The sequence below is a fragment of the Xenopus laevis genome, chromosome 6S (genome assembly GCF_017654675.1).
Source record: "Xenopus laevis strain J_2021 chromosome 6S, Xenopus_laevis_v10.1, whole genome shotgun sequence".
Classification (NCBI taxonomy): domain Eukaryota; kingdom Metazoa; phylum Chordata; class Amphibia; order Anura; family Pipidae; genus Xenopus; species Xenopus laevis.
In genome coordinates, this window is record NC_054382.1 from 117,574,305 (window position 1) to 117,862,662 (window position 288,358).

A 288,358-nucleotide genomic window follows, 5' to 3' on the forward strand; every position below is an offset into this window, starting at 1 on the left:
AAACACTGATACATTACTTACAACACCCTCCCCTAAGTCATTAATGAACAAGTTAAATAAAAGTGGACCCAATACTGAGCCCTGGGGGACCCCACTAAGAACCTTACTCCAAGTAGAGAATGTCCCATTAACAACCACCCTCTGTACCCGATCCTGTAACCAGTTTCCTATCCATGTGCAAACGACTTCATTAAGCCCAACAGACCTTAGTTTAGAAAGCAGTCGTTTGTGGGGCACAGTATCAAACGCTTTGGCAAAATCCAAATAGATCACATCTACTGCCCCCCCACTATCCAGAATCTTACTTACCACATTATAAAATGCAATCAAATTCGTCTGACATGACCTATCCTTCATAAAGCCATGCTGATTGCTGCTCATAATGCCATTCATTAGGACAAAATTTTGAATGTGATCCCTTAACAAGCCTTCAAATAATCTGCCCACCACAGATGTCAAGCTTACTGGCCTATAATTGCCAGGCTGAAATCGTAATCCCTTTTTAAATATTGGAATAACATCAGCTTTTCTCCAATCCATAGGCACCATACCAGATGACAGTGAATCTGAGAAAATCAGAAATAAGGGCTGGTCTAAAACTGAACTAAGCTCTCTTAGAACCCGGGGGTGTATGCCATCAGGCCCTGGAGCCTTGTTTACATTAATTTGTATTAAAGCTTTTTGAATCATATCCTGAGTCAGCCACTGACTAGATTGAGCTGAACCATTCGTGCAGTTATTAAGTGAGCCTGTGAACCCAGACTCCTCTATTGTATACACTGAAGAAAAGAACTGATTTAACACATTTGCCTTATCTGTATCTGTTACAACCATACTGGTACCATTATTTAATGGAGCAACACTCTCAACCTGCATCTTTTTACTATTAATATATTTAAAAAACTTTTTAGGGTTAGTTTTCACCTCCACCGCAATTAGCTCTTCATTTCTTTTCTTAGCCTTCCAGATTGCTGATTTACAACATTTATTACAGTGTTTATATTCATTAAATGCAGCTTCTGTCCCTACAGATTTGTAGTTTTTAAATGCCTTTCTCTTCTTTCCCATTAACTTCTTTACCTCTGTATTAAGCCACACAGGATTATTCTTAGAGCTTCTACGTTTAGTCCTTAAGGGAATAAATTGAGAACAATAATGATTTAATATCATTTTAAAGGACAACCATTTCTGTTCTGAGTTTTTAGCTGAAAACCTAATGCCCCAATCAATGCTCTGTAGGGCAGCCCTCAAGGCACTAAAATTAGCTTTTGCAAAATTCATGGTTTTTGTTGCCCCAGTATATTTTTGTTTTTGCACCAGACATTAAAAGATATAACATTATGGTCACTATTACCCAGGGGTTCAATGACTTGCACATTTGCTATAAGTTCTGGGTCATTTGAGATCACTAAATCAAGAATAGCATTTTTTCTGGTTGGCTCCTCAACAACTTGTGTTAAAAAATTGTCTTGCAATAAGTTTATAAACTTGTTCCCATTAACTGATCTGGCAGTACCGTTGCTCCAGTCAATATCTGGGTAATTAAAATCCCCCATTATCATTACTTTACCTAAACTAGCAGCCTTTTCTATTTGCATCAGGAGCTTTGTCTCTTCCTCCTCACTTACATTAGGGGGTCTATAACATACTCCTACAATTAATTTGCTGGATTCTTTACAATTGGTGAAGAACTCCACCCATATGACTTCTGGCCCCTCATTTTCTAACATAACCTCCTCCTTTATATGAGCTTTTAAATCCTGCCTAACATACAGACATACCCCTCCTCCTTTTCTATTGCCTCTGTCCCTCCGAAACAAAGTATAGCCACTGATATTTACTGCCCAGTCATGCGACTCATTCAGCCATGATTCGGCCACACCAATCACATTATATTTTCCTTCCAACTGTTGTCTGTTGCAGGAAAGCTAACAAGGGGATTCTCCTGTGACACAAAGGGACAAAGGCTGCTGCCATAGCGAATAAATACCTTGGGTTAAATTTATTAAGCTGCGAAAATTTACCAGCAACGGCTTGCCAGCCAGCGCAACACCTTGCCAGGCGAAAATCCGCTCAGACAACGCTTATTTACTAAAATGCAAAGTTGCGTCCAGGGTGCCGAGCGATGGCGAATTTTCTCTAGTGTTACTTCGGCAATCAAAGCGAAGATGCGCTAGCGTTCAATTATGCCTAGCACAAATTCGTTAGAGGTCTTCGCTCAGGCTAATTTGCATGCGGCGGGAAATAATAAAGTTGAATGGATGTATATGTTGCAGCAAATTCATTACATTACACAAGTCCAGGGAAGCTTAATCATGACAACAGAGTTGTTATATTGCCCTACACATGAGCCCACTGTATAGTTTATGTGCCATATGTTAGAAAATGTAGGGTGGAACCCGGTTACCCAAAAAAAAATGTAAGGACTTTTGAAGCCTATCACTCTGAAAAAAGGAAAATACGCCAGCGTTTTTTGAACTTAGAAACTTTGTCTGGTCTGAGCTGGCGAAGGCAAGTCTGGCGAAAGAGGTAACGTTCAGTAAAATCCGCATCTTAGCGAATTTGCGGAGTAACGTCCATTAGCCAGCACAAAAATTCACCTGGCTATGGAGTACTATTGAGCGCTAGCGTCTGTCTCTTTCACTAGCGAAGTTGCGGCAGTTAGTAAAGCGGCGAAGTGCCTGAAAATAGTAAAGCTGGCAAATCATCTACAGCATTAGTCGCTTCGCCCTTTAGTAAATTTACCCCCATGAGAGAGTCCACTCGGTGCGTGTCTGCTTGTGAAGCCTGGATAAAATGAATCCACAACAGATATTAAAAGAATAGCTCAGTCGAGAGAATAAAAAAAGAGGGAGACATGAGGGAATGTCCTACATACACAGAATAAAAATTCACAGTAGTAAGAAACATTGGGAACATTAATTGTTTATAGACTTTTATAAAAACCATCTTGAAGGTGAAGTTACAAAACCTGTGCTAAAGAAGTGTCAATTGCAGGAAACATATTCAAGTTAAAACTGTGTCACTTCTGGTGCTCAGTATATAACATATGTTGCATGTGATCCTTTGGCCATGGACGGAAGCTTGTTGCACCTATTAATCCAACCTGCTGTGGGAACCCTGGAATTCAAAGTGTTGGTTGCTCGAGGGTTACTCTGCATCAATAGATGAGCCTGCACATGATTCAGCAGAAGAAGCAGGAACAACACAATGGCCATTGGCTTAACTATAGGGAAGTGCAAGGACTGTGTTTGGACACAAGTAGGAGCTCTCCTCAGGCAACAGCACCCCCTGCAAATTATCAGGGGTGGCAAAAAGCCGAAACATCGTTTTTTAATCCTTGTGTTTGAGATCATCATGTTTTAGTGTATTTTTTCTCAACACTAGTGTTGCACCCCCCTGTAACCCACGATAAAGCTTGATTCAGAGGCAGCGGTGAAAAGTCACCTTGACGCAAGTACCTTTCATAAACGACATCAATATGTGCAACATCTGCATTTATATTTTATTTTTTATTGTATTTTGAACAAAATTAATTTCTTTATCTTATCACAAAATATGACATGAAAATAGAAGGTTTAAAGTTTTAATGAATGGCATTTAGCAAAGAAAGGAAACTCCTTATAGTTCTGGACTAGTAACTTTATATAGCATAAGTTCAGATGTCATTTACTTGCGCTTCCATGGCGTGTTCTTCACATCACCACCATCCATGCTGGCACCCTCAATTTGCTGTTACTTGGGTTAAAAACCAACATATGTCCATACTTGTCAGCCCACCAGACAAAAGCCCCTATGCTATCTATCGTTTATCACCCTAAACCTACCTTTTACCATGGCACACTCCTATGCCCAATTAAGGGGTTAATAACCTTCCGCTGTGCCAATATCAATGTCCTTTGCTCCTAGGTTAATGACTGGCTCACATGGTAGGCCCATGCATATAACTTGGAAAAGAACCTCATTTACAGCCTGAATTAATTACTGCTCTATATGATCATGAGTCCAATATTTTGGCCTCATACATGAACCATTAAACTGCCAATTCAGCCAAGAATGTATTAAAGGAGAACGAATGGCAAATAACACTTGGGGGGTGCCAAAATGTAGGCACCCCCAAGTGATTATATTTACTTACCTCACACCCGGGGCCGGTGCTCCTATTAGCAGAAAACTGCACCGACCAGGGGTTCTTCCATAGAGCACCATGGATTGAAACTCTTCCTGCTTCTTCGGTCTTCTCACGGGTGCACATGTGCAGTAGAGCGAAAAGCCAAAAGAAGTCGGCTATTTAATTCTACTGCTCATGCGTCTGCCCCGGGAAATTTAAAAAATGAAGAAGAAGTAAGACGATTGCTCCGTGGTGCTCACTGGAAGAACCCTGGGTCGGTGCAGTTTTCTGCTGATAGGAGCAGTGGCCTGGGGTGTCAGGTAGGTAAATACAATCACTTGGCCCTGCCTAACATTTGGCACCCCCAATATAAGTAGCCTTTCCTTCTCCTTTAATCAGTGGAAGTTCAACTTCCGTGGAATATTACTTAAAGGACATGTAAAGTCTAAACTAGAATACGGCTAGAAATGCTGTATTTTGTATACTAAATATAAACATGAACTTACTGCACCACAAGCCTAATTAAACAAATAATTTATGCTTTCAAAGTTGGCTACAGGGGGTCACCATCTTGTAACTTTGTTATACATCTTTGCAAGACTAAGACTGTGCACATGCTCAGTGTCTGGGCTGCTTAGGGATCGTCATAAACAAAGCTGCTTGAGTTCTGCATGGCTGGGAAGTAAGGTGGGGGCTCCCCCTGCTGTTCATAAGTATGATTGTTTCCCTGCTCAGCAGTTAGGGACCATCTGACAATTCCTATCCACAGCAGTAAATGAAGGGAGAATTTCACTGCATACAGTCTGGTTTCTTATAAAAACGGTACACATTTTTTAATTAAAGTATATTGGAGATAGGTTTCTTTTTCATTAAAGAAAGTAAAAATGGGATTTTATTTTTTTGCCTTTACATGCCCTTTAAAGTAACTACAATTAGTCAGAATGCAGTTGCCCTTTAAAGGAAAAACAAACCCTTACTACTAAAATCCCGTACCCCCTACCCTACATAGACCCCCCTCCCTCCCTGCTCCCCCCAGCCTAGGTGGTAGCTTTGCTAAATGCCCCTAAGTCTTTACTTACCCCTCGGTGCCATCTTCAGACGCTTCGGTAATCTTCGGGTTTTCTTACGGCGTTTTGGCGATTTCCTCGCAGTTGTCACGAGACAGAAAATTGCTCCAACTGCGTATTCGATGATACGGCACGTCACGAAGATTACCGAAGAGAAGAAGATGACTACCGTGCACCGAGGGGTAAGTAAAGAGTTAGGGGTATTTAGTAAAGGTAGCACTGGGGGGGAGCAGGGAGGGGGGTCTATGTAGTGTAGGGGGGTAGGGGATTTTAGTAGCAAGGGTTTACTTCTCCTTTAAAATAAGCTGTTAACATTAAACACAGTGCTGGCTGCAAATAACAGCAACTCAAACACTGCTTGTGACATCACCACTGATGCAATTGCACATTTTTCATAAAGGAGCCCCCAAGAACCCTGGCATGTTGGGTTTATCCTTGAAAATTGTGATCTGTACATCTCAGAAATGACAGAACTGTTCTTACAGGCTCATGGGGCTCTTGCTGGATCTTTGTTTAATAAACCTAACAAACTCCAGCTTATAATTAAGATATTTCTCTGAGATGCCTGAAAATGCCAAAGTTTGCTGACGGAGAGTAGTTCGAAAATATAATTTCTTTCTTGGTGACATTTATACGTGGGAATGAAAGAATGAGAATACTCAGGGATTGGTGAGTCACCAGCACCATTTGGGAAAAGCTCCCTTTAATTAACATCCAGGCCTCCTGTGCTCTGCACTATAAGTACACACAGGCGGCAACACAATCTATGACAATACAGTGATAGCTCTCAACATAATACAAAGAGACAGGTGAGCAAAAGCTTGTCCACTGAACTGGGCTGGATGATTTGAGTTGATTTGGTTGCTTTACCATCAGCCTTACAATATGATCATCAGGGAGACCCATGCATAACTATAAAGAGAAGACCATCTCTACAGCACAATCTCTACCATACTGTGTTTTATACTTGAACCTTATCTGACTAAGTCTTGCTTAGATATCAATCTCAGAGTCCACTGTTTACTGGTTTCCTGGTTATATATGTGGACCAATTGACTGTCAATTCTATCAATAATAATAATAATTATAATTATAATAATTATAATAATAATAATTCTGTTGCATGATTACCTTATATAAAGATCCCTTCAGGCTTGACCCCAGTGTCCATTGATTTGACCTTAGAAACCCATGCTTTGATGGGCAGTAAACCCAAACATAAAACTGTGCATAATAAAAGCAAATGTAATACTTTGTATATACTTTCCAATATGCATTTATTATAAAATGTCAACAAGCAAGGGAAGACATTAACAAACAGCTTTGACATCACTGACATGATTAATGTAATAGGTAAAGCTAACTGCAGTTACATTTGTTTTCATTTTAAAAAAAAAAACTATATTTGGCTTAATTCCCCTTTAAAGTTATATCACAACAGAATTATAGACTAAAGGCAGGAGGTGATGTGTCAGTCCCACTGGTGCTGGGACCTTGGCACCAAATTGTCCAGCAAGAAACAGATAATAAAGATTTGAAGGACAAATGCAGAATTACTGCTGAAAGTACAATCCACGTCGGGGATCACAGGCCCTTTTTCAAGTGTGTACTGAATGAACAAAGCTTTAAATAGCACTGATCAATTAGTCTGAACATATAGTCCAAAGTGTGTCCATAAAGTTCCCCTTTAATGTTTTATATATATATATATATATATATATATATATATATATATATATATATATATATATATATATATATATATATATATATATATATATATATATATATATATATATATATATATATATATATACCCTAGAATACATGTTCCCCCAACTAGGAGGGCTGTTGCCCACCCACCCTGGTCCCTTAAGAAGAAAAGAATGGGCACAATCTGAAAACCTGAAATTCTATAACCTTGTTCAGGGGTATTGAGGCCTGACCAAATGTTGCCATCGAATAATGAAGTCTCTCTAACCCAGGAGACCTTTAGCTGATGATCAAGAGTAAACTCAATAAAGCTTTATTCATAGTGCTGTACAATTATACAGTGTAGTATAGTGAACTCACCAACCCATTGGATGTTGCTCCCAGTGGCCTCAAAGCAGGGGCTTATTTTTGAATTCCAGGCTTGGAGGCAAGTTTTGGTTGTATAAAAACCAGGTGTACTGCTAAACAGAGTCTCCTGTAGACTGCCAGTCCATATACGGGCTACCAAATAGCCAATCACAGCCCTTATTTGGCACCTTCAGGAACAGTTTCATGCTTGTGTTGCTCCCCAACTTTTTTATATTTGAATGTTGCTCAAGGCTATCCCCCGGTATCGAAAATATATACAGGTAGGACAAAATAAATATGTATAAACATACAGAGTTGCCATGGAAGAGACACAGTAGAAAGAAGGTCCCTGCCCTTTAGAGCTTACAATCAAATTGCAGAATTCAGCCAATGCTTTGGGTGTGCATAATATAATTCTGCTCACTGCACTATTTGTTGCATGCAGTGGTGTAGCTGCTTTGCAGAGGTTTAAAGGGCATGTAAAGTCTAAAATAGAATAAGGCTAGAAATGCTGTATTTTGTATACTAAATATAAACATGAACTTACTGCACCACAAGCCTAATCGAACAAATAATTTATGCTTTCAAAGTTGGCTACAGGGGGTCACCATCTTGTAACTTTGTTAAACATCTTTGCAAGACTAAGACTGTGCACATGCTCAGTGTGGTCTGGGCTGCTTAGGGATCGTCATAAACAAAGCTGCTTGAGTTCTGCATGGCTGGGAAGTAAGGCGGGGGCTCCCCCTGCTCCCTCTCTGTTCAAGCACATCGTCTGCCATCACAGGTGGAAGCTGACAACAAGCTATAAAGGAAGCTGACCCCCAAGGTCCATTCCCCGTGACCGTTTCCTCTACAGTTACGCCACTGCCAGTAGTTAAAGTGCGTTCTCTTTCACATGCCTGTTCACAGTTGTACATGCTCCTTCACATGCCTGTTCGCACATGCACGCTTGCCAAGGGAGTGGGGGGCGACATGGCCGGCTGGGTTACCTAGGGCACCCAGTCAGCCTGGCCCAGCACTAGTGGGAGGGCTGGGACATTTTCAGAGAAATTATCCCCCCCCCCCATTCCATTAAGGAAATAATGATCTTGATTTTGAGACCTTATTTCATATTGCCATTAAGACTGAATGGGATTTATGTTGAAACACCTACGTATTGGCATGCACAACAAAATGATAAGAATGTTGTCTGGATCCCTTGCTGTCATCTGCTAACATATGAAAATAAGATGTTGTTTTTTTTATTTCTATATTCAGATTTTATTTTTGTTGTTGCTTGGATCCAGACCCTCTGCTATTCCTCTTCAAGGCTGACTTGCCTGCTGCTGCTCAGTTGCTAGGGGAATTCATAGAATTCCAAGCCTGAGAGCCGTAGAACAAAAACTGTAAATAATTAAAAAAACACTAAAAGAGACCAATTTTGGATTATCCTAGAGTACCATCTACATCATATTAAAAGTTCATTTCTACAGTGAAATACACTTTTTATACTGTATGATGAACTGAAAATGAGATGAACGTTTACCCTGAATTTTTAAGAGGGCCAGATTCTTTTAACTTTAAATTTAACACTGATTGAAAAAGGGACCCGTTAAACAGGAATAAAATTGCAGGGCACTTAAAATAAATGGAAAGGTTCAGTCATGAATCTTCTTTTAAATCTCCATTTTTTAATTTCCAATTAGATTGCATTTGATGCTCATGGTCGGGGGAACGCACAGTGTTTGTCTGACTATTCTGCGGGGATGTGCATTGTACACGGCTCATTGATTGCAGAAGTAATACACATAACAGTTTAGCTTCGCCAAACAAGCAGGACATTAGGAAGCTAATGAAAGATGCTAATCAACATACTTTATTCTGCTAAATGTTTGATTGCAGGCCAGCATACTATGCTACACTATGGCAGATTGTTCAAAAATTTAAATAAATGTACTTTGTGTTTATTTACAGAAATAGTTTTGCCACTAAATGCCCTTAGGAATTCACATGGCTCCAAATGAGAGTAGTTTAATATGATTTGTAAGAAAAGTTATCAAACATTGCTTGTTCTTGAGTGACAGCCACATTCTGGTTGCATTGTCTCTAGCTGTGATAATGATAATTTAATGTTTTTTTGCTGAAAATGGTATTCAGTCTCTCTCTTATTATTTATGAAATTTGCTGTGACCCATCGTACCTTCCTTTGCAAGCTGACTTAACGCTACAATGACTTGTTCTTGGCAGGTGATTGTAAGCTCTTTTGGGCAGGGCCCTCCACCTTTTATATTGGTTACTGGTTGCTATGTATGTAATTCTGTATGTTCTTTGTATAAACCCATTTATTGTACATCACTGCAGAATATCTTGGCTCTCTAAAAATACATTATAATAATAATGATAATAATTAAACATCATACCACATATACGGGGTTTACATTTTGATTTGACTCCTGCAAAATAACGAATTTGTTGTCATTTTTATATTGATGTTGTATCTTCAACTGACATAGCAGATAGGCAGTCATTTTTAGAGGTTTTATTGAGTTATACAGTTTATGATTCTCTGACCAGAAATGGTGCCTCCCAAGCAAAATGAAAAGTCCTTGTTTGGACTAGGGATGCACCGAATCCAGGATTCGGTTCGGGATTCGGCCAGGATTTGGCTTCGACTGAATCCTTCTGCCCCGCCGAACCAAATCCGGATTCAATTCGGTATTCAGTTGACTTCTGGAAGTCCATTCAATGTTTTTTGCAAACTAGGTATGAGCATCAGCGTTCTTCTTTGTAAGCTACTTTACTAGCATGCATCTAACCTCCCACATTTGCTAGTAACTTCTCTGGTTTGTTTTTAAGCCTCGAGACAACCATACATAAACATTTTAAATCTTTGTTTGATTATTGGTGCATGTATGGCTCCGCCCTATTCCAAATTATATTCCTGTACTATGACCGATATCAGTCGGTTCAGGAACCAGGCAGGTTATAAAATTTAATCTGCTGATGTTGGTCAGTACATGGTGCATCAGCAATGAAGGAAATGAAGAGGGACCACTGGAGCCTCTGGACTTCTCTATGTTCTGAAATATCAGAAAGGTGGCCATAGCTTATGTGGCCCCTCACAAGCAATGCCTTATTCGCGGATAGGTAGGTACAAATTAGGTTGCCTTTAGCCATAGATTGTTAACCCAAGACATGCAGACTAACCTTCCCCATGTCTAGACTATGACTCAAAATAGGCTCTAGCATTTCAATTAAAGCAGTCCTTCAAAGACCCAAAATAAAACGCTGGCCATATTTAGCCCCTCTAGAGCCTGCCAGGGTTTCCATATTGCCAGCCAGGCCTTGCCCTTCCTTGTACTTCTTTAGTAAACTTGTATCTTCCATAGCTTTTGTAAACTTCTTGTGACAGGTTTGGTCCTGTAATATTTTCCTTGCAGTTATAATTTGATACCTTGGAGATGGAGTAACCTTGTTACAGTCATGGCTCCATATATAAGGCTGAAACCACTTTGATTAATAGGGAAGTCGTTTCTCTCACAAACACTTTGATCCAGATTTAAGCCCCTTTTATTTGCCTTACCCCCTCTTTTATACCGTGAGGCGTCTTTGTTATCCACAGGCTTATGCAAATGTGCTGTCTACTTAGCTGTGATTGTGTGGGTATGATTAAAATGAACTTATTAAAAAGGAACAGATCAAATTAAATGAACCATTTGAGGATTATTTGTAACCTGCTCTGTATTTTATTTCTATTCTATCTCGTTCAAAAATGTGTGTGGTCAATAGAAATTCTTAAAGGAACACCATTTATTAATCGTTATTATTTTTTGCTGTTTCTATTATATAAATGAGAGGTGTCCTTCCCGCAGACCCACCACCAGCTGGGACTCCAGGGTTCCTACATTGCCTCCACCCTTGTTCTTTGTTTTACTATAAGAGTAGCTTCAACCATGCATAATGTGGTGGTGTCTCATTGAAGGTATATCAGCAAATTAATATGGTGCCTGCCATATTTCTGTACTCGTTTCTGTAATCGTTGCTTCTGCAAACTGGTAAATCTATAGGGATGCACCGAATCCAGGATTCAGTTTGGGATTCGGCCAGGATTCGGCATTTTTCAGAAGGATTCGGATTCGGCCAAATCCTTCTGCCGGGCAGCTGCGTACATGTTTGACCACGCCCATTTTTGTAGCCACACCCCCTAGTTTGGCAGGTTATGAAAGTTTTAATATATGTCTGTGTTTTTTTCAGTTATTACAGTTTTGCTGATGAAAGTGAATTGCCCTTTAAGCTGTTAGTCTAAAGGTGGCCATAGACGTAGAGATCCGCTCGTTTGGGGGATCTCTCCCTGATATGCCCACATTGAAGTGGGCTGATCCGATCGTGGGCCATAGGGCCCAATGATCTGATCATAATACATCCCGAAACGGACGGTCAGATTGCGGGACTGCATAAACGCACAGATGAGGATTTTTTAACCTGCCTGATCGATATCTGCCCGACTTTTGGCCAGATATCGATCGGGGGAGGCCGTCGAATGTCCCCACAGATGGGGACTATCCTGCTTTCTCTATGAATAACAGCAGCCTTGTCTTCCATGATGCTTATGTGAATATTGGGTTCAGATGTTAACCCTTCAGAAAACCAGTTATGGGGAACCTTAGCCCCAAATGTATCCATATTAAGGAGATACATGAGGGGCAGACAGGGGAAGACATTGCCACTAAGAAAGAGGCAAATCTGATGGAATGGGTTTTGGTCGTGGAGACCTCTCCCTTATTAAAGCTACAGTGGCAGAGGATCAGACTGTAAGACTACTGCTTAGGTCATGAGACAAAATACGACCAGAGGTGAATATTTAGTATCACTAACTAGGGTATTACCTTTAAACTATTTAGGTTGCTTAGATTAACAGATCATGTTCCCTGTGCAAAGCAAAGTGTGCTGGTGAGTAAAGAAACGTGCACCTGAGACGTATAAGGCTTCTGTTACACCTTCTACCCAAATACACTAGTCCACTGCCCATCCCAAAATCTTGTGTCCCCCAAATCCAGTGCAAAGATATATATCAGATAGCATCAGGTACAGTTACTCTTTCATTGTTGCCAAATATCATATCTATGTTAATTTAACCTAATTATATAGCAGCATACTATATATATTTGGTGTTTACCTTCTTTCATTTTACCTGGTTTCTAGATTAGTCCTCAGCTCCACAAGAGCACAGTCCAATTATCACCTGCTATAGAGAAAGCCCAGTGTAATCATAACAGCCCGTAGGCCTCAGTTGTAAAGCACGATATGACAACAGGCAGCTATTGTTAAGGAATAAATGTACTTTGTCATTTCCTGGCTTAGCGGTACCGGGGAGATTTATGTTCTGTTCTACTGATAAACACAGTTGTTCTTTCCTGAGGAAAGTCTGCAATGTACTGCATCATATGAGCCTGTCGCACTGGAGCACAATTGTATTTCAGGGAAGCCTCACACACACAGTCACGAATGTGAAGTTCTCTACTGGGCAAAAACCTCCATCTTTGTCAACTCAACTCAAGCTCAGCAGGCAACAAACCACTCAGACTTCCTTTTTACTTGGTAATCATTCTGATCTTTTCAGGGTCAATGAAGAATTTCCAAGTGGGGTTAGGGGGATTACCATAAATAGGAGTATTTTGCTGCCCACCCATGCAATTTCCAGATAGGCAGCAAAACACCTGTTGTGCTCTCTGCCATAGACCTAAGGCTAGGGCCACACTGGGGCAATTTCAGACCCTCACCACAAGCATTATCCTCCTTCTTCTTTTGCACCCTAAACCCTTTTGTTGTTGGCTCAGACGCAAATACACTAGTCGCATTTCAGAGTGTGTTCACTCCAGAGCCAACACAAGGTTTCTGGATGCAAATAAAGAAGATAGGGGCTGAAATTGGCCTGTGAATTTCAGTAGGCTGATTTCACCCTTTGTGGTCCTAGCCTGAGAGCAGTGCCCCAAAAAGTACACACACAAAAATAGAGATTTTGAGGAAAGTGCACTGAAGATTACTTTTTGCTGGCTGTTGTGTGATAGAGACGGTTATAAAGGCACATACACATCCACAAGTGCAGTTATGGTCCCCACAATTTCCTTGCATTAGGTTGAGCATAAAACATCTTTCATTATTTTGCATCAAAATGTGCTCCTTGCGCTTCTGTACCAGGTTGTAGTTCCAGGGTTATGGCTCAATTGCAATGTCACAGTGCACATGTTGTTCGACACACAAACATCGGAAATAACTATATAATATAAACATTTTCAAGTAATTTTTGACAAATTTCAGCATTCGCTTTACAAAATGGAAAAGCAAAATGGTTTCTAAAAAAAACCAACTGCAAGTTGTGTCAATATCCACAATATACAAAATAATTTCTATCTCTAAAATTACTCTAAACAGCCCCTAGGATAACATACCTTTCAGCATTCAGATTTTGTTTCTCTATCACAAACAGTTCAACTGCAGCTCCTTCCCTCTCCAACTATGAAGACCTAAAATAGGTGCCTATAGTTTGGACCCGAACAACCAGATATACAAATAACTAAAAACAATTGAAAATTGTCTCAGAATAACACTCTATAATTCATACTAAAAAGTGCATTTGAAGGCAAAAGCCCCATTAAATTAAAAAACACCTTTAGCAATGATTTTTAAATATGTCCTGAAATATCTACTAAACCTGAGCAAAAAACACATTTATGCAAATTGGGCGACGCACAGGAGCAAATGAAGAGATAAATACATTTCCCAGGAATGAACCATCCCCTGATCACTGTACAGTAACCGTACAATAAGTGAAAATGGAAATACATCTCAGTATTGTTGATTAAATACTCATTAGTATTGCAAATCAGTTCAATCTGTTCATAGAAGACCATTTGTATTTAACAAAATAAAGTATCAAAAGGTTCTGCCTTCAATTGTAGCAGTAGCAGTTGCACATATATCTGTGTATATTATACATTTTTGTATCAAATTGCAGCACTTCGAAAAAAGGGGAAAATCTGTTGTAATGTTGGATACATTATACTCATAAGGCAAGTCCCATTCAGGAACAAAAGCTTATTGTGGCTTGACTGTCAGGTACAATGGAACCAAAAGGATTCATTAAATATTCTTTGTCGTTAAGCTCATTTAACTATAGGTTATTTTGCAGGGAAAGCATCAGAGATACAAAGACAACATTATATATATGTATGGGGGGAGCAGGGTGTTTGTTATGCTGATATTAATATTATATCACATTTGAAAAGGTAAAATACAGTTGTTTGTGTTTAAGATTCACAGTTAGTAATTAAAATTCTGATGAAATCATTCCTGAGAAACTAAAACATATTTATACCCCCTTTCCATTTATTCTTTCCCATTTTAAATGTCAGATTTACAATATGAATTGAACATGAAGCATTGAACACCCCCTGGTTAAGAATGGGTAAATCGTTGTATCAGTTATTATAATCTATTCCTTTTATTATAAAGCATTAATTGTTCATTAAGCGAGAAGGATAGGCTTTGTGCAAATGCATAATCTCTTTGCATAATTGCTGCCTGTGCCTCTCAGATTTACAGACAAGGAGGATTTCTATGGACAGTGGCAGACAGGGTGATTCTAAACAGTGGTCAGTAGCTCTGTCGATAACAACAATGTTCTGCACTGTTAATTATCAGAAAACAAACATTTTATTTATTGGCATAAAGTATGTCCAACACAAGACCTAATTCCTAAACTCATGTTGAACAGGTATTGCTGAATACTCAAATGCACCTTTTGGATGTCTCCAGTACTGGGCACTAGTTATGGGCGAATAAATTCGGCAGGCGTGAATTCACGACGAATTTCCACTTTTCGCAAATAAATTAGCAAAACTGCCACGAAAATTCTCCTGCGTCAAAAAAAAAATTGGACACGCATCAGAATAGTCGATCGCTTCAAACCCATTGTGCGTCAACATTATTTGGACGCCTATTGACTTTAACATGGGTGTCAAAATTCGCAAAATTCAAATTTCGCAGGAAATTCACAAACTTTTTGGTGAAGCAAAATGGGACAAATTTGCCCATCACTGCTGGGAACAAAACTGTAGGTTTAGTTCAACTAAGGATCTCTATAAAATTGACTCCCAATCATCTGTCTATCACTAATATGACTAATATATATAGTTCTGTTGGTCCTGCACTTTTATTTAGTGAGTTTAGCCTTCCATTACTGATGGTGCATCTCTAGATCATATAGGCACGAGGTGGCATTAAAGAAGTTGTTCACCTTTAAATGTACTTTTTGTATGATGTAGAGAATGATATTCTGAGACAATTTGCAATTGGTCTTCACTTTTTATTATTTGAGATTTTTTTAGTTATTTAGCAGCTCTCGAGTTTACAATGTCAGCAATCTTGTTGTTAGGATCCAAATTACCCAGCCATGCACTGATTTGAATAAGAGACTGGAATATGAATAGGAGAGGGGCTGAATAGAAAGATGCGTAATAAAAAGTAGCAATAACAGTACAGGTTTTAGCCTTACAGAGAATTTGCTTTTTACATGGGGCCAGTGATCACCAGTTGGTAAAAAGAAAAAGACAAATAATTAAAAAAAAACTATACAAAACAAATAATGAGGACCAATTAAAAAGTTGCCTCGAATTGGCCATTCTATTACATACTAAAAGTTAAATTAAAGGGCATGTAAAGGCAAAAATAGAAATCCCATTTTTACTTTCTTTAATGAAAAAGAAACCCATCTCCAATATACTTTAATTAAAAAATGTGTACCCTTTTTATAAGAAACCTGACTGTATGCAGTAAAATTCTCCCTTCATTTACTGCTGTGGATAGGAATTGTCAGATGGTCCCTAACTGCTGAGCAGGGAAACAATCATACTTATGAACAGCAGGGGGAGCCCCCGCCTTACTTCCCAGCCATGCAGAACTCAAGCAGCTTTGTTTATGATGATCCCTAAGCAGCCCAGACCACACTGAGCATGTGCACAGTCTTAGTCTTGCAAAGATGTTTAACAAAGTTACAAGATGGTGACCCCCTGTAGCCAACTTTGAAAACATAAATAATTTGTTTGATTAGGCTTGTGGTGCAGTAAGTTCATGTTTATATTTAGTATACAAAATATAGCATTTCTAGCCTTATTCTATTTAAGAATTTACTTGCCCTTTAAAGGTGAACCACCTTTAAGGAAAGCCATACTGCGGCGCCAATAAGGCTGGACAGAATATTGGAATATTTTCAAGATTAATTTGAATTTAGAAAACTCGTTGAGAATGAAGGATAGAATGTGATTTCGCTGCAATCCAGTTGTTTTTATTCATATTTTAAAACAAGCAATTTTTGAGGTTTGAGTTTCACCTTAAATAAGTGCTGAGATGTTTGATCTCTGGAAAAAAACTTGACATGTCTGCTCATTAGTTCTGCCCATTAGTGTGTTTGAGTTGTGCTCAGATCTGAAAGTGAAAGAACCTATATGTGAGGTTTATACCTCTAATGAACAGTAGTATGGTGGACCTGTCATCCCTGTTTCGTGTCTACTAACATGTGTCCCCTTTAATTTTTATAACTGTATGCATTTTTGTATATTATACTGTATATGTTAGTATTAATGTATTGAAAACTTGTACTGCTTGCATTTAATATAATGATATTTAAATTAAAATCTGCACACATGCATATCTATGGGAAGTGCTTCAGCTGAGAAAAGCAATGTATGCTCTATGCTATATGTTTTGGAAACAATACTGAATATCGGAGCACTTATAGATACCATAGATTTTCTTCTTGAAAAGGAGACAAAGTTTCCATGGCTACATCAGCAGCAGACTATAAATATTCTAGCAAACACAGGAGGTGTCAACAGAAGGGTTTTGTGTGTTCTACTGCTACTGAACTATATACTGTGTATATATATATATATATATATATATATATATATATATATATATATATATATATATATATATATATATATATATATATATAAATAGGAACAGGAAGGTCATTGATTGTGATCTTGTTGGCCAGATTGCTGGTCAACATGGACGGCTGTTGCTTGAATGGACAGATATAATATGATTATACATGCTTAACCACCTTGCTAGTGTCTGATAATGATCAGAATACACAAACACAGGTAGAGGTCGGTTCAATCAGCATCTTATCTGCCCATGTTTGGGGGTTTCCAACTGGTCCCCCCAATTGATATCAGGCCAAAAATTCAGCAGATATCGATCGGGCAGGTTTGATTTTTCCTGGGATTGAGAGACGCATCGCTAGTTGATGCAGTCCAAAGGCCCATTCTCTTTGATGCAATCCGATCATTTGGCCCTGGGCTGAAAGTTCAGATTAACCTGATATCGCCCTGCCGTGGGTGGGCATATCAGGGAAAGATCCGCTGGATTGGTGAGGTCACCAAACAAGTGGATCTTATCGTGTATGGCCACCTTTAGTTTGGGCTTACGAGTAGAGTACAATACAATACACTGCACTCAGTGGCACCAACAGCTTGGAAATCACTGAGGATATGTAATGAGAGTCCCAAAGTGCACCAGATTTATCCCCCAGTGCAGCCAGGTGAGATAAAATATTAGTGGCATAGCAATAACCATCTACACTGCACTCTAACAGGAGAATTTATCTTTATCAAGTGTATCTGAGCTGTAAAATACATTCCTTGTGGCCAAAGGCAATATCAAGTCAAATGTCGGATGTTTATTCTGTCCTTGAAGCTATATTCTACCTGGCCATGGCAATATAAATATAAATTCCGCAAACCCATAAATAAAACATGAAAAACCAAAGTGCTGAAGTTTATGGATCCAGCAAACGTGTCTGAGCTCCTCTGCCTGGGTTGGAGAATCCGCATAGTGCTCTCGAGATTTAAAGTTACCTTGGTGTAAGAATTACCATCATCATCATCATTTTTGTATAGAATCTGCAAGTTATGTTGAAGCCCCTGATGTTGAAGCCCCTGATGAAACACGAACCTGCCAGCCCCACGTAAGGTAAGGTGAGCTGAAAGTCTAAGGGGCATAAGAGCTCTTTAGGTTTCCATTCATTTTCAATTTATGTTTAGATTCCATTGAATATGATCCTGTTTCATCTGCCCTGTAGTGGAGCAACAGTGATGTGTGATTGAGTGGTACAGAAATTTTGAAGGGAACCTTCTTCATGGCCTAATGCAGTGGTCCCCAACCAGTGGCTCATGAACAACAGGTTGCTCTCCAACCCTTCGGATGTTGCTCCCAGTGGCCTCAAAGCAGGAGCTTATTTTTGAATTCCGGGATTGGAGGCAAGTTGTAGTTGCATAAAAACCAGATGTACTGCCAAACAGAGTCTCAATGTAGGTTGACAATCCACATAGGGGCCAATCACCGCACTTCTTTGGAACTTCAAGAACATTTTTGCTTGCCAACTCCTTTTACTTCTGAATGTTGCTCAGGGGTTCAAAAGGTTGGGGATCCCTGGCCTAATGAGAGTGGAACGTTGACTCTACCATGGTAAAAAGAGTCATGGAGGTTGATTCTGAGTGTAGGAGTTTTAGCACATTCCCTGATGACAAGACAAAGGGTTGTGTGATCAAAGCGTCTGTAAGAGATACGTCATCTGACAAGAATTAAGGGGTAGTCTTGTACCATCAACTGAACTATGTTTGGGCAAAAACTAAAGCATGTTGTTTAACACAGATTTTGGTTAGGAGAAGAATACAAAAATGCCTTTGGACAGTCCTGTCTCTCCTGCCTTACTAATGGAAGCATTAGAGATGGCATCAAGAAGAACATTACAAACAACGAAGAGGAACAGAAATACATCAACAGATCACCAGGTGAGATGCTCTAGGATACAGATGATACGCAGGCCCGGACTGCCAAACTGTGGGTTCTGGCAAATGCCAGAGGGGCTGCTGTAAGTTGCCATAGACAGTCACTATTTATTGGGCTGGTGAGGTGCTGTTTGGGCTTCTGTGTAGCTGAAATGCCAGGGCCTATTTTGAATCTCAGTCCAGACCTGATGATACAGATACACTTCAGTGCATTATTATGAACCTCAGCTTGACCATTGGCTCCACAAACTTTCTTTATGAGATTATAATTTTAATCAAAGGCTTCTCTTCACTTCTTCATCTTTCAATATTATTGTGACCCTGGAAAAGCTAATAAAGACTATTTGTGAATATATGCCATGTTTTGGACTGTTGATGTCTGACAGACATATAGGTTAAAGGAGAATAAAAGTATTTTTGAAATCCTAGGACACCTCTAGAATATCCCTTTCCCAGCTGCAGCAATGCGGGCCCCCAAATTCACCGTGTTTGCTGTACCATTTTATGAAAACAGAGACTTGTATGTATTAGGTTTACTATCTGGCTGGGTTTTAAAGCCACGAAGACATTAAACTGACTAGAAACTCACATAAACTGAGACCCCCTTGAAGATGAGACAAAGTGGCCAGCGAGCGGAGATGAAATGAGACACACTGTAGAACCTACATTTTATGACAGTATGATCGCTGCATATATGGCCAATGAAAACTCTATTAATCCTAGACATGCCAGTAAGATCACTGCAGAAATGGCCCAAAAGCACTCTATTAACCCCAGACGTGCCAACAAGGTCACTGCATAAATGGCCCAAGAGCACTCTATTAACCCCAGACGTGCCATTAAGGTCACTGCATAAATGGCCCAAGAGCACTCTATTAACCCCAGACGTGCCATTAAGGTCACTGCATAAATGGCCCAAGAGCACTCTATTAACCCCAGACATGCCAATAAGGTCACTGCATAAATTGATAGATTAGAAGCCTTACCTCACCCAAGAAGAATACCATAATCTTTTCTACTTTCCCAACACTGCTTCTCTCTCTCTCTCTCCCCTGTAAAAAAAATTAAAAATCTTTCTCTCCTTTGGGATGATCAGGGAGCAGGGACCAGGGAGCTGTGAGTATTAGCAGGTGGGGTGGCTCTGTAAAGTCCCTTTTCTGCCCATCATCCCCGCAGGACCTGGGACCCCATGGGTCTTGGGGTCTGTGAGGGCCTTATTTAAGGGACAGGCCAACTACGCTACGACCTTATGTATCTGAAAGATTTAACATACATTTACTTTGGACTAAAGGGACACCATAAAAGCTGTCAGCAACATCCTGGAACATATTACCAGTTTCCTCGTTAATTGAGTTAATTGAGTTAATTGAGTTAATTGATATCCATATTGCAGATTCATTTATATATATAACCATCCTGATGACGGTCCATAGCGGATTGAAACGCGTAAATGTCCAATCATACTATGATACCGAAGAACTCTTTGCCTGAACTGGACTTTTGCTGTGAGTGCTTTAATTTCTTATATGATATTTGGCTCTTTGATTAGCGCCCGACTTCCACCTGATTCATTAAAAATTCTATTGCTTCATTATACATTTTATAAAGGGACTAAATTTTACCTGCTGTTTTCAAAGTAAAACTCCCAAACTTGGTTGCCCTTTTACAGTGTCAGACTGGCCCGGCGGGACACCAGGAAAAAACCCGGTGGGCCCTGACCCTCATGGGCCCCCATCAGGCCAGACCCCCCTCTCCCGATGCTTGTTTTTTATTTAAAAAAAAAAAACAAAAAAGATTTTCGGCACAGTGTGCTGCAAAAAGTTAGAAGAAAAAGGCAAATAACTATAAAACTATAAAAAATAAATAATGAAAACCATTTGAAAAGTTGCTTAGAATTGGCCGTTCTATAACATAATAAACCCCCCTTTAAGCGTGCAGCAAAAGTCCCATCTGCCATTGGGGTGCACGTGTTCAGCTTTATTCACTTTTTTTGATCCTGGATTTGAGTGGTTGGTGAGAAAATGAGATAAATCTCCATAGTAAAGAGCCTTCCAGTCTTTTCAATCATTAATCAGCACAAAAATCAAGTGCTGTGCAGAAGGTAATTAACACTTCGTGTTTTCCCAGTTGCAGCTCAAGAAACAACGTGCCAAGTAGGGAGACATTTTTTTAATTATAAATCTGCATTTTTAATATTCACAGAATTGCTCATTAATTAGTTTCACTGGTAATGAAGACGATGTCTCTTGGTTAAAAAGAGTTCTCTTCAGTTACGGAAACTTTGTGGCAGTAATTGATAAAATTGGATGATTTCCTGTCTGATGGGGTAATGTAAGTAAAAGTGCAAGGTTTGCCTTAAAATTACCTTTTAGTATGATGTTACAAGTGATCTTCTGAGACAATTTGCAAATGGCCTTCACTTTTTATATTCTGCGGTTCTTTAAATGTTTAGCCTTTTTTTTCCCAGCAGTCCTCCAGTTTGGAATATCTGATACCTGGTATCTGTTACTAGGGTCCAAATTGCCCTATCAACCAGGCAGTAGTTTGAAGGAGAGACTGGAATATGAATAGTAGAGGGGCTAAATAGAAAAAAATAAGTAATAAAAAGCAGCGATAACAATATAATTGTAACCTTGCGGAGCAAGATTTGGCACCACGGGTCAGGCAATAGCAAAGGCAAATACACATATGGGATCCATTAACTGGAAAGCTCCGAATTATGGGATGGCCATCTCCCATAGACTCCATTTTATCTAAATAATCAAAAAAATGTATAATGATTTCCTTTTTCTCTGTAATAATAAATCAGTAGCTTGTACTTGATCCCAACTACGATATAATTAATCTTTATTGGAAGCAAAACCAGCCTATTGGGTTTATTAAATGGACGTATATGTTGCAGCAAATACATTACATTACACAAGCCCAGGGAATGTTAATAAAATAAAAGTTGTTATGTTGCCCTACACATGAGCCCAGTGTATAGTTTATGTGCCATGTGTTAGGAAATGTAGGGGGGTGATAATTTTCTAGTAGACTTAAGGTATGAAGATCCAAATTACAGAAAGATCCACTATCCAGAACGCCCCAGATCCCGAGCATTCCAGATAACTATAAGACATAAAAAAAGAACACCAATTGAAAAGTTGATAAGAATCAGTTATTTTATAGCATTTTATAGAAGCATCCCTTTAAAGGGCATATAAAGGCACAAAAATAATATCCCATTTTTACTTATAGTAGTTAATAGTAGTTAAACTTTCTTTAATGAAAAAGCAACCTATCTCCAATATACTCTAATTAAAAAATGTGTACCTTTTTTATAAGAAACCTGACTGTATGCAGTGAAATTCTCCCTTCATTTACTGCTGTGGATAGGAATTGTCAGATGGTCCCTAACTGCTGAGCAGGGAAACAATCATACTTATGAACAGCAGGGGGAGCCCCCGCCTTACTTCCCAGCCATGCAGAACTCAAGCAGCTTTGTTTATGATGATCCCTAAGCAGCCCAGACCACACTGAGCATGTGCACAGTCTTAGTCTTGCAAAGATGTATAACAAAGTTACAAGATGGTGACCCCCTGTAGCCAACTTTGAAAGCATAAATTATTTGTTTGATTAGGCTTGTGGTGCAGTAAGTTCATGTTTATATTTAGTATACAAAATACAGCATTTCTAGCCTTATTCTATTTTAGACTTTACATGTAACCCATTACATTTTTCTCTTTATGGGTCAAAAATGAATGTCTACTGATTCATTATCTATTGCCCATTCTCATTACTGGGACACTAGCTCAGGTTTGGCCAGTCTTTTTCCCTCTAAATGTAATTCTAGTTGGGGGCTTATACATAAGTATGATCAGTGTATTGTGAGTACACAGTACCAAAATGGAGTGCTATTTCCAGTATTACCTGTTTGATATCAGGCGCCTCTAGGTGTATGGCCCCGAAAACTGCCAAGGGCCAAAATCAGTATCCACGAACAAAACACCAATGGCACATCCGATGTTTGTGAAACCAATTGTGGGTTTATTTATTTAGCTTATAATAATGACAACATTTCGGGCCTATACAAGACCCTTTGTCAAGCCTAATGGTGCAATACAAAAATACATTTAAATAGTGAAATGGAGGCTTAGTCCCTCCTACTGCCCAACCCTCAATCAATTCATTAATCAATCAATTCAATTTGTTTAAGAAAATTCACAGTGCTCAATTGTTTAAAAAGGAAACATTGTGTTAATCTCTTCAATCAGAAATCAGAAAACATCCAGGTCCATAAGTATCAATTATGGATGTGTAACAATATATATAAAAAAAACATTTTTGGTTACAACTTCCTGATTAAAAAATTACAATTGTAGCATAAAACTTGTGATTGTGAAAAATTACAAAAATGTAACAAATAGTTCATAATACTTAATTTGTAATAGGATTGAATTGATCTAACAATCCTGAGATATCTCCTGGTACTATAGAAGCATACAGCACTCGGCACTTTAACTGAGGCGCTTCATTGTATGTCCCAATAGGCACCAATACTCAGGATATTCGCTGCAGATCAAATTCCTTTAAAAATAAGAAAACGAGAAAAAAAGAGAAAAATAAAGAAAAAAGGATTAAGAGTTAAAAGCAAAGTATTGGAGGTATAAATTCCTATACATTCCGTTAATATCAGCAATATACACCATCAAAACAGGACTACGTACCTAATCTATGTTAAATGAACATTCCCGGGGTATAGTCCCTGTTAAATCCGCGAGGCCAAATAGTATCCAACCTATTAATCCACTGCATTTCCAACTTTTAAAAGTGCAAGTATGATATCCTATCCGCGTCTAAAGATCCCCACTGAGTCAATGACTTGAAAATGTAACTGGCTTACTGTATGTTTGGCCTCTTGAAAGTGTACTGGGACTGGCAGAGCTGTTAACTGTTTACTTATAGTAGATTTATGCATGGAAATGAGATCTCTAACCTTCTGTTTAGTTTCCCCAATGTAAATAAATCCACATGGACATTTTATTGGGTATATCACATATGAAGAATCACATGTATAATAATCCCGAATGTTATATTTTTTGCCTGAGTGCGGATGATAAAATACATTTCCTTTGGTGACTGAATTACACTGTACACAGTTTAAAGGGCATATAAAGTCTATAATAGAATAAAGCTAGAAATGCTGTATTTTGTATACTAAATATAAACATGAACTTACTGCACCACAAGCCTAATCAAACAAATGATTTATGCTTTCAAAGTTGGCTACAGGGGGTCACCATTGTGTAACTTTGTTATACATCTTTGCAAGACTAAGACTGCGCACATGCTCAGTGTGGTCTGGGCTGCTTAGGGATCGTCATAAACAAAGCTGCTTGAGTTCTGCATGGCTGGGAAGTACGGCGGGGGCTCCCCCTGCTGTTCATAAGTATGATTGTTTCCCTGCTCAGCAGTTAGGGACCATCTGACAATTCCTATCCACAGCAGTAAATGAAGGGAGGATTTCACTGCATACAGTCAGGTTTCTTATAAAAACGGTACACATTTTTTATTAAAGTGTATTTATTAAAGTGTATTGGAGATACACCATCCAATATATCTTTGGATGGTGTATTCACCAGCCCAAGGCAACCACAGCCCTTTAGCAGTAAAGATCTGTGTCTCCAAAGATGCCCCAGTAGCCCACTGGGGGCAACCACTTATCTCCCCTGCCCTTTCCTACTACCTGACCTCAGACTGCATGGGTCTTCTGTATTTCAGTTGTCACTGGTCGCCATGTTAAGCCAGGCACATATTTTTGGGTGTGAAGTTCTTCATCATGTGGTATATACTTTTAACAGCCACTTTCATTATTTACCCTTGCTTTATTTAAATGGACAAAAAAGTCATATTTTCAGCCTGCATTAAACAAGAGTTGTACCAAAAAGGTGGCTTTCATATTCGTATATTTAAAATTGCACTCTTCCTTTATTTAAAGAGGTTTTTCACATCTAAGTTCACTTTTAGTATGATGCAGAGAGTGATATACTGAGACAATTTGCAATTGTTTTTATTTATTATTATTTGAGGTTTTTTTGTTAATTAGCTTTTTTTTGTTCAACAGCTCTCCAGTTTGCAGTTTAGTTTCTAGGGTTCAAATTACCCTTTCAAACATGAATTGATTTAAATAAGAGATCGTGATATAAATCGTAGAAGGCCTCAATAGAAAGATGAGTAATAAAAAGTAGCAATAACAATAAGGGGCAGAATTATCAAAGGTCGAGATGAATTTTAGAATGAAAATAGATTGAATTTCAAGCTATATTTTGTGTACTTCGACTAGGGAATAGTCCAACTTCGATTTGAATTTGAAAAAAATGTAAAAAATGAGAATACCGAAAATGTATCATGTACTGTCTTTTTACAAATTCAACTTCGACCATTCGCCATCTAGAAACTGCCGAATTGCTGTATTAGCCTATGGGGGACCTTCTAGTGAGCACTATTTGTAGTCAATTAGTGGACTATGAAAAATCTAAGTTTTTTTGGGGAAAAACTTTGAATCAAATTCGATCAAATGCGCTATTCCTTTGATTCGTACAATTCTAATTCGGCCGAATACGGACCTATTCGTTCGAAAACTGACCTATTCGACAAAAAAAAACTTGCTAAATATGCCCCTAAATGTGTAGCCTTACAGAGCGTTTGTTTGTTAGATGGGGTCAGTGACCCCCATTTGAAAACTGGAGGGTCAGAAGAAAAAGGCAAAAAATTCAAAACTATCAATAGTAAATCATGAACACCAGTTGAAAAGTTGTTTAGACTTGGCCATTCTATAACATATGAAAAGTTAATTTAAAGGTGAACCACCCATTTAATGAAGACCAACCAAATCATGTTTATTACCCTATATCCATTAAATCAGGAGGGGGGAGAATGAGCTCCTCCCTCTGCCCTAGATTATACAACAAGGAGAATCTACCAAAATATCCGGTCCTCCTTCTGCAAAACCATCAAGCAAGATAGTAGGATCAATTATAAAAATTAATTTGCCTTTTATTGTTATATATATATATATATATATATATATATATATATATATATATATATATATATATATATATATATATATATATATATATATATATAACAATATAAAATGGGTCCGACCTGGTGCACTCACAACTGTTAGCGCATTGCCTGGGTGCTGGTCAAAATAATTATTCAAAGTATCATATATATATATATTAAATTGGCGTATTTTGAAAGTAACTCAAGGAACAATAAAAATACTGCACTGCAGATACAATTAAGTTAGGGAAATAAATTAATACGTTTTGTAAAATGTACAGTAACTGGGCTATAAACAAATTACCTCCTGAAATATCAATCAGTCCTGTTTTCTGCTGTGGGCAGTGATAAAAAGAGTGATAAGAATTAAATTAACTTCAAAGCAGTCAGTGCACATTAGCTTTCAAACAAGTAAAACAGACAGTCGTATTTTAGGCTTAATTTAATAAGGTTTCAGTGCTGATTGACCCAGATGTACCCCCACCCCCCAGATTGGATTTCTGGCTGTTAATGATCCAGTACAAAAGCTACAAAATAAATGGATCAAAACAGTTATTAGTCTGTGTATAATATCAGCAAGTTCTGCACATAAAGGGTTCCATGTCTTGAAATTAAGCCAATCTTAAAGGGGAACTATCGTGAAAATAACATTTTTATATAGGCGTCAACATACTGAAATAAGAAACTACAGTATCTAAATACAATCAATTAAAAATTCTGTACCGTTTCTAAAATAATCAAGTTTATCTTCACTATCCCTTTCTCAGCATCTTCATTCTGTCTTCATGCAGGAGTTGGGTGTCAGATATTCATTGACAGTTAGATCCAATATATCTTATAGGGGGGCTCCTTTCCTAGCAGATGTATTAGAGCTCACTCAAATAACTGATTCCAGTACAAACAAAATCTAACAAAATAACTGCCTTTTGCACAAATTCTGCATGTAGAGAGACATAATGGATAGGGTGAGCTCTAATATATCCTCTAGGAAAAAGGAGCCCCCCTATAAGATATATTGGATCTAACTGTCAATGATTATCTGACACCCAACTGCTGCATGAAGACAGAATGAAGAGAAACAGATGCTGAGAGAGGAATAGTGAAGATAAACAGAATAAGATACAAAATTTTTATTTGATTGTATTTAGAACATTTCTTACCTCAGTATGATGAAGCTTATATTACATTTTCATTTTTGTGATAGTTCCCCTTTAAAACAAAACTACATATCAGTGAGTATTTCAATCACAGTGATAAGAATGAGATATGTACAGTATTAAGGATAAAACACTTGATGGAACAGGAAAACGAGACAATTAAATAAACACCATTATACTAATTGACACTATTACATCTCTCGGTATGGAGATTTACTTGAGGTTTATGACTACTGCTTAGAGTATTTGTCTAAATAGAAGAGCAAAGAAGAATATACAATGATATAGTAGTAGAGGTGTTACTGACTCTGCTGATGGACCATGCAATGTTCTGAAGCAAAACTGAGCTCCTTCTCAGATATGGGCTTCAGTAGGAATCTATTCAGTGTGTGGGGAGCCATAACAGTTAGAGCTTTGGGGAGAATTACATTGCCGGTAAATGGGCGGAGGCAGCAGTAAGGGGGTAGGCGGTGGGACAGTAGTGTGGAAGGTGGTGGACCCATGACTTGAGCTTCTGGTTATGCCAGTTCAGCATTGTCTATAGTAGAGAGGAAGGATGTGGATTTGGCCAAATTGTAAATATTCAGTCCAACCAAATTTGAACTCTTAAAGCAGTTGTTCGCCTTCCAAAGACTTTTGTTTTAGTTCACTTGTTTTCAGCTTGTTCATCAGAAATAAATAAAGACTTTTCCAATTTTAATTTTTCAATTTTTTTTTCCCCAAAATTGAAGTTTAAAGTTGAATCTCCCTGAATCTGGTGTCTCGGTCTGGCAGCTCAGGGATCCAGGAGCACATTCTGAACTGTTGCAATTTGCTCCATTTAATTGATACATTTAGTTGATACATTTCTCAGCAGCATCTGTGGAATATTAGCAACTATTGTATCAATTCTAACAGCTGCCTGTAATGAAACTCATAGATTCTGCTCAGCAGGTCCAAATATAAGAAATGTATCAATTTATTGATCCATTTAGAGCAGTTAAGGGCAGAGACACACGAAGATTCGGGGGTGACTAATCACCTCTTTGTCAGGCGACTAATCCCCCAGAAAAGCCTTCCCGTCGGCTAGAATCTAAATCGCTGGCTGGATGGCTCGCCGAGCACTTTGTTTCTGAAGTCACCCGAAGTTTGCTTGTGTGGCAACTTCGGGCGAATTTGGAAAACAAAGCAATCCGAGTGCAATCCCGCTGGCGATTTAGATTCTAGGCTTTTCGGGGAGATTAGTCCCGGAAGAAGAGACAAATCTCCCCCACTGAATCTTCGTGTGTCTCTGACCTAAAGAGTCGGCGACCCCATCCCCCCAAGAGCTGTTTTAGAAAGACATAAGAAGGTAAAAAATTAAACTTTAAACTTCAATATTAGAAAAAATGGTCACATATTAGAAAGTATAAAGTGAACTGAAAAAGAAAAAGTGTTGGAAGTTGAACAACCCCTTTGAGATCAAATCATTAGCTAAAGAAGCAATAAATACTATTTGTTCTGTTATATTATGTACAGCAGAGATTTATTAAACTGCACAATTGCCCAGTCTCTATCATACTGCCCAGTTGAGGTCCTGATCTTCAACAGCTGAACTGCCAAGGAAATAGATGGGCTGCCATAAAGCTTCAGCAGAAAATCCTCCATGAAATAAACAAGAAATGTTAAACTTACAAGTAGGCAGTTATAAAGGCAAAAAAGTCATTCACTTAAAATCCTGAAAAATGCTTAAACTTTTTTTTGCCGGCATAGGGAAATAGAAGGATTGTGGCTCCTTTTATGCTCTTACAAAGCAACAGTCCTGTCACACTTTATGGCAGAGTCTAGTCTTCTTTATAGAAGATCTATTTGTCACATAGAGTTCCTGGGAGCTGAGAGGCGCATCGCTGCCTCTGAGGAGTTTTCCAAATATCTGCACTTTCCTTTCACTTAATCTGACATTTCTAAAGTTTAATTTCAGTAATTTTTAAACCTCAGTTTGCACATCTGAAAATATTGTATTTCCTGCATTTCATCTTTTCTTTTTTTTATTTCTTTTTAGAGTGTCAGGTTCATTTCCATTTGAATTGGGAAGAGCCTATTAGTAATCGGTCTTTTCGCTGCCCGGCCTCACTTTCCAATTGTGCGAGATGTTCAGTCGCTTCCTTCCATTTCTAACCAGATCATGTAACTGTGAAGAATTTTTACGCTTTACAAAGTGAAACCCCAATGTACAGAGTAATGCGTTGAGAAGATTCGGCTTCTTCGTTTACCCTGAAATAACTTATTTGAAGGTATTTCACATTTTCGCCAGGGACATTTTTGTTTAACGAGGACACTGGCACATCATTAAAAGCATTGCAGGCTGCCATTTATTCAAGACCTTTCTATGGCAGAGGGGCATTTATGATTTGAGCTATATAAAATAAGGGAATAAAGTTATTATCATCCAAGTCTGTCGGGCTCATTTACACATGAAACGGCAGGTGTGGTCACTGTGGAAATTGTTGTTCACCTTTAAAGGAGAAGAAAAGCCTAACTAAAGAAGTAGCTAGAAATGTTGTACATCATGTTTTGTGCTTCTGTACCAGCCCAAGGCAACCACAGCCCTTTAGCAGTAAAGATCCGTGTCTCCAAAGATGCCCCAGTAGCTCCCAATCTTCTTTTCTGCGGATTCACTGCTCTGTGCTGCTGTCACTTACTGAGCTTAGGGACCCACTCACAATATAATGTACACATAGAATAGAAATGTCACAATATAAGACTGATTAGTAATTAATACAGATAATTACTACATGGCAGCACAGAAACCAGTGCAATTAGCATCAGAATTTAATAATCAGCCCTGTAGCATCAGTTTATATTACAGGCCAACCTAATTTTCTGCTGGATAATTAGTGACGACCCCTAAGCTCAGCTTCTCAACAGCTGCTCAGAGCCCACTGAGCATGTGAGTGTCACAGACACTTTCCAAGATGGTGACCCCCTGTGACAAGTTTGAAGTCCTGGATCATTGCTGCTATTGACAAGCTGAAACTTTAGGCTGATGCAATAAGTTCAGTATATAAAATATGGCATTTTTATCCATATTCCTATTTATGGCTTAGTTCTCCTTTAACTTTAAGTATGATGTAGAAAGAGATATTCTAAGACAATTTGCAATTGGATATTTTTTATTATTTGTGGTTTTTGAGTTATTTAGCTTTTTATTCAGTAGTTTGCAATCTGGTTGCTAGGGTCCAAATTACCCTAGCAATCATGCACTGATTTGAATAAAAGACTATAATATGAATAGTAGAGGCCTGAGTAGAAAGATGAGTAATAAAAAGAAGCAATCACAATAGATTTGTAGCCTTATGGAGCATTTGCTTTTTAGATGGGGTCAGTGACCCCCATCTGAAAACTGGAAAGAATCAGAAGAAAAAAAATCATTCAAAAGAAAAATTAAAGGGCATGTAAAGGGAAAAATATAAAATCCCATTTTTACTTTCTTTAATGAAAAAGAAGCCTATCTCCAATATACTTTAATTAAAAAATGTGTACCGTTTTTATAAGAAACCTGACTGTATGCAGTGAATTTCTCCCTTCATTTACTGCTGTGGATAGGAATTGTCAGATGGTCCCTAACTGCTGAGCAGGGAAACAATCATACTTATGAACAGCAGGGGGAGCCCCCGCCTTACTTCCCAGCCATGCAGAACTCAAGCAGCTTTGTTTATGATGATCCCTAAGCAGCCCAGACCACACTGAGCATGTGCACAGTCTTAGTCTTGCAAAGATGTATAACAAAGTTACAAGATGGTGACCCCTGTAGCCAACTTTGAAAGCATAAATTATTTGTTTGATTAGGCTTGTGGTGCAGTAAGTTCATGTTTATATTTAGTATACAAAATACAGCATTTCTAGCCTTATTCTATTTTAGACTTTACATGCCCTTTAAGACCCATTCAAAAGTTGCTCATAATTGGTCATTCTGCAATATATAGAGTTAACTTAAAGATGAACTACCACTGTAAAGGTTCTCACGTCTAAAGCTTCTTGCCGATGTTCTCTGCCCTCTGTTTGTATAAGAGGAGGTAAACCGGGCGGGTAGATATCTTGGAATGCTCCGTTTGAACTATTTATATCAACAAAGCTTTCTAAATAGTTAAGTCAACCTACATTAGCAATATTGCTACGTTGGAACAGTGTGAGATCAGTAGGCAGTTGTTTCAAACATTATAATGATTGTCATTGCCCATTCCTGGTTATTAACTCGGTGCAACAACAAAACCATTTCCTTTTCTGTATGCGGCTTGGTGCCAATAAACAGTCGAGTTAGAGCTCTTCCTGAAAGGGAAAAACGGCTCCGATAATTCTTTATTTTGCCAACAGAAGTGGAATCCCAGCTCACGCAGCTGGCAATAAGTATATAAAGGCTGTAAAATTAGGAAAAGAAAAATATAGATTTAAAGCCGTCTGTTATGGATTTGGAGCTGTGTGTGTTGGTAATCATGGTAAAACACAGGCAAAATAAAGGAGCGGTGTGAGGTCTGTAGGCTGGGATCTTACCTTGAATAAAAGGAAAAACTTGGAGTTGTTGCAGAATCATTGAATGGAGTGTGCCTTTGTTCATATTTTTGTGTGTACAATATGGACTCTCTTAATTGCAGCAGAGCCAACATTGAGCACCTCCCATTGGTAAAAATACCCTCTTTGTTACATATAAAGGCAGAAAGAAGCTTTGGATTGTGTATATAATGTAGGCATATCTGAGTGGGTCATAGTCACAAATCATATGTTGTGGTAGGAGGGCTGAGACTTAAAGGAGAATTCAATCCCTTATTAAAAAAAATCCTACCCTACATAGAACCCCCTTCCTCATGCGCACCCCCCACCAGCCTAACTGCTACCCCAGGTAAATGCCCCTAACTTTTTACTTACCCCTTGGTGCAGATTTAGGGCATCAGAGTTAATAGCAGCCATCTTCTTCTTCGGTAATCTTTGGGTCTTCTTCTGGCGATTCGACAATTTCCGCAACTTTCGGCGCATGTGCAGTTGTCACAACCCGAAGACTACTCCAACTGTGCATGTGCCAATATGGCACTTATTTCCCGAAGAAGACCAAAGAGAAGAAGATGGCTGCCGTGAACTCTGATGCCCTGAATCTGCACCGAGGGGTAAGTAAAAAGTTAGGGGCATTTACCTGGGGTAGCAGTTAGCCTGCAGGGGTGGAGGGAGGGGGTCTAGGTAGTGTAGTGGGGTAGGGTTTTCTTTAATAAGGGGTTGAATTCTCCTTTAAGGCCAGTTCGGGTGACATTTCGGGAGAATGCCTATTTACTCCACTTCATACATAGTGATGGGCGAATTTGGCGTCTAGTTTTTGACGCCTGTTTCCTTTTTTTGTGAAAATGCGCCGGCGTCCATTTTTTTGATGCCGGCGAATTTTCGCGACCGTTTCACAAATTTATTCGCCGGCGGTGAATTGAGGGAATTCGCGCCTGGTGAATAAATTTGCCCGTCACTATTCATACACCTAAAACCCAGCTTGATGGTTAGGTAGGGTGAGATCTGGAGGCTAAACTTATCTTATGTCCTATATATTCTTGGATCTACAGCTCATTGTCTATTGTTTTCCTACATCTATAACTTTGTTATGAACTAAGGTGGACCCTAGCCTCACTAGCATCTCACTAGCATAATGCTACCTAGACCTAAACTAGACTTCTTATTGGTCATTTATGTTAGGTTGACTTTAGCTCTTCTACATACACCTAAAACCCAGCTATCTATATATTCTTGGCTCTACAGCTCATGTCTGAAACACTATTGTTTTCCTGTAGCTTTATTATACACTAAGGTGGACCCTAAACTCACTAGCCTAAGTGCACCTAGGTGTAACTAGACTTCTTGTTTGTTTCTCATTGGTCATCTATATTAATTTATGTCTAAGGCAGGTTTTCATCCTATTGGTTTATAGAGAGCAATGGATGATATTCAAGTGCATTTGAGTATTAAAATAATTATTTCTCCAATGGATTATCTGTTATAGTATCTTCTATGCAAAGAAGGTCCATTACCATCATACAGCCCTAGGGTAGAGCCCTAAGTCACCTCTGATTTCCCCTCATACCTTTTGGAATCATGGAATAGGATCCATGAAGAATGTAGTGACAATTCAACACATGCCCTGCTTGGATTTTTTGAACTACTCCTGCTTATGATGGAACTGCTTTTTCTGAACAGCGAGCAATTGACCTGTACGAGACAGAAATAGCTTGGTGCTTGCAGTGTAAATGTTAACAGTGGCTAATGCTTACAGTTTGTATAACCAGCAATATGTTATTTTGCAGAGGTGTCAGCTGTATAACCTGAGATTTGCCCCTGATTCTTCACAATTATTGTGTTTTGGAAGGAACAAGTCATTTGCAAAGGGGAAAGCAGAACTTAAACGACCTGCGTGTCTCTAAGGCTGTTGACATTTGGGAAAATGCTCAGGTCCTCTGTGATTATTAAATGTAATGTACCAAGAACGAAACATGTAGTCAGTGCAGGCTATGTGAGGGGAATAGTAATTGTTGGGCATTAATCACAGCAACACAACTTTATCAGCTTATCAACCCATTAGGCACATGGCTCAGCTACAAGGTTAGTAATACCTGGAACATAGTATTTGTACCTGGATAGAGAACTGGCTAAAAGATAGACTACAAAGAGTGGTGGTAAATGGAACATTTTCTAATTGGACCAGTGTTGTTAGTGGAGTACCGCAGGGCTCTGTACTAGGTCCCTTGCTTTTCAACTTGTTTTATTAAGGACCTGGAGGTGGGCATTGAAAGTACTGTTTCTATTTTTGCAGATGATACTAAATTGTGCAGAACTATAGGTTCCATGCAGGATGCTGCCACTTTGCAGAGTGATTTGTCTAAGTTGGAAAACTGGGCAGCAAACTGGAAAATGAGGTTCAACGTTGATAAATGCAGGTTATGCACTTTGGCAAAAATAATATAAATGCAAGTTATACACTAAATGGCAGTGTGTTGGGAGTTTCCTTAAATGAGAAGGATCTTGGGGTTTTTTGTAGATAACAAGTTGTCTAATTCTGGGCAGTGTCATTCTGTGGCTACTAAAGCAAATAAAGTTCTGTCTTGAATAAAAAAGGGCATTAACTCAAGGGATGAAAACATAATTATGCCTCTTTATAGGTCCCTGGTGAGGCCTCATCTGGAGTATGCAGTGCAGTTTTGGACTCCAGTCCTTAAGAGGGATATAAATGAGCTGGAGAGAGTGCAGAGACTAAGTGCAACTAAACTGGTTAGCGGGAGGGAAGACTTAAATTATGAGGGGCGACTATCAAGGTTGGGGTTGCGAGGGGACATGATTACATTTTACAAGTACATTAGAGGACATTATAGACAAATGGCAGGGGACCTTTTTACCCATAATGTGGATCACGTACCAGAGGCCTCCCCTTCAGACTAGAAGAAAAGAACTTTCATTTGAAGCAACGTAGGGGGTTCTTCACAGTCAGGACAGTGAGGTTGTGGAATGCACTGCCTGGTGATGTTGTGATGCTGATTCAGTTAATGACTATAAGAATGGCTTGGATGATTTTTTGGACAGACATAATATCAAAGGCTATTGTGATACTAAAATCTATACTTAGCATTGATATGGGTACATATAATTTATGTGAGGGTATGGAGAGGTGTGTGTATGGATGCTGGGTTTTGAGTTGGAGGGGTTGAACTTGATGGACTGTCTTTTTTCAACCTAATTTAACTATGTAACTTTGTAACTATGTTACTATACAGAAATTGCTGTTTGGTTGACAGGAGAATGGCAATGTGGATGTTAGGTTGGCAGGTTAGCAGCACATTTATGTACCAAAAATAAAGTACAGACATTGTAATTACAGCCCTGAGCCTTGAATAACCAACATTATAACTATGACGTAGAACAAGATGTAGACTTGTAACTGTAGCACTATAGAAACTCCTTCTGCTCTCCAGGCAGGGCACTACTACATGTGACTCTCTCTCAATCTATCAATAGATATTATCTGAAACATCCCATTGTGTAAAACAGATATCTGTTATCCATTGTTTATCCTGTGCCTTTTCAGCTATTTCAGCTTTGAATGGCTGCCTCCCTGGCTACAAAGCAGCCTGTTTTCATAAGCTATTGTAGAGTTCTTGAAGAAAACACACCAGTTTTACAGGTGCAGCACAACAGTTAGGGGCCGATTAACTTACTTCGAGTGAAGGATTCGAAGTTAAAAAGCTTTGAATTTCGAAGTTTTTTTTGGGCTACTTCGACCTTTGACTACGACTATCGAAGGATTCGAAGTAAAAATCGTTCGACTATTCGACCATTCGATAGTCGAAGTACTGTCTCTTTAAAAAAAACTTTGACTGCCTATTTCGCCATCTAAAAGCTACCGAAGTCAATGTTAGCCTATGGGGACCTAACTTTTTTTGATCGAAGGATATTCCTTCAATTGTTGGATTTAAATCCTTTGAATCGTTCGATTCGAAGGATTTAATCGTTCAATCGAAGGAATTATCCTTCGATCTAACTATCTGCGCTAAATCCTTCGACTTCGATATTCGAAGTCGAAGGATTTCAATTCCCAGTCGAATATCGAGGGTTAATTAACCCTCGATATTCGACCCTTAGTGAATCAGCCCCTAAATCATATTTGCATTACTGTAAAAGACTTTTATGCTTTGGTCACTGTTACCTTTAAGGGAGGTGGGGAAATGGTTTCTAGATAGATTATCATGGTTTCATCTCAATCTGCGGAATCAGAGTCTGTGTAAAAATGCATTCATATTTATTTTTGGATATTCAGATAGAGTCTATGCACCTTTTTTACATAAGGCTAATTTACTGACCTCATCTAAGGTATTTTAGCACCAGGGAGCAATGGTACATTATAGCAGCTATATGTGCTGCAAGCAGTGCGGAGATTAACCCTGCGTGGGCCTCTGTCCCCATATGACAAGAATAAATATTGCTAATGTGATGTGAATGTTTCCGTATACGCAGCACGAGTAAGAATTGTAATAGACTTTCTGACAGCGACCATTTGTCATGCAGTGCTGCTTTTAGAGGAATCCTTTCCATGATATTCCATCTGTCGGATGACAGGGGAACAGGATTGGGAACAATCTTTATCATGTAACTGCCATTGCGGCTGTTTAAAACTCAGTTTCCATAGCAATGACAGGAGCTCGACGTTTCAGGGACTTTAAGTGAAATCACGTTGTCTCGGGGAAGAAAATAAAAGTCTGTTGTACAGCGCAGAAGTTATTACTAGAGACAAGCTCAATGGTCTCCGAGCTTGACAAGCCATGAGCAGATACATTGCACCCGTCGCTTATTTATTCTGCGTCTGGGAATATCAGTGAAATATTCTATTTTATTCAATCCCATTTCACCTAAACCACCTTTTGTGTCTACATAAAATGGGTTGATTGGTTTACTGCCGGCCTATTAAAACGACACTATCCCGATCACTTATTGAACTGAAAATTTGATGGATAGAACAGCAGTCCTTAGGTCTGGCCATAAGCCCCAGTTAAACTGCATCTGGTCATTGGTCTGTCTAGGATTGCATTTTGGATTATTACAGTTGGGATGGGGCCCTCAAAGGAGCCATGAATCATAAGGTCTGGTTGGAAATGGATCATGTTGGTATGGCCTATTTTAGGGCTTTTTGTACTAATATGAACCCATTACCCATGGCCAGTGACGTAACAATAGAGGAAACAGACCCCATGGCCATGGACTGTCAGATCTACTTTCTCTGTAGTTCAAATAGAGAATTTTACTTACCTACTTGACGTAAATTCCTTTTCTTCTAGTCCCGACATGTCAGTACACATGGGGCATTGCCCCTCCCAGACCTGGAGGTAGGACCTATAACATAGCCAATCAAAATGAATCATGACCTATAAGACCACATGACTTCCTCCTCACCACAGTTATACTTTTGCTATAGCAGTACAGTAACCAAAATAAATAATTGGGATGGGAAACCCTGTACTGACATGTCGGGACTAGAAGAAAAGGAATTTACGTCAAGTAGGTAAGTAAAATTCTCTATTTCTTCTACGTCCCTCCATGTCAGTACACATGGGATCTACCAAGCCATGCACCGAAAACAAGGGGTGGGAATAACCAACATAATGCAAAAACCAAACTGATGCTAAGGAGGCCCTGAGAAAAGGCCAGCATCACATCGATCCAACAGGGGAGCTGATAAAATGTATATCTCCTGAAAAGGGTAGATAAAAGGCACAAGAACAACATGTCCTAGGACATGGTAAACGATTAACAAGAGCTACAAAATCAACCACAAAATTACAGAGACCGGTACTTGAGGATCAAGCATTGCAGATTAAGAATAAACATATTCTGTTTAAAAAGGTTCCCTCAGTGACTAGAGGGATACCTGCAATATGGTTATCTGACAAAACCCCACCTGGGGGAGAACAAAAATCCTGCAACTGTTAAAACAAAAAAGGTGCCTTAGGACAAAACCAGAATGATGGCAATAGCCATCTCAGAAATAAAACACCCTAGAAACCACCAGGAAATCAATCAGATCAGAAACTTGAATGCATCTATCGACAGTGCTGGAGAAATACACGATCCTCAGCAATAGCAAGTGGCCCTAAAAAGACTTGGCCCACATTAGCCTGATCCTGCATCTTAATGGAAGCAGCTCAAACCAGTGCTGACCAGAGTCACCTCTACACCAGAGATCAGTCCAAGATCCACTAACTCCATGCTAATAATACCTAATGAAGACTTAAATAAATGAACACCAACTCTGGGTTATCATAAATCAGCATATCATTGTAACCATTGTAGAGCCATGCTGGTACAGCCCAGTAGCTCCACCAACCACCAAATCTAAACTGGGTATACAACAGCACAAGGATAAGCTGCTGAACCAACCAATGTGACTTAAGGCCATCTACCAGTAAGCTATGCTATTGCCCCAGCCAACTGCTACACAAGCAAGCAATGGGACCCAAGCCAATTACAGTTCTAGAAAACACCCACAAAAGCCGAGGCCACTACAGCTCAAGCTGCACAATGCTACAGTTTATGCAAAAACTGAACCAAACCTGTGACCATACATAGAAGCTACTGAACCAGCCAACAGCTGGGATCACAATCCAAAATCAGGCATGCCAGAAGCTTATAGCCTACAAAAACTGGTACCAACCAGCAATGATGCACAATCCACTGGCAGAGAGCCAGCCACCACACATGCAACCAGTGGTGGACCAGCCAGCTATTATGTATTTCAACATAGATGTGCAAGGCCATTGTCACACTAGCAGGCCAAGATGCCCGTCAGCTGAAGTGTTTGCAAAAAACCAGAGTGGAATTCGAATACACAAGCAATAGTAAATAAGCCAGCTATTGTGAATGCCACCCTTAGGGATAAGGTAACCAACTGCACTGGCACCTGACACAAAAGTCAATTTCCATACATGCCACAACGGAGCACGTCAGTTGTTGAACTTGCAAAACCCTGGTCCACAAGCCAGCCTTATTGATAATAAGCAGTGGCATACAAGACCAAAAACAATGCATGTAAAGCAGAAGAAAGGTTAGCTGTAAGACAACATATGACCAACATCAGCTGCTGAATACCAATCAGCAACAAAATTAGCTATGGGCTGTGAAACTCAGAGCAAACACCAGCTGATGGTACAACCCATGCTAGATCCAACCAAATAGTCAATCATACCTACTGCTGGTGTAACCAGAACCATACCTGCAAGGATTGCAGACAAGACAAAACCAATGGCTGTTGTCCTGCCAAGGATTGCCGCAAGGCAAACAGACATGCCCACCAAGGGCCACAGCAAGAATAGTAACCATGCCTATCAGCCGCCACAGCCTGGCTGGTGACCTATGCACCATAGGTCACAGCCAAGATTGGCAGCCACAAGCCCACAAGGACTATAATAAAAACTAGCAGCCACCTTAGCCAGGGGCCACAGAAAAGGCCAACAGCCCAAGAACCCTGGTAAAAGGCAAGCAAGCACCTAAGTTAAGGGCCATGAAAACAGGCCCGCAGCCATAATAACCCAGGTAAAAGGACAACCAAACAAATGTGCCAAGGGTAAAAGACCACATGAGCCAAAGGCTCATGCAACAGGCCAGCAGAACAAGGGCCCTTGTAAAAGGCCAGCAGACCCAGGAGCCGAGGACCATGGTAAAAAGCCATGGACCAAAACAAGGGCTCTAACCCAAGCCAAGGGCCATAATGAAAGCCAGAGGCCACACAAACCCAGCTCCCTGGCGAGATGCCCGAGGCCACACAAAGGGCCATAGACTATAAGCTGGCTTCAAGCATGTTAAGGTGCCAATAGACATAACAGTAAGTGCCCTTTAATCTACCAACAATTAAAGAAGGGAAACCTACAGTCACGAATGTAGGTCCCACCAAAAGCCACCAGATGGGAATAGAATATCTAAGAGAAGGCCTACTTCACACAAAAAGACACCATATAACTCGGAACACTGCCTGTTAAGTGTGGAAACATCATAGGAAAAAATGCGGTACAATGCTGCTACAGCAGAACAAACCCCTAGCCGGTCCTGGAAATACCAGGTGTAACAAGAGCACACTTGCCTACTGTGTCTGCGCAGAGAACTCGGGCTCACAAACCTAAGACCTCAGATGACAACTATACAAGAAGTCAGAGGAATACAGGCACCTAACCAGATAATATGCGCTAGACAGTAGGAATAATGCAGCCAGATCCTTGGTGGCAGACTGCTTCTTAGGAGCAGACTCAGGGGCGTAACTACAGAGGAAGCAGACCCTGCGGCTGCAGGTGGGCCCAAAGGGTATAGGGACCCATGAGGCCCAAATAAAGAGCAATTTCAATACGTATTGGTAAAAAAGCACAACCTCTGGATATGTTAGGGGCCCTAAAATGAATTTGCTGTGGGGCCCAATGACATCAGGTTACCGCACTGAGCAGACTCAATGTAAGGAAGGAAGGGGCTACCATACTGCTTCAGCAGTGCAAGCCTCCAGCCAACCCTGCAAGCACCCAGTGTAATAAAAGGCAAATATAACCTCTGTGTCTGCACAGAGGACAATAGAAAGACAGTAGCAAACTGAGGAGTATCTGCACATTACCTGATAGCAATGAAAAGTCCGCAGGTTGGAAACTTCAGCTAGAACTCGGATAGGTTTCAGCGGAGGGACATAATTAGCTTATTAACATGCAGACTTAGTACCTTTTGTAACTGCATTATGCACAGAGGACTCCAGCTCACAGCATACGACTTCATATAATATAAGAAGGAACACAGGCAGCTTACCAGATAGCTCAGACTTGTCAGCAGGAATATCCAGTCCAGTGGAACACTGCTTGTTAAGAGCAGACTCATAAGAAAGGAAGGAGGTGCCATACTGCTTGAGCACATGAGCCAATATAACCACTGTGTCAGCCAAGAGGATGCAGGTTCACCCATACAAAACTTAAAATATTAAACAGCAATAGCAAAGGGGCCAAAGGAACACCTGCACCTTACCAGATAGTGACTAGTTAGCTTGATGGAAACTCCAGCCAGAGCCCTGATAGCTTTCAGCTGAGGGACATATTAAGCATATTAACATGCAGACTTCCCAGTGAAATTAATGTTTCAAATACACAATGGATACCGAGAAATCAAAATCTCTGGATTCAGGTACCACACTGCTTAGGCAGAGGGATTCACCAGCCAGTACTTAAAGTGTAGCAAGAGCCAATACTGTATTTTGCACAGAGGACGCCAGCTACCAACATAAGACTTCAGATAATACAAGAAGTCAGGGGAACACAGGCACCTTACCAGATAGCTCAGGCTTGTCAGCAGGAATATCCAGGTGGAACACTGCTTGTTAAAAGCAGACTCATAAGAAGGAAGGAGGTGCCATATTGCTTGATCAGTGCAACCTCTAGCCCTTCCTGGAGGTGCCAATATAACTTCTGTGTCTGCACAGAGGATGCAGGTTCACTCATACAAGGCTTAAAATATTAAACAGCAATAGCAACGGGGCGAAGGCACACCTGCACCTTATCAGAGTGGCTAATTAGCTGGATGGAAACTCCAGCCAAAGCCCCAATAGCTCTCAGCTGAGGGACATAATTAGCTAATTAGCATGCAGACTTCCCAGTGCACTACACACAGTAGAAAATGAAGAATCATACTCACCAGCTTCAGGCAGTTATAACTAGCCCATATGCATACCCACGGCCCTTTTGCAGAAGTTCTGTAGAGTTCTGTAATGTCTCACATAACTCAAAAGAAAGGGGGAGTCCAAAAAGCTCACAGGTAACAATGTGGGAAGCCCACACCTGTGTCTGTTCCCAAAAAAGCACTAGATTGAATCTTGTGCCTCGCTGGGCATATAGCAGGGGGGCTGTTTTAGCACAGGGCTAGGATCATGGGTATGCCCACACCTGCACTTCTTCCCAATAAGCGATAATTTACAGATTATGCGTCTTGAGGCATCAGGTAAATTCTTCTCCGTTACCTGGGAATCATCCCTCTGTGTCCACACAGAGGTAAAAAATAAGCAAAAATAAATAAATAAATAAATAAAAATACAGAAGAAAAAACAAAAGGCTCACAGGTAATAATGTGGGAAGCCCACAACTGTGTCTCTTCCCAAAAAGCACTAGATTGAATCTTGTGCCTCGCTGGGCATATAGCAGGGGGGCTATTTTAGCACAGGGCTAGGACCATGGGTATGCCCACACCTGCACTTCTTCCCAATAAGCGATAATTTACAGATTATGCGTCTTGAGGCATCAGGTAAAATCTTCTCCATTACCTGGGAATCAGGGCTGGACTGAGAGTCAAAATAGGCCCTGGCATTTCAGGTACACAGAGGCCCAATCAGCCCACACAGAGGCCCAAACAGACCCCACCAGCCCACTAAATACTGATTTTCTATGGCACCTTATAGCAGCCCCTCTGGCATTTGCCAGAACCCACAGATTGCCAGTCCGGGCCTGCTGGGAATCATCCCTCTGTGTCTACACAGAGGTAAAAAATAAATAAACAAAAAGAAAATACAAAAGAAAAACAAAAACTTTGTTTGATTTCTCTCAAAATTCAACAAAAAATAAAAAGTGAGGAGGGAGATCCTACCTCCCTGTCCAGTAGGACAAAAAATAACTGTGGTGAGGAGGAAGTCATGTGGTCTTATAGGTCATGATTCATTTTGATTGGCTATGTTATAGGTCCTACCTCCAGGTCTGGGAGGGGCAATGCCCATGTGTACTGACATGGAGGGACGTAGAAGAAAGACATTTTACACTCTCCACCTGTAAGTGGGAAATCCTGGGAGGGAGTTAGCAGGCAGGCAAAAGAGTAAGTCGGCAGGGGGTAGAGAGTGGGCAGGCATGGGGCCATAGGGATTGCTGTGCGTTGGACCCCTCCAAAGAGTTTTTTACTGGGGGGCCCAGTGCACATTAGTTACACACTGCCCATGGCAACCAATCGTGTAGTTTATTTTTCCTAGTCTACAGCATTTAGTATAGAAGAAGCAAGCATCAGATTGGTTGTGTTGAGTTAAGGTGGCCATAGACGTTACAATTACGATCTTTCCTGGAAAAGATCTTTCCAGGAAAGATTGTTAGTATTGATGGATGAATTTATTCTTCAGGCATGGATTCACTGTTAATTTCCGCTGTTCACCATGAAACAATTTGCTGTGACAAAAATAAATTGTCACCACAATTGTCGCATATCAAATTCCGAAGATTACTGAAGCGCCTGAAGATGGCGCCTGTTAACTCCGCTGGACAGAATCTGCACAGAGGGGTAAGTAAAGACTTAGGGGCATTTGCCTGGGGTAACAGCTAGGCTGGGGGGAGGGGGGTCTATGTAGGGTAGGGGGTAATGTTTTTTTTATTAAGGGTTTGTTTAAAGGATTCTTTCATGATTTTTAGGGTTTACTTTTTGTTTCTAAATTACTCTACCATTTAAAATGTTGTTCTTGAACCAAGAAATGTATTTTTTAATAGCTGTAATATTGGTGTGGAGGAGCCATCTTAATGCATTGTGCCTGATTCTGAGCTTTGAGAAGGAGCCAACACTTCAGGATGGAACTGCTTTAAGACAGCTATTGTTTATCCCTTCCCATTGTATTTTACCACAACCTAGGTTGTGCTCCCTAGACCCACCCAATAGTAAACATGAGAAGCACCCAAGCAGGAAAACTAAGGGTTATTCCTTGGTGCACTTCTCATGTCTACCACCTTTAGTAATGCAAACAAATCCTTCAGCAGAAGTGTCAGGTAGATGCTATCTGGTTAACTACCCATTGGCTGCTGATGGGCTGCTGGGGAGGGAAGGGAGGGAGCAATATCACTCTACTTGCAGTGGAGCAGTAAAGAGTGACTGAAGTTTATCAGAGCACAAGTCACATGACTGGGGCCACCTGAAAAACTGACAATGTCTAAACCCATGTCAAATTTCAAAATTAAATATAGAAAAATCTGTTTATTCTTGTCAAAACTAGGGTGCAGAATCCTGCTGGAGCAGCACTATTAACTGATGTCATTTTGTTTAAAAAAAAACAAAAACATTTTTACCTCGACAGTATCCCTTTAAAGGAGACATATTCCCTGTATAAAAAAGGTCTTTAATTTGTATGTCAATAAAAACCTATCTTCACATTCTGAGACTAGGAGAGAAGAAAGACAATCAAACTCCAGACCCTTGCTGTTGTTGATGTTGTTGGCTAAGCAATTGATTATCATTAACTTGCTGAACTTGAAAGGTTCAAAACCCTGTTTATGCCTCCTTCCCCTCTTGAACTAAAGAATCAGAACGTTCAGTGTTTCGGGGACTTGGGTCATCGGGGGTTAGCTGGGTCAGGTTAATCATGCAAAGATTTAAAGGGTTTGTGCATTTTGCAGTGATCCCCTTGAAAGCTCTAGTTTTTTTGCTGTACATTTAATTGAGACCGACAAAGTGTCCCATAACAATTATCATGTGCGCATCAGATTCCATGGTGACTATATAATGGCCGCATGCAAATAGTTGAATGTTTCTTAGTTTTAAAAAGCGTTGTTTTTTCATAACAGCTTTGCCTTTATACTATTCTGTTCTTTCCTCTCTGAAGAAGCATAAAAGAAAGCAGAGCTTGGCAGAACCCCAAGGCTCATTAGCAAACATCATACCTGTAAAAGATAAATGAGAAGCAGCCATCAAATAAGGGAGGCAATATGAAATGCAGCACGAGAGGATGAAATCCAGAAGGCTCAGCATTTGCACAATGACTGCACTTAAGATAGCTGAAGATTACAAAGTGCTTAACCACAAATACTTACTGCAGATATACAGAGACTTGTTCCACTGGATTTTACTTTTGTACTGCTCCACATTATCTTTCCACTAGAAACGTCTTCCCACACTGATTACTTGGGAAAAAAATCAGTAGAAGAGTAGGAATATTTTGGGGCTCATGTTTATAGAAAATGATTGGAAAATGCAATATTATTCCCCTACTTACCATCTAATGGAGATATGGGCAGGGTCCCTTTGCAACTACAACTTTGTTTTGTGTTGTTGACCATCTGCTAAATATATAGATTTCTGCAAAGTCACATGTGACATGGGCTCCATTGTTTGCACCGCATAAAGAGAATGACAGAACCTAGAAAAAACACTGGACTGCTTGAAATATCCAGCCACTGCTGTAATTTTGGATGCCATTTGCCATGTTTTTTACCCAGAATGCAGCATTTTTTTTAAACCAAAATTTAAAAATTGCAGGCATGAAGAAGAGGAGATGCATCTAACACAGGCGCCTCCATCGCAATTCAATGCTAATCAGATGCAAATGTGCTGAAGATTTTTGGAATCAGAATTTCTGGTGTTCAGCTTCAAAACGATGTCCGTGCATAATTCTTTAGGTACATGTATGCTTTACCTATTGACATTGGACTATGTTGGAACCTTGGCGATTCCCTGTGGCAGTAACACCAGTATATTAAAGAGTTAATATATGAACTTGTACACTGCAACTATGCAACTATGCAACTATGCAGAAAACCAAGGAGAGGCTTTGGCTGCTACTACCTTTAATAAACAACATCAATTTGTAGACTGCAATAGTATCATTTCATGTTATTGGCCACCACAGCAAATTAAATGTAGGGCCCCAAAACATTGTTAATCAGTGCCAGGCCAAGTCGGCCGGGCACCCAGGCAATCCAGCTGACTACGTCGCCTCCTCACTGTTCTCGCCAAGGATTCGCGAGTGCGCATGCGTGAAGAACCCGAGGCAACTTAAGTGCGCATGTGGGAAAGAGCCGAGGACCCGTGAGTGCGCATGCATCGAAGAACGGGATCGCGCATGCGCACACTCACTATTCAGTACCGCTGCAGATTAAGGACACAGAAATGCTGCAGGTTAAGGGAACAAGGGTCCGAGCAGGGGATGGCGTCTGAAGAGGTAGGTGCCTGGCGCCCCTATGCCTTTGCGCCCTAGGCATGTGCATGTGTTAATGTAACATACTCGTCAATCAGGAACCTTTAGGAGACTGTGGGTACACTCAGACGCACTAGGATTTCCGGTGTTCACCGATGCCCTTTTGAGGCCTCGGGCTTTCTGCTGCGGAACCACAGAGGAAGAAGTGCATTTTTGGTAACAACAAGTCCAGAATGAGGAACCTGCAAGGATTAGGCAAAAATATAGTTGAAGGTCAGGCAAAGGGATCAAGGCAGGCAGTAGGAATCAGAAGTCAAATAGTCAGGCAGGTGTCAAAAACCAGGAATTCAAACAGAGTAATAACACTTCGGCAAAATCAGTAAACTGAAGTCAGCTTGGTCACTAACAAAATGGAGGACTGGGCTTTTAAAGATGACTTGGATGATTCGAATTCAGAGCCAAATCATGACATCACAACGCCAGCGTCACTTGGCCCCAAACCCGGAAGTTAACGCCTGTGCACCCGACATCGAGGAAAGATGCGCCTGGAGGTAAGAGGCGATGAGAATCTCCCTGCGTGTCTTAAGCTGGCCATAGACGCAACGATCCGATCATATGAATCGTGGATTCGTACGATTTTCGGACCGGCGGAGATCGGACAGGTTAGAAAATTTCTGTCGGCTGCTGATAATATCTCTGCGTGTATTGCCGATCGTACGATTTTCAGTGGGAGACTGTCACCAGCTTTGGTTGGACATAGATATCGTATGATTGCTGTCAGGGGCAGAACATTGCTGATCTGTTCTTATTTGATCGGAATGGTAAGACTTTGATCTGAATGGATAGTGGAGGGTCGGGAGATGGGAAAGTCCAATCGTACTCTGATTCGTTCGATCGCATCTTTGCGTCTATGGCCAGCTTATTATTATTCAACCAAGGTATATTGAAATTACTCATTAAGTGGGGTCTTACTGGGCCCTCTACACTCCTAGGCCCTCCTGTAACTGCAGGGTCTCGTTCCTCTATAGTTACACCCTTGAATGATCGCACCCAAAGGTTCAGGTGAAACTGAGCCATATTGCCCTAGATTCTGGTTAGCTGCCCAAAAGAAAAACATCAAGAAATCCTTATATTTCAGCTGTAACAACTGAGCAGTTTAACACCTAACGCACCTTGAGCATTTCCTTCTATTACCAGCTTTTCACAGATAATAATGGTGTGATAGAGGAGAGATATAATATCACTTAATAGAATAAGTGTCCTGGGGAGGGAGGGAAACGAATGCAATTCTCTGCACCTTGGTCCTAATCATTATAAGATCACCCAGGGTTCAGTAGATGTCCAGCTGCAATGGCAGGAGCACTATGGAAGTGGAAATCTGTATTTACAAGTATATAAGCCATAAAATGTTCTTCTGATGTGCTGATCGTATATTTTTCTTCTTTCTCACTATTCCATGAATTAATTAGCTCATTATATTAGTCCACCTTCCATTCTGTATAGTGGTGATGGGTGGAAAGAGGATAGCAGCTAAATTAATGCAGCAAAAGCTGTCAAGATCGCAGTTATGATGAACTAACCTCGTTTTTTTGCTTTATTTTTGTGCATTTAATTTGAAGAAACATAGAGGAAATAATCCCACAAGATGCAAATAAACATGACTGTATGTAGACAAAGGCACAACAGGAAGAATAGAAAGAGAGGCTTGAGGACAGTTTCCACCAGTTATAGGGGCCGTTCAAAGCTTTAATTTGACTGTGAGTGCCAGAAATAAAATGGTTGTGCCGGGGTATGTGCAGTGCTTCTTATTGCCACCAGCTGCAGCTACATGTTTTAATACTATGCTCATACCTTTTCACCATTCCTATGTTATCAGATTATGACAACAGTTGTCTTTATAAGGGACACGGAATTTTGGGGGACTTGAAATGTCTCTTTATACAGACCTTTATTAGACTCATTAGTGAGTGTCTCCATCACAAACTGTCCTTATTTGCATCTGTAGAGTTAATTGGGGGGAGGTCAAGTGTTGGCACAACAGGGACCTCAGCTTGTAACATGTAAATAATATATACTAAACGTAGCCTGAAATTGTGATGACAAGAGCCAAGTTTTCATTACTTCCAGACCATGTGCACAAAAATGATCTTTTGTTGTCACATTTTTAAAACTCTGTGTTCAGAATGGCAGGAAGGTGTGTAATGAATTGTGTGTCTGTGCATTCTGCAGCTGCTGTGTGTTCTCGTAGCCTTTGCGTGCAAGAGTATATGGCTATGAGGAAACAGTGGTCTAGAGATCACTTCTTCTTGGTCAATCGTCACCACCATCATAACACTGGGGATTGTAGTACACGCTTAGAAGCTAATAAACAGGAGGTTCCCCAAGACTCACAGCTGAACTCAGAAACACTTTATTATTTACTGGTACAGTCGTCCCCAATGATTTATAACCAGAACTCAGAGCCTGAGTGCTGTGCCCCACTGGTTGCCTCCCTTACCTGCTTCCTACTTAAATCAGGGACCCTGTAATCTTTAACAGACTTTTAGCACCGGGGTCCGCCTTGCATGAAGCTACTGGACCCTTTGTACCCTAGTTCCTGTTATTCTTGGATCCCTATCTGGCGAGGTACCGCCAGGACACTGGCCCTTCTCTACCTCCTAAAACCTAACTCTTACTGACTGCAGTGAGTATGGCCAATCAACCCTATCACTACTTAACCTCTCTAATGCTTTTCCTTAATACATCTCTGACTTGGTAAGACTCAGGCTCTCCAGTGTTATACCCTTCTCCTTCTTATTAGGCAAAGAGTAAGTAATGCCCTGCTCTCTCTCTTATATAACTTCCCCCTATGGACTCCCTCTGTTCAGCAGTGCCACCTGGTGACTAATTCAAATTAACTCTGCTTACCTAACATTACTTATCCTACTCCATCCTTACAAGGGAAAGACACAAAATTGTGCCCCTATACATTCCTTGACCAGTGTACAGTTTGCACTCCTTGCGCATTTCTCGATACATTCAGCACAATATTCTGAGTTCAAAGAAGCTTTGAGCAGGCAATATATACAAGATTCTGGATGGACACTAAGTGCCTCTGTAATGATCTACAGATAAAGGACATGGAAAGGTTCAGCCATGGCTTTGATCGTGAAGCCCCTATACGTTAGGTGCATCTCACAGTGCTCCATTTTAGTCATACTTTTAATAAATATGTAAAAGACTTGACATAAATATCCAGTAGTGGTTAATTAACTGGTGCCTATGATTACGTATCTCTAGATACTAAACGCATTAGGACGTTTGATTTTAAAGGGCATGTAAAGGAAAAAAAATAAAATCCCATTTTTACTTTCATTAATGAAAAAGAAACCTATCTCCAATATACTTTAATTAAAAAATGTGTACCGTTTTTATAAGAAACCTGACTGTATGCAGTGAAATTCTCCCTTCATTTACTGCTGTGGATAGGAATTGTCAGATGGTCCCTAACTGCTGAGCAGGGAAACAATCATACTTATGAACAGCAGGGGGAGCCCCCGCCTTACTTCCCAGCCATGCAGAACTCAAGCAGCTTTGTTTATGATGATCCCTAAGCAGCCCAGACCACACTGAGCATGTGCACAGTCTTAGTCTTGCAAAGATGTTTAACAAAGTTACAAGATGGTGACCCCCTGTAGCCAACTTTGAAAGCATAAATTATTGGTTTGATTAGGCTTGTGGTGCAGTAAGTTCATGTTTCTATTTATTATACAAAATACAGCATTTCTAGCCTTATTCTATTTTAGACTTTACATGCCCTTTAATCCAGGAAATAAAGATTGAATTTTATCCAACCTGGTGAGTAGCTGGAGTGTGTGCCTATTCACCTATTTTCTTAATTAAATGACCCCACTTCCAACCAGATATTTTGGGATTGGCACCCATTCATTATACGCACATCTTGTGCTCTTCTGGCTGATCTCTGGAATCTTAATCTTTATTCACTGATCCTACATTAGCCCCATGTTCATCGTTCAGCTTCCAAGGCTTCTATGCTAGACGCTGACTCGATAATGAACAATTTATATAACTGTAGAAAGCACCAGAAAAGATTTACTGGATGAATGCCACTTTTCTTTTGACATTTACAGATCAATTGTGCGATTTTATTTTTTATTTTGTTACCAAGGATAAGAGTTCACATACGGGTTAACATTATTGTATGATCTTCCATTCTCAGAAGCCGAGAATAAAAATACCATCTCTGAGGTTTGAACGGATAATCTTTGTGAAGACTTCATACATCTCTCTGCTTCACCACAACCAGGTTACTTGTGTGTCTCAGCTCTTGGTGTCAGAACTGAGGTTGCTTTGCACAGAAATACACAAACCAGAGCCGATAGAGAGGTCACTGCTCTACATTTCTGTTTAGTTGCCATCAACAGAGACAAATAATTCCATAACCACTAACTGAATCAACATTTTTAAAATATGTTATTAGATGAATAGCTCAAAGATTATTTTTATAAAAATATGTTGTTTATTTGAAATGTGTTCCATAATTATACCGTGTGAACAGGGGTGCTTCGCCAATGAGACGAGTTGAGGCTGTCGCCTCAGGCGGCAGCGCCCCACTAGGTACCAGGGGCAGCAAAAATGCTGCTTCTGGTACTTTAAGAGCGAATTTCCGGGGGAGGGGGGCAGCAGCAACTGCTGCTGCCTCAGGCAGCGGAGGGGCCAGGATCGCCCCTGCGTGTGAAACATTCAAGCAGAATAAAGTGTGAGGGGGCAGATGCTGGGGGCCTCACACCTTTAGGATACTCAGTGAAAAAGGCAACTGAAAAATAATGTCCTCAATTGGAAGACTCCAGTTCCAAACTGCCTCCAGATGCAATGGCAGCACAAGAATCCTTCACTGTTTTGTTTGAAGGGAAGGGCAAATTTTAGCAGCTTAATGCACAAAAATGTCAACCCAAAAAATCTTTTTTTTTTGCCTAATAAAAGAAAACATAATTCTAAATAACTTTGAAATATACATTTATTACAAATGTTCTCTGTTTTTTAAGTTATTTGTATATAGTGTTTATTGCTATTAAAAGCAGTGTCTTTCCCTTTCAATTCACTGCCCTGGTGGCTCAGACTGTTGATGCAATGTAAGACAAGGCTGATTAATTATCTTTGCTGTGATACAGACTTTTAGTTAAGTTACGTAGTTAGATCGGGTTGATAAATGACAAAGTCCATCAAGTTCAACCCCTCCAAATGAAACCCAGCATCCAGTGTTGGACTGGGATGCCAGGGGCTCACCAGAAAACCTTAGACAATAGGCCCACTCTCCAAATTATTTCTCCACTTCCTCTACTCACTCAACTTCTTTATTCGCCACTCTCTTTTCTATATTTTCTATAATCTGTTATTTTATATATTAAAGGGCATGTAAAGTCTAAAATAGAATAAGACTAGAAATGCTGTGTTTTGTATACTAAATATAAACATGAACTTACTGCACCACAAGCCTAATCAAACAAATAATTTATGCTTTCAAAGTTGGCTACAGGGGGTCCCCATCTTGTAACTTTGTTATACATCTTTGCAAGACTAAGACTGTGCACATGCTCAGTGTGGTCTGGGCTGCTTAGGGATCATCATAAACAAAGCTGCTTGAGTTCTGCATGGCTGGGAAGTAAGGCGGGGGCTCCCCCTGCTGTTCATAAGTATGATTGTTTCCCTGCTCAGCAGTTAGGGACCATCTGACAATTGCTATCCACAGCAGTAAATGAAGGGAGAATTTCACTGCATACAGTCAGGTTTCTTATAAAAACAGTACACATTTTTTAATTAAAGGATATAGAAGATAGGTTTCTTTTTCATTAAAGAAAGTAAAAATGGGATTTTATTTTTTCACCTTTACATGCCCTTTAAAGTAGCCCGACATGCAAGTAATTAAACCACTCTCTAAAATACCAGCTCCAAGTGTACATAAAATAAAAGGAGATTAGAGAAATGCTGAGGAGCAGTTGAGTCCAGTCAGCTGAGCTCTCTCCGGATGTTCCTATTCAGCTTAACAATTTCTGTACACAGTGAGATCCTGTTGAAGGATTTTGGAACATGAAATATAAACAAGATTTGATTTCAGCCTTGGCAGAAAGGCATTGTTTCTCTGAGTGTTGCTAACATAATTGCAATTAAATAGGGGATATTGTGTTCCTGACAAATGCAACTCTTTTTGTGCTGCTAGTTAGTTTGGACATTTCAAGGGGATCTCTACCCAAAAACAGTGTTTTGCCTAATGGAAGAAAATGTCATTCTAACTTTCCAATATATATATATACTAGACATTAAGCCCGTTAAATTAACGGGCGCTAGAACATATGTAGAAAATTCGCCAGAGACGGTCTGTGGGGCACATGTGCAGTAGCGCAATCCCACGGACACAGGGACTGGACGCAGAGACACTTCAACTTTATTATATAGGATATAGTCCCAGAGTGTACCGGCACTCACCATATAACAAATCTAATCCCGGGTGCTCCTCATTGTTGTGAGTAATAGGAAATATTTAGGAGCACTCAAAAACATTTGCTTGTTCTGACTCCACACCACACAGCAGAAGTTTGTTTTCATCCAGAAGTCAATTTGTTAAAGAGCTGGTTCTGTTGCAGTTTTTAAAGGTTCCCTATTTTGAAAAATTTTTTGAGATGCATCAGAGAGCTTCACCACTCATGTGTGCGCAATATACAGGGGAAGGAGGGGGAGAGCTGGTCGGCTGGGTTGCCTAGGGCACCAGATCGGTCTGGCCCGCCTCTGCTGGTACAAGGAGCTTTCTTACTAAACATTGCACCACCATCTTACCTGTATTTCCTAAAGCTCCCCATAGACGCGACGATTCTTCTTGCCGAACGGCCGATTTTAGGAAAGCCTGACCAATCCTTCGAAAAATTACTGTGCGGTTATTGGTATTCGAACGATCGTACATCTTACGATTTTTCGGCCGACATCTGTCAGGAAATTGATCGGCCAGGTCAAAAAATCTTTTTCGCTCCCAGTGCAATCTATCTATGTTTGCAGGGCCAAGCAGGCAGCTCCCCTTTGTTTTCCTGGCAAATTGGTCTTTTTAGTTGATGGTCAATTCGTAGGATCGTTCCGAGAAGATCGTGGTCTCACAATGAAGATCTGATCTTTTAAAAATCTCAACATCTATGGCCAGCTTAAGACTCCCTTGTGGCTATTTATACTTGTGTCTGCCCAGTGTAGCAAATCTGAAGAAGAAGCAAGGGATCCCTGGGAAATATACATAAGCTAGTGGAGCGGTGCATAGTAAGAAAGATTTTTGGATTTTTTTGCACCAGTGCAGTAATAAAATATCAGTGCCCCCAGTGTATTTTCTTTGTGCTTTTAAATTGTAGCACTGCTATGTGCTGGGAAGCATGGCAAATACTTCATCACAAGTAAGGAGGATGGAATGTGGTGCAAAAGTAGAGAGGTGGTGCAAACTCTGCACTGGAACCCATAGGGCTGAAGTTATGTTACTGTAGATGGTTTTACAAAATCCTGTCTGGCTTTGGAATTGCTCAGATACCTCCAGATGTTATGGCTGAACCCATAAAGCATATACAGGTATGGGATCCGTTATCTGGAAACTCGTTATCCAGAATGCTCCGAATTATGGAAAGGCTGTCTCCCATAGACTCAGTTTTATCCAAATAATCCAAAAATTTTAAAATGATTTCCTTTTTCTCTGTAATAATAAAACAGTAGCTTGTACTTGATCCCAACTAAGATATAATTAATCCTCATTGGAAGCAAAACCAGCCTATTGGGCTTGGGTAATGTTTACATGATTTTCTAGTAAGCAGATACATCAAGGGTCGAATTTCGAAGTAGAAAAAGCTTCAAAATTCGACCATCGAATTGAAATACTTCGACTTCGAATATCGAAGTCAACGTTGTTTTACATCGAATTTGCCCATTTGCGGTCGAATTAGACGATTCAAAGGATTTCATCCATCGATCGATTTTTCTTCGACTTCAATAAACTTAGAAAAATGCTCTAGAAGGTCCCCATAGGCCAACATAGCACTTCGGCAGCTTTAATTTGGCGAAGTATTGAAATCGAAGTTTTTTTAAAGAGACAGTACTTCGATTATCGAAGGATCGAATATTCAAACTATTTTACTTCAAATTGAATTTGAAGTCGAAGTATCCTATTCGATGGTCGAAGTATCAAAAAAATTACTTGGAATTTCAAATTTCTTTACTTTGAAAATACCCTCGAATTCACTTCGACCCTTGATAAATCTGCCCCTTAAGGTATGAAGTTCCAAATAACGGAAAGATCCATTATCCGGAAAGCCCCAGGTTCTGAGCATTCCGGAAAACAGGTCCAATAACTATATACAATAAATACAGGTGCTAAATTAGATTTATTTTTAATTAAATACCTGTTCATTTATTATATAATGATATTACCTTGGACAGGGGCATTTCCATCCAATCTGCACAGGATACAACCTTCTTTCTTTCTATTTCTTCTTAGATGGCATGTATTTATAGAATCGAATACTTCTCACTCCTTTTAGCTGGTTCCTTGCACATCACTAAATTCAATTTCTGTTAAATGTATATCTCCATGCAGGGGATAAAGGACAGGGTAAGAGACAGAGCAATACAGCGTGTGTGCAAAAAAAGCAATAAGGAACACTCAGCGTGGCTGCGGCCATCAGCACTTCTTTGCTCATTCAGAGCATTTTCACTTCCCGTCCTCTGGTGATTGAGCAAATTAGATCCTGTGCTTTCAGCTTTCAGACTATTGCTGGATTTGGAAGCTAAAAGTCAGGCAATTCAGGTCAGTTCTCAGCTGTGTATTGAATGAATAGAGGCATTTTATGTCTCGATACCCTAGAGATGAACAGAAATGATTACTGGATGAAGGCAATGGAGCTTTCTCTTGTTACTGCGGTGGAATATAAAATATGATTTATGATTACAGAATTATAACCAACATACTTCGAGAGTAGATGAGGTTATAATGATTTGATGATTGGGGAATTGTAAAATCAGCGTTAATCGCTAAAAAGACATATATTAGTTCAGACATTCCATGTTGTCTCAACAAGAGAAAAAGAAAATTCATTGCTGCTTTACCATTTTTTATAAATCTTTCCTATACAGACAGTCAAGAATACAATCAGGAAAACTCTTAAGGGTTAGAGCAAACAAACAAACAACATTTGTCCATACTGTTACCATCAGCGACGTAACTAGAGGGGGGCGGGCCCTGGCGCGGCCCCTCCCCCCTCTGTACGGCCAGAAACGGCAGCATTAGAACAGTGGCGCGAGCTGCCGGGGGGGCCCTGAGGGGGTGCGGGCCCTGGCCCAATCGCACCCCCTGCTCCCCCTGGTAGTTACGCCACTGCTTACCATAGTTAAAGGGCATGTAAAGGTGAAAAAATAAAATCCCATTTTTACTTTCTTTAATGAAAATGAAATAACTCCAATATACTTTAATTAAAAAATCTGTACCGTTTTTATAAGAAACCTGACTGTATGCAGTGAAATTCTGCCTTCATTTACTGCTGTGGATAAGAATTGTCAGACGGTCCCTAACTGCTGAGCAGGGAAACAATCATACTTATGAACAGCAGGGGGAGCCCCCGCCTTACTTTCCAGCCATGCAGAACTCAATCAGCTTTGTTTATGACGATCCCTAAGCAGCCCAGACCACACTGAGCATGTGCAGAGTCTTAGTCTTGCAAAGATGTTTAACAAAGTTACAAGATGGTGACCCCCTGTAGCCAACTTTGAAAGCATAAATTATTGGTTTGATTAGGCTTGTGGTGCAGTAAGTTCATGTTTATATTTAGTATACAAAATACAGCATTTCTAGCCTTATTCTATTTTAGACTTTACATGCCCTTTAACCTTCACGGGATTCCAGGTGTATCTAGAAGAGCTTCAAGGGACTCCAGTTGTATCTATGAGAGCCAATAGGCATTCTTCCCAAATATCACCCTCACTTTCAGGCTGGAACCCACGGCAAAGGCTCTTGGCAAACTGTATGGCAATAATGAAGCTCCCCTATTCATATTTATTTTATCTATTGGTTGGTGATCTATTGGTTAAGCAAGAACTGCATTTCCCCTCTAAAAGCCAAGCTATTATTCTAAAGAGGGACATTTATGTATGGGACCTGTTATCCAGAATTAATATCTTAATTTGGATCTAGTATTAGGTACTATTTTATTATAACAGAGGAAAAGGAAATCATTTTTAAAATTTGGATTATATATAGTATATATAATGGTTATCTGGATAACAGACCCCAAGTATAGTACTCCTGAGTGAGAGAATCAGTGGCAGGCCAGTGTATTTGATCACGTAAATAATATGTCAATTTTCTCCTAAACATCAGACATTCACCCCAATTGCATATTTATCATTCTCGGTAATTCGGCATTTAATCCAGCACTGAGACAAGTCAGCACGTTTATAAGAAGGGAGCATATTACAAAGTGATTGGGTGTGAGAGAGGAAAAGACCAACTGTTGCTTTATCCTCTAAGCCCTGGACTAGACATCCATGTCCAAAACCGGAAACAAGTGGACACTCACCTGATCATAGTAGACGGCAAGGTACGGGTCTCCAAATTTGCTCCCCTCCAGTGTCAGACAATGGATCGATATATGGGAATTACAGAGGTACAAAACGAAAAAGCAGGAGAGATTGTAAAAAATACAATTCAAAATAAAATAACTGTATTAACTCAGGTTTAAACTGAATTAAAGGGCATGTAAGTCTAAAATAGAATAAGGCTAGAAATGCTGTATTTTGTATACTAAATATAAACATGAACTTACTGTACCACAAGCCTAATCAAACAAATAATTTATGCTTTCAAAGTTGGTTACAGGGGGTCACCATCTTGTAACTTTGTTAAACATCTTTGCAAGACTAAGACTGTGCACATGCTCAGTGTGGTCTGGGCTGCTTAGGGATCGTCATAAACAAAGCTGCTTGAGTTCTGCATGGCTGGGAAGTAAGGCGGGGGCTCCCCCTGCTGTTCATAAGTATGATTGTTTCCCTGCTCAGCAGTTAGGGACCATCTGACAATTCCTATCCACAGCAGTAAATGAAGGGAGAATTTCACTGCATACAGTCAGGTTTCTTATAAAAACGGTACACATTTTTTAATTAAAGAATATTGGTTTCTTTTTCATTACAGAAAGTAAAAATGGGATTTTATTTTTTCGCCTTTACTTGCCCTATAAGGCACCTAAATTTCAATTTGGGGAAGAGTAACTTCCATGTTGGGTCCTACAGAGCCATGTTCTCATATCTAGATGTACTTCTACAGTTGTTATATTTATAGGAGACTCTGAGTCTCTTTTTACAGTACCTAGTAAATTCTAATTTACGATTTATTATTAATGCAGCAATCTGCCATTAGCAAGTGTAACCTCATCGATTAAAGGGTTAATCTTTCTATCTCTATATAATAATATAATATATAATATCTATTCAGCCCACCTGTCCGTTCCTCCCTAACGAGACACTCTCATTAAAATAAAAAGGGTTTATTTGTGCCCACAACAGTGCACAGAATAAAAAGTTGCTAGGTTGTCTGTTGCTAAGGGAAATGTCCTGCGTTGCAGTTTTGTGACTTGGCTCTTCTCTATTTCTGTCACATTCCAGCAGTGTTGTCGTGTATTTATGGCAGTTCTGTCACCAATTCTCTCTGAGAGACCCGGGTGTTCTTTCATTTCCAGCAGCTTCCATGCGGCCAGGCCTGCGAGACGCAAGAAAGTTCTCAGAAACAAATAATTGATTGGATCTTGATATAAGAACTGTGGGGTCGATTTTGGGCAGTTGGCCTTACTGTGGATTTAAGTACAGCGCCAAAGCAGAGTTAATCCTGGTATATACCAATGAGATGAAGAGGGGCACCATGAATGGGTTTCAAAACATAAAAATTGGTCACACTTGTATATTGTCAGTTATGACCAGGGCTGGGGGATAGTTGAGAAGAAGAATTTAAAGGGAACCTTTCGTCATTCTCAAATTTTTTTTGCCTTTTTATAAAGAGTACACCTCAAAAAACACGGTCTGGCAAATAAAATGTTAATTTACAATTCAATACATAAGTTATTATTATATATATTATTATTATTACATTAGGAAGCTCTGGCCACCAGTTAAGTTTTTTCATGTTTTAGAGCCCATGTTTGTGTGGCTTTTTATTGGGTTGTGGGGTGTGTGGTCTGGGGAGGCCTGTGGTGGTGGGTAGTGATGGGCGAATTTATTCACCAGGTGCGAATTTGCAGCGAATTTCCTCGTTTTGCCGCCGGCGAATAAATTTGCGAAATTGCCGCATTAATTTGTCAGTGAACTCCACATATTTTTGATGTCGGCGACAATTCTTGTGCCGGTGACAATTCTGACCGCGCCCATTGACTTTAATGCGCGTCAGAATTGTCGCCAGCATCGGAATTGTCGCCAGCGCGAATTTTACGGGTAAACGGGAGAAATTCGCCCATCGCTAGTGGTGGGAGGGGCTTCAGAAGATTTTGATGTATGGGGCCCCATGATTTGTGATGGTGGCCCTGGTTATGACTAATGATTTTACATGGCAGCTCAGAAACTCAGAAATTGTAGGCAAACCTCATTTTCTACTTGATTATTTGCCATAACCCCCAAGCTTGGCTTCTCAACAGCTGCCCAGAGAATACTGAGCATGTGCAGTGTCACCAACACTCACAAAACAGCCTAACAAAATCAAAGATTGTAAGCTCCTGTGCAAAACTGGAAAGGCCTGGATATTTATTGCTATAGGAATGCTGAACATCTGGGATGGTGATGTAAGTTCAGTATATGGCATTTGTAGCCATAGTCTTTATTTTTAGGTTTTATATGTAATGAGCTTTCTGACATATAATTAGGTTAAAGGGCATGTAAAGTCTAAAATAGAATAAGGCTAGAAATGTTGTATTTTGTATACCAAATATAAACATGAACTTACTGCACCACAAGCCTAATCAAACAAATAATTTCTGCTTTCAAAGTTGGCTACAGGGGGTCACCATCTTGTAACTTTGTTATACATCTTTGCAAGACTAAGACTGTGCACATGCTCAGTGTGGTCTGGGCTGCTTAGGGATCGTCATAAACAAAGCTGCTTGAGTTCTGCATGGCTGGGAAGTAAGGCGGGGGCTCCCCCTGCTGTTCATAAGTATGATTGTTTCCCTGCTCAGCAGTTAGGGACCATCTGACAATTCCTATCCACAGCAGTAAATGAAGGGAGAATTTCATACAGTCAGGTTTCTTATAAAAACGGTACACATTTTGTTATTAAAGTATATTGGAGATCTTTTTCATTAAAGAAAGTAAAAATGGGATTTTATTTTTTTGCCTTTACATGACCTTTAATGTTAAGTGAGTTAAGGGGAAGATCCCAGTTGTTTTGGATAGTTCCTGTTTTTCAGCCATAAAAAATGTTGGTTTGGGATAGGCCTGCTTTAGATGATATTGTGGCTATTGAGCAGTTTCCCAAATATTTTTTAACCTAAAAATTGAATATTTATTGTAGGTTCGAAGTAATTGGATTTTTTGATTTCATCAATGGACACTGAGAGGTGGGGCTTCAGGTGATTGTTACTGTGATTCAAGATGGATTTTGTTAAACGCTTGTACACTTGACAAAGGGCATGTGTGCCCGAAACATGTAGTGGTTTTGATACACTCGAATAAAGGAAGGTTTTCAGCAGAGTTCTGTTACCCCAGCGTCCTCCGTAACTACAGATATACCCTACCCAAGCAAAGGATAAGGAGAGCTGTAAATAGAGAATTAGTAACAACAGATGTAACCTGTCCAGACAGAGGGCAAAGTGATTGGTACATAATAATTAACTACGAATATACCCTGCCCAGACAAACGGCAAGTTAAGAAACCAATGAGGGGAAAATATTTGCTTACATATTTGGCACCATGAATAACAGCAATTACCTGGCAGCCTCACAATGCCTGAAAGAACGTCACTTCCACCACACACACAGAGTTCAAACCCTAACCAGATATAACGAAGAACATTCTTTTGATTTAATTTCCTTAGCAACAGCCAAAACTGATCCATACAAGTATATTTATTTTCTAACAGAGTGGTGATATAATCATTGACTGCCATGTTAAATCATGTGACCACAACTTATTCCTGTAAGGCTATATTTCATCCAAACAGGTTAGTTTGCCCTCAAAAAAAGTAGCAGCTATTTGTATGATTATACACAGTAGGTATTCATCCATTCACAGTGGATTTGCCATCAGATGCTTCTATGGAAAATGCTGCTGCCCACTTTTTTATATGGGTACAGCGGAAGAGCAGAGCCACGTCTCCAAGAAGGTTGATGGCAAATGTCCATAGACACAGAAGGTTTAATAAAAACTTTCATCTACAAATTGCAGGTTGCTCAAGTCTTCATTCCTGTAAAATACAGCCTCTGCCATGGTTGCCTTTTTAGCTCCGTTAATGAAGTGCAGGTTATAATTATTTTTCAGGATATGACAAGGATCCTGGTGCATTTTCCTTGCACAAAGAAGTGCTGTTGACTTTCCATCACCATCAATACAAAGCAATGTCCAATTGATTTTATAGAAGGCATAGTTTGTAGAGCTATAGCTGCAGCTCAGGCATCAGGAAGAGCCTATAATATATGCTCAAAGGATGGAAAGGTGGAACTCCGGTTAAAAGGAAGGTGGTTTATTGCAACAGGTAACAAACCAACATCACCTGACGCGTTTCGGGAGCAACTTCCAATAAACCACTTTCGCCTGGCGACTAATCTCTCTGAAAATGCCTGTGTGGCCAGACCCTAAATGCATTATATGGCCAAAAGTATGTGGGCACTTACATGTCCAACATCTCGTTCCAAAATCAAGGGTACAATCACGTTTCTGCTAAAACAGCCTTTTATTCTCTGCCCTTCCACTAGATATTGGAACATTGTCTGTGGGATTAGCTTCCTATATATATATATATATATGTCCCAGTTTTGCAGAGTACTAAGGAATAATTCGAATCCAGCCATATGTGAATTACAATTGACACAAATGAGGGAGCGCTTCAGAGAACGTGGTTATGACAACAAGGTTCTTGACAATGCACTTCAAAGAGCTAGGTCCAAGATGTCGGAATCATATCAAGACACTAATGATAAAAAAAGTCCCTTAATTCTATCTAGATGTTTTAATAATTTGTCATTTCCGATCAAGCATGCATTGAAAAGCAATTGGAAGATCATTGCAGCTGATGATTCAATGGGACGAATTTGCCCTAAACCGCCGATGTTGGGTTTCAGACGGGGTCAAAACCTTCGTGATCTCTTAGTTTTAAGCGACCCGGTACATTGTTATAGTGTAAAACAGACTACTGCTATGTGGTTATCTACACAGAAACCAGGATGTTTTCGGTGCCCCACATGCCTATCATGCAGATCCATGTTACCTGCGACTAGTTTTGTACATCCTCATACTGGACATAGATATCAGATACGCCACCACATTACATGTACTACCACACATGTGATATATCTTATCACATGCCCATGTGGACTGTCATACATTGGCAAAACAGACCTAATGCTGCGGCTCCGAATGGATGCCCATAGGTCGGCGATTAAAGTGGCCTTTCGTGACCAAACATCCACCAAACCGATGGCAAAACATTTTTTGGAGGCAGGCCACCGACTGCCAACTTTCAAATTTACAGCCATTGATCATGTTCCTATGCCTAAACGTGGAGGGGATCGATCTCGACTTTTACTTCAACGTGAAACATATTGGATTAAAAACATTGGACACAATATCTCCAAAAGGTCTCAATGAATATTGCTCTTATAGTTGCTTTCTCCCAAAACGATAAAATAATGCTTTTTATGTAAAAATAAATGTGCTTCAATACTTCCCAAAACATTTGTTTACCTTATACATCTAAATGGTTACATATGATTAACAGGAAGTGTGATGTCACCATGAGGGCGGGAATTTTAAACTTTTATAAATGTTGTATTTGCTTCGTGATTGTTGTACGAGTATATGCATCTTGACAATGGTCCTAGACCGTGGACCGAAACGTTGATGCCTTTCTTATGATGATATTTAATAAAACCTATTGAAAATATCCGGAGTGCGTGTCGCAACATTTGGATTTATATATATGTATATATATATATATATATATATGTATATATATATATATATATATATATATATATATATATATATATATATATATAGGCTCAAAAAGGCTAGGTCCCGGGACCTAGCTGAAACGTTAGTTTTTTTTGTTTGAATATAGCTCTGCACCCAGTGCTGTGACGGCATGCTTCGCTCTATATATACAGTATATATATATATATATATATATATATATATATATATATATATATATATATATATATATATATATATATGTTATCCAGCCAGATCACACACACAGTTAAAATGTAGCATTTATTTGCTGAGTTAAAACATTTCAAAATGCGTTTCCAATTGCAACATTGTATGAACTTATCTGAGCACAGTCCAGCAAAGTATAGTCCAGCAATAACGCCACAATCTTTTGTGGCGACGTTTCGGGAAGTCACTTTTCCCTTTCTCAGGCGTTTACAGTGTACAGTAGCGTCTAGGACTCCATTGTTGCATACATTTCACCTCCATGCAATGCGGAAGGGACTTGGCCGATGTCTGTGATGACGCGTCCTCATAGTGAAGACGGATCCGCACGTCAGCGGACACACCCCTATCAGTTTTCCTTAGCTACAACATATTTGCAATGAATATTAGTTGATAGTTATAAAGGAAGTTTCTCTCTAAACATGAACAATGACATCTTGATTTTAAAAAAATGATCACTACTATGCAATATTCACAGAAACAAATGTAAGTCAAAATCACGATTTAGCGCCTGCGGAATTAAAGTCCCCAGTCTGTCGATCCATTTAACTTCTGCTTTTTTGAATATTAACATACGATCTCCCCCTGGTGGTGGAATATATTGAATAACCCGAAACTTAAGGTCCTCGGATGTGTGACCAAAATCCAAACAATGTCTAGAAACTGGAAGTGATCTATTTCCTGTATTAATGGTTGATCTATTTTGGGAAAATCTGTCTCTCACCTTTTGTGTTGTTTCTCCAACATAGATCAACTTGCATGGGCACATTTACATGTACCCACCATTGGTGTCACATGTGTTGTACCCTCTGATTTTGAACCTTCTGTTCATATGTGGATGGTCGAACTCTGGACCCGTTAGGACATATCGGTGTTGGGCACAACCTTCACATCTGCACGCACCTTCCTTTTTAGGACCCCAAAACATTGTCTCATTTGGGGGTTTTCGTATATCTGCATTAACCAGTCTATTACCTATAGTAGTGCCCCTGCGGTATGACATCATAGGATTTTGTTGGAACTCTACAATAGAGGGTGTGCTTCCCTCATTAAATGCCAATGTTTGTCCAATATAGTTTTAAATGTTGGACTTGCTGTACTGTATTGTGACACATACACTAGTCTGTTATTTTTATGTTTGTCTCTGATGTTATGATCACTAGAATATCCACGGACAGTATTATCTCTCACTTGTTTTTTAGTTTTGTTTATTTTTTATTATGGATCAACATATCTAGATATCCCCTATCTCTCAGTTTGTTACTCATCATTTCCAAATCTTGCTCTAAGTCAATTGGTCAGCACCCTAACAATTGTTCTATTATAATTGATTGGTGCATCATAATTGTTGGAATAGGTATATATATATATATATATATATATCAGTTGGGCACTGATGTTAGATAATTAGTCGTGGCTCTCATTCAGGATTCAACCCACAGGGCTTCATTTGGACTGAGGCTGTACAAGTTCTTCCACTCCCTTCTCTGCAAAGCCATTCTCTATGGACCTTACAATGCACATGGGGCTATTAACCTGGAGAAATGGCCTTCCCAAAACTGTTGCCACAGATTAAGGAGCTCAGAATGGTCAAGAATGCCATTTTATGATGTGGCCCTAGTGTCAGCAATGATAGGTATTGATTAAATTGTCAATTCCAATAAGTCGAGGGAGCGTCTGGATACTTTGGCTTTATAGTGTAGCTCTCTCCAAATCTAAAGACAACAATATACAACATACTTCCTCCTTGACACAACATGCCTACAATAGATGCAACAACACAACATGCTTTACATCCACCCACACTCTTTACCTGCCTTTATAACCTGCTCCGGGTGACTATAGCAAAGGCCGAAAATTCCAACACGGTTGCCTATAATACATTTATTCCCAGTGCCTTCAGCCTTCTGCCGTGCATGATAAAGAAATGCAGGCATAATGAGAATCAGCATTATATTTCTGTGAATCTACCTATCTTACTTCTGTGCAGCAGCTACAAAAGAGGAGTAAACCCCTTTTATCAGATGCAGATGATGGGAGTGAGCAGGAAGGTGACAAAAGTAGCAAACAGCCCAATGGGATGAATATACATCAAGATAAAACCTATACACTGACTCTGACCTTTACATTTAACACCTAAAATTAATAATTTATAAATATCTAGAGCGTCACTTGCAAAACACAATGAGACAAAGCAGTTCTTCTAACTAACACAACGCACAGGGAATACACAGAGCCAATAAAGAAACCGTGGCAGTAACAAGTTGTCTGTAAATGATAAGAGCACAAACACGGCAATTGGTGGGAGGGTAGAAGCACTTGGCCCATCTGAGCTGATTATTAGAAGCATATTTATATGGATTATAAAAGGACAGACGTCATAGAAATAACCTTATATTGTTCACAAGGACAAACAGTGCTGTTATTTTGAGAAATCCACATATGAAAGAGCTGTGAACATACAACCTTCGGTGCTTCTGGATCAATTAGTGACCATGGTGTTTTTATGGTGTGTGTTTATTCCAGGTTTCTGATATTTAGGATGAAGGATGCAAATCAATTCATTAAAAGTCATTACAGTCCATTAGGTGGGTTGGTGCCCTGGAAGTGAGTATTCTTCTAAGCAAGTCACCTTGCTTCTTATCCCGAACAGCTCAAGTGGCTGAATGGACCAGAATAGGGGTGAATGTATAGACACAAGTACCATTGTCAAGAGAGTTGAAAAACATGCAATTTTTAAGGGGATTTTTGCCCTTGTTCTTGCGTTAGTATCTAAGCCCTTTCATCCCTTCAGTCCGTAAACATACCCATAGCAGAGAGGGTCAGGTAAGAACACATGAATCTCCACCTCCCCACGTATGCCCTACTGCAGTGAACCCCAACCAGTAGCTGGTGAGCAACATGTTGCTCTCCAACCCCTTGGATGTTGCTCCCAGTGGCCTCAAAGCAGGTGCTTATTTTTGAATTCCAGGCTTGGAGGTAAGTTTTGGTTTCATAAAAACCAGGTGTACTGCCAAACAGAAGCTCACTGTAGGTTGACAATCCACATAGAGGCTACTAAATGGCCACTCATAGCCCTTATTTGTCACCCCAAGAAATTTTTTCATGCTAGTGTTGCTCCCCAACTCCTTTTACTTCTTAATATGGCTCATGGGTTCAAAAGGTTGGTCCCATTTTACGCCACTGACCCACACATTTTTGTATTCCTCTATCCAGTGTCGGTCTGGGACACCTTTGACCAGGGCCCACCAAGTAATCTTAGACCAGGGGCCCACCCTCACTGCTATTATTCTTCCTCTCCTCACTCAACTTCTATTCTCCTAGTCTCTTTTCTTTACATATTATAATCTATTATTCCATCTATTTAGCCTCTTTATTCTCATAGAAATAGGGAATGCCCTTGAAATAGGCCAAATGTTTAGCAGCATGAGGGCCCACTGACACCTGGGCCCACCGGGACTTTTCCTGGTATCCCTGTGGGCCAGTCCGACACTGCGTCTATCATACTTGTCCCCACCACAAAATGCCTCTCCCACTTTACAAGGCTTTCTCTGGCATTAACCATCCTTGCCTATGTATGTCAATGTGTCATATCACATCACTTGTATCCAAGCTAAAGCCTAAATCTCTTTGCAGCCATTTTTTAGTAATTTTCTATAAATTATGTTTTTTTCTTAATTGCGTGATGACAGCTGCCACATTAGGGTTGTTAAAAACCAGGAAGCCCTTTTACTACCTGACTTTCCTTTGTGCATTTGTCTATATCAAGCAGGAGGAGAAGGGACACAGGCTTGTGATAGCCATGCTAGGAGTATTTCTGTCTTCTCCTTTTTGTGTTCATCAACACACCCAGGTCAGGGTTTTGAAAAAAAGTCTGACCAAACTAGAATCCACAATTTGACCTTATTTATTATAAAAAAAATCACAAATTAATCGTTTCACAGAAAAAGTCGAAAAGACTTACGAAAAATCAAATTGTACAGCTTTTTTTTTGGAATTATTCCCGAACTTTATTTTTCGGATTTTTGCCCAAAAGTCCAAAATACTCGGATTTTTGGACTAATTCCAGCGCAGACCACAGAAACTTCCAAATAGGATAGGGACCTCTCCCATTGACTTATATGCAACCTCTGTAGGTCTGAGATGCCGGATTTTCGGATTCTAACTTTTTGCAGCATTGGGATTTAATAAATCCCGAAAAATTCGATTTTTTTTTTTTTCACTAAAAATTTTGATTTTATAGTAAGAAAAAAAATTCAACTTTTTCAAGTTTTTGTCATTCAGACCTATAAATAACCACTTAATAATGCTCTTACACACCCATTGGTTACCAACTCATCCTTCTTTTTACCGAAAAACCTCCCAGACTGATATCTGGGTCTTGGGCTGCTAGAGATCAAGCTGATGCTAAATCTGCCAAGTCTCCTGGGAATTTAATCATTGACCCAAGGACCAAATTTTGAATTAGCAGCTTGGCAAATGTAAAAATCCTTGTGTGTATGGCCAGGTGTTTGATCTTCCTCTTACTGATGAATTACTAATAGTGATGGGCAAATCTGAGAAAATTCGGTAGACAGAATTGAAGTCTATGGGCGTCACTCAATTCTTTTTTTCACCCATTGGAGTCTATGGGCCTCACTAATTACTAATGAATTCAATGATTCACCCTGTTGTAAAAAAATAGTCTACTAGACTACAGGCTGGTCAAGCAGAACCCAGGCTCGTAGGCTTCTAATATCCTTACAGTTCCCAGTAGGGGAAGCTATTGTTCTGTTCTATACCCTAACACTGGATCTTCTAAGTTTTATGTCATTAGTGCACTATATGTTCAAGTGTTTGAAAAATTGCTGACAGCAATTCAGGAAATTAATTTGTCTACCATGTAAATCATGCATTAAAATACTTTGTTACAGTTGATAAACAATAGCACAAATGTATTTCCTAATGGGAACTATTCCACCTTTCTAATATGTTTCTGCTGTCTGCTGGGACGTAAGAGGGTGCAGACCTGGGTTACACCACTGATTCTCACAGCGTTCTATAAAATATACTAGTGAGTCTGATTTACGAATATATAAAATCGACCAAGAGGTCTAGATTTGTCAAAGTGACGTAAACCTGCCAGGAATGCTGGGTTTCATTTGGAGGATTTGAACATTATGCACTTTTTTCAACCCAGCTGAACTATGATAACTAATTATAATAACACGTTCACACCTTTAATTTTACTTTTTTCCCATGCAAGTCAAAGGGGCCATAGGAATGGGCGTGACTTTTCGCAAGAGTTACCATCTGCATCGGCATCGCCAATTCACTTGTGAAAGAGGCAGTCTCTAGCGTTCGTTCGCACTCAATCACCAGGTGACTTCTCGCTCTGGCAAAAGCCGTTTTTATAAGAAACCTGACTGTATGCAGTGAAATTCTCCCTTCATTTACTGCTGTGGATAGGAATTGTCAGATGGTCCCTAACTGCTGAGCAGGGAAACAATCATACTTATGAACAGCAGGGGGAGCCCCCGCCTTACTTCCCAGCCATGCAGAACTCAAGCAGCTTTGTTTATGACGATCCCTAAGCAGCCCAGACCACACTGAGCATGTGCACAGTCTTAGTCTTGCAAGGATGTATAATAAAGTTACAAGATGGTGACCCCCTGTAGCCAACTTTGAAAGCATAAATTATTTGTTTGATTAGGCTTGTGGTGCAGTAAATTCATGTTTATATTTAGTATAGAAAATACAGCATTTCTAGCCTTATTCTATTTTAGACTTTACATGCCCTTTAAACTTTTTTTGGGTAACCGGTTTTCTCCAGACATTTCATAACATATGGAACATTAATTTTACAGTGAGCTCATGTGTAGGGCATTATATTAACTCTCTTGTCTTTATTAAGGTTAAGGACATTTGTAATAAAAAGTGGTAACTTCAAGCATTTGCACCAACATATAACTTTAAATTACCCGCCATATGCAAATTAACCTAAGTGCAAGATCACTAGCGAATTTTCGCTAGGCACAAACGAACGCTAGCACATCTTCACTATGAAATGCTCGCACTGCCAAAGTAACGCTAGCGAAAAGTCGCCAGCTTTTGGGACCCAGGGCGCAACTTTTCATATTAGTGAATTAGCGTAGTGGTAGCGAATTTGCGCCTGGTAAAGTTGTGCGATATGTGTGAAGCGGTCGCTGCTGACAATTCACCCTTTAGTGAATCTGCCCAGAGTAGGGTTAAGTCCCTACTGACCTACTGTTACCTTTGCCCTGTGAGAGGTTCCCCTAACTGGTTCAGGGATTGTAGTTCATCACTATAGGTAATATAAGGGCAGGGGCCCCTTTAGGTGACTCTTCCTCTCTGGATGCCTCTATGATAGGGGATAGGGTGGATTCTAAGGACCATGAAAGTGCCAAGCATTTTCTCCGCAGGTGCATCAAGAGTGTTGCCTAAGGCTGGTATAGTTGGTAAGGGCCTAGCAAATATGGCAGTGTTGAGAAGAATGGAACAAATATTTTTCCAGATAAATATGTTACCCAGAGAAAATAGTTGTACTGTTAAAAAAAAAACATTTAGTATCCTGGCAGCACAATGAGAGCGAGTTGATTGCCAGGAATCGGTGTTGGCAGCAATTCACAGAACAAACTAAATGCCAAGGGGAGTTTCAGCCAAGATGTAATCATTACAATAAAGTTGGCATATATCACACGCATACACCAAGAACAAGTTAAACACAGAAGGGATCGTTTACCATGTATCTACTTGTGCCCTTGGCATTGGTGGTGCAAGGTGCACAGCACAGAACTGAAGGCACCTAGAGAACAGATTAAAAGCCAGGCAGGTTGTATAAATCAGCTCGGACTTCCAGCAAGAGTTGCTTCAATTTCCTGCCTCCCCAACAACCTTTTTTTGAGACCCTTCAAGTTACCATGACCCCCTCTCTTCTGCCTCCTTGAGCAAATGGATCTGAGAGCAGTAAGGAGGCTGCTGGGGGGATGATGGTAAAGATGGTTCTTTACTGGGGAAAAACAGACCCCCATTGTCTAAGAGTCATCAGACACTGATTTGTGGAAAGATCACATAGGCCTGGGCCTAGGACATTAGAATTTTAGAGGGCATGCCGCCCAGTTGCATCACAATGGGTTCAGAAGCGCTGAGGACATGCTCTTTAAATCTCTGGTGTGCCGATTACTGTGCTCCGGACCCTGAGGAGTAGTGATGAGCAAATGTATTTCCCAGGCATGGGTTTGCCGTGAAATTCCGCACTTCGCCACCTGAGTATTTTTCGGCAAAACTGCGGCAAAAATTTGCAGCAGAAAACTTCACAGCGACAAAAAAGTTGCCCATTGACTTTAAAGCATTTGAAGCGAGAAATCAATTGTTGCGTTCATAAAAATATTGATGCCCATTGTCTTCAATGCATTTTGACATTTTGAAATTTTTCGTCGTTTCACAGTTTTTTTTTCATATTTTCATATATTAAGTGATTCGCTTATCACTACCAACAAGATAAGACTTGCGCATGTTTGGCTGCACATGGGAAGGGGGAAAGGAAGGCTACAAGTGTTCCCTGGCTAGGGGCACCCTATTTCTAAATCTGGCCCTGAGAGGTAAATACCACTGATTGGAAATCTGCTTTCACGAACACTGCAAGGGCAGAGACACGGTCAGATTTGGGCAGATTAGTCACCCAGCGACAAATCTACTCTTCTTCGGGATGACTAATCTTCCTCTGCCTTCCCACCGGCTAGAATGTAAATAGCTGGCGGGATGGCACTCGGAGCGCCAAGGCAACTTCGGGTGATTTCGGAAAACGAAACGCTCCGAGTGCCATCCTGCCGGCGATTTACATTCTAGCCAGTGGGAAGGCAGAGGAAGGCAGTTCAGGGAGATTAGTGGCCCAGAAGAAGAGGAGATTAGTCGTCCTGAAGAAGAGGAGATTTGTCACCGTGCGACTAATCTCCCTGAATCTGACTGTGTCTCTGCACTAAAGCTGCAGGGGAGAAAGATTAGGAAACTAATGCTGACACTCAGAATTTACAGGGTAACAGCTAGGGAAATTAAAGTAATGTCAATTGGTGCTTAGAACAATTCTCTGAGTAGCTTTACATAAAGAATTTCCATTTCCTTCAAGAAAAGGCTGCCAGGGTGATTACTGGTCACGCACAATCGGGGCTGATTGGGGGTCGTGATCTCACATGGAGGGATTTTGTTAATATTTATTTGCTGGAGCACTTGGGAATTTAAAATGACCCCCTGCCCAAAGTTGAAATAAATGGCAAGAAATAATTTTAAGAAAAGAGCCTGCAGATTCCTTTCATTGTGATCTATATCCACAGCATTGAGAACAATACATGAGATCAGTAATAATACAAATATGGATTTAATCCCGCGGGTTTAAAGTGAAGCGGCAGCCGTCCCATTGCCGACTTGCAAAAACAGATTAAAATATGGAAATTACTGCGTCAAATTCTCCTTCAAAGAAACAGAATAATAGCCGGGGTAGAAAGAACTGTCCTTTTCTTTTAGAAGGATGTTTATTATAATAGTGATTTATCCAAGCACATTCGAATCATAAGGGCTTTTACTCATGAGCGTTTTTACCTGCGCTCCCCTGTGTTCCGTTTTTCGGCGTTCAGCCGCAGGGGAGCGCAGGAATAGACGCATTTCATTATTTCAAATGGGGCTGTACTCACACAGGCGCATGTAGGCGCCGAACGCAGGTTGAGACGCAACATGCTGCATTTTTCCTGCGTTCGGCGCCTACACGCGCCTGTGTGAGTACAGCCCCATTTGAAATAATGAAATGCGTCTATTCCTGCGCTCCCCTGCGGCTGAACGCCGAAAAACGGAACGCAGGGGAGCGCAGGTAAAAACGCTCGTGTGTAAGAGCCCTTAGAATGATAAAGGGCAATTGCTTTCAGATGCAGGCAGTAAGGCTGCTTGATAAACAAGAAGTAAATGTGGTACAGGTATTGGACCTGTTTTGCAGAATGCTTTGGATCTGGGGTTTTCTCCAGGTTCTGGCTGGTGAATTGATTAGATGAAGCAACATCCTCAATATTATTATGTCAGTGATATCAAGTCATAAAAAAAGACAAAATGCTGGGATTTTTTCATATATAAATGTGGGATAATGTTGACAGGTTGTAACTGTTAAATATATGTTATTTACACTTTTTTTTAAACATTTGAAGCTCATGCCACATTTGTTTTAGTTTGGGCTCATCTCTAGGACAATAGAGGATCTCTTTTGTCTTTATTTTGCTTCCTTGGATATTTTTAATAAAAATTTCCCATTTCTAACAATTTCATCAACATCACTAACGAATAAGAACATATGACCTTTATGTAGCCATCATATTAAATTGATGCAAGTGTAAGTATGTTATCGCAGTTTCTCTAGAAAAAAAGTAACGCTACGGAAAATTTACTAAGAAACTTTCGCTCTGAAGAATTTTCGCAGGCAAGAGTACGCCAGCGTTGATTTGTGGAGATGAAGTTTCGCACTTTGATGAATACGCGTAGCCTCGAAATAACCACTGAGGTCGCTGCATGGACTATGGCGAAGATTTCCGAAGCGAAAACACCGGACATAAGTTAATCTGCCCCAATGTCTGCAGAAAGCCTATTTCTTGAAGAGACAACAAATCCAGTGTTTCCTCTGTTAAAATGTTGGTGGGGTTGTTCATATACAAAGGTCTATTGTTTCCTTTTAGATTGTAAGCTCTGTTGAGCAGGGCTGAAACTTCTGTATCAGTCAGTATTTTTATGTTCGATTTATACACCCACCTATTGCACAGAGCTGCAGGATCCGTGGGCACTTTGTAAATACTTGTGCGAAATAATACAAGAATTGTGCAATTTTTAATGAATATTTATTTTCAAAAATATAGAACGTGGATAAAAGAAAAATCCTATTGCCTGTAGCTGTGTTCTGCAGCAGCTGATAAAAGGCTGTGTATGCCGTAGTCTGTAGATAATATATATTCAGATACAGTCTCCAAGAGCCCTGCTAGAAAAACTACAGGTATTTTCAAATAAAATCACATGCTTTCCAGAAACTGCGCTGAACAATGTGAATGCCCTACCATTACCGAGCACTTTTTCAATTTGCAATGCATACTTCTTTATTCTAGCTTAAAAGGTTAATGTGATGAATTTAAGAAACAACCACACCAACCACTGTTCATTTCCAATGGATACAGTCGGCAGAAAATTAAGTTAATGGAAAAAATATGTTGATCTACTTGGAAAATGAAGTTAGTGGGCAGAGAAGAATCATTGGATGTTCATTTGGTCAGTTCTTAGCAGAGCAACAATAACAAGACTTTCCTTTTCTCATGAACTTAATTTTCTAATGACCATATTGCAAAAGTACTCAGAAGAGCAATTTTACATGAATTTGTTTTGGTAGATTTCTTTATAACCAAACAATTTCCTAGTGTGTGACAATGCTGTGATGCAACAGTCGTTCAGCTCTGCAGTGCTCGGCATTCTGCATCTGTCATTGATGAATAGACCAGGCAAAAGGAAGTAGAAATACCCCCGGTATATGCTGGGTCTCATGCCCCAAACTGATGGCACAAACTGGACTTCTTAAAGAAAATGTAAAACAAAAATGTAATTAAAGGGCATGTAAACTCTAAAATAGAATAAGCCTAGAAATGCTGTATTTTGTATACTAAATATAAACATGAACTTACTGCACCACAAGCCTAATCAAACAAATAATTTATGCTTTCAAAGTTGGCTACAGGGGGTCACCATCTTGTAACTTTGTTAAACATCTTTGCAAGACTAAGACTGTGCACATGCTCAGTGTGGTCTGGGCTGCTTAGGGATTGTTATAAACAAAGCTGCTTGAGTTCTGCATGGCTGGGAAGTAAGGCAGGGGCTCCCCCTGCTGTTCATAAGTATGATTGTTTCCCTGCTTAGCAGTTAGGGACCATCTGACAATTCCTATCCACAGCAGTAAATGAAGGGAGCATTTCACTGCATACAGTCAGGTTTCTTATAAAAACAGTACACATTTTTTAATTAAAATATATTGGAGATAGGTTTCTTTTTCATTAAAGAAAGTAAAAATTATTTTTTTGCCTTTACATGCCCTTTAACTGAAGTCGTGAGCAACATGTAGATGTAGTTTTCCATAATTCTATCAACAACTCAGTCTTGAGCCTTCTCCAAGGAATCCATCAAGATTCTTGATGGATTCCTTGGAGAACGCTCCAGATGCTATTTAAAGCACCTGAAACATAATTCAAGAAGTTCCAGATGCTTAACATAACTGGGTCATTATAGTCTGTTCTGGTAAGAAAAAGGTATCTACTTGCACCGCAGATAGTGAGTCCTGTATAGCGTTAGAATTGCAGATGGACCTAATGATAGAGGGACAGGGCCTTGTATACTTTTCTTTAAGATGGTGTGAGAGAAGGAGTAGAACCAGACACTCAGACTATGGGTGTCTGTTAATGGAGTTCCATACATATTTATGGCCTTTCAACAAAAGAGTGGTGAATAGACACCAGATCAGTGGTTCCAAAATGACGTACCTTATGGGAGGCCTGAAAAAGTGGTGGGGGGACCAGGTCTGGCAATTCATCTGCAGCCTCAGTCCCATAAATAATAACTGTCTATGGCAATGATCCCCAACCAGTGGCCAGAGAGCAATATGTTACTCACCAACCCCTTGGATGTTCCTCCCTGCGACCTCAAAACAGGTGATTGTTTTTGAATTCCTGGCTTGGAGGCAAGTTTTGGTTGTATAAAAACCAGATGTACCACCAAACAGAGCCTTCTGTAGGCTGCCAGTTCACATATGGGCTCAGTGTCAGAATGGCCCACTGGGATACCAGGAAAACTCCCGGTGGGCTCCAGTGTCAGTGGGCCCTTCTGCTTCTAACCATTTGGCCTGTTTCATGGTCAATACCTACTTCTGTATGGAAACAGAGAGGCTAAATAGATAGAATAATAAATAATAGAATAGAAAGAAAAGAGACTTGAAGAACAGAGGTTGAGTGAGGCGAAGAAGAGGAGAAATAGTTTTGAAGAATAGGCCCAAGGACTAAGGTTTTCTAGTGGGCCCCTGAAATCCCAGTCTGACACTGTATGGACTATCAAAGCCAATCACAGCCCTTCATTGGTACCCCAGGAACTTTTTTCACTCTTGTGTTGCTCTCCAAATCTTTTTATATTTGAATGTGGCTCCTGGACAAAAAAGATTGGGGATGCCTGGTTTAGGGTATTTTAGAGAAGAATCTACAGATTGCCAATCATGGCCTGTGAACTTAAAGCTAGTTTGGGTGAGATTTGGGAAAAAGCCCTCATTGCTCTACTGATAAATCAAAATCCATTGTGAAGGTCACTTACAGTGAAATTTACCATGAACACTTCATTGATGTTTGATATCAATGACTCGTAAAACAAGTTTCTTGTATCTATAAAATTGTCATGAACTATTGGGGCTCCTTACCAAAGGATAAACCTCCAAGGGTGACTCATAGGAACTGGAAGCTTCCAAATATAATGAGTTCGAAATTCACTCTTCATTATCCCGCTCTCAGCAATCTGCCTCTCTGCACGCAGGCTTTATTTCGGAGTCGTTATTTTTTTGAAAGACAATTACTACATAATTTGTACAAATGGGACACAGATCAAGAATGTATTAGAGTTTCTGTTCAGCAAAGTTAAAATAACTCTAACACAAAGCCCTCATGTTGAGTGAAAATTAGCGTTAGTGCTCAGTGCAACTCAATGGCAGCGCTGAACACTATCACCCATCTGAATGTTTAATCCCTGATGAAAAAATTCATTGAGAAGAAAAGGTCTGAAAGGTTATAGTCTATGCTTTGCCATGGCCTTATACTGTATTAGTGGCTTTATACATAAAAAAATAAATTGGTTCCTAAGTGTCGTAAAGATTTATATTGGTGACTTCATTGACACGAGTAATCATTTCTCTAACAGAATGCAAGTTGTCATTTACTGACTCTCGCTTGTGAAAATGAAATGACTTTTAGTATGTGCCTTTGTTGTGCATCTTGTTCAGATTTCTTCTGTCTCCCGTAGAGTGGAGAGGTGATAATTACTGTAACATGTAACGAAATCTTACATAATTGCAACTGGAAGAGCTTCATTATTAATACACACGCAATAGCCCTCTGTTCTTTTTATACCTATTGTTGGTCCAATCGATGCTGTAGGGCAAACTGCCATTTTTGTCTTCAATTATCTCATTATGGGGAAACACAATTTGTATTTAAAGTAACTCTACACAATTAATAAAATACTCATTGAATGCACTTTACCCTCAATACTGTTTACCTATGGACGGGATACAAGCTATGAATATACACGTACATAGGTCTATAGTTGTTCTGCCCTAAATTGGTTATTTCTGCCGTTTGGCCCCTCTGTATCATACATGTGTATATCTTGGGCCAACAGTAGGGATGGACGTATTTAATCCGTTTCACGACGACAAAAATTCTCCCGCACCGAAAATTTGCCAAAATGCATTAAAGTCTTTGGGTGTCATTTTTTTCCTCCTATTGAAGTCTATGGGGTCATTCCCGTGGCAAAATTGCTCATCCCTGAACAGGTCTCCAGGAAAAAAAGGTGGGCCCTACCTATCAGACTAGACCTGGGTGCTGACACCAGGCCCAGATTTGTGGCTATGCCTAATTTAGTAAAGCGATAGGGAGCACCTGCTAAAAAGCACTGTCTATACAACCTGGGCTATGGCAGAACCAGTAAACAAACTGGTGCAGGTGTGGCTAAAAGCTATGAATGCACAGAACCCACAACTCTGGATATGACCGAAATATGGCATGAAAAGTAAATTGGGGGTCTTTTGGGGATCAACTATACAACAGCACTCCCAACTGCCTTGAGATAAGCAGAAAAATATGGTCCCATTGCACCTTTTTCTTTAAGGGCAAAAAAATATTCATTCATTTACACGTGACACAAATGACATATTGCTTTGCTGGGCACAGATATTAAAAGACCAAACAATTCCGCACTTGACATTCTGCAGAAGTTGAGCAAAAAAAAAAAAAGAGAACCAAGGATCAGTAGAGAGCTGGAAAATTCGAGAACTGCTTCCGATTCCAATTCATCATACTTTCTGAGAGACCTCAGGCTTAATAACCACCGCTCTGAGATACAGCAGGAATTGATGAGTATTTTGATGATTTATGTCACAGCTTAATAAATCAAGGAATCAGTATGGGGCAAGACTAATAAGTTCCCTTTAATGAGCTAGTGAAAGTGAGTATAATTGGATTACATTTTATTGTATTGTTAGAAATTGCAGGTAACATAATCTTTGTAGGGAAGTCCTCCATGATATTAGCTCAATGGGGCCAATTGCTGGTTCTCCACCATGTTTGGAATTTCTGAAGCAGCTTCTATGGTGTTTGCTGAATGAACCAGATCTCACTGAATCACTAAGCTCCAGGGCTTTATAACCTCTTCTTCTGTTTTTTTCCGGGGACTATCTTTCCCTAACGAGCCATCTCGTTATAATTTCAGCTCTCACGAGAAGTGGGAAAATGTAATTTCTCACCTCATATGGGAAATGGCTCGTTAACAAAAGGAGCACCAAGCCTGAAATAACTTTAAATGATGGATCCAGTGGTTGCCCTTCCAATGCCCCTGTAGAAATTCAATCAGCATCTTCTCCATGCCCATCCTGAGGGACATTCATTATTAAGAGAGGCCCAGTCCCTTCAAAACAACTCTTCCATGTCACACAGTATTCTGAAAGCAGCTGCTGGATATACAAGAGGAGCCAGGGCTTTGGTTGAAAGGTGTTTTTTTCCCCTCTACTAAATAAGTAATAAATAATAAATAAATGATAGCAATGTCACTGGAGTATAAATTGGAAATGCTGGTACGGGTCAGGAGTCATGCTAATTGACAAACTCTACCACTCAGCACATCAGAAATAGTTTATAGGTGACTCAGAGTCAACTAAGTAATCAAAGTGCAGTGCGATCCAACAGGAGCATCATGGGCTGCACAAAGCCTTCCAATATATACACCTATGGCTACCAGGTGTTGTATAGAACCCACAGACTTCTTAGTGTATTGGAGGGTTGGTGTACTATCTGGAAAGGCTGGAGAGTGCTGAATAAAGACCATCAATAAGGTTCAGGGTTATATTCATTACAGAACTGGTTACAGATATGAAACATAATGGACATGATACATATCAGGCAGATCAAAAGATTTCCACCCTTAAAAAAGGTATGGAGACAAGAGAAGATCTTCTGAGAATGGAAGGGAATGATGGAGTTTGTTTCCTAGTAAGATGGTGATGACTGGAAAGATTTCAAGAGGAGTTGGGTGCCACAGGAATTCTGCCAATTGTGGATTCAAGCAAAGACATTTGAATCACTAGGGTTGGAGATGCTACAGTCCCTAAACTTCCATATTCATGGTGTAATCATGAGGCTCTAAGTATAAATATTTAATACAGGAAGAATCAAAGTCAACTACCTTCTATGTTCTTGTTCTTTTTTTATCTAAGGGGGTCCATTCTCATGGACAGTAACCTTATGATCTCTGAGAGACATAGCTCTTCTAGTCTAGTGATCCTTCACTAAATGTTATAGACACTGCAGTAAGTTCATGTTTATATTTAGTATACAAATGACAGCATTTCTAGCCTTATTCTATTTTAGACTTTGCATGCCCTTTAAAGTATAGAGATCTAAATTACAGATAGATCCCTTATCCAGAAAACCCCAGGCCCCATACCTGTACAAAATTCTTTTCACATCTGTGCCTTTGTGGCAGGGCCGGGCCGGGCCGGCCGGGGCCCCAATGGCGTAACTAGATATTACTGGGCAGATTATTTTTCAGGCCCCCAGGTTGACCAGTTTTACCAATATTTATTTAAATTGTATATGAATTAGGATCTCATGGGGCGCCTATACCTCCTGCAGCTGCAGGGTCTGCTTCCTCTATAGTTACGCCCCCTGAGGGCACCCCAGACATATGCCCACAGATAAACATGCACATTCATGCAAAACGAGCAAGAACAGGTGCACATACACTCGTTTTGGGTTGGCGAGTGGAACTCGCTCAGCCGGACTAGGGGTAAGCAACAGGGAAGGTATGTGAATGGTACTCCCAAGCTGTTGCCCCTAGGCACGTGCCTCTCCTGCCTACCCCTAGTTCGGGCCCTACTTTGTAGTTAAAAATCAATACAACACTTGCTGGGTTAGGCAGCAGTCATGATGCTTATATGCCTCTCATTCTGCCACCCCCTGCCACCATATAAGCGGACAGGGGAAGACACATAGTTGTCTGGGGGAGAGACCCCCTCAATTTTCATGGCGATTAGCTAATCACTGATCGCCACAACATTGCCCTTCCCCATGCAGGGCCGTTCCTGCCATGAGGGAAGATGAGCGCCTTGCCTCAGGCGGCAGTGAATGGCCAGTTAAAAGGGGCAGAAAAAGCCGCCTCCTGTAACTTTAAACCGGAAAATTCGACCCGCTCCGTTGATAAACTTTTAAGCGGTGATCGGGAGAGGGGGGCGACATCGGGGTTGCTGCTTCAGGCGCCAGCAGCCCACGGATCGCACCTGTCCCCATGATGACACTCTCCATGCCCATAACGTCACCACCCTGCCCCATTGCATCACTGACCCGCCCCTGTGATGTCACCACCCCTCCCCCTGCCTGGATCGCAGGCCAGAGAAAGGTGGCAACCCCAGATGGGTCACAACAGAGCCTTGTACTACCCCCTGCTGTATTTTGTTCATGCACCATACTGCCAATCAAAAGTGAATAAAGGGGCTGATTTTGCACCCCAACTGCTATATATGTGCAAAACTCTAATAATATAAGGCCAATAAGAAGAGAATCTTGCCTCCTGTTTGCACAAGCACAAAATCTGTAGTTTCTTTTTCTCCCTGTCAAAACACCGACCTCCTTTTCTTTTGTTTTTTCCGCTGGATGAATTGATCTGAGATGAGTCAGTATCCCAGGGAACGGCCTCCCCATGATAACATCTTGCCGGGTACCAGCCAACCTGCTATACTGCCAGTAATGTGAGCAATGCTACAGGGAACTGAGACAAACACATGTACATATATATATATATATATATATATATATATATATATATATATATATATATATATATATATATATATATATATATACATACAGAGGATTGATGGAGAAATATTAATGAATTATCATTACAACCGCACCCTATTTTCACCTATTAGTGTAATGGCAATGGTCAGACATGGCACCCAGTGGAACATTAATGGGCAGATTCCGTGAGAGCCGCGTCTATGAGACAGATTAATGATCAGTGGAAGTGGCAGGAGTGAGCCAGGGAACATATTGTTGAGCGCATATTAAGCTGCTAAATATCATTACTATGGAAACAAGTTCATCGCAATCTCTGCTTCGCTGTTTACCCACCGCACAGGGAATATTATTCTGTTTACACTCCTGTTTATTGCCTCTGAATAAACAGTAAAGTATTTGAGATTTTTCCTTCTCTGAATATTATATATAGGAGCGTGAGCTGCCATATTGCTTGCCTGAACTCAGGGTACATCACAATCTTAATGAAACCACTTGGGTGCTCGAGGCAAACGTGTGTAGGGAGCACTGGCCTGGACACTAAAGAAACTTCTTGTCACATAAGATTCTCATTATACATCCCCAACATGTCACAGTCCAGTTCTTATGAAACTTGGCAGCCACACCTTCCTAAATTAAAGGGGTCGAGCACCTTTAAATTAACTTTAAGTTGTGATGTAGAGGGTGATAGTCTGAGACAATTTGCAAATGGTTTTCATTTTTTATTATATGCGGTTTTAGAGCTATTTAGCTTTTCATCCAGTAGCGCTGCAATTTCAGCAGTCTAGTTGCCAGGGTCCAATTACCTGCACTGATTTGAATAACGTCCCTCCCAACATTTGGAACATAGAAAAAGGGGGAAAAAAATTGCCGCACTCTGTGCGGTGAAATTTTTTGCCCATGCCCATTGTATGTCCACACCCCCAATATACCTTATCCGATTTGAAAAAAAAATAAGGCGGGGGCTCCCCCTGCTGTTCATAAGTATGATTGTTTCCCTGCTCAGCAGTTAGGGACCATCTGACAATTCCTATCCACAGCAGTAAATGAAGGGAGAATTTCACTGCATACAGTCAGGTTTCTTATAAAAACGGTACACATTTTTTAATTAAAGTATATTGGAGATAGGTTTTTTTTTCATCAAAGAAAGTAAAAATGGGATTTTATTTTTTTGCCTTTACATGGCCTGTAACACTCATAGAGGTTGGCAGAGTATCCTAACTGTAAAGGGAAAACACATATTAAATGCTGAAGGAGCTCGGGTCACTCTCACAGCTCATGCCATTCTTGCAACCGTCCCCAATTTGCCAGGACAGACATTGTCTGATAAATGGCTCCGCTTGGGGGTAAATTTGTGACGTAATGGTCTAAAATGTGGTGGGAGTTTTGCTTTCAAATGTTGGTAAATAGTGATGGGGGAAAACTCGTAAATTGATGCTCGTGTCAATTTTGACGCACGTGTCAATTTTGAGGCCTGTGTTAAAGTCAAATCCAAAATTCCCTTGAGTTTCACTAATTTATTCCCTGGTTGCAAAATGTGGAAATTCGCTGCAAATTTGCAGCAGGCGAATTTATTCGCCCATCAATTGGTAGATAATGCCCATGGCATCCAGCAGAGCTGCTTGTCTGAACTATGATGTGGGCAGTGCAATAAGATGAGATTACTGGTACAGGTATGGGACCTGTTATCCAGAATGATCGGGACCTAGGGTTTTCTGGATAATGTACCTTCCGTAATTTGGATCTTTTACTAGAAATTCATGTGAACATTAAATAAACCCGATACGCTGGTTTTGCTTACAAAAAGGATTAATTATATCTTAGTTTGGATCAAGAAGAAGGTGAGTGGCGTAACTAGATATTACTGGGCCCCACAGCAAATTATTTTTCAGGCCCCCAAAATGTTTAGAGGTTGATTGTTTCTCCAATATTTATTGAAATTGTATATGAATTAGGGCCTCATGGGGCCCCTATACCTCCTGGGCCCCCCTGCAGCCGCAGGGTCTGCTTCCTCTATAGTTACGCCCCTGAAGAAGGTACTGTTTTATTATCACAGAGAAAAAGGAAATCATTTTTTTTAGAATTTGGATTATTTGGATAAAATGGAGTCTATGGGAGACAGCCTTTCTGTACTTCGGAGCTTTCTGGGTTTCCGGATAATGGATCCCATACCTGTATCTGGTAAGGGGCATATTTATAAGGAGCATGATAAAGGCCTCAGTGTGCTAACTCTATGCATGTGCCCATGGTGTATTCAGTAAGAACCAACAAAGGCTCATAGGGAACTTTTTCCCAGAGCCGCAAATGAAAACTTTTTGTCATCTCAGTAATAGTCATGGCTTAGAGCTGCTTATGTTGCCTTGCTTGTTTCTCTTTCATCCTAGATGCCACGATGCCTGGGGTGGAACAGGCAGTGCAGGGGTGTTTCTTGCTCCTCGCAAGATTCAGGATTAAAAAAACATTTGAAAATGGGTCAGTCTGTGTTACCTTAAAGGGATTCTGTCATGATTTATATGTATTTTTATTCTAAATTACACTGTTTACACTGAAAATAATTCACTCTACAATATAAAATTTCATTCCTGAACCAGCAAGTGTATTTTGTTAGTTGTAATATTGGTGTGTAGGTGCATCTCAGGTCATTTTGCCTGGTCATGTGCTTTCAGAAAGAGCCAGCACTTTAGGATGGAATTGCTTTCTGGCAGGCTGTTGTTTCTCCTACTCAATGTGTCGCAGTGGGACTTGGATTTTACTATTGAGTGTTGTTCTTAGATCTACCAGGCAGATGTTATCTTGTTAGAGAGCTGCTATCTGGTTACCTTCCCATTGTTCTGTTGTTAGGCTGCTGGGGGAGGGGGAAGGGAGGGGGTGATATCACTCCAATTTGCAGTACAGCAGTAAAGAGTGACTGAAGTTTATCAGAGCAGAAGTCACACGACAGGGGGCAGCTGGAAAATTGAAAATTTGTCTAGCCCCATGTCAGATTTCAAAATATAAAAGAATCTGTTTGCTATTTTGAGAAATGGATTTCAGTGCAGAATTCTGCTGGATCAGAAATATTAACCTGTGCATTTAAATAAAAAAAAAATTCTTCCTATGACAGTGTCCCTTTAAGTGCCCACGAATACTTTGTGACCACTGGCCCCGACATCCAGAAAAGTTAATAAAACACAGATGGTCATTGGGACATAGGGCAAATAAGGTGGGCTAAGTGTCCAAATTGGGCATAGAAATAGAAACATGTTCATACTGGAAGGGTCCATTTTTCCCAAGCAGCAGGATCAGATGCAAAAGGCTGAGATACTCTGGGATGGAAGAAAATGCTGGCGGAACCTAAACCTATTCTGGCTTTTGGAATTGTCTCCCTGTACAACCCTCGCCTCCCCCCTCCTATTCTACCCATCTATTTAATCATCTCTCCTCTTTTGCTAAAGGAGTCGGGCTACAATATTCCTCTAATTGCACCTGGAAGGCATCGCTTGCAGAACCCACTGAGAGAGACAGCGCTCCACCTACTGGCCATTTGTAAAAACTACAGAACTCTACATGAATGATTTTTATTTAAGATGTTTTTGTTCTTCCAAAGCATATTTAAAGGGCATGTAAAGTCTAAAATAGAATAAGGCTAGAAATGCTGTATTTTGTATACTAAATATAAACATGAACTTACTGCACCACAAGCCTAATCAAACAAATAATTTATGCTTTCAAAGTTGGCTACAGGGGGTCACCATCTTGTAACTTTGTTAAACATCTTTGCAAGACTAAGACTGTGCACATGCTCAGTGTGGTCTGGGCTGCTTAGGGATCGTCATAAACAAAGCTGCTTGAGTTCTGCATGGCTGGGAAGTAAGGAGGGGGCTCCCCCTGCTGTTCATAAGTATGATTGTTTCCCTGCTCAGCAGTTAGGAACCATCTGACAATTTCTATCCGCAGCAGTAAATGAAGGGAGAATTTCACTGCATACAGTCAGGATTCTTATAAAAACGGTACACATTTTTTAATTAAAGTATATTGGAGATAGGTTTCTTTTTAATTAAAGAAAGTAAAAATGGGATTTTATTTTTTTGCCTTTACATGCCCTTTAAGTAAATGTGTTAGTAGATGAACATTGTGTCTGAATGCAGTAGATTGCACTGGGCCTCCCCCATCCAGGACCCCCTTCCAAAATGCATCAACCACTCATCCATGCCCCCTTATAAAGTAAGAGTGGGGTTGGCAGGCATCGTGTATGGCTACATCACATCCAGAGTCCAGGATTCCTGACGGAGTTTGCTAGCCTGCATGCACACCAGAAGTGGTCAGCTTCTAGAGTGCATGCTCTTAGGCCCAGATTCAAGGGACAGCCACAAAGGCCTGGGTTACAAGTTAAGGTAGATGTCACCCCTACACCCAAGATGCATCTTTGAAGTGGGTCTGGTTAGCACTGGAAACTAGGGAGCATCAATGGGAGAGATTCAAATAGCTGTGAGATCTCCTGTCTACCCAGTGCTCAGCTTGGCTCCCTTGCTTTCTAATAAGAGCTCTATCATTCTGGGGGCAGCTGCAAGCAGGCAGTCCTATTTAGGGGTGTAGGAGAGCAAGAGGAGCACTTACTATATCTCATTTATTGTGTTTATCTATTTCTGTTTAATGATCATCTCAGCCTAATATTCCCCAGACATGACAATCCTTCAAATCTCATAAGCTTGATGGACAATATAAAAGCATTGAGCTCGTAGGATGAGACATAGATTTGGGAAAGCTAATTAGCAGGAGAGAGAAGCCAGGTCCTTGTGTCAGTACATTCTGTACAGAGTTATGGATCTCTGCAGTGTATCATGAACTAGTTATGTCAATCAAGTGAGGACTGGTGTTCAGAGGACGGAAGGTTGAGTTGTGTAACAATGTGCGGCCCCCCATCTTCTATAAGTGGCAGTTTAGAATTAATAACCTACACTGAATGTTCCTCACTAACAGCCTGAAGACGGGCAGTCGACATGCAGTGAATTCTTGTATCACAAAGACTAAAAAAAGACATAAAAATCTGTGATTTGTGTTAGTAATTATGTATTTTAAGGCACAAATTGGCAACTTATATCAGCCTTTAGCCTAGGGCCGTTCCTGCTGGAAGCAGCTTTCAGTTTAAAGGAGTACTAAACCCTAAAATTGAATAAGGCTAAAAAATGCCATATTTTATATACTGAAATTATTGCACCAGCCTAAAATTCCATCTTATCAATATCAGCAATGATCCAGGACTTCAAACTTGTCACAGGGGGTCACCAGCTTGGAAAGTGTCTGTGACACTCACATGCTCAGTGGGCTCTGAGCAGATGTTGAGAAGCTAAGCTTAGGGCTCGTCACTAATTATCCAGCTGATTATTAAATTCTGATGCTAATTGCACTGGTTTCTGTGCTGCCATGTAGTAATTATGTGTATTAATTACTAATCAGCCTTATATAGTGACATTTCTATTCTATGTGTACTGTATATTGTGAGTGGGTCCCTAAGCTCAGTAAGTGACAGCAGCACAGAGCATGTGCAGTGAATCAGCAGGAAAGAAGATGGGGAGCTACTGGGGCATCTTTGGAGACACAGATCTTTACTGCTAAAGGGCTGTGGTTGCCTTGGGCTGGTACAGAAGCACAAAACATAATGTACAACATTTCTAGCTACTTCATTAGTTAAGCTTAAGTTCTCCTTTAAAAGACACTTACTGAACTCACGTGTGTCATGTTGCAGATATGACCAGTGATAAAACGAGGGGCAAACAGAAGACAAGAGTAGCACCGACATATTGTAACATTCTTACTGTTCTGGCCAACAGATGGACAAGGTCTAAAGATAAAACTTTATTTACACAATGTGACAGAATGTACCATCTGATATAATTTAACAGAAACCTCAGAAACACTACACACATCTAACAGCAATCCATTGTTTTATAAACCCCTAAGTCTCCAGTAAGAAGCAGCTTTATGGGTCTGGTTAAAATAAATACTTGACAAGGTTTCAAGTTCTGACATGACACAAAACCAGCAATATCCCATGGACAGACCAAGCTCAGACGACCAATAACACCAGCAGCCAAAATAACTGATTAAATAACTATTTCTGTGCTGTAAAAACCTTTTCTATGAAGAAGTCCTGTCTGCTCTTTCAGCAAGTTTATTCGGCTGTGTTCTGCCATCTTTTATCGCTTTCTAAACTAAAACACTGCCCTATTTACTTAAAGGTGAAAATACAGCTCAGTTCAACAGTGATATTTCTCAGCTCTTTAGTCACTAATTTGTTATTTTTCAAATATATATCAGAGAGATTTATATTTCGAGGGGTGAAACTTATAGTAAATATGACTTCTAGTGATCGGCGAATTTATTCGGCAGTCACGAATTTGCAGCGAATTTTCGCACTTCGCCGACTGCAAATGTTGTTACGGAACATCTGCAAAGATTCGCAGTGGAAAAATTTGCTGCGACAAAAATTGTTGCGCGTCAAAATTGTCGCACGTCAAAATTATTTGGCCACCCATTTGGACAAGACAGTTGCATGCATAAAAATTGTCACTCGCGGTAAAACTGTCGCGCGTCAACATTATTATGACGCCCATTGACTTCAATGTGTTTCACAAATTTTTCGCCGTTTTTTCGGGGCAGATTCGCTCATCACTAATGACTTCTAAAGATATTCTATTGAATATAGAGCTGTGAAATAACCGTTGGGCTGAACTGCGGTGAAAAGAAGGCAATGATAGCAAGTTCCAGCATCTGAGAACTGCAATACTGAACAATGCAAGTAGGAAATGCTGCACATTGATTTAATTCTTTCAGGGACATGCCCTTTGTCAAACATTTTTACTCTTTATATATACAGTATATATATATATATATATATATATATATATATATATATATATATATATATATATATATATATATATATATATATATAAGCCCACATCATTACATACCGTATATACTTGAGTATAAGCCGAGTTTTTCAGCACCCAAAATATGCTGAAAAACTCTACCTCGACTTATACTCGGGTCAAGCGCAAAAGCGGTCGCCGGCGTCTAAGAATAGTCGCTGGCGTCTAAGAATAGTCACCGGCGTCCAAGAATAGTCGCCGGTGTCCAAGAATAGTCTCCAAGAATAGTCGCCGGCATCCAAGAATGGTCGTCGGCGTCCAAAAACGAGATGCCAGCCCCTCCAATGGGAGCAGAAACCCTCAATTTTTTGATTGAAACTTACCAGAAGCTGCTGCATTTCTCACCCATGGCTTATACTCGGCTTATACTCGAGTCAATAAGCTTTCCCAGTTTTTGGAGGTAAAATTAGGTACCTCAGCTTATACTCGGGACGGCTTATACTCGAGTATATACGGTAATTGTAAGGACAAGTAAAGGCTAAATCACTTGGCCAGGATGGCAGTTTGTTAAGCACTCCCCAGTGCCAGAAAATGCCAGTCTTTCTCCCCAAGGCTTGTGCCTGGGGATCTTGGATGGGAAGTGCCAATTTTGGAATTTCTCAGCTTGGATGGTACTGGCGAGGGGCCACATAGTGCAGTACTTGGGCTAACTGTCGTTGCTACAGTGTTGCAACATACACCCAGCCCAAGCCCTATAATTCTGTATTTAATGAAGTTATAAATAGAAGGGCATGCACTAGACATGCCTATAGAAACTTAAAAACAAATATATTTAAATATGGACATTGTTCTGCCTAACTCCCCGTTTAACTCAAGTGCAAATATATAAACACTGGGCAGTCAATGAACAGAATATGTAATATATCTAACCGATCGAATGATTTCCATTCATATTTCAGTCCAAAGAGAACAACCAAGGCAAGTGTTGCAAATCACATTACACTTTGTCCGGTAGTTAGTAAGTGGCAGACGCAAAGCAGCTTCCATTGGGAGACTGAGAAGAGACAAGGACAAATAGCGCAGCTGCTACGTCAAGCGGTTTCACTGTGCTCAGGTGGCTGCCAGCACTTTCTTATAAAGGTATGTGAACCTTAATTAGAATTGTTCTGCAGCCAACCCCTACTGCCCACTCTGAGTTTGCCGCCAGTTCAATGTCTAGCCAGTGCTGAAACCCATAGTTGCAGCTATACATAGCTAAAATAACCAAAATAATCCACCCACAGCTCCCAGCAGGCAAATCTCAGCTCTGCATTGTAATCATGGCAAGAAAATTTTGATTTTCTTTTTTAACCATCATTTTGTGTTGGAAAGTGCACTTTATTAACACAGGAGCTAAACTGCACGACTGCGGCTGCCAAAAGATATTGAAAATGAAGGCAAATATCTGATATGGGTAATTGCACTCGGGCAGTTTAGCACCTTTAGCCGTATAATGAGTCTTTGGATAATAAACTGGGGCTGATCGCTACACATGTGATACTTACAGAGACACCCATCATGCAGGTATCAGGGCTCATAGTTGTACTGGGCACCACCATTCCCAAGGGCTGTAAAGGAGTATTTTAGAACGTTCAGTATTACAGATTTAGGGGCCCCATTTAGCAAACTTGTAGGAGGACCTTTAAAGTGCCATGTGGATTTCTGATGTTACCGCTGCCAACAAAGGCAGAGCTGGCCCCCAAGACTTGCTCAATGTTGAGATATTGGAGAGAAATGCCCATCTCCATAGCAAGCTTGCTCTTGCCTCTGCCAAAGCCTCTAGTCTACTGACAATTTCACTAGCGAATCAGAAATCTGCATCCAGTGTAAAGACGTTGTCTTCTGTGTGCGCCATGACAGCAAAACGCTGGTACTCTGACACCCGCTTCTCAAAGAAATTGGTTTTCCCTTCCAGAGAAATGTTCTCCATAAAATCAAAGGGGTTTTCTGCTTTAAACACCTAAAATAGAGAAAGGCAAAAGGTAATTTGTAATATAATTTAAAGCTTCAGTCAAGGATTTATGATCACTTTTAAGTAGTCACCAATAATTATAATTAAGGAATCTCCCAATGCACCACACTTTGCACCCATAGCTGCACCTCTCATAGCATTATACATTACAGAACGGGGTACATTACTCTCTGTATAATGGCCGTGCACTGTACTGTTAATGATTTCCCTATAATACACGGGAGCCATGAAATATCCTATAAATATCCTCCAGAGTGAAATTCATGATGACTTCTGCAATTAGATGGTCTTTGACGGTACTATTAATCTGTGGAGAACCCTTAAAGGGATACTGTCATTGGAAAACATGTTTTTTTCAGAACGCATCAGTTAATAGTGCTACTCCAGCAGAATTCTGCACTGAAATCCATTTCTCAAAAGAGCAAACAGAATTTTTTATATTCAATTTTGAAATCTGACATGGGGCTAGACATTTTGTCAATTTCCCAGCTGCCCCTGGTCATGTGACTTGTGCCTGCACTTTAGGAGAGAAATGCTTTCTGGCAGGCTGCTGTTTTTCCTTCTCAATGTAACTGAATGTGTCTCAGTGAGACATGGGTTTTTACTATTGAGTGTTGTTCTTAGATCTACCAGGCAGCTGTTATCTTGTGTTAGGGAGCTGCTATCTGGTTACCTTCCCATTGTTCTTTTGTTTGACTGCTGGGGGGGGGGGTGATATCACTCCAACTTGCAGTACAGCAGTAAAGAGTGATTGAAGTTTATCAGAGCACAAGTCACATGACCTGGGGCAGCTGGGAAACTGACAATATGTCTAGCCCCAAGTCAGATTTAAATATAAAAAAAATCAGTTTGCTCTTTTGAGAAATGGATTTCAGTGCAGAATTCTGCTGGAGCAGCACTATTAACTGATTCATTTTGAAAAAAAAAATATTTTCCCATGACAGTATCCCTTTAAACACAGTAAACTGTGGGATATGACTAAAAGATTGAGAATGACTCACTAAACCTTGTGTATTATATAGTGAATAAAGTACCCCCTTTTGTAAATTATAAGGATATTATAAGTTACCAAGGAGTTTCATGACCATATAAAAACACGAGGCCGAAGGCCGAGTGTTTTTATACAGGGCATGAAACTCAGAGGTTTCTTCTAATATCCTCATATTTTGCAACAGAGGGTACTTTATTTATTATAATACACAAGTTTTAGTGAGTCATGTGACAGAAATGACATCACTACTCACCGTTTATAACTGATGACATCAGAACTCACCGTTAATAAGGATATAATTTACAAGATATTCATGGCTTTTGTGTATTATAAAAAAATAATGAACCCCGTGCTGAAAATATGAGAATATTACAAGTAACCTCGTAGTCATATAACCTTTTCTTGGTGATTTTTAATATCCTTTTATTTTACAGTAGGGGGTACATTATTACCTCTATAAACACCAAATTCATACATACCATTAATACATGAAAGGAGCACAAATAATGGTCACTGGTTAAGGGACTGGTGCCATGCCAGTCAAGTTTTGCTTTACGGTGGGTGCAGTTTTTAATGTGACACCATAACATCATTTTTAATCTTTGAAACCAATTATTAATCCCTCCCTCTCTATAAGCATCTACAAGCAATGACGCTTTTACCTTTGAAAACCCAAGTTCTACAAGGAGACGATCAGCTACGAACTCTATGTAAGTCTTCATTAATGTACAGTTCATTCCAATGAGACTCACTGGCAAGGCTTCCGTCAAGAACTCCTGTGGGGTCAAATAGAGAATATCTGTAACTCCCTGCGAGGATCACTTGGTATATATCCACTAGTCCTTCTTATGAATCAAAAGAACAGAGAAAACTCTTTATATAAGAATAAGCATCATACATAGGCACTGTTCTTCTTTATCATGTAGGGCTTACCTGCTCAATTCTGACGGCATTAACGATAATTTCAGCGACCCTCTCTTCTGTAGGCTTGTTAACCAAGTAATGGAACATCAGGCAGGCAAAGTCACAGTGGAGACCCTGGAAATGGCCACAAAATGAATAAACGTGTCGTTGAATAATTACATATGGATAACTAAACGTGTATAAATGGGGCAAAGATGAGGAAGTCCTCAAAGAAGTCAAACCCCTTTAGCAGGCTCAGACCTGAGATGTTGTTGAACCACTCGAGCCAACAGAGCAATCCAGGACTACAGTGAAATTTTGTAACTCCCATGTCTGTCCCTTCTCAGGTCCACCCCAAAGTCACCTGAGCACTGTGCTATCTATTCCCTATACCCGAGGAAGGACCTGTATGGTTCGAAACATGTAGTGCTTTAATAAATCTACACCAAAAAGGTTCTCCAGTTGTTTTTGCTACATAGGCGACAGATTTGGAGGTGGCCACTCCATCAACTGTTAAAGAACTTCATAAAATCAACTTCATAAATTGGTCAACTTGGAGAGTTTGAATCAACATTGTTCCGTATACTACCCCGAGACTCTCAGGAAAGATCTTACCTCATCTCTACTGATCAGCTCGTTGGAAAAGGTGAGTCCAGGCATGAGACCCCTTTTCTTTAGCCAGAAAATTGCAGCAAAGGACCCAGAGAAGAATATTCCTTCTACTGCAGCAAATGCCACGACTCTTTCTCCTGGGGAATAAGGACAGGCTTATAAGAAACATAAATAGCTCGGTTTTTCCTTTAAAAAAAATTTTTTGGTTCTGCAGAACGTTTTGTTGCAATGTGATCTCCACTAGTAGACAACCCCCTCTAACTACAGAATACTGTTTCCAAGCAACTAAGGATCAAGATGTTGCTATATATGTTATATGTCATATCACAAATCTGGTTTCCTCACAATTACAAATATAAAGTGAACCATGTTTTATCTGTCCAATCCTTCTACTTAGGTCTGAGCATTCCTGTGGGTCACTGATATTGTGATTGGGTCTTGGGAGACTGTAGGACTGAACCTCGGCAGTTGTTTTACTATAGGTCCCATATCCAAACAGGTAACTTACCAAAGGAAGCTTTTCGATCAGATATCCACCTTAGTGCCCACTCTGCTTTCTTCCTTATACACGGCATCGTTTCTATGGCATTGAATAAAAACTCTCTACAAAAGGAAGAATTAAATGAAAGTCATTTTTTTCCAAGGGCAGGACTAGGGGTAGACACATTCCTAGGGTGCAAAATAGGGGCTAAACTTTTAGTAGCAATTGTCCATCTGACCAACCTGTGAAGGAAAACAGATCCCAACCATGGGGGGGGGGGTAGGTGAGGTGTGTGGGGCTGGAGAGGCAGGGCCAAGTATTATTTTCTTGGGAACTGATACTTCTTTTATCAGCTCTGATTCTTTCATATCCTCTTCCATAAAATTGTAAACATTGCAACATGGCACCCAGGTGACTGACAGTTTCATATGACCAGGGGTTTAAAGGAGAAGGAAAGGTTAAAACTAAGTAAGCCTTATCAGAAAGGTCCATCTAAATACACCAGTAAACACCCAAAGTAGTGCTGCTCTGAGTCCTCTGTCAAAAGAAACACAGCATTTCTTTCCTTCTATTGTGTATACATGGACTTCTGTATCAGACTTCCTGCCTTCAGCTTAAACCTCATTGCCCTGGGCGTGAGCATGCTCAGTTTGTTCCTCTCCCCCCACTCCTCCCTTCTCTACTGTAATCTGAGCCCAGAGCAGGGAGAGACTCAGGCAGGAAGTGATGTCACACCAAGCTAATACTGCAGCTGCTATCCTTAACAAACAGAGAGTTTCTAGAGCTTTTTACTCAGATATGGTAAAACATTCTACAGAATAAATATAGCATTCTAGCTTGCACTATTGCAGCTAATCTATTGGAAATAAAATGCCTCCGTAGCTTTCCTTCTCCTTTAACTAAAGAGGAAGCAAACCTTGTGGTTGCAGAGGGGGCCCAGGAATGTAGGGGCCCCAGTGAGGCCCTAATTAATGAGCAATTTTATATATTTTGATAGACTAGGCCAACTTATCAATATTTTGGGGCTCTAAATTGAATCTGATGAGGGCCCCGTAGCATCTAGTTACGCCACTGCATATGACACAGAGAAAGCTGCGCAACAATGGAAAATTGAATTTTTCTTTGCAAACCATATACTTCTTGCTCTACTGAGCAACCCTTTTGCTCCTTCCCATCTACTCTCAGATTGCAAGCAAGACATAACAGGACAAATCACATGACATCTGATGGAGCATCCTTTATTTAAAGGACTACCAAACCTTCATCTTTTGTTTTAACTCCAATAAGGAGAGCAGAAAGTATCATTATTTTTTGCGTGCTTCCACTTTTCTGTGCTTCTGCAAAGATATTACTGGCTCATTTCAACTTGCTGAAGCCGTCATGTGTTGTGTTTGGAAAGGCTTGTCCATAATGTCTATAATCACCTCCCCAATCTTATCATTCAATAGCACTAAGCCAGAGCCGAGCAGTAGTGATGAGCAAAATTTTTTCACCAAGAAAATGACACCCATAGAATCTAATGGGTGAAAAAATATGGTGCCCATAGACTTCAATGCATTTCAGCGATTCTTCGCCTTTTAGTGAATTTTCCCCAAAGCAAAATGGGTCAAATTCGCCCCCATCATTACCAAGTCCGTCTGGTGTGTTCTGTCATGAATGGGATGCGGCCAAACAAACGCTTAAATGAAACCTTCCATAACAGGGAAAACTCCCTAAGTTTCAGTGACACTTGTGCTGAGAGATATAACGTTTAGCTATGCCATCATATCCAATTTCTTTTAGAAAACGATAGATTAAAAGAACAGTAACATCAAAAAATGAAAGTGTTTTAAAGTAATAAAAATAAAATGCAGTGTTGCCCTGCACTGGTAAAACAGGTGTGTTTGCTTCAGAAACACTACTATAGTTTATATAAATAAGCTGCTGTGTAGCAATGGGGTCAGCCACTCAAAGGAGAGATTTCCACCATTCCACAGTTTTACCAGTGCAGCAACAGTACATGATATTTTCATTACTTTAAATTACTTTAATTTTTTGGTGTTACTGTTCCTTTAAGATGGTTCCAAGCTACAACAAATTTACTCTTTAAAGGGCATGTAAAGGCAAAAATTACTTCCTTTAATGAAAAAGAAACCTATTTCCAATATACTTTAATTAAAAATGTGTACTGTTTTTATAAGAAACCTGACTGTATGCAGTGAAATTCTCCCTTCATTTACAGCTGTGGATAGGAATTGTCAGATGGTCCCTAACTGCTGAGCAGGGAAACAATCATACTTATGAACAGCAGGGGGAGCCCCCGCCTTACTTCCCAGCCATGCAGAACTCAAGCAGCTTTGTTTATGACGATCCCTAAGCAGCCCAGACCACACTGAGCATGTGCACAGTCTTAGTCTTGCAAAGATGTTTAACAAAGTTACAAGATGGTGTCCCCCTGTAGCCAACTTTGAAAGCATAAATTATTTGTTTTATTAGGCTTGTGGTGCAGTAAGTTCATGTTTATATTTAGTATACAAAATACAGCATTTCTAGCCTTATTCTATTTTAGACTTTACATGCCCTTTAAGGTTCCCACAATGCAATAATGAGTAAAAGGAGTTGGGATGTGAACTTTATCATTGCAGTTTGTTAAAAGCAAGTGTAAAACAAATTCATGGTAAAATGCTCTTCTGAGCATTTCTACAATTGACATAATTTTTTTCTAGTTTTCACAATATTAGCATCTTTTTTTACATTGGTAATATAACGAATTTGAATCAATAGCGCCACCTGCTGTTCATTTTGACCTACCAGAAACAGGAGGAAATTAATTCAGTTACAGCAGAATCACGATTTCACCCCCCTCTGAATTATACATTTTCCCAAATTTACACTTTTTCGACATAGCCCCCAGGAAAAGTAAAACTGGGGTTTTAGTGTATGTTAATTGTGAAAGTGATCAAAAGAATGACCCATTAAATATGAATTTGTTTTGAGGGTTAATTTCCTCTAATTTGGCAGTTTTCAGAAACAGAAAGGCCTGAGAATTGGGAACTCATCATGTTCCACCCTGGTGAATGTCTTGAGATTTATTATATATAGCCTATACAGATAAATTACATTTAAGGCTGAGAAGGCTCACTTTTAATGTTTTCACGGTTATTCTAGTGCAACTAAACATGGCTGGACCATCTGAGTGATTGGGTAATGTCAGATTCCAAAACAAAAAATGTTAAAGAAACGGGAAATTACTTAAAGGGCCAGTATCGTCAATTTTTCTAAAAAAAACAATTTGCCTGTATAGAATGAAAAAAAAACACCAAGCCATATGTAACTTTAAGATTGAAAAGTCTTTATTAAAAATTAACTTAGCGATTTTAAAGTTACATATGTCTTGTTGTTTTTTTTTGTTATATACAAACAAATTTTTTTTTTTAAAAACTGGTCCTTTAAAAACGGGTCTCACTATTGGGCATAATATTTAAACACATATTATAAACACACTATTTATTCAACAATAAAAAACACACATATTAAAAAACCTTTGTGTGTAATATAAAAAGGTGAGATATCATTCAATATCATTCCATGTGTATTATAATTGGATATGCTGTATATAATGTTTTAGTACCCGGGTACTGAAAAAGGAATCAAAATGATCCCCTCTTATATCTTTGGACATTCATCAACCCTTATTTAGTCTTAATACAATAATTACATGAATTAAATGGGCTTACACATAAATCACTAGCGATGCACAGAATCCACTATTTTTGATTCGGCTGAACCCCCAAATCCTTCGCAAAAGATTCGGCCGAATACCGGGCAGAAGGATTCAGCCAAATCTCGAATCCTGCTGAAAAAGCCTGAATCCTGGCCGAATCCTCAACCTAATCCTGGATTCGGTGTATCCCTATAAATCACTGAACACATAGTTCGTCTCCTACTAGAGTAACCTTAGGCACAACACGATCCACGGATCCTCACCAAAAAATGAAAGTGTATCAAAGTAATTAAAATATATTGTACTCTTGCCCTGTTTTAAGTTTGTTTCAGAAACACCCCTACTGTTTATACAAACAAGCTGCTGTGTAGCCATGGGGGCAGCCATTCAAAGCTGAAAAAGGAGAAAAGGCACAGGATACACAGGAGATAACAGATAATTATTATTATACAGGGCTTATCTGTTATCTGCTATGTGACCTATGAATTTTCTCCAGCTTGAATGGCTGCCCCCGTGGTTACACAGCAGCTTGTTTTATAAACTATAGTAGAGTTTCTAAAGCAGAACAACAGTGCAGGGCAACAGTACATTATATTGTAATTACTTTGATACACTTTGATTTTTTTTGGTGTTACTGTTCTTTTAACCGCTATTAGTTTCTCTTGATTTTGCTGAGGGTTCAGCACTACAGAGCTGTAAGCTCATGAACACGTTATCATAGGATGTCAGTCAACTCCCCAAAAATAATGTAAAAGGTACCGTCTGTGGGGATCTTTTATGTAGGTCTCTATGAGCAGGCTGTACATCTCAGAATGAACGTTCTCTATGAGAATCTGGAAGCCATAAAAGCAGCGAGCTTCTGGGACTTGCACCTCCTGACTGAATCGCTCCACCTGACGGGAAAACACCACAATGGCAGCAATATAAACGTTATTCTTTGATGAGTAAGTGCCCACTTCAGGCACAAAACGCGTTAGGCTTACATATGTCCTAATAAAGACTTTTTTACTTTTATAAAATACTTTTGGCTACTGTTTTTCTACTGGGTGACCTCTTACTACATTTGAATGCTTTATATGTTCCCAAAAAAGTTTAGCAAACCCTTGGTAAGAGACCATCTTTTAATTTCTTTTTAAATTTTCACCATTTCTTTTCTTATTTTTCTACTCTTGACCTTTGTCAAAGAATGGAGCCACACACCATTATCTATATAGCTATTCTTTGATTGGACCTGTGTCTCACAGAGGCCACAAACCTGGTATCCTCCATGGATTTAAAAGGTAAGTACACTTTGGTTTGAATGCAGACCTCTTCCTTGCAATGGGTAAATGAATACATCCTGCCTCCCTCTCTTTCATGCTTATGAGCTGCTCCATTGGTTCAGTGAGGGGGCGGGACTTAAAAGGGGCTGTTCACCTTTAAATTACCCTTTAGTAAGTTGTAGACATTGATATTCAGAGATAATTTGCAATTCGTTTTCATTTTTAATGGTTTTGCAGTTATTTAGCTTTTTGATCTGGTTGCTGGGGTCTTTTTTACCTTAGCAACCAAGTAGTGGTTTAAATGATAGACTGGAATATGTATAGTAAAGCGACTGAATAGAAAAAAAGGTAAGAATAATTATAAAATGGTAAGCTCACTGGGCAATAGTGAAAAGTGAAAGGTCAATAATTTGAAATCTATAAAAAATAAATAATGAAGACCAATTGCAAAGTTGCTAGGAACAGTACAATCTATAACTTAGTTCAGTGGTCCCCAACCAGTAGCTCGTGAGCAACATGTTGCTCTCCAACCCCTTGAATGTTGCTCCCAGTGGCCCAAAGCAGGTGCTTATTTTTGAATTCCAGGCTTGGAGGCAAGTTTTGGTTGTATAAAAACCAGGTGCACTGCCAAACAGAGCCTCAATGTAGGTTGACAATCCACATAGGGGCTACCAAATGGCCAATCACAGTACTTATTTGGCACCCCAAGAACATTTTTCATGCTTGCGTTGCTCCCCAACTCCTTTTTCTTCTGAATGTTGCTCACAGGTTCTAAAGGTTGGGGATCCCTGACTTAGTTACATAGTTAATTTGGGTTGAAAAAAGACCAAAGTACATCAATTTATATATAATACATTCAACCCATCCAAATGAAACCCAAGGAACACACACCCACTGAAACTATATAAACTGTACCAATATCTAAATTAATTATAGATTTTAGTATCACAATAGCCTTAGATATTATGCTTGTCCAAGAAATCATCCAAGCCACTCTTGGAATGTGAAGGAAGGCTTCAGTGATTGGTTCCTCATTTTTGTAGACCGATGAAAAATATCAGTTCAGAATCTCTGCTTTTTCTCTGTTCTCATGGACCAACTGATCCCCCATGATACTAAAAGTTAACGTAAAGGTGAACAACCACTTAAAAAAATGCTGTACATGTTTACTGGTCAGATGACCAACAAGTACATAGGCAGCATGGATATTAGTTGGGTCAGTGATCAAGCAGGTTTCAGGCCATTTAGCCTGAAATTATTCTCTGCAGTATGGTGTCCATTGAACAATATTTTTATTTATTATTATGATGAGGTAATGGGGCCCTAACCAAATGACTGGCCACATCGGGGGGCAAAAAAGTCTGAAAATCATCAAAAGTTTTTACAAATTAAACCTACCAGATTCTCATTCACTATTCCATCACTAGCAGCGAAGAAGGCCAGAATGTGCGAAATAAAGTTTTTCTCCTCCGACTTTAGCTTTTCCCAGTGCGCAAGATCTTTGGATAAGTCGACCTAGAAAGCGAAGCCATGAAATAAAATCTAATAATAAAATAATCACCGTAATTCAGTAAAATCAGCATATCAATTACAGAGTACAAATATCCTTTAGCTTTTTTACATATCAAATGGTCTGGAAGAAAAGAGAGAGCTGCTGAACAAAAAGTTAAATCATTCAAAAAATAAAAAAATGAAGACCAACTGCAAACAGTCTCAGAACCCATCATACTAAATGATCGATTAAAGGTGAACTACACTATTAAATATTGTACTCTAAGCATTAATTATTTCTGCACATGGAACTGATCAGTTGATATATGAAGTCCTCTCACATTTTATGAAGACAGTATCGCAGAACCTTGAAAGCAGAAAGTAAGTTGCAGGAGCCATCTTGGTGTTGGGCATCCAGCACTACATTGGGTAGTGCGCTGGTGTGCCGTCAATACATAATCCAATTGCGACTAGAGGAGTTGTTTGAGAACAGCGAATCATTGTGGTTTTTTTTAAAAAGATTTCTTACATTACTGTAATCACGATTGGGGGCCCCTGAGGAAGTCACAAAGGAGTGATGAAACACATCACTGTTACACTGCTAACTGATGAGCCATTGATATTCGTCAAAATTGTAAGTGCAATTTATTCTAATAAAGACACTTTTAAGAAAGCGTTACCCGAGGGGATGGGGCCCTTCTTTCATTTTGTTTTTTTAATGTCACAGATCTATTTGTATTCAAGTTGTTTCAAGCCATACGTTATTGCTGCAGCTGCACCTGCAGATCCTGTTGAGGTCAGATCTTTACCACAAAAGGGCACAAACCATAAAGAGTTGGCGACAAACAGAGGCGGCACATGAAACAGCAGGTGCAATGGTTATGGTGGGAAGATGTCAGTTCTGCAAACAACCAGGCAGATGTACAGTTCTTGTCTCCTTTTCATTACGTTACACTTTACTAGTACAAATGGTTTTGAATTATTTTTAAAAAAGCATAAGGATACGGTTGATACAGTTTCAATGCATGCCTAAAGTGCTTAGCCCTTAAAGGTGAATTCAACCCTTAACTAAAAAACCCCTACCTTACGTAGACCCCCCTCCCTCCTCGCCTGCCCCCCCCCCGGAGAAATGCCCCTAACCCCTCGGTGCAGATTCAGGGATCGCAGTTCCGGGTCTTCGGTAATCTGATACTGAGACTGGCGAAACAGCGCATGCGCAGTTGGAGCAATTTCTGGTTTGCGACAACTGCGCATGCGTCAAAATGGACGGAAATTTCCGAATCGACGGAAATTTCCGAATCGGCGGAAGAAGACACAAAGACTCGGAAGATGGCTGCCGTGAGCTCCGATCCCTGAATCTGCAAAGAGGGATAAGTAAAAAGTTAGGGGCATTTTCCGGGGGGGGGGGCAGCTAGGCTGGGCGGAGGAGGGAGGGGGGTTAACGTAGGGTAGGGGGGTAGGGTTTTTTTTAGTTAAGGGTTGAATACTCCTTTAACCAGCTGAATACATGCATTTTTACCACCACCTACTGGCCTCCTATTGTGTTATAATCCTCTTACAAGAAACGTAGAAGGAGCAGACCACACCCATGGGACCCAGGGTAAATCGTTAGGCTGCGCAAAATAAAAAATGTTTCTAATATAGTTAGTTAGGCAAATATGTAATATATAAAGGCTGGAGTGACTGGATGTGTAACATAACAGAACACTACTTCCTGCTTTTCAGCTCTCTAACTCTGAGTTAGTCAGTGACTTGAAGGGGGCCACATGGGACATAACAGTTCAGTGAGTTTGTAATTGATCCTCAGCATTCAGCTCAGATTCAAAGCAACAGTTATGGCACAGGTGCCCCCCCCCCTCAAGTCTCTGATTGGTTACTACCAGTGGAAACCAAGAGAGCTGAAAAGCAGGAAGTAGTGTTCTGGTTATTATGTTACACATCCAGTCACTCCAATGCCCAGGACAGGTATGTAAATATTAGTTTGCACTAAGCAGAAATCTGCTGAAAAGATAAAGATTTAAGGAATAGTTACCCACTGATGAAACAACAAAGAGAAATAGTGCCATTAAAGGAGTTGTTCACCTTCCAACACTTTTTTCATATAGTTAACCAGAAATAAAGACTTTTCCCAATTACATTGTATTTGCGACCATTTTTCTATTGAAGGGGTTGTTCACCTTTAAATTAACTTTTAGTATGATGTAGAGAGGAATATTCTGAGCCAATTTGCAATTGGTTTTCATTTTTTATTATTTGTGATTTTTTAAATCATTTAGCTTTTTATTTAGCAGCTTCTACAATTTCAGCAATCTGGTTGCTAGGGTCCACATTACCCTAGCAACCATGCATTAATTTGAATAAGAGACTGGAATATGAATAGGAGAGGGACTGAATAGAAAGACGAGTGGATAACAATAACAATAATTGTGTAGCCTTACAGAGGATTGTTTTTTTAGATGGGGTCAGTGACCCCCATCTGAGAGCTGAAAAGAGTCATAAAACGAAGACAAATAATTCAAAAACGATAAAAAAGAAAAAATTAAGTCCATTTGAAAAGATGTTTGGCATTAGCAACTCTGTAACATACTAAAACGTAATGTGAAGGCAAGCCACCCCCTTAAAGGTTCATTTTTCACCTTCTTATGTCTTTCAGAAGCAGCTCTGGGCAAGGGGGTCACTGACTCTGTAACTGTTCTAAATTGATACATTTAGTTGATCGATTTCTTATGTTTGTCCCTGCTGAACAGAATCCCTGAGTTTGTTTAAAGCGCAGTTGTTAGAATTGATACAAGAGTTGCTAATACTCCAGAGATGCTGCTGTGAAATGGATCAATTGCTACAATTAAATATAAACACATACTGTACATATATATATATATATATATATATATATATATATATATATATATATATATATATATATATATATATATATATATATATATATATATATATATAATATACACAAAAGCCATGAATATCCTGTAAATTATATCCTTATAAACGGTGAGTTCTGATGTCATCAGTTATAAACGGTGAGTTCTGATGTCATTTCTGTCACATGACTCATTGAAATTTGTGTATTATAATAAATAAAGTACCCCCAGTTGTAAAATATGAGGATATTAGAAGTTACCTTGGAGTTCCATGACCTGTATAAAAACACTTGGCCTTCGGCCTTGTGTTTTTATATGGTCATGAAACTCCTCGGTAACTTATAATATCCCTATATTTTACAAAAGGGGGTACTTTATTCACTATATATATATATATATATATATATATATATATATATATATATATATATATATATATATATATATATATATATATATATATATCCCATGATCTAAAAGAGAGTAAGTGAACTCAAGTATCTGAAAGGGGTGTGTCACCTTTAACTTTTAGTATGTTATAGAATGGGCAATTCTAAACAACTTTTTAATTGGCCTTTATTTCTTTTTTACATGTTTTTTGAAATATTTGCTTTTATCTTCTGAGGCAAGCTTTCAAATTGGGTGGGTGGGGGGGGGACAAATACTCTGTAAGGCTAAAAATGTAATGTTGTTGCTACTTTTTATTCCTCATCTTTCTATGTAGGTCTCCCCTATTCATATTCAAGTCTCTTATATCTAGCAACCAGATGGTTGAAATTGCAAAACTGAAGAGCTGCTGAAAAAGCAAAAAACCCACAAATAATAAAACATAAAAACCAAGTCTTCACACATCACTCTATGCATCATACCAAAAGTCAAGTTAAAGGTGGAACAACCCTATGCTGCTAACCTTAATTACAGAGCTGTCAACTCCCCTGATTTTTTCGGAGTTACTAGTTTTTCCACTCTGTCCCCCGATCTCTGATTACTCTGATGCATTTCCCAGATTTCTAATGATTTCTAATGATTTGCAGGCAGAAATCCGGTGTGCGCATACACAGAACATTTCAGTGACGTCAGTGAAGAGAGGTGCGCATGTGCAGAGAGGATTTGGAAGTTTGACACGAGTTTCTGCGCATCCGTGTGATGTAACTCCTGGTGACATCACGTCTGGTGACTCCACAAACCCGGGAATTCTTTTTATTCCCCAACAGACACATTGACAGCAGTGTAATTATCCTCTTCATGTGCCTTTGAATGGACTAGGGCAGCCCCAATGGTGTAGACTTGCCACTCTGGATCATCAACCACCAGAAATGTTTTTCCAAACCCCATACCTCTCCCCCTGAACCTCCTCCCTTCCCATTAACATTGCAGCTCACCCATCCAAAATTGGTTGCAGGCATAACACATAATATCACCCAAAGAGATCACTGGAGTCTGGGGCCATACAAATCCCTCAGACGACTGATGTTGGGCCCATGAGCTTACAGCTGGACAGCCCCACGTTATTTAATATGGAACAACCCCAAATCACATCTTATTTACACTCACTTCCTCCGCGGTCCAGAATGAGGCTTGGGCCTTCTTATACATTTTCCAGATATCCGGGTAATGGATTGGGAAGATGACAAATCTTTGGGGGTTTTTCCTGAGAAAAGGCTCCTGCTCATCGCTGCAGCCATTGGTTAGATTCTGCCATGGCAAAATGGAAACATTTTAGTGAGGTTTAACCCTTTATGTACTTTAGATTACACAGTGACAGTGCTATAGATTCTAGGTTTGTGGCTTCATTTATTTTCAGTGCAGGCCTGTGCTCCCTTTAGCAGGAAAGATCTGTGCCTCCAAATATAACCAAGTATCTCCCCATCTTATTTTCTGCTCGTTTACTGCACATGCTTTGGGCTTCTCCCACTTCCCTGAGCCTAGGGGCTGACACATATACTATACATAAACACAAATCTAATTGGTTATTAAAGGGGAAGTAGAGTCTAAAATAGAATAAGGCTAGAAATGCTGTATTTTGTATACTAAATATAAACATGAACTTACTGCACCACAAGCCTAATCAAACAAATGATTTATGCTTTCAAAGTTGGCTACAGGGGGTCACCATCTTGTAACTTTGTCATACATCTTGGAAGACTAAGACTGTGCACATGCTCAGTGTGGTCTGGGCTGCTTAGGGATCGACATAAACAAAGCTGCTTGAGTTCTGCATGGCTGGGAAGTAAGGCGGGGGCTCCCCTGCTGTTCATAAGTATGATTGTTTCCCTGCTCAGCAGTTAGGGACCATCTGACAATTCCTATCCACAGCAGTAAATGAAGGGAGAATTTCACTGCATACAGTCAGGTTTCTTATAAAAACGGTACACATTTTTTTATTAAAGTATATTGGAGATAGGTTTCTTTTTCATTAAAGAAAGTAAAAATGGGATTTTATTTGTTTGCCTTTACATGCCCTTTAAGATTCAGCAGCATAAAAATGTGATTATAGCATCAGCTTCTGTAACAAGAGGGAACCTCACCTTGTACTAAATGTTCTGAGCTTTTTTGACCCATAAGGGTAAATTCTCCACAGCCTCCCTGAGCACACTGAGCATGTGCAGAGTCGCAGACATTCAAAATATCTTTATTATTTATATATTTTCAAAAATCCCTCTCCAACCCTCACCCAGTAATTCAGCACCCTCGCTATGCTGGCCCTGTTATCCCTGTCACCCTGAACAGGATGAGGCACAATCCGATCTGTTTTTTGCACAAAAGTCAACAGGACTTGCACAAAGCCCAAGCTATTATTTAGAGAAGAACTGGCAATATGAGGAAAAAAAGACCCAGTAGACTTTTATAAATGATTAATACATTTGATTCATAAACAGCCCTTATTCTGTATTTCTATCCAATTAAAAAAAAACATTGGGTAAATTTTTTGGTCAGATATTGCCTGGGAAGTTCATTGGTGCTGCTATAAAACAAGGGAATAAAAGATGCCCTATTGTAAATTATATAGTGAATAAAATACCCCCTCTTGTAAAATATTAGGACATTATAAGTTACCGAGGAGTTTCATGACCATATAAAAAAAAACGAGGCCGAAGGAACTCATAGTCATGGAACTTCGAGGTAACTTATAATATCCTTATATTTTACAACTGGGGGTACTTTATTTATTATAATACACACATTTCAGTGAGTCATGTGACAGAAATGACATCAGAACTCACCGTTTATGACTGATGACATCAGAACACACCGTTTATAAGGATATTATTAATATATTAATTTACAAGCTACAAAAGCCATGAATATCCTGTAAATTATAACCTTATAAACGGTGAGTTCTGATGTCATCAGTTATAAACGGACGACTCACTACAACTTGTGTTTTATTAATAAATAAAGTACCCATGTTGCAAAATATGAGGATATTAGAAGTTACCTCAGAGTTCCATGACCTGTATAAAAACACTCGACCCTCGGCCTCGTGTTTTATATGGTGATGAAACTCCTCGGTAACTTATAATATCCTTATATTTTACAAGAGGTCTGGACTGAGAATTAAATTAGGCTCTTGCATTTTATGTACACAGAGGCCCAACCAGCCCAATAAATAGTGACTGTCTACGGCCATTTAGAGCAGCCCCTCTGGCATTTGCCAGAACCCACAGATTGCCAGTCCTCTTTACAAGAGGGGGTACTTTATTCACTATATAATTTACAGCCTGATGCTGGGCAGCCACAGAGGAGGGTAGGCAATACAATTTTATGTTCCCCATCATTGCTGGAACCTTTAAAGGAGAACTAAAGCTTAACTAAAGAAGTAGCTAGAAATGTTGTACATTATGTTTTGTGCTTCTGTACCAGCCCAAGGCAACCACAGCCCTTTAGCAGTAAAGATATGTGTCTCCAAAGATGCCCCAGTAGCTCCCCATCTTCTTTTCTGCTGATTCACTGCACATGCTCTGTGCTGCTGTCACTTACTGAGCTTAGGGACCCACTCACAATATACAGTACACATAGAATAGAAATGTCACTATATAAGGCTGATTAGTAATTAATACAGATAATTAGAACATGGCAGCACAGAAACCAGTGCAATTAGCATCAGAATTTAATAATTAGCCCTGTAGCATCAGCTTATATTACAGGGGAAGCTCCTTTTCTGCTGGATAATTAGTGACGAGCCCTAAGCTTAGCTTCTCAACAGCTGCTCAGAGCCCACTGAGCATGTGAGTGTCACAGACACTTTCCAAGATGGTGACCCCCTGTGACAAGTTTGAAGTCCTGGATCATTGCTGCTATTGACAAGCTGAAACTTTAGGCTGGTGCGATAATTTCAGTATACAAAATATGGCATTTTTAGGGTGTAGTTCTCGTTTAAAGCCCAGTACTATTAGTATGTTGTCCCTGTTAGTGCCAGGCTGATGTGACGTGGGTGGGATGTGAGTGACGCCGCTCAGGACACAGTCAGTACCAGTAACAACACACACAGTGTAAGAGAGACACATATAGATGACAAGCAGAGAACATTGTGTTACTGGTGTGAGGGGAGTCGAGACATATGACATAAGACATAAGGACGCAGTGGGTGTGGCCAAGTCAATGTCATTACAAAAGCAATAGAGACACGTCAGAGCGGCACATGTGACAGAGCGGCGGTGCGTGTGATTCTGTGCCTGGTATATATTATACATACACTGCCCGGCGCCATTGTCCCCTTCTATTACCTTGTCCTGAGTCCGGCCTGTGTCACTAGGAAGCCCCGGATCCCCCATTGCAGCGCACACTCAGCAGCAGCAGCAGCAGAATGGGCCGGTCCTGGAATCTCCGCCTACTCGCAGTGCCACTGCCAATCCTATGGGGGAAAGGTGCAGCTCCTCCCAACAGCCCGGGAGGGTAGGGGGAAGGCATATAATGCAGGTAGGGGCAGGGGCAGCTGGCACAGGACTGTAAAGACTGGACGCAATGATCCATATTTAATAACGTGTACGGAACGCATTTTAGGACATCCTGCGACGAAATACCCTTCCGCAGCGTCACATAACAAGAAGGGTAGTCACGTGCCTCCTCTGCTGTGAAACCAGCACCCCCTCCCCCCAGCTTAGTTGCTCCCAACTATAGCACACCCCCGCTGTAGACAAGTTGAAACAAGTAGCGGGGTCCATAGGGAGCTGTAATAGTTAGGAGGAGGTGCTGCGACTGTTACGCAAGCACATGTGTTTATTAATTGTTTTCACCTTCCACACTTTTTTTTATTTTTATTTATTTTTCACCATAAACAATGGCCTTTTTCCCGTTTAACTTTCCTTTTTTTATCCCAAAATTTAAAGGGCATGTAACAGCAAAAATCCAATTTTTACTTTCTTTAATGAAAAAGAAACCTATCTCCAATATACTTTAATTAAAAAATGTGTACCGTTTTTATAAGAAACCTGACTGTATGCAGTGAAATTCTCCCTTCATTTACTGCTGTGGATAGGAATTGTCAGATGGTCCCTAACTGCTGAGCAGGGAAACAATCATACTTATGAACAGCAGGGGGAGCCCCCGCCTTACTTCCCAGCCATGCAGAACTCAAGCAGCTTTGTTTATGATGATCCCTAAGCAGCCCAGACCACACTGAGCATGTGCACAGTCTTAGTCTTGCAAAGATGTATAACAAAGTTACAAGATGGTGACCCCCTGTAGCCAACTTTGAAAGCATAAATCATTTGTTTGATTGGGCTTGTGGTGCAGTAAGTTCATGTTTATATTTAGTATACAAAATACAGCATTTCTAGCCTTATTCTATTTTAGTCTTTACTTCCCCTTTAAGTTGAATGTTCCTGTCTCTGGTGTCTCCGTCTGGCAGTGATCAGTGATCCAGGAGCAGATTCTGAATTATTACAATTTTGCTCCATTAGTTGATCCATTTCTCAGCAACATCTCTGGAGTATTAGCAACTATTGTATCAATTCTAACCGCTGCCTGTAATAAAACTCAGAGATTCTGCTCAGCAGGGACAAAGATAAGAAATGTATCAACTAAATGTATCAATTCGGAACAGTTACAGTCAGCGACCCCCCCCCCCCTTCCCAGAGCTGCTTTAGGGCAGAGACACACGCTGCTATTTCTGTAGATTAGTCACCCAGCAACAAATCATTTTTTCTTGTTTCGAGCGACTAATCTCCCCAAACTGCCTTCCCGCTGGCTACAATGTAAATCTCCAACGGGATGCCTTTCCAAAGTTGCGTCGTGAGGCAACTCCAGGTGACTTCGGAAAATGAAGCGATCTGAGTGCCATCCCACTAGCAATCAGGCCCTGTGGGTTCTGGCAAATGCCAGAGGGGCTGCTATAAGGTGCCATAGAAAGTCAGTATTTAGTGGGCTGGTGGGGGCTGTTTGGGCCTCTGTGTACCTGAAATGCCAGGGCCTATTTTAATTCTCAGTCCAGACCTGCTGGCAATTTAAATTCTAGCCAGTGGGAAGGCAGTTTGGGGAGATTAGTCGAAGAAGCAGCGGATCAGTGGGGAAAAATTGAGGGTTGCGGGTCACATGTATGGGTCGAGTACGGGTATAAGAAAATAGCACTGGATTCTACTTTAAAGAGATACTGTCATAGGAACGCATCAGTTAATAGTGCTGCTCCAGCAGACTTCCCTACTGAAATCAGTTTTTCAAAAGAGCAAACAGATTTTTTTTTTTATATTTAATTTTGAAATCTGACATGGGGCTAGACAGTCAGTTTCCCAGTTGCCCCAAGTCATGTGACTTGTGCTCTGATAAACTTCAGTCACTCTTTACTGCAAGTTGGAGTGATATCAGCCCCCCAGCAGCCTAACAAAAGAACAATGGGAAGGTAACCAGATAGCAAATCCCTGACACAAGATAACAGCTGCCTGGTAGATCTAAGAACAACATAGTCAATAATAAAATCCAGGTCCCAGTTACACTGAGTAGGAGAAAACAGGCTGCCAGAAAGCAGTTCTATCTTAAAGTGCTGGCTCTTTCTGAAAGTACATGCCCAGGCAAAATGACCTGAGATGCACCTACACACCAATATTACAACTAAATACACTTGCTGGTTCAGGAATGGAATTTTATATTGTAGAGTGAATTATTTGCAGTGTAAACAGTGTCATTTAGAAATAAAAACCATGACAGAATCCGTTTAACGGCCCGCTTTAATGTTTACCTTAGACCCTGGCAACCTACCTCCCTTTATTAAGACTTGTTATTAAACCAGTTATATATAATGCATATGTGATGACACACCTGTTGCATAATATTGTTTTAGTTCCAATATGAGAACCAATACCTTAAAGGGATACTGTCATGGGAAAAAAATTTTTTTTCTAAATTAATCAGTTAACAGTGCTGCTCCAGCAGAATTCTGCACTGAAATCCATTTCTCAAAAGAGCAAACAGATTTTTTTATATTAAATTTTGAAATCTGACATGGGGCTAGACATTTTGTCAATTTCCCAGCTGCCCCATGTCATGTGACTTGGGCCTGCACTTCAGGAGAGAAATGCTTTCTGGCAGGCTGCTGTTTTTCCTTCTCAATGTAACTGAATGTGTCCCAGTGGGACATGGGTTTTTACTATTGAGTGTTGTTCTTAGATCTACCAGGCAGCTGTTATCTTGTGTTAGGGAGCTGTTATCTGGTTACCTTCCCATTGTTCTTTTGTTTGGCTGCTGGGGGGAAAGTGATATCACTCCAACTTGCAGTACAGCAGTAAAGAGTGATTGAAGTTTAGCAGAGCACAGGTCACATGACTTGGGGCAGCTGAGGAATTGACAAAATGTCTAGCCCCATGTCAGATTTCAAAATTGAATATAAAAAAATCTGTTTGCTCTTTTGAGAAATGGATTTCAGTGCAGAATTCTGCTGGAGCAGCACTATTAACTGATTCATTTTGAAAATTTTTTTTTTTCCCATGACAGTATCCCTTTAAAGGGTTTCATGTGCCGATTATTTATAAATATTGTTGCAGCACATTGAATATATTGAAAGGGATCTGGAACGTTGATGCACCTTCATATGTCATGGAGGCACTAAGTGCAAAGATGCCATTTACTTACTGTGACTGTCATCGGAATTAAGGATTATTTCCTGTTCCCACCATTCAATATAGCGGACACTTTTACCATTTCAATTGCACTTTAGAGTGTACACAGCTTGAGTTAAGCACTAACAAAAAAAACTCCATTCACTTCTTTTGCTTTAGTTTTTTTTTTTTTTTTACTACTAAAAGCATTCATTCAAAGTAAAAAGAGCTGATCTGCCTTAAATTGTAATCGCCAAGATGTGCGGTAAATGACAAAATATAATATTAAATAGGACTGAGGTAGGGGCGAGTGACCCCCCCTCCCTGAGTGATTATATGAATACTTGTGGTTATACAAGAGGTGCATAACCTGCTTTTAATGTCCTTATTACAAGATAAAGTCCAATGAAGAGATACAGGGGGTCATTTATAAACACTGGGCACATTAGCACCTGGGCAGTAACCAATAGCAACCAATCAGAGGACTGCTTGCAGCTAGAAGAAAAAGCTAATCAGTTATGGGTAGGGATGCAGCGAATCCACTTTTTTGTATTCGGCCCAATACTGAACCATAATTTGCATATGCAAATCAGTGAGGGGGAGGGGGAAAGAGCTGCGCACAGCAAAAACATTTTTACTTTCTTGTTTTGTGACGAAAAGTCACATGATTTTAAGGATTCGGATTCAGTTCGGCCAGGCATAAGGATTCGGCCGAATCCTGGCCGAATACTAGGGATGCACTGAATCCACTATTTGTGATTCGGCTGAATCCCCGAATCCTTGGTGAAAGATTTGGCCGAATACCAAACCCGAATTTGCATATGTAAATTAGGGGCAGGAAAAGAAAATGTGGGAAAAAATTATTTTGTGATGAGTCACATGATCTCCCTACCCACCCCTAATTTACATATGCAAATTAGGGTTTGGATTCGGCCAGGTACAAGGATTTGGCCAAATCCTGCTGAAAAAGGCCGAATCCCAAACCGAATCTTGGATTAGTCGCATCCCTACCAAATACCGTACCGAATCCTGGATTTGGTGCATCCCTACTTATGGGTTGCTATGGGTTATTGATTTACTGATTAGCATTGACTTTCCCACAGATGTAACGCTCCGAGACAAAATAGTGCAACATGAGCTCGATAATTCCCATGGATATCACTTTTACAAGTTTAATATACATCATGTACATTACAGGAGGTAAACTACAAATTAAATAGTATGAAAAAAAAGTTGCTTTTTACCCTTCGTACAGAAACAAAAATTCAAAAGGAGAGAACATCATTTTTTTGGCCTTTATTTTTTGTTAAATTCCTTCCTTCTTCATACAAAGGAGCCATGATGAAGAAATCTCCCCCAAAGGCAGCACTGAATTCCCACTCACTTCATGTTTGCTCCATCTCAGAATAAAATCTATGAATCACAGTGTATTGATATCGTCCTTCTCTCTCTGGCCTCTGCCGGGTAAGTGTAACCAAAACGTTCCAGTCACTGGAGTTTCTGCCTTGTGCGGGTTGCTCGTCTGCAAGTTTAGCAGAGGAAAGTCTTTTTAACCCACTGGAGGTCAGAAGCTCCTACAACTTTGTCCATGATGTTCCACCGCAGGGGGCGACAGCATCAACTTTAATAAACTTCTTTTTTTTTAATTTTTTTTAGGCAAATGGAAAAAAGGATCTACAAAAAAGGGGTTTTGCTAGGAATATTACGCGGCAGAATACTTTAATTTACTTTACACAAATCCAAAGTTCTTGGTCTTAATAGCAAGTAACAACTTCTGTTTCAGGATCTGTTTGGAAGAATAAAGGGGGACGTAGAGGCGAGAGATGCAGGTGTTCGCCGTGGGAAGGTGCTGATCATCGGGGGGCCGGATGGTAATGGATGGCATGGGCTGGAATCCCTCTTCACTCGCAGGCAATGATGGGCTTGAGGTCCAAAAATAAACCTAGAGGGAGAATTAGAGATTTCAATTTTACATGCACAGATGTGATGCAAAGAGCTTTCCCCCTGCCATCTGCAGGTGCCTCATGAAATACATTGGGCCCAAAAGTATGCCCTAAAATGAAGACATGTCTCGAGTATCAGGCAGCAGCTGCTTCTAGGGCAGGGATCCCTAACCTTTTTTTTTTACCCGAGAGCCACATTTAAATGAGAGGGAAAGGCTAAAATGAAAAAAAAAAAAAATTATATATATATTGAGAAATATATTATATATATATTTGAGAAAGGCCTCGGAGGAGGCCGAAACGTCAGACTCGCATGTTTTAATAAAACTTTTTTGACAGTATTTAAGACCTGAGAGTGCGGATCCTTCTCTTGCTTGGTATATATATATATATATATATATATATATATATATATATATATAGTGAATAAAGTACCCCCTCTTGTAAAATATAAGGATATTATAAGTTACCGAGGAGTTTCATGACCATATAAAAACACGAGGCCGAAGGCCGAGTGTTTTTATACAGGTCATGGAACTCCGAGGTAACTTCTAATATCCTCATATTTTGCAACAGGGGGTACTTTATTTATTATAATACACAAGTTTTAGGGAGTCATGTGACAGAAATGACATCAGAATTCACCGTTTATAAGGATATAATTTACAAGATATTCATGGCTTTTGTGTAATATATATATATATATATATATATATATATATATATATATATAAAAAAACCCTCAACGTGCTGCTCTGAGTCCTCTGTCAAAAGAAACAGCATTTCTTTCCTTCTATTGTGTACACATGGGCTTCTGTATCAGACTTCGCTTTTCCTCTTACTCAAATGTAAAAAAAAGTTGGAGTGCAACATAATCATGCTAAAAGTTCCCAGGGGTGAAAAATATGGGCTGTTATTGTCTGTTGGTCGCCCCTATGTGGACTGGCAGACTACAGGAGACTTGGTTTGGCAGTACAGCTGGTATTTATGCAACCAAAACTTGCCTCCAAGCCTGGAATACAAAAATAAGCATCTGCTGGGAGCAAAATCCAACGGGTTAGGGAAAAACATGTAGCTCAAGAGCCACTGGTTGGGGAGCACTGATCTAGGGCTACATCTAGAGAAATGTTGGAAGCACAAGATATTCAATTTATACCCCCAGCCCTTTAGGTTGGAGACTCCCCTCTGCTTTCCATGGGGTGTGAAAAAAGTCTCATTATCCATCATATCATCATGGAATACAATGAGAGGCGGTTCACCTTCAGTTAGCTTTTAGTGTGTTCTAGGCCTTTATTTTTTACTTTTTAATAGCTTTTTGCCTTCTTCTCAATCTTTCCAGCTTTTCAGCGGGGGTCACCGACCTATATAAAATGTTAACTCTACTTTGTATAAACACAAATTTAAATAATAATAATTTTAAAAAAACACATTTTCCAATACCAATATTCGTCCCCTAAAACCTGCCGAGTTTATGTACAAGTCAATGGCAGAGGTCCTTGAACCATTTGAATATGTCAATTGCCTTCATGACATTCAAGTTTTTTTTTTTTTGGAAAACTATTTAAATTCGAGTCGAATTTTTGGGTCGTTCGTTTTGATGGAATATTAAACGTACAAGTTTTTTCATAAATAACCTTCAGTTCGACTTGCGAGTAGATTCGAATTTAATAGATTTAAAAAGATTCACATAGCTAAACTAAAAAACATTCTTATTTAAGATCAAAACTACCGTTGCTTATGTAGATTTCACAGTACTCATAAGGCAAGACAACTTTTGAAAACATGAAGCAACACGTGTTTTGCCAGTGGCATTTTATATTATTGCAGGAAATAAGTTGCCCACAAAAAAATCTCACAAAACTATGACAGAAACTACACTAGATGATGTCCAAGTAAAGAAAAGACTAGAAGGGTCATTTACATGTACTGTTAGTAATCGGCATTAAAGGGGTTGTTCGCCTTTAAATTAATTGTTATTATGATGTAGAGAGTGATATTCTGAGGCAATTTATTTCATTTTTTATTATTTGTGGTGTTTGAGTTATTTAGCTTTTTATTCAGCAGCTCTCCAGTTTGCAATTTCAGTAATCTGGTTGCTAGGGTTCAAATTAGCCTAGCAACCATGCACCAATTTGAATGAGAGACTGGTATGTGAATAGGAGATGGGCTGAATAGAAAGATGGGTAATAAAAAGTAGCAGTAACAATAAATGTGTAGCCTTACAGAGCATTTGTTTTTAGATGGGGTCAGCGACCCCTATTTTAAAGCTGGAAAGTCAGAAGAAGAAGAAGGGAAATAATAAACTATAGAAAATAAATAATGAAGACCAATTGAAAAGCTGCTTTTAATAAGCCATTCTGTAACATATTAAAATTAAACTTAAGGTGAACCATCCATTTAATGCAATGAGAACATCTCTGGCTCACTAATACATCAGGCTAAATGTCAGTTTAATCATTTCCCACCGGGATGTAGCCAGATATAATCTCTACACATATATCATACAATACAATCACATCGACATGTACTTACTAAATCTTGCCGCTCTGTCATACTCATCTTCTCTACGATTGACCAGAACCAGCGTTTGAACTGCAACAGCTTTTCTGCGTTTTCTCCTGTGTACAACAAAAGGAAGATCTGGTGTTGTTCAAAGTAAAGCAATTAAACACTTGCTCACCCCCATTATCTAAACCAGGGATCCCCAACCTTTTGAACCCGTGAGCAACATTCAGAAGTAAAAGGAGTTGGGGAGCAACACTAGCAAGAAAAATGTTCTTGGGGTGCCAAAGAAGTGCTGTGATTGGCCATTTAGTAGCCCCTATGAGGATTGTCAACCTACATTGAGGCTCTGTTTGGCAGTACGCCTGGTTTTTATACAACCAAAACTTGTCCCCAAGCCTGGAATTAAAAAATAAGCACCTACTTTGAGGCCACTGGGAGCAACATGTTGCTCACGAGCTACTGGTTGGGGATCCCTGATCTAAACCTATATGTCTCCAAAGATGCCCCAGTAGCTCCCCATCTTCTTTTCTGCTGATTCACTGCACATGCTCTGTGCTGCTGTCACTTACTGAGCTTAGGGACCCACTCACAATATACAGTACACATAGAATAGAAATGTCACAATATAAGGCTGATTAGTAATTAATACAGATAATTACTACATGGCAGCACAGAAACCAGTGCAATTAGCATCAGAATTTAATAATCAGCAAACCTGTAGCATCAGCTTATATTACAGGGGAAGCTCATTTTCTGCTGGATAATTAGTGACGAGCCCTAAGCTTAGCTTCTCAACAGCCAATCAGAGCCCACTGAGCATGTGAGTGTCACAGACACTTTCCAAGATGGTCACCCCCTGTGACAAGTTTGAAGTCCTGGACCATTGCTGCTATTGACAAGCTGAAACTTTAGGCTGGTGCAGTAAATTCAGAATATAAAATATGGTATTTGTAACCATATTAATTTTTAAGCTTTAGTTATGCTTTAATTGAGAACTATAGTTTAACAATGAAGTACGCTAGAAATGCTGAATGGTATGATTGTTTACCAGCACAAGGCAGCCCCAGCCTTTTAGCAGAGAAGATCTGTGGCTGTGAAAATTCCCCTAAATTGTATATATTGAATATAAATGTCATCTTGCAATACTAATTAGTAATTAATTCAGATTCTCATTACATGGCAGCTAACAAGCCAGAGCATTTTACAATCAGCCTACGTGTCAGGCACATTTTACTGCTGATTGGCAATAATAATTTATGGAGACAAGAGAGAAGCCCTTACCTGACTCATCGTTGAAGGAGGTAAAGCTAATGAGCATCTGAACATTAACTTCCCCACAGCCATTCACTAAGAGCCTAAAGTCTTCTGCAGTTAAGTCTTCTAATGCATTCTTTGGGAGAACATCCAATAGTCCTTTCCTCATGGCCTGGGGCAATTCAAACAGGAAACACAATTAGAAGAAGGAAAAGAGAAGCCAGTGAGCTTGTACAGGTATGGGATCCATTATGTGGAAAAGAGTTATCTAGATAGTTCCAAATTATGGAAAGGCCACCTCCTATAGATTCAATTTTATCCATATAATCAGATATTTTATTTTTCTGTGTAATAATAAAACAGTAGCTTGTACTTGATCCCAACTAAGATATAATTAATCCTTATTGGAAGCAAAACCAGCCTATTGGTTATTAAATGTTTATATGATTTTCTAGTAGACTTAAGGTATGAAGATCCAAATTATGCAAAGACCCATTATCTGGGAAAACTCCAATTCCCAAGCATTCTGGATAACAGGTCCCATATCTGTAGCTGCAAACCTGGGGGCGATCCAGGCCCCTGGCCACCTCATTGGTGCAGCTCCCCTGCCAGCAATTAACCACTTACTGCCCCCTGCTCTGGAGAAACCTGTCCTATAGTTCTCTATCCTTATATACTGAAAAAGACTGAAAATACTTCTTGTGTATAATAAGCATTCCCTCACTTATACAGGTGGTTCACCTTTAGGATAACCATTAGTATGTTATCCATTGCCCAACTCTAAGCAACTTTTCAATTGGTCTTCATTATTCAGACCCTCTCCTATTCATATTCCAGTCTCTTATTGAAATCAGTGCATGGTTGCTAGGGTAAGTTGAACCCTAGCAGCCAGATGTCTGAACCTGCAAACTGGAGAGCTGCTGAATAGAAGCTAAATAACTCAAAAACTACAAATTAAAAATGCATCATAAATGCATCTGCATCATACTAGCAGTTAACTCAAAGGTGAACAACCCTTTTAATATTTTAACATGAGTGCAAGCTGCTTGTATCTGGTAACAAAACGAATTTATCACAGAATAAGAATACAGAGATTAAAAGCGACAGAATCATTAATTTAAAGTTAGGGATGCACTGAATCCACTATTTAGGATTCAGCCGAACCCTTCGCAAAAGATTTGGCGGAATACCGAACCGAATCTGAATCCTAATTTACATATGCAAATGAGGGATGGGAAAGGGAAAAAAAAATTTAACTTCCTTGTTTTGTGACAAAAAAAGTCACCGCCCATAATTTGCATATGCAAATTAGGGTTTGGATTTGGTTCGGCCGGCCAGAAGGATTCGGCCGAATCCTGCTGAAAAAGGCAGAATCCTGGATTCAGTGCATCCCTAATTTAAATGGATCTGACCCACCTAAAGACCAAAATTAAATAAACAGACAGACATAGCTTTCAGTGACAATTAGATTTCTCAAATAAAGAAAACAGAAAAAGAAAAAACAACAGCCTATGGACAAATACATCAATAAAAGCAAGCGGTATGGCAGCTCATAAAACAGAAGAAGCACGTTGCCATGTGACAGTTCTATAACAACCTCAAAACAGATTAACTTACATGCCTAAAAATTCCTTACTATAGATCTGCCTCAAACCCTACCCACACATTTGGGATCCACCAATAAACACAGCCAGATGGGATGTATGCACTTACATTAAGCGGTTGCTCTGCTACAGTGAGCATTCTGTGTTCAGCATATTTTCTTACATATTCATACACATTTTGAGGGGTTACAGGGATATTTACGCCATTAGGAATAAGTTCCACCTGCAGGAAACAAAAGTGTCAGATTTATGATTGGGGGAAAAAAAAAAAAAAATCGGATGTATTTTATGCAACATAAGGAGTTCTTATACAAATACTCATAATTATGAAATAAAATGGTATCATATATATATATTAAGCAAATCAAATGCATCTCCCCATTAACGAACATTACACTGTAAACATAATGTGTATAGTTTAACGCTCTAAAGCCAAAAAATGAAGCAAGGCTGCAGTGTCTCCGTTTACATAAGAAACATGCTACCTAATAGGTAGAGTAACTCCTGTGATCATCTTTGCCCCTTTCCACTGACATAAATGGCATCTATATGTCCCTAAGGAGCACAGGCGGTTGCCATATCTAGAAATATTAAAGACCAATGGCAACACTGCTATAGCACTGCTAAGATGCCAAAGGGTCCCCCTTAATATACTGTATGCAATTATCAATGCAGTTTTTACTTCGACGAAGGGCTCCTTGTCAGGCAGGAGGTACAGGTATGTTATCCGGAAAACCCATTATCCAGAAAGCTTCGAATTACGGAAAGGCCGTCACCCACAGACTACATTAGAACCAAATAATACTTTTTTTTTTTTTTTTTTAAATGATTTCCTTTTTCTGTGTAATAATTAAACAGTACCTTGTACTTGATCCCAACTAAGATATAATTAATCCTTATTGGAAGCAAAATCAGCCTATTGGGTTTATTTGAGGTTTACATGATTTACTAGTAGACTTAAGGTATGAAGATCCAAATTACAGAAAGATCCTATTTGAAAAACCCCAGGTCCCGAGCATTTTGGATAACAGGTCCCATACCTGTACTTTTAAATTTCTAAATTATTTTCTAGTAGACTTAAGGTATGAAGATCCAAATTGTAGAAAGATCCATTTTCGGAAAACCCCAGGTACCAAGCAATCTGGATAACAGGTCCAATACCTTTAAAAGGAAGAACTCGTCTCCAAAATAACCAATGCATATTAAATTAAATGCTGTTTGTTTACAATGTAATAGGTGACTAGAGAGACTATTGGAGCGGTGTATTTTACTGGTTCTGTATCATGATTGACCTTAGAGCAACAATACTTACTTGTCCACCACCTTCTTCTTTGCAGAGGTCTATTGCAAACGCTAGGTCCATTGAGGCAAACACTGCGTCAGCATCCGGGCTTTGGGAGGCGAGTATAAGTTGCCGTAAGCTCTCGTACATCACGTGATCAAAGAACGCAAAATCATGCCAGTTCACCTTGGGGACAGTCAAAATGGGAATATTCTTCAGGGTTTATGAAATAACAAAAATTTACTTTTTTTTTTGCTAGAAGCCATATCAGATGGATCTTCTCCAGGAATATCTATCAGGGCCGGGCCAAGCCGACTCAGCGCCCTAGGCAACCTGGTCGGCTAAAACAGGGAGAGTGGGGGACCGAGGGGAGAGCGGGAGACCGAGGGGAAAGCGGGAGACTGGGGGGAGAGCGGGAGACCGAGGGGAGAGCGGGAGACCGAGGCGAGACAGAGCTGCAGATGGGAGTGAATCCAGACAAGGGGTAGGCAGAAGAGAAGAATCTTGAACAGGCACCCCCCACAGCGTTGCAGGTGCCTCTTCTGCCTACCCCTAGATCCAGCCCGGTCTGCTATTAATTACTGCACAGCTCCACAACAAATATCTTTAATACTACATTGACACATCATAGCTTGTCAATATGCTGGGTATTTTGGCAATATTCTTCAGGAAAAAAAATAAAAATGATTACGGAAAACTTACCTTTCTGCCCAGAAGCACTTTAATCACCTGCCTACTTAAAGTGATAGGACATAATTCATTCTGTAGTAGGCACAGACCAAGAATTCTGAAAAAAGCAGAAGAGAAAAAAAAGTAACCTTGAATTATAATACTTTCAATAATTTACTTTAATTAATTGTGTCCAGCGGCAAGATCTTACCTGCCGATGTTGCGGAAACAGTTTAAACGTGCCTCTGTGTTTTTTCCAGGCCTTGGACTATAGAAACCTCGTTTACCAGGTTGGTAAAATAAAGGAGCATTATCGTCCCCATCGTCTGTGTCAGTAAGCTCCATATCAACCACGCTTCGACTAGAGCCATGGCGCTTACGGTTTTCCTACAGGTAGAAGCACAACAAAACTACGTTTGCGCTAGACTTACCACATGACAAATATGTTTTGAAAATGTAATCTAAGCTTCCTCATACAGAAAGAAACTTTCTAAATACAATCAATTAAATATTCAGCATGGTTTCTGAAATAATCAAGTTTATCTTCACTATTCCTCTCTCAGCATCTGTTTCTCTTCATTCTGTCTTCATGCAGGAGTTGGGTGTCAGATAATCAGTGACAGTTAGATCCAATATATCTTATAGGGAGGCTTCCTTTCCAAGCAGATGTATAAGAGCTCATTCAAATAACTAATTCCAGTACAAACTAAACTGCCTTTTGCACAAATCCTGCATGTAGAGAGACCTGATGATTTTAATAGAGTGAGCTCTTATACATCTTCTAGGCAAAAGGAAGCCCTCCCCTATAAGATATATTGGATCTGTCAATGAATATTTCTGCATGAAGAGAGAATGAAGAGAAACAATCTAAAACATGTAATTAGATTACCAGTACACAGAAAGCCCCCTTTAACAATGGACTCCAACAAACTGTCACATAGGAAGGGATGGTACACTGGCAACCTAATTATCTACTTCCCAAGGACAACACATGGTGTAGCTTCAGTTTCAGTGTTTGTCCTGTTTAGCTCAACAAATAAAAATCAGATATTTGTGATTTAAACAAGACATACGTTTAATAAAAGTCCTATTCATTGCACTAATTTTGAGTAAGGGAGTTTACGGTCCCTTTAAATTCCTGATGATACCCTGCTAGTGGATGCTGGACACAACCCTGTTCCATTGGTAAGACTATTGTTACTGCATCGGGTTTATCAGTTTTAAAGCTGAAACCAAAGCTCATAATGCGACAGAATATACATTAGGAATGGATCCATTGGCTTACCTGTACCTTATCAGCTGCTTCTAATAAACCTAAATCGAGGATACTGTCAGCACCATTCTCCCTGGAAAATAGTAAATCAGATGGTTTAAAAAAAAATGTACTAATTTGCGACAGCCTGAGTTCTCCTTTCCAGGTTGAAGACAATTTACCTTCCATGTGCAATAATAAGTTCCATAGCTTCATCCACTCTGGCTCTTAGAGAGTCTTCACTTGCCAACAGCAGCAGCAGTTGTGCAGGAGATAGCTCAAGCAGCATGCCTGTAATTTTACTTGCAAATGCCTAAAAATAAATTAAAAAAAAAAAATAAGTATTTAATCAGCTAGTCTTGATTCCAAATTACAGCAGCAAAAAAGCCTCTAAGGGTAGAAGTACACAGGCGTTTTGAATCAGATACCTTCCGCTCCGATGCAACGCGAGAAATCGCAGGCTTCACGTCGGATGTGCCAAATCTAAGGTAATAGGAATGTCGTACGTTGTCGCATCCGACAGTCGTGTTGGATACACACTGCGACAACGTCAGACATTCCTATTACCTTAGATTCGGTGCATCCGACGTGACGTGTGCGCTTCCTCGGGTCGAGTTTGAACGGAAGGTATCTGATTCAAACCGACAGTGTAGTTCTACCCTAAAACTTGGGACCTTACAGGGCTTCCGGATGTCTGCAGAATGATTGATAGCAAAAGAACTGTGCTAAGTATTTAAGAGAAATCAACTGCTTTACAGCAAAACTGCAGGGTACTGAAAGTGACAAAACATCATAATGGCAACCACAATTGCGGGCAAACTCACCGGCTGCATGGCTTGTACACGTGGGTATAGTCTTTCTCCGAGAGCCTGTCGGTGAGCAGGAAGAGGATCAGGATCATCACTAGGATTGCCCTCAGAAGCTGGCCTGAAAGGCCTAGTATCAATGGAAAGTTGCCGTCTGAAATCTCTAAAATTAAAAAATATAACAGTTGTACAACAATGCATAGGTATAATACACAACAGATTAAGATATATTCAGATGCCTGCAATACACATTCACCTTGAATGTAGAGTGATTGAGTATTGGACGCCTTTCCCAACACATTTAACAAGGGGAAATCTGGCTTCCAAACCAAAATTTGATAGAGGCCCACATAACACAGAAACCCCTAATATACCCATCAGTTACCTGTTCCATCCATCACAGTTACCTGTATGAATACATTTTCTATGCTGAAATTCAGTTACTCTCTTTCTGCATCATTTGAAATCCTGGCAGGGAAGGAGGGACTAAACACTGATGTTACAAACTGTAACAACTACTCCACAGCTTACAGACAGCATGCATGAACTACATAACCCACAATGCATTGCACTGTGATGTTCCTTATTGAAATCACATGTCCAGGGAATTGTGGGTTTGTGCAGGTTAAGGACAGATGGCTGCTGATACAAAGTAACAGTAGTCAGCCAGCTCAGCAAAGTAGTCAGACAGATCAGCAAGAGAGTAGGGGCTAGGCTTAGAGAACGGTTCCAAACCATTAAAAATCATGAAGTCTGAATATTTTTTAATTGATGCATATTGCAAAGTTACTTGAAATTATTTGCTTTTAAAAAAAGTTATGTTTGTGTGGAAAACCCCTTTCACTGGGAAGCTCTTTAGGGCAAAGATTGGTGCTTTAATGAGACATAGCAATATTTATGAAAGGTTACATAAAACCAACAATTCAGCATTACAACTAGGGATTTTGGATTCGATCGAACCCCCGAATCCTTTGCGAAAGATTTGGTCGAATACCGAACCAAATACCAATTTGCATAAGCAAATTAGGGGTGGGAAGGGGAGAACATTTTTTACTTCCTTGTTTTGTGACAAAAAGTCATGAGATTTCCCTCCCCGACCCTAATTTACATATGCAAATTAGGATTTGGTTCGGCCAGGCAGAAGGATTCGCCCGTATCCTGCTGAAAAAGGGCGAATCCTGAACTGAATGCTGGATTCGGTGCATCCATAATCACAACTCTATACAATTCCCACATACAAACCTGTCTCTATCCCGCCGAGAACCTGTTCGCAAACCACTGCTTCTTCTCATGTCCCGCTCCCTTTCCCGGTCTCGTTCCCCACGATTTCTGAGTCTTTGCATCAAACCTTAGAGATGAAGAATGTGGATGGTTGCTGGCTTTCAGCGAATAAGAAGCATTTCAGAATGCACTATGAGCCTCTGATAAACCTAACATTCATGGATTTACAGAAGTTTACCTTGTGTTTACAAACGCTCGTTGAAGCGGGCTCAAAAAACAAAAAACCTTCCTAAATGCAAAAGAGCAAATGGACCAGTCCCTGTATCATCCTTGTATTAAAGGGAAACTAAAGTCTAAAATAGAATAATGATAGAAATGCTGTATTTTGTATTCAAAACATAAATTCACTGCACCACAAGCCTAATAAAAAAAATATTTATGCTTTCAAAGTTGGCCACAGGGGGTCACCATCTTGTAACTTTGTTAAACATCTTTGCAAGACCAAGACTACGCACATGCCTAGTGTGGTCTGGGCTGCTTAGGGATCGTCAAATTATCAAAGCAGCACAAGTCAAATAATAGAAGCAGATACAGCCATAGAAGCAGATACAGCAAGGAGGATTAATTATCAGAATATGCAGACTGGGTCCTGTGTTGTCATGTAATCTAATGTGGATTTTATAGATTTAGTATTGTTTAATACAACTCTCCAGAACCAATAGCTGCAGCAAAATAATCCTCTAAATAGAATCCCAGTGTATCTGTTTAAATCTGGCTCCATGATCTTTGTCCCTGCAGCTGGAGTTGGAAACATTAAAGAAGATATAAAGACAAAAATAAGCTACAATTTTTACTTTATTAACTGAAAAAGAAACCTATCCCCTATATACTTCAATAAAAAAATCTGTCCAGTTTTTATAAGAAACCTGACAGTATGAGATGAAATTCCCATCTTCATTTACTTTCTCTGACTGCTGCAGATATGAATCTCTACATGGTCACCAGCTGCTCTATAGGGAAACAAACAAAGCTGCTAGAGTTCTGGGAAGTCCCTCCCCCCCTGTAGTTTGAAAGTATGATCCTTTCCCTGCAGAGCAGTTAGGGACCATCTGAAGTTTCCTATATGTAGCAGTTAGCGCAAGTGAATAAAGGGAGAATTTCACTGCATATAGTCAGATTTATTATAAAAACGGTACATTTTTTTTAAATTAAAGTATATTGCAGATTGGTTTCTTTTTCGTTAAAGTAAAAATGGGATTTTATTTTTTTTTGCTTTTACATCCACTTTTAAAAGTAGTTTTATTATTAGTACTTTTATTAGTAGTCTTGTATTTTCACATTTCCTAAAAAGGCATATAACCTTTTCTGTAAATAAATATACAATCCTGGGGGAGGGGGGAAACATAGTACCTGTTGGTATTTCATCAAGACCCTGAGTCTTATTTACATTGAAATTGCTAAATGCACATAAGTTGGATTTCGAACCTTACAAATGCAGTATAATATACTTACTTGTATGAGTACCTTTGTTGGCATTTTGGATACAGTCCAAGCTTGGCAACTTTTCATTGGACAAAAATGCTTGTGCTACTGCAGTATAAAAACTTCGGGCTACTCCACTGCCTTCTCCTGGCTCATCTTTAAAGGTGACCTTTACTCTATGCACTGCCATAGGAGTTGTGGCGCATCTGCGCCCAAAATGATTATTCAGCTGCCTCATCGTTTGCTGTATTAGAAGATCTCTATCTCGATCCACCTAAAAAGAGGCAAGAAAATGTGCACATACTTTTAATACATGCCATTCCAGTTTTTATAGGGCTACCTCTGCTGACCGTGGATGCACATTTAAAATATAGGAACGTGCAGAATAAATACAGGCCAGGAGAAAACACCCACAAGCTGTTGAGAGGCATAGAGGAGGGACAAAAGTTTATAGTTCCGTGGTGACCGGCTGTAAAAGAAAGTTATGTAAATCCTTACCTACCAGCAAATAAACAAAACAAACTACCTCTAGTGTAAGATCTCTGGACTGCTGATTTCGAAGTTTTTCCATCTCCCTGCGGAACTTGGATTCCTTTACTTCAAACCCTCCTAGTTCAGTTAAGATCTATATTATGGAATATAAAGAAGTTAGGAAATATTGTACTGATAAATTAATTTAAATTATTTTAATTAATTAAATTAATAATTTATTATTATTTAGTATTTGTAAGAAATAACTCACCGATCCAGGCTCTGCTCCGACATCTTCCATAAACACCCTTCCAAACAATTCAAGAGATAGTCGCCAACGTCCTAACAGCATATCATGGGAAATGACCATTCCCATAAAGCTACACTGTGGCCTAAGTATATAAAAAAACAGAAAAACAGTGAACACTTTTATAAATGAAAACCTTGCAATTACAGATGAATTAAAGTATCCCTAGGTTGGATTGCTGTCCTAGAAAAAACATGAAAGGAGACATAAGAGAATTAAAAAATATCCCAGTATTTTAGGCAATTATGAATAATATTTGGTGCTGGTCTCACACTGGACTAAAAATTAATATTTTCTTTAAAGGGATACTGTCATGGGAAAACATGTTTTTTTCAAAATGCATCATTTAATAGTGCTGCTCCAGCAGAATTCTGCACTGAAATCCATTTTTCAAAAGAGCAAACATTTTTTTTTATATTCAATTTTGAAATCTGACATTGGGCTAGATATTGTCAGTTTCCCAGCTGCCCCCAGTCATGTGACTTGTGCTCTGATAAACTTCAGTCACTCTTTACTGCTGTACTGCAAGTTGGAGTGATATCACCCCCTCCGTTTCCCCACCAGCAGCCTAACAACAGAACAATGGGAAGGTAACCAGATAGCAGTTCCCTAACACAAGATAACAGCTGCCTGGTAGATCTAAGAACAGCACTCAATAGTAGGGATGCACCGAATCCAGGATTTGGTTCGGGATTCGGCCTTTTTTAGCAGGATTCGGATTCGGTCCTACTGCCCAGCCGAACCGAATCCTAATTTGCATATACAAATTAGGGGTGGGGAGGAAAATTGTGTGACTTTTAACAAGGAAGTAAAAAATATTTTCCCCTTCCCACCCTACTATGTAGAAGAGAGAGAACACGCATAGATACATTTTCTATAGTTCCATTAAGCCGATTGCACAGAAAAGGAACATAAAACCTGACATTATACCTTGAATTCTATCCATGAATAGGGGATACTTTCTAAAGCAGTATAACATTGCTTGCCCAGTGTTGTAATTTAATGGCAAAAGCCCAAACTGTGCACCGTGCCCTCCTTTTTGTGCCTGTTGGTTATCTGTTCACTTCTGTTTTAAAAAGATATGGTCATGGGAAAAATGTTTTTTTCAAAACACATTTAATTTTGAAATCTGACAGGGGCTAGACATATTGCCAGTTTCCCACCTGCCCCATGTCATGTGACTTGTGCTCTGATAAACTTCAGTCACTCTTTACTGCTGTACTTCAACTTGGAGTTAGATCCCCCCCCCCAGCAGCCAAACAACAGAACAATGGGAAGGTAACCAGATAGCAGCTCCCTCAACACAAGATAACAGCTGCCTGGTAGATCTAAGAACAACACTCAATAGTAAAAATCCAGGTCAAACAGACACATTCAGTTACATTGAATAGGAAAAACAACAGCCTGCCAGAAAGCAGTTCTGTCCTAAAGTGCTGGCTCTTTCTGAAAGCACATGACCAGGCAAAATGACCGGAGATGCACCTACACACCAATATTACAACTAAAAAAAATACACTCGCTGGTTGAGATGCTACAGAAGGCCAGACAGCAAAAAGAACAATGGAGGGCTTACACAAGTCAAACTGGTTAACCATATAACACTTCATAGGATAGAATGAAGAAAAAATATACAGCCATATAGCATTGAGGCCAATTAATGACTACCTGAATGATGTAAGCGGGGGACCTTCACTCTCTGTTAACCCTATTTCTGCCAACAAGCTACTTTTCAGCTGAGCTGCAAGATCATGAGCTGAGGGTCCAGCCTTTGATGTGTCATTTTCCTCAGCCGGCACATTCTGTTCCTCTGCTTCTTTCTGACGGCTCTGCATGTTCATTACATTTTTTAGATTAGCAGCATATGACATTTTGGTTGGTAAAACCTGCACAGCAAAAAAAGAAAGAAGAGTTAAATAAGAAAGGAAAATGCTTCCCAGAATAGAACGACATGTCATTTTCATGACTGCTTACCTCCAGGCAGTTTCTGTCAACTGTCACTTCTAATAGGCATTTTCCAGTGTTAGCAGTAGATGAGTAGAGACCTTGACTCGGTCGACCAAATAAGTCTTCTTTCCTTGCATTTGGCTGGAAAAAAAATTTGTTAAAAAAAACCAATATTCTATAGTGAAAAAGGTTTTTAGCTGTAAAAAAATAGCGTGTAAAGTGAATAAAGCTCGACTTTTGTTTTACAAAGGTAGGAGCAGGTGTCTGCCTTGTGTATTTGGCAATATTGTGTTACCATTACAAAATAAAGCATTATTTTGCACTCCATTCATTCAAATTTTAAAATAAAGTGGATTTTGCATCCCCTGATTTTAAGTTTTCACTCATTTTACATTGTTGTTTGGTGGTCCCATCTATATATTATGCATAATACATTTCCATGATTTTACACCATTTTTTTCTGGTCTCCTGAAAAACGTAAAATGGGGGTTCTACTGTACCTGCAAAAGATGGGGCTGGTCTGCAAGTGGGATAGCTTCTGCCAGAGGAACTTCAAAGGGGTTTGGTGGAATACAACCAAGGAACGTCATTGAATCGGAACGACGGAAAAACGGATGGTTTGGACCGGTCTCAGAGGGTAGTGTATCGTCGTCTTTGTCATTCAATATTAGGCCTGTAAAAAACAGTCACTTTTAGGCATACGACAAGTCACTTCAACGCTCACTGCTAAGTGAAACAGGTACAAGTATTTTAAAGTAGCTACAGGAATACTATAACATTTAGAACTATATATTTGTTTTCTAGAATTCTAGATATTTAATGGAGACCTGTCACCAAGAAAAGGAGATTTTGTTTACTTACCGTTAAATCTCTTTCTCTTCAGTCACTTGGGGGACACAGGGACCATGGGTATAGCTAGTACCACTAGGAGGCAGGACACAACCATAAAATAAGAAACCGACTCCTCCTCCACTGGCTATACCCCAAGCAGGCGGAGCTTAACTCAGTTTGTAACAAAGTCAACAGGAATAATAACTAACGTAGAAAAATAACCCAAAAACATGTTAACCAGAACATATCTGAAGGAATGAAGGCCTCTATCCAGGGAGGGAAGCCCTGTGTCCCCCAAGTGACTGAAGAGAAAGAGATTTAACGGTAAGTAAACAAAATCTCCTTTTCTCCAAGTCAGCTTGGGGGACACAGGGACCATGGGACATACCAAAGCTGTCCCCAAAAACCGGGTGGGAAAAGAGGCCTAAGAAGAAACCACTGCGGCCTGCAGCACCCTTTTGCCAAAGCGAGTGTCAGATGCCGCAAAGGTATCAAAGTGGTAAAATTTGGAAAAGGAATTGACGGAAGTCCACGTTGCCGCTTTGCACAGCTGCTCAGCTGAGACCTGGTTACGGAACGCCCAGGAAGTACTCACACCCCTGGTGGAATGAGCGGTGACCCTGTGTGGGGGATCCTTTCCCTTTGCAGTGTAAGCTCTGTGGATAGCTTGCTTGATCCATCGAGAAATGGTCTGCTTGGTAGCTGGTTGACCTTGATGAGGACCAGAAGGAAGCACCAACAACGCATCACACTTACGAAAGTCTTGAACTCGATGCAGGTAGAACTTCAGGGCCCTGACTGGATCAAGAGTGTGTAAGGCCCTTTCCTTAGGGTTAGCCGGAGCAGGACAGAAGGATGGCACAACAATTTCCTGGTTGAGATGAAATTCTGAAACGACCTTCGGTAGGAACGATGGAACAGTACGAAGAACAGCTCTGTCGTGATGGAAGATGAGATAGGGAGCCTTACATGAGAGTGCGCTGAGCTCGGAGACCCGTCTCGCCGAAGCAATAGCAAGTAGAAAAACGGCCTTCCAAGTAAGCCACTGGAGAGGCACCGAGGCCAAAGGTTCAAATGGAGGCAACTGAAGAGCATGTAAGACAAGCGTAAGGTCCCAGACAGGAAAAGGTGCTCGAATCGGTGGAGCCACATGAGCCACTCCTTGCATGAATGTCTTGACGTCAGGAAGCAGGGCCAGACGTCTTTGGAAAAGAACCGAGAGGGCTGAGATTTGAGACTTCAGGGACCCCAGAGACAGACCCAATGTGAGACCTTCTTGTAGGAACTCCAGGATGTGCGGTATGGAGAACTCCCGGAACTTGACCTTGTGCTTAGAACACCACTGACGGAAGGTGGACCAAACTCTATAATACGCTCTGGCTGAGACAGGCTTGCGCGCTGCACACATTGTGTGCGCAACGGCCGTGGAAAAACCCTTCTGGGTTAGGATTTGGGTTTCAAGAGCCAGGCCGTTAAGTTGAGAAGTCCGGGGTTTGGATGCCGGATCGGTCCTTGGGTGAGAAGGTCCGGAAGCGATGGTAGGGTCCATGGTTCTGCCGCTGACAGATCTAGTAGGTCCGAAAACCAAGCCCGTCGGGGCCAGTGTGGAGCAATCAGAATTAGAGTGGTCTGTTCTCTTTGAACTCTTCTGATGGTTCTGGGGATGAGAGGCAGAGGCGGGAAAGCATACGCCAGCTGAAAAGACCACGGAGCCGTTATGGAGTCGACATCGAAGGCTAGAGGATCCCTGTAACGAGCCAGGAATGTCGGGACTTTCCTGTTGTGTCTGGTCGCCATGAGATCCACGTCTGGAAGGCCCGCCGTAGCGATATCTCTTGGAAGACTTCGTCGTTTAGTGACCACTCGCCCGGGTCTAGGGACTGCCGGCTGAGAAAGTCCGCTTCCCAGTTCAGTAACCCCGGAATGTAGATGGCCGATAGGTGAACCTGCTGAGCCTCGGCCCATCGAAAGATAAGTTTTATCTCGTTTAGCGCTCCTCTGCTTCTTGTACCGCCCTGGTGGTTGATGTAGGCGACAGCCGTGGAGTTGTCCGACTGAACCTTTACTGCTTGACCCTGGAGGTCGTGCTGCCAGTGAAGGAGGCCCAATCGGATGGCTCGGATCTAGAGCAGGTTGATCTGCAGACGCTGTTCGCTCTGCGTCCATTGCCCCTGAGCAGACCTGCCCTCCAGAACTGCTCCCCAGCCGAAGAGGCTCGCATCCGTCGTCAGAATGCGCCAGCAGGGCTCTCCGAGACGTTTCCCCTTGGCGAGATGAGAGGTCTGTAACCACCAGAGGAGGGATGATCTTGTCTGTTGAGAAAGTAGTATTTCCTGCATCAGGGATTTTCGTTTCCAGGAGGAGAGAATGTTCCACTGAAGTTCGAGATGGAATTGTGCAAAGGGTACTGCTTCTATCGTGGACACCATGACTCCCAGAACTCTCATGCAAAATCTCGCAGTATGTCGCGGTCTCTGAAGTAGATCCATCACTAATCTTTGAAGGCAGACGACTTTCTCCATTGGGAGAGATATCGTTTGAGATTGAGTGTTGAACATCATGCCTAGGAAGAGCATGGAGTGGCTGGGTACCAGTGATGACTTGGTGAGGTTCAGAACCCAGCCTAGATCCTGCAGTTTGGTCATGGAAGTTTGGAGAGCTTGTTGAGCCTCCTGAATGGAAGGTGCCTTGATTAGAAGGTCGTCGAGGTAGGGAGTGATGTTGATCCCCACACCGCGAATCACTGCCGTGGCTGCGGCCATGATCTTGGTGAAGACCCGAGGGGACGAGGTGAGGCCGAAGGGCAGACTCGTGAATTGGAAATGACGATTTTGGAAGGCAAACCTCAAGTATTTCTGATGCGGAGGGAAAATAGGCACGTGTAGATAGGCATCCTTTATGTCGAGGGACATGAGGAATTGGCCGGGAGACATCGCTGCGATGACGGACCTTAAGGATTCCATCTTGAACTTCCGAGGACGGAGAAATTTGTTTAGTTCCTTCAAGTCCAGGATAGGACGAACTGAGCCGTCCTTCTTGGGAACAACAAAGAGGTTCGAGTAGAAACCCTTGAAGCGCTCTGCAGGAGGTACAGGAATAATAACTTCCGCGAGAAGAAGAGTGGCAATCACATCTTGGAATGCTGAACGTTTGTGCGGCTGCAGTGGGAGCCATGACATGAAGAACCGTGGAGGGGGAGGAGATGAAAACTCTAGGTGATAACTCCGGGTAACGACCTCGTGTATCCAGGAATCCTGAATGAGTGTGACCCATGTTTCTGCAAAAAGTCTTAACCTCCCCCCAACCGGCGTTGCTCTTGTGAGCACGGCGTCATGCCGAGGTAGTCTTATCTGTGGTCTTAGAAGCGTGTTTTCTGTTTTGCCAGGAAGGCCTTTGCTTGTTGGTAAAGCGACCTCTGTTTGTGAATGACGTTCTTGGAGGAGAAGATCTCGAACCTTTGGATTGGGAGGTACGAAAAAACTTTCCCCTACGAAAGGTGGGACGAGCCTTCGGTTGTGGTAGCAGAGTGCTCTTTCCTCCTGTAGCTTGGCTAATGATCTTGTCAAGATCGGGTCCGAAAAGAAGTTTACCCTTGAAGGGAATGGAGGTAAGAGACTTTTTGGAGGAAAGGTCAGCGGACCATAGCTTCATCCAAAGGGACCTTCGAGCCGCAACTGCGAGGGCAGATGACCGGCTGATGACCTGTGTGGCGTCTAGTGAAGCTTCGCACAAGTAGTCGTTTGCGTCTTTGATTTGTGAGGCTAGTTGAGAAAGTTCGTGACGCGGAGCTCCTTCCGCTATAGCGTTAATGAGAGTATCGGACCAGGATTGGATGGCCCGGCTGACCCACGCCATGGCAATAACTGGGCGAAGGGATGAACCAGAGGCCGAGAAAACGGAGCGTAGCAAACTCTATCTTCTTGTCCATAGAGTCCTTGAAGGAAGAAGCATCAGGGACTGGCAGTGCTGTGTTCTTAGAGAGACGAGACACAGGAGCATCAACTGATGGAGGAGATGACCACTTGTCCGTGATATCAGTCGGAAAGGGATATTGCTTAAGGAAGCGTCGATTTGCTTGGAAACGTCTTTCAGGCTTGTCCCATTCCTGTTGAATAATGTGGTCAAGCTGGGAATGAGAAGGGAAAACAGGAGATGTCTTACTGCGTCGTTTAAAGAGAGACTTAGAGGTTTCAGCAATGGCCTCCGGCTCCTGGAGGTTGAGAGTTTCCAGCACAGAGGAAATCAATGAATCCACAGATTCAGACGAAAATTTATGCGATTCCTCCTCGTCATGTTCGGAACCACAAGACAGTTTGCCATCTGAATGATCCTCATCCCCAGAATCAGGTGGAATGGGAGACTGGTGCCTGGGAGGAGAAATACTGTCTTCATCTGACAGAGAAGGGGCTCTGCGCTTAGAAGGCCTCTGTCTAGGATTATCTAGACGGGAAAGCAGCTTGTCCAGGGACTGAGCTAATTTAGGAATTCCGGCGGCCAATTGGGAGGCCCATTCTGGAGTGTGGTGGCCTCTGGGTGGGGAAGGTGGTCTGCTGGAAGCTGGAGATCCCCCTTCAATATTCTGTTCCACCTGAGGTGGAGTAGGTACTGGGGGTTCAATAACCTGAGGCTTACATTTAGTACATAAGGGGTCTTTGTGACCACGTGGCAGGCGTTTGCAGCATTTGGCACAGGCTAAATAAGTAATGGGAGCAGTGGGTGCAGCCCTGGAAAAGAGACCCTCACTTGGCCCATCAGACATGATGATGGCCAACAAGTGGTTGAGCACAGGACAGTGTTAGATTCTCTCACCCCCAATGCTAAGAACTACACACTAACCTGCAGTGGGATAGGCAGGGAAGGAGGAGTAGTTTGGTAGAAGAGGAACCTAAAACAGCGATCGGTTCCCTGTGCCCCTGTGTGCTGCTGCGAAAGTGCGCGTGAAAAGATGCGTTCCACAAGCCAAGATGGCGGCACGCACAGAGGGGAGGAGACACGCATGGCGTCTGAGGCCGTACTGCGCATGCGCGATGCGCACCGAAAGAATTTTCCCCGCCAGAGAGGAGAAGGGCCGTTCCGTGCGGCACCCTGCTATGATGGCTGCGTTCCCAGACCCCCAATGCAGGGGTAGGGAATAGCGAAGAGCGTAGCGCTTGAATGCGCTCATCTCGCACTGCCCAGATTCTTGGCCCTTAGGAAGGAAGGGGAAGTCCCGCCCCCCATAAGACTCCCTGTATGTAAGAGATGAGGGAGGATAAGGGGAAGCCAGGGTGATCTGTAGCGCTTGAAGGCACTCGGCAGCACGAAGCCTGAGAGAGGAAGGATAGGGGCAGAGGAATCAACTTACCTCAGGCCCAGAATCCAATGCTCTCCTTGTCTGCCGGCCAGCACTTGCTCCTCCTGTAAAGGAAGGAGACATCCATTAAGCTGGGTGGTCTGTGCCAGAGCACAAGATGACCCCGGAGACAGGCTCCCACGTTGGAGGATAGCATTAAGAGCCTTTACGCAGTGTAAAGGGTCTGCCTTGCCCCTGGTGTCAGCTTAGCTGACTGAGAATTGTGAAAAAAAAAATAAAAAACATCCTAACCTCCTGAGGACACAACTCAAACTGAGTAAAGCTCCGCCTGCTGGGGGTATAGCCAGTGGAGGAGGAGTCAGTTTCTTATTTTATGGTTGTGTCCTGCCTCCTAGTGGTACTAGCTATACCCATGGTCCCTGTGTCCCCCAAGCTGACTTGGAGAAAATTACAAAAAGCTTTATAATAAAAATCCTTTCCAAATAACATGACAACTAAATGTTTATTTCTTAATAAAAAATCCATACCTGTTCAAAATTGAAGCCATCAATCACATACGGACTATCCCACCTCTATGCCTCAAGCATAGTAATTGCTTTAACTTTCCATTCTGTACCTTCTCCCCAAAGTTCCCCTCCCTCCTACTGTCTATAATGGTATAGCCTGTGCATCAGGCCCTCCTTTCTGCATGCTTGCTTGGATTGTGGATTCCAAAAGATTGGAGAAAACAAGATTGAAATGATTTATATAGTGTAAATGTATTTTGCTTAGGGTGACAGGCCCCTTTAAGTTTATGTATCATGTAATGAATGCTGTTAAACATAACATTAAGCCATCCTAACAGTCTTTACTACCAAGTCTGCAACTTATACTGACTTTGATTTGTGTCATCATCATTTTCATGCTCTGAATCTTCATTATCAAGGCCAAGCTCCAAAAGCTCTCTTGTCCTATTTAAAAAATAAATAAATAAATAAAAAACAACACTATGGCAAAGGGAGGAGACATTATTTGCAAGACAAGCACTGTAAAGGTGTATACTTGGCCTTTAAAGGAGAACTAAACCCCCCAGTGACAACAGCCCCCCTTAACTGCCTTCCATTGTCCCATCCACCTCTCCCTCCCAGCACTGTGTGTATTAGACAGAAAGGTGCCCCTATTTAAAAACCTGAGCCCAAAACGCAAAAGCAGCACAGCAGAGTTACCTGTCGCCATCTTCTGCCCGTTCGCATTTTCATTCAGCCTCTTTGCTGACACGAAGCCTGTAGGGGCCTGTGCAGTTGGACCTAGTAAGCAATCAGATTCGACGGCGCATGCTCCTGCAGGCTTCGTGTTAGTGAAGATACCGGAAGAGAATGCGAATGGGCAGAAGATGGTGCTGGGGGAACTCTGTTGAGCTGCATTTTAGGCTTGGGTTTTCAAATAGGGGCTCCGTTCTGTCTAATACACAGTGCGGGGAGGAATGGGTGACGAAAGGCAGTTAAATGAGAAGGAAACCCTAAAATTGAATGTGGCTAAAAATGCCATATTTTATATATTGACCTTATTGCACCAGCCTAAAGTTTCAGCTTGTCAATAGCAGCAATGATCCAGGACTTCAGACTTGTCACAGGGGGTCACCATCTTGGAAAGTGTCTGTGACACTCACATGCTCAGTGGGCTCTGAGCAGCTGTTGAAAAGCTAAGCTTAGGGCTAGTCACTAATTATCCAGCAGAAAATTAGGATGTTCTGTAATATAAGCTAATGCTACAGGGCTGATTATTTTATGTGCACTTTATATTGTGAGTGGGTCCCTAAGCTCAGTAAGTGACAGCAGCACAGAGCATGTGCAGTGAATCAGCAGAAAAGAAGATGGGGAGCTACTGGGACATCTTTAGAGACCCTTTGCTAAAGGGCTGTGGTTGCCTGGGGTTGGTAGAGAAACCTAAAAAATAATGTACAACATTTCTCTTTAGTTTAACTTTCCTTGTCCTTTAAGGGCGGCTGTTGTTACATGGAGGGTTTAATTCTCCATTCTCCACCTAAAACTGAAAGTGCATGAAACAATATGCCGTTGCCCTGCACTGGCAAAACAGGAGAAAGGGCATAGGTTACATATCAGATACAGAAAAAACACCATTGTATTGGACAGGGCTTATCTGTTATGTGCAACGTAACCTCTGCCTTTTCTCCTTTTTTCCCAGCAGCTTGAATGGCAGCCCCCATGGCTACTCAACAGCTTGTTTATATAATCTATAGTAGTGTTTCTGAAGCAAACATACAGCTTTTACCAGTACATGATAATATATTATATGTTAACTACTTTAAAATGCTTTAATTTTTTGGTGTTACTCTTCCTTTAAGGGGAGAGACACACTGTCAGATTCGGGGCGGAGATTAATCGCCCGGTGACAAATCTCCTCTTTGTCGGGCGACTAATCTCACCGAACTGCCTCTCGCCGGCTAGAATGTAAATCACCGGCGGAATGGCACTCTGAGCGCTTCGTTTTCTGAAGTTGCCCATAGTTGCCTCACAAGGACTTTGGAAAATGAATCGCTCAGTGTGCCATCGCGTCAGCGATTTACATTCTAGGAAGGCAGTTCGGGGAGATTAGTCGCCCCAAAGAAGAGGAGATTTGTCGCCGGGAGACTAATCTCCCCGAATGACATGAGGGTTATTTATAAAAGGATTATAAATGTGTTTTTAGGACCATAATAAAGTTGTAAAAAAGACAAATGAACAGCTGTATTAGCAAATCAATTATATACACAGTTGCATGTGTATATACCACAACCATGAGAATTATGTACCTCTTTCTTTCCAGCTGTGGAGTATCCAATGTTGTTTGTTGGTTCATTGCCTTAATCCAGTATATCAGAGCCTGGAAGACATAGGCCACGTGTTTCAGGGAGCAAACATCCAAAACAGGGAGTACATCAGAGTGCTCATCATTGTGCGAACGCATTAGTGAAAGTGCATAATTCAGGAAGTCTCCACGGGCCGACATCCCCTGTCGAGCAGTAAGCAGAGTGGCTCTTCTATATAAAAAAAAAAACATTAAAAAAAAGTTAGCTAAATCTCAATAGAGGTGCAGCAATGGGATCCCACAAACACACAACCAATACATTTTGGAATCCACCGCATTACTAAAACAATGGAAATGTAGAATTTAAAAATTAAATTACCTTCTTCCCTCAAGAGTCCTCAAACTAGCTTCCTCACGGGCAGTCATCCTTTCCCTGCGGTTGGAATTCTGAGATGCATGAAGAGGATGGTTGGGATGACCTGGATCTCCAGCGGATGATAAGGCGGAGCCATAACGGAGCTGGGCTTCAGTGGAGTCCATTATGCTCACCATCCAGTTCCATGTGGGAATAAGTTTTTCTTCAACATAGTTCTAAAACAAAACAGTTTTCACTAAGGCAACTTTGGGCGACTATTGAAAACGCATCGCCGCGTGTGCATTAGCGCAGGCGACTTTTCATTCTAGCCTACGAGGAAAAATGCTGAGGCAGTTCGGGGAGTCGCTCAAAAGACGAGGCGATTAGTCGCCAGGCGACAATCTCCCCGAATCTCCTCGTGTGGACTAGCCCTAACAGAGCACAAGTCACATGACTGGGGGCAGCTGGCAAACTGACAATATGTCTAGCCCCATGTCAGATTTCAAAATTGAACATAAAAAAATCTGCTCTTTTGAAAAATGGATTTTAATGCAGAATTCTGCTGGAGCAGCAATATTAACTGATGTGTTTAGAATTTTTAAAACAAAAAAAAAACAAAAAAAAAACATGTTTTCCCATGGCAGTATCTCTTTAACTTGGGGAGGCCCATTTATCAAAGGTTGAATTTCAAATTTATGTGAATTTTTTAATAAATTTGATGCTACTCACAATTCAACTGGGAAGCTATTTAAGAAAAAATTCGAGGGTCTAATATTCGATCCAATAGTCCCAACCCGAAAATTAGAATAGTACGAATCGAGTTTTGCTCTGAAAAAAACCTTGAATGTCAGGAAGGCTATTAACATCTCCAAATGGCTCAACAGACCTCTGCCACTGACTTCTACATGAACTCGGCAGATTTAATTTACATTCAAATTAAAATTCAAATGTGTGAATTCTGACAAAAAAACCATGTAGAAAATTCTAATTTACTATTCGACGCTTAATAAATATGCCCCTTAGTATGTTATAGAATTGCTAATTCTAAGCAACTTTTAATTATTTCTGTTTTTGAATTGCCTTTTTCTTCTGACACTCCAGCTTTCAAATGGGGGTCACTGACCCCATCTAAAAACAAGTGCTCTGTAAGGCAACACATTTATTTTTATTTCTACTTTTTATTACTCATCTTTCTATTTAGGCCCTCTCTTATTCATATTCCAGACTCTTATTAATATCAATGCATGGTTGCTAGGGGTAATTTGGACCCTATAAACCAGACTGCTGAAATTGCAAGCTGGAAAAAAGCGAAATAAGTCAAAAAACACAAATAAAACGCAAGCCAACTGCAAATTTTCTCAGAATATCTCTCTATACATGATATTAAAAGTTAATTTAAAGGGGTTGTTTGCTTTCCAAACACATTGTTTCCCAGAAATAAAAACAGTATTTATTTTTTACTGTTTTTCCAAAATCTAAGTTTAAAGTTGAAAGTTCCAGTCTCTGGCGTTTCAGTCTGGCAGCTCAGTAATTCTGGTGTAGACTCTAAACTGTTAGAATTTTGCAACATTTAGTTGATCCATTTCTCAGCAGTATCTTTGGAGTATTAGCAACTATTGTATCAATTCTATCAACTGCCTGTAATGAAACCCAGGGATTCTGCTGAGCAGGGACGACGATAAGAAATGTATCAACTAAATGTATCCATTTAGAACAGTGTACAGGGTCGGTGACCCCCCCCCATCCAAGAGCTGCTTCAGAAGGTGAAAAATGACACTTTCCACTTCAATATTAGAAAAACGGTCACAATTAGAAAATAGAAAGTCATTGGAAAAAGTTGTTATATCTGGCGATCTATCTGAAAACAACTCGTCGTTTGAAGGTGAACAACCCCTTTAAAGGTGACTAACCTTTTAATGCAGAAACATATATAATTAGTAGGACAGCCAAACCTGTAAGTTAACGGCATCTTGATAGTTCAGTTTGACGGCTGCTGGGATCTGTGAATAGACCAAGTGGTTGTACTTGGGGATTAGACCCATCAAGTCAGATATCTGCCGTATCACTATGCTGTAGGCTCTAGCCAGACTGCTTGCTGAAGTTAGATAACTGCTAGAATTGCTTGCTTCAAGGGCTGCGGCTGCTGCTGCTGCACTGGAGCTTATGTTGCCAGTGCGCCTCAGACTGGATGGTTCAATGTAAATCAAGGCACCAGAACTGGCTGCAAAGAAGGGAAGAAAAATCAAAAGGTTTTTACTTATACATGAACAAGTTGCAAAACCTTGGGTTGGCGACTGATAAAAAGGAACACACCGCTAATTTAACTCGAGGAACCCAGTGTATTTGCTGCCTGGAAAAGGGGATTTTGTAATAGTCATATATTGCACAACTTTCCCTTGTTTGTTATAGTTATACAGGAGCAGTGACCAGCTCCATGTTGTAGCTCCCACCCCCTCCAACTATAGTCAGGTGATCCCACTGGTGTCTAATAAAAGGGCAGCCAAGTTTGGGAGTTTTACTTTGAAAGCAGCAAGTAAGTTGCAGGTAAAACTTAGTCCCTTTGTAAAATGTATAATTAAGCAATTGAATTCTTAATGAATCAGATGAAAATTAAGCATAGGACTGGCCAGATATGGGATGACTTTGACGTAGTTGGCCAGCTTAAATATATTGCAATATATGGACAAACAATCCCTGTTTTGTTTAAAGGGTAAGGCATTTTTCAGTAGCAGTATGCACAAAATGTCTCTGTCTTAAATATATTGATCATGGGTTGAGTGCAGAGGAATCTTGTATTTGTCTATATATATATATCTATATATCTATATATCTATCTATCTATCTATCTATATATATATCTATCTATCTTCTGGGAGGGAAGCTCAAAAGAAAAGGATTTAATGGGGATTATCCCAAAATTCCTTTTTTCTCGGAAAGAGTATGTGGGACACAGGGACATAGGAATGGGTACAGCTTTGCTAACGGGTGGGTAGAAGCAAGACCTAGGCATCAAGCCACCGCTTCCTGCTACAGCTTTCTACCAAAGTGTGCGTCAGATGCAGCAAAGACCTCAAAATCGATGGAATTTAAAATCGAAGGAATGGATGGAGGACCAGGTTAGCAGATATACAAACTTGATCTGAGGAGGCCAGGTTCCGGAAGGGCCAGAAAGTGCTAACTGCCCTAGTAGAATGAGCAGTGATGCGCAGAAGAGACGACTTTCCCATTGCCTTGTAGGCTCTACGAATGGCTTCCCTGACCCAGGGAGAGATAGTGACCTTTAAGATGGTTGCTGCCTTGTTGGGGCCAGATAGAAGAACAAAGAGTTGGGGAGGACCTGATGTCCTTTGTACAGTCAAGGTAAAATTTAAGAGCCTGGACCGGGTCCAGGGAATGAAATGCTACATCCTTGGAATTGCGTGGCTTATGACAGAAGGTGGGAATTGTAATGTCCTTATTTATGTGGCAGGAGCTGACCGCTTTGGGGAAAAAGGACGGTGTAGTACAAAGCACTGACGGGTTAGGATAAAACACCAGGTAAGGCTGCTGACAAGAGAGAGCCCTGAGTTCTGAGACTCTGCACGCCAAAGCGATGGTGAGTAGGAATACTGTCTTCTATGTAAGCCACATCAAGGGTATGAAGATCAGGGGCTCGAAGGGTGGAGCCTGAATTTTATAGAGCACTAGGTTAAGGTCCCAAGGTGGCAGAGGATCCCTACAAGGGGGACAAAGGGGTGTAGCAGGAACGTAAGGATGTCCGAGATGGTAGCTATGCGTTGTTGAAAGAGAACTGAAAGAGCGATGGCTGCTTTTTAAGGTAAACAAGTAACAGACCCTTGTCCATACCAGTTCATAGGAAGGCCAGGATATCGGGGACAGAGAGCTTTTCGAACTCTATACTCCACTGGAGACACCAATCCCCATACGTCTTCCAGACGCAGTGGTATGTGTGTGACACCAGCTTGCGGGCTGCCAGGATAGTGGAAACAACAAAGAAAATCCTTTCTGTTGAAGGACTAAGAGTAGGACTCCACGAACAATTTTGTCGCGATCCGATGCAGACGCAGTCGTGTCGGATCAACGCTGCGACACTTCTATCTCTTACCTTATTTTTGTCGCATGCGTTTTGTCGCAGCGCGTCGGATCACGACAAAATCATTTGTGGAGTCCTACCCTTACTTCTCAAGAGCCACGCTAATTTGAATGCATGTAACTGCTCAATACTGATTACTGGCAACACCAAATTGGTTGGATTAGCTCTTTAAGCCTTTAACTTCATAGGCAGGTGTGTCCAATCATGAGAAAAGGTATTTAAGGTGGCCAATTGCAAGTTGTGCTTCTGTTTGAAGAGTGGCAGCATGGGATACTCAAAGCAACTCTCAAAAAGTCTGAAAACAAAGATTGTTCAGTATTGTGGTTTAGGGAAGGCTACAAAAAGAGCTCTCAGAGGTTTAAACTGTCAGTTTCAACTGTAAGGAATGTAATCAGGAAATGGAAGGCCACAGGCTCAGTTGCTGCAAAACCCAGGTCTGGCAGGCCAAGAAAAATACAGGAGCAGCATATGCAGAGGATTGTGAGAATGGTTACAGACAACCCACAGATCACCTCCAAAGACCTGCAAGAACATCTTGCTGCAGATGGTGTATCTGTACATCGTTCCACAATTCAGCGCAATTTGCACAAAGAACATCTGTATGGCAGGGGGATGAGAAAGAAGCCCTTTCTGCACAACACAAACAGTGTCGCTTGTTGTATGCAAAAGCTCATTTAGACAAGCCACTGTCATTTTAGAACAAAGTGCTTTGGACTGATTGAGACAAAAATGTAGTTATTTGGTCATAACAAAAAGCGCTTTGCATGGAGGAAGTAAAACATCAAGAAAAACACCTGCTACCTACTGTCAAATTTGGTGGAGATTCCATCATGCTGTGGGGCTGTGTGGCTAGTTCAGGGACTGGGGCCCTTGTTACAGTCGAGGGTGGGATGAATTCAAAGCAATATCAACAAATTCTTCTTTACATCACTTATGTGCTGTTTGCAGATATAAATGTACTGATGATGTGTCAGAGGGAAAATGGCCCATGGGTGAAAGCTGCTATTTGTTTTAGGGAAATGTAATGGTGCTGGCAAACAAATGGGATGTATGTAGTACAAATAATGCTATTTGGGTGGGGGAGATGTGCCCAACTTAAACACATGGTAAGAAAATGTAGGCTTTACATGTCCCTTAAGCAAAACTAGGTGCTAAAGTAAACCCAATGCAGCAATGTACTAATGTAATGCTCACAATTGGACTTACAATATAGAAGTATGCAGGTAAATAATGAGAAAAATTTGCCTGTTCCCCTCCTCAGAGCCTGTCCCCTGCGTGATTTAAGTGCCAACCCCCGCTGGATTCTGGATGGGAACGGATGCCTGGGTCCCGAGTAGTGCAGCTCAGATCAGGAGATTCAGGAAGGAGAGCACTAAATGTGCACATCCAGATGGCAAGCATAATGTAGATGTGCATGAAGAAGTGATGTAGTGTGACTCTTCTGCTTCCATTGTCGTGTGATTTGGTGCACATTGCGGTTAAGCATGGAGCACAAAGCCGCGGCTGGAACTGGCACTAGCGTTTCTGTATGGAGGAGATCACTCCTAATCTGGCAATTGAACAGGGTTGAAGCAGGCCAGGTTGAGCACGTACACTCAGTGGGGGAAAGGAGAATAGCAGGCTGGAGAAGGCTCATTCCAGAGGAGACTTACTGGCCCCGGCCATGAAGGAAAAAACCATGCCAGAGGAACCCCTGTGCGGAAATCTCTTGGACAACCCCGGTGTCAGTGGATACTGGTGGCAGAAATCATGAGCAGTTCTACCTCCTTGAGAACACTAAAAAAAAACTGAGTAGTTCAGAAAGTGGTGAGGGGCATAGCAGCAGGGAGGAGGAGTCTTCTTCCTCTTCTCTAGTGTCCAGCCTCCTGCTGGTGGATGCTATACTCCATGTGTCTAACAGACTCCTTCAGAGAAATACTATTTCTTACTATAAACATGCTGAAATGTATCCCTATCCTGCTGCAACCTAAACAAAGTGAGAAGACAGGGTCTAGAGGAGGGCTGCAGTGTGTCCTATCTAGTCTCCATAAAGGAGGGCAGGATTTTCACAGCAGGGAAGCTGAAAAGGGAACTACAGAAATAGGTTCTCTTTTGGCGAGTTCTAATTGTACCTCCAGGAAAACACTAGAAAAAAACAAAGGCAAACAAAATGAAATAATAAATAGGTCCTGCCTCTTGCTAGGTGGATAATATGTAAAAAATGAAGTGATGGGCAGGGATAAAAGCACAAGCAGCAGCTGAAACATAATATATGCTTTGTTGTGTTTGATCTGCACACACTAGAAAAGTTTCCCAGAAATAGCAGTATTATAAAATCATAGACAAAAATGTTTACCTGCTGGAGTAGAAGTATTAGATGGTGTGGTGTTTGGGGCTCTTTGGCTCTGAGTGTTCCGTACTGCCCACTGCATTGACCTTGGAGCCTGGGCAGCCCCATTTGCATGATTGCTGTTGGACGACCTCTCTAGAGGCTCATCAATCATAAAGGTCTCCTGGTCCAGGTCATCACTTTGACTGCTGCTGCTATCAGAATCACTGGAGTCATTGGATTGGGAGTCATCTTCAGAGAAAAAGGCCGGAACGCTGCTGGCACCTATAAATTCATATAAACCGCTCAGAACATTTTTATCCTTTACTGAACGAAAGTTTGCAACACATTTAACACTCTTCTGAGCATACCTGCTTCTGATCCAGCGGTAGCTGCTGTTACTACACTCCTCCGACCGCTGGCATTATCCTGATTGCTGTGGTTACTTTCACTGTCACTTTCTGTTTCAGCTGCAGCAAGAAGGTCTAACTCCATGTCACTACCTAAAAATGCAAATATACAGAATCATACACAATCATCTTAAACAGCTATTAAATCGTTGGCTCGAGGAATGGGCTTTATTGAAGTCCAGAGATTTTATTGAATGTACTGACCCCTTGTGGTAAGTAGAAAACACAACTACACACTCCCAAGTTTAAAGGACACGTCGAACAAAATATTTTCTTGTATAAGAAAATCTAATTGTAAACAGCTTTCCCCTATAAATTAATAAAAAATGTTCAATGATTTTAAAGTTATTGGTAAATTTAATTCCTACTGAAAGTAGCATCTGTCAGTTTATTTTTGCTGGTGATTAATGTATATTGGAAAGCTGCTAATATAGAGTTTCAATAAGTAAAATGTTTATTTTTTTTCTACATTATTTAGGTGTAGGTGCCTTTTACAAAAATTACCATCTTCATCGTGCTCATCATGTTGTCCTTCTGCTTCTGTATTCTCCTCCCCATGCTCTTCTTGCTCATCATGATGGTCCTCTTCTCCTGCTACCCCCTCTACCACTTCAACCTAATTAAATTAGACAGTCTTACAAAAAAATAAAATAGAAACATTTCCCACAGACAGTCAAAGGCTTAGTTAAAGGCAAAATTAAAGGGGCAGTATACCGATGGTTCAGCGCGAGTGTTGTTTTAAGCAGGGATGGATAGAATCCAGGATACGGCTCGGGATTCGGCCTTTTTCAGCAGGATTCGGATTCCAAATCTTTCTGCCCGGCCGAACCAAATCTTAATTTGCATATGCAAATTAGGGGCGGGGAGGGAAATTGCGTGAGTTTTTGCCACAAAACAAGGAAGTAAAAAATGTTTTCCCCTTCTCAGATTAGTTTCGATATTCGGCTGAATCTTTCGAAGGATTCTGGGGTTCGGCCGAATTCGAAATAGTGGATTCGGTGCATCCCTATTTTTTAGTGATGCACCGAATCCACTATTTTGGATTTGGCCGAACCCCCGAATCCTTCGTGAAAGATTTGGCTGAATACCGAACCGAATCGGAACCCTAATTTGCATATGCAAATTAGGGGTTGAAAGGGAAAAATGTTTTTGCTTCCTTGTTTTGTGACAAAAAGTCATGCGATTTCCCTACCAGCCCCTAATTTGCATATGCAAATTAGGGTTCAGTCCGGCAGGGCAGAAGGATTCGGCCGAATCCCGCTGAAAAAGGCCGAATCCTGGCCAAATCCCAAACCGAACCCTGGATTCGGTGCATCCCTACTATTTTTAAGTAAAACAGAAGGCTAAAAACGTTTGTAAAGTTCTTCAGCTAAAAAGGGGCGACTAGGGAAAATGGTACTCGATGTTTGATCCTTGCAAGTTTTTTTGGTCTAAAATGGAAAACAGGGATAGATTAGCGGAAAAAACAGTATTCTTTGTCATTAAAGCAATAGCTATAAGTGCTTCTTACGTTCTCATGTTAAAAAGGAGGTATATGCTGCCCCTTTGAACTTATTTAACTAAAGATCTACTTAATAAGTAAAATGAGTAGTTAAGCTAGTACAGGTATTGGGCCGGTTATCAAGCATGCTCAGGACCTGGGGTTTTCTGGTTACGGGAGTGGAAAAATAAACCTAACAATTGTTTTGCATGCAATATGGATTCATGCAGCTTTTTTTACCATGAAGTACACGGTACTGTATTGTTACAGAGATAAAGGAAATGTTAAATTGATTAAAACAGACTCTACAGGAGAGAGCCTTCCTGTAATGTTGAGCTTTTCTGACAAGATGTTTCCAAACAGTTCCTATACCTGTAAATAGAAGGCAACGTATGTAGTATCTGAACATAAAAAGAATCTACCTCTTCCACATCTGCTGATACAATGTCATCCTGCTCTTCATCTCGGCCTCGCACAGGCTGGGACTGGCTTATTCTTCTTTGCGGAGGATTCCTAATGATATAGGATGACTGGGACTGATTCGAACTATATAGAAAAACAATCAAGGTGGGGAATACATAAATAATTCTCCCCCTAAACTATCCCTCCAGGGATGGTTTCCTCCTTGCGTTAAGGAGGGTTGCTTGGAAATTACATTTTTCTCTTATTTACTGCAAAACTTAAGGTTGGCCATTTACATATGAAAACACATGGAACATGTAATAAAGAAAGAAAAGGTGCAAATACTAATATAGTTATAATGTATTGTTTTTGTCCATCATTTTAAGTGGTTGCGGCAAAGTATTATTCTCCAATTAAAGGGGTATTTCCCATTTGAAGTAACTTTTAGTACTGTATTATGTATATTCTGAAAATTTGCAACTGGTCTTCATTTTTATTTTTCTGGATTTTTGTTCAGCAGCTAAACTTCTAAAATTCCACTGGTTATCTTGTTGCTAGGGTCCAGTTCACCCAAGTAACCAGTTGGTTGTTTTCAAAAAGAGACAGGAATATGACTAGGAGAGGGCCTGAATAAATAGAAAGTTGAGTAATAAAAAGTCACAATAACAAAATTGTAGACTCACAATAATTGTATGCCGGACTGGGTCAGTGACCCTCACTGGAAACAAAGAGGTAGAAGTAAACGCTGCTAAGTATAGAACATTAACATATTAAAGATAACTTATAAGGGGAATTTCCCTATTACCTGATGGAATGGAATGTCACAGAAGGAACTATAGGCAAAACTTTGCAATTTCCCCATTGCTAAAAGCCATTATCATTAGGTTTCTGAATTATATTCTGATATGGTAATCAATTTTCAAAATTGTCAGGTGGCTAGAATAGTCAAGGGCCAACCAGCAGAATATAAACTTTATTCTATGGCTGTTAAAAGATGAGAACCGGAGCATAAAGAGCTTTTCAACTGGTCATTATTTTTTTTTTTTGTACAGTTTTTTCATTATTTGTCTTTTTCTTCTGATTCATTTCAGCTTTCAAATGAGGGTCACTGACCCCATCTAAAAAACAAATGCTCTGTAAGGCTACAGATGAATTGTTACTTTGTATGACTCTTCTTTCTATTCAGGCCCTCTTCTATTCATATTGCAGACTCTTGCTCAAATCAATGGATGGTTACTAGAAAAATTGGAACCCTAGCAGCCAGATTGCTGACATGGCAAACTGGAAAGCTGCTGAATAAAAAGCTCAATAACTCAAAAACCACAAGTAATAAAAAATGGAAACTAGTTGCAGAATATCACTTTCTACAGCAGTGATCCCAAAACCAGCAGCTCATGAGCAACGTTACTCACTAACCCCTTGGATGTTGCTCTCAGTGGCCTCAAAGCAGGAGCTTATTTTTGAATTCCAGTCTTGGAGGCAAGTTTTGGTTGTATAAAACCAGATGTACGGCCAAACCAGAGCCTCCTGTAGGCTGCCAGTCCACATAGGGGCTACCAAATAGCCAATCACAGCACTTATTTGGCAACACCCAGGAACATTTTTCATGCTTGTGTTGCTCCATAACTATTTTTACAACTGAATGTTGCTCGCGGGTGAAAAAGGTTGGGGACCCCTGCACTACATTATACTTAAAGTTAATTTAAAGGTAAACTATCACTTTAAGGGTCAGGGGCACACAGGTAGATTCTGGGAGATTAGTCGCCCGGCATATCTCCTCTTCTTCAACTAATCTCCCCTGCCTTCCCGCCGGCTAAAATGAAAATTGCCAGCGGGATGGCACTCTGAATGATTCGCTTTCAGAAGTCGCCCAAAGTTTCCTCGTGAAACGACTAATCTTGACTAACCCCCCCCCCCCCCGAATCTGCCTGTGTGATGAGGACAGGAGCAATTCAGTTTGTTTGCAAAGTGTCACGGCTTAGTATAAGGAATGTAACCTTATCTTCTCTGTCTCCCTTAAACAGATAAGACACTATCATTTGGTCTGCACACTACCAATACCAACAGTAAAGGGAGTTAAAAGAAAAAGAGACATAGTTGGCCATTGTCATTCTGATTACTTGTTTATGGTCAAACCCAATGAAACTTTACTCACTTGTGCCTGTACAGCCCAGTGCTAAGAGAACAAATACTACTGCCTAATGCCAACTCATTCCCATCCCATCAATCCTAAAGCTTTCTTGTCTAAAGTAATAGATTTTTACCTGTTAGACTGATCAGATGAAGGTCTCGGAGGAAGAGGCTCCACAGAGAACAGCTCCTCGCTGCCCTGCATGGCATCTATGCTTGTACTTGCTAATGTGAAGGGGGCAGTGGGGCGTGCAATGCCCATTCTCACTGGGACAATGAGGGATTCTGCAACATTACACAACTCCTCCACTGCATATGGAAGTAAAGCTTGGAACACTCGCTTGCATTTCCCTATTGGCTGTGGAATGAAATTGCTGGAAAACAAAATGAACAGAGCAGACTTTTTAAAAAATCTCTTACAGGTTTCCAAACACTTTTTCCCCAATTCAGTTGTTTTTAGATTGTTCACCAGAAATACTTTTTTTCCCCAACTGCTTTGCATTTTTAAAAAGGGATTCTGATTGTGTAGCTTTTATTTGTAAATTATACTGTTTACATTACAAATAAATTACTCTACCATATAAAATTGTATAACCTGAACCTGTAGGAAGATACCTCAGGTCATTCTGCCTAATCTGGTGCATTCAGAATGAGCCATGGCTGCTCAGTGGAACTGCTTTGAGATAAGCTATTGTTTCTCCTACTCAATGTAACTGGAGGAGTTGCAGTGGGGTTATTGGGGATCATTGTCAAGGTTAGGCTGCTTGGAAGGAGTGATAACATGCCAACTGCTGGGAAACTGATGTCTAGCCATGTCAGATTTCAAAATTAAATATAGAAGAGCTGATTTCAGTGCAGGAGCAACAGTGTTTTGGGGGGGGGGGGGGAACAGAATTCCTTTAACGGGTTAGTTCACCTTCCAACTGTTCAGTTGTTTTCGAATTGTTCACCATAAACAAAAACTTTTTTTCAATTGCTTTCCATCTTTTATTTTTTTACCGTTTTCCCAAAATTGAAGTTTAAAGTTTAACGTTCCTGTCTCTGGTGTCTCAATCTGGCAGCTCAGTGATCCAGGAGCATTTGAACTGTTACAGTTTGCTACATTTAGTTGATCCATTTCTCAGCAGTATCTTTGGAGTATTAGCAACTATTGTATCAATTCTAACAGCTGCCTGTAATGCAATTCAGGGATTCTGCTCAGCAGGGACAAAGATAAGAAATATATCAACTAAATGTATCAATTTAAAACAGTTACAGAGTCGGCGACCCCCCCTCCAAGAGCTGATTTAGAAGGTGAAAAAATAACCTTTACACTTAAATATTAGAAAAATGGGAGCGCCGCCATCCCATTCAGCGCACCGCATTAATTGTCCCCTTGGCTCGGCAGCCCAGTTCAAGACTGTTCGCTGCCCGGCGATTGGGGACCCTGGTCTAGAGAGCAAGTGACACCTAACCCCCCCCCACCAACATGCTTTACAAAGGAAAATTTTTAAATTCTATAAAACAATAAAACAAATAGAAAAATCAAAATTGACTGCAGTATGTATTTCTGGTGAATTGGAAACAACTGAACTGAAAAGGTGTTGGAAAGTTAAACAACCTCTTCAAACACAGTCTCATGACAATTCTAGAGCATATCAAGTAGAGAATAAATGAAACCGTAAAAAAAAACAAAAAAAAAAAAACAAACAGATGTAGCAGTATTTGTACTTACTTTTTCTTCTTGGATGAAGCCATTTCTACACTGAGAATGACAAAAACACGAGCCACTGAACGCAGAAAACGCATTGTGACAGCTACAGCTTCTTCTCTACGCCCAGGGGTATATTTATTTTGGAGTTCTTTTACAAGGGTTCCCAGCAAGGTATCCAACAGCTAGGAAACAACAATACCATCACACATTAAAGGGCATGTAAAGGCAAAAAAATAAAATCCAATTTTTACTTTCTTTAATGAAAAAGAAACCTATCCCCAATATACTTTAAAAAATGTGTACCATTTTTATAAGAAACCTGACTGTATGCAGTGAAATTCTCACTTCATTTACTGCTGTGGATAGGAATTGTCAGATGGTCCCTAACTGCTGAGCAGGGAAACAATCATACTTATGAACAGCAGGGGGAGCCCCCGCCTTACTTCCCAGCCATGCAGAACTCAAGCAGCTTTGTTTATGACGATCCCTAAGCAGCCCAGACCACACTGAGCATGTGCACAGTCTTAGTCTTGCAAAGATGTTTAACAAAGTTACAAGATGGTGACTCCCTGTAGCCAACTTTGAAAGCATAAATTATTTGTTTGATTAGGCGTGTGGTGCAGTAAGTTCATGTTTATATTTAGTATACAAAATACAGCATTTCTAGTCTTATTCTATTTTAGACTTTACATGCCCTTTAAATGAAGCATTTACAAGTGTATGCATAAAGATTTTTTTTCTTCCAGGAGGACTTTTAGAAACTCACCAAAATATCTGCTGTGCACTTGACAATTAGGCAATGAGTAAAACAGTCCAAGCGAATGGCACCACTCTGCTGATTCAAGTAAACTTGTTCCTCTGGAAGAAGATGCCCGATTCTACTGCTAGCACTAAGGCTTGAGATAAGAAACTGCACGTTAGAACTTTGGAATGAAAAAAAAACTGTGTTAAAGGAAATACTAAGTGATAACTCACGGGTCTTTATTTTCTTGGGATCCAAACATAATCATGGATTTGAGTGCGTTCCAATCTTGTAAAACACGTTCCAGTGCAAGCTGGGCAAACCTAGGGGGCTCTAGGTCATGATCTGGCATGTCGGAATCTTGAATGAAAGAAAGACGAGTACAGTCAGGCATTACTATATTCCGACATCCTATCCATAATAGCCAATATTGAACGAAGCAGCATTTATATGCAACAATTTAGGCACGTTTCTGTACACCTCAGGGAAGCCAGTGCAATCAGTTTGCCATGAAATCTCTGTGTATAACGTGATATGGTTGTGACATGTAGACTTGAGATGGGCCCTAATATAGAATCAGTTATCTCGTTCAGACTATGGAGGACATAGGAGCAACCGATGAGGAAAAGTTCCTCTAGAGTCAGAACAGGCAACAGATCAGAACTAAAGAAGTTTAGATCAGCTTCACCTCCTGGCTTTTCCCCTGAGCAATAGCTACATTCTTCAAGGCTTGCTCTACTGCCCATAAAAGCAATCCTAGCTCCTTTGCACATACTGGGGCTCATTTACAAACACTGGGCAAATTTGTATTGCATAGCAACCAGTGATTTGCTTTTTTCAGCCAGCTGCAGGTTGAACACTGAAAGCAATCATCATGGTTTTCATGGGTTACTGTCAGGGCCGCCATCAGGGGCATTGGGGGTACTAGTGTCCCGGGCCTGAAGGGGAGCCCAGCAGTGCTGCACTTTCGAAAGAGCCAGGCCCCCGCCTTGACAGCGCTGAAGACGTGCCGCCATTTATGAGGTCCCGAACAGCCAAAATGCGAAGTGCTGAAAAGCCGAAGTACCAAAGCAGCAAAAAGGCCCGAAGCCACGAAAATAGCCGAAGCCGAACTCCCGAACCCTCGAAAAGACCCAAATTCACGAAAATGGTCAAAATAGAAATCCCGAAGCAGCGAAAAGACAAAGTCATGAAAACAGCCGAAATTGAAGTACTGAAGCAGCGAAAAGACCGAAGTCACAAAAAGGAGGCGAAATTGAAGTCCTGAAGCAGCAAAAAAGACCAAAGTCACGAAAGGAGGCAAAGTTAAAGTCCTGAAGTGGCGAAAAGACCCAAAGTCCCGAAAGGAGGCGAAGTTGAAGTCCTGAAGTCACGAGTTCAATTCTACTGAACACCAATTTGTGGTTTTTTTTTTCTTTATTTTTTTTAATCCCCTGGCCACCAATGTATTATTTTAATACCCTATAGGCCCCGCCATCAGTTTTATTTATTTTTTTTTTTTTAAAAAAAAAAAAAATATTCTTAGGGGCCCCAATTTTTTAAACTTGTAAGGGGTCCCCTGGCGACAATGTTTTTTAAAAATATTAATTTTGTTGTACGAGGCCACGTGATTTCTAATGGCAGCCCTGGTTACTGCCAGTGTTTATGAATAACCCGCACATTGTTTGGTAAGAGAAGCCGCTCTTTTTTCTGCACTCACCCTTAGTCATCTCCCTCGCAAGTGGAGAACAATAATCAGCAGGGCTGTTGCCACTCTTCCTTTTTCATTTAACCCAAATTAGTATTTTACAGCCTTTACAATTAATCTAAAAGCCATAAAGACATCCATATCATTCACCTTCAGGGTTAGCTGCCTTTCGATTGCGATCTTCTCGAATCCTTGGAGGTCGGTACTGGCAGTGCTCCACTGTCTGTCTGGCTACAGTCTGCACTAAGAAAAGAAGTAGGTGCTCTCCCCTGAAAGACAGGAGTCAGATACATTATGTACTCACTTAGTGCAACATATTTAAAATCAAATGTAAGCAGGTTGTGGCATAACCCTATTAAAAATTATGATAGCTTGAATAACAACATGTTGCTCTCCAACCCCTTGGATGTTGCTCTCAGTGGCCTCAGAGCAGGTGCTTATTTTTGAATTCCTGGCTTGGAGGCAAGTTTTGGCTGCATAAAAAACAGGTGCACTTCCAAAGAGAGCCCAATGACAGCTGTTATTTGGCACCCCAAGAACATTTTCTGTGCTTGTGTTGCTCCCCAACTACTTTTACTTCTGAATGTTGCTCACAGGTTCAAAAGATTGGGGATACCTGCTTTAGGGAGTAGTAAAGGATCCAACTTCTACCCTATCCAAAAGTTACCCAAGTTTAAAAACGCAGAAAAGTATTTCAATTTTGGTTGGTTAATTCTGTAGAACAAGAGCACTTTTAAGGCTTATGGGATGTTACTCCTATAAGTCAAGAAAAAAAAAAAAAAAAGGGCTCACATGGAGACAATTTTAGTATGCATTCGCTTTTCAAATTCCAAATGCTATTTCAGCTTTGTGAGCCTCACGACTACCCCCAAGAGATTGAGTAGTAGACGCAGTCAATTATTTTGAAGGGGGCTGTACTCACACAGACGCATGTAAGTGCCAAACGCAGGTTGGGACGCAGCATGTTGCATTTCAGCTGCGTTCGGCGCATACAAGCATCTGTGAGAGTACAGCCCCCTTCAAAATAATGGACTGTGTCTACTCCTGCACTCCCCTGCGGCTGATCGGAAAAATGAAGGGGAGTGCAGATAAAACTGCCTTGTATAAGTGCCTTAAGCCACAAGCATGTGGATAAACCATTATGAAACAGGCCACTATGAGCTAAGAGAGCCCTGTACAGATTAATGGATGGAGTTTACCTCACCCACTCCCATTTTTTAAAGGGCATATAAAGGCAAACAAATATCGCATTTTTACTTTCTTTAATGAAAAAGAAACCTATCTCCAATATACTTTAATTAAAAAAATGTGTACCGTTTTTATAAGAAACCTCACTCTAAGCAGTGAAATTCTCCCTTCATTTACTGCTGTGGATAGGAATTGTCAGATGGTCCCTAACTGCTGAGCAGGGAAACAATCATACTTATGAACAGCAGGGGGAGCCCCCGCCTTACTTCCCAGCCATGCAGAACTCAAGCAGCTTTGTTTATGATGATCCCTAAGCAGCCCAGACCACACTGAGCATGTGCACAGTCTTAGTCTTTCAAAGATGTTTAACAAAGTTACAAGATGGTGACCCCGCTGTAGCCAACTTTGAAAGCATAAATTATTTGTTTGATTAGGCTTGTGGTGCAGTAAGTTCATGTTTATATTTAGTATACAAAATACAGCATTTTTAGCCTTATTCTATTTTAGACTTTACATGCCCTTTAAGTATTTTAAATGTTATTCAAATTATGCTTTCAAATCTTGAGTAGCTACATATAACAAAGTAACACTTAATATATGAATTACCTGCTATTTGGCATTGTAACAAGATTAGTGATGGTCAGCAGTCGATAGAGCAGATCAAGTCGTGCAGACTTTTGCCCGGCAATTAATGTTTTGCATTTGCATTTCTCCCAACAGTCGCAGTAAGCAGTAGGTGATGTTCTTTTCAATCTGAAACAAGAGTTCCAACAATAAAATACAAAAGTCCAAACTTTGACACAGTTTAGAGGTTCTGGCCTAGCAGCCACTTACTTGCAGTCATGGCCTTTGTGGCAGACTCTTGCACACTCGGTACAGCAGCACAGGGATTCCAACAAGCCACATGTTCGACATTCAAATATGTCCTAAGACCAGAAAAATAAATATTGTATATAAACAGAAATACAAACATAGCAGATTTTGACGAAAACAACATCACATGAGACCGCAACTGGTGTAGGAACGCTAATGACTATCCCCCACTGTAAGTCCTAGGTGAGGGTTTCTGCACTGATAGCACTGCCAACATTACCATGAATAAAAAAACCTTCCCTTCAAATCTGTACACTAAGGGGCAGATTTACCAAGGGTCGAATTGAAAAATCAAAAACTTTTTCAAAAAATTCAAATTCGATTTTCGAAATTTATCATATAGTGGCCCTTTAAGAACTGGAATTTGACTATTCGCCAACTAAAACCTGCCAAATTGCTGTTTAAGTTAATGGGAGACGTCCAGGGATCAATTTGGAGTTGTTTGTAGCCTTTCTGACATGAGGGTTTTTTTCAGAGAAAAACTCGAATAGAGTTTTTAAAATTCGAATAGAATTCGATTTGAGTTTTCGGGTTGATCCTATTCACCTAAGTTTAAAAAATTTGAGTTTTATAATAACTTTGAATTTCGAGTTCATGGAAGTTTTAAAAAACTCGCATGAATTCGATCCTTGATAAATATGCCTCCAACTGTAGTCTCATACGGCACATTCAGGTTTATTTAAAATCTCACACTACAATTCACATACTCTGTTCCCCCACTCCCTCCATCATTAATAGTCAGATTTAAATGGTGGGCAACATTTAAAGGAGAACTAAACCCTAAAATGAATGTGGCTAAAAATGGCATATTTTATATACTGAACTTATTGCACCAGCCTAAAGTTTCAGCTTGTCAATAGCAACAATGATCCAGGACTTCAAACTTGTCACAGGGGGTCACCATCTTGGAAAGTGTCTGTGACACTCACATGCTCAGTGGGCTCTGAGCAGCTGTTGAGAAGCTAAGCTTAGGGCTCGTCACTAATTATCCAGCAGAAAATGAGGTTGGCCTATAATATAAGCTGATGCTACAGGGCTGATTATTAAATTCTGATGCTAATTGCACTGGTTTCTGTGCTGCCATGTAGTAATTATCTGTATTAATTACTAATCAGCCTTATATTGTGACATTTCCATTCTATGTGTACTGTATATTGTGAGTGGGTCCATAAGCTCAGTAAGTGACAGCAGCACAGATCATGTGCAGTGAATCAGTAGAAAAGAAGATGGGGAGCTACTGGGGCATCTTTGGAGACACAGATCTTTACAGCTAAAGGGGTGTGGTTGCCTTGGGCTGGTAAAGAAGCAAAAAATATAATGTACAACATTTCTAGCATACTTTAGTTTAGTTCTCCTTTAAAAGGGTCATGAACCATAATTTTAGATGCATAGATTATTTGAAAATGTGCAGAAATGAATATAATTCACTGACTTCATACCTGATTGATATGCTCAGCTCCTGTCCATGTAAAACTGCAGGTATCATTGCAGCAAAGTACATATAGAGGAGAGTCGTCTGCATTGGTACCAGGTGGACATACCATTCCCTTGAAAATATCCTCCTCTTTCTCACTTGAATTTGCTTCAGCTGGAACAATTAAGAATCGAGTCAGATCAAAAAAGCTGAAGCCAAGATGCAGAACTCAAACATATGTGTTGCTTGCTTAAGAAACGGTGAGGTGTGAGGTGTGGGGAGAAACCACTATTACTTACCTTTTGCGATTTTCTGTGCAGTTTCCAGTATGGTAATTGCAGCTGGATAGGCTCTTCCACTAACAGCAGACATGAAGGGAGTCATACCTCTTGCATCCCTTAAGTAAACACAGAAACTGTAGTTAGTGGCCTTCATTCCTCAAGGGGTTCTGTAGCTCATCAATATTTTCTTGTCACACCCAATGTCATTTAACAGAGACACTTCAAGCTCATACATCTGGTAGAAGTTTACATGGTGTAGTGCCATTATAAAAATCTGAGAAACCTGTGCTTCACCCAACAGGACATTATTTGCTAATTTGTTTGCTGTATAATAAAATCCCATTTTCAGCTACTGATAGAAATCAAGTTTAACTGAAAACTATACCCCTCAAACAATGTAGGTCTCTAAAAAGATATATTGCTACAAACAGCTCATGTGTAAAACCCTGCTTCATGTAAATAAACCATTTTCATAATAATATACTTTTTAGTAGTATGTGCCATTGAGTAATCAAATAGAAAATTGCCATTTTAAAAAATAAGGACATCCCCCAGGCATTGTATGATTCATGGTGCACACAAACATACCAAACAAACCATACATGTTAGGTCACAAGAGCCAATAAAGCTGCTCTGATGTTCTTCTGCTTAGGAAAGAAAGGTTTCTAATTTTATTCCTAAGCAGAACATCAGAGCAGCCTCTTTCTTTCTCCCGACAACTTCCTTGACTACTTGGTGGTCAGACTGGTGGGAAACTGACCAGCAGAGGGCACTGTTGTAACAAAACTCATTCATATTAACAACACATGTATCATTTAATATCTTGGAATAATAACAAAAATAATGAATGTATAATGCAAAAATTCTTAGAATAGCACCCTCATCCATTTTACATTCAATTATTTAAAAGGTTTACTTATCCTTTAAGAGAAGCCAGACAAGAAGGCGTTACACTCCAGAAGAGGGATCAAGGGAGTGAATGAGTAGATGGTGAAGTGGCCTTAAGTAAGCAATCTAACAAATGGCAACTTTACACTTAAAAAACAAAAAATTTGGTATTGGCCACAAAGTTAACATAAATCACAAGCACATTAGTCTTTAATTTTCTATGGATGGTTTCGCTTGAAACTGAAAGTGCAAAGCTGCAGCTATGAAGGTAAAAACATAGCACAGATGTTTGGAATCATAGATTATTACTGGTTACTGTGTTTCACAATGGTTTACAATTGCTGTAACTGCAGTAAATACCAACATACTTGGCAGACAGGAGATCACGTAGGTAAGGCTGCAGAACGATGCTATCGCATAATAACTTCAGTATGAAGTGAGCATTTGCCTTCCGATCCTTGGACTCAACAACTGATGGCTCTGAGGAAGGACCTACAAAGCATTACAAAATAAAAATAAGCAATTTAAAGTATGACTGGAAAAAGGGGTTAAGTAAAGGAGAAATAAACCCTCTTTCAATTTACATTTTTCCTTCTTTTAAAGCTATTAAAGGAAATGTCAAGCCGTTTTTGACTTTTACCATGCCTGTGTAGCCTACCTTAGCCCCAATCGAACCGCATTATTTTCACTTGGAAAAACACTCTACCTTCCCTGCACCGACGCATTGTTTGCCTCCCTGTGCCTTCATTAACCCAGCGGCCATTTTTTCATGCATGCGCTCTTCCTATTAGCAATGCAGATGCGCCAATACTCCCATCCGTCTGACTTGCTAACTTGCTAGTAACTTACATACAGTAGTTATCCTGGTTGGCAGTGTAATAGTTAATGTCTCAGCTCTCTTGCTCTGCTCCCTGCAGTCAGCACGAAGAACTGTGCTAGAAGCGGGGAGGGGGGGCTGGGTGAGCAGAGATCAAAAGCTTGGTAGAATACAGTCACTATAGCAACCGCCAATGCTATTTTTTGATTGGCGGAATGAAGACACAGAGGTCACTCATGATGCGGCTGGAAGGCTTTGCCGAGGCCGATTCAACTAAACTGCGCATGTGCTAGATAAGTTTAGACAAGTGCGCATGTGCGTCTCGCCAAACTACAGCTCGCATTCCGAAGGGAGGGGGAGAGAGGCAGATAGTGCAGGACAGCAGCAGGCAGCCAAAATCAACAGAGCTGCTTATCGGATCACTTTTCAAGGGCTGCAATACTAGGTATGTAAAACATGTAACGAGGCATATCGCTTATAAAACTTTTGTTGTAGGAGTTGGCATGTCCTTTAAACGGTTTTTTAAATGATTGCATTTTTGTAACAGCACCATCTGCTCGCTAGATTTCTCAATGTACATTGGGCTCGAAAATGCTCGGGAAGGAAAACCAAGAACTCTTCTAATGTTGCTCTGCTCAAGAAAAATCTCTTTCCTGTATAAAAGATCCCAGAAGGGTTCTGTTTTCATTCAGAACATATTCTCCATCTGTACAATCAGAAAACTGACAAGCAGGTGCCACTGTTGATGCAAAATGTATTACTAGTTTAAACACAGCTCAACAGCTTTAAAAAATAATTAAATTGTTTAGGGCAGATAATTCAGAGCCATTTTATTTTCCTTCGCAAACATACTACAAAAATCTTATTGTTTCCCTACTATGTAGCAGTTTAGGACATATTGCTGGTAACAAAGCAACACCTCGAAAACCTCATTTAGATGGTGCAAGTCAGGTGTCTGTAAAACAATGCAGTTAAATCCTGGAGCTAAGAATTTTTTCCCCTCTGGTTGCAGTTGCTTGTATTAGGAAGGAAAGGAGAACTTTGCCTTTATGATCTGTTTTAAAGAAGGAAAGCTACCAAGGCAGTTTATTGCCAATAGATTAGCCACAACAGTGCAAGCTAGAACACTTTTTTTTTTTATTCTTTAGAATGCTTTTCCATACCTAAGTAAACAGCTCTAGACACTGTCTGTTTAGGCCTTATTAGCTTGCTGTGACATCACTTCCTGCCTGAGTCACTCATAGCTCTGGGCTCCGATTACAGCAGGGGGGAGGGAGGAGCAAACTGAGCATGCTCAAGCCCTAGCCCTGGAGATTTAAGATGAAAACAGGAAGTCTGATACAGAAGCCCATGCATACACAATAGAAGGAAAGAAATGTGGTGTTTCTTTTGAGGACAGAGCAGCATTACTTTGAGGGTTTACTAGTTTATTCATATAGACCTTTCTGATAAAGCTTAGTTTTAATCGTTCCTTCTCCTTTAAGTCTAAAATGATTTATGGAAACTACTGGTCCCCCAGCATTATCAGACACCTAGCCACGAAGTCTAAAATATGCTCTGCTGTTTCACTACATACCTGGGCCTCTAGTTCTTAAATACTTTGACAAAATCTGTCAAAACATCTACTCAGATTACACACAACACCTTTGAGTGCAGCTCTCAATTTAGACTGAGACCAACATATTTACAGACCACACAGCATGGAGAGTGTTCAACGATCCTCCTATAAAGATGAAAGAAAACCCTGTCCTTTCTTTAGCATACCCCACCATCTGCTAGGTGGAATATGTTCCCATTTCTGTCTGTCCAGTGACTGATACAGCTTTGGGTTGCATGTAGAATTCCCCTTAGCTATTTAGTTTCCATCTTCCAACATGTAATAACCATATAAACTCTTCTGCGAGTTATGCCAACCTGGTATTGTAGAAGTATTTGGTCCTTGGCCAGGTACAGTGGATGCAGTGGTAAGAGATCCTACAGCAGGGGCCAGGATAAAATCTATGTCACCATCTTTTGGAAAAGAGAAGAACAATGCAATGTATCATAGCCTGCATAACAAAAATACAAAAAAAAATCTGCAATTTGAACTTAAAAAATTGAAAGGTTATAAATAATAAAGTATTGCTACAGAGTCAGACTAGAAATGCCCAGTAAACAAAATCACAAAATTAACAGCTAATGTAAAGGTCTGCTAAAAACGTAAGCTACCACTATTTTGGATTCGGCCGAACCCCCGAATCCTTTGGGAAAGATTCGGCCGAATATCGAATTTCTGGTTCGGCCTGGCAGAAGGATTCGGCAGAATCCTGTTGAAAAAGTCAGAATCCCAAACCGAATCCTGGATTCGGTGCATACCTAAATAGCAGTTTTTTTTTTGTTTCACTCACCTGGATCCATAGCAGGTGGATCAGGAACCCAGCTAGGAGGTGCAATGGGAGGAGATACTGGGTCTTGGTGATCACTAGAAGCACCAGCCTCATGTCTTCCTAAACCTGCTGCCCGAAGGGACCTCCTCATCATTTCCCTCAATCTCAAGCTGTTAAAAGAAATTACAGTCGCAAGCAATTAGAACAAAATACACTCAATGTGAGAAGGATTGCAAGGCACTCTAAAGGTGGCCACGGATGTAACAATTACTATCTATTCTGAAAAAGATCTTTCCAAGAAAGACCGTTCGTTTCAATACACACGTGTAGAGCTGAATCATCAGGTATACAGGTAGAAACATTAAAATTCTACCTGTATCTGACGATTTAGCACAAACAATGGCCGATGTTTGGGTCCCTTCAAAAAAAAAAAACCAATCAAAATTTTCTGCCTGTGCCGATCAATGAGCTGACCGATATCAAAGTCTTCAGCCTATATCAGCCGGCTCCTCTCCCACAATACATGCAGCCAATATATATATGAAAATTTGTTTTGTACAATATTATCGGTCTATGGCCACCTTAAGCCGGAAGGGGCAATAAAACTTTTTAATCAGCATACTAATTGAACTGAATGGAAAGAATAAGTAATTGGGTCTCTAGACAAGTTTTTAAATCGCCAACTTGCCAGAGTCAATTATGCCCGTGCAGCACTTTACAGAGTTAAAGGTCAGTTCTCGGGGGCGTGGCCGACTGCCGATGTGAGCTGACGCACTTTTAGATCGCTCCGTTCTCCAGATTTATAATCCTGTATAGATCGCTGCCATCCGACCTCACCACGGAACCACAACACTACAAGTGTGACCCCTTGCCACAGAGAACAATCATGGGGCAGAACAAGGCACAAAAACGTGCCTCTGAAGCAGCATCCAAGTTGGGAAAGTATGCGAGGGAGAGTAAGGATCAACAAAATGGCGGAGGTTCACCATCGCAGACTCCGCGGGAGTCTCCCTCCCCACCTTCCTCTCCAACTCCACCGGAGCTGACCCTACAAGATATTCTCCAAGAAATCCGGGACTCTAAGGAGGCCTGTACCAGCATTATAACTGCCAGAACGGAGGAAATAAAAGTGGATCTGTCCATCATCCGACATGAGCATGCGGAAGGTGATGCTCCGGAACAATTCCTAGAACACTGGCTAAAGGCGTCACTGGGTGAGTCTAACCTCTCTTCCACCTTCGTTATAGAAAGGGCTCATAGAATCCCCTCTAGCCCAGCACCTCCCGGGGGCCCCGCCAGGCCGCTAATTGCCAAGCTTCTGAATGCCCGTGATAGGGACAGCATTTTGAGAATAACTCGCACTAAAGGCCAACTACAATTTCAAGCGCACAACATTTCTATATACGCTGATTTCTCAACCGAGGTGCAGAAACAGCGTGCTAAGTTCTATGAGGCGAAACGGAGGCTCAGAGAAGCTAAACTGGAATACGCCATGCTTTATCCCGCCAGGCTGAGAGTCATAGTGGATGGCAAATCACTCTTTTTCACCTCTCCGTTGGAATTGAATAACTGGCTGGACTCTAGGCGTTAGGCCGCTTTGCGGTTGTATCCCAGTGACCGGACACCTTGTGTTCCCTCTTCTACGGTCCTTGGAATCGGTGCTGCGGACATTCTCCTTCTGTATGTCTTAGTTGACACCCCTTGGTTTTTCTTTTGGTCCTTTTTGTATCTTCGCTGGAGCCATTGGGATTTTTTTCCCCCTTTCCCCCCCACCCTTTTTCTTTTTTTTTCTTTTTCTCTTTTCCTCCCCTTTTATTCCCCCTGGATTTTGGCTGCTTGATTTTTCCTTCTGTTTTTTTTTTTTTTTTTTTTTTGGGTTTTTTTTTTGGTTGTTTTTTCCTTGCATCTGAACAACAGTTGGGAATACCCGTTGTCTTGGTTTTTTGAAAGTTTTCACTGTGGAACTGCCTGCCGGATACTTGATCCACTGTTCCGTTTCTGAAGGATACCTCCTGGATGTTGGATTTACATGGACTCTCAATTGACTCAACGTTTATTATCTGTTTTGGGTGCTGTTATGTGGTAAGAGTTATAGCACTGTGAGCGGGTGCTTGTGAAAGGTCTGGAGAAGGGGGTAAATGGGAAGTGTTGTTAGTTAAGCCACAACCCCTATACAAGGGACTAGCAGGTCTGCCACCCTCGGTACTGCTAATGTTTTCTTTTTTGTTGGAGGGACAAATTCAAGTTGGGGGTGGGTGGAAGGGGAGGGGGAAGTTTCATGGGGAAGTTCTAAACTATGAGGTTAATTCAGGTGATATGACACAAGATGGAAGTCGACTCAATTTCACATTTGGAGTGATAGGCTATGAAGGTTTTGCTATTATACAATTGTTAGATGGGGCTTGTCCACGTACCCAGCAGCAAGCTTTTGCCCCATATGCTGTTTACTGCTTTTACAAAGGTGTACAATGAGTCTTTCATTACTAAGTTGGAATGTGAGGGGTCTTAATGACCCAATCAAGCGTAGGCTGACCATGGATTATATCAGAAAACGTAATCCAGATTTGGTATTCTTACAGGAGACTCACCTTATGGGTAATAAGGTAAAATCTATAAAGAAACCTTGGATTGGGTGGAGTTATCACTCTGCTTATTCCTCTTACACAGCTGGCACGTCTATTTTAATAAAAAAATCAGTGTGCTTTAGGCCATACACTGTTAAAATTGATCCTAGAGGCAGATTGGTTTATCTCCATTGCCAAATAGCAGCCAGAGAGCTAATCTTAGCTAACCTTTATATTCCCCCTCCGTACTCGGATGAATGCCTCCACCACCTTATTCCATTTATTACTGCTCGCCCACACGCTCAAGTTATTTGCGCTGGGGATTTCAATTCGGTCCTCTCTCCTCAGCTTGACAGGTTACATAGGCAGCCTCCGCAGACAACTCCACCTCCTACTAATTTAGCCAGTCTAATTGAGGCACTAGGTCTAGTAGAGGGCTGGAGACTTCTCCATCCTACAGAGCTTCAATATTCGTGCTTTTCTACCTCACACCTAACCTTATCACGCATTGACCTTATTTTCCTGACGGGAGGGATCCTAGCTGGACTTAAGGATATAGTATACCTGCCCCGGGGCATTTCAGACCATGCCCCCCTTATGGCTACATGGCACACCCCTCAGGCAAGTGAAAGGAAGAGGTGGGCCTTGAACCCAATTTGGTTGGAGATTATTGACGATGATGAGAGGCTTGCTGGTACTATGAGAGAATTTTTTGCGGTAAATGTGGACACAGCTGATCCATCTGTAGTCTGGGACACTTTTAAAGCCTATATGAGAGGGGTCTTTCATAGTGAAATCACGGCAGTTAAACGCACTTCTATATTAGAGGAGATCGCATTAGCTAGTAAAGTTGCTGATTGTGAAAATGCAGTAGTCAACAATCCTATCCCACAGCACTACAAAGACCTCCAATCTGCCCAATCAGTTTACTCTACTTATCTTTCGGCTAAGGCTAAACGTAAATTACTGTTTACTAAGGCTTCTTTTTTTGAGCACGGGGAGCGGGTGGGTAAGCTTCTCGCGTATGTCTCTAGAGCTGATAATCCCACGCCTGTAATAACAGAACTAGAAAACCAGCAAGGGCTACTGTGTACTCAACCCAGTGAAATTCAGGACCTACTGACCTCTTACTTTACTGAAGTCTACAAATCTACCAATGTTACGTCAGTGGAGGAGAGAGAAAACTTTTTAACTAGCCTTGGGTTGCCACGGCTGTCCCAGGCGGATAAGACCCTGTTAGAGAAGGCAATAACCTTGAGAGAATTGTATGATGCTATAGACTCCTTTCCATGCCGGAAGGCACCTGGCCCTGATGGCCTCCCCATCGAATTTTACAAAAGGTTTAAGGAGAGTATTGGGCCCTATTTACTATCAATGCTACAGTATGCTTTTCAAGGGGGACACCTTCCTCCTTCCATGTATGAGGCCTCTGTTGTTTTGTTACAGAAGCCTGGTAAAAACCCTACCCATTTGGATGCCTACAGACCAATCTCTCTTCTCCCAACTGATATAAAAGTTTTGGCAAAAGTACTAGCGAATATGATCAATAAGGTCATCCACACTGTTATTGCAGAAGATCAGACTGGGTTTATGCAGGGGAAGTCAACTGCTCTCAATATTAGACGGCTGTATTTGAACCTTGCCACTACACATGACAACTCCGGCCAGAGGGCAGTGGCTGTCTTAGACGTCACAAAGGCATTTGACACGGTCGAATGGCCCTATATGTGGTCCGTTTTGAAGCAGTTTAATTTTGGGCCCTCATTTACTAATTGGGTGAGACTCATGTATTACTCGCCTAGAGCGGCCCTAATAGTAAATGGCATACCCTCAACACAGTTCCCTCTGGAAAGGGGTATGAGACAGGGCTGCCCGATGTCTCCCCTCCTTTTCGCCCTAGCCATGGAGCCCTTTGCGCAAGCAATCAGAATACATGATAAATTTCAAGGGTGGCGCCTTGGAGATAGGGAGGAGAGGATTCAGCTCTATGCTGACGATACCTTGATATATCTCGGGGATATGGGGCCATCCCTACAATGTCTAACAGAGGTAACAACGACATTTGCACGCCTCTCCGGGTTGGTCACTAGTGCAGCAAAGTCCAGCATACTGCTAGTAGATGGCACAATTATGCAAGGAGAAGAGCCGCAGTCTCCCTTTCCAATAGTTGATCAATTTACTTATCTGGGAGTAGTGGTCAAGCTGCCTATTTCTGCTTACTATAGTTCTAATGTTCTACCCCTGCTGTCAACTGTAGAAAAGAAAATTAAAGCGTGGGAATCCTTGATGTTAAGCCCTATGGGTAGGATACAGCTCATAAAGATGATTCTTCTCCCTAAACTGACATATATCCTTCTCCAAGCTCCGATTTGGATTAAAAAGTCCTTTTTTGCCAAAGTTGACTCTAGCTTTCGTCGACTGATTTGGGGGGGCACCCGCCCTCGATTGAGTTTAAGTACACTTACCAGGAACAAATTCCAAGGTGGGGTATCCTTTCCGAATATTTTCCTATACTACTTGGCTGCTCAGCCAAGTCACCTAGCGGTGTGGGTGGGAGAATCCTTTCACCAGACTCTTTATCAACTGCATAGGCTAATACTGGGTGGCTCATTCCCCCCATTCCAGTGGCTTCTCATTAAAAAACCACGGCCGATGAAATACCCAAATCAAGTGCTGACCTTCATGCGTACAATCTGGGGGAAAGCCTCTCAAATTGCCATGATTGACAAATTTCTTCCCCAGACACCACTCTGGGAAAACTTTTGGTTTCCGGGCATTGCTAGGCTGGGCAAAAATCCTATTTGGGCGCGGTGCGGGATTCGTACCATAGGGGAAGTTTGGCATGAAGGGAAATTGGTCCCGTTTGATAAGCTGCAGGAAGATTTTCACCTACCTCCGCACCAGTGGTTACGGTACACTCAAATACAGCAGAGCCTGTCCTATCAGCACAGACAGCAACCAATTCAGTTAGCTCATTATAGCTTGGTTGACTGCCTTTCGCAGGGCTCCACGAAGGGTATTATATCAAAGCTATATGCGGGATTGCACACTGCACATTTCAATAAACCTCTATTGTCCCTGAAAGTTAAGTGGGAGAGTGAAGTTGGGGTGCTTGAGGATGAGGAGTGGGAGGAGCTGGTGGCCTCTCCTACCACAGTCTCCGTCAACTATAGAGATAGAATGATACAGTTGTACCTAATTCACAGGGCTTACTACTATCCGGCTAAGTTGCACCGTATCTTTCCTGAATCCTCCTCAGAATGCCCCAGGTGCCGTGCTCCTGATGCCTCCCTCACCCATATGATATGGGACTGTCCGGTCCTTGCTTTATACTGGTCTGAGATCCTTGACACGCTTGATGCGATTATGGAAACCACACTCCCAAGAACAGTGAAAACCTGCTTTTTTGGCATAGGCCTCAATGATGTCTTTACGTTCTTACAAGCTCTCTTTGTAAAGGAAGGTTTATTTTTAGCAAGGAAGCTCATCACAAGGAAGTGGAAGGATGCCCTACCTACTTCCTCAGCACATTGGAGGCAGGAGGTTAAATCTCTATGTAACCTAGAGGCCTTGATTTATAAAAAGAGAGGTAGCACTAAGAAGTTTAACAAAATTTGGGATAAATGGCTGGATTGGGTACAAGACTAGTGGAACTCTGTTATTCTGTAGAATGTGGTACACTGTTATGCAATTCCTGTGGTCACTGTCGTGCTATGTTTTAAGTGAAGAATTGCTTATGCTACAGATTGTGCCTTTGGCAACGACTTTTATTTTTATGTATAACCAAATGTGATGATGTGATGTATTGCATTGTATGTCTTGTAAATTGAGTTCAATAAACCACACCTGAATACAAAAAAAAAAAAGGTCAGTTCTCACCTTCTACTGCTGGACGATCCAGCACGATTTCCGGGACCATTGCTAGAAACCACAGATATAGCATTGGCAATTGCTTCTACTGCAGACAGTCTTTCTGCAAATGTATTCCTTTCAGAGCGCTCTGCTTCTGAAACAAAGATAATTAGCATTAGATCTGTCTATGCTTTTTTTTCACAGATTTCAATACAGGTCCATGGATCAATTAAGTAAGAGAATTTAATTAGATGAACAAAATATATAACATTTAAAAAAGTTTAAAAAAAACAAAAAAAACTTAAAAAATTTGAAGCAAAGGCACCATAATTTAGCTACTAATTAAAGGTTTGTTCTTACCCTCCTCTTCTTTTGTTTCCTTGTTGCTTGTTGGGAAGCAAACGGACACGCAGGCATGCAATATGTTCCTATTGCCATCACATCTGTGGCTCAGAAAAGTCTGCAGCATTTGAGTGTTTGGATCCAAAACTACACCTTGCTCTAGGTTCATCAAATACTGCCTGCAGGCCTCATAATCACCGCGCAAAATGTGTTGCATCAGTGTTTGCTTCTGCATGTAGTGAGAAAAAATAGATTATACAGTGCACATGTAAAGCCAAGCAAAACATTACAACACTATTAAATTGTGGAAATAGGGTACTTTTATTTACTTACCGTTAAATCCTTTTCAATCAAGTTGTAAGGGTGGACACCGGGACTGTGGGTAAAGGGTCCCGCCAATCAGGAGCACTGATGACATCAGAGATGGCACACCTCCCACTCTCCCTTTATCCCCGGTCATGCCCAGGGGCCGTCCGTTTGTACCCAAGAAAAACAGTGAACGTAACTGAAGAACAAACTCTCATATGGTAGAACAAAACAGTAGAACAAGAGTTTAGGGGGGAAGCCCTGTGCCCCCCTTATGACTGGAGAGAAAAGGATTTAACGGTAAATACATCTTTTCTCCCACACCTAGGGGGACACACCAAAGCACCCCCCACAGCAGGGAGGGAGAACTCTGATGGTTTAAGAAACTAGTGCCTGGAGAACCTTCTGTCCGAAGGCTGCCACTACAGACAGTTCTTTATAGAAGCGGTAGAGTTTTGTGAAAATACGTAGGGAGAACCAGGTAGCTGCCCTACACACTTGCTCAGCGAAGAAGAATTTCTGTAAGCCCAGGAAGTCCCAAGGGCTCTGGTGGAATGTGCCCTAAGTTTAATGGGAGGTGCCCTCTTCTGTGCCCGGTAGGACCGCCTGTCTCCTTAATCTGAGCTCAATGGTGGTTTTTGAGGCCGGAAGGCTCTCAGGACCGAGAAAGGTGTCTGTCTTCCAAATGGATTTTGGGCAGAAAACATACAACTTAGGGGACTCTTACCACATTCAGGGTTGTTTCCTTGTCATTTGTTGGATTGGTGCAGAATGATGGTAGATTGATTTCTGAATTGATGTGGAAGGCAGAGACCACCTTGGGTAGGAACCCTGGGGCCGTATGGAGCACTGTCCTATCTTTGTGGAAAACCAAGAATGGTTCTGAGCAGGCTAGTGCTCCCCGCTCAGAGACCTGTCTCGCTGACGAGATTGCAACCAGGAACATGGTCTTCCATTTGAGGACTTCCAGTCACACTTCATTTAGTGGTTCAAATGGGGGATCTAAAAGGGCAGTCAACATTAATTCAAATCCCACAGTGGGACTGGGTGCCTGAACGGAGGTGAAACGCGTGCAACACCCTGAAGGGAAGTCCGAACATCGTCCTCTAGAGCAATCCTCTGCTGGAACAGGACGGATACCTGAGCTTTCAGGGAACCCAGGCTGAGACCTTTCACTAGCCCTGCTTGGAGAAACTTTAGGATCCACGGAAGTCTGAATTCCCCAAAAGGAACCTCCTCTGAGTTACACCAGGAGCAGTATGTCTCCCACACCCTGCGGTAAACCTTGGAGCTTTGATCATGGTTAAGATGACGTCCAGTAAAATAACTTTTTGTCTCAGCACTGCCGCCTCAAGAGCCATCCCGGTAAGACAATAGTAGCCAAGGAAAAAAGGGAAGTGTTACTGGTGGCTCCAATGACAGATCAAGGAGATTGGAATACCATGATCTCCTGGGCCAGCGCTGAGACACAAGATTGATGCGACAGGTTTTCTGGAGATCTTTCTTAAAGGAAAACTATACCCCCCAAACAATGTAGGTCTCTATAAAAAGATATTGCATAAAACAACTCATATGTAAAACCCTGCTTCATGTAAATAAACCATTTTCATAATATACTTTTCTAGTAGTATGTGCCATTGGGTAATCATAAATAGAAAATTGCCATTTTAAAAAATAAGGGCCGCCCCCTGGGATCGTAGGATTCACAAACATACCAACAAACCATATATGTTAGGTCACATGAGCCAATTAACAGACAGAGTTGTGTCTTTTGCTTCCACACTTCTTCCTGTTACAGTTAGAGTTGAAGTATTTCTGGTCAGGTGATCTCTGAGGCAGCACAGAGACCATCATGAAATGGTGGCTCAAGGCAAGAGATGTAAAAGGGCAAGATTTACTTAAATATATATTCCAGTTTGGTAAGATTCTTTAATATGTCACTTAATATGATATAAACTATCTGTTGCTTAAGTGTTCATTTTGGGGGTATAGTTTTCCTTTAACACCCAAGGTAATATGGGAAGAGGTGGGAACACGTACGCCAGTCGAAATAGCCATGGCATTGTCATGGCATCTAAGCCTGCTGCCAGAGGATCCCGACACCGTACAATGTGGCAGCCTTCCGATTGTGTCTAGTTGCCATTAGGTCGATCTCCGGCTGTCCCCACCTTTGGACTAGCACCTGCAAGTTGTCCTGGTGCAGTTCCCATTCTCATGGGTCCAACTGGTGCCGGCTGAGAAAATCAGCCTCCATGTTGGCCACTACTGGGATGTGAATTGCGGATATCGGAGTGGCCTTCCTTTCCGCACACTCCAGGATGAGAGCCAACTCCCGATTGGCAAAAATCCAAGAGGGGTGAGGCCCATTTCCAAGTAAAGCAGTAGCTCAAGTCTTGTTAGATTAGGACATGTATAGGCCTAATGCGTTTTGTGCCTATGTGGGCACCTCCCAATTTGCTAATATGCTTCTTGTGCCGCCCTGCCGGTTGATGTATGCCACCGCCGTGACGTTGTCAGATTGAATCTGCACAGCTTGATTTCTCAACATGCAATCCCACGCAAGAAGGGTCTTGAGAATGGCTCGCAGTTCAAGGATGTTTATTGGTAGGCATCTATGAGTCAAGCCCAGGTATCTGCAAAAAACTTAAGCTGTTTTTTTTCTGTCGTCTGGAGGTTATGGGGCGTAGTCAAGATGAAGAATTCTTGTCTTGGGCTTGCCGTGTTGCCATGACTCCTTCCCCTGCTGGGAAACCAGCCCTTGAAGGAAGAGTGAGTTTTCGCCGGAGGGCTGGACTTGTGTTGGCGAAAGCCTTGGTTCCGAAAGGAATGGCCCTTGCTGAAGGAGAAGACAGACTTGGACTTTTGTTGGGACAGAAGTGTGCTCATCCCCTCTGTGTCCTGGGAATAATTTTGCCAGTGTATCTAAACAGCTTGAAGCCCTGAAAAGGGATGGAAATTAGTGACTTCTTGGAACGGAGGTCCGCAGACCACAGCTTCAGCCATAGGGCTCTGTAGGCTGCGACAGAGAGCCGATGCTCTTCGATGACCCGTGAGGTGTCGACAGAGGTGTCTGCTAAGAACTGGTTGGCCTCCTGGATGTAGGAAGCCAGCTGAACGATCGGTCCCCAGATCCCCCTTTCTGTGCCATCTGTAGCAGGGAACTGGACTGGACAGTGGGGTCCTTGAAGGTCGAGGCACCAGGGACAGTGAGGACGGTGGCATTGGAAAGGCGAGCGACAGGGGCATCTACTACCAGTGGTGTGCTTCACTTATCAATACAATCCATGGGAAAGGGATATTGTCTGGCAAAATGTTTGGTAACCTGGTACTTCATGTCCAGGTTTTGTCAACTCTTCCTGGACTAGCGCCTGTAATTGTTCATGTGCTGGAAAGGGCACAGAGATCTTGTTTTGTCTCTAAAACAGGGAGGAGGATTTCTTCTGAGCTGTGTCCTCCTCCTGGATATGCAGGGTCTCCAGTACTGCCCTAATGAGGCCCTCAAATCCAGGGACTGCTTCATATGCTTCAGCCTCTCTGGAGTCAAGAGGCCGCAGAGGAGGACACTATTTCCCCTTTGCTCGCCTCCTCGTCAGAGTAGGAGACAACCCTTAAGGGGTACATCCCTCAGGTTGTGTGGGCACTTGCGTTCTGAGAGCAGATGAAGGTTTGGCAGTCATTTGTGCAAGCATTTTGTCAATGGAAGAAGCTATTGGGGGTATACATTGCAGATTAGAAAGTGACAGACAATGAAACAGCCCACCCTGGGGCATCGGAGGTGTCCCCCTTAGGGGAGGGTCCAGGGGCAGTAGCCGCTGGGACTGTCAGGTCAGAAGCTGTGGAGTGAAAATCCTGAGTCTGGCCTAGCGGATCTACTTGGCCCTCCAGAAAATTTGTGAGGAATTTTGAGCAGACAAAAAAGGCAACCGAGTGGTTAGTGTCTGCCCACCCCCAGAGAACACCTGGACTTAAGGTGGCTGTAAAGGAGAGAGAGGCAGGGCTGTAGCCAGATGTCGAGTGGGCAGGAGACCGCTCTCTGACTGGCAGAACCCGCTAAAGGTGAGGGCAGGGCAGCCTCAATCGTGTGAAGGGAGCTACACGGAGGAGTGATGTCGCGTATGGAGCGAAAAAAATCATGCACAAGGGGACTCGCGTGCCGCCTACTCTGAAGAGGGGAAGGCATTGTGGGATGCCCAGCGGGTCAAATGGCAGGTGGGGAGCACTGGGGGAGATGCGCTCACCTAGCTGACCGGAGGGAGTGCTAATCTAGTGCATTTGGCTCATCTCCATGGTGGCAGGTCCCCTTCTACCGAGTTGACTTGCGGCACCGCGTCAGGGGGTTAGCACGGAGTGAACGGGCACTGGCATGGCCTCACCTCGGGTGCTGATGCTAAACATCAGCCGATAGGTCCTTTTGTTGAGCATGTCTAGCAGCCAGTCCAACCTCCTGAGTGAAGGACACTGAAAAAAACGGATGCCCCCAGGGCAGGAAAGTGAGAGAGGGAGGGGTGTCAGCTCTGATTTCATCAGTGTCCTTCCTCCTGATGGGCGGGACCCTTTACCCATGGTCCTTGTATCCCCCTAGACGTGGGTGAAACACATCCTAAGAAAGGCATGGGATAAGCCTGTGATGTGATCCATGATTACTACATTTACTGTAACAGTAGTACTAAAATTAGACGAATAAGTAAAAACAAATTATATATATATATATATATATATATATATATATATATATATATATATATATATATATATATTTTTTTTTTTTTTTTTTTTTTTTTTACACACCCACCTACACACATCTGATCTTTAGTAATAACATGAAAAAATGGTGAAGATTTACAATACATACCTCAACAGCCATTATGATAATGGCTGCTTTCTTCTTAATTGTTGAATTTGCAGGGAGATTGGTTAAAGAATGAACTCCCATTCCAAGACTGCTTATTGGAGGAAGGTCAAGCCAGTCTGGATCTCTTATCCCACCCATGCAATCTTTTGCCATGGGATAAATGGTACCATTGCCATCTCTAAGAATGATGGGAGATTCCTGTAAAAGAAATATAATTCCTTATTTGTTGGGGAACAACCATTACAGGTACAAACTAGACTATGGTAACAATATCAATCAGCTAATTCGCCTTTAGATGGTGCAAAAAATATTTTTACATTATATTAACGTAAAGAGCAAGTCACACACTTGCTACAGGTATAGGATTTGTTATCTGGAAACCATTTAGCCAGAAAGCTCCAAATTACGGGAAGGTCATCTCCCATAGACTCAATTTTAATCAAATAATTCACATTTATAATAAATGTATTAAACATGTACAAAACCAGTCAAGCTATGGAAAGCACAAACCTGCCCAGCTGTAAAAATAGCAACATTTCTCTCATTCTGGCCAAGAAATGCAATGCTACTTGTTGGGAAGTTGTTTTCCTGTTCTGCTTTTCCAGTTGCAAGATCAAAGATACAGTACCGTACCCATGTCCCTGTTTTCAGTACCGCGTGAACCCCTGCACAAAATAGAAAAAAAGTGTTACCATAATAGGAAGGACAATGTAAAGTACAATTGACTATTTTTCTCTGCAAAAAATAAAAGAAGGAACAATAGACTGCATACTGAAAGGTACCACAGGTGCAATATGTTATAAATAAAAGTCCAGTTGCATTCTTGCAATACTTTGGCTATTAGCACAAAAGGTGTTTTGTATGCACCCACTAGTGTTTAACATAAGACACCAATATTCCCACGTCAATCACTGCTTTAAATACTCAACACAGTAATCAATGGCATGATATATATAAATTATATACAGTAAATATAATTAGAAAGGAAGGTATACAATGTCGTATTTTGGCGGACAAAAAAAGAATCTTAAAGCATTAAAATAAAATATTTTAACAATTTACCTTTGGAATCTACATTGACTGCCAGGATCTCAGTTTTTTCAGGAATGCACAGCTTTTTAGGTGTCCTTTGGAAACAGTCTGGGACTTTGGGTGTCCCCCCAGTTTTCACTACCTAGAAGAAGATGAAATAAAAGTAATTATAGAATACATAAGTGATTATATGATACAGAGAGGAAAGTCCAAGGGCAGGTAGCCTATGAGGGGCAGGTAGCCTATGAGGGGCAGGTAGCCTATGAGGGGCAGGTACACCCCAGATTTCACCAAACAGTGGCTTGAATAAAAACAACAATGTTTCTTTTAATTTGTACAAAATCGGTCTTTGAATAGACGAAATAACCAGGTACGAAAATAAGACCAAACAATTAATTAATAAAAAAGTGGGATCAACTACATTTTGTTCAACAATGGTTTTACATAAGGTGGTGGTGGGGAGGCCAGTTCAATACCTGTAGTTCATCAATCCGTAGTAATCTACAATCCTGGAGGAGAGAGGATGGGTCTGGATCAGAGCCAGGGGTGCACGGATTGTTAGAATTATTAGAATTATTAGAATTATTAGAAGTGCCAGGAAATTTGACTGCAACATAGGCCCCATCAACTTTTAGTACCTTAAAGGGAGAAAGATAGAGAAAACAAAATGGAATGTCACTTTGGGGTTTCCTTCATTGTTTTTATCTGAATTAAAGTCCAAACTGTATTCCTGTCCTACATAATAATCTCAAGAAGTTAGGTAGGGATCGAGGCTTGGACCAATTTCTAAGAGAGAACCTGTGGCTGGGTCCAACAACAAGTAAACTCAACCAAAAAAGACATTACTTGGCAAAAATCACAAATCACAAATCACATTTTGCAGTATAAAGAATGCAGTGTTATCAGGATGATCTAACAATGTTTATCTTCTCAAAATGTACTGGGCTGATAAATATCAGAAGATAACAATGAACACCCTGGTTAGCACCTTCACTCCTTAAAAGTAATGCTCTGCTGGTACATCTCAGGGACCTGATATTTAGCCTATTAAATAGAAGATGAACAGTTTTCATGTATGACAGAGTCTGATTAGCTACATTCAGAGTAAGCCAAAACTAAGCAATATGGCCACTACAGGTCTCACAGATAAGTGAAAAAAAATGATTTTAAAGGACCAGTAACATCAAAACATTTAATTGTTTCAAAGTAATATAAATATAATGCAGTGTTATCCTGCACTGGTAAACTGCTGTGTTTGCTTCAGAAACACTACTATTGTTTATATAAATAAACTGCTGTGTAGCCATGGGGGCAGCTTTTCAAAGGAGAAAAGGCTCAAGTTACACAGCAGATAAGCTCTGTAGAACATAATGCTATCTGTTATCCATTATTTATCCTGTGCCATATAGCCGTTTTTCAATTTCCGCCATTGCTACACAGCAGCTTGTTTATATGAACTATAGTAGAGTTTCTGAAGCAAACACATCAGTTTTACCAGTGCAGGGCAACAGTACATGATATTTTTTATATTACATATAACATACAGCGTTACATACATAACAACCAGTACAGGTGCAAAAGGCGAGGAAGGCCCTGTGCAAAAGAGCTTACAATCTAAACGGAAAGGGAATGAGACACAAGGTGTGGGAGTGGGCAAGATCAGAAATAAGCCAGGTGAGAGATGGAGCAATTATGGTATCAACAGAGTAAAGGTAGTTAAGCAGAGTGAGGGTAGGCTTCTCTAAATAAGTGCGTTTTAAGAGATCTTTTGAAGGCAGAAAGGTTGGGAGAAAGACGGACAGACCGTGGGAGAGAATTCCAGAGGAGGGGTGCAGCCCTTGCAAAGTCTTGAATGCGAGTGTGTGAGGAGGTAATGAGAGATAAGTTGAGAAGCAGGTCAGTAGAGGAGCATAGTAAGCGGTTGTGCGAGTATCTAGAGATACATTCAGAGATGTAGCGTGGGGCAGAGTTATGAAGTGCTTTTAATGTCAGGGTCATTAATTTGAATTTTATTCTGAAATGTTGTGGAAGCCAATGCAGGGATTGGCAGAGTAGCATGGCAGAGGAGGAGCGGTTGCTGAGGTGTATAAGCCTGGCGGCAGTGTTCATTATGGACTGGAGAGGTGACCACTTTTCTCTAGAAAGACAGATATATTGCAGGTACAAGTAAACGGGTGAGTGATCAGAAGTCACCTTGAGTTGTATTTCCACAAATCTAGCAGTCTTTTGGGGGTATTGGCATTACAAATGACCTTTTGACTGCAACTCCCATCACACCTTGTGTTTACGTCTATTAAATTGTAATATGTCAAAAAAATACATAAATACAAAATCTGCAATACAAAACAATTCTGATGTACACAAAAATATTTTTGAAAATTTTTTTTTCAGCAGCTTGTTCATCCTATAAAGCTAATGCTCAGCACTATTTTAGTTATACATAAAAAGGTTACTCTCATATGTGTTACCAACCTTCCCAACAGGAACATTTTTAACATCTTCTACAAAAACAACTTCTCTGAGAGACCACTGTTCTTCATTCACTCTCTCTTCTTCCTTAGGAGCAGGAGTTGATCGTCTTCGTTCTTAAAAGGAACAACACAGCAGTTGAGTTATAATATTTAACCTATATGCTCTATTGCTAAAGTTCTATTACAGCTCATCTGCCCTTCATATTAAAAGAGAACTAAAGCCTAACTAAAAAAAGTAGGCTAGAAATGTTGTACATTATGTTTTGTGCTTCTGTACCATCCAAAAGCAACCACAGTCCTTTAGCAGTAAAAATCTGGCTCCAAGGATGCCCCAGTGGCTCCCCATCTTCTTTTCTGCTGATTCACTGCACATGCTCTGTGCTGCTGTCATTTACTGATCTTAGGGAGCCACTCACAATATACAGTACACATAGAATAGAAATGTCACAATATAAGGCTGTTTAGTAATTAATACAGATAATTACTACATGGCAGCAGAATTTAATAATCAGCCCTGTAGCATCAGCTTATATTACAGACCAACCTCATTTTCTGCTGGATAATTAGTGACGAGCCCTAAGCTTAGCTTCTCAACAGCTGCTCAGAGCCCACTGAGCATGTGAGTGTCACAGACACTTTCCAAGATGGTGACCCCCTGTGACAAGTTTGAAGTCCTGGATCATTGCTGCTGTTGAGAAGCTGAAACTGCACTTATTGGTGCAATAAGTGCAGTATATAAAATATGGCATTTTTAGCCACAATCAGTTTTAGGGCTTAGTTCTCCTTTAAAGGGAAAGTCAAGTAATAATGGCATATTTTAATGATTGTGTAGAGGAACCAACCCCTATCAGAAACAGTTATGCATATTAGTACCAACATGCTTTCTGAAGTGTTTACTCTTTCCTAACCTTTAATCTCTCTTGGGAGGGGGGGGGCAAGAGAAGCAGGTCTTGCATCAGCCCTTTCAGCAAATTAATTCAAAGGTCTTCCACAACATTACTTAAGAGGAGAACAAGAGGCATAAGGGTCAGGGAATACACTCAGATTCGAGGAGATTAGTCGCCCGGCGACAAATCGCCTCTTCTTTGTGGCCGACTAATCTCCCCGAACTGCCTCCCACCGGCTAGAATGTAAATCGCGGGTGGTATGGAACTCTGAGTGCTTAGTTTTCCGAACTTGCCCGAAGTTTAATCGTGAGGTAACTTTGGAAAACAAAGCACTTCTGGTGCCATCCCCAGGAGATTTACATTCTAGCCGGCAGGAGGCAGTTCGGGGAGATTAGTCGATCTGAAGAAGAGGAGATTTATCCCCGGGCGACTAATCTCCCCGAATCTGAGCATGTGCCTTGACCCTAAAATGGCTCTATTAAATGTTTCCTTGTGCTTGCATATTTCTTTTGGATAGTAAAGCATTCTTTTTGCGCCTTTTTTCAAATGCCATGTTTTCCATTCAGTTCACATTTTACTGTATTAAGGCTCATGGCACACTGGGAACTTTTCTCATTGAAAAGACTTCAAGAAAATTCACTAGAGCATTGAACCTAAAAGCATCAGTAGTTGCACTGCCAGTCATATCCTATTTAAGTCTAGAAAATGAAGCAGCAGCAATTTGGTAAATTTTTTTGCATCCCTGAATAGTGCCCAAAGGCTGCCACACAGTATGGCACAAATCACAAACTTTATAAAATCTAGCAGAAAAGGTTGCACATAAAAGCTACTCACTGTATGGCATGGAGGCACTGCTAGCAATTGAAGAGGCATCACTACAGGTAGATGCGGGAGATGGGGGCGGGCCCATCTCTGTTTTTACAGGTTCCTGTTTGCTCTCAGGTCTTTAAAAAAAAAAAAAAGGCAAACAAAAATTGTAATTAATTGATCTCAACCATAGCTTTACATGTCACAACCAGTAGTGTAGAAAAAAAACAAAGGGTCAGCTTCAGCCTTAAAGGAATTGTTTAGTATAAAAATAAAAACTGGGTTAAAGGGGACCAGTCACCCAAAAAAATTATTAAAAATCCTATTTTATCACATTAGTCAAGGAAAATGAACTATAGAAATTATTTGAATCGTGTTTCCTTCAGTCTGGGAATTCATAATTATAGCAAGCAGCCAGGCGCCATTGTGGACACTGTTATTAAGACAAGCCTTGTATCATCTCAGAATCTTGTTTGTGCACCAGAATGGGGGACCTGATGTCCATCCCCATGCCCTGGCTACACAATTAAATGGTAAAGAGAATGGGGAGAATGTGAGGAGCGAAGTGACATCTAGGAAGTGCTGAATGGAAAGTGAAAGTAATTGTCTGCCCGCCTCTATGCCTAAGACATAGAGGAGGGGGCAGACAGTATATGATTGACAGCTGAGATTTTTAAATGAGATTACAACAGCTATGAATGCTTTAATAAAAAATAGAAATTGGATTTCATGTTTAATTTAAAAGAACTTTTGTTATACAGATTTGTGTGTCTGGGTGACAGGTCCGTTTTAATAGATAGGCTGTGCAAATTAAAAAAATCTATCTAATATAGTTAGCCAAAAATGTAATGTATAAAGGCTGGACAGGCACGTTTCAGGGGCTGCTGCCGCCTGAGGCAGCAGCCCCAATGCCGCCCCTCCTCCTGCTCCGCTCTTCTAACTACCAGCGTCGGAGCGGGTGGAGGAGGGGCCGCATCGCTAGTGCAGTGAGCGCTATTGCGCTCGCTGCGCTAGAAGAGCCGAATTTCCGTTTTAAAAAAACGGAAATTCGGCTCTTAAAGTTACCAGAGGCGGCTTTTTGCCGCCTCTGGTAACTGGCCGCTCCGTGCCGCCTGAGGCAAGATTCTCACCTTGCCTCATGGCCGGAGCGGCCCTGAGGCTGGAGTGACTGGATGTGTAACATAATAGCCAGAACACTACTTCCTGCTTTTCAGCTCTCTTGGTTTCCACGGACTAATTACCAGGCAGTAACCAATCAGAGACTTGAGGGGAGGCCACATGGGTCATATCTGTTGCTTTCGAATCTGAGCTGAATGCTGAGGATCATTTGCAAACTCACTGAACAGTTATGTCCCATGTGGCCCCCCTTATAGTCACCAACTCTGAAACTGAAAAGCAGGAAGTAGTGTTCTGGCTATTATGTTACACATCCAGTCACTCCAGCCTTTATACATTACATTTTTAGCTAACTAACTATATTAGAAACATTGTTTACCCAGTTTTTAATTTTTACACTGAACTGTTCTTTTAATAGCAATTACACTTATAAATAACTTTAAAGGAGAATTTATAATCATTTGGATGTGCCAAATGTTAGGCAATTCACAGTTGTAATAAAATACAAAGGGCCAGTGCTCCTGTTTGCAGAAATCTGCACTGGTCATGGGTACTCCTGTGCAAGCACCACAGAGCCAGCTTCTTCCAATCTATCATACTTTGTGCAGTAAAAAAAAAAAAAGTAAAGCAAAAAAAAAAAGCACTAAAAAGCTGCACATGTGTAGACGCTGGGCCACACAGAATGATGAAGTGGAAGAATTTTTCTTTGGTGGGGTGGTACAGAAGTACTTGCCGACTGTGCAGTTTTCTTACAGGAGCACCTGCCGGCAGTATCAAGTCAGCTATTTAACATTGTTCATTTTAACCTTCCAAGTCCTTTGAAAACAATAAGAATGCAATTAATGTATACAGGTATGGGATCAGTTATCCGGAAACGCATTATCCAGAAAGCTCCAATTTACAGAAAGCTTGTCTCCCATAGACTCTATTATAATCAAATCAATTTATAAAAATGATTTCCCTTTTCTCTGTGATAATAAAAAAGTAGCTTGTACTTGATCCAAGCTAAGATATAAGTAATCCTTATTGGAAGCAAACTGGTTTGGGTTTATTTAATGTTTACATGATTTTCTAGTAGACTTAAGGTATGAAGATCCAAATTACAGAACAATCCGTTATCCGGAACCAGGTCCCGAGCATTTGGAATAACAGGTCCCATACCTGTATTGTAAAAGTAGTGAGGCAACACACCCACAAATATATAAACATTTGAGAGACACTCCCAATCAAAACGCATCAGCTAATAGTGCTGCTCCAGCAGAATTCTGCACTGAAATCCATTTCTCAAAAGAGCAAACAGATTTTTTTTTATATTCAATTTTGAAATCTGACATGGGGCTAGACATATTGTCAATTTCCCAGCTGCCCCAAGTCATGTGACTTGTGCTCTGATCAACTTGCAGTACAGCAGTAAAGAGTGATTGAAGTTTGAGTGATATCACCCCCTTCCTCCCCCCCCCAGCAGCCAAACAAAAGAACAATGGGAAGGTAACAAGAAAGCAGCTCCCTAACACAAGATAACAGCTGCCTGGTAGATCTAAGAACAACACTCAATAGTAAAAAGCCATGTCTCACAGACACATTCAGTTATGGTGGCCATACACTGGCAGATAAAGCTGCCGATATCGGTCATTTGGACCGATTCGACAGCTTATCTGCCCGTGTATGGGGGCTTCCTACGGGTTCGAACGATCGAATTACGATGCGCCAAGCGGCTCCGACGGTCGGGTAAAAATCCAACCTTCCCGATCGATATTGCGGCCAGATATCGATCGGGAAGGTTGAATTTTTACCCGACCGACCCGTCGGAGTCGCTTGGCGCATCGTAATTCGATCGTTCGAATTACCCCCGATATAGCCATGCAGTTTAGTGGCATATCGGGGAAAGATCCGCTCGTTTGGCGAGTGAATCTTTGAGTCTATGGCCAGCTTTATATTGAGAAGGAAAAACAGCAGCCTGCCAGAAAGCATTTCTCTCCTAAAGTGCATGCACAAGTCACATGACATGGGGCAGCTGGGAAATTGACAAAATGTCTAGCCCCATGTCAAAATTGAATATAAAAAAATCTGTTTGTTCTTTTGAGAAATGGATTTCAGTCCAGAATTCTGCTGGAGTAGCACTATTAACTGATGAATTTTGAAAAAAAACACGTTTTCCGATGACAGGATCCCTTTAATAAGATCCCACTAAATAATAAACCACTAATATAGGTTAACTTTTCTTGTTTGCATGGGCTTAAAAAAAAAAAAAAAAAAACCCCGAAAAACAGTAATAGTATTGAAAATAAAAAATACTGGGAGGGTAAGCAAATAACAGTGCACTTACTTGGCTTCAATTGTTTTATTTGTTTTTTCCAAGTTTTTTAAACTCTCTGGAGAACGGAGCTGAAATCTGCAGCTATCATTCATATTCCACACAGATTCCATTAATACTCCTACTTTGGGAATGCCAGCACTGATCGAGAAAGCAACAGCTCCCGCATGGTAGAGAGGGTTATTTCTTAAGCATACCTGCAAGAATAAAAAGCTTTCAGTAGTTAATTATAACTGAATTTAACAACCTCTTGTTCAATTAAAGATGCAGGAGATAATGATTCCTATGCTGCCAGAAAATGTGACAATTACTTTGGGCTTCATTACAGTACAATGCTGTATGCAATGGTCTGGTACAAATCCCCACAACACAGGGTCTATTAAAACTGGACTTATTCTTGGTGAGCTTTATTTCTCCTTTATTTGGAAACTTATAGCTATGCCAGGTGCTGGAGTGTACATCTAGTTACATCCAGTTGCATAATGCAACAGAAAAATCAGAGAGGAATATCAAACGCTTTAGCGACCTCTACTCCCACCTCTTCCATGTGCTGATTCAGATAAATAAAAAATAATATTTCGAGCACATGCATTCTCATTTAGATTTCATTTTTGGCATAATAGCATCTCACAGACTGCTCTAAAAGATATGAAAGCCCCCCATCAGAGTTTTCTCTAACCTGGGTGCCAACTGTGATATTTGGCATGGATGAAATTCCGGCACTAGATTTGGGTTTTTTATTCTTTGCACGAGCTTTTTCAAGCATTTTCTTCCTCTGACTGAAAGGAACCACACCCCTAAAAACAAAATATATTTCACTTGTTAATTCTTATTCAGGCGGAAGCTGCATTCATGGGCTGTGCATAGTGCAACAAATAAGTTGCAATGCACGTTACTCTATACACGAGCTGTAGTGCCACTTTCAAAACGTGTGCCACTTCATGAGTACACTGAGGAATAGGACAGGCAATATTCTGCACACAGTTCTTTGCATTGATACATTACATACATTATATACATTGTTGAATCTGTTTCAGTGCAAATTGGATAGCTCCAGTTCAACAGTCAAAAATCTGTTTGTAGATCACTAAACAAATAAACATTATGATTTAGAGCAAGGTCACACATGGAGTTTTTACGTTGCGTTTTTAAAAACGTACAGCCGAGAGTAAATGAGCACAAAGTGAAGCCCTATTGAAAATAATGGAATACGCACTATAGCAATTCCCACGGCCGCTTGCGAGCCAACATCCGCCACAAGACGCCAGTATTTGCTTTCTTTAGCAGAAACGTTAATACGCCAAGAAAAAGGCATATTGTTGAACTCTATGGGATCTGCAGGTTTGGAAATACACTTTGCTGAAATAAGCTGCATATTTTCAACATGGCGGCCAAACTCTCGTGAGACGGATTTCACATATAAGTATTTACACATTGATGCGTATTGACGAACAGTACGGCTACATTCTGCATGTAAATTATTTTCCACTTGGCTTTTTTCACAACATTTTACTAAAATTCTGGAATTGTGGAGAACAAGAAAAAAGAGAAATGCTTGTTGGGAAAAGTAAAGCTGAAAAACTCGTTATCATGCGTGTGTGGTTTCATTTGCGTATTTACGCTTAGCCAGGTGTTTTTAAAAATGCAACATAAAAATGCCACGTGTGACCTTGCCCTTCTGGTTAACAGGTTATCGGAGCAGATTAGAGTGAATACATACACAGGGGAGGTATACATTAATAGATCTAACATAGTTCTGCAGTACAGAGAGCCTTGGCAGTGCAGCCATATACAACAGATATTATGGATACATTACATTCTGTAGCTCTGCACACAGGGCCGGATTTACATATCGGGCACCCCTAGGCCCAATGTCGTTCGTCGCCCCGGTCTCAATTTTCACCGGGATCTGAGCCATGGGAAATTTAAAAAAAAATGATTGTATCTCCTAGGCATCCCCAGTATTTTTCAACCAATGTGGGTGTGGTTGGGCTTCATGCAGCCCCCTAAAATCCTGCCGACCTAGGCCTGGGTGGCCTTTCCACAAATCAGGGCCTGTCTGCACAGATTTAGTAAAAAGGCAATTTAATAAATTATACTTACCACCAATAAAGGTTATTTTCTAATTGCGCACAAGTATAAAGTGCACAACAGTGCAACGAGACAATCTTGTCTCCTTGTAGCTCAGGGAAAATCTGAGCTGTGTGTTCTAACTTTGAGGCTACCGAGCTTAATGTTTCATCGACCCAAGTGGCAACCTTAAGAAAAACAGAAATAGGAATCAGCATGAATTACAAGTAAACAGCATCGTTTTTTTTTTATATATATATATTGCAGAAGTGTAAGTGATTAAGAGCTTAAGTTGGAAACTTTCAAAAATAAATAACAGAAACCATATCAAGGGCACGAGGGTAAGCAGCAGAAGCAACGGTCAGCTGAAACAAAGATGGCTCCTAGTGGGGCACAAACAGGAAAGAACGACAGTTAACTGAAAAAAATGAAGGGCGTCAAAGAAAAATGAAGGAAGCTATGCAAACCTTGTTGCTTTCTGTAGCGACTGTGGCTCGGATACTGTTTGCTGACAACAGGACTATTTTCTCATTTGTTAGGCCTAAAAAGGATGTTCTTGGATGACGTAATGATGGATTCTGGATGTAAAGGAAACAAATTCATACCATTAGTTAATACATAGTAAATGACTGCAGCTCCACCCATACCCAGTTACACGTTACAACATACCCTTGCGGTCTGGGATCAAAATGCGACCCTATACAACCTGATTTCCCCCCATACACCGGCAGCTCCTATTGTTCGCAACCCCATTTTTCCCCCAGGGCTACAGGCCTCCTCTTTCAATTGGTGGACCTCACACCGGTTTCTTAGGAGCCATAATCTCCTCACAGTTAGAGGTCCCCTTACAATGGCATATTTGAAAGAAAACTATGACATCCCAAACTCTGAAACTTTTAGGGCAGCCCAAATTCTACACTGGGTTAATCAACATTGGCTTCGGAAGGTCCCTGAAGCACCTACACAAACTTACTTTGAGAGATGGTGCACCAATAATTCTGTCACTCTCAAAGCGGTTTCTCTTCTCTACCGTAATATGATTTCTCCAGCCAGCCTCACGGACTTAAACTACATTAAGATGTGGCATAAGGAACTAAACTTAGTCCTCCCAGAAGAAGACTGGGTGAAAGCCTGGGACAATCTAAAACACAGTTCCAGGAACACCATAATATCAGAAGCAGGCTACAAAGTCCTCTTTAGATGGTATTTGACTCCAGTGAGGCTGGCTAGAATTTACAGAAATACATCTGATAATTGCTTCAGAGGCTGCTCGTCCTCGGGTACCATGTTCCACATTTGGTGGTCTTGCCCTAGGGTGACCAGATTCTGGACTCGGGTCTATAATATGATTTTTTCTGTTTTGCAACTCAACTTAATCAAGTCCCCTTCTGAAGCCCTCCTATGTGTTCCCCCTAATGGAGTTCCATCTTTGCAGCTCAAATTGCTAAACCACATTTTCCTTGCTGCTAGACAAACCATCGCTAGGTCATGGAAGTCACCCAGCATTGACTTTGCTATATTTAAAGGGAAAATGGACTGGATTTTCATTAATGAGAGACTTACAAGTTTAGCCACTGAACATTACTCTAAGGTTATGAAAATTTGGCAGCCCTGGATATCCTACAGGTTTGGTGACGCCACTCCCTGGAGTGTAACGACCCTTTAATATGTACGACATGGTCCTGAGAATGTGATATGTGTATTCCACTATTTCAACCCCCTTATACTCATTAACCAGGGGGCATTGGTACCACCCTGAGATTCATCCCCCCCCCTTTTTTTTTTTTTTTTTTTTTCCTTTTCCCCGTTACCCGATACAGTAGCCTGTTTGGCTATAACTTAAATACTTCCCAAGTTAGTTGAATGACTCCCCAGTGTGTTTATGTATTGCTCACAGGAGATCCTGCCTCTGGTTTCTATATTAACTGTACGATGTAAACTACTAAGAAGTGAATTGATACCCCAAATACTGCTGAGTCGTACAGTCAAGATACTTGTATTAGATCTCTGCTCATTGCTCATTGCTTATTGCTCGCTCTGTACTGGAAATATTATGTTGTGATCAATAACATGTTCTCCTGCGAAATGTTACTTTAAACTGAAGTTTATTCTTTGACAACTTTATAAATAAAAATATTTAAAAAAAAAAAATGACTGCAGCTCTTAATCAGGAGGTAGCTAGAGGACTCCCTGTTATGTTATATTATGGCATGTTATGTTCTGCATTGACACACTGTAGCCTCTTCACAAGTAATCCCAAGTACTGATCTGGTAGGAAATATTAAATTCAATTGTGCAAGTTTACATCAAACATTTTGCTTCAATAAGAATTCAAGTGAATAAGAGATAGCTCAACTATAGGTCTGCAAACTCCACACTCTGATCTCTAAGTGTTACCATCTGAAGGCTGCATGATGGTGCAGTGGGTAGCACTGCTGCACCACAATGTGGGGGTCTGGAGTTCAATTCCAGCCAGGACAATATCTGCAAGTAGTTTGTAGGTTTTCCTAGTGCATGCATGGCTTTGCTCTGGGTACTCTTTTTCCTGCTAGATCTCCATACCCCAAAAACATACAGACAGGTTAATGTATCCTAGATAAGAAACTGACTATAATATTCATGAATGCAATAAAAACCTTAGATTATAAACCCCTATGGAGCAGGGATTGATGTGAAGGCTGGATAATCTCTGGAAAAATGAAGGGAAATGTGCTGGAGCTATAGAAATCACTACATGTGAAGCTTAAAGGGGAACTACTGCAAAAATGAAAATTTAATATAAGCTTTCGCACACTGAAATAAGGAGTTTTCTAAATATAATCAAAAAAATCTGTACGGTTTTTGAAATAATCAAGTTTATGTTCAGAATCCCTTTCAGCGTTTGTTTCTGTTCATTCTCTCTTCATGCAGGATAGTTAGATCCAATATATCTTATAGGCTGGGTTCAATGGAGTAACTAGATGTTACTGGGCCCCACAGCAAATAAATTGTAGGGCCCAACATATGCAGAGATTGCCTTGTTTTACCAATATATGTTGAAATTGCTCATTATTTGGGTCTCATGGGACCCCCTATACATCCTAGGCCCCCCTGCAGCCGCAGGGTTTGCTTCCTCTGTAGTTACGCCCCTGGCTGGGTTCTTTTTGCCTAGAAGATGTATTAGATCTCACTCTATTAAAATCACCAATCATGTCTCTCTACATGCAGAATTTGTGCAAAAGGCAGTTATTTTGTTAGATTTCCACAAAGGCATGTATGTAGAAAATACAGTCATGAAGGCCATAAAATAAGTGTTTCATTTACACGTGAGAACGATCAACAATGATAAAATGCTGCAATAGAAGAATAAGGAATGCTGTGAATAGCATATAGATAAATCTAAATACCTGTGTATTCCTATAAGGCTCCACCTCGATCCACTTCCACTGATAAAGTTCTCCCTTACTGCTTACAGCAACCAGCTCGGAATAAAGTGCTCCAATAGAAATAAACTTTGTCCCATCCTACAGACGAAAGCATATCCAAGAAAGCAATTTTAGCTCCAAGGTTACTATTATCGCCATCATATGCATAAAACAGTTTACATTATGAGAGTGACTTGCTGGAAAGAAGTTAACCAATTATTGGATTAATAAATTCACTATCTAGACTTCCATTGAAAATACAAGGAAATTAAGCAATTTAAAGAGCTTTTTCAAAAATAGAAGTAAGTATATTTAAAAAAAAAAAACAACAACCTATACGGATGTATTTGTAAAGATTTAAACTAACTAGAACAATGGAAACACTTAAAGGAGAAGGAAAGCTACCAAGGCAGTTTATTGCCAATAGATTAGCCACGATAGTGCAAGCTATAACAGTATATTTATTCTGCAGAATGCTTTACCATAGCTGAGTAAACAGCTCTAGAAGATCTCTCTGTTTGTTTAGGATAGCAGCTGCCATATTAGCTTACTGTGACATCACTTACTGCCAGGGTCTCTCCCTGCTCAGTCATAGCTCTGGGCTCAGATTAAAGCAGGAAGTCTGATACAGAAGCCCATGTGTACACAATAGAAGGAAAGAATTGCTGTTTCTTTTGACAGAGGACTCTAAGCAACAATACTTTGAGAGTTTACTGGTGTATTTATATAGACCTTTCTGATAAAGCTTACTTAATTTTAGCCTTTCCATCTTCTTTAAGCACGCCGTGATATAAAACTACATTGAGACTGGTTTTAAAGAGATACCTTTTCAGGCCACCATTGCAGGTCTTCTCCCAGTGACACTGGGCTCATAATGGGAGTGTTCTTCTTATCGAGTGTAGGTTCCCCTTCTTTACTTGTGGAGCCTCTTTCATTATCAAACGAGGCCCCATCAAGCCACCTCCGCTCACGCAAACGCAACACTGACTCACGTTCACGCAACAGCTCAGAGTCTCTCTCTAAGGGAAGAAGGAGAACTGGTATGCAATTGGGTCACACCAGTGGGATAAAAGTAAGCCAATCTCTATTTGAGACCCTTCTTATCTAGCAGCAAATAAAGCCTATATATTAAAGTGCCAGTAACATCAAAATCTGAAAAGGTTTGATATATATATTAAAATATAAATCTACGCCTTGTCTGTATTTTTAAAAAGGATTTGCATCTGGCTTAGAAAGCCATTATTGACCTGAAACTAACTTTATTCACAGGAACAGCTGTCTGAGCTTGTTTATCTAGAATGTAATTTAGCATTGTTCACTCAGACAGACCAATGAAAAACAATAGCATAAAGCAATAAAGATTACTATAAATTATTCCTGCATACACAATCCGACTCCATACACCTCCTAAAAGAAGTTAAACTTGCAGGACTTACGTCAAAAAAAGTGTTAACTTATTTGTCTTAAGTCCGGAGAGTGCAACTTCTTTTAGGGGAGAGAGAGACACAGAGAGACAGACACAGAGAGACAGAGACAGAGACAGAGAGAGAGAGAGAGAGAGAGAGAGAGAGAGACAGAGACAGAGACAGAGACAGAGACAGAGACAGAGACAGAGACAGAGACAGAGACAGAGACAGAGACAGAGACAGAGACAGAGACAGAGACAGAGACAGACAGAGAGAGAGAGAGAGAGAGAGAGAGAGAGAAAGACAGAGACAGAGACAGAGAGAGAGAGAAAGACAGAGACAGAGACAGAGAGAGAGAGAGAGAGAGAGAGAGAGAGAAAGACAGAGAGAGAAAGACAGAGAGAGAGAGAGAGACACAGAGAGAGAGAGAGACAGAGACAGAGACAGACAGAGAGAGAGAGAGAGAGAGAGAGAGAGAGAGAGAGAGAGAGAGAGAGACACAGAGAGAGACACAGAGAGAGAGACAGATACAGAGAGACAGAGAGAGAGACAGAGACAGATTGAGAGAGACAGACAGAGAGACAGAGAGAGAGACAGATAGAGAGAGACAGAGAGAGAGAGACAGAGAGACAGACAGAGAGAGAGAGAGAGAGAGAGAGAGAGAGAGAGAGAGAGAGAGAGAGAGAGAGAGAGAGAGAGAGAGAGAGAGAGAGACAGACACACACAGAGAGAGAGACAGAGAGACAGACAGACAGACACACACAGAGAGAGAGACAGACAAAGAGAGAGAGAGAGACAGAGAGAGACAGAGAGAGACAGAGAGAGACAGAGAGAGAAATATAAATATATTTTATATGAATCCTCTTCATTGTTTGGTGTTACTGGCCCTTTAAAATGTATTTTCCTTTATTCTATAAAACTTAGAATAGGGTCTAAATTAAAATTTAGAATTGGCAAAGAGCTGCTAATAGCTATGTTGTGGCTCCCTCGCTTATAAGGCCACAGGAGGTGTAATCAAGCAGATTCCCGTTTCTCACTCTTTAAAACAGTGGAAAATTTGCTTCCCCAACAGAAAGCTTGATGCCACCAACCATTTTATATTTGCAAAGCTAGCTAGGTTGTATTTACAAAAAAAAAAAAAAAGGGGGGGGGGAAAGTTCTTGAAAATAATTACCTTGATGGGTTTCCACTGCTTCTTAAAGGTTTTACCTACACACACTGTACTAATAAAGGCATCACATGGACAATTACAGGGTTACAGGATGGGGAAGCAAAGGTTCAGAATTACCTCTGGATGAGCCTATCCTGGAAAGTGAAGAGCGCCGAAAAGATGGATAACCAAAGTAGCTAATATCTTCTGAAAACATAGCATCAGCATCAATTATGACACTTGGGTGAGCAGAATGAATGTCAGCATCCAGCAGTGACATAAGATCTTCTACAAACACAAGGATCATAAGCAGTAATTAAGCAAAAAACATCATACCATTATGTCGCTAAAGAGTGCAAATTCTAAAATCGGTCATTGAAGTACATAAGGGCAATGCAAGATGGACGACTCAGGGCATTTTTACGCTTATGTGGTTTTCAAAATGGCAGGCTGCACAGAGCACTTACAGGTCAGACTGAAGTGAATGGAGGGGCAATTGGGAGTATTTGGTGGACAACTTGCCAAACTGGAAATCACACTTGCTGCAAAAATCTCCGATTCTCGCCATGTGCCAATGCTCTTGGAGGATTGAAGGACTTTAGTTTAATTTTCAATCTTGAAAAACAAACCGCTTCCAGTAACATGATGACCAAAACTTGCCATGGACTGTCAAAAATGAGATGAGGTGTAATAGCTAAATTGCACTTACCTCCAGGCAAGTAAGATTCACTAGCAGTGTCATCACCATCATCCCCATCTTCATCATCTCGACTCAAGAGATTGTTTACTGCAAGGTTCACATCAAGATTTGTTCTCTGCAGCTCTCGAATGATAACACTTCGTGATTTTCCTTGAAGAACAACTTGTGCCTGCATAAAACAGACAATGGATTGCTTATGTATGATAAGGTACATATATATGCATTAATTGCCAATTGGATGCATAAGCAATCAAGTCACTGCTATAGCTCATAACCGACAAATTCAATTCAAAGCTTCTACCATGAAGATCAAATTCATTCGGGCGGCTGATTCTGAATAGAACAACGCAGGTGGCCATAGACGTAGAGATCCGCTCGTTTGGCGACCTCTCCCCGATATACCCACATTGAAGTGGGTGATATCATGTTGATCCGATAATGAGCCCTAGGGTCCAACGATTGGATCATAATAGATCGCGGGACCACATACACGCACAGATAAGGCTGCGATCCATGGGATTTTTTAACCTGCCAGATCGAGATCTGCCCGACTTTCGGCCAGATATCAATCGGGGAAGCCCGTTGGATGGCCCCACACATGGGCCAATAAGCTGCCGACTCGACAGCTTTTATCGGCCTGTGTATGGAGGCCTTAAGTCTGAACTACACAAGTTACTTTGGTTATATGCCTTGTTTAGTTATATAAATTATGTTGTGCAAATAAAATAAACATGAAATTTGGTGGGATGACAAACTTATCCTACAATGTATAAACTCTGATCAGGTAAAGTTGGATGGTTTGATATGTTTCCAGATCCTGCAATAAGAAACAGAAGTCTTTCTAACTTTAGCTTTATGCTGCGCTTTTAGGCCACAAAGTAAAGGCTAAAATTAAGTAAGCTTTATCCGAAAGGTCTATATAAATAAACCAGTAAAACCTCAAAGTAATGCTGTCAAAAGAAACCCAGCATTTCTTTCCTGCTTTCCTTTTCAGCATAAACCTTCAGGGCTAGGACTTGAGCATGCTCAGTTTGCTCCTCTCTCCCCTTTACCCCCTCCCTCCTCCCCGCTGTAATCTGAGTCCAGAGCTATGAGTGAGCAGTGAGAGACTCAGGCAGGAAGTGATGTCACACCAAGCTAATATGGCAGCTGCTATCCTAAACAGTGTCTACAGCAGTTTACTCAGGTATGGGTAAGTATTCTGCAGAAAAAATAGAGTGTTATAGCTTGCACTATTGTGGCCAATCTATTAGCAATAAACTGCTTCGGTAGCTTTCATTCTCCTTTGTAGAATGAGATCAGTTGATAAAAGTCATTGCTAATTGTAATTTATAGCTTACATGTTGCTAGTTCAGCCAACTGTCCTGCAAATAAATATATATATATATATATATATATATATATATATATATATATATATATATATATATATATATATATATATATATATATATATATATATATATATATATATATATATATATATATATATATATTCCTTAAACAAGTCTTGTGTGTCTCTAGCCAAATATAAGGGTGACAAAGTACTAAGAGCAGGCGATTATGTGGTGCTGACGACACCATTTACATGTGAAAAGGAGCGTGGGCTCACTGTTTCAATTAGAAATGCTATTTCTGTAGATCCATCAAGCTGAGCATTAAAGGGATTCTGTCATGATTTTTATAATGTAGTTTTTATTTCTAAATTACACTGCAAATAATTCACTCTACAATATAAAACTTCATTCCTGAACGAGTGTCATTTTTTTATTAGTTGTAATATTAGTGTGTAGGCAGCCATTTCAGGTCATTTTGCCGGTCATATGCTTTCAGAAAGAGCCAGCACTTTAGGACAGAACTGCTTTCTGCCCGCTGCAGTTTCTCCTACTCAATGTAACGGATGTGTCGCAGTGGGACCTGGATTTTACTATTGAATGCTGTTCTTAGATGTATCAAGGAGCTATTATATTGTGTTAGTGAGCTCCTATCTGGTTACCTTCCAAATGTTCTGTTAGGCTGCTGGGGGAAAGGGAGGGGTGATATCACTCAAAGTTGCAGTACAGCAGTAAAGAGTGACTGAAGATTATCACATGACTCGGGGAAGCTGGGAAACTGCCAATATGTCTAAACCCATGTCAGATTTCAAAATGAAATATAAAAAAAATCTGTTTGCTTTTTTGAGAGAGAGATTTCAGTGCAGAAGTCTGCTGGTGAAGCACTATTTAACTGATGCATTTTGAAAGAAAAAAAAAAATGTTTTCCCATGACAGTATCCCTTTAATCTTACCATATTATTCTGAAGGCATCATGGACTAGTATTTTAAACATTTTGCATGGATTTAAAAGAGAACAATGTGGCTTTTTAGGTATATAAAGCTACTGAATAAAAAGCTTTATATACAATCAATAAACAGCATATATCTAAGGACATACATACAAAGGTGTAGTTGTAATTAAAAATGATATTCATAGAATAGAAATAGAAGAGTGCAGTACCTGTGAGATGAGCTCCTCAGGAATAACAGAAGCTGGAATCACAGGCTGTGGTTGACTGCCCAGGAGACCAGAGCCCCTGTCCCTTCCTGTGCGTATAACTCTTGTTTGCCTCCGAGAGTCTCTAGCACCAGCTGATGACCGCCCAGAGGATCCCCCACCACTTCCACCAACACCAGAACTCCACCTGCTTCTGAAGAAATGAAAAAAAAACAAAAAAAAAACAGGCGAAATAGTTAATGAAAAAGTATTGGGATAAAGTTACTAAATGAACTAACTATATAAAATATGAAACATCCAATATCAATTTTTATCACAGAGATATATAGTATCCTACAATCCTTCAATCAAACTATAAATATTCAATGAACCGTTCTTATCTCCTGATTTGTCTATTTTATTTTTTTCCCTGCCAAACAGGGTTTAAAGGGGTGGTTCACCTTCAAACAACTAGTTGGTTTCAGCTAGATCACCAGAAATAATGACTTTTTCCCAATGACTTTCTAATTTCTACGTGTTTTTCTAATATTGAACTGTCAAGTGTCTTTTTTCACCTTCTGAAGCAGCCCTGGGAGGAGGGGTCGCCGACCCTGTAAACTGTTCTAAATTGATACATTTAGTGGATACATTTCTTATTTGTCCCTACTGAGCAGAATCCCTGGGTTTCATTACAGGCAGCTGTTAGAATTGATACAATAGTTGCTGATACTCCAGAGATGCTGCTGAGAAATGTATCAACTAAATGTTGCAAAATTGTAACAGTTCAGAGTTTGCACCTGAATTACTGAGCTGCCAGACTCAGAGACACGAACATTCAACTTTACACTTAGATTTTGGAAAAAACTGTAAAAAAAAAATAAAAATAATGGAAAGTAATTGAAAAAAGTCTTTATTTCTGGGGAACAATCTAAAAACAACTGAATAAAAAGTGCTTGAAAGGTGAACAACACCTTTAAGGAAAACTTATAGAAAAGTCTTCCCAAGGTTGCTAGAAATGTTAAAAGACCAGTAACATAAAAAAATATTTCTACTTACGGAAAAAAACCACCATGGCAGTTTTAACTTTAAATTCACAAAGTCTTTATTAAAGAATAAGTAAACCTTAAAAATAAGTGAATGTAAATCTGGTGAGGGTCCAAAGTTCTGCTTAGGAATAAAATTAGAAAACATTCTGAAATCTTCCCTAAGCAGAAGAACATCAGAGCAGCATCTTTCTTTCTCCTGACAACGTCCTTGACTACTTGCTGGTCAGACTGGTGGGGAAATGACCAGCAGGTGGCGCTGTTGTAACAAAATTTTCACATTAACAGTACATGTATCCCTTAATATGTTGTAATTAAAAGAAAATAATGAATGTACTTTGCAGAAGTGCTTTGAATAGCCCCCTCACCAAATTTACATTCACTTATTTTTAAGGTTTACTTATTCTTTCATAAAGACTGCGAATTTAAAGTTAAAACTGCCTTGGTGGGGGGGTTTTTCCGTTAAGTAGAATTTTTTTTTTTTTCACACTTTTTTTTAATGTTACTGTTCTTTTAAAGAAAATAAATAATGAATGTACATTGCACAAGTGCTTACAATAAATAAATAAATGAATGTACATTGCACAAGTGCTTACAATATCCCCCTTATCAATTTTACATTCACTTATTTTCAATTCCAAGATATTAAGGGATTAATATTTTTAATCGATCAGGGAAGCCCGTCGGAGGGCTCCATACACAGGCCAATGAGCTGCTGACTCGGTCTGTCTGCAGCTTTTATCGGCCCATGTATGCCCACCTTTAGACTATGCTGTGTGGAATGGAGGCAGATTTTCAAAGGATTTTTATGGCCTCCAAACTGCCCATTAATGACATGATAAAAAAAGACTACTGCTCTATATATAGAAATCCGTTCACAGAACATGTCAAGGCTACAAGTCGCAGGACATGGTTGTCATGAAATGTATTTTTAAAACAAACAGGAAATGAGGCAATTTTGTCTCTGAACTTCTCTTTCATGTCAATGAATTACATTTAAAGGGATTCTGTCATGATTTTTATGGTGTCGTTTTTATTTTTTTAAATTACACTCTTTACACTGCAAAGAATTCACTCTACAATATAAAATTACATTCCTGAACCAACAAGTGTATTTTTTATAGTTAATATTGATGTGTAGGCTCCATATCAGGTCATTTTGCCTGGTCATGTGCTTTCAGAAAGAGCCAGAACTTTAGGATGGAACTGCTTTCTGGCAGGCTGTTGTTCCTCCTACTCAATGTAATTGAATCACCACAGTGGGACCTGGATTTTACTACTGAGTGCTGTTCTTAAGCTGGTCATAGATGTAAAGATTTCCAATCTTTATCGTGAGACCACGATTATCTTGAAATGGTCGTTTAAATGTACGATTTGTCCATCAACTAAAAAGACCATTTCTGGTGATATTGCCAGCAAAACTGAGGGTAGCTGCCTGCTTGGCCCTGCAAATATAGATTGCACTGGAACCGATAAAGATTACATCTGACAGATCAATTTTCTGACAGATGTCGGCTGAAAAATCGTAAGATGTACGATCGTTTGAATCCCACTAACTGCACGATAATTTGATTGGATTGGTCGGACTGCACTGAAATCGGTCGTTCACCAAAGAAGAATTGTTGCATCTATGGCAGGCATGTCCAAAGTGCGGCCCGGGGGCCAATTGCGGCCCTTTTTCAAATTTACACCGGCCCTCAGCCTCCATCATGAAATGAATAATAATAAGCCCCCCCCCCCCCAGCACAGTGTGATCAGGAATCCCATAGCAGTAATATTAAGGCACATTGATGTGCAAGTACAGTAAACTAAAGAAGTATGTGAGAGCGGTGCGTCACTATGTGCCAGAACGTGTCTATTGCTAACACCTTCAGCACACAGGCAGCAGTATAGACCAAGTGGCAGATCATTTCACTAATGTGCCCAAATATTACTGCTATGGTTACTCGATTCCTGTAATTTAATGTCAATGGTTCAAAGAATGTCAGGCTGAATGGTCGGCCCCCACACATTTTCATCTCACCAAATCTGGCCCTCGTTGCAAAAAGTTTGGGCACCCCTGATCTATGGGGACCTTTATATCTACCAGGCAGCTGTTATCTTGTGCTAGGGAGCTGTTATCTTTCCATTGTTCTGCCGATGGGCTGCTGGGGTAAAGGGGGAGGGGGGTGATATCGCTCCAACAGCAGTAAAAAGTGACTGGTTTATCAGAGCACAAGTCACATGAGTGGGGGCAGGTGGGAAATTGACAATATGTCTAGCCTCATGTCAGATTTCAAAATTAAATATAAAAATATCTGTTTGCTCTTTTGAGAAACGGATTTCAGTGCAGAATTCTGCTGGAGCAGCACTAATAACTGATGCGTTTTACGTTTTCCCATTTACAGTATCCCTTTAAAGGGGATGTAAAGGCAAAAAATTTTTTTTACTTTTTTACTTTCTATCACCAATATATTTCAATTAAAGATGTGTACCGTTTTTATAAGAAACCCGACTGTACGCAGTGAAATTCCCCCTTCGTTTTACTTGCTCCGACTGCTGCAGATAAGAAACTTCAGATGTTCCCTAACTGCTCAGGGAAACGACCATACTTTCAAACGGCAGGGGGGAGGCTCACCTTACTTCCCAGAACTCAAAGCAGCTTTTTTTCCTCTAGAGCAGACGGCGACTGTGTATACATTTGTATCTGTAGACCCAGTGCAGTCTGCATATTCTGATTATTAGTCTTAATTACTCGTCTTGCTGTATAGGCTTCTATGGCAGAATTTATTTGACTTGTGCGGTTTTGATAATTTATGAAAATTCTTAAAGGAATTGTTCAGTGCAAAATAAAAAATGTTTCTAATATAGTTAGTTAGCCAAAAATGTAATGTATAAATCAAATCACTCCAGCCTTTATACGTCAGTCAGAACGCTACTTTTCAGCTACACTGACTGGTTTCCCTGGTTACCAGGCAGTAACCAATCAGAGACTTGAGGGGGGGCCACATGGGTCATTTCTGTTGCTTTTGAATCTGAGCTGAATGCTGAGGGTCAATTACAAACTCACTGAACAGAAATGTACCATGTGGCCCCCCTTCAAGTCGCTGACTAACTCAGAGTTAGAGAGCTGAAAAGCAGGAAGTTGGATTCTGGCCGTTTTATTAGACATCTGTTCACTCCAGCCTTTATACATTACATTTTTGGCTAACTAACTATATTAGAAACATTTTTTATTTTGCACAGCCTATTTATTTACACAGTTTTAAGTTCCACACTGAACTATTCCTTTAACTTTAATCCCAACTGAAGCCCAGACCACACTGAGCATGTGCACAGTCTTGGTAATTCAAAGATGTTTAACAAAGTTACAAGTTGATGACCCCTGTAGCCAACTTTGAAAGCATAAATAATTTGTTTGATTAGGGCTTGTGGTGCAGTAAGTTCATGTTTAGTATACAAAATACAGCATTTCTATAGCATTACTCTTTAATAGAGGAATACTTTGTTTCAGTCTATATGGGAATATTAGTTGCAATTTATTTAATCTTATTACTTTGTATCAGTAACAAAACCTTCAGGAAAAGGAGACCAACAGCCATGTTGTGTAACCCTGGATCCCACAAAGCTGTAAGAGTAAAAAAAATGGAGCCCGGAGTACACAGGCAATTTTTCAATCACGGAAATGGATATTCTTTGGAAAGAGAACTGCAGAGTATGTAGATCAGATGCCCATTGTTTCTTACAAAGTATGTTAAGCTATGAACATCTTAAGCCTTAACCCTATTAAACTTACCCAAGGGTGTTGCCTGCCAGTCTGCCCAGAGTTTCAGAACCAGACAGAAACCACGGGGAGTCACTAGTCCTGCCTGGCCTTGATGTTCTTCCTGCCCCTGAGCCACTGCTCAACTTTGAACTGGAAACAAAAAATGGCACATCAGTCAAAAAGGAGAAAACAGAAATGGGAAAAGCAATAACATCTGGGCTGTAATATAAAGGCCTAGAATTAAAGAGGTTGTTCACCTTTGAGTTAACTTTGTAGAGAGTGATATTCTGAGACAATTTACAACTGCTTTTAATTTTTTTTTATTTGTGGTTTTTGAGTTATTTAGCTTTTTATTCAGCAGATCTCCAGTTTGCAATTCAAACAGTGATTGCTAGGGTCCAAATTACCCTAGCAACCACAAGAGTGAAACATGAATAGTAGAGGGCCTGAATAGAAAGAGGAGTAATAATAAGTAGCAATAACAATAAAAATGTAGCCTTACAGAGCATTTGTTTTTTTTTAGATGGGGTCAGTGACGCTCATTTAAAAGCTGGAAAGAGTCAGAAGAAGGCAGCAAATAATTCAAAAACTATAAAAAAAAAAGACCAATTGAAAAGTTGCTTGGACATTGTCATTCTATAGCATGCTAAAAGTTAACTTAAAGGTGAACCACCCCTTTAAGGCATTAGACTGGCAACATACAAGCCTAAGCAACACCCTTGGGAGAGTGCAAGAAATAATGCTTTATCGAACACTTCTATTTTAAACTGTAATTTCAATCCAACCCCAGTGTACTACCCAGAGCTAGGCCTAATGTGCTGCAAGCCTTGCGATTATGCAATAGATCAGTGACACCTGTGAAAATGTCACCGTATAAAAGTAACTATTATCTTAGCTATAAAGCAATAAAGCAAGACTGGTCTGTTGACAGAAAGAATGAAAGCCACATGAGGAAGGAAATGCACCTTCACTAACAAATATCTGAAATTTTTAGGGCAATGTCATAGATAGATCATCTCTTAATAGGGATCATTGCAAAAATGATTTACATGAGGAGATCTGGCTTAAAGGAACAGTAACATCAACAATGAAGGAATGACACTTTAACGTACTGTTGCCCTGCAATGGTAAAACTGGTGTGTTTGCTATAGTTTATATAAACAAGCTGCTGTGTAGCCATAGGGGCAGCCATTCAAGCACAGGATACACAGTAGATAACAGATAAATACTACTATAGTTTATATAAACAAGCTGCTGTGTAGCCATGGGGGCAGCCATTCAAGCACAGGATACGCAGTAGATAACAGATAAGTACTACTATAGTTTATATAAAAAAGCTGATGTGTAGCCATGGGGGCAGCCATTCAAGCACAGGATATACAGTAGATAACAGATAAGCTTTGCAGTTTATGATGGGATCTTTTAAAAAAACGTATCTACTGTGTATCCTGTGCCTTTTCTCCTTTTTCAGCGCTGAATGGCTGCTCCCGTGGCGACAGAGGAGCTTGTTTATATAGAATGTTCAAAGCAAAAGCACCAGTTTCACTAGTGCAGCACAAAATTATATTATATTTTCATTACTTTAAACTAGTTTCATTTTTTGGTGATACTGTCCCTTTAAATATGAGCAAGTGCCTTTTTCTGTATTTTCCCATGATTAGGCTGGATCACCACTGTTAGAGTATTTTCGAAAGTGTGGCTGGCCACGGGACTGGTAGTTACTATATGTAACAGTGACTTTAGATTTGTCTAAATATTCACCATAATTAAGAACGGTTAGGCTATGGGCACACAAGCTGTTGTCAGTGGCTGTTGTCAGCCTGCGAGAAGCAGATCTGCTCCCTGACCCATGGATTTGACCTCAGTTTCAGCACTGCTGTGTGTGACCGCACACAGGCTGATCTGCTTCTCTCAGCCTGCAAAAATACGCAGGCTGACAACAACCGTTGACAAAAGCCGGTGTGCCCATAGCCTTAAAGGGGAAGGAAACCTCCTCGGCGCTAACCCCCCTCCCCCCTCCCGTGTATTGCCCCCCCTCCCTTCTCCCCCCTGGCCTACCCCTCCCGCTGGGCAAATGCCCCTAACTTGTTACTTACCCTTCTGCGCAGGTCCAGTCCAGGGAGTTCACAGGCGACATCTTCTTCCACGCGATCTTCTTCCTCCTTTGACCGGCGCATGCGCAGTAGGATCGTTTCGCCGGTACGATCTACTGCGCATGCGCGTGACTTTTGGCGCATGCGCAGTAGATCCGTACCGGCGAAATGCTCCTACTGCGCATGCGCCAAAACGCCGGTCAAAGGAGGAAGAAGATCGCGTGGAAGAAGATGTCGCCTGTGAACTCCCTGGACTGGACCTGCGCAGAAGGGTAAGTAACAAGTTAGGGGCATTTGCCCAGCGGGAGGGGTAGGCCAGGTGGGAGGAGGGTTAGCGCCGACGAGGTTTCCTTCCCCTTTAAAGGAGAAGGAAAGGCTAAAATGAAGTAAGCTTTATTAAAAAGGTCTATATAAATACACCAGTAAACCCTCAAAGTAAAGCTGCTCAGAGTCCTCTGTCAAAAGACAGAGGACTCTTTCCTTCTATTGTGTACACATTGGCTTCTGTATCAGACTTCCTGTTTTCAGCTTAAACCTTCAGGGCTAGGGCTTGAGCATGCTCAGTTTGATTCCTTCTCCCTCCTCCCCTCCCTGCTGTAATCTGAGCCCAGAGCTATGAGTGATCAGGGAGAGACTCAGGCAGGAATTTATGTCACACCTAAACAGAGATTCTATAGTTGTTTACTCAGGTATGGTAAAGCATTCTGCAGAATAAATATAGTGTTCTAGCTTGCACTATTGTGCCTAATCTATTGGCAATAAACTGCTTTGGTAGCTTTCCTTCTCCTTTAACATTATCACATCCCAGTGTTACACAATTTTATTAATCCACTTCCCATTTGTTAGTATCTTGTAAAGAGTATGTCATCATCGGAAGATAACAGGAGATAAGAAGGGTTGTAGCAAGAGTAAAGTTTAATGCATGGCAGAGTCTGCTAGTTAGCAACACCCTTACTGACGCCAGGAAAAAACCAACGCCAGAAAGGAGAATTACTTTTGCCTATTATATTGCAAGCACACAAGGGGGGACAAACAAGAAGGCAGAGGCTCACTTTAGAACCATTGAAACATTTCAAATAAAAACATTAAAACTAGAAAAAAAAACATGTTTATGATGAGAAGCTAAAAATGATTGCACAGAGAAGCCTTCTGGTAATGAGCTGCTCACAAACTGGAGCTTAGGGAAGGGAGAGGTTTGTTTGTTCAAAGGCAGATAGAGAGCTCTGAACACACTGCTCTGTTATGCTCTATTATTTTTCTCTGTAATAATAAAACAGTTACTTAATTACCAAGATATAATTAATACTTATTGGAAGTAAAAGCAGCCTATTGGGTTTATTTAATGTTTACATGATTTTCTAGTAGACTAAAGGTATGAAGAATTACAGAAAGATCCCTTATAGGGAATACCCCAGGTCCTGAGCATTCTGGATAACAGGTCCCATACCTTTACAAGGTACAGGGTTTTTTGTTTTTTTTTTATTACAGAGAAAACATTTTAAAAAAAAAAATTGATTATTTGGATAAAATGGAGTCTATGGTAGATGGCTTTTATGTAATTCAGAGATTTCTGGATAATGGGTTTCTGGATGACGGATCCCATACCTATACCAGATGCTCAATCTGCTATACCATACATGCCTATCGTGAAAGAATAATCCCATAAGTGAATGAAGCGCTTTGAAAGGAGATAGGTAAACTATTCCGGGTGCAGCATTTACTTGATACTGATTTGATACTTGATTTACACGACAGGGACCTTAGATTGTAAGCCCCACTGGTGCAGGGACACAGTTATTCTTCTTGAGGCACAATCAGATCTACATTGTACCTGGACAATTACAGGCTTCTGTTCAACCCTGTACAAAGACATCCAAACGCCATGTATGGGGATGCTTTTTAAAAATGTTGATGTTAGTCCTTATACAGCTGGGTTTATATATCACCTTTAAAAGGAATTGTTCAGTATAAAAATAAAAACTGGGTAAATAGATAGGCTGTGCAAAATAAAAAATGTATCTAATATAGTTACGTTAGCCAAAAATGTAATGTATAAAGGCTGGAGTGACAAGATGTGTAACATAATAGCCAGAACACTACTTCCTGCTTTGCAGCTCTCTTGGTTTCCTCTCAATGGTTACCAGGCAGTAACCAATCAGAGACTTGAGGGGGGGGGGGCGCACATGGGTCATAACTGTTGCTTTTGAATCTGAGCTGAATGCTAAGGATCAATCGCAAACTCACCGAACAGTTATGTCCCATGTGGCCCCCCCTTCAAGTCGCTGACTAACTCAGCGTTAGAGAGCTGAAAAGCAGGAAGTTGTTCTGGCTATTATGGTAAGACATCCAGTCACTCCAGCCTTTACAGATTAAATTTTGGGCTAACTATATTAGAAACATTTTTTATTGTGCACATACCATCTATTTACGCAGTTTTTATTTTTACACTGAACCGTTCCTTTAAATTGGACTTCAAAACACAGTGGGGCTCATTTACAAACCTTGGGTACATTTGAATCTGGGCAGTAACCCATAGGAGCCAATTAGTAACTAGCTTTCTCAGACAGCTGCAGGTTGAACAATATAAGTAAACATTTGGCTAGTTGCCATGGGATACTGCCAAGCCCAAATTTGCCCATTCTGTATAAATGAGCCCCAGTATGTCAAAAATGTCCATGAGACGGTGTAATGTGACATTTTATAACCCAGCTAACTGTGCTTTGTTGAATATCCAATGACTACAGAAAAATAACATCTTTCCCAGAAAACGAGGAAGAGCCATTAAAAAGGCACAGACATAAATGACTATAGCACTGCTCACAGTTCATGTCTTACCCATCATTATTTTCAGGTTTGCTTAATTCCAGTCTGTCTGGCTGCACGGAGAAACCAATTCTGCAAACTCTTCCATCCTAAAACAAGAACAGTTGATTAAAAACGGTTACATCTGGAAAAATGATATCGAATATTGCTTGAAGTTGTTACAATACCTCTAAAAGGAAAGCAGCATGATTGGGTCCAACCACACACTGTTTTATAGTGGTCTGTTCAAGTACGTTCAGAGGGGGGTGGCTGCAGTAGGGAAGAAAGGAAAAACTTGTGTATTGTATCCACATTCCTGCTTTAGTAAAATCTCGTATGAATAAATGCTTAAACGCACAGTAACACCTTAATGGGGTTGTTCACCTTTAAATTAACATTTAGTATGATGTAGAGTGATATTCAGAGACAATTTGTAATTGGTTTTCATTTTTTATTATTTGTGGTTTTTGAGTTATTTAGCTTTTTATACAGCAGCTCTTCAATTTGCATCTTAACCAATCTGGTAATTAGGGTCCATATTCCCCTAGCAACCGTGCATTGATTCAAATAGGAGACTGGAATATGAATAGGAGAGGCCTGAATAGAAGGATCAGTATTAAAAAGTAACATTAACAATACAATTAAACAATTACAGAGCATTTGTTTATTAGAAGGGAGACCGCAACGTCTGCAAAGAGTCAGAAGAAAAAAGGCAATTAAATATAAAAATAAATAATGAAAAACAATTGAACAGTTGCTTAGAATTTGCCATTCTATAACATACTAAAAAGTTACCTAAAAGGTGAACCACCCCTTTAAATATAACTTAGAATATCACCCTCTACATCATTCCAAGACAATTTGCAATCGTTCTACACTTATTTGTGAATTTTTTTTTTATTATTATTATTATTTTTTGTTTGGCAGCTCTCAAGTTTGGAATTTCAGCATCTGTCTGGTCACATAGGTCCAAATTACCTTAGCAACCAGGCTTTGGTTTGAATGAGAGACTGGACTATTGTAAGAGGCCTAAATAGAAAGAAAAATAACAATAATAATAAATGTGTAGGCTGAAAAAGCAACAGATTTTGGCTGCTGAGGTCAGTGACCCCCCATTTGAAAGCTGGAAGGAGTCAAAAGTAGAAAGCAAATGATTAAACTAAACAAATAAATGAAGAATCAATTGAAAGTTATTAAAGGACAAGTAAACCTTTAAAATAAGGCACTGTAAAATTGATGAGGGGACTATTCTAAGCACTTTTGTAATATACATTCATTATTTATTTTTAATTCCAAGATATTAAGGGATACATGCTGGTCAGCAGCCTCTTTCTCCTGACAACTTCCTTGACTACTTGGTGGTCAGAATGGTGAGAAAATGACCAGCAGGTGGCGATGGTGTAACAAAATTCATTCATATTAACAGTACATGTATGCCTTAATATCTTGGAATTAAAAATAAATAATGAAAGTACATTACAAAAGTGCTTAGAATAGCACCCTCATCCCGTTTACATTTACTTATTTAAAGGATTACTTATTCTTTAAGAATGGGACCAGTAACGGAACTAGAAAAATCACACGGCTGATGGTGGGGGCGGGCTCGGCTGCACGGCCCGCCCCCACCATCGTCCGTGTGATTTTTCAATGCGGCTGCAGCCGAATCCGGCCGGCTGCAGCCCGCACGATCTGCCGGGGGGCCCTGCGGGGGTGCGGACCCTGGCCCAGTTGCACCCCCTGCTCCCCCGGTAGTTACGCCCCTGAATGGGACATACTATAACATATTAAAGGAAAACTATACCCTCAAACAATGTAGGTCGCTATAAAAAGATATTGCATAAAACAGCTCATATGTAAAACCCTGCTTCATGTAAATAAACCATTTTCATAATAATATACTTTCTAGTAGTATGTGCCATTGGGTAATCATAAATAGAAAATTGCCATTTTAAAAAATAAGGGCCGCCCCCTGGGATAGTACGATTCACTGTGCACACAACAAACGGTTGCTTAAGTATTCATTTTGGGGGTATAGTTTTCCTTTAAAAGTTTTTTAAAAGTGAAATACCCTTTTATTACAACGGTTGTCAAATGTTTTCACTACAAGCCCCCCCTAGAATATCTAGAACAGCAATTACATATTCACCTCAAATATTACTTTAATTGTTCTAAGGCCGTCAACACCCTTGCTTCAAACTCTACCTCTGGGAGCTATAGCAACGCCTCACACTCCAAAAACAGTAACAGAATAACTGGCTCCTAATTAGACTGACCCCTGTGTGCATGGATTTGATAGGGTGCTATATAAACATCTGTATTCAGACATTCAAGACCCTCTTTATACATCTTACAGCCTGTGTTGTTTGAACCAGGGGTCCCCAACTGCCGGGCCATCGCCCAGTAACGGGCTGCGGACAGTCTTCAACTTCAACCTCTGCTATATATTAATCGCCATTCCCCTTTAGCGTATACACGTATTCGCAGAAATCAGAGTGCTCACATTACATGGATACCCACAAATCTGAACATTAAAGGAAAAGAAATGACAATATAATGTAGTGTTGCCCTACACTGATAATACTGGTGTGTTTGCTTCTGAAATACTACTATAGTTCATATAAACAAGCTGCTGTGTAGTCATGGGGGCAGCCATTGGAAGCAGAGGCTAAACAGTAGATAACACAAGTTCTGAAGAATCTCATTATAATACACAAAAGCCATGAATATCTTGTAAATTATATCCTTATAAACGGTGAGTAGTGATGTCATCAGTTATAAACGGTGAGTAGTGATGTCATTTCTGTCACATGACTCACTAAAATTTGTGTATTATAATTAATAAAGTACCCCCAGTTGTAAAATATGAGGATATTAGAAGTTACCTCGGAGTTCCATGACCTGTATAAAAACACTCGGCCTTCGGCCTCGTGTTTTTATATGGTCATAAAACTCCTCGGTAACTTATAATATCCTTATATTTTACAAGAGGGGGTACTTTATTCACTATGTATACTACAGAGTTTCTGTTATCTGCTGTGTATCCTGTGCCTTTTCTTTTTCAGTTTTAAATGGCTGCCCCCATGACTACACAGCAGCTTGATTGTTTAAACTATAGTAGTACTTAACTGTTATCTACTGTGTATCCTGTGCTTGAATGGCTGCCCTCATGACTATACAGCAGCTTGTTTATATAAACTATAGTAGTACTTATCTGTTATCTACTGTGTATCCTGTGCTTGAATGGCTGCCCCCATGGCTACACAGCAGCTTGTTTATATAAACTATAGTAGTACTTATCTGTTATCTATTGTGTATCCTGTGCTTGAATGGCTGCCCCCATAGCTACACAGCAGCTTGTTTATAAATAAACATTGCAGAGTTTCTGGAGCAAACACACCAGATATACCAGCACAGAACCGTACATTATATTTTCATTATTGTAAGACTAATTCTTTGTGTTACTGGCTGTTCCTTTAAGGAAATAAATGGATTTCTCCCTACCTGCTTAAGTTGTATTTGTTCAGCTTCTCGGAAACTTCTCTTAGCCTGCGAATACAAAAAAGGAAGAGTAATGAGAAAAGCTTACACAATAACATGACACTGTTTCCAATATTTCAGAGGGGGGAAAAATACTGTTAAAAGGGAGTCTCTGTTGTAAGATGCCAAACGCTCAAGATCATGACTCTGGAATTTTCACCACCATTGCCATCTGCCAAGTATATTCCTTTGTAGTCTCGTCATTTATTTAAAAAAAGCCAAAAGGTTATGCAACACTGAAGGAATTGCACTGCCTCTCTCAAATAATGGATTTATTTTTACTTGGCCTTTGAGATTGGGTCCAGCCTTGAGACATACAGTAGATAAAAGACAAGTGTATTCCTGGAATAGTTTTATGGAATGTTTATGTACAGAAGAGAAACTAGGCTCCCTGTTGTGCAATGTTCTGTTCTGTCCAGCTGGCCATGAACCACATGCATCAGTCTGTTTTTTGTAAGGGGAATACGACAAAGGAATATGGCAATGGAAAGGGATTGTGGCGGCCAGACAGTCTACTCTAAGCAATGGAAGCTGAAAAAAAATCATACAGTCACATTAAAGGGATCCCGTCATTGGAAAACATTTTTTTTTTCCAAAACACATCAGTTAATAGTGCTACTCCAGCAGAATTATGCACTTAAATCCATTTCTCAAAAGAGCAAACAGATTTTTTTATATTCAATTTTGAAATCTGACATGGGGCTAGACATACTGTCAGTTTCCCAGCTGCTCCTGGTCATGTGACTGGAGCAGCACTATTAACCGATTCATTTTGAAAAAAAATGTCCCCATGACAGTATCCCTTTAAGGATTATTCCACCTATCTCGATTATCCCACCTATCAGATACTGTCCAATTAGGCCATGCACATTAAAGTGGTTGTTCACCTTTAAGTTCACTTTAAGTATGACGTAGAGAGTGATATTTTGAGACAATTTGCAATAGGTTTTCATTTTTTTATTATTTGTGTTTTTTGCGTTATTTAGCAGCTCTCTAGTTTGCCATTTTTTGCAATCTTATTGCTAGGGTGCAAGTTACCCTAGCAACCATGCATTGATTTGAATGAAAGATTGGAATATGAACAGGAGAAGCCTGAATAGAAAGAGGAGTAAAAAAAAAAAAGTAGCAATAACAATAAATTTGTAGCCTTAAAGAGCAGAAAAAGTAAGAAAAAGGCAAATAATTCAAAAATTATAAAAAAAATTATAAAGACCAATTGGAAAGTTGGTTAGAATTGGCCATTCTATAACAAACAAAGTTATCGTAAAGGTGAACCACCGCTTTTTAAAGGGATGCTTTTCAAAACGCATCAGTTAATAGTGCTGCTCCGGCAGAATTCTGCAACAAATTCCTTTTTTCAAAAGGAGCAAACTGATTTTGTTATATTTCATTTTGAAATCTGACTGGGGACATAATGGCAGTTTCCCAGGAGCCCCCAGTCATGTGACTTGCGCTCTGATAAACGTTAATCACTCTTTACTACTGTACTGCAAATTTGACGCCCCTCCCTTTCCACCCAGCAACCTAACAACAGAATAATGGGAAGGTAACCAGATAACAGCTCCCTAACACAAGATAACAGCTGCCTGGTAGATCTAAGAACAACAAAATAGTAAAATCCAGGTCCCACTGGGAGACATTCAGTTACATTGAGTAGGCGAAACAACAGCCTGCCAGAAAGCAGTTCCACCCTAAAGTGCTGGCTCTTTCTGAAAGCACATGACCAGGCAAAATGACCGGAGATGGGTGTCTAAACATTCAAAAAATACGTGTGCTGGTTCAGGAATGAAATTTTATATTAGAGAGTGAATTATTAGCAGTGTAAATAGTGTAATTTAGAAATAAAAACTAGACCATAAAAATCCCTTTAAGCTTGATGGTTTTTGCCCTCTCCATATGTATTGCACACAACTAAATCTGCCATGATCTTCAATGCTCCCCCCCGAGCCCAGACATCACTGCCATGAACCCTGCCTGCTCTTTATATAATGAACTCTTGTAAAGTGGAGGCCTAGTGCGGTCACTCCCAACTTTGAGAGAAGATATTGCATAAATACAGGCAGAGGCTAGAGGACCAATACGTAAACGTCAATAAGACAACAGGCAAGAAGTCATTGTCGCCTGGTACAGCAGTAACTGGCTGCAGAATACACATCTAGCCTCTAATCAAGTAAAGTAGTCATCTCTCGGTATACAATGTTTTTGGATGATGAAAAAAGTCGTTTGTAAATACGTAGTAGCTGGCACACAGTAATCACACTACAAACAAGATTAGACTAGGGATGCACCAAACCCAGCATTTAGTCACATGCCAGCACTTTAAATCCACAAGTTGCAATGTCCCTTTGAGGCGGCACAGCAATGCTTTGGGTTCACATCAGCCCTTAAAGGAACAGTAACACTAAAAAATGAAAATGTTTTAAAGTAATACAAATATAATACAGTGTTGACCTTCACTGGTAAGATTGGTGTGTTTGCTTCAGAAACACTACTATTGTTTATATAAATGAGCTGCTGTGTAGCCATGGGGGCAGCCATTCTAAGGAGAAAAGGCTCAGGTTACACAGCAGATAAGCTCTGTAGCACACAATGGTGTTACCTGTTATCCACTATTTAACCTGTGCCATATAACCTTTTTTCAATTTCCGCCATTGCTACACAGCAGTTTGTTTATATCAACTATAGTAGTGCTTCTGAAGCAAACACACCAGTTTTACCAGTGCAGGGCAACACTACATTATATTTTCATTACTTTAAAACACTTTTATTTTCTGACGTTACTGTTCCTTTAAGTCTGAGAAGTATACTCAAGACTCCACTAGTGACCAACAATTTTGAATCGCTTTGTTAAAAACTCTGAAATACGGTACTTACTTTACCAGTATTAAAAAAAAAAATGTTCCACAGCATATTACCTTAAAGGACCAGTAACGTCAAAATTTTTTTTTACAAAATTCGTTAGTATACATCGAAATATAAACACCAACACACTTTAAAATTTTAAATTGCAAAGCCTTTATTAAAAAATAACTTACTGAAACTCCACTGCCTGTCCTCTTCAGAAACGGCGACACGGCGACCATCCTTCCTGCAGCAGTTGATTTCTTCTCCCTGGCTATCTCTCCTGGCCACTCTATGTCTGCCGCGCTCTGCCAGCAAGATTGACAGCCAGCTTCTTCTTCTCCAGTCACTTCTTGATGCAGCCGTACTGGTCCTGGTGGTGATCATCTACGGGGCTTGCACAAAACCGGCGTGCGCTGGACTTCTCCCTGCACACTCGGTGTGCTGCTGCTGCGGACTCTGAGCCCTGCTGCCCCTTTGTTTCCCGTGCACCCTGTGTAATGGAGGTCCCTACTGACTGGGGGTCTGCGGCGCTTGTTGTTGCTCCCACTGCCGGGCCTGTCACTCCTGATCGCTGCTCTCATGGAAAGTAGCGCATGGAGAGCCTGTCAGGATCTGACAGGAGAGCCTCTCAGCGTGGCGCTGTCCCAGGCGCTGCCGTTTGAACTGAAGCTCTTATCGGTTCTCAGTTGTGGTTGGACACTGGGACGGTCGATTGTTTGTCTTCTCCAACAAATTATAATCTGTTATGCTGACTGCGGGGTCTGCGGCGTGTGGGGGGCGGCGGAGAGCGCCATGGATCTGACAAGAGAGCCTGTCAGCGTGGCGCTGTCCCAGGCGCTGCCGCTTGAACTGAAGCTGTTATCGGTGAAGTACACAGTACAAGGAAAACCGTCAGAGTTTCCGTACAGAAATGCACTCTTGTGGAGTTCACTTCAGTTCAGACGGCAGCGCCTGGGACAGCGCCACGCTGAGAGGCTCTCCTGTCAGATCCTGACAGGCTCTCCATGCGCTACTTTCCATGAGAGCAGCGATCAGGAGTGACAGGCCCGGCGGTGGGAGCAACAACAAGCGCTCTCCGCCGCAGACCCCCAGTCAGTAGGGACCTCCATTACACAGGGTGCACGGGAAACAAAGGGGCAGCAGGGCTCAGAGTCCGCAGCAGCAGCACACCGAGTGTGCAGGGAGAAGTCCAGCGCACGCCGGTTTTGTGCAAGCCCCGTAGATGTTCACCACCAGGACCAGTACGGCTGCATCAAGAAGTGACTGGAGAAGAAGAAGCTGGCTGTCAATCTTGCTGGCAGAGCGCGGCAGACATAGAGTGGCCAGGAGAGATAGCCAGGGAGAAGAAATCAACTGCTGCAGGAAGGATGGTCGCCCTGTCGCCGTTTCTGAAGAGGACAGGAAGTGGAGTTTCAGCAAGTTATTTTTTAATAAAGGCTTTGCAATTTAAAATTTTAAAGTGTGTTGGTGTTTATATTTCAATGTATACTAACGAATTTTGTAAAAAAAAAAAAATTGACGTTACTGGTCCTTTAAATGTGATGGTAAGCTATTGGGGACATGGGGAAACTCTTACCCCAATAAAGAAAAAACAAGTAACTAGACAGTGGCCTTATCCTTCTCCTGGGTCAGCAGCTGCCTTTTTCCAAAAAAAGCAGCAGGTCCTGACCTTCTCAAACTATAAACAGAGGGGAGAGTGCTAATGTAACCAGAAGACTAATTCCAGCCAGGAAAATATCTGAAAGAAAGATGTACCTTTTCTCTGTGTCTATGTGGGTTTCGTCTACAAACTCCAGTTTCCTTCCACGCTGCAAAGCACAGACAGGTTCATTTCTCTCCTAATGACCAAAACTGACCATAGTGTGAAGGAATGAGTTAGGGACCTTAGATTGTAAGCTCCACTGTGCCAGGGACTGGAGTGAATGATGTATAATCGCTGTAAATTGCTGCAGAATGTGTCAGCACATGACACATGAACAACAACTTTTGGCTACTCCCTCCTATCTCCTATTGTGCTTTTTGCAGAGATCATTAGCACACCCCCACCCCTCATCTGAAACACACAGGGGCTGTAGTAAATCTATGGGAAAATCCAATAAAGGGGCCATGTTTTAAAGATAAGGAGAATTTTTAGCACAAAGTAAAACCCGCACTATATATCAATCATTATGTGGGGGGGGTGCTATATGTCGCCTTTAAGACAGATAAAATCTAAACTAGTTATACACAGAAAGATCCCATTGTTTCAACAAATCAAAAAAAAAAAAAAAAAAATTATCAGGCCAATGACTGGATCACTTAGGGCAGGGGAAACATGGGCAGATTTAGTCACCTGGCGACTAATCGCCTCTTCTGTGGGGCCACAATCTCCCTTTCCCCTGCTATGAGAAGCTGGCGTTTTTGGATTATAGCAGGCAGAAGGGAGGCAGTTTGGGGAGATTGCCCCCTGCAGAAGAGAATTATCTCCCTAAATCTACACTCTGAACAATGACTATTACAATTGTTTAGCCCTCAGGCCAACAACTAGATCATTAATGGGACCCACAAAGACCAAACATCTTTTGGATCATATCCATGGTCTGACGCAGTCCTTAAAAAACAGAACCCAGTCAATATCTGAACGACGACCAATTAGAGGAGGGTCCTGCCCCTACACTGCTGACACGGTCATGAGTAACAGTCACTGCCTTCAAAATAGCATTAAAACAGTGTTTTGAGAGGCCATCTTACATTCCTCTATGCTAGTTGTCTTTTTAACTTGTCACAAAAAAAAAAAAAAAAAAAAACACAGAGCTTGTTGCATTTGTAAAATTTGAAATGGAATGTAACTGTGCTAAAATAAAATGCATTAAACACAAAGGCTCAAGGCTAAGAGCATCACAGTGTTTGCTCCCTGTTCTATATCGGAAATTATTCTTATGCCCCTAACTAATCCAAATCTGTTATACACAGTTAAACATACCATTTATTTACCAGCAAGGACCAGTCTGCTCCAGTTTAAAAAAAAAAAAAAAAAATTATAGTATAAATATACCTGTAGTTATTTTCAAAACTTCGGACTGACGTTTTAGCCCAACCTTTCTCAAGGCCAAGGACTAGGGTTGTATGGAAACGTCAGTCTGAAGTTCTGAAAATAAAAACTATATTTTTTATAAGTCCTGTGAGTGTGGATTCTTTTGAATATTTATCGAGAATTTTTGATGTTTCTGCACTCAGGCACATATTAACTTTATCGTGAGTGCCGAGAGATATAGAGATAGATAGAGATCTCTCTCTCGATATATATATATATAACTTCTCACACGGTATCTGCACTCCTACTGGTCTTAATTTGACAGTGGGTGAAGGGTCAAATATAGCATACAGTTAATCAGAAGGACCCGCACTCCATATAACGTGAAACAAACTTATTTTTTATAAATGCATATCCATTTGCAAATTGTCCTTGATAAAGGTCCTAATGTGGGACAAAACGTTGGACATGCACTTATAATAAATATGTTTGTTTCACGTTATATGTGTTGCGGGTCCTTCTGATTACATAAATATATATTATAATATATACACACACATATATATATATATATATACATATTTAGGGTATAACTGCACAGGGATCATGGTTACCCACATACATTTTAGACAAACATGTTATTTAACTAGGCACTGTTTATATTTTCAAGAGAAACATTATCACATGAATCCTAAGACAAATCGTTTAGCAATCAGAACACAAAGACCTTTTCCAGCCAACTTTCCGTAAGAAAATATCAAAGACCTAATACAGTAACTATAACACACAGAAAGCAATATGGGAATAGAAATCAAATGCCGTCATCTGCAACTGATCAAAAACAGTTTACTAGGGATGGACGAATTTGACCCATTTAGTTTTGCCAAAAATTCGCCGCCGGCGACCATTAAGGTCTATGGGTGTCAAAAAAATTGTCGTGAGGCGAAAAAATTCGCCCATCCCTACAGTTTACAGATGTCACTGATTTTGCTGTAAAAGCACAAGCATATGGCAAGAAAGGGATCAGCCATGTAACGTACCCATCCCTATTTATATAGGCAATGCCATAGATACAGCTAAAGAAATATAAATAAATATGACACTAGGAGGTGCTGCAGAGGCTGCAGTCAGCGCTGACATGCGAGGGGCGGAGCTTCTGCAACCAGATGTGTGACTGAGAAACAGGAGCAAAACGTGTCAACTGGCCACTGCACAAACTTAACCCCGACATGCCTGAACTTCCCCAAGAAATGTTCTTGTATACAAAATATACACACAAATACAATAAGAATGCAACATACCAGCAGCAGCAAATGTAAACACAGAGCGGAGGTGGCATGTTTAATGGAGAACTAAAGCTTAACTAAAGAACTAGGCTAGAAAAGTTGTACATTATGTTTTGTGCTTCTGTACCAGCCCAAGGCAACCACAGCCCTTTAGCAGTAAAGATCTGTGTCTCCAAAGATGCCCCAGTAGCTCCCCGTCTTCTTTTCTGCTGATTCACTGCACATGCTCTGTGCTGATGTCACTTACTGAGCTTAGGGACCCACTCACAATATACAGTACACATAGAATAGAAATGTCACAATATAAGGCTGATTAGTAATTAATACAGATAATTACTACATGACAGCACGAAAACCAGTGCAGTTAGCATCACAATTTAATAATCAGCCCTGTAGCATCAGCTTATATTACAGACAAACCTAATTTTCTGCTTGATAATTAGTGACGAGCCCTAAGCTTAGCTTCTCAACATCTGCTCAGAGCCCACTGAGCATGTGAGTGTCACAGACACTTTCCAAGATGGTGACCCCCTGTGACAAGTCTGAAGTCCTGGATCATTGCTGCTATTGACAAGCTGAAACTTTAGCCTCATGCAATAAGTTCAGTATTTAAAATATGGCCTTTTTATCCATATTCATTTTTAGGATTTAGTTCTCCTTTAATAGCTACAATCAATAAGCGGATCTGATATTACATGTGGCCTTTATAAAAAGGCTATTATCACACACTCCATTCACTGCTCAGGAATGCAGGGCTGGCTCTATGTGCAGCCAAATCACTTTGCCAGAGCGGCTCAATGTCATCACATGACACAGCACCCTTTCCTAGCCACGTGCAGAAGCCACTAGGTACAATGTATCCGATTCAGGAAGCACCAACGACTTTACTTCATCTGCCACTTAAAGGGGTTGCTCTCCTTCCAAACACTTTTTTCAGTTGTTTTTAGATTGTTCCCCAGAAATAAAGACTTTTTTCGATTACTTTCCTTTGTTTGTTTTTTACTGTTTTTCCAAAATCTAAGTTTAAAGTTGAATGTTTGTGTCTCTGGTGTTTGAGTCTGGCAGCTCAGTAATTCAGGTGCAGATTCTGAACTGTTACAATTTTGCAACATTTAGTTAATACATTTCTCAGCAGCATCTCTGGAGTATTAACAACTATTGTATCAATTCCAACAGTTGCCTGTAATGAAACTCAGGGATTCTGATCAGCAGGGACAAAGATAAGAAATGTATCAACTAAATGTATCAATTTAGAACAGTTTACAGAGTCGGCGACCCGCCCTTCAAGATCTGCTTTAGAAGGTGAAAAATGACACTTTACACTTCAATATTAGAAAACCAGCCACGTATACAAAAGAGAGAGTAATTGGGAAAAAGTTGTTATTTCTGGTGATCTATCTAAAAACAACTAGGGGGCACATTTACTTGGCTCGAATGAAGGATTAGAAGGAAAAAAACTTCGAATTTCTAAGGTTTTTTTTGGCTACTACGACCATCAAATTGGCGACTTCGAATCGAACTATTCGAACTAAAAATCGTTCTACTATTCGACCATTCGATAGTCGAAGTACTGTCTCTTTAAAAAAAAAAAAAAAAAAAACTTCGATCACCTACTTCGCCACCTAAAACCTACTGAGCACCAATGTTAGCCTATGGGGAAGGTTCCCATGGGCTTTCTAATTATTTTTTTAGCGAAGGAAAATCGTTTGATCAATGAATTAAAATCCTTCGAATCTAAGGATTTAATCGTTGGATCGAGTGATTTTTCCTACGATCCTTCGAACGAACTGCGGTAAATCCTTCGACTTCGATATTCGAAGTCGAAGGATTTTCTTTGACGGTCGAATATCAAGGGTTAATTAACCCTCGATATTCGACCAATAGTAAATGTGCCCCTAGTTGTTTGAAGGTGAACAACCTTCAAACTTTAAAGGAGCAGTCCACCAGTAAAATAACTAAGTATGATGTATAGAGAGATCTTCTCAAGACACTTTGCAATTGGTCTTCACTTTATACAGTTTTAGCTTTTGGTTCAGCTGCTTTCCAGTTTGATCCAGCAACCAAAGCAGTAGTTTGATGAAGAGATGATGAATAGAAGAGTTGAGCAGGGAAATAAATAATAAAAGTAACAAAAATGAAGCCACACAGCAATAGTTTTTGGACTGTCAGGGGTCAGGTATTGAAAAAAAAAGAAAAGAGGAAGGGAAGAAAAACAAAAAGTGTTAAAAAAAAAAAATAAAGACCAAAATGAAAAGATGCAAAAAGATTAACTACCCCTCCAATAACCACTACCCCTTGACAATAGCTGACCTGGGGTAATCAGGGGGCAGTAAATAAACACAGGGATGGTTCCAGACTGAATACCCAAATTCAATCCAAAAAGAATATTTCTGAAAAGACTAGATTAAATCTATTGGGAGGAGACTTAACACTGCTATTTACATTGAGGAGTTATGGAAATGATATGCCTGTCTGTGAAGGATCCTTATGTTTTGGGTTTTTTTTTTTTAAAGCCAAAAAGATGCCTTTTTTTCCCTTTCTGGAAAGATGCCAATCACAAACCAGTGTTGTGGCTGATTGGGGCACATTTCATATGACACTGAACAGATTACATGCCTGTGACATGCTGTCGACCCGCAAACATGAACACAACAGACAGCATGTAAAATTAGTTTTATTTATCTGTTTAATATAATCATTCTGTGCAGCCAAAAGTCAATAATGACTGAAGTAATGGCTTTGAAAAGCCATTAATTTTATTGACCTGGCAGTGTAACATTCTGGCTACACTATTTCTATAGTAGATTACATCTAAAATAGGTACAAGATCAGTTGTCCAAAAAGCACCGAATTACAGGAAGTCAAGTCTCCCATAGACTCCATTTTAATAAAATAAAATTTAAATTTTTTACAATTGAATTTCTTTTTCTCTGTAATAATAAAACAGTAGGTTGTACTTGATCCAACCTAAGATATAATTAATCCTGATTGGAAGCAGAACAATCCTATTGGGTTTAATGTTTAAAATAATTTTGAGAAGCCATTGTATGGAGATCAAAATTATAGAAAGATAGCTTATCTGGAAAAATCCCAGGTCCTGAACATTCTGGATAATAGTTCCATACTTGTAACGGACGACCAAATTGACATAATGACCATAAATATTCTATTAATCCTCAGTATCTGACTGTAATTAACGAGAGCCATGAATATCCTGTAAAATATATGTTTATAAATGCTGAATGGTGATGTGATTTGTGTCCCATGACTCAATGGGACTTGTGTAGTACAGGTATGGGACCTGTTATCCAGAATGCTCAGGAACTGGGGCTTTCTGGATCACGAATCTTTCTGTAATTTGGATATTCATATTTTAATCTACTAGAAAATGATGTAAAACATTTAATTAACCCAACAGATTGGTTGTGCTTCCAATAAGGATTCATTAAACCTTGGATCAAGTACAAAGTACTGTTTTATTATTACAGAGAAAATAATTTTTAAAAATTTGGATCATTTGCTTAAAATGGAGCCTATGGGAGACGGCCAATCCGTAATTCAGAGCTTAATGGGTTTCCGGATAATGGACCCCATACCTGTTCAACAAACCTATACAATAGCCATGGATTTTAAAAATTTGGATCATTTGCTTAAAACGGAGCCTAAGAGAGATGGCCATTCCATAATTCGGAGCTTTCTGGATAATGGATTTCCGGATAATGGATCCAGTACCTGTTCAACATACCTATACAATAGCCACAGATTTTAAATATTTTAATTATTTGCTTAAAATGGAGCCTATGGGAGATGGCCATTCCATAATAATGGATAATGGGTTTCCAGGGTTAATGGGTTTCAGGATAATGGATCCAGTACCTGTTTAACAAACCTATACACTAGCCACGGATTTTAAAAATTTGGTTCATTTGCTTAAAATTAAGCATATGAGAGATGGCCATTCCATAATTCGGAGCATTCTAGATAATGGATCCAGTACCTTTTTGAACAAATCTATACAATAGCCACGGACTGTAAAATATAAGCATATTAGAAACCACTCAGCCTTCAACTGCTTGATAACTTCTAAAAAACTTATATTGAAGATCAATAACAACTTAACAGAAGGGCAAGGGGTGGGGGCTTTAAATTTATGCAAAAAATAAATAAATTCTATGAGACACTGGGGGCCCCACAGCTGTTTAGTGGTGTGTCCTTTGTTATCATTTACGGAAGTAGAAAGTTCTGAAATAAACAAAGGGTATTTTCAAACACAATCAATTAACTGTCAATTAATGAGAGAGAACACTATTTACAGGGGAGAAGCGTCCAATACAAAAATGTAATCCAGCACGGATTCTTTATAGTAGGCCAGTTATTTACTAATCGATGAGGCCAGGGGCCTGTGGGAGATGGCCATTCCATAATTCGGAGCTTTCTGGATAATGGGTTTCCGGATAATGGATTTCCGGATAATGGATGCAGCACTTGTTCAACAATCCTATACAATAGCCAGAGATTGTAAAATATAAGGATATTAGAAACAACTCAGCTTTCAGCCATGTATCTTTATACTATCAAGGAACTGCTTGATGACTTCTAACAAACTTATATTGATGATCAATAATAACTGAAGGGCAAGGGGAGGGCTTTACCGATAGGCAAAAAATAAATAATATCTGAGACACTGGGGGGCCCCACAGCTGTTTAGCGGTGTGTCTTTTCCTGTTGTTTACAGAAGTAGAAAGTTCTGAAATAAACAAAGAGTATTTTCAAATACAATCAATTAACTGTCAATTAACGAGAACACTAATTTATTTACAGGGGAGAAGCGTCCAATACAAAAATGTAATCCAGCACGGATTCTTTATAGTAGGCCAGTTATTTACTAAACGATGAGGCCCATGGGAGATGGCCATTCCATAATTCGGAGCTTTCTGGATAATGGGTTTCTGGATAATGGATGCAGTACTTGTTCAACAATCCTATACAATAGCCAGAGATTGTAAAATATAAGGATATTAGAAACCACTCAGCTTTCAGCCATGTATCTTTATACTATTAAGGAACTGCTTGGTGACTTCTAAAAAAAGCATATTGATGATCAATAATAATTTAACTAAAGGGCAAGGGGTGGGGGGCTTTACAGATATCCAAAAATTAAATATCTGAGACACTGGGGGGCCCCACAGCCGTTTAGTCGTGTGTCTTTTCCTGAAGTAGAAAGTTCTGACATAAACAAAGCGTATTTTCAAATACAATCAATTAACGAGAACACTGTTTATTTATAGGGGAGAAGCGTCCAATACAAAAAATGTAATCCAGCACTGATTCTTTATAGTAGGCCAGTTATTAACTAAACTATGAGGCCAGGGGCCTGTGGGAGATGGTCATTCCATAATTCGGAGCTTTCTGGATAATGGGTTTCCGGATAATGGATACAGTACCTGTTCTACAACCCTATACAATAGCCAGAGATTGTAAAATATAAGGATTATTAGAAACCACTCAGCTTTCAGCCATGTACCTTTATCCTATTAATGAGAACACTATTTATTTATAGGGGAGAAGTGTCCAATACAAAAATGCACTGATTCTTTATAGTAGGCCAGTTATTTACTAAAGGATAATGATTGTAATAAAACATTATGATCCATAGAAGCGACGGAGAGGCCTAGTTTGGGGGGGGCTATAAAAAAAATCAAAGGGCCACATTTGGCCCGGGGGGCCGCAGCTGGACAGCCCATGTTTAATATACTGGAATGAGTCCAGACATGTGTTTGGATTCAATGTCCACCCACACACTATCCATAGAGACTAATAAAGAATAAGCCTCAGCACAAAGTACTATGAGTGGCATGGGCAGAGAAATGGAAGCACATGTGGCTTCCCCAGGCCTCATGGTCATGTCACTGCTCACCCTGACTCCTGAGCAACTTGCACCGGCAACAACAGGAAAGCTGTAAGATGTAGTTCAACAACAGCCAGGGTAGACATCCTTGAAAATATCGAGCAATCACACACACACACAACAATAGATTAGTATTATACTAGTGTCTCTACAAACTCCCCAGGGGGTCCCTATGAACCTGAAGCCCCATTTGATTTTTTTACCCTCCTCGCCCCAAAAATCAGCCCCGGCAATTGTGCTAAAGACAAGGGGGGTGTTGGGAGTAACAGCTGGAGCGCCAAGGCTTTGCCTATGTCTCCTCCCCTCGCTCGCCGCCCTCTCATTACCGATCATTGAGCTGATCCTCCGTGCCGGGCAGCGGGTGCACCACAAAGTGTATGGAAGTCATTGCCGCGACCCCGGGCGACCCACAGGGGACGAAGGCGGCGACGCTTTCTATCCCGTGTGTCGTTATGAGGCGTAAGAAAGAAAATGTCTGCTGGATTCAGGATACAACACCGAGGCGGATTCCTTTCAAACAATTGCTAAAACAAAACAAAAAAATGAACACTAGTACACGGCGACGGGAAGTCTCTAGGCTCAATTCCGATCTGCTTTCCTCGAAACGAGGGCTAGGGCGGAAAAGAAAAACCAACGGAGAGTTGGCGGAATTATCTCAGCAAGCGGCCGCCATCTTGCAGCTTCTCCACTAGTTTGCCTTGCTGCTCCTCTCTCCGGGGGCCTTGGGTTAGACTGTAAGATCGACGCTGATTGGCTGTAGCTCGGACAGGCTTCGCCGGCCGTGACAGTTTCAAACGTTAGCTGCGATTGGCCAGGGAGCCTTTGCAATAATGCGCAGGCGCTTCTGTGCTGAAATCAATGGAATTCTGGGTAGCGCCGGGTGTGACGTAGTATTTAGATGTCAAGCAAGTGCTCGGTGCAATTGCGTTGCATCAGTACTTTGTTAGGTAGCGCAGGGTTATCTGATAGTTAGTATTTTGACCAAAAACATGGAATGATCCTTTCAATAAAGTTTTATCAATGGTGAACTCTAGTGAAATCCGCTTTTATATAAACACACGATGTTGAGACAATGGGGCTGTGAAGGCAGTAATGGCCAGTTAAAATGGCGATTGGTTACTACTTGACAGATATTAGTGGAGGGATGATATTCGGCCGCATTATAAAATTATGAATTCAGTGCTTATGTATTTATACACTCATTAAGCAGGATAAGTCTGTAACATGTTTACTAACATAGGAGATAAATATCTGGAGAGATTTCTGGCGATGTTGCCCATAGCAACCAATCAGATCTTTGATTTTGTTTTCTAACTAATAGGTGGCTGTTTAAATCTAATTGCTGATTGGTTGCCATGGGCAACATCTCCAGAAATCATTCCAGATATTAAAGTAGAAGGAAACCCCCTAGGCGCAAAAATCCCTCCCCCTTCCCTGTGTTGCCCCCCCTCCCTCCTCCCCCAGGGCAAATGCCCCTAACTTGTTACCCCACTGCGCAGGTCCTGTCCACGGAGTTCACAGGCGCCATCTTCTCCCGAGCGGTCTTCTTCCTGCTTTGACCGGCGTTTATGGCGTATGGCAGTAGGAGCATTTACCGGTACGGATCTACTGCGCATGCACCGAAAGTCGAGAAGTTTTCCGACTTTCGTGACTTTCGGTGCATGAGCAGTAGATCCGTACCGGTAAATGCTCCTACTGCCCATGCGCCGATTAATCCAGGAAGAAGACCTTTTTAAAGCTTGGATTTTAACTCTACTCCACATGTGCTCCCTTGCAGAGAAATAGGATTGCCACCTTTTCTGGAAAAAAAATACCGGCCTTCCTATATATTTATCTTTTTTCCCCTATTAATAACATTGGGATCAACCATCATTTTTACCGGCCAGGCCGGTAATATACCAGCCAGGTGTCAACCCTACTCACAAGTGCCCAAGTCCGGTGCAGTTTTCTACTAACAGGAACCAGGTAAGTTGGCATCCACCATGAGTGGAGCTTTTGTTCTATTTTAAGTGGTGAGTCTTTTGGGCAAACTTACTAAAAAGTGAAGTGGCTAACACTAGCGACAATTCACTAGCGTTGCCAACCGCAGGGACATCACCAATTCACAAGTGCCAATTCGATAACAAACCAGACCGTCGCTACCGCAGTTTCGGACCCTGGCGTATTTTTGCTCCAGCGATCGGGCACTACTCCACAAATTCACTAAAGTGCGGATTTTATTGAACATTACCTCTTTCGCCAGAGTTGACTTTGCCACCTCAGACCAGACGAAGTGCTAAAAAGCAGCTAGATCTTCCTCAGTCTTCTGTCACTTACATCATATCCTGTGTTCCGAAAATGTATTAAAGTTCCAAAACGCTGGCGACTTTTCCTTTTTTGAAGCGGAATTAAAAGTCTTGAACTTTTTTTGGGTAACCAGTTTTCTCCAGACATTTCATAACATATGGAACATTAGGCCCTGCAATTTCAAGTACAAAGAGGCCCAAACAGCCCTCTTCAGGCCCAGTAAATAGTGACTGTCTATGACACATTACAGCTGCCTCTCTGGCATTGGTCAGAATTCACAGATTGCTAGTCCAACAATGTTATGTTCAAATACAGTATACTGTAATGCTATGATATGTCCTTTATGAAAGAGTGCTGTAGGTAATATTAAATTCAATATTACACTGACACTACATGCTGAGATGTCCTCCTGGGAATCAAATGTGCATGATATTTGGCAATGCGCAATTTTGACGTACTTGGTTTTAACGAAACTGTGATGAAAATATTTGGAATATGTTGTAGATTAAGCAATTTTTATACATTTTCCTTAAATATATATTTTTATAGACCCATCAACATATTTCCAAGGGCCAACAACGTTGATTGATTTTACAGGGAACGTGGGTGCTGATTGCTTAAGGGGAATACATATAGGGTCTTAGCTCAAACTGTGCTTCCTGTGCACTAACAAGGATGGCAGAGTTAGTTCTAAACAAAAATCACTCGCGCACCCTGTCTCTCCCTTCCAAAAGTAAGCCTGGTGCTCAGTAATAGAGGAATTGGCCTCACAACCGAAATTCTGAAAAACTCTCCGGCACACAGAGCTGCATTAAGCAGGGATAATCCTTGCATGTTTAGCGTGAATAGCAAATAGCTATTCACGTTTAGCACGCAAGAGTTATTAAAGGAATTGAACAATCCTCTTGATAAAAATAATAATGTTTTAGGTGGTAGAGTCTGCCTTGTATTTGAATGGCCACTTAATCCTGCATCTGGAACCCCACACATCACTTCTTCATATCATACAGGTAAAACAAGATGGTTGCTCTTTATAATAAACATCTCTAAAGCTGGCCATACTTGGCCAGATTTGGTCCGACAGTTTGGTCAGCAATTTCAAATTGCATTTGATCTGTCCAAACGGAACATTTTATGTACCAATACTATCCTTCAGACTCTTTTGTCTGAACAGAATCTGTCTGTTTTTTTATGTGTATAATCACTTACCATTCATTACTTCCGTGGCACAATAATATCCTATGCTTTGCTTTACAACAGCTCTTGATTAAATCTTACTCAGCCAAACACAAATATGGCTTCTTGGTTTCACTTGTCATTCTCTAACTGTCTGCAACATGTGGAAGATGATCTAAATGAGCTGGTGAATCAGATTCACTATGGATCGCTTAGACAAACTTCACTGCAGTTCATGGTCATAACACAGAGCCAGTGATGATATGTAAGTATCCTTTTATTCATTCAGCTATGGGATATTCATGGTAGAGGCAAGCTAGCACCCTGTGTCATTTCCCAGCATACTCTGCCATATAAATCTCCTTTGTGTTTTAATTCACTGATAGAGAAATGTATCACATATGTATAAATGGAAATCATTGTAAAATAACTTGTGTTGTTTGCATTTACATTTTTATTCCTAAAGTGCCAGCAGCCAACACAGTTTATAACATACTGAAGAAATTAAGGTCTATCCTTGTTGCTTGAGTTGCCAGAGCCAGCATATGAAATCTTGGAGCCCCATACAACTACATTCTCTGGGCCCTCCTTCCCTTTAACCAGGGCAGCATGCCTGCTAGTAACGGGCAAGACAGTTTAAACATTAAAATCATTGCTGTCAGGGACACCCTCAGTCCCGTAGTACAGTCCAGGCAGTCATCTGATGGTGGTACTTTCACTAACCCCTGCAATGTTGGTAGCTATATACAGAAAGGGAAGGCTGGCCTTCTGATTGTTGTGTTGGCCATACATCATCATCATTTATTTATATAGCGCTGTCAAGATACGCAGTGCTTTATATGTAAAGTTTCGTCTAGCTGATGAAATTGCCAAACAAGCAGGGATGTAACTACAGAGGAAGCAGTCCCTGCAGCTGCTGGGGGGCCCGGTGGTATAAGTGGTATAGGGGCCCCAGGTGGTATGGAGGCCCTAATTCATATACAATTTCAATAATTATCGGTAAAAACAACCTCTAGATATTTTGTGGGCCTGAAAAATAATTTTGCTGTGTGGCCCAGTGATATCTAGTTATGCCACTACAAACAAGCCAAAACTTGCCCAGTGTGAACATTGAGCTGGCAGTCTAAATCTGAGAAGTGAGGTGTAGTACTCCTGTCAGGGAAATTTTTAAACTGGTCCAGTCGATATCTGGCCAATGCTTGGACACATCAGTACCCATTTATTTTGGCGCCATACACAAGCCAAAAAAGCTGTAGACTGGCGTGCCAAAAGTAGCAGCTGATCTATGCCAGCTGCAGACTGAAAATCTTCTTTTCCCCAAGACTATGTGTGTCAGTATGTACAGAAGTTAAGGCAAAAGGGATCAATATTTCTGTGTTACAGGATTATTTTGTCAATTGCCGAACACTATGGTGAACACAAATTTGCTCTCCAGTCATGAGGCAAAATCCTATGGTGTGTATTTTTTTAATCACACACATTGCAGGCAAAAGAGTTGGATTAAGTTTAAATAATCGTATATATTTTCCATTTTCCTCCTACTCTATCCAGCTTTCAAATGGGGGTCACTGACCCATCTAAAAAACAAATGCTTTCTACTGCTACAAATGTATTGTTATTGCTACTTTTTATTACTCATCTTTCTGTTCAGTCCCTCTCCTATTCATGTTCCAGTCTCTTATTCATATCAATATATGGTTGTTAGTGTAATTTGGATCCTAGCAACCAGATTGCTGAAACTGCAAACTGGAGAGCTGCCAAATAAAAAGCTAAATAACTACAAACAACACAAATAAAAAAAAATGCCCCAACTGCCTCCTATTTTCAGAATAGGAGGCAGAATTGCCAGACATCATCAGCACTGACACTTTTAAAGGGGTTATTCAACTTCAAACACTTTTTTCAGTTCATTTGTTTCCAGGCCTAATAAAATAGATCTGAAAACAACTAAACTGGAAAAAAGTGTTTGGAAGGTGAACAGCCCCTTAAAGCCCACAAAAGCATCTTCTGCAATCACTTCCTGCTAACTTGAATGGAAAATTTCATACAGCACCTGTATCAGCAATCTTTAACCCAAAAGTATTCACTAAAGCTTTGTCAAGAGTGATAAGTACCAGCTGAAAATCACTCTGTTTGCTTAGACCGGCAAGTCCTACCTACAGTTTAACTAACATAGTGTAAGACGCTCACGGAGTCCATTCTGCTTTGGTGTCTGGACGCGCGCCAGATTGTGCATGTGCAATGCGCTGTGAAGACGGCTGCGGTGGTGACATCACCCTTGGCTCCAAATTTGAATTTAAAAGGCCCATCTCTGTCAGAAATCCTTGCTCAAGCTTGTCTTCAGCTCCCCTGAATCTGCTAAGCAATATTTTGAATTTCCATTTTGGTTTTGCCCCCTGTCTGTTGTTTGACTACGATTCTTGCTGCCTGCCATTTGAACCTTGCCTGTTTGACGACTATCCTGAAGTTTATGATTCTTGCTGCCTGCCTTTTGAACCTTGCCTGTTTATCGACTATCCTGAAATCTACGATTCTTGCCGTCTGCCTTTTGAACCTTGCCTGTTTCTCAAGTATTTTTTTGCAGCCAGCTTTTGTACTCTGCCAGGTCCACCATTGACACGGTTCTTCCATCCATTGGTACACTTCGCTCGTGTTCAAGATCCCTGCCTTTATCCGCAGCAGAAAGTCCGGGGCCCCAAAAGGGAGTTGATGAATATCGGGGAAAGGCAGGGCTCGCCTCTCTTGTTCACTCCCAGCATACAGTACGTAACAGAAAAGCTTGTGCCTAAACATAGAGCCCTCTCAAGCTGCCGCTCCTGTTGTGTTTTGGAGGCGCTTCTCAAATGACTGGAGATTCAGGAGACACAACAGCACCATCTACCCCAGCCCTTCAGCATTTTTCAGGCAGGTTGGATGCTCTGCAAGGTGTCCAAGCAGCCATTCCAATCCCAGCTGTGGTTCCCCTAGCAGCTACTTCCGCTCAAATAGAACCCAAGATTGCTGCACCAGTCCATTTTTGAGGTGATTCAGAACGTTGTCGAGGGTTTCTTAATCAATGTATAATTAATTACTATCTCACTCCACATCGTTATTCCTCTGAGAAATCCAAGGTAGCATATATCATGGCAAGGCATTGATTGGCATGGGCTTCATCTTTATGGGAGAAAGATGATCCCCTGGTTTATACCTCTACTTTCTTTATTTTTACCTTCCATGAAATCTTCTATGCTCCTGGCCATAAGTTAATGCTTCTACCCGTCTTATGAAGATCACCCATGGGTCACTCTCCGCAGCAGAATATGCTATTGATTTCTGTACTCTGGCAGCTGAGGTCTCTTGGAACAATAGTGCTCTAATTGCAACATTTTGGCATGATCTAAATGAGGATTTGAAGGATGAATTTGCACCCAGAGACTTGCCAACCAGTTCGAGGAATTCATTTCTCTGGTTATCCGGGTGCATACCCGGATGAAGGAAAGATCATCCCAGAAGGTCCATACCAGAAGGCCAAATTTACCCCCGGTATTTGCTTCAAATACTGCTATTCCTGGACTTCTGGCCAAGGAACCCATGCAATTAGGCACTACACATCTGTCTATCAAAGAAAGGAATCGCAGGAGATCCCTGGCTCTCTGTTTAAATTGTGGTAAGAGTGGTCATGTTCTCAAGTCCTGTCCTGTGAGACCAAAGCGCAAGGAAAATGCTCCTGCCTAGGTGTAAGTAGGGAGTCTTCCCTAGGCAGTGCCGATTCACTCCCAGAGAAAAAAATGTATAGAATTTTTTTGCCAGCATCTTTATCTTTTTTCAATAAGTCCTTTCCCTGTCAAGTGCTTTTGGACTCTGGGCCTGCTGGGAACTTCATTGATACCTCCTTTCTCAAAAAATATGCCATTCCTTCAGTTCCACTTAATAATCCTGTCTCTGCTCAAGCTGTCGATGGCCAACAAGTCTCACCTGGACTATTATTGTTAGCTACGATACCATTATTGTTACAAGTAGGATGGTTACATATTGAAGAAATCTCCTTCTTAATTATTGACTGTCCTGCCACTCCACTTATCTTCTGCCTCCCCTGGCTTAGACAACACCATAGATTGGAGGACCAGTCAATTGACTGCTTGGGGTCCCTGTGTCATTCAGTATGTCTGCCAACTCCTCAAAAACCATCTCATCGGTTTCACAACCCCCATCTCTTTTCCCGGTTTGTTATGCTGAATTCTCAGATGTCTTTGAGAAATAAGAAGCCAAATCTCTACCTACACACTGGCCATACGACTGTCCTATTGATCTTATTTTAGGAACCATTCCTCCAAGAGGTAAAACTTTCCCTCTTTCTATTCCAAAAACCATGGCCATGAAGGAGTATATCCAGGAAACCCTTGCTAAATGTTTCATCAGAAAATCTTCTTCTCCTGCAGGAGCCATTTTTTTCTTCTTACAAAATAAAGATGGTGATCTCCGACCATGCATCAATTACCGTGGTCTAAACAAAATTACGATTAAAAAGCATTACCCCCTCCTGTTAATTCCTGAACTTTTTGATAGACTGAAAGGGGCAAAGATTTTTTCCATACTTGACCTGCGGGGAGCCTATAATTTAATCCATATTCGTCAGGGGGATGAATGTTAGACCGCCTTTAATACCCGTGAGGGCCAAGAATATCTTATGATGCTGTTTGGGCTAAGTAATGCCCATCTGTTTTTCAAGATTTCATAAATGTTATTTTTCAGGACTTGCTACAATCTTATGCATTGGTCTATCTGGACAATATTTTAATATTTTCTTATTTCCCTTCTGAGCATACGTCACAAGTCCTCCTCAAAGTGGATGCATCTGATTCTGGGGTTGGTGCCATTCTTTCTCAAAGTTCCAGTTTCCAAAGCCCGCTCCATCCATCAGTGCCTTTTTCTCTCGAAAACTGTCCTCTGCTGAGAGTAAATATGACATTGGCAATAGAGAATTGTTAGCTATCAAATTGGCTTTTGGAGGAATGGCGCCATCTGTTAGAGGCGACTATGGATCCAGTTATTATTCTTACCGACAATAAGAATTTGGAATACCTCTCCAGGCTCTCCTCTGCCAAAAGACTAAATCCAAGACAAGCCAGGTGGCATTGTTCTTTTCCACATTCAATTGTATCATCTCCTACAGACCCGGGTCCAAGAATATCAAAGTCAATGCCTTATCCAGGTCCGTCTTCTGACGAGATTTCATTGAACCCTTCCTCTCCCGTTATTCCCACCGAAAAGGTAGTAGCTCCAATATCTTTGGGGCAGGCTGTCAATGAAACTCCTCCTACTTGTCCAGTTGGTAAGACTTTTGTACCTCAGAACGTTATTTACAGGTTCTTTTCTGGGGACAATCCTCTAAAATTTCAGGTCATCCAGGAATTAAGAAATCATTGGATATCATTTCCAGATATTTTTGGTGGCCCTCTCTCAATAAAAATGTCACTCTATTTGTTGCAGCATGTTCCATCTATGCTCAACAGAAGATTCCTCGCACCCTTCCCGGTGGTCTTCTGCATCCTCTGCCTGTTCCAAACCAGCCATGGTCAGACATATCTATGGACTTTATTGTCGATTTACCTAAATCCGCAGGGTTTTCTACTATTTTTTATGGTTGTGGACCGTTTTTCCAAAATAGCTCATTTTATTACTTTCAAGGGACTTCCATCTGCTGCTATCCTTGCAAAGATTTTCATCCGAGAAATATTTTGTTTTCATGGTTTTCCTTCATCTATTGTATTTAATAGAGGAGTTCAGTTTGTTTCACGGTTTTGGAGGGCTTTTTGCAAATCATTGGGGATCGGTTTCTTTGTTGTTTTATCTCACAAAATCACGACAACAGGACCCTTTTCACTTCTGGGCCCCCTTATGCCTTGTGGAAACAGTAGTATTTCAGCAGTGACATAAAGTTTATTGGATTGACAGAAATATGCAATATACATCATAACAAAATTAGACAGGTGCATAAATTTGGGCACCCCAACAGAGATTTACATCAATACTTACAGTAGTTGAGCCTCCTTTTGCAAATGTAACAGCCTCTAGACGCCTCCTATAGCCTTTGATGAGTGGTATTTTTGACCATACGTCCATACAAAATCTCTCCAGTTCAGGTAAATTTGATGGCTGCCGAGCATGGACAGTCTGCTTCAAATCATCCCATAGATTTTCCATGATATTCAAGTCGAGGGACTGTGACGCCACATTCAGAATATTGTACTTCTCCCTCTGCATAAATGCCTTTATAGATTTCCAAGTGTGTTTAGGATCATTGTCTTGTTGGAATATCCAACCCCTGCATAACTTCAACTTGGTGACTGATGCTTGAACATTATCCTGAAGAATTTGTTGATTTTGGGTTGAATTCATCCGACCCTCGACTTTAACAAGGGCCCCAGTCCCTGAACTAGCCACACAGCCCCACAGCATGATGGGTTTTTTCTTCCACCATGCAAATCGCTTTTTGTTATGACCAAATAACAAAATTTTTGTCTCATCAGTCCAAAGCACTTTGCTCCAAAATGACTGTGGCTTGTCTAAATGAGCTTTTGCATAAAACAAGTGACTCTGTTTGTGGCGTGAGTGCAGGAAGGGCTTCTTTCTCATCACCCTGCCATAGAGATGTTCTTTGTGCAAATTGTGCTGAATTGTAGAACGATGTACAGATACACCATCTACAGCAAGATGTTCTTGCAGGTCTTTGGAGGTGATCTTTGGGTTGTCTGTAACCATTCTCAGAATCCTCTGCATATGCCACTCCTGTATTTCTCTTGCCCTGCTAGACCTGGGTTTTACAGCAACTGTGCCTGTTGCCTTCCATTTCCTGATTACATTCACCCCCTCAAAGCCGCACCCAGTCCCGCAAACCTGCTTTGATCTGACCCTCCACTGCTAAAAGACTTTCTGTGCAGTTTCAGTGACGCTGGGCTTGGGGTGCTGCGATCCTTCCTTAGGCTAATTATGAATGAAAACAGGACTTCAGCCTATGGAAGGATTGCTCCACCCCCAGCCCAGCATCACGGAAGCAAGGTAAAAGATCCATGGGTAGTGTGAGCGGGTCAGCTACGCAAAGCTTTGCAAGGCTAAGGGGCGGCTTTCAGGGGGGCTTTCAGGGAAAATATTCCGGGGGCAGCAACTACTTGATACTGACACGTTCCTATGATTTTTATCGGAATGTGTCAGTATAGCTTTAAAGGTAGCTGTTAAAATTGATACAATAAACTTTAGAGTCTGCACGACACAAACATTCAACTTTAAACTTAGATTTTGGAAAAACAGTAAAAAAATAAATAAGGGAAAATAATTGAAAAAAATCTTTTTTTCTGGGGAACAATCTGAAAACAACTGAACTGAAAAAAGTGTTTGGAAGGTCAACAACCCCATTAAAACTGCAAACCGGTGAGGTTTTCACTTATTGTTGACTATTATAGCATGAAACTTGTGCCTGTTTAAGTTTGTCTAGTTTGAAGAATAAACCCCAGGCAGGAGCATCTTCATTTTGTTGCAAACCTAAACCTCCTATCTCGTCTGTAAGAACTGTTTTACCTGAGCCCTGCCCGCTGTTATGAGTAATCCCCCACTAAGATGTGGGAAAAGGTGTTTTCCATTTAAGTTCTCCATAGTGGGAGAGGTAGGCACCAGGAAAGGTGTTTATAAACAGAGAATAAGTTCTTTGATTAAAGGGCATGTAAAGTCTAAAATAGAATAAGGCTAGAAATGCTGTATTTTGTATACTAAATATAAACATGAACTTACTGCACCACAAGCCTAATCAATCAAATCATTTATGCTTTCAAAGTTGGCTACAGGGGGTCACCATCTTGTAACTTTGTTAAACATCTTTTCAGGACTAAGACTGTGCACATGCTCAGTGTGGTCTGGGCTGCTTAGGGATCATCATAAACAAAGCTGCTTGAGTTCTGCAAGGCTGGGAAGTAAGGCGGGGGCTCCCCCTGCTGTTCATAAGTATGATTGTTTCCCTGCTCAGCAGTTAGGGACCATCTGACAATTCCTATCCACAGCAGTAAATGAAGGGAGAATTTCACTGCATACTGTCAGGTTTCTTATAAAAACGGTACACATTTTTTAATTAAAGCATATTGGAGATAGGTTTATTTTTCATTAAAGAAAGCAAAAATGGGATTTTATTTTTTTTTGCCTGTACATGCCCTTTAATGGAGCGACCTCCCTTTTGTCAGGCTATCGCGACAAAAACAATGGGCGAGTGCACACACACGCGCAACACAGCACACATGCGCACAGTACAGGCCCACTGGGTCCCCCTGTGACTGCGGCTTCTGCTTTCTCTATAGTTACGCCACTGGGTTTTGGTAACAGTTGTGGCTTTCAGCATTGTAATTCGGGTAACTGCATTTCCTTTTAGATCAGGAACACTGTAGAACTGTCTCTTTTACCTCCACTAGATGGCAGCATAAACTTGCTTGTTGTGAGCACTGGCAAATTCTACTTTGAAATAAACTCTGCACCTAATGTATTTGAAATGCCTTTGTTATAATTATTGTTTATAGTGACCCGATTCTACAGAGCTGCACACTACAGTGGATTAGAATACAATGTGACTAAAGGTGGCCATACACGGAGAGATCCACTCATTTGGCGATGAGGTGGGCAATATCGGGCTGATCCGAACGTGGGCCCTAGGGCCCAACGATCGGATCCTAACGAATGGGAACGGGCGGTCGGATCGCGGGACCGCATCAACGAACAGATGCGGCCGCAATCCGACGGGATTTTTTGTCCCATCCGATCGAGATCTGGCCGACTTTCGACCAGATCTTGATCGGGGAAGCCCGTCGGGGGGCCCCATACACGGGCCAATAAGCTGCCGACTTGGTCTGTCAGCAGCTTTTATCGACCCGTGTATGGCCACCTTAACAAGCACAGAAATACCTGTACCAAGCTGAGTAGTGTAAATTGTCTATTCTTTCAGATCAGGGTTGTTTCCTACACAAAAGTACCAGAGTATGTTGTAGATAGGCCTATTCAAAGTCAATCTCAATTTCAGTTGGTTTTCTTTAATTATTTTGCATGTGTTTTTTTTAAATTACATTTTTGTTTTAAAAGTGGAGGCACAGTAAACAAGCAGTGGGATAATACCTTGTTTATTAGCAAGTCCATATGCAAATCAGCCCAATGATGTATACTCCCTCTAGCGGTGGTACCAGGGTTCTACCAACATATCCAAAGAGGGTTTGTAACCAACTAAAAAAGATACCCCTGCACCCTTTAGTTCTTTTGCCTCTAGCACCATGAAACATTATGCCATTTTATGGAAGCACAGATGGAATCCATGCGCCCAATGACCCAATGTAAGGCTGGTAAAATCTGCAACATTAATTTTTTTGGCAGCTTGTATACATCTGTAACTGCCACTGACTGCAGCAAAGGGTGAGCACTGGAACGGAGCAGAAATCCTTTATACCGATTTCAGCAATGAGGAAATATATCATTAATATTCCCTGTTTGCTTTCTGTGGTATATATGTATAAATGGTAAATACATGAAGAATCTAATGCGAGTAACATTAGATTAAAGGGTAAGTAATGCCAGCCATGGAGATAAAATAAGCATGCCTTTACCCTCAGACCTCTTGGTTGAGATTTGGAGGTGTACTTTACATTTTAGTGGGTAACCAAGGCAATTTAGTTCTCAATTCCTTTGTTCCCATCCCTGATTTATCCCTTTCCTTAAACTTTGTTGTGACTGTGGTCCTTCTGTCCTGTGCATGGGGAAGAAGCCTGCTAGGTGAGTTAATCCTATAAAAGTGGTTTCTGGGTTCTTATATGGCTGTATTTACGTCTTCTTCTCTCCAAACACAGCAGTCCTGTAATGGCTTATGGCTGAATTTATAACTTATATTAACAAGAAGTCGGGTCACTGTTTCAACAGGCCACCTTCCTCACCTTTATCAAAGTAAAATGTCGACCAGGGTGGAAGCAGGGCCACCATCAGAGGGGTAGGCCGGACAGGCAGTCTCTCAGGGGTCCAGCCTTAAAAGGAGGTCTGGACCACTGCATAAGGAACAGGGCTTTATATCAAAGAGTTGGGTGGGATTATACAGATTGGGACAGGACTGGGTGGATCAGGTGGGTCCATGATACCAAAGGGTTGCTCTCTTGACTAAACATCATGAGAATCCTATGATAAAACAGAAAAAAGAATCATAATATACTGTACATGATAGGGCTGTATAAACAATAGAATTATAACTGTATCTGACGATGCAGCACTAACAGAGGCCGATGTTCGGGTGCCTTTAAAGGAGCCCAATCAAAATTTTCTGGCTGGCCAGATCAATGAGCCGACTGATATCCAAGTCTTCTGTCGGTATCCACCATAGACTTACCGAATATCGTAAGAAACAAAGTCTACGGCCCTGACCAAAGTTTGGACCTCAAGGTGGTCTGACAACCAATGGATTACAGAGAGGGCGGTTGGCAATCGAGAGCTACTGATGTGCCCGTCATATAATGCGGCCGGCTTATGAGAGGGAACAGAAGCTGTTCTTATCTGTCCAGACATAATATAAATATTTGCAGATTTATGGCCTTGTACAATAATAATATTGTTTGATTGATCCCAGTGTTATTGTTATATGTGTTGCAGGAACTGTTTCTTATTTAGTAAAATAACCATTTACACAGTGATAGGATAAAGTGCTTTTTTTTTTACAGTTCTGAGTGGCACACGGTGTGGGAAATCAGCGGTGAAACATAAAAGCATTGGCTGGACAGCAAATCTGGAAAGATTATACATTTATCCCAGTTGCTGCATCCGATTCCTTATAAAGAAATATAGTCCATTCCAAAGAATAATATTTGTTCATTATAAGGACAGCTATTCAGATACACAACATTTCCTGCCAGTGTCGGACAGGCCACAGGGATACCAGGAGAACTCATGGTGGGCCCAGGTGTCAGTGGGCCCTCCTGCTTCAAAACATTTGGAGAACAAAGAGACTAAGGGGTAAATTTATCAAAGAGTGAAGTTCCGCCACTAGTGTGAAATTCCGCAGCTCTCAATTCATTTCTATGGGATTTTGAAAGGCGTATTTATCAATGGGTGAAAGTGAAAGTTCACCCTTTGATAAATACGCCTATAAAAATCCCATAGAAATGAATGGAGAGTGGCGGAATTTCACTCTAGAGGCGGAACTTCACTATTAACTTCACTCTTTGATAAATATACCCCTAAATAGATTGAATAATAGATTATAGCATGTAAATGAAAGACTAGCAGAATAGAGGTTGCGTGAGGAGAGGAATTATAAGAGTAGTGAGAGTGGGCCCCTGATCTAAGGTCTTTTTGTGGGCCCCTGGTCTAAGGTTTTTGGGTGGGCCCCTGGTGTCCCAGTCCAACACTGTTTCCTGCTGTATTTTTATAAACAATGACATGCAGGGTTCTTACAGATATTCAGTAAATAATGTATGACACATATGTGCCACTCACCTTGACACCTTTCTGGGACAGGTACATCTGTGCTGATACATATTCCAGGCACTCGACTGTGCCATATAAACCATTGACGTGAGCTGAGCTACCCTCTGATGGTCGACAGCAGCTGTGAAATCCACTGACAGTGTGCCACTAGAGTTGTATGGGGAAATATACTGGCCGATTTCTGCAGAGAATTTACTGAGAAAATTCACCACATTTCTCTTGAAAAAGTGAACTTACGATTTTTAGTAAATATGGAGATGTGTTGTGAACATAGAGAAAACAAGCGAAAATTCAGTCTTTAGTAAATGTGCTCCTTTATGTGGTCAGATAGACAAACTGTGTCATGTAATGTCATGAGAGACATGAACGGAACCTTCATTTAAGCAACCTAGACAGCACCCACCCCTTGGGACATGTGTGGTAACTACTCTCTATGTACCTTCAGTGGTGATACAAGAATCCGCTGGACCCCTCTTGGCCTCTATCTTGGAAGGGTACATCTGTGGTTGTTCATTCTGTATCTACCAATCATCTTGCCCTCTATGTGGAAAGGGTACATCTATGGTTCCTCATTCTCTATGTACACTCAACTTATCCTCAAGGTAGGGGACATATGTGGCTGGTCTTTCTTTATGCAGTACTTACTTTTCTCTCTGACTGGGTGAGGGCATGTACCTAGCCCCCTCAACTCCCCCCCCCCCCCCATGCTTACAGGCATTTGGTAATATTGTCTCATATGCCATATATATATGAATTGTTGTTATATGCAGATATATGTCACTAATAATATCCTCTATGATATCATATTCCTGTTTGGTAACCCAGTGCCCAGAAATAGGACATGGTGTCCCAGCAGCTGCTTGCAGTAAGGTACTTTCAGTCTCTGGTTCCCCTGACCTGGCTGGGCTTCCCTTCCCTTCATGCTTTCCGTTATACTCTACACATTATTATTATTATAAGCAGCAGACACAAGAAAACCCCATGCCTGACAGGGTATGGGTGTTTTAATCCTTGCTGCATTCTAGAATGGAGATATCCAGCATTCTGGAGTATGAAGCCCAGCTACTCTTGCAGATAGAAGCAGCTTCACAGCTGGGTCAAGTTGTTGCTATGGTTGACTTCAATTATCCAGACATTGACTGTGGTAATGGGGTTGCCAAGACAGAAAAAGCTAGTAGGTTTGTAAATATGCTGAATGACAACTTTTTATTCCAGCTCGTTCAAGAACCTACTAGGAATAACTCACTTTTGGACCTTGTAATAACTAATAATACTGAACTCATCTCTAGCATTTGTGCAGATGAGCATTTAGGGAATAGTGATCATAACATGGTCTCTTTTGAGATTCTTTTGCAGAAGCAATTCTATAAGGGAGTAACTAAAACACAAAATTTCGGACGTGCAAACTTCAGTATAAGGGCATCTATAAGGGCATCTCTGCAACATATTAAGTGGGAAATGCTTTTCCCAGGGTTAAACACAGAACAAAAATGGGAAGTCTTTAAAGGAGAAGGAAAGCTACGGAGGTATTTTATTGCCAATAGATTAGCTGCAATAGTGCAAGCTAGAATGCTATATTTATTCTGTAGAATGCTTTACCATACCTGAGTAAATAGCTCTAGAAACTCTCTGTTTGTTTAGGATAGGAGCTGCAGTATTAATGTGGTGTGACATCACTTCCTGCCTGAGTCTCTCCCTGCTCTGGGCTCAGATTACAGTAGAGAAGGGAGGGGGGGGGGAGAGGAGCAAACTGAGCATGCTCTTGCCCAGGGCAATGAGGTTTAAGCTGAAGGTAGGAAGTCTAATACAGAAGCCCATGAGTACACAATAGAAGGAAAGAAATGCAGTGTTTCTTTTGACAGGGGACTCAGAGCAGCGCTACTTTTGGGGTTTACTGGTATATTTAGATGGACCTTTCTGATAAGGCTTACTTAGTTTTAACCTTTCCTTCTCCTTTAAAGGGATACTATCATGGGAAAACCATTTTTTTTCAAAATGAATCAGTTAATAGTGCTGCTCCAGCAGAATTCTGCACTGAAATCCATTTCTCAAAAGAGCAAACAGATTTTTTTATATTCAATTTTGAAATCTGAGATGGGGCTAGACATTTTGTCAATTTCCCAGCAGCACTATTAACTGATTCATTTTGAAAAAAATGTTTTTCCCATGACAGTGTCCCTTTAAAATGCTGCTTAATAAATATACTTGTCAGTATATTCCCCTTGTAAGCAAGGAACGTCGTTGCAAAGCAAAACCTTTTTGGTTCAATAGAAGCGTTGGTGTTGAGGTGGGTAAGAAAAGACGTGCTTTTAAGGCTTTCAAGTTAGCTGGGACAGTCGAATCATTTATAAGGTACAGGGAGGCCAATAAATCATGCAAAGAAGCTATAAGGCAAGCTAAAATTGATATAGAAAAGGATATTGCAGCAAGCAGTAAAAAGAATCCAAAATTATTTTTTAAATATGTTAATAGTAAAAAAATGAAGCAGGAAGGGGTGGGAAATTTAATTTTAGAGGGGGGTCAGCTGGTTGATGAAAACAAAAAAAAAAGCGCAGATTCTGAACAAATATTTTTTTGTCTGTCTACACAAATGAGGAACCAGTTAATGAAGGTTTCCTTCTTGATCAAAAAATTCTAGTAATACAACTAATGATGTATGGTTCACACATGAGGAAATTCAAAAGAGACTAGAACATGTTTCAGGATTCATTGAGCTCTGGCATAGTGCAGAGAGACTGGCGAATTGCTAATGTGGTGCCGCTATTCAAAAAAGGGATACTGTTCTCAGCCTCAAAACTATAGGCCTGTTAATCTGACATCAGTGGTAGGAAAGCTCTTCGAAGGGTTAATAAAGGATAAGATACTGGACTTCATAGCAAATCATAATACTATGAGTGTGTGCCAGCATGGTTTTATGTGTAATAGATCTTGCCAGACTAACTTAATTTCTTTTTATGAGAAGGATTTAGGGACCTTATGTGAGGGCAGCGGATGTGATTTACTTAGACTTTGCTAAAGCATTTGATACAGTGCCACACAAAAGGTTACTGGTTAAATTAAGGAATGTTGGCCTGGAACATAGTATTTGTACCTGGATAGAGAACTGGCTAAAAGATAGACTACAACGAGTGGTGGTAAATGGAACATTTTCTAATTGGACCAGTGTTGTTAGTGGAGTACCGCAGGGCTCTGTACTAGGTCCCTTGCTTTTCAACTTGTTTATTAATGACCTGGAGGTGGGCAATGAAAGTACTGTTTCTATTTTTGCAGATGATACTAAATTGTGCAGAACTATAGGTTCCATGCAGGATGCTGCCACTTTGCAGAGTGAATTGTCTAAGTTGGAAAACTGGGCAGCAAACTGGAAAATGAGGTTCAATGTTGATAAATGCAGGTTATGCACTTTGGCAAAAATAATATAAATGCAAGTTATACACTAAATGGCAGTGTGTTGGGAGTTTCCTCAAATGAGAAGGATCTAGGGGTTTTTGTAGATAACAAATTGTCTAATTCTGGGCAGTGTCATTCTGTGGCTACTAAAGCAAATAAAGTTCTGTCTTGTATAAAAAAGGGCATTAACTCAAGGGATGAAAACATAATTATGCCTCTTTATAGGTCCCTGGTGAGGCCTCATCTGGAGTATGCAGTGCAGTTTTGGACTCCAGTCCTTAAGAGGGATATAAATGAGCTGGAGAGAGTGCAGAGACTAAGTGCAACTAAACTGGTTAGAGAGAGGGAAGACTTAAATTATGAGGGGAGACTGTCAAGGTTGGGGTTGTTTTCTCTGGAAAAAAGGCGCTTGCAAGGGGACATGATTACACTTTACAAGTACATTAGAGGACATTAAAGACAAATAGCAGGGGACCTTTTTACCCATAAAGTGGATCACCGAACCAGAGGCCTCCCATTTAGACTAGAAGAAAAGAACTTTCATTTGAAGCAACGTAGGGGGTTCTTCACAGTCAGGACAGTGAGGTTGTGGAATGCACTGCCGGGTGATGTTGTGATGCTGATTCAGTTAATGACTATAAGAATGACTTGGATGATTTCTTGGACAGACATAATATCAAAGTCTATTGTGATACTAAGCTCTATAGTTAGTATAGATATGGGTATATATAATTTATGTGAAAGTAGGGAGGGGTGTGTGTATGGATGCTGGGTTTTCATTTTGAGGGGCTGAACTTGATGGACTTTGTCTTTTTTCATCCCGATTTAACTATGTAACTATGTAACTATTCTGCCTACTGTATTTTTTGCCTTAGGAGAACTAAAGCTTAACTAAAGAAGTAGACACCCAAAACATAATGTCAAATATAAGGCTGATTAGTTATTAATACAGATAATTACTACATGCAATTAGCATGTAATAATCAGCCTTGTAGCATCAGCTTATATTACAGACAAACCTCATTTTCTGCTTGTAAATTTGCAACAATTAGCTTCTCAACAGCTGCTCAGAGCCCACTGAGCATGTGAGTGTCACAGACACTTTCCAAGATGGTGACCCCCTGTGACAAGTTTGAAGTCCTGGATCATTGCTGCTATTGACAAGCTCAAACTTTAGGCTTGTGCAATAAGTTCAGTATATAAAATATGGCATTTTTAACCATATTCATGTTTAGTGTTTAGTTCTACTTTAAAGGAGAAAAATTAATTTAAAGGGCATGTAAAGTCTAAAATAGAATAAGGCTAGAAATGCTGTATTTTGTATACTAAATATAAACATGAACTTATTGCACCACAAGCCTAATCAAACTAATAATTTATGCTTTCAAAGTTGGCTACAGGGGGTCACCATCTTGTAAATTTGTTAAACATCTTTGCAAGACTAAGACTGTGCACATGCTCAGTGTGGTCTGGGCTGCTTAGGGATCGTCATAAACAAAGCTGCTTGAGTTCTGCATGGCTGGGAAGTAAGGCGGGGGCTCCCCCTGCTGTTCATAAGTATGATTGTTTCCCTGCTCAGCAGTTAGGGACCATCTGACAATTCCTTTCCACAGCAGTAAATAAAAGGAAGAATTTCACTGCATACAGTCAAGTTTCTTATAATAACGGTACACATTTTTTAATTAAAGTATATTGGAGATAGGTTACTTTTTCATAAAAGAAAGTAAAAATGGGATTTTATTTTTTTACCTTTACATGCATGCCCTTTAAGGTAACCGTTTGCTTCCCAGGGGGCCATTTCATCTTTCCCACCTCGTGTTGCCAGATAACACACAGTGCAGCATATATCAAAGTAGGGATGCACTGAATCCCCTATTTTGGATTTGGCCGAACCCCCGAATCCTTTGCGAAAGATTCGGCCGAATACTGAAACCAAATTTGAATCCTGGGAAGGGGAAAACATTTTTTACTTCCTTGTTTTGTGACAAAAAGTCACCCGATTTCCCTCCCGCCCCTAATTTGCATATGCAAATTAGGATTTGGTTTGGCCTGACAGAAGGATTTGGCCGAATCTCGAACCGAATCCTGGATTCAGTGCATCCCTATATCAAAGTGAAGCCGAAAAACTGGTTAACTCTGTATATTCTTTGCTGTCTTACATGTAAAGGGTACTACTTACAGCCACTACTAATGCTTCTATTTTTGTCTAATAGCCTGCTTGGCTAATCCTTCATCCAAGGGGGATTTCTGGCCATTTAAGGGGGTACACGTAGAACATACCCTTTACTTAGAGTCAGTTTTATATTTTAATAAATTGACTATAGTGTCAGTTAAAATCAGGTCAGTAATAGTGAATCATCAGTAGTAATGAGGAAGATGTGTATATCAGAGTCTGTATATGTACATGCTTTCCCTGTGATGAGCTGGGATACCCGATACACTATATAAATAGCTGGGATAGATTCCCTGCTTAATCTCTCTCCGTTTTTTTTTCCTTGCTTCAGTTTCATGTTATGAATATGAAGAGATGCCCTGAAGGAAACTTTGCCTGAGACTCTTCCTAGAAAACAGAATGCAGGTCTGTTGTACCCACATTGGCATGGTACTGAGGTTCTTGTATCTGCCAATAGGGGCTGCAAGCTTATTCCCTAATTAGTACTAATCATACAGAGAAGCAGACGCACCTTGTGACCAAAATACTCAGGCACAGAATTCTACCTGTTACCACTATGTGCATCAAAAAGGGTGTTTCTCCAAAACACCCTGTCTAGTACAGCCTTCAGGAAACCAAATAAAGTCTATCAATGCCAACTAACAAGGGGGAAAATCCCTATTGATTATATACAAAATAGTTATTGGATGCATTAGGCAGGCAAGGGGGCAATTAAGATCTGCTGAAGGGCTACATCTCCAGTTAGACAGCCCTGTTGTAGATACACTCAGGCAGCTGATGCCGAATTATACAATAACAATGACCTGAACAGAGAATTTCATAGGCACAGACAAATTCTTGTTATTCGTAGCAAAAAAGGTGGGTGACAAGTAGGGATGCACTAAATCCAGGATTTGGTTCGGGATTCGGGCCAGGATTTGGCCTTTTTCAGCAGGATTCGGATTCGGAACCGAATCCAAATCCGAATTTGCATATGCAAATTAGGGGCAGGAGGGAAATCATGTGACTTTTTGTCACAAAACAAGGAAGTAAAAAATGGTTTCCCCTTCCCACCCCTAATTTGCAAAAGCAAATTAGGATTCGGTTCAGTATTCGGCCGAATCTTTCGCTAAGGATTCTGGGGTTCAGCCGAATCCAAAATAGTGTATTCGGGCATCCCTAGTGACAACATACATCTCAGACAACATAGAATTATTTAGTACAATGGGTATTGTTATTGTAGGTATTGTTTTGACTGGCTTAGTAAAGGGATGCCAGTGAGCTGCTGGTAGCTGTAATTAAGCAACATCTAAAAGGATACAAAAAAGGAGGGTTGTGGGTGCAATCCTAAGGCCATATAAAAACATATTTAAATACAATAATCCCCTGTCTAATAAAAGAAAAACGGGGTTTTTTGTTACAAAGTTATGATCATAAAATTGATAAGCCGCCATACCATGTCAAGGTAATTATTGTATTTAAATATGTTTTTATTTGGCCTTAGGAGTGCAACCACAACCCTCCTTTTTTGTACCTGAAATGTAGCCGGAAGCTGTGGCTGAGCTTCATGTGGTTAGTGCACCCTCATACCCACCCCTTTAAATTAATGGTGGCCGTATGTCCTTGCTGTTTTTTATTAATCCTTGGTTTGGGCAATTTCTCTCCCTTAAAAGTCACAGATGTTAGCGGCTGGGGAGGCTTTAGCCTTTTTATTACGAACTCCTGTGATACATTCATTATATCTGCTGCACTTATCACTAGGTAACACAGATTCACACAGGGTCGGACTGGGGGGCCCGGGGCCCACCGAGACTACTGTCCGGGGCCCCCTCTGACCCCCCACCCCCCAACGTGATGTGCCGAGCGCGCTCCTGCTTGAGGGCGCCAATCGGTGCTCCTGCTAGAAAAGCTCGGCATGCGCACATGGTGCTGCGCGGCGCTCCTAAGGGTCAGGGCCCACCGGGTTTTTTCCAAGCATCCCGCCGGGCCAGTCCAACACTGGATTCACACACATTACACCTATTACACACCTCATTTACCTTTCCTTTTTCATCTCCCTCTATATCTATAACCACACCTGTACTTATACTTATACTCACACACATACACACACAAGTGTGCACTTATATATACAACTTTACTTTGCCTTCATTATAGTCTCCTCACAATCACCCTTTTTTTAAAAAATGGGCGTTGGTCTGGGCAGTCTCCCCTTCAAAAGCCGCATATGCAGGTGGCGGGGGAGGATCTAGTCCACAGACTGAAACCAAGGTTTTATATTTTGATCACAGGTAAACAGGTTAGGGACCGCATATGGGGTTTACCTTGACGTGGTATGGCGGCTTATCAATTTTATGATCATAAATTTGTAACAAAAAACCCTGTTTTTCTTTTTTTAGACAGGGGATTATTGTATTTAAATATGTTTTTATATGGCCTTATGAGTGCACCCACAACCCTCCTTTTTTAAACATCTAAAAGGTCACAATTTGTACTTCGCTGCAATATACATCATTATACAGAGTAGATGAAAATGACCCTGTCTTCTGTGCTTCTAAACAGTGAAAAAAACTGTTGTCCCATTTAGGCCACTGCGTTCTACAAGAGCCTTATCAGATGTCAGACATTCCCCTGCTTTGTATGTGACATTGAACTTGTCTTCCGTCTCTTCTTATAGCTGATTCTAATCAGGGGCCTGACAGCTTATCCATAAATCCCAGCTGCCTGTTGCTTTAGGCCTTGGCCTTAGCTGAAAACTGCTGGCCTTGTTTCCATGCTGTGCTCAGTGTGAGTTAGTTGCTGAATTTCCCTGCTGAATCCACTCGGCTGTTTCCAGCCTTCTTACTTTTAAGAGGAACTGCTATGACCTAAGTAACCAGTGTCGGACTGGCTCACCGGGATACCAGGAAAACTCCCAGTGGTCCTTTCTGCTTCTAAACATGTGAACTATTTTGTGGTGGTTCTAGGGTTGCCACCGCTGGGGGGCGGGGTCACAAAGGGGCAGGTCGTGACGTCAAAAGGGGCGGGTTGTGACATCAAAAGGGGCGGGGCCGCGTCACCGTCGCTAGAAGCAGTAAAAGATAAGGTAAGTTCCAGGGGATTGGGGGCAGGCCGAGGGCTCCTTTTAATGGTATTACAAATTTACCGGCAGCTACATTGCCAGTAAATTTGTAATACCGGCCCCGGCCTTGGCAGGTATTTTACCGGCTAGGCCGGTAAAATACCGGCCGGGTGGCAACCCTAGGTTGTTCTCTTTTTGTATGGGAACAAAAAGTATAAATGCTGTAGATGGAAAGCATGGTATAGCACGTAAAGAGAAAAGACCAGTACAATAAAGAGGTTGAGAAAAGACAGGAGATAAAATAGTGGGCCAATGATCTAAGGTTTACTGGTGAGCCCTTGGCCTCCCAGTTTAACACTGTAAGTAACCCCAATAACTACAATGGGACCCCTCTGGGATTGTATATAGTGCACTGGCATCAGGCTCTTGGATCCACCATAATAAAAAGTGGAATGTTGAGGCAGAACCTTGAGGAATAGCTCCAGTGACGTTAGTGACTTGGCAGAAGTCCCTAATAAAGTTTGTGACTAGGCAAGTGAACCAGTGAACAGGATCAGCCTGTAGGCTACTGTATTCTGTGATTAATAGAACAGGAGGCAGATTTAGTTACATGCAAAGTTTCACTTCGGAAACTTCTCGCAACTATATCAGATGTTATTTTGTGACAACTACGAGCATTCATCAAAATTTTTTCTTAGCCAAAGAATGCTGGCATTTTTTTTTTAGCGAATATTCGTCAGCAGAAAGATTTATCAGGGATTTTTCCTCTTAACTTACTTACGTTTACATCAATTTCAATTCAGTGGGTGGGTATATAAAGGTTATATGTACAGTATGTATTTATTAGTGATGTTGGTGAAATTGCTGGAAGTGGCCACTTTTTATTAAAACAATGTCCAAGGAAGCAAAATCAAACAAATCTGGCATGAGCTTCAAATGTTAAAAAAAGGAGTAAATAAGATATTTTAAACAGTTACAACTTGTAAACATAATCATACTTCATATATATATATGAAAAATGCCAGTGTTTTGTCTTTTTTTTGGAATTCTGGATATGATATCACTGACACTGTTGTTGAGGATGAAGCTTCAGCTTCAGGCACCGAGATCCACCTGTTACAGCTGTGTGCATCTTGAAGTGTACTTCTCTAAAACACCCTTTATAGTGCAGCCCTCAGGAAACCAAATAAAGTCTATCAATGCCAACTAACAAGGGGGAAATCCCTCCTGATCATATACACAGAAGTCATTGGAGCCATTAGGCAGGCAAGGAGGCAATCAAGATCTCCTGAAGGGCTACATCTCCAGTTAGACAGCCCTGTTGTCAATACACTTAGGCAGCTGATGCCGAATTATACAATAACAGACAATTTCATAGCCACGGACAAATTCTTATTCCCAGCAGGAAAGGTCAGTGACAGCATCAGGGCAGCCATCAGGGGGGGACAGGGGGGAGAGTTGTAGGGGGCCCGAGGGTAAGGGGGGCCCAGCCATGCCACACTTACTTGATTAGTCGGGCCCCTTTGCTTTCTGAGAGCTGAGGGCAGGAGCACAGGTGGAGCCATCTTCTGTCCATTACTTTTCCTTATTGGTCACAGAGTATAAGTCCCGGCTGAGCTGCTCAGGAATTGGATAGCTGAGGTTTGAACTTCCCCTCCAGCTCATCCAATCACCATGCAGCTTTACCGGGACTTAAAATGCTGTGACCAATAAGGGAACAAAATGCTGTCACTGGAAGAAGATGCAGCCACCAGTGCTCCCCTCCTCCCTTCTGTAGTTGGCAGCTCACTGACAGCAGGTGGGCCATGCTAATGAAGTAAGTGCAACATGGCAGGGCCCCCCTAAAGTTTACCCTTTGTGATCCCTGTTGGGTGGTGGGGCCCTGGGCACCAAATTTTTTTTTCAAACTTCTTAAATTTTTTTACATGGATATTTAAGGGGGGCTTTTGCCACCAATTTTCTTTTAAAGTGGGGGGGGGGGCCTGGCCACCAATTTTTTTTTTTTTTTTACCATGTGGGGTCCTAGCCACCAATATTTTTAATGGGGGGCCCTGACCACAAATGTTTTTTTATGGGGGGCCCTGACCACCAATATTTTTTTTATCAACATGTGGGAACCCTAACCACCAATGTTTTTTTTTTTTAATTACTGTGTGGTAGGGGGTGGACCTGTGGGGTGGGGGGGCAGACCTGTAGGTGGGGCTTGTGATGGCCGCAGCCCAGGGGCCCAGGAAATTTTGTCGTATGGGACCCTGCGAATTTCTGATGGCGGCCCTGGACAGCATACATCTCATACAATATATATATATAATCTAGAATTATTCAGAACAATGGATATTGTTATTGTAGGTATTGTTTTGACTGGCTAAGTTAAAGGGTGCCCATAGCTGTAGTTAAACAACATCTGAACAGTCAGGCAGCCCGCACAGGCCCAACATCAAATATAGCAGCTTCCAACAGTAAAATTTGGGTTCAACAATATATACCCACTGCACACAATATAATATAACATATCAGAGCAAAATTAATTAGATCTTATTTATGAAAGCACGCCATGTGCAATGGGCTTGTTCAGATGCATAGTTGAGAGCAAATTGACAAATGTTCCTAGCAAACGGTGGGGTGCACCAAAGCTCCCACCCATCTTACTCTGATGTATAGCGCACATATGGGTGCTATAGAATGGAGAAATTACTGACAACCAAGTATCCTCCATAAGAATCTTTCAGGCTGGGTTTCACTGGGGTAGGCTGTTCCTTGTTGCCAACAGCTAATATGTTTATTTTGATTGGTGCCCTGTAAGTTAATGTTTAAGCTCTTGCATAAGACTTCTGTTATTGTTTTTAATGGGACTGGTGGCTTGTCATTGTTATGGATCTGAATGGGTAAGTGTTGTGCCTAGTTGTATCACTGCTCACCCGTCAGGGCTGAGTGCATTCGGAGGCAGGATCACAACAAGAAAGCACCATGCAAGTACTATGTGACTTTTCACCCAGCTGGAACTCACACTTTCACTTTGGCAGGCTCCCATGCAAGAAAAATTACTTTTTTTTTCCCCCCTGAGAAGCTGGCGGCTGATCAGTTCTGCTTGTTTACTACATTTGAACATGGTGTTTGGGCTTCTTCGTTTTCATTTCAATGTTGCATGATCATTTAATCTTGGAATATAGCCTGCTAAAGCGAGTGGAGTCAGCTTGTGCTTGTGCTGCTCACAGCCATTAATATTCAGTTACCATCTGCACTGCTTTAGGGACTGATCATCCTCTCTAGAGCCAACCTGTAGTTTTCCATCTGCTGCTGAGATAAAAGTCTAAGGTTGATCCCATGGAGGAGGCCACAGATTAAAAATATCTGGGGCCCCACTGAAAACAAATACAGGTAACTGTACACGTTGGTAAGTCCTAGCCATGCACCATGATTTTGCACAAAGCTTGCCCACAGTCAACCAAAACTCCAGCCTATCTGGTTTGCATCTCACAGGGGCCCCCATTTGCCACATTGTCTCTGACTGGACTTCCATCTGCCGCCATGTTCTTGATAAATGCATGATGGTGGAAAACATTCTGGGTTCTTCAGCTCTCACTCTGTTCAGTTTCGCTTCCCCCTCCCCGTGATCTCAGGTATAGAGTCCCCCCCCCTTCTCTCTGCCTGATGCCTCCATCTCTATTATGTCCCTACTAAGGTCTAGGGTTGGCTTTAGTGGACTTTAAAAGCTGAACTTTGTCCTCACCTTGCTTCATAGTACTTATCCATTATCACATGATCTGAAAACCAGCAAGGAAATTTGTGTGTTTGCTAAAATACAGCAGCATTCCCTCACACACAAGAAGTCTATGTAGGGTTGCCACTAGTCCAGATTTGACCTGGAGAGCTCAGTTTTCAGAGGGGCTGCCCGGTATTCCAAATAAGGAAAACCGCAGGATGTCCCCTGATTGACATGGCGATCAGCCAATCGCTGATCACCAAATCATAGCCCCACCCACGTGACATAGCATGGCTCCCGCAATGTCACTGACCCGCCCCTGTGATGTCATGGTCCCGCCATCCTGCCCGTATCGTGAGCCGTGCAAACACGGCAACCCTACGTCTATAAGATGTACATGTGCCATGGCTACAATATCTTTCAACCAATAAAAATGTAGTTCCATCCTATTCTTAAAGGCATTATGATTGCAGTTCGATCACCAACAGTTTTACTGAAATATGTCAAGGTCCAATCAGAGAAAACAGTTGATTTATTCAAAATCCAAAATTTCACAGGCACCCATCCCAGACTTGCACAAGGGAGAGCTGGGCATGGAGAAAGATGGTGCAACATTTCCCAGCCAACTTAGCCAAATACATTGGTCAAAAAGAGTGCTTAACAAACGTATCCTGACTTAGATAAGTGTCAGTCATTCATTCCTTGCATTGCCACATAGCCAGTAGTGTTTAAGCCCAATGGCCAGTAACTGATCAGTTTCTTATAGTTCCTTTGAGGTATGCATGTATGGCATGTAGAAGGTGGCTGGTAATGTTAGATTAACAACCCTGCCCTTTTAGATCCACTCAGTAGTCGGTGTTTGAATGCATGCCGGAGAAGGATGACTTACTTTAATTCCTCCCAGAAGTACCCCCGACAAATTTCCCAGAACATTTTTTTCTGTATAAATGGTAATTCATCTCTTGTCCTCTTTAAATCATTCTATCCTGTGCTAGAGGACAGGAAGGAAAATATTGGCCTACATTCCGGATATTGAGCAGTAGTGATATGAGAGTAGTGATTTCTCATAGATAAAGATATAAATGGATAAAACGAACGAAGGGGTGGTATATTAAAAGGATACTGTCATGGGGAAAAAAAAATTCAAAATGAATCAGTTAATAGTGCAGCAAAATTCTGCACTGAAATCCATTTCTCAAAAGACCAAACAGATTTTTTTATATTCAATTTTGAAATCTGACATGGGGCTAGACATATTGTCAATTTCCCAGCTGCCCCCAGTCACGTGACTTGTGCTCTGATAAACTTCAATCACTCTTTACTACTGCAAGTTGGAGTGATATCACCCCTCCCTCCCCCCCCCCCAGCAGCCAAACAACAGAACAATGGGAAGGTAACCAGATAACAGCTCCCTAACACAAGATAACAGCTGCCTGGTAGATCTAAGAACAACACTCAATAGTAAAAACCCATGTCCCACTGAGACACATTAAGTTACATTGAGAAGGAAAAACAGCAGCCTGCCAGAAAGCATTTCTCTCCTAAAGTGCAGGCACAGGTCACATGACCAGGGGCAGCTGGGAAATTGACATAATGTTTAGCCCCATTTCAGATTTCAAAATTGAATATAAAAAAATCTGTTTGCTCTTTTGAGAAATGAATTTCAGTGCAGAATTCTGCTGGAGTAGCACTATTAACTGATGCGTTTTGAAAAAAACATGTTTTCCCATGACAGTATCCCTTTAAGTCTGACTCTGGGTTGAAACAGGTTGTGAAAAAGTCCCACTCATTTTACTATGACCCGGGTTGATAGCTTTTGTGATGATGTATGTATACCGGTGTATAGTGCAGGGTACTACTCCAGCGTGGGCCTTAGCAGAACTTTCACTAATATATACTATATATACATAATACAATTAATGGTGATCTGCATGTGTTGGGTTGTCCCTGCCACCACTAAAATGTCTCTGATACTGAATTTGGTTTGTGTAAATGGCTCCTAGCCGCCTATAGATTTGGTCTGTACCCTAGGTGGAATATAAGCAGATGTAGATATCTTCCAAATATACGACTTTCTTCTGGGTTCAGGCTGGAAATGTGGGCAATCCTTTGTGCTGAGCCATACAGTATGTTGTCTATGTACAAGATCTGGAGTCAAAAGATTTAGCAGGTATTAAGCAGACTCAACTGGCAATGAATCTGAAAGGAAATGTGGATATGTGATGCCAAGGCCCTGCCTGGGATTCACCCTTACTGAGAAATGGTGATATTTGATAGGCTGATCGCACAAATCTACCTCACTTCTACAACTCGTGATTCTGAGTCTGGTGCCAGATAAATGCTGCCCTTTCATACGGAGGTGGGTGTGTGTATAGGACTGGAAAGGCTGCCGCCTTTTCCGAGAAAAACTACCATAATATCTCTGTTATCTCTCCTCCTTATTAGTATCATTAGAATCCAGTATCAATATCAATATCTGTCAGGTGACAACCATTGCCACAGTAATATGTGATCTCAAGCCCTTGAGCTGTGACAGAAAAGTAGATCCTTATATTGGTCATATTTGTACAGATTTGCTTGGGCAGGTTAACTTCACTTTGGCCATACTGCCCCTCCATCAGGAGGTAGACGCTGCAATGGTAAATAAGGAAGTGAGAGGAGTCGTGAATTCCTGCCGTAGCTCCTCCTCGCTTCCTTTCTGATCTGTTTGTTTGCACGATAGGCCTGTATAAACAGAGCAATGCTCTTTGGCTATATCAGTCGAAAGCCAAATTGTACAATATTATTTTCCCTTTAAAGGAGAAATAAACCATATAAATATATGGCTTAAATGCCATAATTTACACCCTGAACTTATTGCACCAGACTAAAATTTTAAGCTTGTCAATAGCAGCAATGATCCAGGACTTCAGACTTGTCACAGGGGGTCACCATCTTGGAAAGTGTCTGTGACACTCACATGCTCAGTGGGCTCTGAGCAGCTGTTGAGAAGCTAAGCTTAGGGCTCGTCACTAATTATCCAGCAGAAAATGAGGTTGGTCTGTAATATAAGATGATGCTACAGGGCTGATTATTAAATTCTGATGCTAATTGCACTGGTTTCTGTGCTGCCATGTAGTAATTATGTGTATTAATTACTAATCAGCCTTATATTGTGACATTTCTATTCTATGTGTACTGTATATTGTGAGTGGGTCCCTAAGCTCAGTAAGTGACAGCAGCACAGAGCATGTGCACTGAATCAGCAGAAAAGAAGATGGGGAGCTACTGGGGCATCTTTGGAGACACGGATCTGCACTGCTAAAGGGTTGTGGTTGCCTTGGGCTGGTACAGAAGCCCAAAACATAATGTTCAAAATTTCTAGCCTACTTCTTTAGTTAAGCTTTAGTTCTCCTTTAAAGGGCATGTAAAGGCAAAAAAATAAAATCCCATTTTTACTTTCTTTAATGAAAAAGAAACCTCTCTCCAATATACTTTAATTTAAAAATGTGTAACGTTTTTAAAAGAAACCTGACTGTATGCAGTGAAATTCTACCTTCATTTACTGCTGTGGATAGGAATTGTCAGATGGTCCCTAACTGCTGAGCAGGGAAACAATCATACTTATGAACAGCAGGGGGAGCCCCCGCCTTACTTCCCAGCCATGCAGAACTCAAGCAGCTTTGTTTATGACGATCCCTAAGCAGCCCAGACCACACTGAGCATGTGCACAGTCTTAGTCTTGCAAAGATGTTTAACAAAGTTACAAGATGGTGACCCCCTGTAGCCAACTTTGAAACTTTGATAAATGATTTGTTTGATTAGGCTGGTGCAGTAAGTTCATGTTTATATTTAGTATACAAAATACAGCATTTCTAGCCTTATTCTATTTTAGACTTTACATGCCCTTTAAGTCTCTTGAAATGTAAGTCTTCCAGGACTATCATAAGATATGCCGTAGATTGAGATTTCTTTTGCTCTTAATTTTAAACTACCAGGGCCCGCTGCATACCCAGGCACGGTTGCCAGCTAGCAGCATGGCATTGTAAAACTATGCACTTGTCCGCACACCTTCACTTCTCAGTTGTGAAAAGGCAACTCACACATGAAATCACTTATAACTCCTCTGGTTGTCACTCTTTTTCAGTGTGGTTTTTAATTACTTGAAAGCCTTGTCACTCCTCAATTTGGGCCTCTGCCTCTTTTATTATGCACATGGGCCCTCCAGGCACATACTTCTTGCTTGGTACGTTCCTTACATCTCCCATTGGCCAAAACATTTATCTCTAGATAGCTCTGGATTGGCTGAAAATCCCCGTTTACTTAGCTTCCAGAATTCATTCAAGAGCTATCCTAAAATATTTATAGGTTCCTATTTTCCCTGTTGGCTTTCCAGATCAATCTAAAGACAATTAGCAAGCAGTAATATGTTTCCCTTAGGGTTTGCTGGTTGATTTTTCTGTTAAAGGGAGTCGGTCATGATTTTTATGGTGCAGTTTTTATTTCTAAATTACACTTACACTGCAAATAATTCACTCTACCATGTAAAATTTCATTCCTGAAGCAGCAAGTGTTGTGTATTTCTTTTTACATTTATAATATTGGTGAGTAGGCTCCATCTCAGGTCATTTTGCCTGGTCATGTGCTTTCAGAAAGAGCTAGCACTTTAGAATTGAACTTCTTTCTGGCAGGCTGTTGTTTCTCCTACTCATTGTAACTGAATGTGTTGCAGTGGGACTTGACTTTTTACTATTGAGTGCTGTTCTTAGATCTACCAGGCAGCTGTTAACTTGTGTTAGGGAGCTGTTATCTGGTTACCTTCCCATTGTTCTGTTGTTAGGCTGCTGGGGGTGTTATCACTCCAACCTGCAGTACAGCAGTAAAGAGTGTTTGAAGCTTAGCAAAGCACAAGTCACATGACTGGGGGCAGCTGGGAAACTGACAATATGTTTAGCCATGTCAGTTTTCAAAATTAAATATAAAAAAATCAGTTTGCTCTTTTGAGAAACGGATTTCCATGCAGAATTCTGCTGGAGCAGCACTATTAAATGCTGCGTTTAAAAAAAAAAAAAAAACCAACAACAAAAAACTGTTTTTTTCCCCCATGACAGTATCCCTTTAAAGAGAAAGGGGATTGATCAGGGTCGTATTAGGCTGGCGGGACACCAGGAAAAAAAACGGCCGGTCCAGATCTGCTCCCCATGGCTGCAAAGCCGCTTCCTTCCTGGCCTCCCCCCAACAGGAATTCCCACTTCTGGATAAGAAAAATTGACACAAACAAGATCTAAAGTGATACAAAAATCTTTTTTTATTTAATTTATGAACAGGTATAAAGTACAACAAAAGAAATACTGTGCAAATACATATACAAAGTAGTCACAAAAATGCCTCTTCATGTACTGTACATTAATGGTCAACATCAAATATAGCCACTGTGCTCACATTCATCACGTTCACGAGACGTTTGTGCGATCCAAAGTTCAATATGTTTGAAACATTAAGGAAAACATTGTCCTTTATGATTGCAAAAGAAACTGCAACTTTAATAAGTATGTGCAAAAGATGGAAAATAATTATTGGTTTTGGTTTGTTAAAGTGAATCATCCACTTTCAAAGTGATGGATATGGGGTTTGGAATCAGTTCTGGACTAGGAGTCAAAATAGGCCCTGGCATTCCAAGTCCTCCACCAGCCCACTAAATAGTGACTGTCTATGGGACCTTACAGCAGCCCCTCTGGCATTTGCCAGAAACCACAGATTGCCAGTCCGGGCCTGTTTGGAATCCAGAATATGAAAGGATGTTTCAACAAACCGAAAAAAACTTTTCGAGCAGGCACTCAATGAAGGCAAACTTCCACCAGGCAGATAAATTCAAAGTGAAGAGTTTACTGTGTCCACAGTCTTACGCGTTTCATGATAAACACTTAGTCATAGGCTGTTTATCACGAAACGCGCAAGGCTGTGGGCACAATAAACTCTTCTCTTTGAATTTATCTGCCTGGTGGAAGATTGCCTTCATTGAGTGCCTTCTCCAAAAGTTTTTTTCGGTTTGTCCGCTCCCCGTGCTGAGGGCTCACGGCGGTGCACCTGGGCCTCCTCCCTTGTGTGGTGAGTTATCAATTTCTACTTGCAGACCCTAAACTACAGATTTATTATTGGTACTATCAAAAGAGGCTACACAGCATCAAGCAGCCCTCACTTAAAGTGCAGCTGAAGATACCCAAGATTTTATGGTTTTCTTATATAATTTGCCACATATAACTCCAGCCTGTGCCTTTTGTGCAGGCAGAACCTCCCCAAAAAAGATATATATTTTTTTTTTGGATCTTTTTGGAAACATGTATTTGACACTAAATAAATCAAGATCAGTTAACATCCACTGTGCCTCAGTACGAAGACAGTAATACTGAACTTTAGTGAATATTTGTGATCGCACAAACTCTATGTTCTATGACAATGATGCCAGGCACAGATTATCATACGATGTGCACAAGTGCTGCAACTGTTTCATGCTTCTAAACCCTCAATCGGGCCAAGAATGGAACAGAAGAAAACACTTTGCTGCCCGTACAGCCACATTCTTTTCTCTTTTTAAATTACAGATTGCTAATATAGGCATATAAAAGTGCATAACAAAATATATCGGGCTCATGCATGGAATGGCAATATACATTTTTTTTGTTTAATATACCCGGTTTTCTCCAGTAAACGTAGCACTCCTTCACACTAGCCATGGCTGGTATTTCACAAGAGCACCTACAAATGGAACAGTCAGCTGCAGCCAGCTACAGTTTTCCTGACTGTCATCTATTTTATCAGGCATCTGCCTTGCAGGATAAGAATCCACAAGGCAGATGTTCATTAGCACAATGCAAGGTCTAAGCCTGGATGACACTTTAATGGCAACAATGTCTGCTTGTTAAGTGACTCTGCAGGATGTGCTAAGAAATGCTTTAAATTCCTGTCCTCACCCACATGACTGATGGAATGAGCTACCAGGAAATCAAAACTCTGTCTGAACCAAAATTCTGGTCATTTACAGGAACTCCCCATCTGTCGCTAGTGTGAATCAGCACTATAGGTAACTTCACAAAGGAAAACCCATCTATTGCACTACCTGACACTTTAAAGCTGTGCAAACACTTTTTGGCTTATGTCACGTCTGGACGTCTGTGTTTTTTAAAATGTTTCCACTCGGGAAAAGTCCCGTCGTTCTCCCCATGTGACATAACCCTTATATAAGCAAATTTATTCTTATATATATATTTTGTGTGTATATACACATATACACAAACACAATCGTCTCAAAAGTGATATGCGCAAAGTCCTGAGATCCTGAAAACCCTGTCATAGAGAAACATTCTTTTTTAAAAGTTAATCGGTTACATTTTTCTCTTTCCAGCCCGTTAAGTGCTGAGGAATTATTGATCTAACACAAATAAAGGCAGGTAGCATTGTAATTATTTAGAACACTAAATGTACATTTAACATAATGAGCTATGTAAAGAGAGTTTTATGCATATTAACTATATCGTTATTACTATAAAACATAAGATTATCTGTTCATATTGCTTTTCAGAACAGGATGCACATACCCCATTTCTTTTTCCTTGCATATCACACTAACTTTTGTCCATTCGCTGAGAACTGAAGGTTTCATTATCACCTGCTATTTAGACTCAGCATCTAAGCCGCTCAGACATTTAGACGCAATACACATCATCAGAACCATCTTGTTGCACCGTTTATCCAACCTTGTCACACAAACCCTAAAATCGTCTCATTGTTTCAGTGCAATACACATTTAAGCAAACAAGTCCATGGTAAACAGAATGGGCCTGCTGTCATTTTCCTCACTGCCTGCATTCCCCTGTGGGGCACGCAGTTATAACTACACTCCCAGCCACTGTAGAATATAAGCGACAGAACGCAGGGTTCTGACCACCTATATATGCAAATAAAATTGCCATTTGCTTTATGTTTGGTTTCACTGGACAGGAGTCGAGGCCTGTGGAACAGCCATATCACTCAGCCTGCTTACTTCCATCTGCCAAGTGGGGAGCTTTTTGGTTGAGAGGTGGCGCCGCGCATGCTTGGTCAGATGGTCACTGCGCATGAAACGCCTGTCACACTTAGGACAGGCAAATTTTTTTTCTCCAGTGTGTGTTCTGCGATGACGAGAGAGTTCATCAGAGCGGGCAAATTTCCTTTCACAGCCTTCCCAACTGCAGCTGAAGGGTTTTTCACCTGCAAAAAGAACAGGTTTATTACATTACAATGTTGACTTGAGAAGGCAACAACTATGGCTCTGCACTCATACATAGGCCAACTTGCAGGCAAATTAATAGAGATCTGCAGTGAGAAGACAGAACATTAAAAGACAAGGTGCAATCAACAGGTACTGTGGGTTTGTCAAAGAATCATACCTGTGTGAGTTCTCATATGTGCTTTCAAGTGGGAACTCTTGAAGTAGGTCTTCCCGCACCCAGGCTGAGCGCAGACATGACTTCTGATTCGGGAAGTGTCAGCATGCAAGGGGGCCTTTGTTTCAGAAGACGGAATTCCAGGGGCAGGTGCAATCAGTGAGAGTCTGGTGCCACTGGGAAGAAGAGTCTTTGTGTTTGGGAAAACAGGCTGCGGCATTACAAACATAAGGGTTCCTTTGGGAACTTGACCTCCCATATAAAACAGAGGTTGCATTACTGCAGGGGACTGGGCAGGTGGAGTATTTGCAATCACCGTTGTCACTACGGGTTTGCTTGAAGATATTGGCACCATTTGGCACAAGACTGGCATCTGTGATACACAATTTGCTGGTACCGGTGTGGATACTAGCAGTGCAGGATTCTGCATTTGTACTGGTGGACAGATATCTGGAGATGATGTTTGGGAATTGCAAGTTATTGTTGTTGTATAGCCAGTGTTTAGGGGTGGTTGGAATGAATGTGTTTGTGTTTCAGTTTGGATTTGTTCTGTGCTTGAAATGGACATGGGCTGCACCACCGCACTAGGAAATTTTATCTTCCAGGACTCTTCTCTGTGCTGAACAAAATTGTTCACAGGATCATTACTGCATTTATTTGGCAAGGCTGGATGTTGCTTAAAATGCAATGCATCAGCTGTATGACGAATCACACTGGTCACCTGACCTTTCGGTTGCATTTCAGGGGCTTTAACATCCACGCACTTCAGTACAGCACTGCCTTGTGAAGAAAGAGGAGGCAATGGTGCTGGAGATAAACGATGCAAGCCAGGAGAGTGGGCCATCTCGCACTCTGAAGGGCTGTATGGCGGTGTCAGGCACTAAATGAAATACACAATATTTTAATTTGGGGGGAAAAACATTAAAGGAGATATTTAGTGTAAAAAAAAGAATGTACCAGTGTGTTATACTCATTTAGATATAGAAGAATTGTGCTTAAAAAAGTAGTGTTTTAGACTGATTTATTAAATATTTCTGCAAAAACCCTAATAATCCCTCCCTTTCCTTCAACTTCCTGTTCCCTGAATCCCAGGCTGTGCTGGGGAGCTGGTGTCTCTCAGCTCACTGCACTGTAGGACAGGAACCAATCAGCAGCTATCAGGAACCAATAGGGAACTGACGCCTGCCTGTGCTTGTGTGACTACAGGGCTGTGATTGGCTGTCCCCCTGCTACTGTGCTTCTTGCAGGGACCATTAGGACACAACCATCCCTCATTAGAAACACAGACAGGGACCAGAGAACATCTATAGGGAGCTCTAATAAAGGGGCTATTTTTAATGATAATATTCATTTTTAGCACCATGTAAAAGTAACACCATATATTACTTACAATTGCCTACAAAATTAGGGTTTGTTCTAATTTCTCCAATATGTCTCCTTTAAGTACTGTAAAATTATTTGAATATTTCTTTTATTGTTCATTTAATCAGTTTTCCAAAACAAATATTGAAAAGGGTATACTGGTGAATTCTAAAACAAAATGTTGGCTACATATGAGCTAACTGTCTAGCAATCTGTTAGGCTAGGCCCACAACCCAACAGACTACAAGTAAAAGTACAGGTACGGTCAGTTCCAGACTGACCAATACAGAGGTTGGCTGGAAGGAACCGGCAGATCAGATCTGGGTTTGCACTTGTCGAAAGCACCCCTTAAACTGCCCATTCACATAGCACAATGGTCAGAAAATTAAGAGCGGACTGGCCAAACTATGTTCCTGTGGTCAGCTTCAGTTCCATGGCCTGTCACTTTCATTTGATTTAAATTCAGCTACAAATAATGGAAAGTGGTGCGTTTATATAAACTAAAATATGTAAAAATGCCTAGAATTTCCAGTCTCGACTTATTTTAATGGGACTTTTGGTTACACTTACAAAGGCCGGGATGGTGATGAAATCGTGTGAGCTCGGCAGCATGCTGTCCTCACTCTCTGATAGGTCAGAGGCCGGAGTCATTGGTCTCAGATCAGTGTAATGCATGGGCTCGGAGTTCCTGCTCATGAACATGAGGGCCTCCACTGCTTCAAAGTCCTTTTTCTCAGGGGTGCTGGTGTTCCAGTGGGATACAACGCCGTGCTGCCTTTCGGCCATTGCCATGTTGTCTATCTGCAAAGAGAAAATAACCAATCTACGTCAGAGAAGGGATGCCTGCAAGTGAACGCTTAATACTACATGTACGACTGGACAAATACCTAATGTGCTTTTTATTGACACCTATGACTAAGTGCCGGAGGGTACGAAACGCCATGTGGGGTCAGTATGTACCAATTTTAATGTGAATATTAATAACTATATTTTTACTATAAATAAGCCTTGGGACATATATCTTTTGATATAGATTTTTTGTATTGTGGCTGCCTTTGGAACTGGGGCTCGTCCCTCTGGCTTAGCTTGAGATTCACAGGAATCCGCTATATGGATTCCCTACCAGGAATAGAGAATAATTTGTGCTTTTTTTTATTGAGGTTGGTGTGTTATTCAGCCGTAGAGTTTGTAAATCTTTTATTAAAACGATTTACTTCATCTAATCTGATATCATAATTGACCCTGGTGCTGCGCGACCAGTATAGGGACTGGAAACTGTCAGCTCAGATGGTGCAGAAACATGAATAAGGAAGGATCCTTATGAAACCATTAAAATATACGTGCGTGCCACATCAGACGTGGCTTTATTAAAACACAGATTGTTCTTATGGGAATACACCTTTGGATAACTTTTAGTATGAGGTAGAGAGTGATTCTCGGAGACAATTTGTAATTGGTTTTCATGTTTTATCATTGGCAGTTTTTGACTTATTTAGCTTTTTATTCAGCAATCTGGTTGCTAGGGTCCAAATGACCCTAGCAACCATGCACTGATTTGAATAAGAGACTGGACTAGGAATAGGAGAGGCATATATAAAAAGAGGAGTAATAAAAAGTAACAATAATAATAAATGTGTAGCCTTACAGAGCGTTTGCTGTTTAGATGGGGTCAGTGACCCCCATTTGAAAGCTGGAAAAGTAGGCAAATAATGAAAAAGCTATAAAAAAAAAGGAATAATGACCAATGGAAAGGTTGCTTAGAATTTACCATTTTATAACATACTAAACGGGAGGTATCAATAACCCCTTGTTCTCCAAGGGAAAGAAATCCAGAAATAAATAGCTATAAGTGGGAAATATAAGAAGGTTTCTCCTCAGTTAATCGGAGAGTTGTATATTTTTAAACACAGACTTGGTGCAAGTCCCACTCGCTTGCACATGACAACATTCCCTCAGTCACCAACCCGCCCTACTCCCTTTCTCAGGGCTCTCGGATACAACAACAGTTCAACGCGCGCCAAAACCAATCGGCGAAGCCCGCGCCGCCCATTGGCTCCCAAGGTCAGGCATGCTCTCGCGCTGATTGGACAACGAGCCCGGGGGCGGGCACGTGAAGGAAGCGTGATCAGCTGCTGCCTCCTGTCCCTCGGAGAACGTGAACCTAGAGACCTGCGCGCCCGGCCGACCTCTCACCTACTTTTCTACTGTATAAACTGATGCGCGCTCCCGCGCTCTGACTAGGAAAGAAGGAACGTGGGTTTCCCTGTCTGTTTGAGGTGCGTACGTCCTGCATGAGGCCAGCAAGTGGGGCACCGACGTCTCTTCCTGCCGCCCTGGCACTACATAAGCTGCACACAAACAAGGGCCACATGACACTGTGTGTGGGATCATTATCAGCAGCTCCCTCAGCACAGACCACTGTATCTATTATATAGGGACAATGTAACAAACTCCTGACCCTCCTGCTTCTGGGGACTAGAACTCATCCTCATATACAGTATATGTCTCATGACTCCTCCTGAAACAATGTATGTCTCACACACGACTAAACCATTATATAGTCACCCCCAAACAAGCGCTGTGCCCAACATTATACACTGGACTCCCATCTCCATACAATGTACTACAAATGCCACAAAGCAGTGCCATGTGCAGTAGAATAGCGACCTCTTCACTCTGCTCCTCCATACAAGTCTATCATCAATTAGCAAGTAACCACTTCTATACATTGCCCCCCCCAATATATTGGCACCTTCCATCCTCTAGCCCCAAACAGAAGTATGTTAATCCCCCCCCAATATATTGGCACCTTCCAACCTACAGACCCAAACATAGAAGCAGTCTAATGCCCCCCCCGTATATATTGGCACCTTCCATCCTCCATTCTCCATTCTAATGCCCCAACCCCACTAGTGGTACTGCCCTATTCAGCCCATTTAATAGCCACCTGTTCGTCTCATCTTGCTCCCCCATTCAAATCTACATCAGTAAGCAAGTAACCACTTCTATACGTCCTCCCCCAATATATTGGAACCTTCCATCCTCCAGCCCCAAACACAGAAGCATTCTCCCCCGCTAGTGGTACTGCCCTATTGAGCCCATGTAATGACAGCCGCCCCAGCACTAGATCCATAGCATCAAATAGTCTGGGAATGAGCCCTGAGCCCACAATCCCACTCACCGTTCTGGAGAAGAGCTGTGAGGAGATGCTGCTGAGCATGGCAGGTTGCAGCTGGGCAGTTAAGGATACAGTGTAGGTTGCAGCGCGCTTGGATACGGCTTGTGCCTCCTGCTACTTGTTCTATTTGTCTATTCACTTGCTCCAGCCGCTCCATTCAGATACTCCAGCGCTCTCACAACGTAAGCCATCATGGGCGGCCTTCGCAAGCGACCAATCGGCGACAAAGGTGTGTTGAGGGTGAGCCAATGAGGAGGCGGGCAGCGCGTGATCGGCTGCTGCTGAGCGGCGTGCATGGGTTACAGGCGGTGCGTGTTACACAAAGCCCAGGCAGGTTAGAGACAGTGTGAGGGGGAGCGGCTAGCGGGGTGGCCGGGAAGTCCCAGGGTGATGCAGCATCTCCGGCATCCTCAGCAACAGCAGCGCCATGAAGCTTCACTCACTGTCACGTCTCACTTCTACTGCGCTCCCTCCCCCCCGCCATGCGGCGCATCACAAAGTGCAGTGTCAGCACAACTTCTACACTATAAGTTCCGCGTATGTCCCGCCGCCTCCCCGGTGTGAGGGAAAGTAGTCCCCTAATTGGGTGGTTTGGCGCCTGACAGTGCGAATATGTCTGGGGACAGTTGGGTGCCCTTGTTGGCAGAAGAAGACTGTTAAAGGAGAACCAAACCCTTAATTATAAACCCCCCACCCTACATAGACCCCTCCCTGCTCCCCCCAGCCTAGTTGTTTCCTTCCATAAATGCCCCCAACTCTTTATTTACTTCTCTCTGCAGATTCAGCACAGCGGAGCTCACGGACGACATCTTCCGCCGCTTCATCAATCTCTGCGCATATACGCAGTTGTCAAAAGCCAGAAGACTGCTCCTGTGGTTGCCGCCTTTTCTGGAAAAAAATACCCGCCTTCCTATATATCTTTTTTTCCCTATTAATAACATTGGGATCAGCCATCATTTTTACCGGCCAGATGGCAACCTTAACTGCTCCAACTGCACACGTGCCGATACCGCGCTTACTTCCCGAAGATGGTAACAGCTAGGCTGCAGGGGAGCAGGGAGGGGTCTATTTAGGATAGGGGGTAGAGGATTTTATAATTAAGGGTTTGGTTCTCCTTTAAGGCACGAGTATGCGCAGAACACGGTTGGCAGCAGGACCGGATTTGTGGCAAGGCCACAAAGGCCCAGGCCTAGGACGGCAAATAATTTGGGGCGGCACGACGCCTGGCTGCTTGCTGAGGAGCACTGGGGAAGCGCAGCTCCCCAGTGTGCAGGTAGGTGCTAGGACGGCGCAGTCACACTGCCAACAGGTGCTAGGACCACGCGGCCTAGAGGCGCTGGCGATCCGAATCCAGCCCTGGTTGCCAGGTCTAATTTTCAGCTACAAAACCAGACCAAAACTAACCAAGAGACACTTCAAAAATTGCACAATAAAAAATAAAATGTGCAGTAAAAAAAAAAGTCTTAAAAATAAATGAATATATGTAAAAATATGCCTCTTTCAAACTTTTACTGTTTCACAAATTTTTCCATGAAGAAAAATGGGACAGATTTGCCACTAAGGGTGTAACTACAGAGGGGGGGGGGGCTAGGAGGTATATATCACCGCGCCCCCAATTTCTCTCTAGAAGTTGAGAAAAAACATAATTACACATGGAAACCAACTCACCAATGAGAACTCAACTGACCAAAAACCAAAATTACAGCTGCAAGAGGATTGACCAATGAGAATGCTGATTCGAGCACTGTGTCCTCCATCTTGCTCTTATTTTACATACAGTTTTTAGTGTGACATTTCTTTTATTTCATTATTCATTCATTTATTGCATTGGAATCAAACATGGTAATAAAGGACAGACTTGTTCAGTGCTGGGAACTGTGCTTAATTCTTCCATAGAGCCAAGTTTACACAGGTCAGTTGGGATTGTCATTGGAGTATCATTTTGCATTTTAAAGGAGAACTAAGCCCCCAGCCCATAGCCCCCCTCCCTGCTTTCCCCCCTCATAGGTGATTATCCCTAAAAGTGCCCCTAATTCATTACTCGCGTACAGGTGTAGAGTAAGCTCAGAGGAGCGCATAGCCGCCATCTTCCAGCTCTTCGTTTTTTTTCGAGAAGTGAAAGTCTTATTGACGCATGCGCAGTTGGAGAAGTCTTCCAGTTCGTAGCAACTGCGCATGTGCCAGAAATTGCTGAGGAGGAGGACCCGAAGAATACAGAAGAGCCAGAAGATGGTGCCCATGAGCTCCACTGCGCTTACTCTGAATTATGAATTATAATAATGAATTAGGGGCACTTTCAGGGGTAATAACTTATACAGGGGAGAAGCAGGGAGGGGGAACTTTGTAGGGTAGTGGGTAGGGGGTTTTATTATTGGGGGGGGTTTAGTTCTACTTTAATGTTGTCCTGGAGAGCTGGATAAAATTTTATTGAATGATATTGCTTTAAGAATACAATCCTGATGTTGCTGGACTTCAGTTCCCAGCATGCCTTTACCTGCTACAGTGCGTATAACTTTACTTTCAGTAGGACTTAATTTTGTGTGTATTTAGGATCAACTATAGGTTTTGTAAAAAAACAATGTAAAAACGCTGTGTGTTACCTTGCCCTTAGCCATTAAATTGCAAATAGGACAGTAACTTTTCCAAAGGAGTAAAAGAACATGTTGTTTTCAGGCACAAATACAAATTTTGTTCAATGGCCCTGTGGCGGAGGAGGGTCCTGATAGAGACCCGCGTGGGGTGGGTGGAGTTCGGGTGATCTTGAGTAGGGGTTTGGGAATGGCTGGGACAGTTATTTTGGTATTTCACAGCTGCGATTATATGCAGAAGTGTGAGCCTAGACTGGGGTGCAGCCCTACTTTCAGCTAACACCTAACTAAATAGGTTCAAGGGAATCATTGTGATTGGATGTCGGTCACTGCAAAATCAACTTTAATTACACTGTATAAATTACTTAAATCTTGTTTCCTTCAGTCTGGGAATTCATAATTAAAAAAAGCAGGCAGGAGCCATTTTGTGGACACTGTTATTAAGACAAGTCTTGTATCATCTCAGAATCTTGTTTGTGCACCAGAATGGGGGACCTGATGTCCATCCCCATGCCCTGGCTACACAATTAAACTGCAAAGAGAACTGGGGAATGTGAGGAGGGAAGTGACATCTAGGAAGTGCTGAATGGAAAGTGAAAGTAATTGCTTAAGGCATGGAGGAGGGGCAGGCAATATTTGATTGACAGCTGAGATTTTTAAAGGAGTTTACAACAGCAATGGATGCTTTAATAAAAAATAGATTTGTGATTTCATGTTTGATTTGAAAAGGACTTTTATTATACAGATTTTTTGGTGTCTGGGTGACTGGTCCACTTTAAAAATTCCCTACCACTCAGAAAACAGTCCAGTTGCTTTAGACTTAATTCTACTTAGGGTTGCCACCTGGCCTGTATTTTACTGACCTGGCCGGTAAAAATGATGGTTGATCCCAATGTTATTAATAGGAAAAAAACATAAATATATAGGAAGGCTGGTATTTTTTTTCCCGGAAAAGCTGGCAACCCTAATTCTACTAAATACTGCATATGGGATGATTCTCATGAGATTCTCACAAAGATTGTTTTTTTTTAGTTTTGGCGGATTGCAAAATCATTTTCTGTTTACAAAGTAAGTTGTGTGCAGTCATCAGTTCATTTGGAAAACGAAGTAACTGGGGATTGCAGTTATTGCAATGTTCTTTTGTGACCGATGTTTGTGTTTGATCAAGATAAACAGCAGCGCTAATAATCTAAATATATAACCTGTACTTTCATTTTCCATTCAGCACTTCCTAGAAATCGCTGCTCTCTCCACATTCCCCCAGTTCTCTTCACCATTTAATTGTGTAGCCAGTACATGGGGATGGACATCAGGTCCCCCATTCTGGTGCATAAACAAGATTCTGAGATGATACAAGACTTGTCTTAATAACAGTGTCCACAAAATGGCTCCTGTCTGCTTGTTATAATTATGAATTCCCAGACTGAAGGAAGAAAGATTCAAATAATTTATGTAGTGTATTTAAAGTTCATTTTGCTTGACTGATGTGATAAAATAAGATTATGAATAATTTTTTTGGATGACGGGTCCCCTTTAAATTATTCAAAATACTATTTTATCACATTAGTAGTTGATCTTTTTTCATTTTGACCATTGTAGTTCTCCAAGAACATACCCCAACATTTTGAAAACAGATATAGGGACACAAAGTTTTGCCCACGCCCATTTATGGCCACACCCCCTAATTACCATGGCCATTTTGCAAAATTTGTCAGGTTATGAAAAGTTTGAACACATTTCTGGGGGGGGGGAGGTTTAGGGTCAGGTTTTATGTATTACAGTTTTGTAAATGAAGGTGAATTGCCCTTTAAGCTGCAAGTCACAGTTTCCCCAAGAGACCTGCTTATATTAAATTGTTACAATTGTTTCTTTGCTTATCTTAAATTGTTAAAAAAAATCTCTAAGTGCACCTGCCACATATTCTGGGCTCTCTGCCAATAGCCAATTAAGTTTTAGAAAAGTATGTTTTTCTGGCTGTTCAGTGCAGGAGATCAAAGCGAAAGTCGGGACATTTCAGTAACAACCTAGGACTGCGGGTTATGTCAAAATCTGAACTGTCCCGGGAAAAACAGGACAGTTGGGAGTTATGTCCTAGAAAGGTACGCCAATTAGGACAAAAAAGACCAAACGCCAAATAGAAATATGGAGATTTGAGCAACAGTTGCCATTGGTTTTATGTTCACTCTGCTTGGTTTTAGGGTATGGCAGAGAGGGCATTTGCCCCCATATGAAGCATACAGGGCCTAAGAGTCTAGCTTGATAAGTAGCCAGATCTGTATCTTCCCATAACTAGAGTGGCTTTCATGTTGGCCCCTTAAACGGACCAACAAGCTGTTGATTTAGTCTGAAGTGGACATTGTTATTTTAATGGGGTGGTTCAACAGTTATCTTTTATGATGTTAAAGAATGGTAAATTCTAATCAACTTTTCAATTGGTCTTCATTATTTTTTTGTTATAGAATTAAAAATCATTTATGGTATCTAGGCAGTGCTGTGTGTATGGCAGGAGACTAGTAAATCCCTTCTGATTTCAGAAGGCTTCACTTTGCATGTCATTGCCTGTGAAGGGCTTTTTGGCTCCTTTTAGCCCATCTCACCCTAATCAGATTCGGTTTTCTATTATACACTTTATCTAACACTCCTATAACAAATATATAATGACTAATACAATATTCAGTGTTTAGCTTGCATTAAAGTGGTGGTTCACCTTTAAAGGGGTGGTTCACCTTTAAATTAACTTTTAGTATGATGTAGAGAGTGATATTCTGAGACAATTTGCCATTAGTTTTCATTTTTTATTATTTGTGGTTTTTGAGTTATTTAGCTTTTTATTCAGCAGATCTCCAGTTTGTTATTTCAGTAATCTGGCTGCTACAGTCCACATTACCCTAGCAACCATGCACTGATTTGAATAAGAGACTGGAAAATGAGTGGGAGAGGCCTAAATAGAAAGACAAGGAATAAAAAGTGGCAATACATTTGTAGCCTTACAGAGCATTTGTTTTTTTAGATGAGGTCACTGACCCCCATTTGACAACTGGGAAGAGTCAGAAGAAGAAGGCACAGAAACCTATACAAAATAAATAATGAAGACCAGTTGAAAAGTTGCTTAGAATTAGCCATTCTATAACATATTAAAACTTAATTTAAAGGTGAACCACCCCTTTAAGTTAACTTTTAGGATATTATAGAATGGCTAATTCTAATTCTAACTTTTCAATTGGCCTTCATTATTTATTTTTTGATAGTTTTTTTTTAATTATTTGCCTTTTTCTTCTGACTATTTTTAGTTTTCAAATGGGGGTCACTGACCTCATCTAAAAAACAAATGCTCCTTAAGGCCACACATTTATTGTTATTGCAACTTTTTATTACTAATCGTGCTCCAGTCTCTCATTCAAATCAGTGCATGGTTGCTAGGGTAATTTGGACCCTAGCAACCACATTGCTAAAATTGCAAACTGAAGATCTGCTGAATAAAAAGCAAATAACTAAAGAAATACAAATTAAAAAATGAAAACCAATTGCAAATTGTCTCAGAATATCACTCTCTGCGTTATACCAAAAGTTAACTCAAAGGTGAACAACCCCTTTAAAGGAAAACTAAAGCCTAACTAAGGAAGTAGCTAGAAATGTTGTACATTATGTTTTGTGCTTCTGTACCAGCCCAAGGCAACCACAGCCCATAGCAGTAAAGATCTGTGTCTCCAAAGATGCCCCAGTAGCTCCCCATCTTCTTTTCTGCTGATTCACTGCACATGCTCTGTGCTGCTGTCACTTACTGAGCTTAGGGACCCACTCACAATATACAGTACACATAGAATAGAAATGTCACAATATAAGGCTGATTAGTAATTAATACAGATAATTACTACATGGCAGCACAGAAACCGGTGCAATTAGCATCAAAATTTAATAATCAGCAAACCTGTAGCATCAGCTTATATTACAGACCAACCTCATTTTCTGCTGGATAATTAGTGACGAGCCCTAAGCTTAGCTTCTCAACAGCTGCTCAGAGCCCACTGAGCATGTGAGTGTCACAGACACTTTCCAAGATGGTGACCCCCTGTGACAAGTTTGAAGTCCTGGATCATTGCTGCTATTGACAAGCTGAAACTTTAGGCTGGTGCAATAAGTTCAGTATATAAAATATGCCATTTTTAGCCACATTTATTTTTAGGATTTAGTTCTTCTTTAAATTCCCTAAAGAAAGCCATAAGACTAGATGCTAATCACACCAAGGAGCTGCTGGGGAGAGACTTCCAGAAATCATGTTCATTGTGTTCTCATTTTCAGAACATTGTGAAACAATTGGAGCGGGACCAAACCATTGAGGTATGAATTGAGGTTGGGCAATAGAACAAGTCTCAAGGGAATGAAGTACCAAAAACTCCAATTCGGCAATACAAGTAATACAAGCACCAAAGATAATTAATTTCCGGATCTTGTTTTCATAGGCGTGCATGTGCAAGCATTCCCATCTCTGCCCTCTGTCTTGCTTTATAGCTGAGATTCCTGACCTAGCTGCCAACAGCCTGTCATCAACAAAATTCATGTTTTGGTAACACTTTCCCTTTAAGCCTCTGTTGTGCTTCCTACGGCCAAATAAGGCTTTAATATCTATACTGTTTGGTGTGATTCCAGTTGTTTCACAATGTTCTGAAAGCATGTAAACACGGCACTCGGGTTCTGGAAGGCTCTGCTCCTTCCCGTAACTGGCAGCCAGTTTCACATTTGGTTACATAAGAGATAAATAAGGTGGTGGCATGGATATAACGTGTGATTCTGGTTTTATTGCGGTGGATATAACACAAGGGGCCTATATGTAATTATTAGATATACAGCTCTTCCTACATTGGCTGGTAGTCCCATTTCAACATTACTCTTTACTGCAAAATAAAAATGGTGTATGTATAGAGGTATGGGGTCTGCTACTTTCAGATAAAGGATCTTTCTATAATTAGGAGCACCATGCCTTAAAGAGATACTGACACCAGAAATAAACTCTTTTTTTACATCTATCATAATATTGCCTTTGAAAGTTACTTATAACTTTGCCATAAAGTTACCTGACTTTGCCATTACCTGTATGAGGGGCTGCCATATTTGTGCACAGGTTTTACCCTTGGTTTGGGCTCACTAGTACACAACAGAATCAGCAGGACCCTGCCATTATTATAAATATGAGATAAATTTGGAGGCATAAATATTTATGGATTTTGCAGAGCGCCGTTTCATCAATCCCTTGGTGAGTTTAAGATACACTCTGTCTCTGTGTAATTCCGAGGGTCACGTTTCCTGCTCACAAATAAGTGAATACATGTGGGAAAAGGTGGGCGTGCGGAGGGGTGTGTTGAGGAGGTGCAGCCTGAATGGCTTGTCTCAGGCAACCCTCGCCTTCCGCTTTCTAGAAACCAGTGCCAAAGTAATGAGATATTCCACAGGGAGAAGTTGCTAAGTTTCTTCCACATTCACTCTCTAATGGGACGGCCGCCACAAGCTGGTCCCAAACCTTTTTGAAAATAACTAAATTAAGAATGTACTATTTCGGGTGTAGGCATAGCAGGGAGCTGCCAGGAAAAAGGGCCAGTACAGACCTAAAACCAGAATATTGATTCATATTAGTCTACAGTTCCCAGCATCTCCTCATAGCCAAAGAAGAGTTGTAGTTCAACATCTACAGATCACGGTAGTATCACAGAGTGGGCCCCATGCAAATGGTCACAGTATAAGGAAATTACAGATCTTTCCCATGTTGGCACAAGACTGATCCTGGAAATATGTGCTGTATCATTGCTCTATATTGTTTTACTCACATATCTGCCCACATAGCAGGTTCCCCAATAGGTGTTGGGGGGCAAGAGTAGCAGTGGAGACTGCCCTGTGGAGGTCCTTCTCACTAAGGAGCAAAATGTAGAGTTGTCCATCTTAAATGGTTCCTTAAATAGAGGCCCAGTAACTTTCTCTTGATGATAATTCTCTTGTTTTCAGCTGTAATGGCCAGAGAGACAGGGTGACCCCCCAATACACTCATCACGTTATTGTAAATCTGTAATCAGTGATGTAACTCATGGTTTATAGGGGAAGGAAAGGCTTTATTTACTTGGGGGTGCCAAAAGTTAGGCACCCTCCAAGTGATTATATGTACTTACCTCTGCTCCTATCAGCAGAAAACTGCACCAGTCCGGGGTTTCTTCCAGCGAGCACCACGGAGCACTCAGCTTCTGGCTTCTTCTTCTTCACGTGGGTGCGCATGCAAAGCTGAACTTAAACAAAGTCATTATTTCATTCTACTGCGCATGCGTCTGCCCTGGGAAATCTGAAGAAAGAAGAAGAAGGAAGCCAAAAGCTCAGTGGTGATCACTGGCAGAACCCCAGGACTGGTGCAGTTTTCTGTTGATATATTGTCAGGTAAGTAAATACAATCACTAACTTTTGGCACCCCCAATTAAATAGGCCTTTTCTTCTCCTTTATAGTTGGGAAGATCATTGTCCCTATGTAGCGTCAGACTGGCAAAGTTGGGCATCAGGGGTGCCAGGCTGCCCTATTCTTTGATCCTTTAGCATTTAGAGTAATGTCTAGGTAGCGGCCACTTACAAACTGACCCATGTAAAGAAAGGCTTTTGGTGGGCTGGATGTAGCTGCCTGTGCCTGGAGTTCCTGGTTATGTGCCTTTTGCTGCAGACTCGCCCTGAGGGGTGCTTCGCTAATGAGGCGAGTTGAGGCTGTCACCCTCATGAAGCAGTGCCCCACTAGGTACCAGGGGCGGCAAAAATGCTGCTCCTGGTACTTTAAGAGCCGAATTTCCGGTTTCCGGTTAGGCTCTCTGCGCTAGTGTACTGGCCCTCTCTGCCACCCTTGTGGACCCCCTTGGGAGCAAAAAGTTAAGCGCACAGGGGAGTGGGCCAGGATCGCCCCTGCAGTCGCCCTCTGCACCCTGTGATGTCCTCCCTTCCTCAAATTTGCCTGAAAGCACAACAAAAGTCTGATGCCCCAATATCCTGCCTTAAAGGAACAACTATGTGTAAATATAAAATCTGGGTAAATAGATAGGCTGTGCAAAATAAAAAATGTTTCTAATATAGTTAGTTAGGCAAAAATGTAATATATAAAGGCTGGAGTGACTGAATGTCTAACATTACAGAACACTACTTCCTGCTTTTCAGCATTTTTTATTTTGCACAGCCTATCTATTTACCCAGTTTTTATTTTATACTGAACAATTCCTTTAACATACCCCTAGATAATGTTATACTCCTTGAGGTCCTTTTCCTCGCAATACATAATATGAACACGAGGCCCCCATCATCATCTGATCAGATAATGTCCTGCTGCCTCTGTACTACAAGAAACAGATGATTTTATTCAATGTTCCCCTCCCCAGCAGCTCTGCTCACAACTTACCTAACACTGCAATTGCCTTACACAGTACATGCCAATCTCTGTGAGAAGCAGTGAGGCAGTGATACTACAAAGCTCTACCTCTCACTCACCATTGTGACGTCACCAAACTCTGCCAGCAACAGCGGCCAAACTTTCCCAAATGTCCAGACTGCTGATTATATATGATTATGTGACTGTGTGACACTGTTATACATCAGATATATTTGATAAGGATTGCAAACATATATGAAAACTGGAATATATTTAAGTATATGAACAGTATATATATATATAATTGTTTTGCACATTTCCTTCTTTTTCTTTCGCTTTATGTGCCAGTGAGTCAGAATTCAGTAATAACACACTGTCAGCTTGTGGTTGGAGAAGTCAGGATGACTCATTATAAATTGACTTCAAGCCACAATCACTATGTGTAGTTCAGCTGTTGGAATAGTCAGTGTATATATATATATATATATGGCATAAAGATTCCCCCAAGCTCAGTTCTTATAAGCTAGCACTCATTTTATTGTAATTGTTCCACTGGTCCCAAAGGAAAGTCTGTTCTTGAGTTCCGTCTCCAACTTCAATTATTTTATGTGCAGAGACTGATCAACTTGGGGCAAAACTGACTTCACAGGAACTCATTTTCTGCTCCATTGGGCCCTTGGAATGTGTTGGACCCATGTCAGTTGCCCCTATTTGCATTCTCAAAATACCAACTGGTTGCTATGGGTTACTGCACTGGTACATAACTGCATTGTGTTGACAAATGTGCACCATTGAGCAGGCCCAAATTTATGGGCAGACCCCAAAGGCCTATGGCAGCAGAAGGCTGAAGGGATACTGTCATGAGAAAATATTTTTTTTTTCCAAAACAAATCAGTTAATAGTGCTGCTCCAGCAGAATCCTTCACTGCAATCCATTTCTCAAAAGAGCAAACAGATTTTTTATATTTAATAATTTTGAAATCTGACATGGGGCTAGACATATTGTCAGTTTTCCAGCTGCCCCAGTCATGCGACTTGTGCTCTGATAAACTTTAGTCACTCTTTACTGCTGTACTGCAAGTTGGAGTGATATCACCCCTCCCCCCCAGCAGCCAAACAAAAGAACAATGGGAAGGTAACCAGATAGCAGCACTCTAACAAGATAACATCTGCCTGGTAGATCTAAGAACAACACTCAATAGTAAAATCCAGGTCCCACTGCGACACATTCAGTTACATTGAGTAGGAGAAACAACAGCCTGCCAGAAAGCAGTTCCATCCTAAAGTGCTGGCTCTTTCTGAAAGCACATGACCAGGCAAAATGATCTGAGATGCACCTACACACCAATATTACAACTAAAAAATACATGTGCTGGTTCAGGAATGAAATTTTATATTGTAGAGTGAATTATTTGCAGTGTAAACAGTGTAATTTAGAAATAAAACTACACCATAAAAGTCATGACAGAATCCCTTTAAATCTCTTACTCACCCAGGGTGCGGGTGGTCTGAGTGTGATGCGAGTGGGTGGACAACTTTTCAGCTCTCTAACTCTGAGTTAGTCAGTGACTATAAGGGGAGGTCACATGGGACATAACTGTTCAGTGAGTTTGCAATTGATCCTCAGCATTCAGCTCAGATTCAAAAGCAACAGTTATGACTAGGGTTGCCACCTTTTCTTAAAATTTTTACTGGCCGGTGGGGGGGGGGGCGGGGAAAAAAAGGGGTGGGCTATGGTGCAAAAGAGGGCGGAGTCACACACAGTGCCGCAAAAGGGGGCGGAGCAACGTGCGCGATGGACAGAAACCTGAAAAAAAAGGTAAGTACTGAGCAAATTGGGGGCGGGCCATGGCCTTTTTCTTAAGGGTATTACAAATTACCGACAACTACATTGACGGTAAATTTGTAATACCGACCCCAGCCTTGGCAGGTGTTTTACTGGGTGGCAACCCTAGTTATGACCCATGTGCCCCCTCTCAAGTCACTGATTGGTTTCTGCTTGGTAACCAATCAGTGCAAACCAAGAGAGCTGAAAAGCAGGAAGTAGTGTTCTGGCTATTATGTTAGACATCCAGTCACTCCAGCCTTTATACATTACATTTGTGGCTAACTAACTATATTAGAAACATTATTTATTTTGCACAGCCTATCTATTTACCCAGTTTTTATTTTTATACTGAACAATTATGGTGATCCAGGTTATAAGAGCAAAGTTACATAGTTAAATTGGGTTGAAAAAAGACAAAGTCCATCAAGTTCAACCCCTCAGAATGAAAACCCAGCATCCATACACACACCCCTCCATACTCTCACATAAATTCTATATACCCATATCTATACTAACTATAGAGCTTAGTATCACAATAGCCTTTGATATTATGTGAGCAGCTTAGTGGTGGCCACATATGTAGGGGGGAAAACATGGCCTTTGTTTCACCTGTTTGCAAATGCCACTTCCACTGGAGCAGCCCCAGCCCACGTCTACACACTGTCCAATGCCTCTCACACACCCAGATGATCTCACAGCAACTCCCTCCTTGTTTTTCCTACGGACATAGGGCTGCCTTGTTCCAATCACTTTTATTCTGCCTACGACTTCTAGGAAATTGAAAGGAATTTTGAGGAAATGCCGAACAAGATGCAATTCTGTGCTCTTTCCATAATGACCTCCCATAGTATTATGTGGTTTCAGTTGTAGAGAGAAAACAATATTATGCCTATACTTAAGCTTGCTGCGTCCCCAATTATATGTGTGTGATTACACAAAATGGATACTGCTGTATTAAAGGAGTGGTTCACCATTCAGTATGTTATAGAATGGCTAATTCTAAGCAACTTTTCAATTGGTCTTCATTATTTTATTTTTTTATATATATCGTTTTTTTAAATTATTTTTTATTTTCTTTCCAGCTTTTGAATGGGGGTCAGTTAACTTTTCTAAAAACAAATGCTCGGTAAAGCTACGCATTTGTTTTTATTAGTACTTTTTATGACTCATCTTTCTATTCAGTCCCTCTTCTATTCATATTCCAGTCTCTTGTTCAAATCAGTGCATGGTTGCTAGGGTAATTTGGACCCTAGCAACCAGATTGCTGAAACTGCAAACTGAATAAAAAGTTAAATAATTCAAAAACTGCAACTCAAAGTGAACAACCCCTTTTAAAGGCAACAGCAATGGTCAAATCTAATACACTAACCCCATATGTAATAAAAGGCGCTAAGTTTTCCCTGTAGCAGTAACCCATAGCAATCAATAAGATTTTTGCTTTTATACAGATGACTAGTTGATTCTGCTGATTGGTTGCTATGGGTTTCTGCTCCTGGGTTCTTTGGGGTGTTCGAGTCGAGTCACAAGAGCCTTGTGAAACCCAAACAATAATCTGGCGAATAACCAACTCTGATGTAAAAACCCCTCCCCCACAGAGCACAAACATGCCCTGAAATGTTATGGCCACACCCCCATATGTCACTGCCCCGCCCTCAATACCATCATCCCACAACTCTTGTTCGTTTTCTGCAGAAGCCAAAGGTGGCAACCCTAGCAGAATATCTTCCAGTGGGTTCCTCAGGGGTGGAACCCAGTAAAGTTATTGGAATTGTCAGGGTTGGTGATGGAAATCTCTGGGGCCCCTGACACTGCAAGAAGGCTGGGGCCCTAAAGTGCAAAGAATATATGTGTCCAACCTGCAGTCCTCCAGCTGTTGTTCTGTAGGACACTTTCTTGCATCCAACCCAATGTAATCTCAGTTGAGATTGGCTCCTCTATATTCACTATGGGCACTAAAGAAACTAATTCTCTGGGGCCAATGAAAGTGGCATGACTACTTAAAGGGGAACTCTGGGTTCCAAACCAAAATTTGATAAAGAGGCCCATATAACACAGAAACCCCTAATATACCCATCACAGTTACCTGTTTCTTCAAAAAGTATGAATAAATGCCATTTTCTATGCTGAAATCCAGCTGTTTAACAGTTCTTCTCTTTCTGCATCATTTGAAATCCTGGCAGGGAAGGAGGGACTAAACACTGATGTTACAAATTGTTAGAACTTCTCCACAGCTTACAGACAGCATGCAGGAACTACATAACCCACAATGCATTGCACTGTGATGTTCCTTATTTAAATCACGTGTGCAGGGATTGTGGGGTTTGGAGGATGCAGGCTGAGGACAAATGGCTGTTGATACAAAGTAACAGTAGTCAGGCAGCTCAGCAAAGTAGTCAGACAGATCAGCAGGAGAGCAGGGGGCTAGGCTTAGGGAATTGTTCCAAACCATCAAAATCATGAAAAGTCTGCATATTTTTTAAATGATGTATATTGCAAAGTTGCTTGAAATTATGTTTTCTTTTCAAAAAGCTTAAATTATGTTTTTGTGGAGTTCCCCTTTAATAAATTTAGCCAAAGTGTTATTAAATGAAGTGGCACAGAAAATCAGCAAGGATATAATGAATAAATCCAGATGAAACCACCAATTCTTCACTTCCACTATGTCTCCCCTGCTAGTAATATATAAAAGTGCGATTGGCTGACATATATGTGACCCCCTCCACCCATCTGAGCCCCAACTAGCTTCGTACATTCAAAGAGAACCTGCCACCTCCCACCCCACCGCCCCCAAGTGCTTTAATGTTATACAATCAGCTTTACAAGGAAATAAAAAGCCACATTCTTCATTACACAAGGGATTACACAGCAGTCAAAATAGTGGAGCAAAATCTCTGCTGCCCTCTAGTTGTCAAACTTCAAAATGAAGTTCAGTTCGAGTGGCATTAGAGAAGAAGGGGCCCACGGGCAATGAAGGCAAGCTGGATTTCTTCGGCAATGCTAAAGCTGTTATTGCACTACAACTCCCAGCATTCCTGCGAGATGAAGGCTGTAAGTAGATTGCTGGAAAAGTAAAGAATATTTCATTATAAATACACAAATCATGCACATCTTAAAGGGGTTGTTCACCTCTAAATTAACTTTTAGTATGATAAAGATATTCTGAGACAATTTGCAATTGGTTTTCATTTTTTATTATTTGTGCTTTTTGAGTTATTTAGCTTTTTATGCAGCTCTTCAGTTTACAATTTCAGCAGTCTGGTTGCTAGGGTCCAAATTCCTCTAGTAACCATGCACTGATTTGAAGATGATAAACTTGTAGATGATAAACTTGGCTGTAGCAAGCAATGCCAGTCAGCAGCATCAAGGGCAAATAAGGTCTTGAGCTGTATTAAAAGGGGCAGAGAGTCACGGGAGGAGGGGGTCATTCTTCCACTGTATAGAGCACTTGTAAGGCCCCAACTAGAATATGCCGTACAGTTTTGGTCTCCATCACTCAAACAGGACATTATTGTATTAGAGAGGGTACAGAGAAGGGCAACTAAGCTGGTAAAAGGTATTGAAAATCTTAGCTATGGGGAAAGACTGGCCAAATTGGGGATGTTCACGCTGGAGAAGAGGCGCTTAAGGGGTGATATGATAACTATGTATAAATATATAAGGGGATCATATAATAATCTCTCTAATGCTTTATTTACCAGTAGGTCTTTCCAGCTGACACAAGGTCACCCATTCCGATTAGAACAAAAGAGGTTCCGCCTAAATATTCGGAAGGGTTTTTTTTACAGTGAGAGCTGTGAAGATGTGGAATTCTCTCCCTGAATCAGTGGTACAGGCTGATACATTAGATAGCTTTAAGAAGGGGTTGGATGGTGTTTAGCAAGTGAGGGGGTTATGGGAGATAGCTCATAGTACACGTTGATCCAGGGACTGGTCCCATTGCCATTTTTGCCTTCCTCTGGATCAACTGGCAGTTAGGCAGGTTAAAAAAATAATTAAAAGGTTGAACTTGATGGATGTGTCTTTTTTCAACCTAACTTACTTTGTTACTATGTTATGCTTGGGTTCAGTGGCATACGTAGACTAAAGCTGGCCATACAGGGGCCGATAAAAGCTGCCAAACGAGTTGGCAGCTTATGGGCATGTGTGTAGGGCCCTCCGACAGGCTTTCCCGATCGATACCTGGCCGAAAGTCGGCCAGGATTAAAAGTCCCATCAGATGCGGTCCCGTAATCCGATTGCCCGTGTTGGCTACATTATCATCTGATCTTTGGGCCATGATCGGATCAGCCCGATATCGCCAACCTTAATATGGGCACATTGGGGAGCAATCCCAGGGCCAGATTTACATACCTGGCCTCCCTAGGCCCTCTGTCATTAGTCACCCCTGTCCCCTCCCCTTCATTCGTGCACATGCACAAATTTTAATCATTAGATTGGGAGCACTGGGAATTGGCACATGTTAAATTTAAAAAACTATTGTATCTATTGAGCAGCCCCAGAGCTTCTGAACCAATGTGAGTATGGTTGGGCTTCATGCCGCCCCCTAAAATCCTGACACCCTAGGCCCAGTCCTTGGTGGCCTTTCCACAAATCCAAGCCAAACGAGCGGATCTCTACGTGTATGACCACCTTAAGCTGGGCCCCCCCCCCCCCACAATGTGCAACTCACAACTTATTTGAGTAGAGGTAGTCGACGATCGTAGTGTCAATTATGGGGAATCCTGCCCGGTTTTACTTATTTGATCAAAACCGGACAGGTGGCAACCGTAGTGGTGGGGCGAGAACTGCGATCTTGAACTAAGTAGGTAAATAATATATTTTTATCATGAGTCCAGTGGTCCCCAAAGGGATGAAAGCCCAGGTACAATTGTAACCCCCTTAGTTGCACCGCTGGAAGAGGAATAGGAAGATTCACCAGCAACACTTACTTTTCTTTTTAAACCTACACACAGAAATGTGTCTGTATTCTTATATGTAAATAAGCCTGGAAGAACCTAACACCAGGCAGTTAGTCTAGACATGACATTTGGGATACTGTGCCCGGATGGAAAATCCTGGAACTAGAATCCACAGAAATATGAGAGAAATACAAACTGGAATAAACACAACAACATTTGTGAATTTCCCAACGCTGATTTGTAATTTCCTAGTACAGGTATAGGATCCGTTATCCAGAAACCCGTTTTCCAGAATGCTCTGAATTACGGACAGGTCATCTCCCAAAGACTCCATTATAATCAAATAATTAAAATTTTTAAAAATTATTTCCTTTTTCTCTATGATAATACAACAGAAGCTTGTACTTGATCCCAACTAAGATAAACCCAATAAGCTGATTTTTTGGAAGGAAATATCAGCTTATTGGGTTTATTTAATGTTTTCATGATTTTCTTGTAGACTTAAAGTATGGAGATCCAAATTATGGAAAGATCCATTATCCGGAAAGCCTTGGGTCCTGAGCATTCTGAATAACAGGTCCCCTACCTGTGCCTTGTACTTGATCCAAACTAAGATATAATTAATCCTTATTGGAAGCAAAACCAGTCTATTGGGTTTAATTAATGCTTAAATGAATTTCTTGTAGACTTAAGGTATGAAGATCCAAATTACGGAGAGATTCATTATCTGGAAAGTCCCGAGCATTCTGGATAACAGGTCCCAGACCTGTAATCTATAGACCTCAGTTACATGCATGAGCACACCCCCATTGGACCTTTGTGTGGCCACTCCTGGGTGAATCCCATCATGCAGACTAAAGCAGCTGCCCCAGTCAGCCATGTCCCGGTAAGCATTACTCTTCCCATAAGAAAACATCACCTCTATTCTGTGGGAAATCCCAGGCAAGCGTCAGTTCTTGGACTCGTATCATTTACAGACAACAGAGTAAGTGTCTGGCTTGATATAAGGCTCAACTAACAGACTTCTTAAAGGGCATGTAAAGGCAAAAAAATTAAATCCCATTTTTACTTTATTTAATGAAAAGTAAACCTATCTCCAATATACTCTAATTAAAAAATGTGTACCGTTTTACAGCCATGCAGAACTCAAGCAGCTTTGTTTTTGACGATCCGTAAGCAGCCCAGACCACACTGAGCATGTGCACAGTCTTAGTCTTGCAAAGATGTTTAACAAAGTTACAAGATGGTGACCCCCTGTAGCCAACTTTGAAAGCATAAATTATTTGTTTGATTAGGCTTGTGGTGCAGTAAGTTCATGTTTATATTTAGTATACAAAATACAGCATTTCTAGCCTTATTCTATCTTAGACTTTACATGCCTTTTAATTAAGTATAATTGGCAGTATATATGATTGTATATAAATAGTACTGCTTCTTCATACAGGGCCGTACATGTCACATGTAAAACATTAACAGGACCACAATAAATAGAGCATAAATAATAAATGAAAACAAAGTCAAAAATATATGGATAGTTTGAGAGAAGCAGGAGGAAGGAGTTTGCTGCTCTGAAGAGCTTACAATCAAAGAGGCTGGGTAATGTACAGACATTTGTTATTTCCGGTCCACCAAAGAATACCCATACTGCAACTAGGGTTGCCACGTTTTCTGGAAAAAAATACGGGCCTTCCTATATATTTATCTTTTTTTCCCTATTAATAATATTGGGATCAACCATCATTTTTACCGGCCAGGCCAGTAGGCAACCCTAGTCCCTAGCTGCAACCCCCCTCTCCCTGCACCATCAATACCTTATCCCATTTGTGGCTGTGATCAGAGGGGAGCAGGTCTGGGTTGAGGGGCCCACAGGGTTTATTCTCAGAGTCCCGCCAGCCCAGAAAGGGCAGGAAGTAGCCAATAATAAGCCGACTTTGAGAATAAGCTTTATCTAGGGGTCAAATATGCCCCTCTCTCATAGGAAGCATTTCATAGGACAGCCGCCCCCCAAAAAAAGCCAGAATACACAGATCTAAATTAATATCTTCTGCTGCTGCTGCGCCTCTTGTTGGCACAGAATCACATATTTCCTTTGCTGTTATCTGTAACATGCCCCGACTGCCACGTGTGTATTATGCACAGCCCAGTTTTATATCTATATATATAAATATACAGTACGTGACTGAGATAAGGGCTCGTTGAAGTGCTTCTCATGCATAAACAACTCTCTATTGTTGGCTAAAACTGTCGCTGCTTCTAACTATAGAACAGACGAACTGCACTTGACTTACATAAAAATAACAAATGCCTGGGCTTTGATTTGGCCTTGTATTGTATTTAATTGATTTATATAGCTAGACAGATGCAAGCAGTGCCTTTACAACAGGAGGGCCCATACTTTACTAATGTGAGATCTACTGTAAAGCTGGCCATAGACGAAAAGATCCGATCGTACGAATCAACGTACGATCGGACTTCCCCATCTCCCGACCCTCCACTAACCATTCAGATCAAAGTCTTTACCATTCCGATCAAATAAGAACAGATCACCCAATGTTCTGCCCCTGACCACAATCGTACGATACTTATGTCTCACAACACTAGTGACAGTCTCCTGAAAATCATACGATTGGCAATACACGCAGAGATATTATCGGCTGCCGACAGAAATTTTCTAACCTGTCCGATCGACCAAACGACCGATCTCCGACGGACGAAAAATGTCGGGACTCTCCACACATGGTCCGAAAATCGTACGAATCGATTGGATCTTTGCGTCTATGGCCAGCTTAAGAGTAGTACTCCACGAGCATTTTTGTCGCAATCCGACGCGCTGCGACAAAATGCATGCGACAAAAATAAGGCAAGAGATAGAATTATCGCATGGTGTCGCAGCGTTGATCCGAATCGATCTGCCTGTCGGATGCAGACGCGCGTTGGATCTACGCTGCGACACCATGCGACAATTCTATCTCTTGCCTTATTCGCATGCGTTTTGTCGCAGCGCGTCGGATTGCGACAAAATCGTTCGTGGAGTCCTACCCTTAGGGACCCATTTACTTAGCTCGAGTGAAGGAATAGAGGAAAAAAAAACTTTGAATGTTTTTTTTGACTACTTCGACCATCGAATGGGCTACTTCGACCCAAACTAAAAATCGTTCGACTATTGGACCATTCGATAGTCGAAGTACTGTCTCTTTAAAAAAAACTTTGACCCCCTAGTTCGCCACCTAAAACCTACCGAAATCAATGTTAGCCTATGGGGAAAGTCCCCATAGGCTTTGCTATCTTTTTTTGGTCGAAGAAAAATCGTTCAATCGATGGATTAAAATCCTTCGGATCGAACGATTCGAAGGATTTAATCGTTTGATCGAACGAATTGCAGTAAATCCTTCAACTTCGATATTCGAAGGATTTCAATTCGGCAGTCGAATATCAAGGGTTAATTAACCCTTGATAATAGACCATAAGTAAATTTGCCCCTTAGTGATGTTGTCCCATTATGATCTACATCTATAAAAGCATTGTTATCATTCTGTTCCATGGAAAATATTACATAAATACTGATTTATGGGAAAATGTATGTTGCTATATTTAATAAACCTCTATTTCTTATGTAACCTTAATATAATAAATATCTGAATAAAAAGAATGAAACAGGAGGGTGATATAGACAAGCTGTTTGTTGACAGAGTCTTGAGATCTACTGATCACCAACTAAAGGTCTACTGGTACCTTTTGGGCCCCCCTGATCTACAGGCTAAAACAGGGATATAGTTGTTATAGACAGTGAGACTATTCTTGCCCCGAAGAGCTTGCAGTCTATAAGGGATTATATTATAATGTGCCAAGGTTATCTCTAAATAATCTCTGGATTGTGCGGTGTCCAGATCAGGGCTCCCCAACCTTTTTTACTCGTGAGCCACATTTAAATGTAAAAAAAGAATTGGAGAGCAACGCAAAATTGAAAAAGTCCATGGGGATGTTAAATAAGAGCTATGATTGGCTGTTTGGAAGCAAAGAAGAATTTCACTAGCACTTGAAGGTTCATTCAAGCAGGTACAAGCCCTTGCTGAGTTCATTTTGCGAAGGTGCAACGTTTCGGGGTAAACCCCTTTATCAAGCATGCTAAAATTAAGGTTGCCGAGGCCTCCTTCACCGTGCACCGGGTTGTCTTGTCCTGGAGAGTCAGGGTGTGCAAGCGTGGTAACCTTGTACTATTCCTTGGCTCTTTGGTAGCCCCTATATGGACTGGCAGTCTACAGGAGACTGTTTGGCAGTGCACCTGGGTTTTATACAACCAAAACTTGCCTCCAAGCCTGGAATTCAAAAATAAGCACCTGCTTTGAGGCCACTGACAGCAACATCCAAGGGGTTAGGGAGAAATGTTGTTCGCGAGCTACTGGTTGGGGATCACTGGTCTAGATGAAAGCCAAGCCCCTGCTTTTTTTTTTTTTTCAAGCACTCCCAGAATGCATCAGGAGCAAGATGCAATGCTTCGGATGATGTTAGCCTATGAAATACCCAAATACCATTCCACTCCTCACCTGGTGACTAAGCAAAGGGTTGTCTGGCAATGAAATGTAATGGTGCTGTGTGTATGGTTAAACAGTGCAATGATTTATATATGTGTGTATACTGTATTTATACATTTATATACAGACAGTACTGCAGGGTGCAAGGGACTAACACCTGCCATTGGTACATGGCGAGTACATTGATTCTATCACGTATTTCCTTTTTGCACTATGTACATTCTTCTGTGACTAAACCCAGTTAAAAGGAACAGTAACACCAAAAAAGTAAGTGTTTTAAAGTAATGAAAATATCATGTAGTGTTGCCCTGCACTGGTAAATCTGATCTATTTACTTCAGAAACACTACTATAGTTCATATAAACAAGCTACTCTGGAGCAATGGCGGAAATCGAAAAACGGCTATATGGCACAGGTTAACTAATGGATAACAGATACCACCATTAGACAGACAGAGCTTCTCTCCTATCTGCTGTGTAACTTGAGCCTTTTCTCCTTTGAATGGCTGCCCCCGTTGCTACACAGCAGCTTATTTATATAAACAATAGTAGTGTTTCTGAAGCAAACACATCAGTTTTACCAGTGCAGGGCAACAATGCATTATATATTCATTACTTTAAAACACTTTTATTTTTTGATGTTACTGTTCCTTTAACTGGTTACAGCTCATATGAAGTGGGTCGACACAAATCTCACAGGACCGGGCCAACAAATTCCTATAGAGATCCAAATCATCCCAAGACCAACCCTTGTCCCAACCCATTTGTTCAATTGACCTCTGGTACTGACTTGTACATGAACTCAGCAGTAGCGATGGGCGGATTTCCGCGTTTCGCAGCCGACGAATACATTCGTGAATTTGGCGTGAAAAAAGTTCCGGCGCCATCGACAATTAAACAGATGCCCATTGACTTTAGTGTGTGTCAATTCTCACCCGGCGTTGGAAATGTCTACGCGTTTCACAAATTTTTTGCCCATTTTGCAAATTTCGCGGCATAGCAAAACGGGACAAATTCACCCATCACTGCTCAGCAGCTTTTATAATTCGAATTAGGACTGTTAAATCTGTGATAAGTCTCACTTTTGAATAGGGAGATTCAAATATGAATGTGTGATTTTTGATACTCGAAAATTCAAATTTACTATTCAACCCTTGATAAATCTGGCCCTAAATGTTCACCTGATAAACATACATGGCCAGACTGGTGGCCAAACCACCTGACCAAAACTGGCCAAAGTAACAGATTGCTGGAGGGGCAACGATAGTGTAAAATGCAAGAAGGAAACACACTGATCTCTGATCATTTTCAGTAAAGAGAAGGAAATGGTAGAATGTGTTTGGGGACCTCTTAGAGGCATTTCCCGACTGCATTTCCAAGTCAGGCACGTCTGTTGGGAATGACTCCCTGGCAGAGGAAAATAAATATATTCTAGTTGCCTGTTGAGACAGCGTTTGCCTGGGCTTCCTGGGAATTCTGATAAGGTCTGAACACAGTGGAGCACTGCCAAAAATAACAACGCAACTCATGATTCACCACTTACAACCAAACACGTGACATACAAATGGGCTCTCAATGTAGGGGAAAGGGCAGTAGGTCTTGTAACTGACATTGTAATTGTACAGACACAAACATGTAACCTGTGGATTCCAGAGAGGCAACTAAACATTGCAGTTTCAAGGCTAATAGTGGCCATACACGGGCAGATTAAAGATGCTGATATTAGATCCTTAGCTTCCAACGGGTCCCTCCCCTGATCAATATCAGCCCAAAAATCGTCCTGATATTTATTGAACAGGTTTGATTTTTCCTGCGATTGAGCACTGTATCGTCTAGTTGATGTGGTCCTACGACCCATTACCTTAGTTGTACTCTGAGCGTTCGACAAACGTTTGAATTAACCAGATATCGTCCTGACGTTCGTGGGAATATCAGGGAAAGACCTTGATACGTGTAACAACCACGTTGTCAGGAACCTGGATCGGTGACTATACCTTGCGGACACACCCTGTGGGTTCTGGTGTTCATTGACACCCTTTTGGGGCCCCAGGCTTTCTGCTGTGGAAGGCAACAAGGAAGTGCATAAGCGAGGTACCAGTAGTGTTGAAGAAAAGACGTAGTCAAGGTCGGGCAAAAAGGTTCAAGGCAGGTGGTAGAGATCGTACTGAAGAGTCAGGCAAAGGGACTCAAAAAGCCAGGAATTGTAGGAACAAAGCTTAGGCAAGAACAGTAAAACTGGAACCAGCTTGGCAAAATCCAATACCTTTAAGGGCTAATAGGAGCCAAAAATTGAAATTCTGCTCCAACCGTTGACGTCATGACGCAGAGCATCATTACACAGGCGCTAAGTTGCTTGGCGCCGAACGCCAGAAGTAACTAAATCCGGAAGTGCGCGCCTGTGCACAGAAGACCTGGGAGAGATGTGCCGGGAGGTAGGGGACTGCTAAAATCTCCCGGCGCGTCTTACAATATGGACCTCGCCAAACGGGCAGATCTTATAGTGTATGGCCACCTTAAAGGAATTGTTCAGTGTAAAAATAAAAACTGGGTAAATAGATAGGCCGTGCAAAATAAAAAAATATTTCTAATATAGTTAGTTAGCCAAAAATGTAATGTATAAAGGCTGGAGCGACTGGATGTCTAACATAATAGCCAGAACTCTACTTCCTGCTTTTCAGCTCTCTTGGTTTCCACTGATTGGTTACCCTGGTAACCAGGCAGTAACCAATTCAAGACTTGAGGGAGGGGCACATGGGTCATAACTGTTGCTTTTGAATCTGAGCTGAATGCTGAGGATCAATTGCAAACTCACTGAACAGTTATGTCCCCCTTCAAGTCGCTGACTAACTCAAGAGTTAGAGAGCTGAAAAGCAGGAAGTAGTGTTCTGGCTATTATGTTAGACATCCAGTCACTCCAGCCTATATACATTACATTTTTGGCTAACTAACTATATTAGAAACATTTTTTATTTTGCACAGCCTATCTATTTACCCAGTTTTTATTTTTACACTGAACTGTTCCTTTAACACATACCTAGTCCAGTTAAAGGGAAGATTTTGCACCCCAAGGGACTTCTTCATGCTTGTGTTGCTCCCCAACTCTTTACATTTGAATGTGGCTCACGGGTATAAAAAGGTTGGGGACACCTGGTCGGAGAGAATTCATCTATTATCATTATTGGAACTGATGATCTGCAGAGGGCTTTTATGGTCATGAAAACTAAAAACTATATATCAGAATATGCTTTTTATTAAGGATGCACCAAATCCACTATTTTGGATTCGGCCGACCCCCCTGAATCCTTCGCGAAAGATTCGGCCGAACAAAGAAACGAATCTGAATATGCAAATTAGGGGTGGGAAGGGAGAACATTTTTTACTTCCTTGTTTTGTGTCAAAAAAGGCACGCAATCCAAAAAGTATATTCTTTTGCACCAAATCTAGGATTCTGCCTTTTTCAGCAGGATTCTGAAAAAGGCAGAATCCCGAACCAAATCCTAGATTTGGTGCATCCCTACTTTTTATGCAAAAGAATATGCTTTTTGGATAAAAGCAGCATGTGGCTCTGAATAGGAATTTCGCAGACTTACCGTTTGACCTTTAAAAACTATTACTTGCCATGCGATTTCCTCTATTCTCTGCAAATAATCCATTACCCCTCTCTCCCTTCTGCCACGGTTCTTCCTGCTTATTCTGTGGTCATGAATAGAAGGAGCACAACATCTTTTTCCATGTGGATGGTAGATAAACACTTTGGAGGCTGTGTTGAGTAAGGAGTTTATTGATTTCTTCCACCTGCATTTGCCCTTTATTAAAAAAAGGGGGTCTTTCAGCCAGTAGGGGATAATATAACTAGCTTGCTTTAAAGGAGAACTAAACCCTAACGGCGGAGACACGCCCAGATTCGGGATTGTTTTCACAAAACAAGGAAGTAAAAAATGTTTTCCCTTTCCCATGCAAATTAGGATTTAGTTCGGTATTCGGCTGAATCTTTCACAAAGGATTTAGCAAAATCCAAAATAGTGGATTCAGTGCATCCCTACTAAAAAACAGGAAATTGTTAATACGTACCGTAATTTCTGTTTCCTGGTCACTTTCATGGCAGCATTCACCACATGGGTTAATTCCCCCTGCTGGCCAGCGGACAGGACCTCCCCTTTAGGGTTCAAAAGTTCTGCTTCCTCCTCTCCCCTTTGTCTTCGTAAAAAAGCTGTCCACAATAGGGTGGGAAACTCCCTGGTGAATGCTGCCATGAAAGTGACCAGGAAACAGAAATTACGGTACGTATTAACAATTTCCTGTTTTCCCCAGTCACCATGGCCAGCATTCACCACATGGGAATTTCCAAAGCTCAAAACAAAGGGCGGGACACCATATGCTTAACAGAACTTTTTAATCAGTGGAATACACAACCGATTGCAAAACTTTTCTCCCAAACTTAGCCTCTTGGGAAGACAAAACATCTAATTTGTAATGCTTAACAAATGTATTTAATGACGACCATCTTGCTGCTTTGCAGATGCTCTCTGGCGACTCCCTGGCTTGTGCCGCCCAGGAACTTGCCAACGCCCTGGTAGAATGGGCCTTTAACCCTTTGGGAATCTTTCTACCTGCCACATTGTAAGCCTTCGCAATAGCCGCCACAATCCAAGAACTAATTGTTCTCTTTGTTGGAGCCTGACCTTTTCTGTAACCATTAGGCACTATGAACATGCGGTCTGACTTCCTCCAAGCTTCTGTTCTTTCCAAGTAAATCTTGATAGCTCTCACCAAATCCAGAGTATGCCATATTTTTTCTTGTGCAGACCTGGGATTTGGGAAAAAAGAAGGCAGAATAACCTCTAAATCCATATGGAATTTTGAGATGACTTTCGGTAGGAATCCAAATGCAGGTTTTAGTACCACTCTGTCCTCAAATATCACTGTATGTGGTTCGGATGCTGCCAAGGCTGATATCTCTCCCACTCTACAGGCTGAAGTTATGGCCACCAAGAGTACTACCTTCAATGTCAGATTCCAAATGGATGATTTTTCCAATGGCTCAAATGGAGCCTCGGTTAAGATTTTAAGCACAAAAGGAAGATCCCACGGTGGCAAACAATCTCTCTTTATTGGTTTAACCCTTATCATTGCATTAAAGAATCTTTTAACTAAAGGTTCTTTTGCCCATGTTTTCCCGGTTAGGGCTGAAATTGCCGACACCTGTCCTCTCAGTGTGCTGGAATGAAAATTTTTCTCATATCCTGAGAACAAAAATTCAACCACCATTGTGGGTGATGGAGATAAAGGAACACCTTTCCTATCCTTGACAAACTCCACAAATTTTTCCCACACCTTGTAATACTGAGCAGAAGTACTAGCTTTTCTCGATTTCATCAAAAAATCAATGACTTCCTCTTTCAGAGAGAGGCATCTCAATCTCTCCCTCTCAACCGCCAGGCCTTCAAGGACAGATGATTGCTCTCTTGCATCTGAATTGACCCCTGTGATAACCAGCCTGGAAAACTCTGGATCCGTATTGGTTCCTCTATGGCTAATTTTCGGAGAAGAGGAAACCAAGGCCTTCTGGGCCAGAAGGGAATAATCACGATGGCTTCCGCTCTGTCTTTCTTTATTTTCTTTAATACTCTCCATATTAAGGCAAATGGAGGAAAAACATAAATGAAGTTTTCTGACCAATTCTGTCTCAAACCATCTATTGCCCAAGCCTCCTTGCAGGGGAACCTCGACAAAAACTGGAGACATTTTCTGTTCTGGGGAGATGCCATCGCATCTATCTCTGGTAACCCCCATCTTTCTACAATCTCTTCGAAAATGTCTTTGTGTAGACTCCATTCTCCTGGGTCTACCATTTCCCAGCTGAGGAAGTCTGCTTTCCCATTTTCTCTTCCTGGAAGATGAATAGCAGTTAATCCCTCCAACCAACCTTCTGCCCACTGAAACAGAGGCTTTACTTCTTCCATCAAGGACGCACTTCTGGTGCCCCCTTGCTTCACCAAATAGGCAACTGCTGTGGTATTGTCGGTCATGACTTTTACCTGTTTGTCCTTTAATAGGTGAGAAAAAGAAAAAAGGGACTGCTTTATGGCTCTCAATTCCAAAATATTTGAAGACACATTTTTCCCTCTCCAAGTGCCTTGTACAAATATTTCGCCTATGTGGGCTCCCCAACCCACACTCGATGCATCGGTGGTCAGTACAACCCATTCTGGTTCTTCCAGAGGCACTCCTCTTGCCAGATGATCTCGACTGCACCACCAATCTAGAGTTCTTTTTACCTCTAGAGGTATTTTTACCTCTTCCTGTAAATGTAAGTGAGGTTGTTTGACCTTTTTTAGAAGGAAACTTTGTAAGGGCCTTAGATGCCATCTTGCCCACCTCACTATTTGAATAGTCGCCGACATGGATCCCAATACCCTTAGGCATTGACGTACGGATACTGTTCTCAGTCTCTTGAAATCTTTGATCATCCTGATTATCTTTTCTTGCCTTTCCACCGGCAGACTGACCAGATTCTGATCTGTTTGAAAGAAGGCCCCCAAATACTGCAGGGTTTGGGTAGGAACCAGATTGCTCTTCTCTTGGTTTATTACCCACCCATGGGCTAGTAAAAAATCTTTTACTCGAGCAGTATGCACTTCGGCTTCTGACCTGGAATTTGTTACCACCAAGATATCGTCCAGATAGTGGTATACTGCTAGCCCCTCTTTCCTTAACTCTGCTATGAGTGTTACCAACACCTTTGTGAACACTCTTGGGGACTGAGAAAGACCAAATGGTAGGCATCTGAACTGCACATGATGATCGTCCACCGAAAACCTCAGATATTTTCTGTCTCTTTGAGAGATTGGAATATGGAAATAAGCATCTTTTAAATCTATACTTGTTAACCAATCTCCCACGGAGATTGCCTGCATGATGGATGTTAGAGATTCCATTTTGAATTTTCTTGTTTGCAGAAATTTGTTCAGATTCCTCATGTCTAACACCGGTCTCCATGCGCCTGACGCTTTTTTTACTAGAAAAAGTCTTGAATAAAACCCTTTGTATTCTTCTTGAGGACTTACAGTTTCTATTGCTCTTGACTCGAACAATTGATCTAGATATTCTCGGACAATCTTCACCTTCGACTCGTCTCCTTTGAAAATGGACTCTACAAAAAAATCTTTTCTGGGTACTGACTTGAATTCGAGAGCAAATCCTGACTCTACAATCTTCTGTACCCATGCGTCTTGAATAGTTATGGCCCAGACATGAGCGAAATCGTTTAATCTGCCTCCCACCATGTACTGGGCCTTGCCACCTTCATTGCTGACTGGAGGTGGATGGAGCGGAAGAAAAAACTCCAGGTCTCTTTGTTGCTCCTCTAGAACCTGGGCGACCTGACCTCCAGGAAGACTGTCTGGAGAACTCTCTTCCAGGCTTGTACTGCCTTGAAGCTCTAAATGATCTTTCTTTACCCTTGCTGTAACCCGGATCATAGCGAGCCTTTTTGGGCTGATTTTCCTGAGGCAAAAACATACTCTTGCCCCCTGATACTTTCTTTATGATCGCATCCAGCTTCTCACCAAATAGCATCTCTCCTTCGAATGGTAACTGGCATAAGTTAGCTTTTGAAGCTGTATCTGCTGCCCAAGATTTTAGCCATAGCGCTCTCCTGGCTGCCACTGACAAAGCCATAGACCGAGCGGAGAAATGAACTAGATCAATTGACGCTTCTGAAACAAACTCTGTTGCCATCTTGCAATCTGACAGCATCTCCAATAACTGGTCTCTTCACATTAGATGATATTGCTTCGCCCAATTCAGAAAGCCATACTTTTAGTGCTCTAGACACTGACGTCAAGGCCACTGCCGGCTTACAGGCTGCTCCTGCTGCTCCAAAAGCTTTTCTCAGGTTGAATTCCATCTTCTTTTCCATTGGTTCTCTAAAAACGGCTGCATCATCCACTGGAAGTGTAGTCTTTTTAGCCAACCTTACTACAGCTGCATCCACCTTCGGAGGGGAATCCCAGGCTTTCGAATCTTGCTCATCAAAAGGATATTTTTTGTTAAATTTCCCCGCCGTCTGTGCTCTTTTTTCCGTCTTTTTCCATTCCGTTACAATAATTTCCTTTATTGAAGAATGAACCGGAAAAAACACGGCTTTTTTCTTTGAAGAAGGAAACAGCTTGTCTGCTGATGACATCTTCGCAGATTCCGTGGGGAAAGTTAAAGTTTGTCTCACAGCTTTTACTAGTGGATCAATTATGGAAAGATCGAATGTGGATTCCTCGTCTGAATCAATTTCTCCTTCCTCTGACCCAGCTTGAGACAGGATATCTGAGTCAGCTGACAAATCTCCTTCCGATATATCTGACATGGACTCACCCTGCCTTGCATGATGTCTAGGCCTCTTTTTAGAGCTTGACACCTCCTGGAATCCTTGTATGACTGCTTGTTTGATCACAGACGCTAAGGACTCTGCAAATAATTGATTCTCCCGTGATATAGATGTTCCAGGTTCCTGCTGTTTTTCCCCAATAACTGTAGACTTCTCCGGAGACTTGTCCTTCCTAGCATCTGTGGCAGGCAGGCTGCATACAAAATGACAACAAATTGTTAGAAAATTGAGTCATAACCCATGCCACAGTCACTCTCTCATACTTCACCTTTTTCCCTTAGGGTGTGAAGCTTTTCCCGTACCAGGTTCCATAGGTAACTAATTAAGAGAGTAGATAAGATTGTAATCAGCTTTTCATAGTATAAACTAGATCTTAGCTGAAAATGCCCCACACACATACCTTTAGCTGGAGCTTCTACTGTTCAGCGTTCAGTGTTCCTGTATTGGAATGGCACCCACAGGAAGTGAACAATCCTTTAAATAGAGGCAGCAGCCCTCTGTATAGAAACACATATCCTGCTTACCTGGCTGCATAAATCACATGTTATCCATGCCGCAGGCAAGAACGCACTGTTTGGCGCCAATCCCCCTGCTTCTGGCAGTCATATAACGCTCTTTTTCAATTTGCGCTACTTTGCCCAAATCCAAAATGGCCGACCGGTAACTTCCGCCCATGACGTCACTTCCGGTCGCCTCAGTTACCGCACCTTGCTGCCGAATGGAGACGGAACCGCTGCACTTCTTCCCGTGCCTCTCATCGAGCTCTCGGCTTACCTGACCCGCACTCGGGAGGAATCAGCCATGCCCCAGGAGCTCCTTAAGCAGTGTGCACCGCTTCCTCCAGACAAAGAGAACCCCCCTGACCCGCCAGCGGGAGGGAAGTTCCCAAACTGTAAGTGACCCAACGCTAACCCCTAATTGGGGAGCTTCTTTCAGGCCCTTTCTGTGTCTATCCTTCGTTGTAGTGTTAGGAAATAAATTCTTCTATTTTCCTTCTCCTCTCCCTGGCCCGGACAGGACAAAAAAGACAAAGGGGAGAGGAGGAAGCAGAACTTTTGAACCCTAAAGGGGAGGTCCTGTCCGCTGGCCAGCAGGGGGAATTAACCCATGTGGTGAATGCTGGCCATGGTGACTGGGGAAATACATGGTAATAATAAACAAGCCATTCAGATAAGGTTACTCCATCTTGCTTTTTATTGTGCAACATTGGTTCTGATCCATTACGCTTTATGGGGCAAATTGACTAAACTGCAGAAATTCGCCAGAGACGGCTTCGCTCACATCGCAACACTTCCCCAGGTGAAAATTCGCCAGGACAACGCCAATTCACTAAAATGCGCTCAACGAAGCGTTAATTTGGCAAGCAAAGTTGCGCTAGTGTTGGCTAATTTGCATACGGCGTGAAGTTAAAGTTGAATGGACGTATATGTTGCAGCAAATACATTACACTACACAAGCCCAGGGAACCTTAATAAAATAAAGTTGTTATATTGCCCTACACATGAGCCCAGTGTATAGTTTATGTGCCATATGTAAGGAAATGTAGGGTGAAGCCGGGTACCGTAAATTTTTTTTTTTTGCAGCCTATCACCCTGAAAAATGGTCAGCGGTTTTTGGGACTTCCTCAACTATTTTTTGAGGAAGTCCTACCATCTGACAATTCCTATCCACAGCAGTAAATGAAGGGAGAATTTCACTGCATACAGTCAGGTACACATTTTTTAATTGAAGTATATTGATGATAGGTTTCTTTTTCATTAAAGCCAGGAGCATGCAAAGGCAAAAAAAATAAATAAAATCCCATTACTTTCTTTAAAGGACCAGTAACATCCAAAAAAAAACAAGTTTAAAAATTCGTTAGTGCACAACGAAAAATTAACACCAAGACAAAAAACTTTTAAAAAGCAAAGCCTTTATTAAGAAATAACTTACAGAAAGTCCACTTCCTGTCCTCTTCAGAAACGGCGACCATCCACACTGCAGCAATCGATTTCTCCTCCCTGGCTATTCACTGACCGGCATCCTCCTCTCGACGTCCAGCAGCACCTCAGGCTCTTCTCTCCTTCCCCGTGGATCGGCTTCACTCCCCCGCTCACCTCCCTCTCTGTTTTCCCTCCTCCCCTACTCTCAGAGAGAGACATGCGGCGCCCGATTACAGGCTCATTTCATAGGAACGTGTAATCTGCTGTGGAACTTCTGCCTTCCCCTGGGCTCTCCCGGCACCGGACTGAAGGCAGTGGATGCGACAGGGTCCTCTGCCCCTACCACAGGAACCTCATGTGCCCTTAAACAGCAGATTACACACGCCTATGAAACGAGCAAGTGACGATCTGTTTCTTCCCTTGAGGTGGCTACAAAAGAAAAGGGCCCATACTTGTAGCTTGTCAATTTCCCCGTGTGATCACATGACCAGCACCTCCCTGCTTAGGATGGGGATAGATTTCCACATCAACTTACGTCTTCCAATTTCTACTTCACGGATCTGCTTCAAAGAGGCAGCTGCATTAGGGAATGATGTTAAGTTCAGCTAATGCGGACATCCCGAGGTAGCCTAATGATGGATTTTGATGAGTGGGTTCCTTTCTCCTCTAACATGTATTAGTCAAGTTGCACTTACTACGTTTCAGGACCCTGTTGCATCCACTGCCTTCAGATCGGCGCCGGGAGAGCCCAGGACTTCAAACTTGTCACAGGGGGTCACCATCTTGGAAAGTGTCTGTGACACTCACATGCTCAGTGGGCTCTGAGCAGCTGTTGAGAAGCTAAGCTTAGGGCTCGTCACTAATTATCCAGCAGAAAATGAGCTTCCCCTGTAATATAAGCTGATGCTACAGGTTTGCTGATTATTAAATTCTGATGCTAATTGCACTGGTTCCTGTGCTGCCATGTAGTAATTATCTGTATTAATTACTAATCAGCCTTATATTGTGACATTTCTATTCTATGTGTACTGTATATTGTGAGTGGCTCCCTAAGCTCAGTAAGTGACAGCAGCACAGAGCATGTGCAGTGAATCAGCAGAAAAGAAGATGGGGAGCTACTGGGGCATCTTTGGAGACACAGATCTTTACTGCTAAAGGACTGTGGTTGCCTTGGGCTGGTACAGAAGCACAAAACATAATGTACAATATTTCTAGCTACTTCTTTAGTTAAGCTTTAGTTCTGCTTTAAATATCTTACCTCAGACACCCAGTCATAGTGAAGCTGCAATCAGCGTTAAACTGGCCACTCAGTCCAATATATATTGGTTACTAATCTCCATCAGACCATATACTCCACCTTCTTGAAGGACTGACCATTTAACATCCGGCACATTTGACTATGCGGTAGAACAAAGTCCAT

The 288,358-nt window shown here is 41.0% G+C and overlaps 3 protein-coding genes across 10 annotated transcripts; all 3 read right to left on the reverse strand.

The window, feature by feature from the left end:
• Window positions 1–86,908: 86,908 nt before the first annotated feature.
• Window positions 86,909–105,391, reverse strand: LOC108695407 (ribonucleoside-diphosphate reductase subunit M2 B). The gene is made up of 9 exons (XM_018223894.2): window positions 105,135–105,391; window positions 101,962–102,102; window positions 97,439–97,555; window positions 95,538–95,671; window positions 91,103–91,197; window positions 90,598–90,731; window positions 90,013–90,117; window positions 89,742–89,855; window positions 86,909–88,076 (listed from the first exon to the last, which is right to left on the reverse strand). Exons 1-9 carry the CDS (start codon window positions 105,180–105,182, stop codon window positions 87,924–87,926), a joined length of 1,041 nt encoding a protein of 346 aa, XP_018079383.1. The 5' UTR covers window positions 105,183–105,391; the 3' UTR covers window positions 86,909–87,923.
• A 4,192-nt stretch (window positions 105,392–109,583) lies between these two features.
• On the reverse strand, window positions 109,584–216,036 carry ubr5.S (ubiquitin protein ligase E3 component n-recognin 5 S homeolog). Of its 8 annotated transcripts, none has more exons than XM_018223897.2 (59): window positions 215,558–216,036; window positions 202,145–202,189; window positions 198,832–198,913; window positions 198,677–198,753; window positions 193,779–193,898; window positions 188,985–189,171; window positions 186,498–186,657; window positions 185,927–186,076; window positions 184,058–184,269; window positions 183,215–183,331; window positions 180,296–180,406; window positions 179,862–180,016; window positions 178,438–178,555; window positions 177,771–177,955; window positions 174,356–174,465; window positions 172,636–172,748; window positions 170,640–170,801; window positions 170,194–170,305; window positions 169,642–169,796; window positions 169,132–169,329; window positions 163,992–164,202; window positions 163,659–163,785; window positions 157,237–157,385; window positions 156,764–156,859; window positions 154,401–154,524; window positions 153,163–153,260; window positions 152,889–153,037; window positions 151,411–151,502; window positions 151,183–151,329; window positions 149,539–149,657; window positions 147,935–148,061; window positions 147,726–147,855; window positions 146,981–147,141; window positions 145,401–145,640; window positions 143,157–143,280; window positions 141,759–141,870; window positions 141,216–141,347; window positions 140,872–141,129; window positions 136,396–136,664; window positions 134,468–134,679; window positions 134,093–134,320; window positions 132,178–132,251; window positions 125,678–125,850; window positions 125,205–125,318; window positions 124,899–125,116; window positions 123,198–123,318; window positions 122,982–123,080; window positions 122,486–122,729; window positions 120,995–121,100; window positions 119,771–119,915; window positions 119,129–119,259; window positions 118,980–119,040; window positions 117,906–118,081; window positions 117,728–117,812; window positions 117,056–117,211; window positions 115,853–115,966; window positions 114,167–114,311; window positions 112,913–112,998; window positions 109,584–110,379 (listed from the first exon to the last, which is right to left on the reverse strand). In XM_018223897.2, exons 1-59 carry the CDS (start codon window positions 215,617–215,619, stop codon window positions 110,167–110,169), a joined length of 8,397 nt encoding a protein of 2,798 aa, XP_018079386.1. In that variant the 5' UTR covers window positions 215,620–216,036; the 3' UTR covers window positions 109,584–110,166. The 8 variants fall into 8 exon arrangements, with proteins under 8 accessions (XP_018079386.1, XP_018079385.1, XP_018079387.1 ...); XM_018223896.2 differs by having other exon boundaries at window positions 163,659–163,782; window positions 188,985–189,174; XM_018223898.2 differs by having other exon boundaries at window positions 147,726–147,849; window positions 188,985–189,174.
• Window positions 216,037–247,750: 31,714 nt separating this feature from the next.
• klf10.S (Kruppel-like factor 10 S homeolog) lies at window positions 247,751–255,531 on the reverse strand. The gene is given in 4 exon segments (NM_001095871.2): window positions 247,751–250,694; window positions 250,874–251,750; window positions 252,803–253,033; window positions 255,414–255,531. Coding segments are annotated over 3 exon segments (1,359 nt in total). The 5' UTR covers window positions 253,025–253,033; window positions 255,414–255,531; the 3' UTR covers window positions 247,751–250,434.
• Window positions 255,532–288,358: the final 32,827 nt, after the last annotated feature.

Coding starts and splice junctions, on each gene's coding strand:
- LOC108695407 (XM_018223894.2), bottom strand. CDS start 105,182: ATGGGGGATCCGGGGCTTCCTAGTGACACAGGCCGGACTCAGGACAAG. Junction 102,103..105,134: donor CAGGCCGGACTCAGGACAAG/GTAATAGAAGGG, acceptor TTGCCATGGCAG/AATCTAACCAATGGCTGCAG. Junction 90,118..90,597: donor AGCTGATCAGTAGAGATGAG/GTAAGATCTTTC, acceptor GGCCATTTCCAG/GGTCTCCACTGTGACTTTGC.
- ubr5.S (XM_018223895.2), bottom strand. CDS start 215,619: ATGACTTCCATACACTTTGTGGTGCACCCGCTGCCCGGCACGGAGGAT. Junction 198,754..198,831: donor ATGCTGCTTTCCTTTTAGAG/GTATTGTAACAA, acceptor TTCTTGTTTTAG/GATGGAAGAGTTTGCAGAAT. Junction 170,306..170,639: donor TACGGATTGATGAACTACAG/GTATTGAACTGG, acceptor ATCTTCTTCTAG/GTAGTGAAAACTGGGGGGAC.